The sequence below is a fragment of the Dermacentor albipictus genome, chromosome 1 (assembly GCF_038994185.2).
Source record: "Dermacentor albipictus isolate Rhodes 1998 colony chromosome 1, USDA_Dalb.pri_finalv2, whole genome shotgun sequence".
Lineage (NCBI taxonomy): Eukaryota > Metazoa > Arthropoda > Arachnida > Ixodida > Ixodidae > Dermacentor > Dermacentor albipictus.
The window spans coordinates 73226046-73469838 of NC_091821.1; the positions used below are offsets into that span (position 1 = coordinate 73226046).

The 243793-nt window shown below is 46.2% G+C and overlaps 2 protein-coding genes, 2 long non-coding RNA genes and 1 other non-coding gene across 11 annotated transcripts; 3 read left to right on the forward strand and 2 right to left on the reverse strand.

Annotated features, from left to right (window-relative positions):
* The first annotated feature begins 59515 nt into the window (after positions 1-59515).
* On the forward strand, positions 59516-145507 carry LOC135903950 (uncharacterized). 2 transcript variants are annotated; one of them, XR_010564970.1, is made up of 4 exons: positions 59516-59644; positions 116278-116385; positions 117655-117750; positions 145385-145507. It is a non-coding gene; the product is annotated as an uncharacterized lncRNA (long non-coding RNA). The 2 variants fall into 2 exon arrangements; XR_010564969.1 differs by lacking the exons at positions 59516-59644; positions 116278-116385 and adding an exon at positions 83826-84034.
* LOC135903978 (uncharacterized) lies at positions 131758-133517 on the forward strand. Its single transcript, XR_010564983.2, has 2 exons — positions 131758-132144; positions 132209-133517. It is a non-coding gene; the product is annotated as an uncharacterized lncRNA (long non-coding RNA).
* Positions 145508-145551: 44 nt separating the features above from the next.
* On the reverse strand, positions 145552-176487 carry LOC135903949 (uncharacterized). Of its 4 annotated transcripts, XM_065434451.1 has the most exons (7): positions 176193-176485; positions 176087-176131; positions 175876-176001; positions 175325-175464; positions 172825-172865; positions 160942-161084; positions 145552-145941 (listed from the first exon to the last, which is right to left on the reverse strand). In XM_065434451.1, exons 3-7 carry the CDS (start codon positions 175996-175998, stop codon positions 145849-145851), a joined length of 540 nt encoding a protein of 179 aa, XP_065290523.1. In that variant the 5' UTR covers positions 175999-176001; positions 176087-176131; positions 176193-176485; the 3' UTR covers positions 145552-145848. The 4 variants fall into 4 exon arrangements, with proteins under 4 accessions (XP_065290523.1, XP_065290520.1, XP_065290522.1 ...); XM_065434448.1 differs by having other exon boundaries at positions 175876-176025; positions 176087-176487; XM_065434450.1 differs by lacking the exon at positions 176087-176131 and having other exon boundaries at positions 176193-176484.
* A 185-nt stretch (positions 176488-176672) lies between these two features.
* On the forward strand, positions 176673-240639 carry tum (Rac GTPase activating protein tumbleweed). 3 transcript variants are annotated; one of them, XM_065434453.2, is made up of 16 exons: positions 176673-176827; positions 177560-177653; positions 178318-178462; positions 183251-183311; positions 183379-183500; positions 184014-184188; positions 187242-187446; positions 189470-189705; positions 198264-198439; positions 212841-212913; positions 213059-213167; positions 220267-220505; positions 222912-223008; positions 228332-228404; positions 234979-235050; positions 240521-240639. In XM_065434453.2, the coding sequence occupies exons 2-16, from the start codon at positions 177566-177568 to the stop codon at positions 240570-240572; spliced, it is 1923 nt and encodes a 640-aa protein (XP_065290525.1). In that variant the 5' UTR covers positions 176673-176827; positions 177560-177565; the 3' UTR covers positions 240573-240639. The 3 variants fall into 3 exon arrangements, with proteins under 3 accessions (XP_065290525.1, XP_065290526.1, XP_065290524.1); XM_065434452.2 differs by having other exon boundaries at positions 176723-176928; XM_065434454.2 differs by lacking the exon at positions 234979-235050 and having other exon boundaries at positions 176722-176928.
* Positions 225133-225205, reverse strand: TRNAS-UGA (transfer RNA serine (anticodon UGA)). The gene has a single exon. It is a non-coding gene; the product is annotated as a tRNA-Ser (tRNA).
* Positions 240640-243793: the final 3154 nt, after the last annotated feature.

A 243793-nucleotide genomic window follows, 5' to 3' on the forward strand; every position in this document is an offset into this window, starting at 1 on the left:
CCACCAGCTTCGTTGGGTTAGGCTTAGCGGCCGTGTCGGCGTGGCGCTATATAAAGTGGTCGATGTGCCGAAAATAAACGGTCCACCTACTTGAGAATGATATCAGGGTGGTCCGTGGAACTTGCACTTCCTTCTCGATAATAAGGCGTCGGTGAATTCTTCGAATGTACGCCGAGAATCATTCAAAATCTGCGGAGCCGACGCGACACAGATCCGCACTTTGCGTCTTCTTCTTCTTCCTCTCCGAATCCGAAAGAAAAAAAACATTTTCTCTTAGCATACCGGCACCACATCGCCCTTCATCCTGTTATGTTACTTGGCCCAGAACCGCTCTTTGACACCAACGCCGTCCTAGGTTTTTTGAAAGATGTTGTGTTGCATATTATTAGCCCCACACGTTCGTAGCGCTTCCTCTCTTCAGAGGATGCCGCTGCGATAATTATTTTGAATAGCACATGCCTCTAGGCCCTTGTGGTTCAAGGGCTCTGACGAGGCAGTAGTGCTGTAAGCAACTTAACATCTCGCATATTTTAAACAATGCATCATTCCTTTACGATGGATTTTAATGTTCATAGTATTCGTCATTAGTCATCACGATAATTTTATAGCACGTAGATTTTACGCACTTTACAGCGACTATTTTTAGGCCACTTTACAGCCAAGTCACATCTTCCAAATACATCGTTAACATTACCACTTGTCATGGCGCTCTTTGGCCAAACCTGGCCCTTGCGCCACAAAACACCACACAGCATCATCATCTTAGAAGCAAAACGATGTGTTCTTTGCTCAGCGTGCATGAATGATACATTGCCATGTTCGGGGACAGCCACCTACAGTTGAAGCAGAAGGTTACGCTACGTTTTGTTCTCTATTACCGCAAGAGTAGTTCTACTCTCTCTCTCTGAAGGGGAGAGTGAAAAGCACATTTCACTCTTGGTAACAGAGTGAACAATGCATTTCACTCTCCTCGACATTTTGCGAGAGTAAAACGACGCTTTGAAGAGTGAACCGGCCGCTTCACTCCTGCGATACCCTTCCTAGTTTTTAGAGTGCAGGTCTCTGAATACCTCCTGTAAACATGCTGTGGATAGCATTGGAGAGATCGTATCTCCCTGTCTGACGCCTTTTTTTTTATTGGGATTTTGTTGCTTTCTTTGTGGACGACTACGGTGGCTGTGGAGCCGCTATAGATATCTTCCAGTATTTTTACATATGGCTCATCTACACCCTGATTCCGTAATGCCTCCATGACTGCTGAGGTTTCGACTGAATCAAACGCTTTCTCGTAATCAATGAAAGCTATATATAAGGGTATCTTTAAATAAATAAAATAAATAACTAAATTATTGAAATATATAATCGACTCATTAACAAAAATTCACTCATGAAGTTTTTAACTAGTTCTCTTACAGCACATATTTCAATTTACAAATTCTAGCTAGCGAAATTCCCGCTCCTGAATGCGAAATTAGCGTCTTCGATTTTAGTTCGTGAATGTTTAGCGTACTTTTTCGGTTTTCTCTTAGTTTTTGCCACCCGACAATCCGTTTTTCGGTGAATATATTTTTCCGCATTTGCTTACAGATAGATCCTTCTTATCGAAGGAAAATTTCTCACATACAGGTTACTAGATTTTTCGGTTAAAATTATTCATTAATGTGATTGTTTCTGAAACGTGCTGCTCTGCAATTCAACACTAAAGTTGTATCTAATGCCGAATAGAAGTCTTAGAGAAGCAGTTTAGGCAGGACAATAGCATTATACGGCGACGTGACTATGCAGGAACTAAAAGTGAGTGCACTTGATATTGGACAACCTATAGAATGAGCATTTATTTGTAAAAACTTGGAGAACGCTTGTGCTTCGCCTTTAAGAGTGAAACGGGATAGCAGTCAACGATGCCTGACTGGTTCCCACGCTTCCCGGCAACTGCAGCTTATGTAACCCTAATGTTTACCACAAAACGCTGGCGACGAACGTTATGCACGAAGGCGAGCTTTCTGGTAGAAACGCGGCCTCATGCGTCGGCCGATCCCGGAGGTTGTGTACAACCGCATCAAAAAAAATTACATCATTTTCAAGTTTCTGTTATTGCTTCGCGCTTTTATTATTTAAGTCAGAGAATATTTACCATAAGAGGCATGCGCTGTCGGTGTTTTGTTTCAAAACATTTGTTCGTGAGCTGTCATTCTCAAAATTCCGAGGAATAAAATTGTCAAGAATGTAAGACAAGGTATGAGCAACTTAGTGATAGAATGGTGTGGCGCTAGAACCTGCATATACCGCATGTCATATAGCAAGGCGTGGCATATACATATACCTAATTTATACGAACATTTTCGCACACGGACAGCTCCGCCGGCGCCAACGCCGAATTTTCTGGGGCACGGGACCCTTAACGCTCTCGCGTTAATGGAGAGTTTTAGATTAGGAGGCCCCAACGCTTGCGTCCCTCTAATCTAAAACTCTAATGTTTTGCTAGTACAGAGCTCCAACTCATAATACAAAATAATAATAATAAATACTAGGTAGATACGACTCCACATTACCACCAGTGAATTTGCCCATTTCTTCCACCACAGTTGCGGCAGGCCAAACCTGCAAGATCCCGGGTCAGCAATATTCGACCTCTCTTAAAGCTCCCCCTCCCTCCCTCTCTCCCCGCTTCTCGTTTTTGCTGTAGAGCAGCCAAACGAATACAAATAAGAAAAAAAAGATTATGCAGATTCAACGCACATTTTGGAATCTATGTGAAGCGAAGGTCTCGTGAAGTGGTTAATTGTGGTATAAAGGTTATATACAGGAATAAGGTGCCTCAGAAAGGATGACCAACGTTTTGATAGGAGGGTCTATCTTCGCCAAAGGCCGCCTTGTCATCCTCGGCAGGTTAGTTTTAAGTGGTTAGCAGAGTGACCTCACGTGCGGTCGTCAGCAGTGACGGCTGACTGTAAAACGGGAGACTGAAAAGAAAATAAGCGCTGTCCCTTGACGTCTCTGGGCGTGGTTTCTAAGACAAGCCCCACACATGCCTACTGACACATAAACGACATACTTATAATATGGGGACATGGTCCGGATAGTCAATATAAATTTGTAGCATTCCTGAATTATTTTCAGCTAACAATGAAAATTCAGATCGTTATCTTCAACCGAGCGCATAATCTTTCTGGACGCAACAATACATTATATTGTTACAATATTGACAATGGGAAACTAAAGACAACGCTGTATAGGAAATCATTTAACGAACGACAATACCTAGAATATACAAGCCATCGTCCCAGACATTGCAAACAAGGTTCTTACCCCCCTCACGCAATACTCCAGTTGGAGCCTGTGAGGTATGTGTATAAATAAATAAAATAAAAAAGGTATCTTTAAAGGTCAAGCCACACGACTACGTCGCAATTGCGTTGAAAACGAAGACAACACAAATAGACTCGATCGCCTTAAAGAAATCCTATAGAACGGAAACCACCCGAACACTGCCCTTTAAAAAGCTTACACCGATGCAGCCAAACTTGAACGAGCCGAGGTCCTTAAACCCTGCCCTAAGGTCACGAGAACAACAACGTCTCTTCTGACTAATAAATTGTCAAACGCACTCCTTCAAACACTGCTTTATTGACTGCAAGGACGCCTTGTTGTTTTTGGACTTTTTACAAACACTTTTAAAAAAAGATCTTGATGTAATTCCTCATGCTGTACGACATCTTATGCCTTCTAAATGTGAAGATCTGCCTTTTGACATGCTGCTACTTTTCGCGTTGCACAGTTTACGGAAAACTCGCCTGTTAGATCGGAATCCACAACCAATTGCACCTTCGCAGTAATTTAATTCAGATGATTTCACAACTGAAATACTTTTATAATCAAAGAGAGCTCGAACCGGACTGGTACCCATTGTTGATAAAGTGTATCCTTTCGCCTCCCTTTTAAGGAACTGTTTATTGCAATAACTGTACTGCGAAGTCTTTGTTTTGCTCTTGTAGACGCTGCTATGGTTGTTTTGGCCACTATGTAAATATTTTACTCAGGCATGTTTTGTAATTGTAATAAATACCATGAAATAAAAAAAATAAAAGCGATTGTAACCTAATAGATCATCAGGCTGATGTGGCGGGCCCAGGTTCTATCCCAGCATTGGGCACGTAGTTCTTTTTTTGTGTGTTAAGTATGAGCTATTTCACAAGATTTACAGGATACTTACTTCATATATTTCCCCCTATTTGCCTTAAAAAATTATAAGTTTTTTCATCACCCGATTCATGGCCGATCCCCCAGAGTGTGTTGCGCCATTTCACTAAGGAACAATAACTAGACAGCAGCCATGGTCAGGAAAGTCCGGGAGCGTTCGCAAAAAAAACTTTGCTTTAAACAAATTGCTGGCTCTACCGTAATCGAGAGTAGATGTAAGCATGAAATGGCAACCGACAAAGCAGACTGGTTAGAGATGATACTAGCCACAATCTTGAAATGGGTGTAGTGCATGTTCGCAATGGCACACCCCACCACACCGCACCACACTGCACCACACCGCACAATACCGCACAATACTGCACAATACCGCGCTACGCCATACTGTGCACTGGTCCATATGGACGCTGCCCAGCTAGAAGAAGAAAGCCGCCTGAAGGCGGCACGAAAGGCAGCGAAAGACGCCAGGGAGACCGAGTGCACTGCCCAGCGAAAAGAAGAAAAGCACTTGAAGGAGGCGCCACGCAGCGTGGCGCCAGCTGTCGAACTGACGCAAGACCCGCGCCGCGGAACTCACGAACCGCTGGCGTTCAAAAGAGCACAGGCAACCCTGTTTTAGAGCCAAAAGATGACAATGAAGTGTATGGTGCCCTGTATCTGCCTTTTGAGTGTCGCTATTGGAAATGACAAGTAAAATTTCATCGTACTAAAAGTTACAGCTTGAGTGATATTGTGAACATTAGGCATAACTCGGAAGCAATATCTTTTGTAACTTGTTTGAGCAGTAACTAGCTTAAGTAATGCGGTCCTGTACAAAGTATTGGGGGTCAGAGACCGCATTTTCTCAAGTTTTGACTATTTGCCCGGATGATCTAGTTTTGTTCTCGCAACATGCCCGGATGTTCTCATTTGAGTGCCCGGAAAACGGCTCTGGCTTTTGACTCAAGGTCACTTGAAGGTCGCCGACAACAGAGGCTAAAAGCATTTCATGCTTATTAATGTGGATACTGCCGTTCAATACCCCCAATCGGCTTAAGCGAAGCTTTCTTCGGTGTTTGCGCTGTTTGACTCTTATTGGCACTGATTTTGACGGCGAATATTGATGGACATGCTTAGCGCTTGGCGCAGTACGACAGTGTGGAAGTGATATTAAGTACATCGATTGCGCTTCTCTACGCAGCACACAGAAAACACTCTGCGAGACGTGTTTACTTGCGGCGCTGTTGTGCGCCATTGTTCGTAGTCAGCGAAAAGGTTTGCACTGTCACCGTCTGCCTCACATGGCGCATCGCATTGTGGCACAACTGTCGATGCGTTGGACAGCCGCTCGCGTATAGTCGCACCTTGACGCCACGGTGCGGCTAGAATGGTGAGCGATGGCGCGTGAATTGAGAATTATGAAACATAAGCTTAACATTTAGCGTTTCAATGCCCCTTTCCAAAGCATGATAGATCGTACCACCAGTTCTGGAAGTTGGCAATGGTGTACTCGAGTAGCTGCTCATAAGCTGCATACCGAAGACCTCTTCCATAAACTCCGGTAGCTAGCAGTTTTCGGGTTTCCTCAAATCGACGTTATAAAGTCAGTCAGTCCCGATGGCTAAAGGTGGGTCAATGGTAAGGGGGAAACCCAGCACAGATGAGATGAAATATTTTAGTCGCTCGCGCGAACTCCAGCAAGCCCAGAAGCTGGCTGACATCCGCCACCTCTTGCAGAACTGTGTAGCTATATCGAGCAAACGATAACACCATCTCACGCCTGGTATCAGCACTTTTGAAAACTGCATTCAACAACGCGAGTACCGCCGAATCAAATCGGCTTTCCCGGCTGTACAGCAGGCTAGCGCCGCCCAGTGGCACGTCTAGAAGTTAGAAGTCTTGCTTTCTCACTTTCTGGAGAAACTGTTTCCGAGGAAATGCACCGAAAGCCGCTCCATCTGACACCGATGTTCTTTAACGTGCTTTTGCGTATCCACATCCTGCGTCTTTTGTCCACGTGGACAAACTTTCACACTGCTTATTTTATTGCGATAGCAATTATGTGGACACACCAAGCGCATTTCCACCGTCGCCGTCGCCGTGAGGTTCCGTATAGAGATAACCCCGTCATCGCGCGCCATACGCTGTATGTGCGAGTGAGGAAGTGCCAGGGGAGCCAACGATCCTGGCTCAACGTTGCCCGCGCGAAAGAGACGAAAGCGGGCAGGAAGCGCACCGTCTCCCGTCATGCGCGAGGCACCCAACGTGGCGAGGCACCGGGGGAGGGGAAAAAGAGGGGCAGATGCGTTCTACTCCGGCTGCAACTCTGTGTTGGGGCCAGAGTCTAGGTTCATCGGCGGCTCGTAGCTTTGTGCGTGCTTTGCGTTCTCGGCGCTTTCTTTTCGTTGAAGCGATCGATAGGCAGCCCGAATGTCACTTCGCTCACTGCTGCTGCCACGTTTCCTCACGCCAGAGTTTTATCAGCGAGTTTCCGTAGTCATCGTGCCAGATGTGTTCATGTTTGCTTGTGCGCGCGAGATACCGCGCTTGTTAATTTAGTTAGTGTGCCTATGTTTACATGTTTATATGGCCAAAAAAACTGCTATCCTTACTTTGTATAGCTGTCCTCTAATTCGCTGTCGCAATCGTTGCTTCGCCTTTCGAGCGACACTGCGACTTTTTTTTTTCAGAAATAGCAGAGACGCTATAGCATACACTTTTATTCCTTGTTTGTTTTTTAGAGGGGGGGGGCGAATTAAACTGGAAATGCTGAACACCCTTTATAACCTAGTCCTGTGAGTGTTATCCAGCGCCGCTTCTGGCCTTTGCGGTGGGTGTCGAACGTCCATTGAACCACAGGTTCCTTGAAGTACGTGATCTTTGGAGCGGGCAATTCGCCAATAAACCCTCGTTTGCTGTTTCAAGGCATCAAGGCAGCCAGAGTCAAGGCCCCCGACGAATGGGAACACCGATTATTCTCGAGCCCCTCAGTTCCCCTGATTATTATCGTTCCCTGCGTATTGGTATGCTGTAGTGACGGAGAAAAAATAAACACTGCCAAAAGGGCGAGATCAAAATTTTAATGTTTTCTGGATGAACTTGTGCCCAGAAAGACAAGACAAGTAGCACCGACACTCAGTGCACAACGATAGCGACGAGCACAGTTGTTGCTGTGCTGCTGAGCTCGAGGTCATGGGTTCGATTTCAGCCCCATGCGGGCGACGGTGGCTGCATTTCCATGGGGGCAAAATGCATGCAGAAACGCTCGTTTCTTAGATTTAGATGCACGTGAAGAAACCGTGGTGGTAAAAATTAATCCAGAGTCCCTTACCACGGCGTGCCTCATAATCAGATTCAGGTTTTGACACGCAAGATTCCACATTTTTTTTTCACTGTGCTGGTCTGTACACCCCATATTTCAGAGTAATCGCAGGTAGTCACGTATATTCGAGAATGAATTACACAATTCGCGTCTCGTGCGCAATATGATTAGACAAGACTCCTTCGCTATAGAAATCGGTGACAACGTTAAAGAATGAGAGAGAGAGAGAAGTGATCAGGGAAATGCAGGGAGTTTAACCAGGCAAGAGTCCGGTTGGCTACCCTGCACTGGGGAAGGCGGAAAGGGGACTGAAGTATAAGAAAGGAAAAGCATTCACAGTATGCACGAACACAGACGCAATGAAGCGTTCATTGTTCATTTCATCACAAGCGGTCATACAGGCTCCACGAGTCATCTCAAGAAGCGCAGCAGCGCTTTTGTGGCTTTTCACACCGCAGGCACACGAGGTTATGATTCCAAGTTCTCTTCTGTGAAAGGCGTGTCACATAAGTGCCCTAAAGCTGCCCGAAGGGCAAGCCTATCATCTTCAAATGATGGGCAGTCACAGGTAGGAGATGTTTGCGTGTTTCTACTATGTCACATGTTTTGCAACTGGCACTCTCCGCCATTCCAATTAGGAATCAAAAGGCGTATGTAAAAAAAAACCTACTCGCAAGTGACATACAGAAACGCTTTTTTCGACACAGAAGCATAGTAACGCCGAGTTAAATGGGAAAATTTCTTCACTGAACTCCGGTGTATTGCAGTTTCTTAATGTGAAGGTAAGGGCAAGACCGCTGAGGTGCCGCGCTGCGTTTATTCTCGACATAAGTCCGCAAAACGCACTTCTTTCCAATTCTTGGAAGGAAGAGCCGCAGTTGCGGTTGCGAAAAACACCACAAAGAAGATGGTGATCTTGCTGCAGACGTGAAAAACCAAATGAACAAGTGAAACGGTATGAGGCTATATTGGTAATACATGTTTTATGTGGTCTACTTTGTTGTTTCTAAGCGAGTCAGTGGCATTATACTTACTGATGTGATGATCTCTAGTTATTGCAATTGCCGCGACTAGGTTGAAGCGCATCGCAGAAGAGTGAGAGAGAGAGAAGCTGATAAATGAAAGGCAGGGAGGTTAACCAGGACTGAGCGTGGTTAGCTACCCTACACTGGGGGAAGGGGAAAGGGGAGGGAAAACCAAGACAGGTTCTAATCGGCTGGGCTTGAATGCTCCCAATCGCTCTGAGATTTGACTTCCGGGTGCTTGACTGCACCGGTGTGCTGTAACACGAGAAAGCCATCGGTACAGCTGGAGCATAGCACACACCGACGGTCTCTTTTTTTTTAGCGATTACTTTCAAAAGGTGATTGATAGAGATGAGCCGTCTCCTCAGATAGGACACATGAGAGCTCCAGGAGAGGTCGCGGTCGACAATGATCGGTAAAAATCTACGCATTCTTTTGTACGAAATAGGCTGTCCATTGATGGATACCGGGTTTCCACACAGTCATCGATTTCCGTGTGAAGGCGACGAACGTCCATTTTTATGTTGAGACGCTGAGGCCTTGTCTCTGAATATAGGCAGATGTCAGCGTTGCTGCTTTTTGTAATCTTGCGCGTACCTGCGGGCAAGTCACTCCTGAAGCCCAGATGCAGATGTCATCTGCGTAAATTCGCAGGTGACAACGTTGACAGAATTTAGGATACAGTAGGCACGTCTTGCGCAGAGCGACAACTTGAAAACAGTGACTATTCAATGAAAAAACGGTCACCGCCAAAAGCAAAACAATGTGCGCGAGGCAGTATCATAGATATATAAAAATCATCGCTTCTCGCTAGTTATGGCAACTTATATGTGAGACCGGCGACAGGATATAGCCATTCACTGCGAAACAATAATTTATGCAACATTGCGTAAAGCGCAAACAAACAGATACGTAATATCCCTATGGTTAAAGTAACTGTGTCCGAAATTGTGTCACTAGACGTATGGAGCAACAGTATGAAGAGGAGGAGGATGAGTTTTGCTGGCTGCAGGATAATTTAGTCTTGCGAAACCTGCCAGTGATGAACAGTCGTAGTTAAAAAGGCAAGAATCAGTAGTTAATTTCATCGCTAGTAAGCAGTGTCGTCCAGCGTGTCATCCAGCGTAAGCAGTGTCGACTACCAAAATTTCAATGACCATCTTCTCACCTAAATATCCGTCATCCCTCGCACTAACCGGATGGAGGAAACTACTCCATGCTCGGCTTTCGCAGGGTAGCAAAGACTAGAACCATGTCCCTTCAACAGATTGCGCCACAGCAATACCTGAACTAAGTGTCAATAAGCTGGCCGTGTCCCACGTGCTACAACTGGCGAAGCACATGGAACGCCTGAAAAGTAGCATGAATGATGCGCCCAAAACAGACCGTCTTTTGCCTGTATGTAACCCCTCTATAAACAAGTACACAAACAATGCATTAAACATCGTACCGACGTGGAGGGTCATTGGAGTTTATGATTACTCGAAGAGGTATAATTTATAGCTATTATCTTGAAGCACATTCAAATAAAATGCTCTCTTCAAACACCATCCCGCCGGTCCCATGCTGCATCACCAGTCAAACAAGTTGATAAGCAATCTATTAGTAATATTGACGTGACGAATGCCTCATATCCTGAGAAACATGCATTCGCAACGGCGCAGTTTATCTTCCTACACTCAACGCCAATTGTTATGCTTATATTAAACTGACAACGAGATTTCTCCTCCGTACAATTAACGATTTTATGCGCTTTTAGAAAGAACAGGATGAGAACCGCAGAGAAATAAGGCTAAGTCCGCCGTATCTTCTGTTCCTTTGTGTCACTTAAGAGCGTTGGAAATATTTCCGCATGTTAACCAGCTCAACCAGCTATATATATATATATATATATCCTGACTTAATGGTCTTTTGTTGCTGCTCTTGGCTTGAGTGAGCTGCTCCATGAACAAAGTCATGAGCTGTAGGAAGACAGCTTCAATTTGCAGGAAAAGTTTTCAATTGCGAAGGGCGAGCTAACGCGATGGGAACCAGTAAGTGTCAAAGAAAAGTTTCTCATCCGTAATGCGGATAGCGTGGAACCACGGATAGACTCGTGTCTCGCTCTTAGACGGGTCACGGGGTCCCTTAATTCTGTGGCTGGTCGTCGACGAAAACTCGAGCAGTGGACGCTCACTGTAATTTCTCCCTTTTCTCTCTCTCAATTTGTTTATAGTTTTTTTTTCTAGCCACACAGGCCACTCTGGTGTAGGTATCGATCACCGGTGACAAACAGTCCTTTCCTCTGTGGTCTGGGAGCAAGAAAGCGTGGCATCGATCACGCCCGTCGTCAAACGAAGACAAGTTGGCGCAGCTCCTTCGGCGCTCAGATGTCGCCCAGCTCTTCCTCGAGCGCCGCGGCCCCCCTCAATAATTCATGCTCCGCCACCGAACACCGGCCCCTGATGCGCTGGCTTTCTTCCCCCCTAAGCTCCCCACGAGTACCAACTTCGTACGAATGGTACCAAAACATTTTTGTCTTAAGAACTTACCGCTCAGACCTCTATTTATACAAACAAAAAATACAAAAACAAAGCTCAAAGCACTCCAGCTAACGGAGAAAACACGTTTTTCCTTCTGTATGTGTGCACGTGTGCGTGTGCGCGCGCGCGTGTGTGTGCGTGCGTGTGTGTGTGCGTATGCGTGTGTGCGCGCGCGTGCGTCTGCGTGTGAGCGTGTACGTGTGCATATGTGTACGAGCATGTGGTCGCGTGCGATTGCGTGTGCGTCTATGTGCGTGTGTGCGCGCGTGTGCATGTGCGTGTGCGTCCGTGTACGCGTATGTGCATGCGCGCTTATATGCGTGTGTGAATGCGTCTGTGTGCATGCGTGTGTGCGTGTGCGTGCGCGTGCGTGTGTGCATATGTACATGCGCGCGCGTGCGCGCGTATGTGTGCTTATGTGTGCGTGATAGTGCGCGTATGCGCATGCGCGATTGTGTGCGTGTGCGCGTGTGCGTACGCATGTCCGCGTATGTGCATGCGTGCGTGTGCGTGTATGTGTATGAGTGCATGCATGTGCGTGCGCGTTTGTGCGCGTGTATGTACGTGCGTGTGCGTGCGCGCATATTTGCATGTACACGTGTGAGCGTGTGCATGCGTGTGAGCGTGTGCATGTGAGCGTGTGTATGTGAGCGTGTGTGTATGTGTGCGCGTGTGTGCGTGCGTTTGCGTATGTGTGCGTATGCGTGGGCGCACGTGCCCGTGTGTGCGCGTGTGCATGTGCGTATGCGTGTGTACACGCGTGTGCGTGTGTGCGTGTGTGTGTGCGCGTGTGCATATGCGCGTGCGCATATGTGCATGCGCGCGTGTGAGCGTGTGCGCGTGTATGTGCGTGCGCGTGCGTGCATATGCACGCATGTGCATGTGATCGCGTGAGCGTCTGCGTATGTGTGTGCGGGTGCGCGTGTGTGCGCGTGCGTGTGCGCATGTGCGCGTATGTGCATGCGGTCGCGTGCGATTGCGTGTGCGTCTATGTGCGTGTGTGCGCGCGTGTGCATGTGCGTGTGCGTCCGTGTACGCGTATGTGCATGCGCGCTTATATGCGTGTGTGAATGCGTCTGTGTGCATGCGTGTGTGCGTGTGCGTGCGCGTGCGTGTGTGCATATGTACATGCGCGCGCGTGCGCGCGTATGTGTGCTTATGTGTGCGTGATAGTGCGCGTATGCGCATGCGCGATTGTGTGCGTGTGCGCGTGTGCGTACGCATGTCCGCGTATGTGCATGCGTGCGTGTGCGTGTATGTGTATGAGTGCATGCATGTGCGTGCGCGTTTGTGCGCGTGTATGTACGTGCGTGTGCGTGCGCGCATATTTGCATGTACACGTGTGAGCGTGTGCATGCGTGTGAGCGTGTGCATGTGAGCGTGTGTATGTGAGCGTGTGTGTATGTGTGCGCGTGTGTGCGTGCGTTTGCGTATGTGTGCGTATGCGTGGGCGCACGTGCCCGTGTGTGCGCGTGTGCATGTGCGTATGCGTGTGTACACGCGTGTGCGTGTGTGCGTGTGTGTGTGCGCGTGTGCATATGCGCGTGCGCATATGTGCATGCGCGCGTGTGAGCGTGTGCGCGTGTATGTGCGTGCGCGTGCGTGCATATGCGCGCATGTGCATGTGATCGCGTGAGCGTCTGCGTATGTGTGTGCGGGTGCGCGTGTGTGCGCGTGCGTGTGCGCATGTGCGCGTATGTGCATGCGCGCGTGTGAGCGTGTGCGTATATGCGCGTGTGTGCGTGAGTATGCGCATGCGTGCGTGTGTGTGTGCGTGTGCTTGCGCGCGTGTATGCGTGAGCGTGTGCGTGCGTGCGTGTGCGCGGATGTGCGTGTGTGTGTACGTGCGTATGTGCGCGTGCGTGTGCCCGTGTGTGTGCGCGTGTGTGTACGCGTGTGTATGTGCGTGCGTGTGTGTGCGTGTGCGCGTGCGCCCGTGTGTGTACGCGTATGCATGTGTGTGTGTGTCCTTGTGCGTGCGTGCGTGCGCCAAGGCGTGCGTGTGCGTATGTGTGCGTGTATGTGCGCTTGTGCCCGTGTGGTGCGCATGTGCAAGTGCGTGCGTGTGCGTGTGTGCATGTGCGTGCGTGTGCGTGTGTGCGTGTGTGTGTGCGCGTGCATGCGTGTGCGTGCATGTCTGCGTTTGTGCGCGTGCGTGTGCGTGTGTGCGTGTATGTGCGCGCGTGTGTGTATATCAAAGTCAAAGTATTTCATTTAGGCATCAAAACAGTTGTCTAGGAGGCAGACATAAAGGCAACTAACGCCTGACAGAGTGTCAGCCCCTTCCCCCCACTCCCCAAACACATCACCAAACATCACTGTAATAAGTGCTACATTGCTTGTCGACAAATGTTTCAACATAAATCAGTGGAAAGCACTGGCAACAGGCACGTGCCCAGGATTTTTTTTCGGGGGGGGCCCACCACCTCCATCATCATCATCATCATCATCATCATCATCATCATCATCAGCCTGTTTTATGTTCACTGCAGGACGAAGGCCTCTCCCTGCGTTCTCCAATTACCCCTGTCCTGCGCCAACCGATTCCAACTAGCGCCCGCGAATTTCCTAATTTCATCGCTCCACCTAGTGTTTTGTCGTCCTCGATTGCGTTTCCCTTCTCTTGGTACCCATTCTGTAACCTTAATGGTCCAACGGTTATCTAACCGGCGCATTACATGACCTGCCCAGCTACATTTTTTTCCTCTTGATGTCAATTAGAATATCGTCTATACCCGTTCGCTCTCTGATCCAAATCACTCTCTTTCTTAACGTTATGCCAAGCAATCTTCGTTCGATCGCTCTTTGCGTGGTCCTTAACTTGGTCTCAAGTCTCTGCCCCATATGCCCTGGCAAAATGCACTGGGAAATGCACTGGCAAATTCATTGGCACTGGACATATTGCTCTGGCAAAATGCACTGATTGCACACCTTACTTTTCAATAATAATGGTAAGCTTCCAGTCAGGAGCTGGCAATGTCTGCCGTATGAGATCCAACCTAATTTTATTCTGTGAATTTCCTTCTCATGATCAGGGTTCCCTCTGATTAATTGACCTAGGTAAACGTACTCCTTCACAGTCTCTAGTGGCCGACTGGCCATCCTGATCTCTTGTTCCTTTTCCCGGCTATTTATCATTATCTTCATCTTCTGCATAATAATATTCAACCCCACTCTTACACTCTCTCTGTTAAGGTCTCCAATCATTTGTTGTAACTCGTCTGCATTGTTGTTCAATAGAAAAATGTCATCGGCAAACCGAAGGTTGCTGAGATATTTGCCGTCGATCTCTACTCCTAAGCCTTCCCAGTTTAATAGCTTGAATTCTTCTAAGCACGCAGAAAATAGCTCTGGAGAAATTGTGTCTCCCTATCTGACTCCTTTCTCTATAGGTATCTCCCTGCTTTTCTTGTGTAGAATTAAGGTAGCTGTAGAACTTCTGTAGATATTCTAACGCGAAAGACGAGTCAGTAAGACGAGAAACTATTTACAGACTATATTTACAACAACGGTTGCAGCGCTGACCGGTTAGATTCACAGCGCGAGCCCAGTTCGTTCTTCTTCCTCTTTTCTGGAGTGATGGCGCCTACGCGCCTCGTTCAAACAAACAAATACCTCACGCATGTAGCAATATTTTCCAAGATTTTTACGTAAGCGTTCTGTACTCCTTGATTACGCAGTGCCTCTACGATTGCTGGTATCTCTACTGAATCAAATGCCTTTTCGTAATCTATATAAGCCACATAGAGAGGCTTATTGTACTCTGCAGATTTCGCGATAACCTGATTGATGACATGGATGTGATCCATTGTAAAGTATCTCTTCCTGAAGCCAGCCTGTTCCCTTGGTTGACAAAATCCACTGTTAACCTTATTCTATTGGAGATTATTTTGGTAAATATTTTATATAATACTGGGAGCAAGCTAATGGTCCCATAATTGTTCAATTATTTAACGTCTCCTTTTTTTGTGCATTAGTATAATGTGTGCATTCTTCCATTTTTCTGGGACCCTTGCAGTCGATAGACACTTCGTATAAAGAGCCGCCAGTTTTCGAAGCATTATGTCTCCTCCATCTTTGATTAAATCGACTGTTATTCCACCTTATCATCCCGCTCTTCATCGTTTCATGTCTTGCAGGGCCTTTCTGACCTCATCGCTAGTTATAGGAGAGTTTCTGTATCCTGTTCATTACTGTTTCTAAGTGAACTATCGTGACTTCTCTGGGTACTGTATACAGGTCAGCTTAGAATTTTTCCGCTGCTTTTACTATATCTTCGAGATTGCTGATGATGTTATCCTTCTTATCTTTTAGTACATACATCATGGTTTGTCCTATGCCAGGTTTCTTTTTTACTGATTTTAGGCTGCGTTCATTTTTTACGGCTTCTTCAGTCTTTCTCATGTTATAGTTTCGAATATAGGTTATTTTCGCCTTGTTGATCAGTTTTGACAGTTCCGCGAATTGCGTAACGCTGTGCAGCCGCCAGTCCCGTACAACCGCGTAGAGCGCAGGACTCTGCGATTCTAGACGCACTGCGCTCACTGCGAAAGGTTCGAAAAACGCCCACATAAGCACAGCAGAGAAGTGGCTACGAGAGGCGGTTCGACCGATAACTGTAGAAGCGTCATTCAAAACAAGTAATTGTTCACCACTTCCGGCGGCGTTTTCTCTACTTACTTTTTAAATGAAAAGATGTTGATCCATAAATATTCTCATAAACAGCGGTTAACTTTTTTATTATTCGCTTTTGCTTGCAGTTTGGTTGTTGCCTTGGCTCTCTCCCTTAGTAGATCACTTAATTTCTCAACTCCTTGCGATTTTTGTTTCCAGTTGCCAATTTTGCACGAAAACTGCTGTACAGTTAGGGAAAAACAGACGGGGTAACGGGCGACAGTCATCTTGTTTATGGGTTTAAGGGTTATTGCAGGGTTCCATGATGGATGCTCTTTCGCATTATTTTATTTCCCACCTTAGCTAACCCATATCACGTGTATATGGTTCCGGGCATCTGCCAGCGTCGCGGCGAGCCGTAACTCAAGGAAACAAAGAAGCAAAGGGATAAGTTGAACGCAATTGGCGTCTTCTCCGGCCGCAACTCGTTCCATGAGAGTACAGACCAGCTGAGTAACAGCCGCATCCCTCTCCTGGTCCCAGAATCAGCCTGAACAAAGAAGGTTGAACTAACAAAAGCAACAGCTATGCGCGTGACGGTTGAACAGATGGTGACAACTGAACGCATCTCGAGTTAATCGCGCGGGTGTGGAATCTACGAGAAAACTGTCCTTCACATTACAAGAGATGCCGATAACTACCGCCATCTAAAAGCAGTGAAAAAGGCAGCATAATGCTGACCGATGAACAGCTGCGAAGTCTCAACATTGATCTGGCGGCGCTTTAGGAATGTGTGAGGAGTGGTGGCGTGGGTGGGGAGGGGGGGAGGGTGTATGGCACTTGATTCCGGGGCGGGCCCGGGCTCCCCCGCCCCCCCCCCCTGGGTACGTTCCTGACTGGCAACAATGCATCAAAACAAAAACTTTGGACCAGATTTATCTGTATCGCGAGAAATGCACAACTATGAACGAATGACATTTGTGTTATAAAGTACAGGAAAATCGACTAAACAAAAAAACAGTAACAATAAAAACAAAGCTCACATCTGAAACAAAACTTCGTACTCACTTAACACCTCGAAAGAAAAAACGAAAAAAAAACATTTCAAAATTATGTGCCAAGAAGGTATCTGCTTATGTTCTTAAATGCTTCCGCTGAGACACTTTCTGTAACAACGGTCATGGCTGTTTCGTGTCTATTCAAGAAGTAAAGAATCTGGTACGATAGTTTTGTGAACCTCTGCTAGCGCGAATCTTTGTTATAATTGGTATGCTGGAGGTTGTACGAGTGTTCTTTATGGGCGTGTATTTCTAAGAACAATGATGAATTCTGTTTCATTTGAGTGTATATAACTAACGCTAACTTTTTACACAGAATGTTTGTGATAGTCAAGATTCGATGCGTTTGAAATAATGGGGTAGAGCGTGCTGAGCGTGGAGCATTCTGTATTTGACGCAACACTTTTCTGTAGTACATGTAGGCTTTCTAAATTTGTTTTCGTGGTCGTACCCCATACAAGAACGCAGTAGTGCAGACGAGAGGGTACTAGGGCATAATATAATTGTTTTTTAACCAAGGTGATAACAGATCCTTTAGTTTGTAAGTGTCTCCGATTGTTCGTGAGATGTCTGCTTGTATTTTTGCGACATGTACTGACCAACCTAGGTGTTCCTGAAAAACTACACCAAGAAATTTACGGGATGTAACGTGTTCGATTTGCTGATCACCGAAGTGAAGAGCAATGTCTGTGACACATTTATTCTTTGGTCTAAAAAGAATACATTTTGTTTTGTTCCTGTTTAGAGCTAATTTATTCACGCCAAGCCACACTGATAAGTTTTCAAGTCATGTATTCGCTTGTCTCTCTATGCCCCCTATATTAGCCCCTGAAAAGAATGTGTAAGTGTCGTCAGCATAGAGGATAATTTCTGGGTTTAGCGGAATATTTACGATGTGATTAATATAGAGAAAAAAAATAATGGTCTTAGCGTCGACCCTTGTGGTATCCCAAACGAGATAACACCAATATAAGGCTGAGCTTGGTATACCGCAGTATACTGGGTTCTGTTCGTCAAGTAACTGGTAAATAGATCTAGGCAACCCCCCAAATTCCCTAATTGGTTAACTTTTGCAATAAGATATCATGTTTAATGCAGTCAAATGCTTTTTTTTAAATCAAGAAACGATCTTGCGGCGTATAATTTATGCTCAAAATTATCGATTATTTTATCTTTAATATTTAACAGAGCCGTTTCTGTTGACGTATATTTTTGAAACGCATACTGCTGCTCCACTATAACGTTATTTTGGTGAAAGTAACTTAGAAAGCGGTCGTTGATAACTTGCACTATTATTTTCGAGAACATTGGAAAAATAGAAATTATTCTATAATTGCTCAAGACATCACTATCGCCTCCCTTATGAATTACTGTTATTTTTGCAATCTTGTGCTTATCAGAGAAAACACCCGAACTTAGGATCAAATTGCATATATGTGATAGTGGACAATTAGTAATGTGCGCAACTGCTTTTATGGGTTGTGTTTTCAAATTATCGGTCCCGCAAGCACTACCGTTATTTAGCTTTAGCCGTAGCTAGCGGATTTCTGCTTCTCTAGTGGGAGCCATATATATTGAGCCCGCAGTGCCAGGGCTCATGTATAACTTGCAATCCAGGCTATAACTATCCGTGGTTAATGTATTAAATACTCCTGAATTGAGGAAGTAATTATTAAACTTGTTAGCTAACGAGGTTCCAGTATAGATTGTGCCATCAATGCTCAATTGTTGGGGCTCTTTCTTCTGTACCTTTGACGAGAGGTAGTTCGCGGTTTGCCATAGTTTCTTTGGTTTGTTAGTTATATCTGCAAACTTCTTTTCATAGTATGTATGACGCGCTTTTTTAATGTCATGCCCCAACTGGTTTCTGAATTTCTTAGGTTGACCCAGGTAGTCAAGAATTCTAACTTTGATAAGTAGGGCAAAAAGTCTATCACGTTCCTTAATTCTTTTTAAAAGTTCTCTACTAATCCATGGCTTCCTTTGCTATATTGCTATTTGCTTTTTTTGCTAAATTCTTTTACTCGAAATGATTTTTTATAATTATCAGTAATTTTCTCAATAAATAAATCGTATGCTACGACCGGGTCTTCTAAATGGTAAACATGACCCCAGTTTGTTTCTGCTGTTAATCTTTGGAACAACTGAATTGTTTCATTGTGGACACGTCAAGCTGTTGAAGGACAGCTTTTTATCTACAGTCCCTCCATCTGTAAATGTACAAGATGGCAAATAAACAATTTCATTTCATTAATGACTGTGTACTTAATTGTTTGGTGCGAGGTTCTTGTTGCATGTTGTGTTAGAAAAATAAAGATCGCTAAGTGGTTGCTCAGGTCCGCTAACCAGATTCTATATCGGTCGAGTTACAGTTCGTGAAACAAAGATATAGTAGAGTTCCGGATGTATTTGTTACCCTTGTTGGCACATGAATGACATTTTCATAACCGTATAAAAGAAACACATCAATAAGCTTTTGCTTATTGAAATTGTATGTGTGTTTTTGTAATTCTACTGGCGCGGTATTTCTGCATTTATTCAGCTCTTCTTGCAATATGTGCCACACCCTATTCAAGCGCAGTAACCTTATTGATTGCAAGTAATAAACGCATTAAAATATTGACGCCTCTAATCGCAGCAATACACTTAGAGCCAATATTGCCTGTTTCTTTTGTGCGCATGTCTATTTTTTTTGCTCAACAAGTTAACGGTTCTGGAATAAATCGGAAAGCCGCTCAAGTTCTTGCTTCCTTAGTTTTCCTTGCGCCTATACCGAGTGCAAGTACTTCCTATTTCATAGCCAGAGAAAGACGACCGTTGTTGCTTAGAATATGGTAACTAGAGACCAGATGTTTGGGCACTGAAAAGTGCTGTTTTAAGGCGCGCTCACACTAGCGGGAGACTTCCCGCAGCGGCACAGCGTAAACGACGCCGCTGCGTCGCAGCTGCTCGGAATGACGATCACACTGCGCGCGTTTTCTCGCTGCGGTTCTTGGAATGTAGAGAGAGGAGGCGTTGAGGGAGGACAGGAACACGCAGGACAGCGCGCCGAGCAACAGCCGAGTGTCCCGCAGCACGCGCGCAGCCTCCTGCCTCCGCCGACGGGGTCACTAAACTGGGACCGACGTCACGGTTCACGGTCGGCCCCCATTGGCTGTTCTCGTCAGCGGCACGGCAAAAATAGGTACCCGACCCATCGCTCTGCGGGACGGCAGAGCAGCCTGTCTGCGGGAGAAAAACCGGTTTGTGCGGGAAGCGGCGTGCGGGAAACGTTCTGCGTTGCGCGCTTTCCCGCTAGTGTGAGCGCGCCTTTAAGGCGCGCTCACACTTTTTTGTATCTCCAGTGACTCCAGATACAGACGCGATTTTTGGTTTCTTTCTTGGCCGATAATTCTCGAGCGATCCCAGTCGATATTGTGGCCCGTTGCATCCGTGTGCTCGGCAAGGGCACTCGACACTGTACGCTTCTTTTCCACATCTTTCTGATGCTGCCTCAGTCTCTGTTTGAAGTTTCCGGATTCACCGATGTATGCGTAGTCGCAGTCTGCGCAGGGTATCTTATAGACCACGCCGGGAAACGATTCTCTCGGAAGCCTGTCCTTACCGCCGACGAGCGCTTGCCTCAGCTTACATACGGGCACGTGCGCCACCTCAACGTCATAACTGCGTAGAACGCGAGACAGGGTTTCGCTTATCCCTGGAACGTAAGGTATGGCAGCACGCTTTCTTGGTCGGGGATTGGTCGGACGAGCAGAATTGGGCAGACGGCGCTCCACAGCAGTCAGAAAGGATGTGGGGTAGCCGCTTGCCGAGAGATCACCTCGCACGTGGTCCAAGTCAGTGGAACGGCTTTCTGCTGTGGTGCAAATGCGGTTCGTACGGTTGAGCAGTGAGGCAGCAACCGACCTTTTGTGAGCGTCTGGATGAACGGATTGAAAGTTCAGGTTGCGGCCAGTGTGTGTGTCCTTACGGTACACGCCGAACGAGAGCCGTCCATCGCGTCTGGTGACAAGAACATCTAAAAAAGGGAGCCTGCTGTCGACCTCTGTCTCAACTGTGAATTGGATGGCCTTTTCTTGACTGTTTAGGTGCGCAGTGAAAGAATCCAAAGCGCTGCGCCGAATCAGACAGAAACAGTCGTCCACATAGCGCAGAAAAACTTTTGGCTTAGGGCTGAAGGACGCGAGAGCGCGCCTTTCCAAACATTCCATCGTAAGATTGGCAGCGGTAGCAGAGACGGATGCACCCATTGCCGTACCGTGGACTTGCCTGTAGAAGACCTTGTCGAAACAGAAATACGTGTTTCCAAGGCAAAAACAGAGGAGCCTCTTGAGGTCGGGAACGTCAATGGGCGACCTGTCTGGCAAGGTCCTGTCAGATTCGAGAGCAGAGCTGCATGCTTCCACAGCCAAGTCAGTCGGAATTGAGGTAAACAGTGATACCACGTCGAACGAAACCATCACCTCGTCGTCGTCTAGAGACACGTCACGAACTTTTTCAATAAAGTCACAGGAGTTGCTCACGTGCGTGGAGCTCTTCCCGACGAGTGGAGCCAGAAGCTGGTGCAGGTATGCGGACAATTTGTAGAGAGGGGAGCGAGTGTAGTCGACGATTGGACGTAGGGGGACGTTAGGCTTATGAACCTTTGGCAGGCCATAAAGTGCAGGTGCAGCACCGTTATGACAGAGAAGCTTGAAATACAAAGACTTGCGCTCGGGAGCTACGAAGCGGAACACGTTAGCCAGGAGAGTCTGGAAGTCCCTCTGAACCTTCAAGGTCGGGTCCCGAGTGAGCCGGACGTAAGTGTCCTGGTCATTAAGCAGAGCCAACATCTTGTTTTTGTAGACAGCCGTGTCAATTAGCACTGTTGCATTCCCCTTGTCGGCGGGAAGGATCACGATTGCAGTGTTCGCCTGAAGACGCTTGACAGCTTTTCGTTCCTCAGCGGAAAGAGGGGAAACAAACTTCCTCCGGTGCAGACCAGAAAGGACACCAATGGCGCGGGTGCGAGCCTCGTCACGGCGGGACGGGTCAACTTGGTTCACCGCGCACTCCACCGCACACACAACCTTTCGCACGTCACGTGCAGGTGCAACATTGAAATTCAGACCTAGCTCTAGGACCGAGGCCTCGGCTGGGTCGACGCTGTGCGATGAAAGGTTGTATACCGTGGTTCGTCGGTTGTACGGCCGGTATGGTCTGGTAGATTCCGAAAGTCTGTCAAGCTTGACACTGTGCACCAACCCCGCATGACGGGCACGCATGTTGGCTTCAAAGTTGGCGTGCAGCTGGATACTTGCAAAATGATCTGGACAGTGGTCCTCCAGGCGGCGACGTGCAAAAAATGCCTCGTTTTCAAGCTTCCTAATACTGTCACGACAGTCCTGTATCCTTGCTTGAAGCAACAGCCTCTCAGTCTTTGCAACGACGCTGTAGCCAAACTTGGAAGGTACCGGCCTGTTAAGATGCAATGAGCGCGGGATGAGGCCCCGTGCTTTGCAGGCAAGGTTGAACTCCAGGTGTCCATGAAACGCAGCAATGTGGGTTGTGAGGGAAACATAACGGCGAATTCCGGTTATTACAGATTGGCCATACGCCCGGCGAAGGTAAATGAAATCGAGGGTTCGACGGAAGCCCGTCTGGTCGGGATGAAGCATTGAAGAAATAAAACGAAGGACACCGACCAACATAGAAGTGCCAAAAATGAAAAAAAAATCTAAAAGACGTTTCGGCTTCGCTACGGAAGCCTTGTTCACAATGGGATGACGGAAGGTTCATAGAAGCTTATGTTTAAATGCTTATTTTTTTTCATTTTTTAGCACATCTATGTTGGTCGGTGTCCTTCGTTTTATTTCTTCATATTCAGATTTTGCATACACCTTGGAGGTAAACCTGAAGGAATGGTTCAGAGAAGAGGGTGCACTCGGCGACGCCGAAAAAAACAATGCAGTGCGTTGCTTTAGAACAGTTCTACCGCCGGCTCCCAGTAAACATAGAGCATTGGGTTCAGGATAGGCCAGGCGTAGACACTATCACGAGAGCGGCCAATCTCGCTGAGGAGTACGTAACCCGCCGTGCGTTCGAAGGCAACGAAGCTCCTAAGAAGGAGGTGAATAAATACAGACCCGACAAGCCAAAGCGATGGTCAAAGTCGAGTCGGTATAAAACAATGGAAAGGTCAGATTCGCTGAAAACTAGTGACGAGGAAAGCGAGGGAGAAAAGGAGTCACCCGAACAAAGGGCAGAAAGGCAAAAGAAAGGGCTTTCGAGGCCAAGAAACCAATAGTTTGCTACAACTGCCAGCAAACGGCATATCTCCGTGGGATGCAAAAATCCCCAACTAGTGTTGACGTCACTAACTAGTAACGTAGACAATCTGAACTTGCTAGAACCCTACATTCGAGACCTCGTGGTAAACGGCAAACCATGTAGAGTGCTCCACGACTCGGCAGCCACAATGGACGTGGTGCATCCGTCGCACGTAGAGGAAGGCCAGTTAACGGGAGAATGTGCTTCGATAAGGCAAGCCATAGAGGCCTCCAGTGTTTGTCTCCCGGTGGCCAAAATTCGTATTGAAGGCCCTTTCGGAGTACTGGACACTGAAGCCGCCGTCTCGTCACATCTCCCGCTGCAGTATCCATATTTGTTTTCTAACCAGTCAGAGGATTTGCTACGACGCAACGGAATCGGGTTTAGTGAGGGAACAGTGCAAGCCCTAACTCGTTCCAAGGCAGTGTACGAATGTCCAGTGGTGGAGAAAACAGGTTTGACAGCTGATTCCTCAACCAATACTGAATAGGACAGCCCTATAGGGGATGAGGCGGAAAGTACGCCAGCTAATGAAAAAAAAAACAGGAAAGCAGTGAAGCCTGCAATGTCGCGAGAAGCAGAATTTAGGAGAAAGTTGTTAAACGTAAGCCCTGCCACAATGATTGCTGAGCAGGAAATGCGTAAAGCACAAAACAATGCTGAGCATTACTATGACAGGACGGCTCGCACGCGACGCTTAGAAGTTGGGGAAAAGCGAATGATCGTGAAACCCTCTTTGAATCACCAATCTGAGGAGTTGCCTGTCGACTTTCCAGAGTTAACAGCAGTAACGGGGACAAAAGACATTGACGAGACCTTAGCGGAGAGAAGAGAACTAGGATTCGGATTCCTGATTAATAAAAATATAGCTGGTAACAGATAAATTCTATAGCATTATCGAGAGGGTGGCAGGTCTTGTTGTGAAACTTAAAAAGAGGTGCAAAATGAAGATTGTACAGGTCTACGCCCCTACATCCAGTCATGATGACCAGGAAGTCGAAAGCTTCTATGAAGACGTGGAATCGGCGATGGGTAGAGTGAAAACTAAATGCACTATACTAATGGGAGACTTTAATGCCAAGGTAGGCAAGAAGCAGGCTGGAGACAAGGCAGCGGGGGAATATGGCATAGGCACTAGGAATAGCAGGGGAGAGTTATTAGTAGAGTTTGCGGAACAGAATAATATGAGGATAATGAATACCTTCTTCCGCAAGCGGGATAGTCGAAAGTGGACGTGGAGGAGCCCGAACGGCGAGACTAGAAATGAAATAGACTTCATACTCTGCGCTAACCCTGGCATCATACCAGATGTGGACGTGCTCGACAAGGTGCGCTGCAGTGACCACAGGATGGTAAGAACTCGAATTAGCCTAGACCTGAGGAGGGAACGGAAGAAACTGGTACATAAGAACCCGATTAATGAGTTAGCGGTAAGAGGGAAAATAGAGGAATTCCAGATCAAGCTACAGAACAGGTATTCGGCTTTAACTCAAGAAGAGGACCTTAGTGTTGAAGCAATGAACGACAATCTTGTGGGCATCATTAAGGAGTGTGCAATGGAAGTCGGTGGTAACTCCGTCAGGCAGGATACGAGCAAACTATCGCAGGAGACGAAAGATCTGATCAAGAAACGCCAATGTATGAATGCCTCTAACCCTACAGCTAGAATAGAACTGGCAGAACTTTCGAAGTTAATCAACAAGCGTAAGACAGCTGACGTAAGGAAGTATAATATGGATAGAGTTGAACATGCTCTCAGGAACGGAGGAAGCCTAAAAACATTGAAGAAGAAACTAGAAATTGCCAAGAATCAGATGTATGCGTTAAGAGACAAAGCCGGCAATATCATTACTAATATGGATGAGATAGTTCAAGTGGCTGAGGATTTCTATAGAGTTTTATACAGTACCAGTGGCACCCACGACGATAATGGAATAGAAAATAGTCTAGAGGAATTCGAAATCCCAAAGGTAATGCAGGAAGAAGTAAAGAAAGCCTTGGGAGATATGCAAAGGGGGAAGGCAGCTGGGGAGGATCAGGTAACAGCAGATTTGTTGAAGGATGGTGGACAGATTGTTCTAGAGAAACTGGCCGCCCTGTATACGCAATGCCTCATGACGTCGAGCTTACCGGAATCTTGGAAGAACGCTAACATAATCCTAATCCATAAGAAAGGGGACGCCAAAGACTTGAAAAATTATAGACCGATCAGCGTACTGTCCGTTACCTACAAACTATTTACTAAGGTAATCGCAAATAGATTCAGGAACACCTTAGACTTCTGTCAAGCAAAGAACCAGGCAGGATTCCGTAAAGGCTACTCAACAATAGATCATATTCACACTATCAATCAGGTGATAGAGAAATGCGCGGAATATAACCAACCCTTATATATAGCTTTCATTGATTACGAGAAGGCGTTTGATTCTGTCGAAACCTCAGCAGTCATGGAGGCATTACGGAATCAGGGTGTAGATGAGCCGTGTGTAAAAATACTGAAAGATATCTATAGCGCCTCCACAGCCACCGTAGTCCTCCATAAAGCAAGCAACAAAATCCCAATAAAGAAAGGCGTCAGGCAGGGAGATACGATCTCTCCAATGCTATTCACAGCGTGTTTACAAGAGGTATTTAGAGACCTGGATTGGGAAGAATTGGGGATAAAAGTTAATGGAGAATACCTTAATAACTTGCGATTCGTTGATGATATCGCCTTGCTTAGTAACTCAGGGGACCAATTGCGATGCATGCTCACTGACCTGGAGAGGCAAAGCAGAAGAGTGGGTCTAAGAATTCATCTGCAGAAAACAAAAGTAACGTTTAACAGCCTCGGAAGAGAGCAGCAATTTACAATAGGCAGCGAAGCACTGGAAGTCGTAAGGGAATACAACTACTTAGGGCAGGTAGTGACGGCGGATCCGAATCATGAGACGGAAATAATCAGAAGAATAAGAATGGGCTGGGGTGCGTTTGGCAGGCATTCTCAGATCATGAACAGCAGGTTGCCATTATCCCTCAAGAGAAAAGTATATAATAGCTGCGTCTTACCACTACTCACCTACGGGGCTGAAAGCTGGAGGCTTACGAAAAGGGTTCTACTCAAATTGAGGACGACGCATCGAGCTATGGAAAGAAGAATGATAGGCGTAACGTTAAGCGATAAGAAAAGAGCAGATTGGGTGAGGGAACAAACCCGAGTTATTGACATCTTAGTTGAAATCAAGAAAAAGAAATGGACATGGGCAGGACATGTAATGAGGAGGGAAGATAACCGATGGTCATTAAGGGTGACGGACTGGATCCCAAGGGAAGGGAAGTGTAGCAGGGGGCGGCAGAAAGTTATGTGGACGGATGAGATTAAGAAGTTTGCAGGGACGGCATGGCCAAAATTAGTACATGACCGGGGTTGTTGGAGAAGTATGGGAGAGGCCTTTGCCCTGCAGTGGGTGTAACCAGGCTGATGATGATGATGATGATGATGATGATGATGATGATGATGATGATGATGATGATGATTATGATCGATAAGTTAGTAGAATAGGCGGAGTTGAATCCCAATCAAAGGGCAGAACTGAGGGAACTCGTGTTTGAATTTAAAGACGTATTTTCAGACACACCGGGCAGGACAACTGCGATCGTTCACGATATCGAATTAACCTCGTCGGACACTGTTCGTTCGAAAGCTTATCGTGTTTCGCCTCGTCAACGTGAAGTCATTACCGCTGAAATAAACAACATGTTAGAGCTAGGTGTGATCGAGCCAGGAGAGAGTGATTATACCTCACCTCTTATCTTAGTTGAGGTCCCAGGAAAGGAGCCGCGCCCATGTATCGACTACCGCAGGCTCAATTTAATCACGAAGGACCAGACTTATCCAATACCGCATATCGAGGAACGGCTCGAGAAAGTGAGCGGTGCTAATTTTATTTCTACGCTCGATTCAGTCAGAGGGTATTGGCAGGTTCCGTGGACCGAGAGGGCAAGAAGCTTGCAGCATTTATTTCCCCGATGGGAACCTTTCGTCCGAAAGTCCTGAGTTTTGGATTGAAGAATGCGCCATATTGCTTCTCTAGCCTTATGGACCAGGTGCTACGAGGAATGGAGGACTTTGTACTTCCCTATCTCGATGACATAGCTATCTTTTCTTCATCATGGGCGGACCATATACAACACCTGCAAACCATGTTGTATCGTCTACGAGAGACGCACTTAACTGTTAAGGCTCCCAAATGCCAGTTAGGGCGCGCGGAGGTAGCTTATCTAGGTCATGTAATACGGCAAGGCCATCGTCGGCCTTCCGAGGTTAAACTGACCGCAATAGACAACTTCCCGCAACCACGCACCAGGCGGGACATCAGATCATTCCTTGGCTTGGCGGGTTATTACCAAAGATATATTCCGCGGTATTACGAGATTGCGAGTCCTTTAGCGGATGCTCTCAGAAAAACAGAACCACAAACGGTAAAGTGGGATGACGCAAAAGAAAAGGCGTTTAGTATGCTGAAGAACGCACTAACGAGTCAGCCAGTGTTGAACGCGCCCGACTACTCTAAGCCATTCATTCTTCAGTGTGATGCCAGTGACAGGAGTATGGGGGGTGGTGCTCTGTCAGAAGAGAGATGACGAGAACGAACACCCTGTACTGTACGCCAGTAGAAAGCTTTCAGTTCGTGAAGAAGCTTACAGTGCATCAGAAAAGGAATGCGCCTGCGTAGTTTGGGCGGTACAGAAGCTAGCTTGCTATATCGCTGGCTCAAGATTCACCATAGAGACTGATCACTGTCCCCTCACATGGCTGCAGTCCACGTCTACGAAAAACGGTCGTCTTTTGCGCTGGAGCTTGGCTCTTCAACAGTACACCTTCGATATTCGCTACAAGAAGGGTAAGCTTAACGGCAATGCCGACGGTTTAACTCGTTGCCCCTAGAGTATCGAAAGCCTCATGCTCATCCGGATTTCCGTGGCATTTTTTTCGTTCGTTCATACGTTTTCCGAATTCATATGTTTTTCTGAAGTGACGCCGATTGTTAGCTGATTTTAGTAACCACGTCTTAACGCTTTCAAGAAATGGCTGTTTTTAGTGTTGAGGGGGGGGGGAGAGAGGACGCGCGTAGGGAATGGGAAAGGTGTAGCGGGTTTTCTTTTTTTAAAAGCCGGGTGTGTCTCGGGGGAGGGTGGCCTTGTGCTCGCTACTTTGTGGTTGGGGGTCTGGCACTGTTCTGGGGTGATTGCTTGCCCACGCAGGAGACGAAAAGTTGCGAGACCTGCTTGCAAGACCAATTTTACCGGACCGTACCAGGGAGAAAAGTCACCAGAGCGCCACGAGGATGGATGACCACTCCCAGGAATCTACCTACTACGAACTAAGGGTTCATGACCTCTACGAGGAATTCTGATGCCGCAACGCCGATCCCTCGTACAGCGGCTGCTGGCCCCTACACGTCGGGATCTTCCCCCCCCCCCCCCCCCCCCGCCGGAGATGCTGTTAGGGTTGGCGTCTGACACCACGTGGCGACAGGAATTTCCCCCGACCTTCGACCAGGATTCGTCGAAATGAGGCTTGACTTCTCCTGCGATGGTTAACGTCACGCACCTTGCGCACAAAGGGCCTTCTACCACCCGACCTTCTACCACCCGGCCTTCTACCAGGCTTCGTCGAAATGAGGCGTGACTTTTCCTTTGCTTGCTCGGTAATGCCAGAGGAGGAGGGGCCCTCTCTCTGTGCCTGTCACGTGACATCGACGGAAGCAAGATCCCGCCCACACTTGTGGAGAGCCTATTTAAGGGGCTCCGAAATGTACTTTTATAGACTTCATGCTCTCCTCATTTTCTTTCATCTACCTTTGAATAAACCGTGCAAGTTTCGCACTAGCAAATCGTCTCGCCCTTGCTTGGTCGCCATGGTCTACCGGATGCCTGCAGCACGCCGACAACGCCACGCTACCCAATAAGTAATGTCGGTCGAGCTTCGATAGGCAGGCGCCGCTACTTCTCGGCAGCAGTACGATAAGCTACCCTGGAGTACGTAACAGTTTGTTGTGCATAATGCACAAATATTTAAACACGTAGCATTAAAGAAAGATGACATAGATTGCGTAGACTAAGGGATCAGTGTTTGTTCTGCTGAAGAAATAATATACAGGATGTGCCAACTACCGTGCACCAAGATTTAAAAATATGCAAATGCTACGTACCTGGACAGAACCAATGTGATGTTTTTTTGCCGTCGGTTCGAAATACTCAGATTATTATTTTTTGCATTTTGCCTAATTACATGATTAGTCTTAATTAGGTAATCAAGCTCTCGAATATTATTATTAGATGAAAGAGGTGTATGAGAAAGTTGTAGAGCATCATGAAAAGCTCTCGATACAGCTTTCTGTTGCTCAATACATGTTACATAAAAGAGTTTTTCCGAGCGTGAAAAAAGCCCGCGAATGTACGCAAAATTGCCGCGCGACTGGCAGCTTGAGGCATGGCAGATGCCTTAAAAGTACCGTGCCGCTGCCTTCCACCGCTTTTCTTTTTCCAACAGTGTAGCGCGCCTTTTTCTTCTTGTCGCGTCGAAGTAGTCGGCTGCAAATGTGTGGCCTTAGGTAGATGACTGCGGTCCGTGGCGCTGTTGTCACCTTCGTGAACGGCCGCATAATCCTGGCGTTGTCGGCACAGTCGAGTCTTCTGCTCTTGCGTATAACTCGCTAAGCGGTCAGTTTCCGGATAACACTTCCTACCTCTCCATTCACTGGGCTGCATTGCTCGGCTTAAGCATTTGTGATGGCAACGTCACTGAAATTAAGGACGATGCAGAACCGTATGCGGCCACGACGCGACGCAGGCCTGCTGAGCCGAAACGAACCTGTTTTGAACTGAACCTTGTTGCGAGTCTCGTCTCGGCCAAAATACCACCCGCGGCGCGCCGAACGCTGCCGGCCTGGTCATGCAATGTGACGCCATCTCTCGAAGGAAGCGGCGCAAAACCCGTGCCGCGGAACTCACGGACCGCTGACATTGAAAAGGGCACAGGCAATCCTGTTTCAGCGCCAAAAGATGACACTCAAGCCTATGGTGCACTGTATCTGTCGCCTCCCCCCCCCTCTATTGGAGAGATAGAGATAGCAAAGAGGAAAGGCAGGGATGTCAACCAGACGAGCGTCCGGTTTGCTACCCTACACTGGGGGAAGGGAAAGGGGAACAGAAAGAGGAAAGCGGGATAGCGGGAACACTGTCTGTGCACGCAGCAAAGTGCCCGGAAATCAGTCAAGCCAAAGCAAGTGCTCCGTCGATACGTTAGGCTGCCGTCATTCTGCTGTCTGAAGCTAATCTTGGTGCTTCATAGCTGGCGATGCACGTTGAAGTCACCAGTGAAGACCAAGGATCTGTTGAGCGTCAGCAGTACGTTGTAGTGCGTGGCAGTATGTTTTTAAACTAAACCACAGCCTCATTGCGAATATAATGATGCGGATGAGCCATGATTCTTACTCAAGAGTTGCAAGTACTGAATTGAGAGCACCCAGCACTTGCATTGCACTTCGCGCTGACGCTGTGTGCAGTTTATTTAAGATCATTCTAAATGTATTCATCAGAGACCGGAGCATCATAACCACTTGCCGGTCTTCTTCGGCCTATTTGTCAGGAACCCGCGCTGTGCACTCTACAGCCGTGCGCAGCTGTATCACTTGACGTGACCCCGGCTGTGGCATCGGCTGCGGCATCGGCTGTGCCACCGGCTGTGGCATCAGCTGTGGCTTCGGTTGTGACATCCGCTGTTCTGGCTTTGGCTGTTGCTTTAGTAGTGAGGACCAAGTTGTATTGTTCTTCGCCATGACCTTGTCAGATTTAGATTGAATTGCCCGAGGCCTGAGGGGCAGGGGAGGAGGTGTTGTCTGATGGGGCGTACTCTTCATAGAGGCATCTGCGTTCTTTGAAGTCCGACGGCGTCGGGAGCGTCGCTTTCTAACGGCAGCAACAGCTTCCCGCCGAGACGAATAGTCTTTCGCCATCTGCTTCAAGATCGCCTTTTCCTTCTTCATTTTATGGCAGTCCTTCGAGGAAGCATCAAGGGACCCAAGGCAATTGGTGCATTTGAGAACCGCGGCTGCACAAGAGTCTGCACAAGACCACCCCTGTCTGAGTTACTATAGCCTATAGTAACTCAGACATTTTTTTCTCCATAGCTCACTAATTTAGTTTATTTACCCAACTTTTTAATTGTTGGCTAAGGACCCCAAGTATGATACGCAGATTTGTACAGCCCCTTCAGAAACCACCGATCGAGTTGTTTCCTTTACGATACGTCTCACGTACTCCTTTTTTCCGGATTGCGAAGAAAGCCCGTGAAATATGAAAAAGGCCACGTGATGGAGCATTTGCACAGTGGTATTGTGCTGCTCTCAAGCGTGCATCGGTGAACAAGGTCGGTTGCGTCGGGACTGGCGACGAGGAAGCGGCAGGGCGTTCTTTATTTTATCGGCAGCGCTCGGCCAGCAGCCTGCATTTTCGCCGTCATCCGACGGGAGCCGAGCTTTTTCACCGAACGCACGCTTGAGAGCAGCACGGTACCACTGAGCAGGCGCTCCGTCACGTGGCTTTTCTCCTTTTTCGCGGGCTTTCTTAGCCACCCAGAGAAAAGGACTACGTGAGACGTATCGAAAAGGAAATAACTCGATCGATAGTTTCTGAAGGTGCTTTACAAATCTTCGTATCATACTTGGGGTCCTAAGCCAATAATTAAATAGTTGGGTAAATAATCATAGTGAGTTATGGGGAAAACAAAAAGAATATCTGAGTTAGTATAGGCTATTGCGAATAGTATACGTTCGGTTCAATTCGCTTCCGACGCGCCTTTCATTTTTAAATTCTTGGCTCAAGTTATGTGGGACGCCCTGTATATATGGTGCGACTGGTTCACGCGTGTAGCATGGCCCCTTCCCCCATGGTGTTCGCAGCTGTCTGTGGGACAAGAAACCCGCGAAACTACAACATCGACGCACAGCCACCCTGTGACTGCGCGTTCCTATGTTCCCTAGCGTTGAAGCCACGCGACTGCCACGTAATATTGTCGCGCAAGCTTCAGCATTGAGACTAGCAAAGAGTTCGGGTCGAACGACAAAGCAAGCTTGAGCAATAATTCACCCCACTGCGTGTCATTCGGCGTGGAATTTCTCGAATTGGTCTTGCGCACGCCAGCGCGGCACTGCAGCACCACCGACGCTGCTGTTCGCCTGAAAGAGAGAGAGAGATACTTGCAGAAAGTTGGTTGAGAAACGAGCGTGCGTGGGGCCAGCGCAGACAGGTTGACGGGGTCATCCGTCAGCGCTGGCAATGGATGCGCGCGCGCCTGCTCGCACGCACGCTCGAGCCAGCCAGCCGACCAGTCAGCTGAAGCCGGCGTTATTGTTTCTGTCAGGCAGCGATCTATTCGCGCTACGCGTGGTTGTTGCAAATCCGTGGGATGAGCCCTGCGGATTCACCTTCGCAGCACTGCCTTCCAGGGTCTCCTTTCCTGAGGGTGCGAGGTGCCGCCGCCGATGTGAGGGATCGGAAAAACGTAAAAAGCGGGTCTGGACCGCGCACTTGGCCGGACGCTCCCGACAAACCCGTGAGACACTCACCCCACCTTCTAAATCCCGTTTTTCTCCCTGTTGCGGAGAGCCCTGACCACCGTCCTTTTTCTTTCTTTTCTTTTTTATTGTTACTTTTCTTTTGTACACCTCGTGTCGCGCAGCCTTCAACGTTTCCTCCTCAAATCCAGCGCCGCCTCTCTTTCCCAATCCCCGAAGGCCAGTAGACGTCTCGTCTTCGCGCCCCGGCATGTCATTTTGTTTCTCTTTTACCACTGTGTCCCCCCCCACACACACACACACCGACGCTGCATTTCAATCAATAAAGTTATGGCTGATATTTGTTGCCTGACTTGCTTGTAGCCTCCGTGCGTCGTCTTCTGACGTACCATTTGCTCATATTTGTCATTTTTATTCCTCATCCCCCTCACTGCTACGGCGTTTTGTTGTCGTTATACTGTCGTGTTCAGTTCTCTCAGGAGCGGCAAAAACATTGCTTTACTGCCTCAGCACGATTTGTGCTGATGCCTTTCATAACCGTTGTTCGTATGTGCCTGCGCGATCGTGTTACTGACAGCAATAAAAGTGACCCATGCCCGCGGCGCTGCATGAAATTGTTTCTTCATTGCAAGCGTATTGCGTGGCAGGCGCGGAATAATGTTTTTGATCGAAATCGCGCAGGCGCATACATCTTGAGCATAGTGGAAGGCTACAGCACGAAAACCGACGTAGACAAAGGAGGCACACAAAGGCACAGAGCACTGTGTCTGTGTGGCGCAGGTTGTCGCGCTGTAGCCTTCCACTATACATCTTGAGTTCCCAACAAATATCTTTTTTTTTTCTTTCTTTCTTTCTAGGCGAAGCTCTTTTAGCGTCTTCCTGAACTTTGGAAATAATCTAACCGCTGTCGAGTGCATGCACAGGAGCCCTCTGACCCAGCCGCGCTCCGAGAACTCGTGGAGATCATTTTTTTCACACTTGTCTTTTTTCACGCTGCAGTTACTCGCTACCTTCATCCCTAGTTTCCGGTGCGCTGTTCCACTGAATTCGCGGGCCATGGCGAGCCTATCGTCCATGCTCCCGTGGCCGGCATATTCGGTGAAGCTGCTCCTGCCACACTTTGCCCGGTTCAAAGTCATCACCAAATCTACATCTAGAACGACACCCGATTCGTATTATCGACAGCGCCAGCAGCGGGACGCTTAAAGTCAAGCAATACGCTCTGGACAGTCAGAGGGCACGCAGGCACCGACAGGATGACAGGCTCACACTAATCTTTTTTTCATGCTACAGGTTACATTTCCAAACTGCCACTTCGTTGCAAATCTAGAATTCGCTTCATTATCGTGCTTCTGTGCCCAGAAGCATTGAGTGACCCGTTCTGTTCCTTGTTTCTTTCACTATACGCTGATGTGGAAAGCAATTCTGGCCCATCCAAGGACGAAGTACTTGCTGCAGTACTCAAAACCATGAGGGACTTAAATATCTATTAGAATGGAATCTGTACAAAATTTTATGTCGGAGACAATTCGTGAGTTGAAACAACAGCAAAAAACCGTTTCATATGCTATATCCGACATCCGACAGATGCTATATCCGAGACTGGAGCAAGTAGAAAGCCAGACGGCCATCCTTGATGAATGGAAACATGATGCCAGCTTATTGCGTGAGAAGATTGAAGGTGCAGTAGCTGATACGAGAACGCTTCGTGCGCGACTTGATGGCGCGGAAGATCGCTCACGTCGCGACAATCTGGTTTTTTTTTTCAGTGTACCGGATACTCCAACAGAAAATTATATGCCGTCAGAGCAGAAAGCCCGAGATTTGGTAAATAACACTTTAAAACTCAGTTTAACGTGCGACCACATAGCGCGCGCACATAGGATTGGTCGCTTCACTCAACAAAACTCGCGGCCGATAAGAGTCAAGTTTTCATCTTACAAAACCAAATAACAAGTTCTCTCTAAGCGTTCTGTTCTAAGAGGGAGCAGCCTGACTGAGAGCGAAGACTTCTGTGAGGCAACGCGAAGTATAAGAATTAGCGGGGGGGGGGGGGGGGGGGGGGGAGACAAAGAGGAGGAAAGACAGGGAGGTTAGCCAGTGTAAGAACCGGCTGGCTACCCTGTGCTGAGGAAAGGGGTAAAGGGAATAAAAGGAGAAAGAAGAAGAAGAAGGGGAAAAAAAGAAAATTCGAAATTTCACGCAGTAACGGGACACTACGCGCTACAACACTCAAAGACGGTCGCACAATTCGCATGTCCTTAAAAACTTCAGTAAAGGCCTTAAGGCCTTGAGTGCCGAAGCCCGTCTGAACCAGTGTCCTAGAGCTTTTTCCTCTGTAAAGGGGCGATTTTCCAGTTTTCCGAGCGCCGTCACGAGCACTTTTCTTGGCACTTTGTAACGGAGACATCAACAAAGGAGGTGCTCAATCGTCTCCTCGCAGCCGCAGGTGTCGCAAGTAGGGCTATCGGCCATTCCAATGCGGAATGAATAGGAGTTCGTGAATGCCACGCCGAGCCACAGGCGGCACAGAAGTGTTGCTTCCGCTCGTGGTAACCCTGGTGGTAGACGGATTTTCAGACGTGGATCCAATCTGCGGAGACGTGCGTTCGTGAATTCATTGGTGTTCCACAGATTCTGCGTAAGCTCACGGACGAGGGAGCGAAGACTTGTGGCTGCGTGTGTTCGTGACAGTGGTATTGGTATAACATGGGCCTCATCATGGGCCGATCGGGCGGCGTCATCCGCACTGCGATTACCCGAAATTACGCAGTGACCCGGTGTCCACTGGTAGACGATGTTGTGCCCCTTGTTGATTGCGTGATGATGGAGTAGTCGGATGTCTGCCACTAGTTGCATAATTGGCCCGTGGTTGAAAGGGGACATCAGACACTGGAGAGCTGCCTTCGAGTCACATAAGATGGACCATGAATGTGATGATTTGTGACCAATAAACTCCAGAGCAGCACGGATGAAATGTAAGGTGAAATGTAGGCACCTACGACCGTGAGTGCGGCGTTCTTGCATTTTATAGTCAAACATACGTACTGATTGTCGTCATCAGGTGCCACTGGGTGTAAAACATACGTGAAATCGCATCTGATATAAACGATGACTTTGTTGCGGTCGCTACAGGTGGCAGACATGAAAGCTTCATATCCTGATAGGCGGATGGCGCTGTCAATGTTTGGTTCACAAATGACGATTATAGGAAATTTGTTCTTAAACACAAACGGACGAAAGTCCAAAATGCGGGATTTATAGCCTGACATTTCATTGGAAGATAGACGCTTCCTTGACCTCTTTAAGGAAGGAGTGTAGAGGAGCAGCCATGGTGCTTCTCAAGACCTGGCAGTACCGGATTCAGGGCATCCAGTATTTGAAGTGCGCCTCGAGCCGCCGGAGTGTGTATGGCGGTCAGTAGTACTCGTAGTGTGTTCATAAGGGCCCTTATCATGGTGACAACTTGTTTGTACTTGTCATGGTTGCTGCCAGAAGGTGAAGCATGATTCGGCGAGCGTGCTAAATCTCGTCGCTCCGCTGGTGGATCTAGCCGTGGCAACGGCGGCCACTCCTCGCATGAAGCAATGATATTGGAGACTTTCTGCTTAGGATCCTCATTGATACTATTGCTAGTTGTATGTGTAAGTTTGTGGACTTTCAATGGACGCGGTGTATCCTTAGCAATAGCAGTGGGTTTTCTATGTCTCCGGCGACGTGAACGTCGACGTCGCACCTTAGCGGCAGCCTCCCTGTGTGAGGAACCATCCCAGACCATTTGCCTCAAGACTTTCGCCCCGTTTTTCACATGTGGGCAATTCTTTGAAGTTGCAACGTGAGAGCCTTGACAATTGGCGCACTTTTGGTTTTCTGCACGACAGGCGTCGGAACTGTGCGACCCAGAGCAACATGGGCACACGGCAGTATTTGTGCAAACCGCACTAACGTGCCTTATCCTTTCACACTTCCGGTATTGAAGCGGCTTTGGCACAAAAGGCCGTACTATGTGTCGGAAGTGACCGATCTTGACGTGTGACGGTAGGCTGTCTCCTTTAAAAGCTTACTTCACACACTGCGAGTTTCCCAGGCGACGGGCTTGCAATATGGCAATTCCCTCTGTCGCCGGCTTGATGAGTATGTGCAGGTCAGCATCGCTTATGGAATTATCTACGTCATACACAAGGCCGGCCGTAGAGTCGTGATCGTTTTGTTTACAGCAGCGTACGTTGATGCTATCCAGCACTTTAACGTTGCTCAGAATGTCTAGCGCGCTGCGGTTTGTGACATCTATAGCGAGGATGTTCTAACAGGCATTGATCCTTACATCTTTGATCTGACCCGGAACAAGTGCCTCGAGCGACACAGATGTGGTTTGGCGCTTGATCCGGTTTAGATTGTCACTAGCAGCCACAGGCACAAATAAAATTGTGAGGTCTGATGGCTTTCGCGTCGGGATCACAGTTGCCTTACTTGTGGAAGGAGATGTCCTGACGAGTCGTCTCTTTGCTTTGTTCTTCGGTACGGGCATGAAGTCACTGTCATCCGAGGTTTCATCACTGGTCGCTGAGTACATCACAGTGTCCTCGCTGTCAGTGTCACTCGGGCGACTAGACCGCTGTCTCGGAGCGGCCGCTGTTGACGTAGAAGGACCAGGAACCCCTCCAGGTGACTCCACGTTCATCGCCGTAGTTAAGGGAGCGGCGTCTCCCACAAAGTAGCATCAAATTCGCAGATACAAAAAAGCAGCGTTCCACACAGTAGACACTTCATCGTCACCCTTCAATTAGCGGAATATGACAATATAGAATATGACAAAGGACTAAATGCTCCGTACAGGCTTCGTTACAAAAGACTACTCGTGGTAGAGAGAGAGAGAGAGAGAGGCAAAGGAAAGACAGGGAGGTTAACCAGACATTATCTCCGGTTGGCTACCCTGTACTGCGGGAGGGGCAAAGGGATGCGATAGGTGAGAGAGAGAAAAGGATAAACAAATTTAATTAAAAACCTATACACACTCACACCCACACACGTACACACGAACTGTTTCTGTGGGCACTGTAACGCAGCCCGCAAAGGCGTTCCCAGTGTTACGCAATGCCACCGTACAATCCTACGTCACACAGTGTACAGTCACAATTTGTCAGAAAGTCTTGTGTCTTTTAAGTACCGCAGCAGCGCCTTCATAGTGTATCGTGCTCATGTTCGCATAGACCAGTTTCCAAGGATGTTATCTGTCATTGGGCGCTTGTCCAGTTTGTGTAGGATGGCTGAAAGGACTGCTTTTTGCAGGCTGAAACGAGTGCACTCACAAAGAAGGTGCGCGATTGTTTCATTGCACCCGCAGAAGTCACAAAGTAGGCTGTTGGCCATTCCGATAAGAAAGGAGTACGCATTTGAATATGCTACTCTAAGCCATAGACAGACCAGACGGGTGCAGTTACGTCGTGAAAGCTCGGGCGGAATACGGAGCTGTAAATTATGGTCCAGGGTATGAAGGCGTGCACTTGTGAACTCGGATGAATTCCATTGAGCTAATGTCAGGTCACGCGCAAGTGCGGAAAGTTCTTTCGCTGCGTCGGCTCTCGAAAGAGGAATGGCAATGCAGCTGACGCCGTCATGGGCAGATCGGGCAGCTGCGTCTGCTCGATCATTGCCATGTATGCCACAGTGACTAGGCACCCACTGATATATTATATCGTGTCCTTCGTCAACTATGCGATGATGGACTTCTCTAATCTCTGCGACGAGCTGCTCATGTGATCCATGGCGCAGTGCTGAGAGTACACTCTCCAGGGCTGCCTTGGTATCACAGAAGACTGACCATGCATGGGGTGGTTCCTCCTGAATGAAATGAACAGCCGCACGCACGGCTACCAGTTCAGCAGCTGTCATTGACGATACATGTGACGTTTTTAGCTGTATTTTGACGGATCTTGTTGGTATCACCACAGCAGCAGCTGAACTTGCAGGTGTGACTGAGCCGTCGATGTAATCATGTACGCGGCCACTGTGCACCTTGTGTAGAAGTCCTAATGTGACCTGCATCAGGGCAAATGACAGCATGTTAGATTTCTTCATGATTCCTGGGATGGTGAGGCGTATTTCATGTCTGCGCAGGCACCATAAAAGTGAGGATAGTCTTGCTGCAGGCATGTAGTTCGATGGCAATGAGGTAGGAGTGGCAACAATTATACGACTGAAAGTTGCGTGTGGCCTTTCTGTGGGTAGAGCGGCAAGATGGTGAGAGGGTCGTCGGGCAACGTGCCGAATATGCGTCCTGAGAGCGTCGGTTGCCAAGTACGTTGATATTGGGTGATCTCGAGCTATGGCAATCGTTGCCGCTGTAGATGCACACTTCGGAAGACCGAGACACGTCCTTAAGGCTTGAGCTTGTAGTCCCTGGAGTACACGCAGGTTTGCTTTGAAGGTGTTACCAAACATAAGAAGGCTGTATCTCGAGTAACCGGGGAACAAGGCGTTATAAACCTGCAGCATTGACCGCACCGATCTGCCCCATGACTTTCCGCCGAGAAATTTGAGGAGATGTATTATTGCCACTAATTTCTTTTTTAGGCATGAAACGTGCAGGCTCCATGATAGGTCGCGGTCGATAATTACCCCTAAAAAGCAGTGTTTCCGCGCATTTGCAACTACTTGCTAATTGACATTTACAAAGTAACGCTTCAATGCCTTCCGAGTGAATGTAAAAGGGCAGCATTTCTCTGAAGATAGCTCTAACTTCTGTTTTCGCCAGTACAGTGATGTTAACGTAGCTGCCTTTTGTAGCAGTGCTCGTACCTGCAATCGTGTTACAGTAGACGCCCAAATGCAGATGTCATCGGCATAGATTGACACTTGTACTGCGTTGGGCAAGCATCTGACTAGGCAAACGAGCACTAGGTTGAATAGCGTCGGGCTCAACACTCCGCCTTGCGGTACTCCACGGTATGTTTGGTGTTGAGTCGTGGCGCCATCCTCGGTCATCATAAAGAAATGCCTGTCGGTCAAATAACTGCACAGCCACTGAAAAGTTCGGTCACCGATTCCGGCTTCAATCAGAGCCTCTGTAATGCCATAATGTGCTATATTATCATACGCGCCTTTTATGTCAAGGAATAATGCCGAAGTGATTCGTTTCAGATGCTTTTGATCTTGAAAAAACGTGACCAAATCGATGACATTATCTATGGATGAGCGCCCACACCGGAAGCCAGCTATAGCATCCGGGTGCATGTTGTAATTTTCCAGGTACCATTCCAGGCACGTCAAAATCATTATTTCCATTATTTTCCCTACGCAACTGGCCAGAGCGATGGGGCGGTACGATGACAAATCTAACGGTGATTTACCAGGTTTCAGAAGTGGAACCAAGCGGTTGATTTCCATTCACGTGCAACCAAACCATTGCGCCAAGACTCTTTGTAATGGTTTAGCAGCATGAGTCGTGCTTTCTGCCTAAGATTGGCGAGCGCCGCATAGGCAACGCCGTCCGGCCCAGGTGACGAAGAGCGCCTGCAAGTCGCCAGTGCCGCTTCAAGCTCCTCCACCGAAAACATTACATCCATGCGGGAACCCCATGGCAAAGGAGTGGCACATGATGTAAGTGCGCGTTGGAGCTGCAAGCTGGCAAGTCTTGAGCCAAGTTATTCAGCAATGTCAATTTCTCTGCGACCTTGGTGCAAAGCGAGGGATTTGAAAGGAACACGCTGTTGCGGTGATACGCGAAGTCCACGCACGGTTCTCTGTATCTGAGATAATCGCTGACGTGGATCCAATGACTCACAGAAACATTCCCACCTTTGAGATTGTAGTGCATGAATGCGGCGTTGAATCTTCTTTTGCATCGGCCTTGCCTCTCTGAGGTCATAAATGGATTTAGTTCTTCTGTATCTTCTTTCAGCCCGCTTGCGAATTGCTCGTAGTCGCTGCAGCTCAGCTTCAAATTCTTCATATTTCGGGAAAGGCTGAAAACCGCGCGTAGCTTCTTGCATGGCTTTTTGAATTTCGTGTTCCAGACTTGAATGGTTCCCTTGCTGACATACTTCTTCCATGTGCGACCGAAACGCCAACCAGTCAATTCACCGGATGGTCGTGAAGGAGCATTTATATAGTCCCTTGATCTTCAGGTATGTGGAAAGATGGTCGCTTCCATGTGATTCGATGTCTGGTAACCATGGCACGTTTCTTTCAAGACGCCGAGTAACCAGGGTCAAGTCTAGGCAGCTGCTGTATGTAAGCCCACGTAAATATGTCAGATTACCATCGTTGAGGCAGTAAAGGTCGTGCTGTGTGGCAAAGGATGCTAGTCTCCTTCCCCTGGAGTCCATCTTCAACTCCCCCAAAGCAGATGGTGAACATTAAAATCTCCGGTGAGAATCGTAGGGCAGGGTGTCGCTGATAGCACGCCGTGCAGTCGTTTAGAGTCGAAGCCGCACTTGAAAGAGCAATGTAAACAGCGACGAGTGTGCAGGTAAGCTTCTTCGTTTTTGCAATTAAACAAACGTACTGGTTGTCGTCGTGAGGCGGGACTGGGTGCAACACGTATGTCAGATCACATCTAATATATACAATGACCTTGCTCACATCACCACAGGTAGAACACATGAATGCCTCATAGCCAGAAATACCTATGACATTCCGCACGTTCGGTTCGCAAATTACGAGGATGGTAAAACGGTTTTCGAAGACAAGGTGTCTAAAATCTGAAATTCATGATTTCAGACCACGGGCATTCCACTGCAATAGAAATGCTTTCTTGACTTCCTTGTGGAAGGGCAGCGAGGGACGGGCCATGGTGCTATGCGATGCTTTCAAGCACTGGAGTCAGCGCGTCAAGTATTTGCAGTGCGCTACGAGCAGCCGGAGTGTCCATGTTTGTCAGTAGAAGACGCGTGACATTCGTGAGCGACTTTAGCATAGCAATCACTTGCAAATCCTTGTCCCGCATGTGGTCAACTGCAGCAACATCAAACTTCAAGTGGCGAGTCATGTGCTGTGGCTCTGGCGCGTGGCATGTCTTCGGCCGTGCTGATGATGAAGCATGAATAGCATGGCCGATTTTTCTGTTGACATTCGTGCTCTTACTGGAGACAGATGGAACAGGAGGTGGCGTTGCCGGGCGTGACATTTCCCTTGAACCGGAATAGGATTTCGTAGACTTTTGTTTCCGGGAGCGATGTCGCCTTATCGCTGCAGAAGCATCTCTGTGTGATGATCCGTCTCTGGCCATTTTTGTCAAGATTTCCTGCTCTTTAGGCGTGGACAGTCTTTTGAGGATGCAGCGTGCGAGCCTTGAGAATTTGGGCACTTCAGCTCTGTTGCACTGCACGTGTCAGTGTCGTGTTGTTCGGAACATCGTGGGCATGTCGTTCTATTGCGGCAGACAGCACTCACATGTACAATTCTTTGACACCTTCTGCAATGAAGTGGTTCAAGTACGAAAGGTCGTGTCACATGCCGAAAGTGGCCGACCTTTGCATGTGATGGCAGGCAGTCACCTTTAAGCACGAGCCTTACACAGGTCGACTTGCCAAGGCGCCGAGCTTGCAGTAAGGCAACACCATCTGTCGCAGGTTTGATTAAAATTGGCAGTCCGCTGTCGCTAATCGATGTGTCAATATCATAAACAACACCAGCCGTGGTTTCGTTGTCCTGAGGAATGAGTTAGTGGACATTTATGTTGCCCAGCAGCTTTACTGCCATCAAAACATTGATTGCGATGTTGCGGACATCAATAGCCAGGACGTTCCTTCGAATATTAATTCAGATATCTTCCATTTCTCCTGGGACAAGAGCCTCCAGAGAAACGGAAATCGCTTGTCGATTAAGGCGGTTGAAATTTTGGGCAGGCGTGTCCGACACAAAAAGAATTGTGTGCGCCGATGGCCTTCGCTGTGGCATAACGGTAGGCTTACTTGACGAAGGCCGTCTACTGATGTTTCTCCTCTTGACCTTCCGGTGTACCACTCTTTCATCATCTCTGTCATCATCATCATCTCTGTCTTTCATCAACTCTGTCATCTGAGGCGTCATCGCTTGAGCAGGAGCGCAACACAGTGTCCTCGCTCTCAGCTTGACTACTATAGGAGGGCAATTTCTCTTCCTCGGGCTGGTTCCTGCCGAAGCAGTCACGTCGCGTCGGCATTCTGCCGACTCCACTTCCATTTCCGTGGCAATGGGAGCGGCATCTCCCAGTAAAACACGGGAAAAAGTCGAAAATACTGCAGCGTGAAAAAACAGTGGTCTCTACAAGAATCTCTTCGTCTTGAGAAGTGTTACGGCTACGACATAGGTAAGATGTTGTGTACGAAATAACGCCACAAAACAGAAATTCCAACTATCGAATTCTTCGCCCTGATCGTGTCTCACAGAGCTCGCGATAACGAAACGTGAGGGGAGATGCTTCCACTTCCTCGAAACATGTTATCTCCGTTGTATTCACTAATATTCGCAGTTTATTTCATGAAAGGGACAAATTGTCTTCTGCGATTGATGGCACTGATGCTGACATAATAGCGATAACTGAAGCTTGGTTGCCTAACAAAATAACAAACGAGGAATTGTTTCATTGCGATAGATATACGATGTGTATCGGAATGACCGTAGTGACAGAATTGGGGGTGGTGTATTGCTTGCTGTTAGTAAATACGTTGAGTGCTTTAATATACCGATAATCACTGAACTTCAATCCGTCTGGTGTTGTTTAACCACTAATTAAATAAATTATCTTAGGCGTCTGCTCCCGGCCACCCTCGCATAGTTCATGTTGTGCATGATCGTCTGCATGACTGCCTAAATCAATTAACGTTAAGATTCCCCGGAGCAAAGAAAACTCTTATGGGCGACTTTAACTTTCCTAACATAATCTGGTCGAGCACATGTCCCTTCTCTAACGCGTCATATCCAGTGAGGCTAATCAGTTTATCGCTATTTGTTCTGAATTTACCCTAGTACAAACGATCGCTCTTACAGCACGTGTAACAGGCACTATGTCACCATTACTTGATCTTGTGATGACATCATCAACTGATATTATATCACCGATAACGCACTTACCTGGCCTTAGCGACCATGATACATTGCATTTTCCGATCACGTTATCACTACCGCTGAAACGTTAACTATTTAAACAAATAAAATATTATAAAAAGGCAAACTTCTGTGCAATAAACAACGAACTTCCATTTTTTCTTGACACGTTTCTACTCAGCCATCTCGATTGTTCTGTCGAGATAAATTGGCGCCTCGTTAAAGAGAAAGTTTCTGATCTAATAAATCGTTATATTCCAGTCGCACGTGTATAATAATATAGTAACGCACCATAGTATAACAGACGCCTTAACAGACTAAGTAACAAAAAGAAACGCCTGTTTCCTATCGCTAAATGGTCACTAAATTTTCAACACTGATTCTCATACAAATCCATTGCCGCTAAATACTTTTCTACCTTGAGGTCTGCGAAGTTTTGCTACTACAATGTTACCCTTCCCAAGCTACTGAACACTAACAGTAAGGCATTCTGCAGTTGCATTAAAGGAAATAGCACTACAAAGCTCACTCTTATGTCACCAACTGGGAACGCAATCCCCGACCACGCATGCGCTGATGTGCTAAATGACACGTTCGTACAGGCCTTTTCGCCGTCTTCGCATGTTACTCCTTCTCCCGAATGCGACCTAAAAAATACCCCCAGATGGATACCATAGTATATAATAGTAACGGTATTAAGTCAATCATAACGAAATTAAAATTAAAATCATCATGTGGTGTTGATGGAATTAACATTAATTTTTTACACAGTACTAGGAGTATTGCTCTATACTTTTATAATTAATTTTTCTCAGTCGTTTCACAACGCACACTGCCTCCAGATTGGAAAACGGCTAAGATCATTCCAATTCATAAATTTGGTAATACGCATAATCTTCCGAATTAAAGGCACATTAGTTTGACTTCAGTGCCCTGTAAGATAACGGAGCATGTAATTTATTCTCAGGTAATCAATCATCTTGAATCTAACAATTTATTTACGTCTAGCCAACATGGCTTTCTTAAAACATTCTCCTGTGATACCAAAATTCTTTGGTTTACTAACGACTTGCATTCCAACTTTGACGCCGGATTTCTTACGGGCTGTATTTTTCTTGATTTCGCTGAAGCATTGGACAAAGTAAAAGCAGCGCAAGAATTCTATACTGACCTATACATTACCCAGAGGAGTCAGGATACCTCCATTAGAAACAGTAACGAACAGGATACAGAAACTCCTCCTATAACTAGCGATGAGGTCAAAAGGGCCTTGCAAGGGATGAAACGAGAAAGAGTGGCAGGAGAAGATGGAATAACAGTCGATTTAATCAAAGATGGCGGAGACATAATACTTCGAAAACTGGCGGCTCTATATATGAAGTGTCTATCGACTGCAAGGGTCCCAGAAAACTGGAAAAGTGTACACATTATACTAATCCACAAAAAGGGAGACGTTAAAGAATTGAAAAATGAGAGGCACATTAGGTTACTCCCACTATTATATAAAATATTAACCAAAATAATCTCCAGTTGAATAAGGGCAACACTAGACTTTAGCAAACCAAGGGAACAGACTGGTTTCAGGAAGGGATACTCTACAATGGACAACATCCATGTCGTTAACTAGGTAACCGAGAAATCTGCAGAGTGCAATAAGCCTCTCTATATGACTTTCATAGATTACGAAAAAGCATTTGATTCAGTAGAGATACCGGCAGTCATAGAGGCATTACGTAATCAAGGAGTACAGAACGCTTACGTAAATACCTTGGAAAATATCTACAGAGGTTCCACAGCTACCTTAATTCTACACAAGAAAAGCAGGAGGATACCTATAAAGGAAGGGGTCAGACAAGGAGACACAATCTCTCCAATCTCACTGCGTGCTTGGAAGAAGTATTCAAGCTCTTAATCTGGGAAGGCTTAGGAGTAATGATCGAGGGCGAATATCTCAGCAACCTTCGATTTTCAGATGACATTGTCCTGTTCAGCAGCACTGGAAACGAGTTACAACAAATGATTGATGACCTTAACGGAGAGAGTGCAAGAGTGGGGTTGAAGATTAACATGCAGAAGACAAAGATAATGATGAATAGCCGTGCACGGGAACAAGAGTTCAGGATCACTACTCAGCCTCTAGAGTCTGTGAAGGAGTGTGTTTACCTAGGTCTAGTACTCACAGGGAACCCTGATCATGAGAAGGAAATTTACAGAAGAATAAAAAATGGGTTGGAGCGCATACGGCAGACATCATCAGCTCCTGACTGGAAGCTTACCATTATCATTAAAAAGAAAGGTGTACAATCAGTGCATTTTACTGGGGCAGAAACTTGGAGACTGACAAAGAAGCCTGAGAACAAGTTAAGTACCGCGCAAAGAGCGATGGAACGAAGAATGATAAGCATATCGTTAAGAGACAGAAAGAGAGCCGTTTGGATCGAAGAGCAGGCGGGTATAGCCGATATTCTAATTGACATCAAGAGAAAGAAATGGCGCTGGGCAGGTCATGTAATGCGTAGGTTAGATAACCGTTGGATCATTAGGATTGCAGAATGGGCACCAAGAGAAGGGATACGCAGTCGAGGACGGTAGAAGACTAGTGGAGTGATGAAATTATGAAATTCGCGGGCGCTAATTGGAATCGGTTGGCGCAGGACACGGGTAATTGGAGACCGCAGGGAGATGACTTCGTCCTGCAGTGGACATAAAATAGGCTGATTATTATGATTTTACAAAGTACACGACACATTACTGCTATCTAGACTCAGCAAACTAAACATTGATACTAATGTACTTAATTGGACAAAAGTATTTTAACACGCCGCATGCAATTCGTAAACACTAATGAAGTTAATCCAACTCTAACACAAGTGAAATCTTGTGTTCAACAGGGGTCTGTAGTTGGGCCACTCTTACTTTTGACCTACCTTAACGATCTACTTGATAACATTTTGTCTAAAATTTGTCTTTTTTGCAGATGACTGCGTAATATATAGCAAAATTACTAATGACGCTACTATGTCCTCTTTTCAGGACGATTTAAACACGCTGCTTAACTGAAATTAAAAATGGCACATGCTACTTAACGTCAAGAAAAGTAAATCGGTGTGAATATCTCGTATTAATGAAGCTTGTCCTGCCTATTTACTTGATAGCATTCCTTTAGAGAGCGTAAGAAACTACAAATATATCGGCGTCCCTATAACTTATCCTGGAAGTACCATATCGACTTTATAAAGAACAAAGATAATCGCACACTTAGATATCTTCGCAGAAACTTCTCGCTCGCACCATTATCACTCAAACAATTGTTATACCAATTGTTATACCAATTATACTACGACCAGGGGCGTAGCCAGGGGGGGGGGCGCTTATGGGGCTACAGCACCCCCCCCCCAGAAATTTTTTCATGCTGTCATGTGCCGCCGACCAAAACAAACCCCGGCGCCGGAAACCATTCCGGATTTTGCCTAGAATGTCGTTTACACGTTTGAAAAGACATTTCGGCGCGAACATTGCGAAATCGGGATGGATTTCGCGGCAACGCCATTGCACCGGGAGTCACATAACGCAAGGAGCCCCCATCCGAGCACAGTCTCAAGGGCGTTTTGATGGCGAGCGGGCTCGTCGCGGCATCTCGCGGAGGCCGCGGAATCTACGGAGCGCGTGGGTTTCAATTCTGAAACTTTATGAGTACAAATTTCTCATAAACTTTTGATGCGAAAGGTGCATTGACATCTCCAATATCATGCTTTATTTTTCAATTCCGGGACTTTGTGGGTTTAATGTTGTTACAAACATTTGACGCCAAAGATGCATTGATTTTTCTAAAGTCGCACATCGGACCATACAACGAGACAAGCCATATCAACGCACTATAAGACAAGTTGACAAAACACGCAGCGAGGTCCGATGAGACGAAGCCACGAAGCTTTGTCGTGGTTCATTTTTTCCGTCATGTCACAGCAAATAATATCAACATTTCTTTTTCACCTACGCCAGAGCATCCATGTCAAGACACTAAAGCCAGCAAAGGTAACTACATTCTTACTTATTTTTCTGCTTAGTCTATTATTAGTGAGGGCACATTGAGCCTCTTCAATTTTAGGGGTTCTGGCTACTAGCGGGCTGTCGGAGCCAGCAAGAGCTCAAGCGATTTTCTCCGTGTTGCCCTGACCACCGCGCGGCGCACTTCGATGCGCGTTCGTTTTTCTCTGGCCGAGTGGATTTTCGCCTCGCAGAGTTTTGGACGCTTTCTGGCTAGCAGACGAGAAAAAGAAACAATGCATAGTCGCTCGCCGCCATCATAGACGTCAGGCTCTGGAGTTTTGCAAGACGCGTAGCGCCACCTGCCGGTGCGAAGAGGCAGTAATTGAGTAGTGCGAAGCCCGACTCCCTTGCTAAGTTGCCTATGCAGCTATCGACTGCGAAACAACGATTTAACTAGATTTTGGTCCATATTGCGAGTGTTTGCGCATTTAACACCCAGACAGAGAGCTATAAATTTCTACGCTAGTCGGACGCGCCGACAAACTGCCATAAAGCGCTGGCTCACTCTTCAGACCGATGGCGGAAACGACGGCAACCGCGATAGCTCCGCGCGCTACGAAGAAACGCCGCAATCGACGCTACTGTTGTGTTGTAAATTGCCATGAACGTGAATGACTGAATAACAATGTTCAGTTTTACTGATTTCCATCGCGATCGTATGAAAGCGAAAGGCGAGAGCGCTGGATACGGGCCGTTCAACCTGTTGGGTAATCGAATTACTTGCATTCCCCACAACACAGCGGCGCGCATGAGAAAGGGCGACAATTTTGTTCTGCTGTAATTGTGTTGCGTAGCCCTGACGGAGGGCCGTTGTAACCAAGCGAAAACTCAAGAATTTGCAGCCGCCACTTCGTTGGTAACAGAAACAACAATTTTGCGAACCATCTTGCTTATGCGCCATCTATATTTTCACCTTTTAACAGGCGTCCGCCTCCGTTTGACTCAACAAGTGGAATGGAGACATTTGGCAGGTCAGTTTAACCAAACATTTTGGTTCGTTTATCAGTTCAACATCCTGTTCTAGAGCATCGTTGTATCGCGAGCTCATTTCTAGTTTCGGTATTTTGTATGTCCTGCGCCGATGCAAGCACGTTTCGCAATGTGCTGAGCCTGCTAGACTGCGTTTTTCAAATGTGAGCAATAAAGTTGCCGCAGTAGCACTGAATGAGTAATTGCGAAGTAACGCACGTGTGTAAAAAAAATGTCGCGTTTATTCACATTTATTTGTGCGCGCTTGTTGCTCGAAGCGTCTGCGAAAAGTTCAAAGCTACTGAGCGAGGCTGTAGCTCCTGTGAGAAAGAAAGATGCGGCGCGTAGGCACTGCAGGAAGCTTACTTTCATTATGTTCGCACGCTGATTGCTGCTTTGAGAAACGTTTTCTGTTTGCTGCCCTGAAAACGGCCATGGAAGGATTTACTCTCTGTAAATAATTGCGAGAAAAAACATTACGATAAAATGCACAAAAATATAGGAGTTACTTAAGTCTTGTGTTCAGGACATTTTCAATATGAACCAATTTTAAATGCTTGGATTTTTCTGCTGATAGGCCTATAAACAAATCTGATGCTCTCTGTACTTGCGAGTTGCAGCACGCCAAAATAACACCGGAGGCTTCTTTTATACTGTACACGTACTTTACCCTGCTGAGCTTCCTCCCTTTCCGAAGCCCGGATGGATGAGCCGACGATGGTGGTTCCGTCTTGTTTGCGCAAGGGAGAAAAGCGGCAAGGAAGCGCGCCGCGTCCTGTCGCGCGCGATACATCAGGGGGAGTGGAGGGAGGGGGGGGGCTGTGAATCTGTGGCGGTACAACATGTTTATTTGCCTTGTTTGGCGCATTATAGACAGTGACGTTTTTTCTTAGATGCATAGATTAATTATCGACCTATACCTTTATTTAAATATCTTGTTTCCTGTGTCTCGGACGTTTTTCGACATCAGAGGCTGTGCAAAGGGCACAACGTCATCCTCCGGGATGGGGGATAGGAATCCCAACCAAGCGTTTGACCCTGGTCGTCTACCACTGGCTGCATCGAAGACAAGGGACCACACTGGACCTTCCCCTATCGCCCTTGAATCTTCCGACAGCTCAACGGTTGAAGAAATGGAATCGGACAACGATTTCACACTTGCCGTGGGTCGCCGTCTGAAGAGAAAACTCAGGAGGACATCAACAGACAGTGAATCATTGTCCAGGCAGGACACTGGTAGGCAATCATTCACTGTTGCTTACGTCCCTACCACAGCTACCGACGATCTGAATACCGTGAACAGGCAGAGCTTAACAGAGTACTTTGAGCGAATTGCGCCAGGCCAAGTCAGCGAGCTCAGAATTAACGCACGGAGGAACATCCTCTCGGTTGACGTGAACAAGTCAATTCTGGATACGCTACAGGCTGCCACGCTACTAGGAAACATCCCAGTGCGCTCCTTCTTTGCGTATGGAAAAGGAACCTCGACTGGCGTTATCTCTGACGTGGACAATGAAATCGCAGACATGACCTCGACAGGCTTTTGAATTCAACCGCACCAATAGTGCAGATTCACCGCTTCGGTCAATCCCGGTGTATTAAAATAGTCTTTGACTCTGAAACATTACCTGACTACGTAAAAGTAGAATACGTAAGACACCGTGTGCATCCTTACTTGCCAAAACTGGTGCAGTATCGGAAGTGTTTCAAAATAGGACACGTAAACGCAGCTTGCAAGGGCGGCGTAACATGCCAACGGTGTGGAGGGGCCCATCAAAATGATAGCTGCGATGCTACTGCCCTAAAATGTCCTAATTGCGCCGGTCCACATGAAGCGACATCAAAAGAGTGCCAGAAAATCAAGGACCAAATGTCAGTGCTTCGAAAGATGGTGCGGGACAACTCCACTCACAGACGGGCTGCTACATCGATACGCCGCCACAGACACCGATCGCGACACAGACGACAGCAAGACAAGAGTATTTCCCGATCAGATGTACCATCGTCCACATGGCAAAGTCCTCGCTTGCCAAGTTTGCTCCTGCGATCAAGATGCGTGCCCGACGTACCTTCTTCGGTAGCAGCATGTGGAACACATGCGCAGCATAAAACGACGATTCCGTCGACCTACTATGACATTTACTGGCCGTCGCTCCCATCCAAACAAACAGGCTTGAATGCGCCGGGTGATGTGTCTGCAAAGGTGGTTGAGAATGATAAGACAGAAAATGAAAATGTACGAAGTATGCTCAAGCACGTGATAACTACGATGCGTTCACTTCTCTACGGACTACAGACGCCGGTTGCTAAGACCGCGCAACATGTTCTAGATGCTTTGGAACCGCTCTTCGCGGCTCTACAATAAGACATCATGGCGCTATCTTTTGAAAACCAATTACGAAGATCTGCAATAATGCAGTGGAATGCCAGAGGCCTACGAGGCCGCCTCGCAGACTTTTGGCAATGGATGTTCAAATACCAGTTTCCCGTGGCTGTAATATGTGAGCCAAACCTGACGTCTTTACTACGCGTATCTGGATATGTGCTACTGTGGTCAGAATTTAAGCAAAGTGCTGACTTTTGTTCGTCGGAATTTAGCGTGCCTTCGTAAAGACATTCCTACACACGCATCCAACGAGTACGTTTGCATAACGCTGAACTACAAGCGGCGCACATTCTCAGTAATTGGTGGATATATACCCCCAACATCGAGCATAGACTGTTCATATTTGCTATCCATACTGAAAACTTGTACGGGTCCCTACATAGTCATCGGCGACTTTAATGCCCACCATCCCATGTGGGGCTCTGCTTCGACGAACGCCCGAGGTAGGGACTTGGCTGACTTCATGCTTAGTCAAGGCTTGATGGTGATCAATGATGGCTCGCCAACATACCTTCGAGGCTCTTACTACAGCAGTTGGCTTGACATTGCGTTTGTTTCAAAAAGCCTGTTGTCTGCTACACGATGGTGCACTGATCTCGACACCCATGGAAGTGACTATCTACCAACATATATACAGTTGAAATGGTTACATCCCCCAGCTCCGCACACTGTGCGTTCTATCGATTGGCCAACATATCGAGAATCTGTGAACACCGCATGTCAAGCCATCCAAGCACCATCCAATATTGAAGATGTCATCGCGACAACATTACGCGACACAACAAAACACCCCAGTGCACCTTCACCAAGATCACCTATTGATGACCAGTACGAGCGACTTCGCGCGATGCGGCGTCGAGCAGAACGGAAATGCAGAAGGACAAAATCACCATTAGACGTCACTGCATCACGCCGGGCTCAGCGTTATGTCCTGCGCCACCTTGAAAAGCTTGACAAACAACCCTGGAGATCATTATGTGGCTCTCTGGATCCGAGAAAACCTCTCTCTAGAATTGGGAAAATTGTACGAAGCCTTCGCTCGCCTCCACAACAGCTTCACCCGTTCAGCGCTGTGGCCATACGGCAAGGCCGGCGTGAAGTTGAGGTCGCCGATGACTTCTGCAAATTACTTGTGAGCTCCTCTAACCATATACCAACGCAATCACGACTGACTTTCCCGTCATCTAGTGATCTCCGTCTAGACGTGCATTTTACTATGCACGAGCCCGAAGCTGCGATATCTACTTCCCGCCGGTCAACTTGTCCAGGACCAGACGGAATTACATACTCCGCAATTTGTCATCTTGGAGTAGAAGCTCGATAAGTTCTCCTGACGCTCTGCAACTCTACGTGGGACACAGCAACTGTGCATAATCACTGGAAGTGCAGTCGTCTTGTGGCTTTGCTGAAACCTGGGAAATGCCCACATGATGTCTCACATTATCGGCCTATAGCTTTGGCGAGCTGTGTCGGTAAAGTGATGGAGCGGATGGTACTGAGCACACTGGCTACACGAGAAAAGTGGCGGACTTACTGATTTTATCAATGAATTCAGAAGAGGCCGATCGTCTATTGACGGTGTGATCGACCTAGTATCTTCTGTTCAACAGGAAAAGAGACACCGTCGTCTGGTATGCGCAATATTTCTGGATATCAAAGGTGCCTACGACAACGTTTTCCGCCATTCGATTCTTCGGGCGCTTGAGGATATTGGAGTTGGTGGCCGGATGTATGCATGGCTGCAGAGTTACCTCAGTGGCCGCACCATTTTCATGTCCACTTCGGATGGCGAGACTGATAGACATGACGTTCGCAGGGGTGTTCCGCAGGCTGGTGTCCTTAGCCCAATATTATTCAATATCATACTGGCGGGCCTTGCAGACGAGCTACCTGAAACAGCGCGTATCAGTACGTACGCGGATGATATCTGTATCTGGTCATCTGGGGTCACACGTCCACAAATGCGTGCAAGGCTTCAACGTGCGGCTACCATAACGGCGAAGTACTTGCGCCGTAGCGGCCTACAACTCTCAGCATCTAAGTTTGAAGTCATGGCATTCACGCGCAAATCAATGTCACATTATCCAACCGCTGTCGACAGAACGGCGCTCCCTTTAGTCACTCACCACAGATTTCTTGGCGTGATAATAGACCGCACTCTTCCTTGGACCAAACATGTTACTGCGCTTAGGGCTAGACTGACCAACTTCATACACGTTCTTCGTGTAATATCAGGACTGAGATGGGGCCCCTCTAAGCCAAGTTTGCTCCAAGTGTACCAGGCATTTTTTGTGGGCTACATACGCTACAGCATGCCTGTGTTATCTAACATGGGGTCATCTTGTATACGCACGCTGGAGAGCCTTCAGGCACAAGTACTACGGATATGTCTTGGCTTGCCACGCTGCACTTCAACTAAGGGCACAATAGCGGAAGCACGGGCTTGTCCAATCGACATACACAGGTCTTGTGAACCTGTGCGAACCTATCTTCGCCCGCTAACCAGACACCCACACCATCCACTGTCAACACTTCCAAGCACCAACGTTGACTGTGGTTTTTCTAAAGCTATTGCATGTCAGGCAAGCATTATACCTGCAAGATTCTAAGCCACCGACATCCCCGCGACACCTCCATGGACATTGCCAAGACTACTAGTGAGGCTTTAGATACCCGGAATTATGAAGAAATCTCACATTTCCTCCATTGGCTTGAAACAGCTCACCCTGTCCCATATATTTACATTACATAGTGGGACTGTACAAGTATATACCGATGGTTCGGTCATGCCATTTGCCACAAGGCCGCATTTGTCATCCCACAACTTGGAATTACTCGACGATTTAGATTATACCACAAATCGACATCTACGGCTGCGGAACTTGCGGGAATACGGAAGGCTGTCCGTTTTATGAGAACGCAGACACCTCATAAATGGATGATTTTGTGCGATGCCAAACCAGGGCTACAGGCGCTAAAATGCTTTTTAAAGAAAGGGCCATACTACCTGCTCGTGCTTGAAATCTCGAATTTCATCACAGTGCCGAGTTAAGTGGCCACGTGATCACCTTTCAATGGGTGCCCAGTCATTGGGGTGTTTTTGGCAATGAACTCGCTGACAGTGAGGCAAGATCGGCCTCCTCTTCCTCTGATGAAGTACGGATTGCCTACTCGCGACCTGACACCAACTCCATGATCAAGGCACTCATGCAGGACCTTACAAAAGCTTACAGAGCCCATGATGACAACATTCACAGACGTCTACATATGATTAACACAGACGGTAAATTCTGTTTGCCCCCGAAGTATACACGGAGCAAAACATCATTGCTACACAGGATTCGGCTGGGCGTTGCTTTCACCCGTCGCTGCGGGCACCTCATCGGCCAATCGAACAGCCCTGATTGTGATCACTGCCAGACGCCTGAAACACTGCAACACGTACTGTGCGACTGCCCAGCATATATGCTGGAGCGAAGGACGTTAGAAAGTTTCTTAGCCCGCGTTGGCAGGCAACCACTGTCGGAGGAAGCCATCCTCGGCCCATAGCCTGACACTGCAATTTCAATGCGGGCAACAAAAGTATTGTTGAAGTTTCTCCAGGACACCAAGCTCGACGAGCGGCTCTAGCAAGACAACTGTCTCGTGTACATAAGCACTCACACCCGCCGTGGTTGCTCAGTGGCTATGGTGTTGGGCTGCTGAGCACGAGGTCGCGGGATCGAATCCCAGCCACGGCGGCCGCATTTCGATGGGGGCGAAATGCGAAAACACCCGTGTGCTTAGATTTAGGTGCACGTTAAAGAACCCCAGGTGGTCAAAATTTCCGGAGTCCTCCACTACGGCGTGCCTCATAATCAGAAAGTGGTTTTGGCACGTAAAACCCCAAATATTATTATTATTATTATAAGCACTCACCACTTCTCTTATCATCATCATCCATCCCAGTACTTTCACTCCCCTTCCCTCTTCCCCAGAGCAGAGTAGCAGACTAGAGCGCACCAGCTCAGGTCGACCTTTCTGTCTTTCCAATCGATGAATCCAATTCCAAATTGTTGCGAGGTTTTGTGTATCGGTGCAGGGAACTTTGTTTCCAGTTACACATTTTTGCCCTTTATCAAGCTGTATGTTCGCATTTGTATATTCCATTGTATTTTCGCATTTCAAATGTACGAGGGCGAGTCAAATGAGAGTGAGCCGACCCGCCCGGCGCAATAATGGTTCGATTCATTATGTGCCAGGCATGCGCGTAGCACGGAGGAATCTCTCATTTACAAAAATGACACGCAGATGTGAGGATAAAGGTTTTTTAATGCTCTCATACACTGGGTCACACACTGGTTGCGTGACATAATGGACACTCCAAAAGTTGAACAGCGTGGTGACGTGAGGTTTTTAACAGCTGAAGGTGTTTCCCAAAAAGAAATTAGTCGCCGTACGGCTGCCGTGTACGTTGAACATTGCATTTCATTGGCCACTGTGAAGCGTTGGAGCAAACGTTGGATCCAAGACGGGGCCATAGCCACCGTGTAATCACCTGCAACACAACTGCAAAGGCCGATGAGCTGATTACACAAGAAAGTAGGATAAGCGTCATTGAATTGGCAGGGCGTGTGAACACCAGTCACGGTTCGGGTCACACCATAATTCATGAAAATCTCGGTTATCGGCTCTTGTGTGCGCAATGGATGCCCAAGATTTTGAACCACCGCCAGAAGACGTAGAAATTCGGCGCTGCCTTGACTCATCTGATCCAGTATCACAATGAGGGTGACGACTTCTTGTCTGTAATTGTGACCGGGGACGAGTCATGGTGCCACTACTACGAGCGTGAAACACAATCGACTGCAAAGGTTACAGTGGAAACATTTGAATTCATCACCCCCAAAAAAGCAAAGGCCGTCATTTCTGCCGGAAAAGTGTTGACTCTTTTGTCGATCATCAGGGGCCATTATTCATCGAATTTGCTAAACCTCGAGAGACTATCAATCGTTTCCGATATTGTGAAACACCGGATCGGCTGTGTATCGCAATAAAGAACAAGCGACGTGGAAAATTGAGGAATGGGGTCATCTTGCTCCACGACAATGCCCGTCCCCACGTCGCTGAAGTGCTTAATACAAAACTGGCAAAATTCAAGTGGGAAACGCTGCAACACCCGCCATAATGCCCAGACCCGTCGCCTTGGACTTCCACATTTTGGAGCATTTGAAACAACAGCTCAAGGGAACCAGATTCGTGTCGGACGATGACATGAAAAAGTCACTTACAGACTTTTTGAAGGAGCAATCCAAGAAAGAAGTTTTATGAGACGGGAATGCACGACTGGTTAGTCAGTGGTACAAATGTCTAAATGCTCATGGAGACTACTTTTAAATAAAGAACCCCGTTTGTCATATAATCGCATTGGCTCACTTTCATTTGGCTCGCCCTCGTATATTTTGCAGAACTACTGCTTTTTATATGTGCTCTCATGTTGCCACTATAATTTCGGTGCAATTGCTCACAATATACGACTGGTGACAGCTGCTCCTGCGCAATGCATTGTAAAAAAGGACAGCGTCATTGAGATTATTCCCTGGCCGTTGCATATGTACAGGAATGTAAACAAGGTTCTTGAATGACAAAATTTCATCAAAATATTTGTCCTCAAGTTGTTCATTTCATGGCCTTTACATTTTTCATATCAGCGGCATGCACTGCTTTGCTGGTTTCAAAGTGATGTAGTTCTAAAGTTCGTGTGATATTTTCTTTACTTATTAAATAGAAAACATGGAAACATTGATATCAGGCATTTCGGACACAAATTCTGAGACATACGAGTATATTATATTATGAAAAAATACATATATTACTTCTCTTGCCAGTGCGTAGCGCTCAAGAATTTGTTTGGAGCATCTTTGGCAATGGCACTGAAGGTATTATTAATCTATTTGATCCCTCGACACATTATATAAGGAGGAGGCCGAGCTGCAACGTGAGCCCCCCTCCCCCGAACCAAATTTTTGGCTACATCACTGTACACGACATATGTTCGTCCACAGTTGGAATATGCATCATCATTATGGGAACCACATCATGACATCTCAATGAACTGCTTTTACAGCGTCCAGAATCACTCCGCTCGGTTTATACTAACTAATTACCATCGTACGGCATGTGTAACACAAATGAAGACTACACTAAACCTACCTTCGCTGTTAACCCGCAGGAAACAATCACACCTATGCCTATTTCATAAGATTTACTACCACAACGCTGCGCTTCGGTCGGCCTGGATTAATTCTCCACTATTCATCTCCTCACGTAGAGATCATGCACATAAGGTACATGTGCCTCGTTCTAACACACTATCACACTCGCAATGATTTTTACCAAAAACATGCACCGAATGGAATGGTCTGCCAACATCTATTGTTAGTATAAGTGATTCCATTCGATTTAAAGCTGCTATAGTTAACTACATATAAATAATGAAACTTGTTGGGGTTAATATAGATCACGTGACTGTTTTATTGTGTAAACACGATATTTGCAAGTTAAGTATGCATGTATTAATTTATCATTCCTAACATGTGTTGCAAGTGTATCTAAATATTTCTATGGTGAACTGCTACTTACTTTTTGTGTTAATTATGATGTGAAAATAGTGAGCTATCATAATTTTTCATTGTTACTCATAATGTGCCTTTTCTGTATAATTCTATTTTAACCTCTTTTATGGCTATAATGTATACTTACTGGAAAGGCCAAGAAACCGGGGTAACAATTTTTCGCAGCTGGGAGGTAAACGCAGTACCCGTTGAACTGTGACTAACGGCCGTTTGCAAAGAACAAGCAGGACTTTGCTGAGAAGACGTATTGAACTGCGCTCGTTGGTGCAGTATTGCCAGCCGAGCTCGAAGGCGAGCCTGGCGCAGGGTCTCGCTGGAGTTCACTTCTGCGGGGCGTTCTTGCAGAGACGTGTCGAAGCCAAGAAGGTGTTCTTGCGGTAAATTTGGCGTCCTCCCGTATGGGTGGGAGGTGTGGAGGGGGGGGGGGGGGGGGCGACTATGCACCCCCGGCAAACTTCGGAGAGGGCTCAGGCCCCTGAGCCCTCACCCACTCCCCTCCCCGTAGTCGGCATCTATGATTAAGCGCACGTTAAAGAACCCCAGATGGCCAAAATTAATCTGGAGCCCCTCACTACGGCGTGCCTCATAAATCGTGGTTTTGGGACGTAAAACACCGCAATTTTTGTTTGATCCAAGTGATACCTTCATAACAGTGGTTAGACACTAAAGAAAGCTCACCCAAAGAAGAAAAAAAGAATGTACAATCGCTTTAAATATTAGCTGAAACATAGTGCACGTGGTAGAAGGGACCCCAGGACTGCACATGGGCGCCGACATACTAAAAGTTCAAGAGCTAAACACTTTCCGATTACTGGTCGTTATTAAACCCGCATATCGTGTGTCAATGTAGCCCTGTAGTTCAGGGGCCAGTTCCATCACAGGCACTGCGTCGGAGCTCATATTTCCCGTGATTGTACCTATGTCAGCATTAATTGTCACAAAACTGCGGTATTTTCGTCTTTAGGTCTTAACATTACACAGCCAATATATTGTCCGCAACGCACTCATCCCAATACTTGAGTCATTTCGTTCGAACGCGCATGTCCGCGCTGCTCCAGCTGTTACAAAGTACTGAACAATGTGTCCAATGCTTTCCTTCAGGCAGCTGTTTTTATTCTTGATAACGCCAGGAAGCCGAGTCTGATCAAATCTAACCGGGAACGCACACAGTGCAAGCTCCATCTAAATAGGTCGCGAAGCTTGGAACGAAAAGCGTGCCAGAACCTTTCGCCAGATATATCAGTGGTGCACGGTTGAAGCGTGACTAGGTGAGGGGGGAGAAGGCGACAAACACTGAAATAAGAAAACCTATGTGAAAAAAGAATATTCGAGAATATTTAATCAGAATACTGTCATACGAGTATATATTCCATTTCAAATATTTTTGCTGGACTAAAACAACAAACGTTAATTTCTTTTCTATTCCACAATTTATTAGCTCGTTCTTGGTTACCCCTATCAGCCAGTGATTCTGGCGCAACACTTGGCAAGACTGTGCAAACCAGCTATTAGACACTTTTAGCAGAGCGTTTGCTTGCGCTCCGCTCCGCACACGTTTCACGCGCGCCGGTGGCTGCATAGAATGCATTGATTTCGCTTATCTAACAAGCGCGTCTCCCAGAGACGCCACTGACGTGCTCTCAGCTTGGCGGTAAAACGATTACGAAAGCAACTACACACCCCCTGACGCACCGCTAAATCAGGTTCCCAGCGGAACGTGGTCAGCGGCCCACGTTCCGCTGCCGCTAAGTGTGCTGTGCGCACGCGCGTCAGTGTTCCCGGTAGCGTTTTGATGCGCGGCTGCGTGCCAATTGTTGTGATGGGCCGGTCTCAGCGGAGCGGACAGTAAACGCTCTGCTAAAACTCTCTATTATGTCGTGCGGAATGGAATTGCTCATTTGAATGCGGCGGTTTCATCCGAGTTTCTTTATTGCAATTTTGCTCGAAGTGTAGCGCTTCACTTCAAGTTTTGCGTGACCTAGCGCACGGCATTGATTGACGAAAAGTTGTGAGTGCAGGTGTTTTGTTATCGTTCAAGTTCACGTTGCGGCATCCGACGCGTTGTGTCTCGTCGTGACGATACATGCTGAGCGCTACGCGAAACGTCGCACAAGGTCGATCCAAATAGGTCGCGAAGCGTCGGGCGAAAAGCGTTTCAGTACAAACTGTCACCGACATCAGCAAGGGGGCTTATGGGAGCAGCGATTGAAGCGCGACTATGTTTGGAGGGACCAGACATTGGGAAAGAAAAAAGCTTTTTTTAATTCAAGCGAGACACAGTTAAATTCATTCAACGAAAATAAAATTTCTGGTCAATTTTATATATTCGTGACGTGTTAAGAAAATACAAGTTTATTGTTATTATTATTCTTAACAATAAATGCATTTCTTTTCAGCGCCCATCGTTATAGGGGGCGTTGACGCCACCCTCATTCGTTATGCAATGCACGTCTTGAAATGAGCAGAAAGGCGCGCTCGTAAAGTTCACCTGTTGAAATACGCCCCTCTCAAACGTTGTGCTTTTTTGCTTGTCGAAGTTTGTCTAAATTTGGTGACGCGTGTGGCTTCATCGCTTCTTAATCTGTTCAGTCAAAAGTAGTGAGTTACGACCACCAGATAATTGTGGAGTTGTTTTCGTGCGACTGCGCTGGCCGACGAACTTGGCGTCCGACGGTAGGACCAGCACTCTACATCTAAAGCTTTTGTCGGCCTCCAAAGAAAGTATGTTCTGTGCAGGGGTGCGATTTCGATAACCATATGGCTGGCCTTTTCCTGCATCGCTTTCGGCGCTGAAAGCTCGAAACGCCCATCAAGTCGAATGGCGGGGTATTTGAATATATAGCTCCAAAGGCAGGCCAACAAAACAAATTTCGCGCCTTCGAAAACAAAATGACGTCGCTTCTGCTTTCAACGGACATGGCGTCACATTATTTTTTCTTCCGCCGGAAGTGTTCCCACCCCATACACATGGCGCTAAGCCCCATGAACCGCCGATGGGCCGCCATGTTTTGAACGTATGGGCTCCTATGGAAGCTTCGCTACTAGGTATATTTACCTTGCACTATGTTTGTTCATTCTCCGTAACAAAGCGTCTGAGTGTCCGACGGGCAGCAAAAGTAGTAAGTCGAATGTTTTCTAAATGGCAATGTGGGGCAATGTTGTCTCGTCTGATAAATGCTGGATATGAATACACGGTGTCGCACGGAATTGCGAAGGATACGGTGGAAAGGTTTCGCATATGTTGCTATACATTACGACTGTGTGCTGGCTATAGCACTTTTCATCCATTGAAACATGTTTTGTTTGGTCAGTTACATTAGTCGCATTATCCTAGACGAACAAAAGTTGCTTTTGAAACCTCTATGGCACTCTCATTTAGTTCCATCCCTATGCGCGCTCACCTTCCTAAGGAACGTGCTGGATCAATTGCCGTCAATAACAGCGTAATTATGCTCGCATTAAGACTCCTACAATTTAATGACACGCCGGCGCTTCAACTAAGGCGAGTAACAAGCTCGCCTCAGCCTCATAAGAAACATTATTGCTGGCGTAGCGGTCGAAATGCCGGACGCTAAATAAATGCAAACATTCGCACCAAGCAGTATAAGATCTCCACGCCACTGCCATTTCCGGTTGTGACGTCACTTTTCATTTTTTTTTGTTTTTTGCTTGCTCTTAGTTGTCCCCCCGATATGTAGATGGCAACGGTTGCAACGAGCCGCCATTTTTTTGACATGTGGACTTCTACGGAAGCTTCGCTACCAGCTTACATATACCTTGGTATATTCCGCCGCTTCTCAGCCAACCGAGTCGGGCTGAGTCACTTGCATTTCACGAGATAGCGATAAAGCGACCTAGAACGTGCGCTCATCACCGCTGGCAGGTCGCGTATGTTGTCTCAAGTAGAAAACAAGCTCGTTGGCGCCAATATACGATGACTCATTCCGTTTCCCGGGGGCACGCATCCTACACTCTAAGAACAGTTTACACCCTTTGGAGTGCCCCTTCTGCCACACAACGATAATCGTCATCTGCCTTGATGCGTTTACTTCTAACGCTGCGAGCCCGGTACTTTCCAGTAACAAACGGCAAAAGGGAACCACTCAAATATGCTCCTGAAAAGTCGCGGACAGCAGCATACGAAAAGCTTGCCAAGAGCGAAGACACTGTACCAGGAGAGCAGGCCGGGCCTCTACTATGGCTCCTATACTGCTCCCCCGGGCAAATCAGTATTTTTTTGAAGGTAGAGCGCCGTAAGGGGCAACAAAGGTTCAATCCGGCATGACTGACTCAGCACCGGCGCGACAGGTGCGAGAAAGACTGTCCGACGCACCTTCAAACCACTTCAGACACAGCGATTACCAAATGGGGCGTCTGTGCCCACTGCTTCACCGCGCCGGCAGCCAGCACCGGAGCGTAAACAAATTCGACTCCACTCCGCAATACCGCCACGCCTGACAAACGCATACAACATGAGCAAAGAAACTTATGGGCAAAAGCCCCCAGATTTTTTCACTTGCACATGCTCTTACTCGTGGCTGCGCAGAAACGTCGGGTGCCTCCTAAAGTGCCACCTCCCGCTGTATACTTAGTAGCAAAATTCATCCCGGCCAGTGCATCCCTCAATGCATCCGTAGCAATGCATCCCGGCCAAATGCATCCCTCAAATGACCGTCTCGTCAGCAGCCGTCTTTGTTTCATTATATCTTCTCGCGTTTGAAGCGACGAGTTATACTATGCTACAGCCTAAACAGCGCCACCATGATCCAGATGTGTAACAGTCTATAAGAAAAAGGGGATTAAAGAGGGGAGGGGGGCAGGTTCCTATGTTTTACAAGAAAGGGGAGAGGTAGCGTACTACTCGACGTACTGGCCACTGGAGGTTCTGCCACCACCGCCCTACAAGAACTATCAGTCGGCACAACAGTGTCTTTCTGCTTGGAGCGTAAGTAAGCGTTGTGTTCAGACGTTCATTTCCATGAAAAGCACATCAAGCATATATCAAGGGCATTACACTTTAACCTGAAAGACTATTACAGATGCTAGTGACGAATAACGAACGGGGATGGTAGTTAACTGCCCGAGTCAAGACTAACTTACAATGAAAAAAGAACGCTTTTGAACTTATTTATTAAAATGCTGCATTTCGGGTTAGCGAAGCGATTACTTATGCTTAATGTTTCTCCAACATCATGACAACGGAACAACAAACAAACAAGCAAACAAACAAATGGCAGGCAGACATTCTGCACTATAGCTATCGTCAGATTACCCACCGCCAAGCGAGCATACCGGTGTGTGAACAGAGGTCTTGAAATCGAATATTGTGCAATCTGCGATGAGGCCGTTAATGTGCGCGTAAAACGAAATGCTCCCGTTTGTGCAGCAACACGCTCGGTCGATGTCACCATCGCACACACGAGCTTGTTTAACGCTCGATGCTCCTTGCATGGGTAGTCGCGCACAAGCTCTCCCCTATTCTCAGTGTAAACCGCCTACTCGCTATACAGCGTATGGTGACTGGAAATCCCAGTTGAAGTTCAACCGCCAAATCGTGTTTTGCAGCCCCACAAAGCGCTGCTTTTTCGAAGACGCGCGCTGTATCGTCCCATAGGGGTTCTTCGTCTGTTTTTCTTTGCTTCTTCTTCTTCTTTTCTCTCTCTCTCTCTCTCTCTCTATTTATGATCATTTTTGTGCCATGCTGTGCTGCTGCTGCACTTCATACCCGGCGGCGTGCTTGCGGAGGGTGCACGGGAGCAGACCCGAACTCCCTCTCGGGTGGTCGGTCATTGATCGCGCAGCGGAGCGGCTCAACAACCAGCGGCGTCAAGTTGATCTTGATTCACGATGCATTGCCACTTTCGACCCAGTGCTTCTTCGCCCTCCAGGCTATATATATCTATATATCCGCGGATGGAGGAAAACGGGGCAGCTGCGCGCGCGCGTTGCCCTGCTTGATTTGGCGACGACCTTTCCTCGCGCGCAGGCGGTGATCCTCTGCGCCGCAATCCAGTGCGACACGACCCTTCTCTGGAGATCAACAAAAAGCTGCTAAAACAGAGCATTGGCCACAAGTAGTGCTCTTTACTTGCTTTTTCGAAAGTTCTGTGCTGAAATTTATAGGAATGGAAATGGGAAAATGGCCAGCTAGAGACGTGTTGAATTCTAGCACAGAGAAACACGAACAAGAACGTGTGTCGCCCAAGGTTTGCAAGAACGGGAGTACAGGATCAATGCCACTGTTGGCATAAACGCAAGCACTGATTGTAATGATATACGTCCTCGTGAACTGCGACGCAAATGTGCGCGCGGGCGTTGCTTTCTTGAATATGCCGTCACTATACTGAGGACGATGCAGCTGGCTTCGTCACCTGAAACCCGGCATAAGGCAAAAGAGAGGCGTCACTTTTTGTTCACTCTCCACACTAACGGAGCTTCCGTTACACGCTAACATTTCAACGCCATTAGGAGCATTATAAGAGTGTTTTATTAAATGTACTCTTTATTATACCTATTTAGCGTCCATATTACTCAAAACGCCCTGATAGTAAGGGTGTGTGCGAAAAAATCAAAACAATAAAATGTTTACATCTTAAGGAAAGAATTAACACCCTATATATGAAAGGTGCTCGTACGCCTAATAGCATGATCGCTACCGTTGAAAACTGTCCTCACAGCTATAAGAATGTTGGCTTCAAGCGTAACGAACGCATTTTCTACGATTCAAGATGTGACCTTGTGCAAGGTTCCTCGTGAAATGAAGTAGTTTGAGTTTCTCGGCAATTTATGCATATATACTATGGCAAAGAAGTCCGACACGGCTGTGGACGACACGAAGGACGCCGACAGGTAGACTCAACAGCGTAGGCTTAGCCAGTCACACCAGGAACAGCGTCCCGAGCCCTACTTCAGTAGTGCTGGCGATCCGGCTGCGGAGCTCTGCACGGCGCACTTCTTCCTTACAACTTCCCCCCTCGCAGGAGACGGAGCAGCATAGGAGGCCTAAGGCGTCGTGAGGACGAAGGGCTCGTGATACGGCTTGAGCCGATCTACGTGTACAGTTTCGCGGCCTCGGCGACGCAGGTCCGTAGGGGGCGGCAGAGGTTCGATTATGTAGTTCACCGGAGAAGTCTACTGTAGAACCCGGTAGGGTCCATGGTAGCGGGATACAAACTTCGAGGAGACACCTGGTGTCGTAGTAGGAGGCACCCACAACCAAACGAGAGCGTCAGGCGAAAACTGGTGCTGGGGGCGCCCGTCGTCATGACGAAATTTCTGTACCGCTTGTTCTTGCGTTGTAAGGGAGCGACCTAGTTGCCGACATTCTTCCGCACACCGGGCGGCTTCGGAAACCAGTGTAGCCTCTGATAAGTTGGGACGGCAAGGAAGAATAGTGTGAATGGGAAATGATGGTTCGCGGCCATATAGAAGAAAGAAGGGAGAAAAGCCCGTCGTTGACTGGGGTGCTGTATTGTAGGCGTACGTGACATAGGGAAGGATGAAGTCCCAGTTGGTGTAGTTGGAGGCGACATACATCGAAACCATGTCGCCAAGAGTTCGGTTAAAGCGCTCTGTCAATCCGTTTGTTTGCGGGTGATATGCGGTGGTACAGCGATGAATAACGCGGCATTCAGCGAGAAGTTCTTGAATGACATCGGCGAGAAAGACGCGACCTCGGTCGCTCAGAAGTTCAGGGGGAGCGCCGTGACGTAGAACGAAGCGTTGAAGGAGGAAGGAGGCAACGTCATGAGCCGTCGCGGCTGGCAGAGCGGCCGTTTCTGCATACCTTGTGAGGTGGTATATAGCCACAATGACCCAGCGATTGCCAGCAGCTGTGTATGGCAGAGGTCCGTGTAGGTCTATCCCAACCCGGTCAAAGGGTCGCGAAGGGCACGGCAAAGATTACATTGGTCCAGAAGGGCGGCAAGGATCAGGCTTGCGGCGTTGACATTCTGTGCACGAGCGAATGTACTTTTGCACAAATGTGTACATACCGCGCCAATAAAACCTATGACGTAGTCTGGTGTAGGTCTTGAAGTGACCAGCGTGTGCGCACTGAGGGTCGGTCTGGAAAGCGGCGCATACATCTGTGCGGAGCTGCCGGGGTATTACAAGCAGCCATTTGTGGCCGTCGGAACTGTAGTTACGGCGATAGACGATTCCGTCGCGGATGGCGAAGTGCGAAGCTTGTCGGCGTAACGCTCGGGATGGTGGGCGTGCAGGTGAATCAGAGATGTAATCTATCAAAGATGAAATCCATGAGTCCTTGCGCTGCTCCAAAGCCATGTCGACAGAAGTGAATGGGAGAAGTGGGTCGTCTAGGACGGAGACGCTGACAATGTCGGCGTGGACAGGCGAGCGCGAAGGAGCATCGGCATCGGCGTGTTTCTTGCCTGAGCTGTAGACAACCCGGATATCATACTCTTGGAACCTCAGTGCCCACCAGGCTAGGCGGCCGCAGGGATCCTTGAGAGACGACAACCAGCAAAGGGCGTGGTGTTCGGTAACGACATCAAAGGACCGGCCGTACAGGTATGAACGAAATTTTGTGATGGCCCAGATGATCGCTAGACATTCTTTTTCCATGACTGAATAGTTCGCTTCAGCTTTTGAGAGAGTGCGGCTCGCGTAAGCAACAACATATTCTTGGCAGCCGGGCTTTCGCTGGGCGAGCACAGCGCCAAGACCAACACCTCTAGCACCCGTATGGATTTCAGTGGGAGCAGTTGGATCAAAATGGCACAGTATCGGTGGTGTTCTGAGCAGGCGACATAGCGTCGCGAAGGCATCTCGCAAGCCGGGGACCACGCGGAAAGATTGGAGTCTCCCCGAAGCTCTGTCAGAGGTGCCATTATCGAAGCGAAATTTCGAATAAAGCGGCGGAAGTACGAGCAGAGGCCAATGAAACTGCGCAAGTCTTTTAGAGACATTGGCCTCGGGAATTCTTTAACAGCACGGAGCTTAGCGGCATCAGGGAGAAAGCCGTCCTTCGACAAGACATGTCCGAGAATTGTCAGCTTCCGTGCCCCAAATTGACATTTTTTCCGGTTTAGTTGGAGGCCAGCGTCACTGAGACAGCTTAAAACCTGCTCCAAGCGATGGTGAGTATATAGGAAAATATGGTGCGAACGCTACTACATCATCCAAATAACACAAGCGGGTGTTCCATTTGAGGCCTCGAAGAGTAGTGTCCATCATCCGCTCATAAGTCGCGGGCGCGTTGCAAAGTCCGAATGGCATCACACGAAATTCGTATAAGCCATCTGGTGTGATGAAAGCAGTTTTAGGCTTATTGTCTGCAGCCATAGGCACCTGCCAATAACCAGAGCGTAGATCGAGGGAGGAAAAGAACTCTGCACCTTGTAAGCAGTCTAGGGCGTCGTCGATCCGCGGCAGTGGATAAACATCCTTTCGGGTTATTTTGTTTAGGCGACGGTAATCCACGGAAAAGCGGATCGAGCCATCCTTCTTTTTAACTAAAACTGGCGATGCCCATGGGCTGTCGGACGGTTCAATGACACCACGCTTTAGCATGTCACCTACTTGCTCATCAATGACGCGCCGTTCTGTCGACGATACGCGGTATGGTCGCTGCCGTAGCGGTGAGTGACAACCGGTGTCAATCCGGTGACATACAGTCGTCGTTCGGCCCAGAGAAGTGTTATGGCTGTAAAAAGCATGGCGAAATTTCTCGAGCAGACGGAGAAGGTCATGGCGTTGCGTGGGGTTTAAGGCATTGCCGATGACGTGGCTGAAAACGTCTTCAGGCGATGTGGCAGTTACGGGACTACAGTAGAGGGTGTTGACCTCTGACGATCCAATAGGAAGTTCCAACGGGGTAATGGAGTCGTAAGGCTCCACAGTGCCGAGAGATTCACTGCGAAGCAACGTAATCGGGAATGGGAAGTGGTTGTGTACAGGAAGGTGAGTCACACCAGCTTGAAGGCCAAGCAGCGCAGTTGGGAGTGGTGAGAGCTGGCGATGAACGAAAGCAGTGGAAGGTGTGAAGGGTACAGTACAGTCGGAGGCAACGGAACAGGATACAGGTGCCAGAACGGATGCGTGCGGGGGTATTTGGATGTCGTCAGTGACGGACAACTTGGTGCAGGAAAGCGAAACGTCATCAGATATGGCATTGCCAAGCGAAGAGAAGGCGACTTCTGCACGGGAGCAATCAATGACAGCTTGGTGACGGGAGAGAAAGTCCCAACCTAAAATTATATCATGGGAACAGTCGGGAAGAACGACGAAACCGACTGCGTAGAGCACTCCTTGAATTTCAAGTCTGGCGGTGCACGCAGCCACCGGGTGGACGTGCTGTGCTGTGACCGTGCGAAGTAAAGGACCGAAGAAAGGCGTCGTGACTTTTGGTATTGAGCGGCATAGTTTTTCGGCAATCACAGATATGGCGGCACCTGTGTCAATGAGGGCAAGCACAGAGACACCTTCAACAGCGACATCAATAACGTTGGGCGGCGAAAGAGGAGGGCTTGAGCGTTGCGACGATGACGCCCTTCTTGCCTCGGGAACTGCGCCACTTAGTTTTCCGTGTCAGCGGTAGAGGGACGTCGACGCATCGGGGAGAGCGAGCGACGACGAGGAGGACGAGAACGGTGGTCGGAAACTGGGTGAAGGCTTGGGCGGGGAAGGGGTAAATCGCGGTCTGGAGCGTAAGACAACGGATGGTCGTACGCGGCTGTGCGTGGGTCGCCACGCGGATGAAGTGGACGGCGGCGGCACAGGCGTGCAACGTGTCCGGGAATACCGCATGAATAGCAGATGGGCCGATTGTCCGCTGTGCGCCAGGGATTAATTACTCGATAGGCTGGAGGTCGTGGCAGCGTGGAGGTAAAAACAGTGCTAGGCATCAAAGTCGGAGCCCGGAAGGTCGGCGGTCGTGGTCGTGCGACGGCGTCGGCGTAAGTCAATGGGGCGGTGAGTTGAGGCGCCCGTTCCAGAGGAAGGACCTGGGACACTTCTTCTTCTATAACGTGTCGTAGGGTCGGACTAAGGGACGAACTTGACTCCGGCGGGTTGGAGATGAGGGAGAGCTGGCGAGCAACTTCTTCCCGGACGAAAGCCTTGATCTGCGAGAGGAGGGTGGGATTTGAAAAGGAGAAGTCAAGCCGGACAACGATTCCTGATGGGGAACAGGACGGTGGGTGAGGAGGCGTTGACGGCGGAGCTCGTCATAGCTTGGGCACGGTTCAATAACTTGGGCAACATTAGAGGGGCTCTTTGAAATGAGCACCTGAAACGCGTCCTCGTCGATACCCTTTATGATATGCTTAATTTTATTGCCCTCAGTCATGGATGCATCGACGCGTTTACAGAGATCTATGACATCTTCGATGTAGCTGGTAAAAGTCTCACCACGCTGCTGAGAGCGCGACTGCAGACGCTGTTCGGCACGAAGCTTTTGAACAGCAAGGCGGCCGAAGACCTCGCTGAACTTTGTCTTGAACACCGTCCAGCTTGGGACTTCGCTTTCGTGGTTCCGAAACCACAAATGGGCAATTCCGGTGAGGTAAAAAGGAGGCACGGTGGTAAATTTCGTGATGTCATCCCATTTGTTGTTCAGACTAACGCGTTCGTATGATGAGAGCCAGTCATCAACATCGTGGTCGTCAGTGCCACTAAATATGGGAGGGTCCCGCTGACGGAGTGTGCCGGGGCATACGGAGGACTGGGGTGCAGGTGATGGTAAGCTTGTGGCGCTTTCGGTGGTCATGATGGCAGGGAGAGTCCGGCTGCGCAATTCCAGGTTTACAGAAGACCCAGCAAACCTCCGCCAATTATGGCAAAGAAGTCCGACACGGCTGTGGACGACACGAAGGACGCCGACAGGAAGACGCAACAGCATAGGCTTAGCCAGTCACACCAGGAACAGCGTCTAGCCCAGGGGCGTAGCCAGGGGGGGGGGGGCGGCTTATGGGGCTTCAGCCCCCCCCCCCGCAATCTTTTCGTGCTGTCGATGCGCCGCCGGCCAAAACAACCCCCGGCGCCGGAAATCATGCACGAATTTGTCTAGAATGTCCGTTTCACGCTCGAAAAAAACAATTTAGCGCGAACATTGCGAAATCGGGCTGGATTTCGAAGCAACGCCCATGCACCGGGAGTCACATAAAGCAAGGAGGCCTATCCAAGCACAGTTTCAAAGGCGTTTTAATGGCGTGCGGGCTCGTCATGGCATCTCGCTGAGGCCGCGGAATCGGGAGCGCTTGGATTTCAATTCTGACACTTTATGGCTATAAAGTTCTAAGAAACTTTTGATGCGAAAGTTGCATTGATATTTCCAAAGCCGTGCTTTAGATTTTCAATTCTGGAATTTTGTGGGCTTAATGTTGTTATAAACATTTGACGCCAAAGGTGCATTGACTTTTCTAAAGTCTTAGATCGGAACATACAACGAGACAAGCCAAATCAACACACTATCAGACAAGTTGACAAAACACGCAGCGAGATACGATGAGACGAAGCGTTGTGGTGGTTCATTTGTGCCGTCATGTCGCATAAAAAAATATCAACAATTTTTTTTTCACCTACGCCAAAGCATCCATGTCAAGACACTAAAGCCAGCCAGAGTAACTACGTTCTTATTTATTTTTTCTACTTTGGCTTTTATTCGTGAGGACACATTGGGCCTCTTGATTTTTTAAATTCTCGCTATCCTACCCGCGGGCTGCCAGAGCCAGCCAGAGCGCATGCGTTTTTCTTACGTTGCCCCGAAACCACCGCACGGCGTACTTCGGTGCGCGTGTGGTTTTCTCTGGCCGAGTGAATTTTCACCTGGCAGATGTTTTGGACGCCTTCTGGCTAGCAGACAAGAAAAAGTAACAATGGTCGCTTACCGCCATCACCGTGAAGACTTGACGGATTACACCGTGTTCGTTTGAGCACAACCTCTCCGGAAAGCCTTGTCTCGCCGATGTAAAATACCGAGCACTATGCGTATGGTTCTCGGTGGTCCAAGCGTCTCACGTTTTCTTCGATATTCATTCGGTAGCCACATTAGGTACGCAAAGTAGGCATTCAATTGTGGACAACATATTTTCCTTGGGGTTTTTTTAATTTCGGTGCCCGCGCCCCACAAAAAAAAAAAATCATTGTTGCGGCGCAGTGAATAGTCGCATGGTGACAGTTTGTTAGTTCTTTTGCGAAAAGTAATCGGCCATGGCGAGCTTCGGTTGCCGGATGCTATTATTATTATATTATTGTGCTAGCAAATATATGAAGACTGCAGGCGCATTCCTGCTGTCGCCGTCACCCCCATGTTTCGTATGAAGTCTCATGGCAATAACGTCGTGACCGCGCGCCGCATGCTGTATGTGCGAGAGAAAGAGTAGGGGGGGGGGGGGGGTGGAATGGGTGAGCCGACGATGATGGCTCAGTCTTGCGTGCGCAAAGCACAAAAGCGGGGAGCAAGCGTGCCGCCTTCCGTCGCACGCGATACATCGGATGGAGTGGATGGCAGGGGATCTATGATTCTGTGAATCTGTGATTGCGCTACATGTTTATTTGCCTAGTTTGACGCATTATATACAGTGACTTTGTCTTAGATACGTAGATTTATTGGAGACTTATACGTATATTTAAATATCTTGTTGCGAGGTTTTGTGTATACGTGCAGTGAACTTTGTTTCCAGTGACACTTTTTTGCCTTTTATCAAACATTTGTATATTCCATTGTATCTTCTCATTTCTAATGAACGAGGGCAAGTTAAAAGAAAGTGAGCCTACCCACCCCGCGAAATAACGGTTCGGTTCATTATCTGCGAGGCATGCGCGTAGCACACAGGCATCTTTCATTTACAAAAGTGACACGCAGATGTGAGAGTAAATGTTCTTTAATGCTCTCATACACTGGATTGAACATAGTTGCGTGACGTACTGGACACTTCATAACTTGAACAGCGTGGTGCCGTGAATGTTGTGGCAGCTGAAAGTGTTTCCCAAAAGGAAATTATTCGCCGTATGGTTGCCGTCTACGCTGAACATTGCATTTCATTGGCCACTGTGAGGCATTGGAGCAAACGGTTGAAAAAGGACGTGAAAGTTGCAAAGACGATCCAAGATCGGGCCAACGCCATCGTGCAATCACCGCCAACACAAGTGCAAAAGTTGATGAGCTGATGAGACAAGAACGGAGGATAAACATCGATGAACTGGCAGAGCGTGTGACCATCAGTCGCGGTTCGGTTCACACCATAATTCATGAACATCTCGGTCATCGGCTCTTGTGTGCGCAATGGATGCCCAAGATTTTGAACCACCGCCAGAAGAAGGTTCTGCGCTGCCTTGACTCATCTGATCCGGTATCACAATGAGGGTGACGACTTCTTGTCTGCAATTGTGATCAGGGACGAACCATGGTGCCACTACTACGAGCCTGAAACACGACGCCAAAGCTTACAGTGGAAACATTCGAATTCACCGTCCCCAAAGAAAGCAAAGGCCGTCATTCCCGCCGGAAAGGTGTTGTTTACTTTTTTTTTCGATCGTTAGGGGCCATTACTGATATAATTTTTTAAAGCCGGAGATACTATCGATCGTTTCCGATATTGTGAAACGCCGGATCGGTTGCGTGTAGCAATCAAGAACAAGCGACGTGGAAAATTGACGAATGGCATCATCTTGTACCACAACGTGGCTATGGTGTTGGGCTGTGTAGCACGAAGTCGCGGGATCGAATCCCGGCCACGGCGGTCGCATTTCGATGGGGGCGAAATGCGAAAACACCCGTGTACTTAGATTTAGGTGCGCGTTAAAGAATCTCAGGTGTTCGAAATCTCCGAAGTCCTCCACTATGGCGTGCCTCATAATCAGAAAGTGGTTTTGACACGTAAAACCCCATAATTCAATTTTTAATTTTTCCATAATGCCCATCCCCACGTCGCTGATGTGGTTAATACAAAACTGGCAAAGTTCAAGTGGGAAACGCTGGAACATCCGCCATACCTGTCGCCTTGCGACTTCCACATTTTGGGGCAAATGAAAAAAAAAACTGCTTAAGGGAAACAGATTCGTGTCGGACGATGACGTGAAAGAGTCAGCTGCAGATTTCTTGAAGCAGCAACCTAATGAGTTTTATGAGACGGGAATCACCCGACTCGTTAGTCAAAGGGATAAATGTCTAAATGCTCATGGAGACTACCTTTAAATTAAGTACCCCGTTTGTCATATATTTGCGTTGGCTCACTTTCATTTGACTCGCCCTCGTATATTTTGCTGAACGGCTTTATATAGGGGCTCTCTGTTGGGACAATAATTTCGGTGCAATTACTCACGATACACGACCGGTGACAGCTGCTCCTGCGTAATACATTGGAATAAATGACAGCGTCATTGAGATTTTTCACTGGCTGTTGCATATGTACAAAAATGTAAACAAGGTTGTTGAATGACAAAGTTTCATTAACATATTTGTCCTCAACTTGTTCATTTAATGGCCTTTACATTTTTCATATCAGTGGCATGCACTGCTTTGCTGGTTTCGAACTCATATAGTTCTAAGGATCGTGTGATATTTTCTTTACTTGTTAAATACACAAAAACATCGAAGCATTGATATCAGTTATGTTGAGCACAATTTCTGGCACATACGAGTATATCTTTTTTTTAAAAAATGCATATATTACTTGTTTTGACAGAGCGTAGCATTCAAGAATTCGTTTGCAGCATCTTTGACAATGGCAATGCAGTTATTATTCATGTATTTGATGTCTCGACAAATTGTTTAAGAGGAAGCTTTTGCTCGGGCCCAACTCCGACGCTGCCTATTCAAATAAATGTAAAACGCAGAAACACTTTTCTGAGATAACCCCTGGATCACTTTTAATGGAATTTGTTGAATTTGAGAAAGTCAAATTCTAGTACCTGTTGAAAGCGGAAGTTCGATCTAGGGCCTGAATTTTCTTCAACATATTTTGAAAATTTTGAAAGTGCGAAAAAAATAGAAGCACGACGTTTACAAACTAAAAGCTCTTCATCAAAAACAGATATCGCGGTTCTTCAAACGGCATCTATTATAAGAGTCAAAGCGGTCAAATTCGGTATCTCAATTTGTATCTTACGTGAATTAGTTACGTGGTGTACAAGGGTTCTGCAAAAGCCATATTTCGATAATGCTAAATTGTTTGAGATTCATTTTTAACATATCAATTTTGTCCGCTGTAGATGTACTATTTGATGTGCTTCACAGAATTGTGATATTCTTTTTCATTGTTGAATTACAGAGTTTTAAACGTGATAGTCTCGTTTTCTGAAAATTTGAGATTTGTGCCAATCTTTAATAAAAGTTGATAACCTAAATGAGAAATTCAAAACCAGAAGACAGTAGAATTTAAGTTTTTCTTTTAAATGCAACAAACCTGATCAAATTTTGTGCAGTGGTTGCCGAGAAAATCTAATTCACCTTCTACATGCATTTAGTTAGGAGCATTCGAGATAAAGCTTCCTCTTAAGGAGGAGGCCAAGCTGCAACGTGAGCCCCCCCCCCCCCCCCCCCCCGAACGAAATTTCTGGCTACGCCACTGGTCTAGCCCGAGCCCCACTTCAGTAGCGCTGGCGATCCGGCTGCGGAGCTCTGCACGGCACACTTCTTCCTTACAATACCAATATTTGAAAACCTGAAACGTGGCTCCTTTGTGGCCCAGTGGTTAGGGCGTCTGGTTTCCCCGTGAAACTCCTGGGTTCGAATCCACCTCCAAGCATTTCTATCGTAGCCTATTCAAGGATGAATCGCTTGTCGTTTGAGTAGTAATGCTATATTAAAAATGCCGTGAAACGTATAGCCAATTGAGGGCGATATTTTGTCCTATCGCTTCTGCTTCAGCCAAAAAGCCTTTGTCAAGGTTTCGCGGGACCGAATTCCGGCCAGGGCGGCCGCATTTCGATAGGGGCGAAATGCGAAAAAACCCACGTACTTAAATTTAGGTTGACTTAAATAATCCCTGGTGGTCCAAATTATTCCGGAGTCACTACTACGGCGTGCCTCATAATCAAATCGTGATTTTGGCACTTAAAACCCCATAATTTAATTTTTTGCTTAAGACCTAGTGTTAATCAAATAAGGATGTTTGTATTATGACACACTAAGCATGCTCCTCTGGCGACAAACTGATTTACACCCATAAGAGTGACAAAATGATTATTGCGTATAGTAGGACAGAACTTTAAAAAAATACAGTAGTCGGCAACCAAGGCACACGGACCGCGCAGGGTTGTTACTCCACCAGCCAATCACAGAAGCAAACAAAATCGTCGTCATGTGACAATTCAAAATGGCGTCGTGCTTGATGCCTCCAGAGCGTCGGCTGTTTTTAGAAGAGCCGTTTCATCGGCGGAAGCGATGAGGTGTGCAACAGACATGGACAAAGTGTGTGGAGCCTCAGCATTTCACTCTTCAAAAGTCCGCGGTACAATTCATTTCACTGCTGACCCCGTTTTGCGCATGAAACTTCACTGCCAACTGAAGTGAAACTTGACAATAAATAGTTGCAGCGAAGCAAGTGTTTTATTTCAGTTCAATAAAGAATTAGGCTTTCACCGTCCCACTATAATAGACAAATGAAAACGTACAGACTTACGCGCTTATAATTTTGTTTGTGTGTTACCGCTTTATTTAGGCAACAGGGACAGATTGATGTACGAACTATTTGCAGCCTCGCGGAGGAACAGTGGCTGGTAGTTATGAGGGCGTGGGCGGGGCTTCACTGCAGACTTGAGTTGTATCCGACTATAGTTGCATATGAGACGCGTCTTTGGTACTGAATGAATGGAATTCTGGGGTTTTACGTGCCAAAACGACGACTTGATTATGGGGCATGCCGTAGTGGGGGACTCCGGATTAATTTTGGCCAACTCAGGTTCTTTAACGTGCCCCCAATGCACGGAACACGGGCGTTTTTGCACTTCGCCCCCATCGAAATGCGGCGGCCTGGATTTGATCCCGTGACCTCGTGCTTAGCGGCACAACACCATAGCCGCTAAGCCACCGCGGTGTACTTGCGTATTACTGTTGCAGTTGGTTTTACGTGCGAACTTAAAGCATGCTTAGGACTATGTATGATTTTATAAGGGAATGAAATAAAATGTAATGAATGCGCGGCTTTCATCACCAGGAGAGATGGTAACACAGAATACCGATGCTACTAAATTGCATAGCCGCTGTTGGGAGAAAAAGGCGAGTGGTGCGTCAATGACACCTTTAATTATCAAAAGAACAGACTGGTGGGCTAGCTGGTACTGCATCACTTGAGGTAAAGCGCAAAAGAGCACGAAGGGCGACAGCTTCGTTTCCTTCTGTCATCCTTTTTTCTTGCGACAGTGTGCCTTCTGGCATAAAGAATTATACACGTGTAGATACACGCCGGATTCTCGGAGGAAGTCCAGCAGTGTGCGGTGGTGGGGCCCCAAGATCCAACTGTCTACATCTGGCGGCCGACCTGGGGGTGGTCCACATCGAAGCAGGTGTTTCTGGCGGAGGATGTGTAGAGAGGGGCAAGTCCAGAGGAGGTGCCCAGTGTCCACCTCACAGGCAGGAGCGGTACAGAAGGGGCAGGAATCGCTGATGGAGGCACGGTACTGTGCCGACCACGACCAGGTCACCGCACGGGTAAGGGCGACATGGAGGCGTAACCTTCGTAGCAAGACCTTTTCCCAGCGCGCTAGGCCGCCAGGGAGGACGGTACCACACGGTGGGAGAAGTGCTCGCATGGCGCGCCGAAGGTCTTCCTTTTCTGTGAGGAGCCTTGTCTCCGGAGAGGTGGGGGCCGATTGAAGTGGTCTAGAAGTTTTGTTACGACTTGCTGTATCCACTAAGGCTTGTGTGGGATGTGCATTGCGACGTATCCATTGTACACGTACTGTAACGGGTAATTGCTCAACTGTGTCCTGAATCTCCTGTGCCAAAACGTCGGAATTCAGAACACGCCGCATAAAACGGATGGCAGCTGAGGAATCAGTGAAGATGTCAATGTGCCTACTAGACGGCGGAAGCAGCGGACAGAGGATGGATATTACGTCTCGGATTGCCAAGAGCTCCGCCTGCGTCAACGGCCAGGCAGGTGAGCAAGCATACGAGCAGGTTGCTATTTCCGTCAATATTTCCGGACAAGCGATAGCCGTGGTGACGTGATCATCACTCACACTAGCGTCGACATACGCTACATGTATGCGGGAAGAGCTCACGCTCGTAGTTGATGAGCTATTTCCTGTTACACTGGACTCACTAAGGTGGCCAACGGATCGTGTGTGTATGCGAGTCAGATTGTCCGTAATTTGCTGATAAAGCCATGGTAGTCGTGGCGGGCAGGAATCGCGGGGCATCACCGAACCGCCTGACATATACTTCTCTAGAGCTGCGGCTTCAGGGATATTATGGCACCTTGCGGAACGAGCTTGGCGACGCTGTTGAACCACTTCGTCTAGCCTATTTAACTGCGCTTCGGCCTGGAGCGCGTGAATGGGCGTAATTTGTGGGAGGCCCGTAATAACACGCATTGCGCTCGATTGATAGATTCCAAGCGGTCCCACTTCGCGCGTGTCATTTGGTGAAACTGGGCTTGGCATATCAATCTTGGCTGTAACACAGTACGTATGTGGAGGCGGGCGATGGTGGTTGTGGCACCACCTTACCTTTGAGAAATCCTGCGGATGTGTTGCAGCATTTGGGATGCCTTCTGACGTGCTGTGCGAATCCAGAGGCTGGCGGAGCCGGAATCGTACAGGTCCAGGCCGAGGACTCGGAGTGAGCTGACGACTGGAATTCTGCTTCTGTACACAAAAAGGACGATAGGGGTGGTGTTAAACGCATGGCGACGGCGCGCATTCGTGACCGGAAGTAGAGCCGTCTTATGAGGCGACAACTTGAGCCCTACAAAAGAATACCATTGATATGTAATTGTAAGAGCGAGCTGCAGCATTGTGGCTTGAATTTGGAGAGACGGGTGGACGGTCCAGTTTGTGAGGTCATCCGCATAAATGAGTGCGTGCAGGTCAGCAGTGTCGCCCAATCGCAATGCCATGGGTATGCAGTTAATGTTGAAAAGTATGGGGTCCAGCACTGACCCTTGCGGTACACCGCGATGTGGCCGGAAGGATCCCACATTGTCTTTGTTGATGCGGATGGCGAATTCACGAGATGCATGAAAGGTGTGAATAAACTTGCATATGTGGGCGGGTAAGTGAATCCAGCGTAGCACTTCAACGAGGGCAGCGTGGCTGATGTGGTCGTGTGCCTTGTGCAGATCCATGCCGAGAATGGACCTCACTCGGGTCGATCGGCCACCAATCAAAACCATAGAGGGTAAGTGACCTAGGCCGTTCTCTGCACCAAGGTGGGGGCGAAAGCCAACTTGCGACGGATGGTATACCAGTGACGTATGTCTAGCCACCATTGGAGACGGTTAGCCACCATGCGTTCCAAAAAATTCCATAATGTAGACATAAGAGAAATTGGTCGAAGATTTGATATGTTGTCAGGAGGTTTGCCGGGCTTTGGAATGGCGATTATAGCTACTTGCAGCCAGTGCTCCGGTACTTCTCCTGACAGCCATGCAGCGTTTAATGAGCTGAGAACAGCTTTCAAAGTGGCTCCTTCGAGGTTTTTAAACGCCTCATATGTCACGCCGTCAGGACCCGGGGCAGTTTTCAATTTGGCTTGGTCTATTGCAGCGAGAAATTCAGGCACCGTGAATGGAGACTGCATCCCAGAGATAACATGAGCTGATGGGAGTGCCCCTGTATTCGGCGGAAGCGTAAATGGGGCGGAGACCACAGGTGGTTGTGTATCATTACCGGGAAATAATACCTGCGCCATGTCAAATGCAAAGACCTCTGGGGTTTTTGCCGGACGCGAGGCACGCGCTGGAACCCGGGTCAGGAGAGTGTCCACCAACTTTAATTTCTCGGAACGTTCTCCATATTGAGGTGGTGCTGGTAGCTGGACCTAGCGAAGAACACCGCGCCAACCAGCGTTGATGTGAGAGGCGGCGTTCGTGGCGTCTAGCTGCAGCTGTCAGCTGACGGTGGCGGAGTTGAGCCTCCACAGAATCTGGGTGTCGGCCGACATGAGCCTCTGCCTGGCGACGTTGTGCCCAAAGCTGTAGGAGTCAAAGATCTGGTGCTGGACATGATTCCTCGACCCATGACGTTAAAGTGACTGTTTCCACTGCCGCTTGTAACGTAGGGATGGGGTAGCATAGAGGGTCGAGAGCGTCCCTTGCTAACGAAGCACGAAACGTGTCCCATTCGATCACCCTACATTGGCGACGGAGGCGGTCGATTTTCTGAGGGGCTAGGCCGAGCCGAATGGGATGGTAATCACTACCCCAGCAGTCCGGTTCCCGATGCCAGGTAACTGTCTGATGGCCCAACCACCAGGCCAGGTCCGGTGAATATGGTGGCATTCTTGGGTGGGTGCAGCATCTTGTAGGCATGGATACGTCATTAGTCAGACTAAAGTTGTTCTGGGTGAGAGTATCAAGGATGAGACGTCCACGTTCACTGGACACAGAGTACCCCCACTCACGGTGAGGAGCATTGAAATCGCCGGCGATGAGAACAGGACAGCCAGGATGATGCCGACGAAGCCAAGTGATCCACCCTAGACGAAGGTGGGGTGCCTGTCCCGAGTGGGGACGCACATAACACGACACAATCACAATCACACACTGAGAGAGTTGCACCTTTACAGCCACGACCTCTTGCCACGCAGTGCACCATGTCACCACAGGTATAGCCGTCTGAACGAGAGAGGTACGGACATATATAGCTGATTTGCCAGGTTTATCACCTGACAGGCACGCACGGCGATCTGGGATGGAAGGTGTTGCGTAGGTAGTAAACCCTGAGATTCGAGGAAGAGAGTTCTGCTCCTGTAGGAGTAACGCCCAAGCTCGAAGTGAGCCCAAGCGAATGCGTTCTCAGAGCTCACCAACTTTGTTAGCGAGACCCCGACAATTCCATTGAATTGCATATGAAGGCGGGTTAGAGGCCATTGTGGAAGCCATCATAATAAGTGCTCCGCAAAAGTGACATCAGTCCAACATGACTGCTTGAGAAAAGTACATCAGTCTAACATGACTGCTTGAGAAAAGTGCACTGAGCAGCCGCACAACAGCGGTTTATAAACACTCGGTCCCCCTCGATCCCAAGGTGACGGAAACGTTCGTCCAGTCATCGTAAACAAGCCGCCTCTCTGCGGGACGGCTTATACACACACACTTCCGCACAGGTTCACGGTCCGGAGCCGACGTCAGACGGACTTCGTAGAACTCCGGGTTTGTGTCAGGAAAGGTGCCTTTTATTCCCCGAGCTGAGCCCCGCAGCGCGGCCGGGTGCCCATTGTCTTGCGCCTTGGACGGCGCGTGGGAAGGGGCCTTCGTAGACGTTCCCGCGGCAACTCCCCCGCTCATAGCAGAACAGGTCGGCGTTGGTGGGTTCGGTAACAATAGTTGGTCCGCTGAACGCATTCAGTCACAATGCTAATCGTATGCTCGGTTACATCCGCCGCAACTTTTCTAAAGCGCCGTCATCCCTCAAACTGCTGTTGTACAAAACGTTAATACGTCCGAAACTAGAGTACGCCGCATCCATCTGGGACCCTCATCATGAAAACCTAATACATTCACTAGAAATGGTCCAAAATAACTCGGTTCGCTTCATTCTTTCCAACTATAACAGGACCGCTAGCATATCTTCAATGAAATCAAGCCTTGATCTGCCATCCCTAGCCTCACGTCGCAAAGCGTTTCGTATCTGTCTGTTCCATAAGATGTTTCATCATCCACACCTGCGTAACGAAATAATCCCTCCCCCACGTCACCTATCATCTCGATTAGATCATGCCTACAAGATCGGTGTCCCATATTGTAGAACTAACGCTTTCTTCCAGTCATTTATACCTCGTACAGCAGCAGAGTGGAATCACCTTCCCGCACTGACAGCCACCATCAAAGATTACCAGCTTTTCAAGAACGCCTTAGCTAACATTGTATGAGTAGACACACTTGTTAACTATTATTGCAATACACCTCTTCCTTGTATCACATTTCCTATTTTTTTCTTGTTTTGTATGCCTGTAACCCCTCCCCTCTCCAATACCAATGGCTCTGAGGGTACACGAAATAAATGGCGACGAGGCTAGAGCGTAACGGTGGTGTTCCAAGAAAAGTTGACGCCCGCTGTCGCAACTGGCTGGCAAAACTTGCACGTCAGCGGGCCGTTCTTAACACCGGCTAGTCACAACGCTGTAGGTTGCCTGAGGAGTAGATACCCCCTTAGATGATGAAGGGTCATCTTCCTCGATGGTTTCATCCTCTTCTGTTAGCGGAGCGAAGTGGTTGGGAGACACCAACAGGTCCTGGGTATGTGGAGTGGGGCGAAAAGTGCGAACGCCGCGTTTACTTTTCTGAGCCTTACGCTTGGTTGAGCAAGTGCGATCCGTTATTGAATGGTCATTGGATTTGCACAGACCACATAGGAAGTCTTGGGAGGTGTTTGGCTCATTTGTCTGCACCGGAGTCGGGTTAGGGCGCGATGCACGCATGTGTCCTTGCTGTAGGCACTGGTAACAGTATACTACGCTTGGGCGGCATGAACGAGGTCGAAGAACGCACCCATTGTAGATAAAGCGTTTGGGTGGGGTAGCAGGTCCTGAAACTGCTACCAGGCATGCGCGACCACGTCCTAGGTAGCGGGCTAGCAGCACATGATGAGTGTCACAAGTGAAAGTATCACGTCCGGCGATTCGTCGGGATCGACCCCTGTTACCACGTAGCGATAGATGACCGCGCCAGAGAGCAGGCATGCTTGAACGGGCAAGACACGTTCATTGGGAAGGGTTATTGCTGCCAATGTGCACAGGACACACACTTTCTCTAAGGACGGCACCCACACGGACACCGTGTTGGAGGCCCAGTGATATGTGTAGCCTGAGAAGCCCGTCGCGGTGACGCAAGAAGCGAGCGTCTTCTGAAGGGCCGTCGTAGGGATCTCTTCTATGTTGTAGCCTTCCTTTGGATGGATGGCAACTTTATACGATCCAGGGGGGCTGTTAGATGGGCGTACCGGGAGAGCGTCTGGATTGAGCAGATACGGACGCTTTTGAACAGGAGCAACTGACGAGGCAAGCGCGGGAGACGCTGCAGATGAAGCAGCGTTGCACGGAGACGCCGGTGTTCGCGGGTCGTCTACCTCGTTTTCCATCGTCTCTTCGGTGGTGGCGGTTGCCCACTCAGCAGCAGGAATAGTCGCCATAATCTCCACAGCTAACTGCTGCCGCAGCTGCTCTTTCGTGCGAGGCGTTATTGCGCCTTTGCGGGATCGCTGTTCACGCGATGAGGCGGCTAAGCCAAAAGCATTCTGACTCGCTTTAGGCGACGCTGTCTTGCCCCCGGGGGCATCCCGGGGGCCGTCGATGGCTCGGTTCGGTGCCACAGGTGGACTGGCTACGAGGGGCGGCCAAAAGCGGCGGAATTTCACAATTCCAAATGGAAAAAACGCTTCAAACGCCGGAGCTGCAGGAACACACGTCCGACGAAATCAAGCCCCCACACAGTCCTGCGTGCTCTTTTGCGCTTTACCTCACGTTACCTTTAATTATTTCGAATTAATCACTCGCTCTCATACCCTTCAAATTTATCTAACGGAAATGATAACGGAAACGATATAGGAATTTCATATCGTGTGGCTGCAAAAACGTGCGCAAGTTTTGCCACCTGCGCGTCGAACTGTGATCCCCCTTTGCCATTTCCGGTTTTCTCGCTTTCTTAGCTAAAAGCCACGCTCGAAAGGTGGAAGCGGCAAAAGAAGACGGCATACACATTCCGAGCATTTAACTCGAGCGCCGTCGATCACCTCGCCGCGCGCGACAAGCGAGCGTGGATGGAAAAAGAAAACAAACGCGACCGTTTACTTTCGAGTCCGCGAGAAAGATGTTCGAAAAAAAAAAGAACGACAAAAAAATGAGATAGAAAGGCAAGGTGGCGCACAAGGCACCCTTCGCTGCACGGGTAACCAACTCTCCCTGGCGCGCACATCGCTCCTAGCATATAGTGGCGCCGCGAGAAATGCGTACAGCTAGCAATCGCGCGAGCGAGCGCTAAGCGGGCGGGCGGCGCATTCGAGAGAATGCGGCCCCGCAATTCGCCGATGACAAACGGAGACTGTCAAGCTGTGAGCAGGTGCGGCCCCAGCGGCCGCCGCGCGCGTGCAGCCATGCAAATCATGGAGCGTCGTCTCCCTTTCCAGTTCGCTCGCTCGCCGCGTCGCCGTCCGCGAGTCGCTCGAAAAATGCCGCCTGCTCGACGCTCGCTGAACAAACGCTTTCACCCCCCGCGCGCTTGAAACCAGACGCCGCGAGCCGCGCCAAATAGAGTGGCGCGCGAGCACATGCGGCGCGCGCTCCTTGGTCCTCGCGTCAGTCGCGAAAGAGGCGCGCCGCCACGACTTTGGCTTTTCGCGCCAGCGGCGTCTTCGCAGTGCGCCCGCTAGTTTTATTATTACCGGTATTATACGTCGGCTAGTTCGTTCCCTCCCTCCTCAGCGCGTGTCCCTTCTCTGGATGCCGTTCCTTCTTTTTATCCTGGTTTTGGAGCGCGCTCCTCCGCGAGCACCTTGCTTCTTTCTGGCCTGCGCTTTACAATTTGTTTCTCCTCTCCCTTTTCTCTTGCCCGGCCATCGCCGGCGAAAGCTGCATTAGTCATCTTGAACGGCGCCATCAGCGAGGGAGCTCCGCCGCTTTGCCGTCAGCGATTCGCGGGGCTGGGATGAGTTATGCCCTTTACTCCTGCGATTATTGAAGTATAAAGAGGTGGGGGGGGGGGGGGGGGGGGAGGGCAGCGAGAGGGAGGGGCTGAAAGCGAGGAGATCACGGAAGCCAATGCTTTCTCCTCTACCTCCCCCATATCTTTTCACGGCTGTGCTGCGTCCAAGTGACGAAAAAAAATAAGTAAGAAGAACCAACCACGGCAGCAGCCGCAGCGCGCATAGCGAAAGAAAAAAAAATAATAGATCCACGTGGCGGGCCTTATAGCCATATTGTTCCCGCCTAGCCTTGGTGTCCGTGTGCGTGTAATAATATATATATATATATATATATATATATATATATATATATATATATATATATATATATACGCAGTTCCCGCTCCTTTCGCAAGCCTCCATCATTACGGGCGGCGTGACAGTATAAGGGCCCGGCGCGCTCTGATTAAGAGCATCGTTAACGAGCATTGCCGCCTGGCCGAGGAGTACATTTGCTTTCCGACTCGGCGACGATAAGACTGTACGGCCTGTTATTCCAGCAAAGGTGTTACTTTAGCAAGGGCTGAATTATGGAATTGAGAGAACTGGGTGCTGTTACTGGGCCCAGCAATTTTTCCGCCATCTAAGGGTGAGTGGAAAAGTTTAGAGCGTGGCTGAGACGTGTGCAAACAGCTTCCTTTTTATTAGAATACTTGGGTTTGCTGAATGTCTTGTTCCGCTTGCACGTATGTGAAATTCTTCTTTCCTGCTTATGACACACTTCCCTGGGTTTTTCTCATCGCGCATTCTCCAGGGTGTTGCGAGGTTATTTGCTTTGTCTGCGACAGCATTGACATATCGAAGTTCAGCAAAATGGTGCGTGACTTGGGCTAGCTGGTTAGGTTACATGCTCGAAAACAGCGCAAGACACTGACGAGGGAGAAGACGACACGAACGAAAGTGTCACCTTGTCGCTTGCCTGTGCCTTTCGCGCTGTTTTCCTCGCCCTCGCCTTGCTGTGCATTTGCACAGCAAAAGCAAAAGTAACTGCAGCAAAAGCATCTGCAGCTCAACTGACAATCTAGTCGAGCAGCCTGCGCCTATTGTGCGCGAAGTTATAACTCGGTAGTGTAGAACTTGTGCTGTGAGAAAATGGGCTTGCAACTCTCTCTGCTCCCCTCTTTCAAGTACGTGCGAGACGCAGAAATGCCCTTGTTTAGCAAGAAGTGAACCGCTGTCATCACCATTCAGCACCATCTATAATACAGTAACCGTACAGGATACGATGGGGTGCTTATACCACCAATGGCGCAATACGATGCTTTTTCCTCCCCTGCTGGAGTATGGAACGTTGTTTTCTTTTCTTTTCGTGATTCAGTTGGGTGCTGGAGTTGATATATATATATATATATATATATATATATATATATATATATATATATATATATATATATATATATATATATATATATATATATATATATATACACACTTTTTCCTTCTTTTGCACGGCTTCATAATTACCCTGTTATTATGTTTCAGGTTCGTATTATATACAGGTTTTTCTGTTACTTTCGAGCTTTCCTATGAATCGTTCCACAATGTTAATACGTTAGTTGATGCCGAAATTGATAGTTTGACGACATCTCGTCTGGCCGAGCAAAAAATTCTTGTTAAAAGAAAAGGCACGACAAAAACAACAACAAAGATGTGGTCAATGGGCTGAAGACGTTCCAGCTTTCATACGGAAGCTTGTTCACAAAATATGAACTGTTGGCGAATTCCAATGGCAGATTAGGAGCCCTTCCGGTAATACTTTTTCTGCTCGCGGAGCAAGTCTATTCCATTGGGAAATTGAGAGTAACTCCCGTATCTTTCATTGGCAGATTGGGAGCAGCTTGGCCGCTAGGTCCACTCCGCGGGGCAACGCTCTCTACCCCGCATAAATTGACGGAGTCGACCTGAAGTCGCTTGATGTCAGGCCGCTCACATTCAACGTACCGCTATGGCGCACGCGCCCGTGGACGCGAATCGCGGTCTCTCGGATCAATGATTGGTGCTTCGCATTGACAATTTACGCTTTTAATGCTTGCGGAGAGCGATGCTTTATCTAGCTCAAGTTCCGAATCGACCAGCGGGGACTCAAGCGACGAAGAAGCTTCGGAAGCTAGTGTGTTCAAGCTAGCTTTGGACGTCATATGCTTCAGCCACCGGTCAAGAGACCGAAAGTTGCGCGTTTCGTCAACGACGTCGTTCGCCAGCATTCGGATGAAGAGGTAACAACGGCTCCTTTTCGGAAGTTCGCATTTTAACAGCCTTTACTTTTGTTGATTAAATGCAGTTCCGAAGGCACTTCAGGTTGTGTCGATGTGTTGCCACCGAACTCACGGCGGACAAGAGAAACAGACTTACATGTGGTATGACTTCCATTAGAGCACAGGAGGCTAAAAAGAAACATGAAACTTCTTAACACAGCGTGCGCACGAGTTCAAGCCGAAAACTACCAAGAACGCGAGGAATGCTCGGTGCTTTCGGAAGCGCATGTGCACTAGCGCATCCCTGCCAATGGCTCTGGCGGGAGTGCCTGTGTTTCAGTCGCAGATTTCATTCTGTTGGCTGTAATGGTTGGGGTCGGGCATGAAATGGATGGTAGCTGGCCCATGCCGTCGTCCAACTCATCCACGCTGAGGACGTTGTTGAAGGGAGAGACTTGTTCTCATCGAGAACGAGGAATATAGGATTTATTTACAAAATCTACATGAGAACGTCACAGTTCATCAGTCTAACACGACTGGAAGAGAATGCACACTCAGCAGCCGCACAACAGCTGCTTATAAAGACTCCTTCCTCCCTAGATCACTAGGTGAGGAAAAACGACCGTTCAACCTTCGACCAATTCGGAGCATCCAAAGTATCGTAGCCGACCCGCCTTCGCAGGGGAGGGTTTACACACTCACTTCCGCACAGGATTCACTGACCACACCAAGGTGAGAGAGTTTTCGTAGACATGGGTCTTGCCCTGAACAGTCGCCTCCTGATCCCCAAGTTGACACCGCAGACAGTGGCCGCCGCGTCTGTTTTGTGACTGACTTCTAAGGCTCTTGACACGGGGCCGCAAAACATCTTGTTCCAGGTGTTCCCCCACTCCAAACAAACCGTGACGGTGACGGCGAATCCACTAACAATACTTGGTCCGCCGACGGCGTCTAGACATGCCGGCGCCGTTCGGCTGGGAACGCTGCGCATTGTCGTCCTTACAAAGAGAGTCGCCGCAGCGGGCCGGGCAGGTTTCGACGGTCGCTTCCCCGAAGATCGCCAGCCCCCGCAGGTCGAACGTAACATGGCCTCCGGCGTAGCCGAGTGCTCCGGCGCAGAGTTCGTCAGCCACTCCGAATCTGCCATTGGAATTCGCTATGTGTCTTTGACATGAACACATGTTTTGTGAACAATAAGATTTTATGAAGTGAAGGGGTGTAGAAGGACCAGATGGATGGTACCAGGGCTCCCCCATAGGAAGCCGGAACGTCTTCAACTATTAATGGAACCTATTCATGGTATCGATTACATACAAGCTATAGTTTGTACGTTCTATTATTGTTTTAACTGTGGTACGACACCGCAAGGCTCAAAATGCTGACCCCGTTGCTAACCTTCCAGATGCTCATTAGCCTGCTGCCGGACAGCCTGTCCCTGCCGGTGGTCCTTCCATTGCAGCAGTCAATATCGGCGCGGCATGAAATGGACTACGCCATGTAGGGGTTCAGGACGGACTTCGGTATGAAAACAAACTTGGAGGATTTATTTTACATTATATACAGAGAGGTGATAGTCAAGTAACAGTTGTACAGTGATTACGGGCCGGCAGCAACTCGGACGCTGCGGCCCGCGGCAAGAAGTTCGAGAGAGGTCAATCAGGGAATGCTCTGGTCTCTCTGGAACGCTCCTTTTAAACCCTTCGAGGACTGGAAGTCGCGTCATGTTCGGCCAATGGGAGAGTCCGCTCAGATGACGCCATTTTCGGCCAATGGTTGGCGCCCGTGTCGCGGTGTCACACCCGACGGCTCTCTGCGGTCTTGCCTTGCAGACTTGCAATGCGCTCTTCAAAGGCGGAGAAGGGGGACGCTTGGGCTCCATTGTCCGAGGGCCCACCTACTCCCGGCGGTACGGCCCCGCAGTGGTGGCAAATGCCTTCTTCAAAGGCGAAGAAGGGGGACGCTGCCAGGTCTTCCCGGTACATCACAGCCGTCTTGGTTTGGGACCCACTTTACTTCCAACAGTGCCGGGCTATCCCCTCGCTTTCTGGAAGGGTCAAGCAGAGAATAGCTACCGGCGGCGTACGAACTTGTTTGCACGTGAACTTGTGGCCTTCAACTTGTTTGCTCGAGCGCTCCTCTGGAATGTGCTTTCCGCGTTTCTGCGCTTCTCAATTAGTTGTGCTGCAATTCGATGCGGTCTCGGGGAACTCGAAGTAGGCGCAGGAAACAGCTCCATAACTAACAGCTCGTCCTCGCCCCGGTTGTTCTGAATGGCCGGTGAACTCAATTCGCTGGCCATGAGGAACGCTGAAAGAACCTGCAGGGTATTGGTGTCGAGCCTCGTTTGACGAACTTCGGGATCCTGGGCCCTGGAGAACATACGTCCAACAAACAAAACAACACAGCGCTGCACCACGTGTAAGCGCAGGCTCTTCACCCCTGACTCGCCAGGCTATTACTGAGTCAAAATGAACCCTGATCTTTTATTTCCCCAATGTTGACAAAACAGTTCCAACCACCCTTCCAATCCGCTATCCATTTCTCCTCGAATGCCGACAAGACCAGAGTACCATTGTTATTGCAAAACAAAGTGCCGTTGACGATGCAAACAACAAATGAAAACAGACGAACATAACTTAACTGGCCTAACTACACGAACAGCATGTTTCCAATCTATCGCAGTGGCGTACTTATCGCACGTAATGGTGCCACTGAACAATCTGGTCAACCTCACAAGTACGTAATAACAAGCGCACTAGCCTTGTGGTCACTAAACAGAACGCGTACTTGCGTTGTAGGCAAACTTTTCATTTACGCTTACTCACGTTTCTTCCCTGAAAGTCCTGCAGGACACGTGACTTAAACGAACAATTAAACATGCGGGACTTACACACTCCGTAGAACCCTTAAAATAATGCATCTTTTAATAACTCGTTCCACGCATACTTATTAAAGAAGTCAGAATACGGCTGCCCTCAACACACACGAGCAACCCAGTCATAAATCTGCTTCCTTCTGTCCACACAGGACACGCGCTAATGGAACTAAGAATGCCTCTCAGTGCAAATCATGCACTCACTGAAAACTACGCGGCTAACCTTAGAAAATAAAAAGAAAACGCTTATAAAAAAAAGAAGGTTAACTAAAACACACGCGCGTTACGATAGGCCTCTCAACAATCACCTTGACATTCAAGTTACTTACACACACACAAAAAAAGAAAGCCTATTTACTCATTAACTAACACTCGCGAGACTACATGTTTACACAAACCTCATCTTTCAAATCTCGGAGCTTCTCAAACGAAAACACAAACAAAGCTCAAACCTTACACATTGAAAGAAATCCTAGTCTCAATTCGAGAAAACTCTCCGATGCTCAAAATAAAAAACAAAACACTTTATTTCTACGGAAGCGCTCTTGGCCTCCCTTTCCAAACGCTTATGTCTGACTCATACTTTGAGCCGTACCCGAGGTGGCCGCGGTTTGAAAGCTACTCTGGCTGCCGAGGAACAACAAAAGGGCTGACTCACTATCAGCTCCCCCAAGACGTTACGGTCTCCTGCCAATTTGCGTCCTGGCGCCCCGCTTTCCTCACAAACTCGATTGACCGCGTCGCTACTCCCAACCTGGTCTCGTCCTGCACCTTGCGCTTCTTCGTACTGCACGCTGAGCTTTGAAAATAACTACGGAACGAGGAGGAGTTTAACTGCCTCGTGCCCTTTGTCCGCGTCCGTGCAGAACATGCTTCGCGGTCCCCCTTTGACCGGTGGCTCGAACGTTTTGGATGCGTCAACGTCGTCCGTGACGACCGCACCTTTTTCCTCGTGCCCTGCCCTTTTGAGTTTCTCGCCATCTTTGGCGGCGCTACATTAGTTACCGACTTTCGTTCTTTACCGCGCTTCTTTTTACGGCGCTTTCTCTTTGCCCTCGCTTTCATATCGCCTTCTCGTGCCTCGTGCTGGCCGGTACACATTTCGTCGGCCCGGATCGGTCTCTTACCCGCACAGTCTGAGTGATTTACATTTATATCTACTCTCACTTTGCCTCGACTGGCGGACAGCCCAACCGACTCTGGCACAATGCAGCAGGCTTTACTCGAGTTATGCAACTCGCACTCTTGCGGACTGCCCTCTACTGCATTGCCCAGCTCGCGCTGTGCATCGGCACACAGCCCGTCGGTATCGATCGCTGTCTCACGCGCACAGTCCGAATGATTAACAACGGAATCATCCCTATCTAGGCTATCTAGACTGGCGGAGAGCCGCACCGATCCCTGAACAATGCAGTTGTTTTCTCGTAAACTACGGAGCTCGCCATCCCGAGAATTACCCTCAACTGCATCGCTCAGCTCGCACTTCACTTCTGCACGCAGATCTGGCTCTACATGAGTGCTCGCGTCTGTCGGGTCAGCAGTACCCTTTTCTTCGCTAGTAACCTCGCTAGCATTACAAGCGACGCATACGCGCGGTAACTGTGCCAATTTGTTCGCAGCTGGCCTAGCTGTCTCTACAGTCATCTGTTGGCACAGCACCTCGTCGCTCTCCCTGCGGCCTTTAACGGCCTCTGTTGTCACTAAGGCATCGTTAGCAGCTAGCCTTTTCCCTTCACTTATCAATGTGCAGCCAACCTCACAGGCAGTACTCTTCTCGTCGGATTTTGGCGAAAATCCACTCGATGCTGCCTCATTCTTTCGCTCTGTACTACCTACAGAATTCTCAGACAGCCGTTGTCTCTGTGCCATTAACTGATCACAATACTGTATCTCTTTGATCAGTGCTGCCTTCTCTCTCTCATACTTTTGCTCACGCTCACGTTCCTGATACTCACGTTCGCGTTCATTCTCACGTTCGTGACGCTCACGCCTAAGAGTAAGTTCTTGAAGCTCACGCTTCCGTTCATTCTCGCGTTCTTCACGCTTACGCTCACTCTAACGTTCACGACGCTCACGCTCCCGTGGTTCTTGTATCACCTCCCAAGCAAGCTCAATGCTTTTGCCATCATTGCCACTATCGTTAATCGCCTTTATGATAGCTGGCGTTTTCATCCGTTCGTTCGCCTCAACTCCCAAGTCGTCGCACACCAACAACAAGTCTAGCCTCGTCAACCTTCTAAGATCCATGACAGCTGCCCCGACAGGTGGTTAGAACTGTTTTCCTTAATTTGTGCAAACACACAATGCAACAAACTCCCGATTCCCAGAACTATCAAAATGAAGACACAACATTTGAGTCTGGCGAATCAAAAGGAAAAAAACCACGCGCTCACTTACGGTTGCAGCACCCTGCCATCCGGTTCATTTGCCTGCTGTTCCCGGTTCCTCCGGACTCCCTGGGTCGAAGGCTCGCTCTTCTTCGCTACTCCCAGTTTCTTCGGACTTCTTTCGACGAAGGCTCTCTCTTCTTCGCTCTTCCCGGTTCCTTAGGATCTTTCTCGACGAAGGTTGATCCGTAGCGCTGCCACCAGCTGTTGCATTCGGAGGCGATCTCACCGCTGCCAACCAGTTGTAGGGGTTGAGAACGGCCTTCGGTATGAAAACAAAATTGGAGGATTTATTTTACATTATATACAGAGGGGTGAGAGTCAAGTAACAGTTGTACAGTCATTACGGGCCGGTAGCAACTCGGACGCTGCGGCCCGCGGCAAGACGTTCGAGAGAGGTCAATCAGGGAATGCTCTGGTCTCTCTGGAATGCTCCTTTTAAACCCTTCGAGGACTTGAAGTCGCGTCATGTTCGGCCAATGGGAGAGTCCGCTCAGATGACGCCATTTTCGGCCAATGATTGGCGCCCGTGTCACGGTGTCACACCCGACGGCTCTCTGCGGTCTTGCCTTGCAGACTTGCAATGCGCTCTTCAAAGGCGGAGAAGGGGGACGCTTGGGCTCCATTGTCCGAGGGCCCACCTACTCCCGGCGGTACGGCCCCGCAGTGGTGGCAAATGCCTTCTTCAAAGGCGAAGAAGGGGGACGCTGCCAGGTCTTCCCGGTACATCACAGCCGTCTTGGTTTGGGACCCACTTTACTTCCAACAGTGCCGGGCTATCCCCTCGCTTTCTGGAAGAGTCAAGCAGAGAATAGCTACCGGCGGCGTACGAACTTGTTTGCACGTGAACTTGTGGCCTTCAACTTGTTTGCTCGAGCGCTCCTCTGGAATGTGCTTTCCGCGTTTCTGCGCTTCTCAATTAGTTGTGCTGCGATTCGATGTGGTCTGGGGGAACTCGAAGTAGGCGCAGGAAACAGCTCCATATCTAACAGCCATAACCCGCTCACCAGCCGGTCTACGAACGTACCGACTGACACACATCTAGTGCCCGAATACTGTGTTTCGTCTAACCACACTTTTCATCGACAACGTCACCAACGACGGGACCTGAGTGGGACCTAGATAACCGGACGAGATGGGCAGCTCAGATGGGGCACGACACCGCAAGCCTCAAAATGCTTACCCCGCTGCTAACCTTGCAGGTTAGTTACATTGGTCTCCAAAACGAATTTTGTAGCAATAATCCGTTCCTAGTTACGGTGCCGTGACCCTATGACATCAGATCGCGTCGCGTCATTGGTCTATGTTGCGATGCTGTAGCCTTGAAGCTCTTCAGAGCTTGTGCCAGATTTTCTGTTACTACTTTCTGGCGTTGTGGAACTTAACCCCGGCTCAACTGAGTACGTGAGCTAGAGCCCATACTATCTAGAATTAAGCGAATAGAAGAAAAACAAAAAAATTCACTCCGAACTTGTCGACGTCAAGAGTGCTCAAGTTACTGAAGACAAATTCCTGTCATGACTAAACGACCACTTAACCTTGCTTGAATCGACACAAAAGGATACAGTAACTAATCACAGCACAAATGATACGGAGCAAATTGAAAGTGACATAGAAATCCCCGAAGCTGCTAGTCTTGACACGAACAATAGATTGTGCAGAAACAACTCGTTCTTTCTTGGTCTTGACGACACTAAAAACGAAACATGGGGCGTTTCGGAAGAAGTCGTGACGCTTTCTTCTATCTATCTCAAATTACAACTGGACGCGGAAAATACTGAGCGTGCACATTGTAGGGGTTGAAGGACGGACTTCGGGATGAAAACAAAACTTGGGAGGGTTTATTTTACATTATATACAGAAAGGTGAGAGTCAAGTAACAGTCGTACAGTCATTACGGGCCGGCAGCAACTCGGACGCTGCGGCCCGCGGCAAGAAGTTCGAGAGAGGTCAATCAGGGAAAAGCTCTGGTCTCTCTGGAATGCTTCTTTTAAACCCTTCGAGGACTGGAAGTCGCGTCATGTTCGGCCAATGGGAGAGTCCGCTCAGATGACGCCATTTTCGGCCAATGGTAGGCGCCCGTGCGGCGGTGTCACACCCGGCGGCTGTCTGCGGTCTTGCCTTGCTGACTTGCAATGCGTCCTTCAAAGGCGGAGAAGGGGGACGCTTGGGCTCCATTGTCCGAGGGCCCACCTACTCCCGGCGGTACGGCCCCGCAGTGGTGGCAAATGCCTTCTTCAAAGGCGAAGAAGGGGTACGCTGTCAGGTCTTCCCGGTACATCACAGCCGTCTTGGTTTGGGACCCACTTTACTTCCAACAGTGCCGCGCTATCCCCTCGCTTTCTGGAAGAGTCAAGCAGTGAATAGCTACCGGCGGCGTACGAACTTGTTTACACGTGAACTTGTGGCCTTCAACTTGTTTGCTCGAGCGCTCCTCTGGAATGTGCTTTCCGCGTTTCTGCGCTTCTCAATTAGTTGTGCTGCGATTCGATGTGGTCCGGGGGAACTCGAAGTAGGCGCAGGAAACAGCTCCATATCTAACAACATCGTATTGGCAAATTCTGCCCAGGCAACAAAAAAGGCCAATTATTGCAAAACTGAATCATTTCAAGAGCACAGAAATAATCTTGGCCGGCGGCCGTCAAATGAAAGATGCTAATTATGCCGTAAGGGACGCCACCCGCTACGCACGGCCAAAGCTGCTTAAATTTATCCGCCCCCTGAAACGCCCCCTTTCAAACTTGCACTTGATCGTCTTCACGTGGGAAAAAAACATACTTCTATGACGGAGACACCGATAGCGTGAAAGAGTGTTTTCATTTTTATAAGACAAGCCAATAACCAGATTTTTTCCAGACTGCGCCACTGAAGGGAATAATTGACGCGATCCAAACATAATCGCCCCGGTCTCTGGTCCAAGCCGACAAACATATTGTTACGGTGCATTTGGACAGGACGGTGCGCGCAAGAAAGAGACGAAGAGGAAGTGGTAGACTGTCTACTGAAGCTGTGACCTTTGTACCAATCTGCGCGTTTACCACGAACTTTTTCCTATGTAAATAGTTATGCATACGTTTGTGCGTCGGGCTTCCTCTTCGTAACATATGGTGGAGGTGCGTGGTAACGACTCAGAAGGGAGCTGCGCAGTGGCCGCCGCTTCAGTTCTTCACCGATGTCGCAGGAGACGGCGCTGTTGCGACTGGGGGTCCGAACACGTGGAATGTACTTCGCTCGTGGATGAATAAGAGAACGTGGGGTGGGCCCGATATCCAGGACGTTTCAAATACAAGTTTATATTTACATATCTACAAGGAAATGCAAAGCAGTACCTAAAAAGTTCATGAAGAAGTTGTAGCAGCCCATCACTCCCGCCGTCCGTTGCTCTTTTTATGCCCTGCGTGGTCATTGTTCTGTCACTTCCCCCAATCCGGCGTCAGGAGACCGATGACACCAGATCCCACCAATCCGGAGGTCTGTTGCCCTTTCCTTCCGAAGGGAGCTTTGTCGGAAACGCACGCCCATCACCGAGCACAAACAGGGAAAGGGAGATCGTACACAGACTCCGATCGTACACTGACTCCGTCCCCTGCGTCGACGTGCCAATTTGGGTGGCTGACAGGTGATGGACCGTATCCTTGCACTATTTGCCCAAACCTTTCATGACCGAGGTACTCCTGTATTGACTATAAATCATCCGTCTTGGGAACCATTTTAACGAGGCCGTCGGCCTGTTCCCCATAATCGCGCTAGCCGTGACCGGAGGTTGTCGCGGGGTGAACGGCCGATCACAACAGCGTCTGGTTCGACAACGCCCGCGTCGACTGCGTCGACTCTTGTACTCACGCATCCGCGTGATCTGGGAACCTTCTGCGGCACGGATGGCGCCAACATCGACGACTGGCTGGAGGTGTTTGAGCGGGTGAGCAGTCACAAAAGTGGGATTCCACAGTGATGCTGGCGGACATATTTTTTTACTTGGCAGGAGCAGCGCGATTGTGGTTGCAAAATCACGAAGCAGAACTCCGTGACTGGGCGACCTGCAAGCAGAAGCTGCGAGATTTCTTCGGAAAACCATTGATGTCGGAAGGTCATCGCCAATAAGGAGTTGGCATCACGAGTTCAAACGCCCACCGAGGGTTACGTCGCCTATATACTAGATGTGCTGGCACTCTGCCGCAAGGCCGGCGCTGAAATGCCCGAGTCTTGAAAAGTCGGGCATGTCTTAAAATACATTACCGATGACGCCTTCATTCTACTGATTTGTAGGAACTGTACTTCTATTAACGACGTTATCACGGAATGCAAGCGTTTCGAGCAGGCGAAAAGCCGCCGTATCTACCAGTCATTTGCACGACTTCCCAATACGGCTGCAACAACGTCTTGTGAAGACCGACAGGACAATCATGCGCGGCAGAAGCAACAGCAGCCTTCAGAGCAGCTGACGAAGATTGTGCGCCGTGAGCTGGAAGCCATGTGTCCTGCGGCTCTGTACCCGCCTGTCAGCGATACATGCGCTCCTATGGTCCCCTTTGTTCAGGCGCTAAGAACTCGCCAATGTCGGCTTACAATCAGTTTGCACCGTGGCCAGTTCCTGGCCGACCGAACATCCTTCACTCGTGCATACCAAAAATCAAGGGGTCCCTCGAAGTTCTCACAACATGGAAGAGTGGCGAGCATCGAATACCCGCCCTATCTGCTTCAGTTGTCACCGCGTTGGTCATGTCGCCCGATACTGTCGCAACCACTGATCCTCAATGCCGTTCTCGAACAGCGTTCGTCCAGACGGCAGTTTTCGACACTTCCAGCCGCAAGCCGAGCCGAACCTGCACGTCACGGACGGTACGACCACACGACGCTGTCGTTCACCGTCGCCGAGCAGTCACTAGTCCCTTTCGCCGCAAAGTCGTCGCCCGTCGTCCAGGTCACCCCAGTCCCGTCGCCTGCCGCCGTCTTTCCGACCTGGGCGCGTACCTCTGGAAAAGTAAAAGGTGCAGCTCCCGGAGGTGACACTGCATTGTCGACGTCTCCGCCAAAGCCTCTCACCCTGCCGACCAGACGCAATACAGTCGATGTCAAAGTTGACGGTGTACATGTCCCAGCGCTTGTTGATACTGGAGCCCATATCTCGCTAATGAGCAACCGTCTTCGTTGCCGCCTGAAGAAAGTCCTTACACCAGCCGCATCCCATTATCCTTGGCATATATGTGTACTGCCCGAATAACTGTTGCTGGTTTCAACACTTCCGTTTTATTTGCTGTTCTTAAGAGGTGTTCCCATGACTTGATCTTCGGCCTCGACTTATTATCGGACCATTCAGCACTGATTTACTGCAGCGCTGGCCTTCTCCAGCTCGAGCTGCCTAATCACTGCTGTCGTCCAAAATCAGCTGAGCCTCGTTTATGTTCTGCAGACTTCGTACGGTTGCCGCCTCCAGCCACCATGTTCCTTCCTATCTGTTCCTGATGGTGATTATGTGCTGACTCCTACAATGTCAATGTTCTCCTGCTACGCACAGTTGCCGTGCCTCATACCATTGTGACTATTGCCGACAACCGCGTATTCCATCCTATATTAAAGTTTGGTTCATGTACGCAAGTTATACACGAAGACGTGTCGCTCGGCAATGCTTCTCCGATCGACGATACCACCATCTCTGTATTGGATGTTCCGTCCTCGTCTGCAGCCACCTACTGTCCGATCAGTTCCGCAGCGTCCGATCCCGGCATATTTTCAAAGATGATCGCTTACGCTCTACTTCCCGAACAGGCTGCGGATCTCTGTCACGTCCTCGCGTCTTATCGCGACATCTTTGACTGAGGATCGCCCCCTGGAACAGACTTCCGTTGTGACCCATAAGATTAACACCGGTGATGCTATTGCTATCTGCCGACGTCCCTATCACGTGTCTCACGCAGGACGCCACGTTATCCAAGCTGAAGTAGACAATATGCTGACCAAAAGTGTAATTGAGCCTTGTTCGAGTCCTTGGGCATCGCCGGTTGTCTTGGTCAGGCAGCTGGCGATTTTGACACCCTGCTACCTTCGGTGTCGTGATACACCACGTAATATGCTCATGACGCCTTTGGTCGGGCTCGTATGGCTCGGCAGATTGCCTATCGCTAGCGGCTCAGGCGTCACGAAAGATTTGCTACGACAGTCGCCACCGGAACCTTGACTTCTCTCCCAGAAATCTCGTTATTCTGTAGACTCCAATTCACCGCCGCGGCCTGTCCGAAAAATTGCTGTCACACTATAACGGGCCGTATTACGACGATTAAGTGACATAAACTACGAAGCGCCCTTGTTGAAGACACGCCATCGTCGTTTCAGCTACGAACTGACGTCGTCCACGTATCCCGCTCAAAGCCGTATTGTTCCTCTAGTTCGCTATCATTCTAACAAGCGCTGGGACGGCGCTCCAGTGCTAGGGGGATATCTTACAGTACATTTTGTTACGATCGGCCTGCAGGAGTACCAACTTGCAAAACTTTCCCGGCCCGCTGCGACGACTCGCTTTGTAAAGACAACAATGCGCCTCCTCAACAGCCCAACGGCGCCGGCATGTCTAGCCACGTTCGGCGGACCGAGTACTGTTAGTCGATTCGCTGTCGCCTTCACGGCTTGCTTGGAGCGAGAGAACTCCTGGAAAAGGGTGTTTTGCGGTGCTTTCTCATGGGCCCCAGAAGTCGTCACAGCCAAAGGACGGACGCGGCGGCTACTGACTGCGGAGTCAGCTCTTGGATCAAGAGGCGCCTGCTTGGGTCAAGACCTCTGTCTACGAGAACCCTCTAACCTCGGTGTGTTCAGTGAAACCAAAGTGCGGAAATGAGTGTGTGAACTCTCCCCCTGAAAGGCGGGTTGACTATGATGACTTTGGACGCTCCCATTGGTCGATGGTTGAACGGCCGTTTTCCCTCATCTAGGGATCTAGGGAGGACAGAGTGTTTTTAAGCAGCCGTTGTCGGCTGTTCAGTGTGAATTCTCTTTCAGTCATGCTATACTGATGAAATGCAACGTTCTTCACCCTTCGTGTAGATATTGTAAATAAATCCCATATTCCTCGTTCTCAATGAGAACAAGTCCCTCCCTTCAACAACGTCCTCAGCGTGGATGAGTCGGACGACGGCATGGGCCAGCTACCATTTATTTCATGCCCTACCCCAATCCTTACAATTTGGACAAGACCGTGCGCGCAAGAGGGAGACGAAGAGGAAGTGGTATACTGTCTAGTGTAGCTGTGACCTTTAGGGTCATGTTAGTGGTCAAGTTAGTGGTAAACGCCTGTGCGTTTACCACTAACCTTTTCCTATGTTATAGTTATACATACGTTTGTGCGTCGGGCTTCCTCTTCGTAACAATATTTTAAAGCGAATATTCGCCTCTTCTCCCGAATTTCCAGGCGCTGCTGCTGTGATGGTCTTGCCGCGATGTGCCGTTGGGTTTCTTGCAACACCGCCAGATGGCGCTCGCGTCGTGGTCTTGCTTGGTGGCGCAACGCACCGCCCCGTTCCAAAGGGGACGCTCATAACATCCATCCATCTATCCATGCTCGCGCCCACTGCTGTTTCTTGCAACACTACCAGATGGCGCTAGCATTCGCGAAGACGTACCAAAACAAACGGAGACGGGCAAAAACAAAGTTCACAATAAGGCGCCAGAAAATTTGGTTATGGGAATTCATCGTGGGTTTTTCTTTCTTCTCTTTCTTTTTTTTTAACGTAGGTAAGACATTAGGCAATATAATAGCAAGAGCTTGATGGGGCAACCCATCTCTCCTTTCCAAAGGGGACGCTCATAACATCTATCCATCCATCCATCCATGCATCCATCCATCCGCGCATTCTTTGGCTCGGGTATATTCGATTTGCCAGCCCGCTGCAAAGGGGCCAACCACATTTCATTATTGTCATCACCCGGCCGGCGCCACCGCGGCAGCGTTTCACAGTGCTGAGCACGTGCTGAGCTTGCTTTCCTATGCGACAAAAATGCAAGTGCTGGGCTATGGAGGTCGCGTGCTGGGCTGTGATAGTGTAAACATTACAATCGTCCATATCCTGAAGAGAGCGCTTTAAACTGGCGTCTCAACAGTGTGCTGGCCACGCATGCAGAAGGAGCACCTAAACACGTGCCAGCAAAATGACTCCAAAGCGTGCACTCAGCGTCGAGGACACCAAGGCAGAAAAGAAGCGTCGCGCAGAGAAGGAGTGCCTTCGCTACGCAGCGAAACGTGGTGCAGACCGCGAATGTATGCATACAATGTACACATACAATTATAATAGTTACTTGAATTACGCACAGCCCCATAATTCAGTTTCTCCACACTTCTGCCACGATGCGATGTGCCATGTGAGGCAATGATAATGCTCAACCCTCTGAGAGGTGATGAAAATTGACTCACAACCACGCCTCAATCAAATGCGTTTCCCTGTGTGTTCTGTATACTACGCAGAAAAACAGCAGCGCTGCACGAAAGGTAACGTTTAACGTCAACTCGCCACTCTCGTATTGGACTAAATGTTGAAGAAGTTACACATTCGCCGCCAACATCACCGCTAATTATCATCAATAAAAGCAAACAGCATACAAAGCTTCGCTCACATCGATTCCCACAGTGCATTGGATCCGCATATTTTTTTTTTCTTAACATTGCGGTAACTCACATACGAAGTGTCGTACCTAACTGCGATCACTCTGCAACTATATCGCCGATATAGACGCTGATATTATTCTGCTCACTGAAACATGGCTGAATGACGACATCGAAGATAGCGAAGTTCTATCTGCGGACTTCTTGTTAAACAACCTTTACATAATTGGCTAGAGAAAAGGTGGCGTACTAATACCTATCAAAAATAACTCATAGTATTCCCTCATTTCTCACGACAACAACCTTGAGCTAACATGGATATGTGTGCATTATTCACCCCTGAACACCAGACAGCTAACCACTTTTCTGCGATAAACTCCGTGACGCGTTGGACAACATAAAAGAGACACCCGACTCCGCTATCTTCTCCTTCGGGGATTTCAATTACTCACACATTAATTGCCCTCTTCTATCAGTGTCCTACAGATCCCCATCGAGCGAATCTAAACAGTTCCTTGACTTAGCATTGGACTTCAAACTTCACCAGGTTGTAACATGTCCCACTAGAGGCGACAGCACGCCCGATCTTTTACTAACAACTTACATCCCGGCCACAGCGGCCGCATTTCAGTGGGGGCGATATACGAAAACACCCGTGTACTTAGGTTTAGGTGCACGTTAAAGAACACCAGGTGGTCCAAATTATTCCGGAGTCCCCCACAACGGTGTGCCTCATAATCAGATCGTGATTTTGGCACGTAAAACCGCATAATTAAATTTTTCTTTCACTAACAACTTGCCCTAATGATATATATAGTATGAAGGCCCTACCAGGGCTTAGTGATCAGTTTTCTACATATAATTATCACGGTAACAGAAAAGGCAAAGTCCACAACAAAGAAACTAATCAGCGACTATAGCATAGGTAATTACGATCTCTTAAAGGAAAAACTGGAACGCTTTTTTAAAGAATTTCAGAGCGCATATCAAACACGTAGCGTCAAGACCAACTGGGAACGTTATAAAAACGCTATGATAATCATAAAAAATAAGTATATGCCTACAATTCTTGAGAAAAGTGTAAAAAATCACCCGTTTAACAAACGCTTAAAAATCCTCCTGAACAGGAAAAGCGCCTCTACAGATCGGCTAGGACAAACAATTTCCCCGAATCATGGGAACGTTACTGCCAGTGCGCGAAACAATACCTCAAGGATTCCGACCAAGAAAAGGCTGGATTTTTTTTCTTCTGATTTACTCGCAATACTGCATAGGAACCCTAAGAAATTCTGGAGTATTATTTCGACCAAAGCCCCAGCAAACAAAATTTAACTCATAAACGAGGATCGTGAGCCCATCAAACCTGATCAGTGCGCAACAGCACTGAATAATCACCTCTCGTCTCTTTTCACTGCTACCCGTGAGTTTAACATTTACACCTATACCGGACTTCTGCTCCATAGCTATGGCTGATGTTCAAATAAACCTGGAAGGCAAATCTAAACTAATAGAAAGCCTTAAAATAGCATCATCAACAGGCTGCGACATTAACAGTAAGCTTCTAAAAGATACCATTACAATATCTAGTAAAATACTGTGCCTAATATTTAACCAATCCCTGCAAAACTCGATCGTTCCCAACGATCGGAAAATAAGTTGTCCCAACATTTCAAACCGGAAACGACGAACTTTCCACCAATTACAGACCAAGTTCTGTGACTAGTATCCCATCCAAACTGCTTGAACACATAATTGCTTCTAACTTAATGGCACATCTCGAATTGATTAACTTCTTGTACCCGCTACAACATGGTTTCCGCAAGCACCAGTCCTGCGAAACTCAAGTGGCAAAATTCACTCATGATTTGCTACACTATATGGATGAGGCCCTTCAGATAGATGCATCTATAGATGCCATATTTCTGAAACTTTCGAAAGCGTTCAATCGAGTATCTCACAATCATTTGCGCATTAGACTTTCCTCCATTGATATCAGTCAAAACCTAATCCGCTAGCTTGAACTCCTTCTGAAAGGTCGAGTTCAGTTTACCACTGCTAAAAACAGTAACTATCAATTCGCTAGCGCAACATCAGGCGTTCCTCAAGGTGCAGGTTTATTACCACTGTTATCTTTAATCTATATCAACGACCTTCCCGCTAAGCTAAAAAAAATCAGAATTACGATTTTCGCCGATGACTGCGTTATCTATAACCCTATTCATAACTCAGACGACATCACTACTCTGCAACATGATTTAGATAATATCGCCATGGTGTAATCAATGGCTCATTCCCTTAAACTTACCGAATGCAAATTAATATCATTCTTGCACAAACGCAATTCCTTAAACCACAAATACTTCATTGATTCATCCCCTACCAGCTAGACCGAAACTTATAAGTAGCTAGGAATGCATTTAATGCCATCACTATCATGGGTATCGCATATCAACACCATCTGTCCTGAGACATCACGCACACTTGGATACCTACGTCGAAATTTTAAATCCGCATCCGCTGACAATAAGAAACTGGCATACTTAACGTACGCGCGACCAAAGTTCGAGAACGCGTCATCATCATGGCATACATCACAATCATATCTTGCCAATGAAATAGAAGCAGTACAAAACCGTGCAGCACGTTTTATAACATCTCAATATTCTCCTTACATCAGCATAACTGCTATAAAACAGACCCTCTCCCTTCCAGCATCAGAATGACGTCGCGTAATCACTCGTCTTTGCTGTTTTATTTCTTCTTTTATCAGTCGCATACAAGGCACGCACTGCTAAATCCGCCTCTCAAATCATCCTCCAGATTAGCACACGCACACCCCATTGCACGCATAAGCGGCCGAACACCGGCAATGAATAACTCCTTCCCTCATGCAATACCCTTTGTGGAACGCGCTTCCTAACAGCATAGCTTCATGCTCTAATCGAGGAAAATTTCGCCAACAATTAACCCGCCACCTGCTCCCTTACGAAACACGCCAACCATAGCGTGTTGTTAACTTGCTTTTGTGATACCGTGCGCTACTTTTATTTGTTCTATTTCTTTTGTTAATTTTGTTACCAGTTCCTTTTTATTCTATTGTAATTGAGAATTCGATGTGCACCCCCTTATGTAATGCCTCCGGGCGCTTAAAGTGCAATAAATGAAATGAAACTTTCAATGCAGCACACAGCAGCTGCAAACCTGGAACAGCAGGGACTGACAAGCAACACATTGTCTTGAGATCGCGCTGCCTTCTTCAGCGACATTGCTGTTGCTGATTTCGCCTGCTTCATGAAGTATATTGAATAAACGTGCTCAAATTTAAGCAGGTACCCCACTATAGTATATAGCGTCTTGCAGTGCCTCAAGAAGACGTCATCCCATCCATCAGCACCTTCAAAACCTTTTTTGCAATTAGAATTTATCTTTCGTAAAATATAGCGCAACATTCGTAAAATTGTAGAACGAGCACACATTCGTAAACTTTACATACATTCACGCACGCACGCACGTACGCATGCTAATAAACAACTCACTGAGTTAGCGCCCTAACTCACTAAACGTTTCCTACTCAATTGTCACTCACTAGCGCATTCGCGCATTCTCGCTCGCTCCTTTACTTTCTCGACATTTTTTTCACACATTGCTGACTAAAATACTTTGTTCGCACGCGGATCTCTGATTTATTACTCATGTAACAGTCATTTACTCGTGCACCCAAGTCCCTCATTAACAACGGTCACGAGATAATTTCCTCGTTCCTTCCAGGTACTCCCTCACTCATTTTCCAGTAGGACTGACTCACTCAGTAGCGCGCTCGCATTATCTATGACGTACCTACTAGTACAATAGCTCAAGATTTTGCTTTCTTAGTAGTCTGTGTGTTATTTAATACCAAAGAGAAAATGAGCATACAGATTTCGGTGGCAAAAGCTGTTCAATCCATATTCTAAAAAGTCTCTAAGAAAAGGAAATCTCACTAGTTCAATCTCAGATTATGTCCTGTTCCACAACTCTGTAATGCACTCAAAATCCTTACTCAAGTCCAGTTTCGTAGCTAACACTTGCGTACTGGATCACTATTTTGTAGCGATGCCTTATGCCTTATTCTATGCTATTCTTATCATCCACCACACACAGCCACCTGATCCCGTTGATAATGTGGGCAGACGGTCGCTCTGACCACTGGCCAAGCGCGAAAAGTCTGAAAAGGTATAGAATCGGAAAAGGCATCGCTACAAAATACCGGCCCTGGCTCTGTCCCTTCGCGATCGCTTGTTCGTCCCCTCTTTGCTGACGTTAGACGTGTCATCTGCTTTTCTTTCCGCTAAAATCAGTTACTGACAAAGGATTATCAGTGAGTGAGTGAGTGAGTGAGTGAGTGAGTGAGTGAGTGAGTGAGTGAGTGAGTGAGTGAGTGAGTGAGAGGGAGTGAGTGAGTGAGTGAGAGGGAGTGAGTGAGTGAGTGACTGAGAGTGAGTGAGTGAGTGAGTGAGAGTGAGTGAGAGTGAGTGAGTGAGAGTGGGTGAGTGAGTGAGTGAGTGAGTGAGTGAGTGAGTGAGTGAGTGAGTGAGTGAGTGAGTGAGTGAGTGAGAGTGAGTGAGTGAGTGAGTGACTGAGAGTGAGTGAGTGAGTGAGTGAGTGAGTGAGTGAGTGAGTGAGTGAGTGAGTGAGAGTGAGTGAGTGAGTGAGTGAGTGAGTGAGTGAGTGAGTGAGTGAGTGAGTGAGTGAGTGAGTGAGTGAGTGAGTGAGTGAGTGAGTGAGTGAGTGAGTGAGAGTGAGTGAGTGAGTGAGTGAGTGAGTGAGTGAGTGAGTGAGTGAGTGAGTGAGTGAGTGAGTGAGTGAGTGAGTGAGTGAGTGAGTGAGTGAGTGAGTGAGTGAGTGAGTGAGTGAGTGAGTGAGTGAGTGAGTGAGTGAGTGAGTGAGTGAGTGAGTGAACATTTATTTGGTCCAGGAAAATGCGATAAAACTCGCACCCGGCTATTCCCACGACGGGACTGACAGATCTAGTCTGCCGGCCCTATCGCGGGCGCGCTGGACGGCCAGGATTTGGTCCTCAATGACGGGACTTCGCAGGAGCACATCCCACTCTTCCTTGGTGAACTTCAGGCCCAGCGACCCGCACTCCCAGAGCATATGAGGCAAAGTAGCAGCCTCACCACAGGCCACGCAAGAACAATTTGGATAAATCTCGGGATACATGCTGTAATGGACGCCACATTTGGGTAGGAGTTCGCTTGTAGGAGTCTAAGTGTGAACGCCTGCGGCCTGCTTAGCTTGGAGTGAGGCGGCGGGAAAACCCTTTTCTCTAAGTAAAAGAATTCAGTAAGTTCATTGTGCGTCATAGGAGCGTCTCTGTGTCCGGGGAGAGTGTCCCCCGATCCGAGGACAGCGCGGTCGGTAAACCCACGCGCAGCCTCGTAGGCAGACTCGTTGAGGTTCAGAGAAACCCACTCAATCGCCCCAACGTGTGCAGGGAATCAAAGGATGGAGAGTATGGAGGTGTCGCCGTGTTTGGCGCCTTTCAGAATTTGAATTGCCTGCCGGGCTACACGGCCTTTATGGAATGCACTGACGGTAACTTTCGAATCGCTATACACCCTTTCTTTCCGACCGTCTTGCATGGCGAGGGCAATGGCCTCTTGCTCGGCCACCTCGGGGTTCGTATCGATCATCATTTCCTCTGCACAAGCACACCATTCTGTATTGTAACAAGTTCCTGAGAACTCATTATTGCTACGTCTCAACACCACGAAGGCGCTAATTAGACGTTAGGCAAACAGCCACCCATTCATCGGCGCCTATCCAGATGTCAACGCAGTGTGGCCACCGACTCTTGACGGGTACACAAAACGCCACCACCCCACCATTACCTGACAGCCTGAACTAAGGATGAAATGTGGCCTCCCTCCAATGCTACCGAACAACGACGGCAACCTGGGATTCACAGTTAGACGTTTGCCACGAGGGAAACCCCCACCCATCCATCAGCGCTTATCCAGTGATCAACGAAGCGTTGACACCGACTCTTAACGGGTCCAAGCCTGAACTAAGGATGAGGGGGGGGGGGGCGCATCCAGTGCTACCGAACAACGACGGCGACCTTGGATTCGCAGATTGCCATCCTGCCGCATATTCCATACCATCGGGCTTTGGAGGAGGGGTTACTGCGGAGTGTTGCAAGCATGGGCGTGGTATCGCAACGGATTCGCCGATTGTGATTTACTGCTGGGCAGTCTTCAGATTCCCTAGTCCATTCGCCTAGGGAAGACGACGGTGGTAAAAGCGGAGACTTTGCGAGCGGTGGGGACAGAAGGTCCTTATGTGAACTCGCACGCTTAACTTCCTCCTGCATGGAGTGGGCTTCCGTAACCGGAGCCGTGTAACTAAGCTAATAAACCCTTTTTCCTTCATTCCTACAACCTGACCGTCCATGGGCTTGGTGGATTCATTGCCGGCATCCGACTATTTCCCAAAGCCGCAACATTATGCATTATATTTATACCTGCGCGGGACGCCTTTTGTGTCCAATTTCCTTTTGAAATTTCCCTTTGAGCAAAAACACTCTCGCTTGCTCGCAGGGAAACGGCTAACTAACAATTACATATATATATATATATATATATATATATATATATATATATATATATATATATATATATATATATATATATATATATATATATATATATATATATATAGCGGTAACGAAGAACGCCGAAAGTGAAAGAACAGGAAGAGAGGGGCAAGCAGATGGATAGAGTTGAAATCCCGCTTCGCGATATTGACCTAAATTTATCACAGTGCCTGTGATACTATTTTTTGGAGCCTCCATTATTGGGTTCAGTCTCAGAAATGTTCGCTTGGCAATCCAAAATTACCTAATTGAAACCAATCGATTACCATGTTAGGCTGATCGTCCTCCCTCCCTCCCTCCCCCATAGCTTTCTTTTATTTATTATCTATTATTAGATATTTTTAATACACGGTTTTTTCTGATTGGTTTCTTTTTCCCACGCACAAAAAGTTCACTTTTTAAGCTCCAACGTTCAAATTGTTAACTCCCTTGTCTTTATACACCTAACCTAACCACCCTATTCATGGCCAATCCCCCACTGTGGGTATGTGCCACAGCCACTCAGGACAACAAGTAGCAGAGGGTAAGGGGAATAGTTGGTTTTGGGACGGCTGAGGTTTGGGTGTGTCGTGTACCGCTTGGAACCTCTTCAAGGAGCTGAACTCCCGTTACATTTTGGTGGCAGCGGTCATGTTAACCGATAGCAAGACGTCCTCCAGTACGATGCCTTCGCTCACATCGGTGCCGCAGTCTATGCCGGCACCGTCATCGGACACTCAACTGGATGGACCTCGCCACCACTACGCAACCGTCGCCATCTCAGGCTTTAGACTCTATTACGATACCTTCAAACATTCACCCTGCCGATTCGGATTGCACTCGCCATCAGCCTGCGCCCGACTTAGCGGCTCTCCTGAAATCTTTTGCAGCACGCCTTGACCGGCAACTGCTCTCCGTTCAGAACTGTTTAGTCCAGCGTATGTTTTCCATGGAGAGTCGCATCACCGACCTAACCACAAGTGTTTCCAGCCACCGTGTCGCCTACTTCCACTGCTAAAGCTCCACCTGTCTTGGCACCTCGACCTCTATTTCCCAATTCCGTCCTGCAGCAATGTCAGGGATCCTTCCCAGGTCAACCTACCTTGGACGGTACCACGTCATGGTCTGCTTTTCGTATGCAGTTTGAGTCTGTCGCTGCTCTCCACTCCTGGTCACCTCACCACAAAGCTCAGATCCTCGTGGCTCAGCTTCGTTCTGCTGCCGCTGAATTTCTGGAATTTCTGCCAGCATCCGACCGTTCCAACCACGAAAGTCCCGTCTCAGCACTCGAGTCCCGCGATGGTGATGCCCATTTTCAGCACTTACATCTTACAGAATTACAGCAAATGCAACAGGGCCACTACAGCCTGCAAGAGCTCGCTGCTCATGTCGAGCGCCTGTCATGGAAGGCCTGGTCCGAGCTCTGCCAACGACTTCATTGCTACCAAAGCCTTCATCGACGCCATCATTGACCGCAACGTTCAACGCTTCGTTCGCCTCGCCCGCCCATCTACAGTTCACGCTGCCTCCGCTCTTGCCTTGGAGGTTCACACAGTGGAACGCTCCATAGCAGTGCCCCTCCCCTGCCCTTCTCCAAGTCAACAAGTGTCAGCAGGCCAAGCCAGTCGCTCCGACATATTGGCCTCGTGCTCCACCACTGGAAAAGCTGGCGCCACAGTCAGCGTGACGTGCTATTAGGGACCACGTGGACATAGCGGCCGCGTCGGCTGCTTCGGGAGCGCCGAAGCGAGCTGAAAACGAGAGTCCAAATTCCCTTGTACGCTGCGGTCCTTATTTAGTGGCGAGATTTTCCCGCTTCGAGTGCCTCCTTTACAACGCTAGAAAGCACTAGAATAGGTAGTGGCTGCCTTTGAAGGCGCGCAACATGGTAGGCTACTGCTCGGTGCCGCAGTGCCGGACGTATGCAACGGAGCCCGGTGTCAGCCTTATTCACACGTAGCCGCAGGACAAGAAGCCGCGTGAAGCTTGGCTAGCGAAACATAAAACCGGCAAACAGTAATCGGCTACAACTCGGGTATGCAGCAAGCACAGACGCGAGGAAGACTTCTGCTGGCGCCGGGTCTGCAATCTTCAGAAAACGCGCACTGAGACGCTCGCCCGAGTCCGCTGCCCGACTAATGTCATGACGGTTTGGTCTATGAACTTGTCGATGCTATAGATACTGGCAAGTTCACTGGAGTGGAAAGGGAGCGAAAGAAGCACATTATAAAGAAGTATGACATAAGGTCATGTTTGTGTTGTGAATTAATGCACTGGATTACAAAAAAGAAGCAGCGGGAAATCGCACGCTGAGAACACCGATAGACATACAGTGCGACGCAACTCGAGAAATAATATTGAAATGTCCAAGAATTTAGCAGAAAAAAAAAAGATTGAGTCGTCGCGACGGCACATCCCCGTAGGCGTCGAAGTCTCTACAATGAAATTATTTTTGAACAGCTTTGATAGCGCCCACGCAACAATGGTTGCTTGTATAATGTCAAATGCTCGTATTCTGCGGCCTCAAGCTCATGGCACTGTGCGAAAATGCGCACGCTGCGAAAGCGAAACAGTGCGCGGACAAGCATACAGACGCGCAGTCTGTCGCTGCAAATCTGTGCGATCGGTGCATTGAGGCTTCATTCTATTACGCTCCATTTAGTTATACAAACACTATAAGAGCATATTTCACATAGTTTGCTCTCACCGTTTACCTACCTTTCACGCAAGAAGCCGGTTCGGGAGAACCCATCGCGGCGACCGCGCGCAGTGGCATTCACTGTACGTATTCGGTAAAGAGATAGCGTCTGTAAACGATTCTGTGCTTTCAATTTGCGCAAGATTATTATTTAGACAGTAAAAAACTTCTCTCGTTTCGAAAGTACTTTCAGAAATCTCCGGGAGAGCTCGCGCGTGGTGTTTTCAGTGAGCGGTGACAGCAAAACCTACGAGGAGCGCGCCGCGTGATCCCTCATACTACGCCAGCGAGGCGCTTCCGATAGATGGCGACTCCGTAACTCCTCGCCGTCATTACCGTCAGAGCTCTACGACTATGCACTGCTATCAATGCAACGAGATCGGTCATTACAGTTGAGACTGTATGCGACGTACCCTTCGTCGGAAAACTTCACCGCCGGCCACCGAGGGTAACTAGGATACCGCGTAAGTCGTCAAATCCCTCTCTTGTCACTGGGCCGCTTGTATGTATGCCCAATTTGGAAGTCCAGCTAGGTGAGCCACCAAAAAACGTTGACTTTGGCAGCAGTGGCGGCGGAGCCGACATATTTACTTACGTTGACTGTCCTACACACAGGTTTTGCCTGCCTCGAGCCGCAACGACGTCGACTGCCACTTGGGGACTTCACGGCTGCGTCTGCGCAGGACTGTTCCCGTTTTGCCACATCATACCGTCTTCGGTTGGGTGGCATACGCGCTTACAGCTGACGTAGCTTCCCGAGTGGAATCAGCGCCCCCTGACCTTCAACTGGCACTGCCCCTGGCTATAAAGGACCTGCATCGTCTACCTGACCGGCACTTTGGCAGCAGTGGCGGCGGAGCCGACATATTTACTTACGTTGACTGTCCTACACACAGGTTTTGCCTGCCTCGAGCCGCAACGACGTCGACTGCCACTTGGGGACTTCACGGCTGCGTCTGCGCAGGACTGTTCCCGTTTTGCCACATCATACCGTCTTCGGTTGGGTGGCATACGCGCTTACAGCTGACGTAGCTTCCCGAGTGGAATCAGCGCCCCCTGACCTTCAACTGGCACTGCCCCTGGCTATAAAGGACCTGCATCGTCTACCTGACCGGCACTTTGGCAGCAGTGGCGGCGGAGCCGACATATTTACTTACGTTGACTGTCCTACACACAGGTTTTGCCTGCCTCGAGCCGCAACGACGTCGACTGCCACTTGGGGACTTCACGGCTGCGTCTGCGCAGGACTGTTCCCGTTTTGCCACATCATACCGTCTTCGGTTGGGTGGCATACGCGCTTACAGCTGACGTAGCTTCCCGAGTGGAATCAGCGCCCCCTGACCTTCAACTGGCACTGCCCCTGGCTATAAAGGACCTGCATCGTCTACCTGACCGGCACTTTGGCAGCAGTGGCGGCGGAGCCGACATATTTACTTACGTTGACTGTCCTACACACAGGTTTGTGCGGAATCTTTTATGTTTTCTTTTCTTACTTACTCCGTCACTGCTGCCAAACGTGAAGTGTAAATGTCCGGTACTAGGGTGATGCCTGAACTAACCAAGTTCCTAAAAGATATTCGGCAAGAAATGCGTGACATGCGAAGCGCTATTGAAAAAGAACTCCGAAAGGAATTCAAAGATATGAAACATTCTATTGATTTCTTCAGCACCCAGTTTGACGCAATGACGACACGGTGTGCTGCAATTGAAAAAGAAAACGCTTCCTTAAAAAAGGAAAACACTGCTTTGACAGCCAAATGTCAGGAACTTGTAGGGCAAGTGTCTGGCCTTGAGGAGAGGGTGACAACCCAGGAACAATACTCAAGAAACAGAAACGTTGAAATTAAGGGTGTGCCATTCACTGAAAATGAGAATCTCTTTGCAGTAGTAGCGAAGCTCGGCAGCCTGGTCAATGAGCCTATCTGTGACGCAGACGTCGATGTTTGTCACCGTGTGCCGCGGAAAGACGGTGGCTGTCCGAATATTGTCGTTCAGTTTCGTTCGCGTTCAAAGCGTGATGGGCTCATTGAAAAGGCGCGAAAGAGGCGTATATCCGCCACTGAATTCGGTCAATCCGGTCATGCTTCTATTTTCGTGAATGAGCACCTGCAGTGTGCCCAACACTAAAGAAGCTTCTTGGGCAAGTTGTTGCGCGAAAGAAAGACAAACAGTGGAAGTACGCGTGGACTCGGGATGGCAAAATTTTCGCGCGGAAAACTGACACGTCACGGGCACTACACATATCTGCAGTTCAAGACCTGAATAAAATGGAGTAGGAACTTGCTAGTGTGCATCGGACGTCGTCCTTACTGCAGCAGTTAAACATGGCTGAAAGACTGTTCACACCAACTGACGTTGGTAAAATATTTTCTAAGAGAAGTAAGTGCACGTCCTTTTTACATTTAAACACGCAATCTGCACGCAATAAGGACGATGATCTTAACGCATTGCTGTCTTCTTTTGGTTTTTTATTTGACATTGTCATGCTGTGCGAAACATGGTATCGCAACGAAGAAGTGTTGCAAATATCAGACTATGTCTCTCATTATCTGAATCGCTGCAATAAAAAAGGCGGCGGTGTCCTGTTGCTAGCAAGGACTAACTTGCATTGCGAATTGTTGAAAGACTTTACTCAAATTACTGCTGACTTTGAAATTTTGACTGTTCTTCATGGCCGAAGCATTTTTTCTGTGGTATATCGCCCACCGGGAGGGAATGTGGTTAATTTTCTTAAATACATCGACAACCTGCTATCCTGGGTTAACGATAACGACTACAGTTTAGTTTTGGGTGGTGATATTAATATTAACATGTTACACGATAGCCCACTTCGCAGAGACACATTGCGGGTACTTGAATCAAATGCTTGCATTAATACAATTACTGCTCCTACTCGTGTTCAAGGTGACTGCCAAAGTTTACTCGATGTTTTCATTACGAATTTTGACACACAAAACATTGAATCGGGCGTAATCACTGCTCACGTTAGTGACCACTTGCCTATCTTTCTACTTGTTAATTCACCTGTGTTGCCCTCACGTCTTTCTAAAGATCAACACTTCACATTTCAGGATATTAACCCATTCACACTTGAGAAATTTCGCAACGAAATATTGCGCATAAACTGGCAAGACGTGTATAACGAAAAAGACTGTGACAAAGCGTACGAGTTGTTTTTATCATTTTTTCAGAGCGCTTACAGAAACTCGTTTAAACGCAAAACAAAAAAAGCCAGAAAAGCAAGGAAACCTTGGATTACTGACAGTACGTTGAAGTTGATCAAACAAAAAGATGCTCTTTTCAAGCAATTCTTAGCCACAAGGAATGCAACAGATTTAGCAGAGTTCAAAAAATTCCGGAATAAAGTTAATAGTACTCTAAGGGCAGCAAAAGCGCAATATTTCGAGAAATTATTTAATCAAGAAACTATAATGCGAACCGATATCACCTGGAAAAAACTAAACAGTTTACTTCGTGTAAACAATCAGCCAGAGAATGCAGAAGAGTTAGAAATAAAAAATCAGCCAACATCAGGCACGGCATTGGCTGACGCTTTTAACAATCACTTTGTATCGCTGGTGAATAGTTCCTACGATCCTCGTTGCACAGAATACGTAAAACCAAAAGTCGTCGAAAGTGCATTCCTAAGCCCCACTAACACTCATGAAATCTACAGCACGTTTCTCAGTCTTCGAAATAGCAAAAGTTGCGATATTGATGATTTGCAGATTCGCCCAGCTAAGCATGTTCTAGACCTAATCTGTCCTGTCTTAGAGCACATGTACAATCTTTCATTGGCGAATGGTATATTTCCTCGGCGCATGCAAATAGCGAAGGTAACAGCACTTTTCAAATCTGGCGACAGAAACGACCTCTCAAATTATAGGCCGATATCGATCCTGCCTATTTTTTCTAAATGTCTTGAGAAATTGATTAATACCAGAGTAACCTCTTTTTGTAAAAAGCACAATATAATTACAGATTACCAGTATGGGTTTAGAAAAGGTTGTTCAACAGAAATAGCTTTACTGATGCAAAAAGAGATAATTTTGCGAGGCTTTGAAGACAATTTACTTACTCTCGGTGTCTTTATTGATTTTTCAAAGGCTTTTGACACCCTTAACCACGACACTCTACTAACAAAACTTGACATTTATGGCTTTAGGGGAACCTTCCTGAACTTAATTAGAAGTTATTTGCAGTACAGGTACCAGACCGTTGTCGTAGGTAACAACTGTTCAAAAAATTTGCCTATATTCGCTGGAGTTCCTCAAGGAAGCATACTAGGACCACTATTGTTTAACCTGTATATAAATGACATAACTAATATCAATACCAACGCCCAATTTGTTATCTATGCCGACGACACTAGTTTGTTCATAACTTCTAAGGACGTCAAAGAATTGCTATGTGTTGCTAATGATACACTAGCCCAAATAAACAAGTGGAGCTTATTCAACTCATTAACTATTAATACTACCAAAACAAAAGGCGTGCTTTTCCAGCCAAAAAGCAAGAGGCACAGTATTGACGGACATCTAAAAATAGGCACTTCTTTCATAAACATAGTACCATCGGTTAAAAGCTTAGGTGTCATATTCCAAGAGAATATGCTGTGGAATGACCATGTCAACATTATTACTAACAAACTTGCACGAGTTGTTGGAATACTAATAAGATTACGCTTTCTTTTACCACTAAGAGTGAAGCTCCTACTTTATAATTCTCTTTTCTTATCTCATGTTAACTATTGTCACCTCGTATGGGGCAACACGACTAGCAGTAACATCAACATTCTATATTTATTGCAAAAGAAAGCCATCCGTGCAATTTCAAACTCTTCATTCGATGCGCATACTGATCCTCTTTTTTGTCAATTAGATATAGCGCCGATAAAATCGGTCTACAATACAATTTTGCTGAAACGCTTTTTTACAGAAAGAAAAGGTAGCACTCATTTTCTTACGCACTTGTCAAGGCTAACACTAAATACAAGCAGTTTCAGTACACGTCACAGAGAAACTTGGCATATTCCGCACTCAAGAACTAACTACGGGAATCAAATGCTGCGCCATGAACTACCATCTCTACTTAACTCTTTTCATTAATTACCCTACTTATTATCATTTCAATTGGGTGGCCACACTTGCCATTCATATTGGCATTCACATGAATGCTTAGTGTTTTTCTTTGTGTTTTGTTATGATGTATACGTATTCTAAGCTGTAATTGCACAGTGACCTATTTAGTTTTTGTATTTCTGTGAATGTTACCCGTGAACGAGAAGGGATTCATGATGTCTGCATTTTGTTGTCTTCCTGTTCGTGTTTTTCGTAACCTGTATGACAATATTATTTCTGCACTCATGTCAATTTTTTCGCCGCAGTGCGAAATAACTTTGTATAAGTAGTCGCATTTATCCCCATATTGTTTATATTTTTTATTGTTCATCTTGTATTTGTGCACGCATTGCTACGTGATGCCAAAGAAACCAATAAGGGACACAGACCTAGTCAAGCCGATTTTATGGCTTTTTGTCTGTGCCCCTGCTATCTGTACGTTGTATAGATGCAAATAAAGTTCAAAGTTCAAGCCCTAGTGGACACCGGTGCAGCTTTCAACTTCATGACATCAGATTTGCTTCCCTTTCACTGCCATCTGAAGCCGGCTGCGGTCGCACCAGCCGGCATCCCTAAATGACGGTACTCGTCTACCATCCCTAGGAGAAATCTCGATCATTGTGACTGCTTTCGGAAAAAGTGTAAGTGTCCCATTCATTGTGGTGCAAAACCTCTGCGCACCCTTAATTTTGGGCTGCAGCTGGTGCTCAACACTGGAACTTTAATCACGCCGGGTGCATAATAGGATTGCTCCCTCACGATCCGGCACCTGGCCTGGCAGCCAACACAGTCGCAAATAACGTGCTGTCCTCGTGTGCGCACCTGTTTTTAAGCTGGCCAGCCACGCGGCCCCAGGAGCTCGCTCCTTTCTGAGCAATGGCGCTTCATATCACGATCATCATCAGCAGCAGCCTATTTTATGTCCACTGCAGGACGAAGGCCTCTCCCTGCGATCTCCAATTATCCCTGTCATGCGCCAACTGATACCAACTTGCGCACGCGAATTTCCTAATTTTATCGCCCCAACTAGTCTTCTGCCGTCCTCGACTGCGCTTCCCTTCTCTTGGCACCCATTCTGTAAGTCTAATAGTCTACCGGCTATCTAACCTACACATTACATGACCTGCCCAGCACCATTCTTTCTCTTAATGTCAATTATAATATCGGTTATACCGCCTGCTCTTCCATCCAAACGGCTCTCTTTCTGTCTCTTAACGATATGCCTATCATTCTTCTTTCCATCACTCTTTGCGCGGTCCTTAACTTGTTCTCAAGCTTCTTTGTCAGTCTCCAAGTTTCTGCCCCATGTGTTAGCACCGGTAAAATACACTGATTGTACACCTTTCTTTTCAGTGATAATTGTAAGCTTCCAGTCAGGAGCTGACGATGTCTGCCGTATGCGCTCCAACCCATTTTTATTCTGTAAATTTCCTTCTCATGATCAGGGTTCCCTGTGAGTAAGAGACTAGGTAAACGTACTCTTTCACAGACTCTAGAGGCTAAGTGGTGATCCTGAACTCTTGTTCCCTTGCCCAGCTATTCATCATTATCTTTGTCTTCTGCACATTAATCTTCAACTCCACTCTTGCACTCTCTCTGTTAAGGTCTTCAATCATTTGTTATAACTCGTCTCCTGTGTTGCTGAACAGGACAATGTCATCTGCAAACCGAAGGTTGCTGAGATATTCGCCGTTGATCCTTACTCCTAAGCCTTCCCAGAATAAGAGCTTGAATACTTCTTCCAAGCACGCAGTGAATAACATTGGGGAGATTGTGTCTCCTTGTCTGATTCCTTTCTTTATAGGTATCCTCCTGCTTTTCTTGTGTAGAATTAAGGTAGCTGTGGAACCTCTGTAGATATTTTCCAGGATATTTACGTAAGCAGTCTGTAGTCCTTGATTACGTAATGCCTCTATGACTGCTGGTATCTCTACTGAATCAAATGCCTTTTCGTAATCTGTGAAAGCCATATGTAGAGGCTGATTGTACTCTGCGGATTTCTCGATTACCTGATTAATTACATGGATGTGATCCATTGTAGAGCATCCCTTCCTGAAGCCAGCCTGTTCCCTTGGTTGACTAAAGTCCACTGTTGCCCTTATTCTATTGTAAATTGTCTTGGTGAATATTTTATGTAATACTAGGAGCAATCTAATGGGCTTATAATTTTTCAATTCTTTAACGTCTCCCTTTTTGTGGATTAGTATAATGTCATTCTTCCAGTTCTCTGGGACCTTTGAAGTCGATAGACAGTTCGTATAGAGAGCCGCCAGTTTTGAAAGCATCATTTCTCTTTTATCTTTGATTCAATAAACTGTTATTCCATCTTCTCCTGCCGCTTTTCCCCGTTTCAGGTCTTGCAAGGCCCTTCTAACCTCATCGCTAGTTATAGAAGGAGTCACTGCAACCTGTTCATTACTGTTTGGCATGGAATTATCCTGAGTCCTCTGGGTACTGTACAGGTCAGTATAGAATTCTTCCGCTGCTTTTACTATACCTTCGAGATTTCTGATGATATTACCCTGCTTATCTTTCAGTGAATACATCTTGGTTTGTATCTTGCATACATCAGGCTGCGTCCATGTTTTACGGCTTCCTCAGTCTTTCTCACGTTATAATTTCGAATATAACTTATTTTCGCCTTGTTGATCAGTTTTCACAGTTCCGCGAATTCTATCTCATCTCTTGAGTTGGACATTTTCATTCTTTCATGTCGTTTCTTTATTGGGTCCTTTGTTACTTATGAGAGCTTGCCTACTGGTTGCCTTGGTGCCTTACCTCTCACTTCAATTGCTGCCTCTGAAGCCAGCCTAGTTACGGTTTCATTCATTATCTCTATGTCATCTTCATCTCTCTGTTCTAAGACTGCATGTTTGTTTGCAAGTACCAGCCTGAATTGGTCTCCTTTACCCTTACTGCGTCTAAGTTGGCCTGTTTCTTCCTGACCAATTTTACTCTTTCTCTCTTCAAATTGAAATGAATTATAGGCCTTACTAACCTATGATCACTGCATTTTACTCTACATACAACTTCAACATCCTTCACTATGTGGAATCGGTAGAAAGTATGAAATCTGTTTCATTTCTTGTTTCACAATTAGGGCTTTTCCAGATCCACTTTCTGTTGCTACGCTTCCTGAAGAAGGTGTTCATTATTCGCAGCTTATTCCTTTCCGCGAATTCTACAAGCACCTCTCCTCTAGCGTTCCTTGAATCGATGCTGCAATTGCCAATTTCTAGTTCAGCAGCCTGCCTTTTCCCCACTTTTGGATTAAAGTCGCCGATGACTGCAGTATACTGAGTTTGCACTTTTCTTATCGCTAATTAAACATCTTCATAAAACTGATCTACTTCATCATCATCATGACTGGATGTTGGAGCGTAGGCTTGTACTTCGTTTAACCTACACCGCTTATTAAGTTTGATTACGGCTACTGCTACCCTCTCTTTAATGCTGTAGCATTCGTCAATGTTGCCCGCTATGTCCTTATGGATGAGGAATCCTACCCTGTATTGCTTCAGGACTTGGCCGTTAGCACTGTATAAGCCTCACCAGTTCTTCTAATCTCACTAAGGCCAATAATATCCCAAACAGTGACTGATAGTTCGTCAAAAAGTCCTGCTAAGCTAGCCTCACTCGACAGAGTTCGGGTGTTAAAGGTTGCCAGGGTCAGTTTCCAGTGGCGGCCTGTCCGGGTCCAGAGATTCTTAGCACCCTCTGCTGCGTTACAGGTCTGACCGCCGCCTTGGTCAGGTGCTCCGTAGCTGCTGGGGACTGAAAGCTACTGGTTGATCGAATGAGTCATTTGGGAGGGACTTCGTCATTGCGTAAGTATTCATCTTACTTACGTACGAGAGTACGCGCTGTCTCAACATGGATATGTGCGCTAACGATCGTGCTTCTACCGAATCCCCTCAAAAATGAACATGTTCGCCCACCACGACCGCTTTCTTTTTCTGTGCTGGCAACATCTACAGTGACTACACCCTTGTCTTCTGCTGCGTGGGTACTCGTTTGTTGCGACATGTACGCATGCTTACATGCGGATATCTTTGTTGACTGCACTATCTGCTCGCGACCGGGCAATGAATTTGCGGTAACAAGCTCTTTACTGCGCTCCTCTTCTGCATTTGCTGTTCTGGTGCTCAACCTATCAGACAGCCCACTGCACCTACTCTTTGGATCTGTGTTGGCATTCGGGGCAGCCCTTCAGCCCTGTTCCGTCCTCGCAACAGTACAGCGCTGTACTTATCTAGAGAGTGACGATGATTCCGTCGACTTGAATTTGCTCCATTTCGGCGCGAACCTAATGTCATCCAAGAAGTCCGATATCTAAGCATTTCCGGTGAAGTTTTAAAGTGTTTTGCGCTATCACCGACCGAACTTGGCTGTACTACTCTTGTTCGTCACAAAATCGACACTGGCTCCTATGCACCCGTTCGACACAACCCTCGTCGAGTTTCTGCTTCAGAATGCGCTGAAATTACAAAAGTGAAAGATATGTTACAGCGTGGCATCATATCTCGCTCGTTCAGTCCTTGGTCGTACCCAATAGTGCTCGTGAGAAAGAAGGACGGCACTACGCGATTTTGCGTAGAATATCGCAGTATCACCGCCTAAACAGCATTACCAAGCCGGATGTATACCCTCTTCTCCGCCTCGACGACGCCTAGAATCGGCTTCACGGGGCCAGATTTTTCTCTACACTCGACCTCCTCTCCGGCTACTGGCAGGTAGGGCTGGGCGAGAACGACGCGGAGAAGACTGATTTTATCTCACCTGACCACCTGTACAATTTTAACCGCCTTACTTTTGGGCTCTCTAATGTACCTGCAACGTTCGAACGACTAATGGACTTGCCAAACTTGCCAGGTGGGCCCTCAAACTTCAAAACTAGAGCTTCACGGTCGTTCATCACAGTGGTTCGTGTCACCAAAACGTCGACTACTTTTCACGCAACCTTGTCGTTACTAACTCCTCTGCACCGGCATTTGCAGTACTCGATCTCCGAGCTGCACCATCAAAGGATACCGAAATCTGCAACATCGTCCGGTGCCTCTCTGGTGATGCCAGTACACCAAGCGCCACCTCGAGAGACTTTCATCAGTTTTTACAGTCCGCAATGGCATCCTTTATCATCGGCGCACAGGAAGTGAATCGTACCTACCTGTGGTGCCTGGGGCCATGCGAGCATCCATACTTTTCAAGTGTCACGACGCCCCCTCTGCTGGCCACCTGGGTCTGCAGAAGACTCTGGCTTGCGTTAAGAAAAGATTTTGGTGGTCTGGCATGCGCGCCGATGTCTACCTGTATGTGTCTTCCTGCACATTTTGTCAAGTTCGTAAGTCATCAAAAACCCACAACCTGTGCCCTTACAACCAATCGCCCTTCCTAACGAACCATTCCATATCACGGGCATTGATCATGTGGGCCCGTTTCCTCGCAGCAAGCATGGTAATAAAGTTTTCATTGTGACCACGGACTACCTAAGTGGGTAGAAGTTCGAGCCATCCTTGATTCTGCAGCCACTCATATCATGACCTTTATTATCGAGTGCCTCATGCTCCGGCATCCGTAGCACGGTATTTATGTCGAGTGCCTTCAAAAATTTCTTGTTTAAAAATTGTTACGGTTGCCACCAAAGTTATTACGAGTTGGTATCACTTGTTACGGGGACGGCGTTTCGGTGACCTCCAATAGCGTCTGCATGCTTGAAGCTCGAACCAGGTTGACCATCGGAGAGGGTCTGGCAGGGAAGACGAGACGATGCAAAAACAAATATCAGAAGTTTAATACATCCATACGCGTGAGCGGTGCGCTCCAAGTAAAAAAAAAAGTACAGAAACATTCCGCGTGCGTGCTCCTGCACGAAAGGGCAAAGATGATGTGTCGATGGCGTCTCGCTGGCCTTCTTACGCCCTACACCATCCGGGCAACCGCATTCTCTCTTGCTTCCTGGTAGAGGGCCTTGTCAGCACACTAGTCAGTTCACACAGAAGAATACGGAGAAAGACCGCTCCCTGGCAATTCACACGGAGGAATACTGAGAAAAGCCACTCAATGGTGTAGAGATGGGGAGCGTAGGTAACGTCTGGTCAAAACACTGGTCAACCCACACACAGGAATTCGGAGAGAAACCATTCCCTGGCGTAGAGGGCGTGAACGTAGGACAAAGGTGAGTAGGATTTGCACCCTGGCGCATAATCCCGTCGCACACATCCGACGGACAAGTTTTTTGTTATGTTGGCGAGCGTGGCGTTGAGGCACGTCGTGTCTCAGGCGCTTCGCATCCATGTCCTTCATCGTCGCATACAGTGATCCGTAACGACTTGGAATACGACACGCTGCAGCGTCCCCTCAAGATCCACGAGCAAATGGAGAGGTCGAGCGCACCAATAGTGCCATAAAAGACATTTCTTCCTACGTCTGTCCCGCACACGATGACTGGAATGACTACGTCGCTGCTGCGGCTTTCGCTCTAAACACGTCCGAACAGGAAGTCACTCGCGCCACGCCATTTCAGCTGCTCCATAGCGCAACGCCTTACACCACGGCGGGTTTATGCCTTGATACGTAGATCAGATTTCGACCAATGACGACTTTGCGCGCAGCCTTCAATCGTTGTGCTTCGAGTGTTATTTTTTCCAACGCAAGCTCGCCTAATAATGAGTTAGATTCGTCACTCCTTCTTTTGGAACTGCCTTTATCTTCACATCACTACGACGTGACAGTATGAACTTGCTATATTTTTCATTTTGTGAATACTGGGACATTAGCTAGGACTTTTGATGCGTGTGCGTTTACTCTTCTAACGAAATAACTTATTATTCACAACTGACCTTCTAATCTAACAGGTTGTAAAAGCAATCCGGACGTTAACAGGAGGTCGCAAGAATAAATAAAACTTTAATGCTTATTAGCTTTCACCTGATAGCAGAGATATCACTCTGAGGAACCCCAGCGAGTGCGGCTGGTCTTTAGCAACGGTAGTAGACCGGCCTCTCGCTCACAGTAGGCATGTATAGTCAGCCACAAACGTTTACGGGACACGGGTTGCACGGAAACTGTGAACTGCTCTATTAAGGCATAGCGTTTCCATTTTAATTGCGACCCGTCGTAGTGGCTTAGCGGCTAGGGCTTTGCGCAGCTAAGCATGCAAGCATGGTCGTGGTATCAAATCCAGGCCACGGCGGCCGCATTTCCATGGGGCCAAAATGCAAAAAACGCCTGTGCGTTGCGCATTGGGGTACGTTAAAAAACGCGAGGTGGTCAAAGTTTCCGTAGTACACATACTACGACGTGCCTCATAATCAGATCGTGGTCTTGGCCAATAAGATCCCAGAATTCAACTTTACTTAAATATTTCAATTGATCACCATATGTAGGTCGCAAATGCTACTATACACTGTGAAACTTTGAATTCGGAGCTATGTGCGCCCAGGGCTCGCGGTAATTAGCGTTTTCGCAAGTCCCGTATCCCACAAACTATTGTGGCCGACTGTACAATTCTACGAATAGCTGATTTCAAATCATTTTTGTTAGGGCCTAAATGAAATCTAAAGTCGTTTTTATTTTTCAACAAGACTGCTTAGCCTGCAGTGGAGTTGAAGAAGCAAGGGTATAGTGTGTGTAGCCGAGATAGCAGGTGGCATCGTGCGCGCTGTTTTCCCGCGGGCGCATGAAGCCACCTGCTATGTCGGCTCGCCACTTCCCTGCGCCCGCCGCAGCTAACCTTTAATTCTTCTGGTGTAAACTGAAGAACAAAAAGTCAAGGGCACTTAGGTATCCCTACGTGGATGAATGCGAAAATATTGCGACGTTCCCCATAACGACTTGTTTTGCGAAACGTAATGGTACCGTTTTCACGTTGCCTTGTACCATTTCTCGCGTCAAGTGCCTTGGCCTCGTTCGCATACTTGCGTGGACGTCCAAAGTAGCCGGGCGCGGCTATTGACTGAGAAGTCTAAGGTTCGTCCATCGGAGCGCACCGACTGGAAACGCCGCAACGCGCGCGGTCTGTCCAAGGATCGACCTTGGTCTGTCTCTGTGACCACGGGATTTTTGTATGATCTCCGATGACGCCGCCGGATTTTCCGCTTCATGAGCCACATATTGCTTTCGCATTAATAAATGATCGCAACGTTGAATGTAAATGTTGCATCCTTTAGAAACAACTACACACCAAAGCGGAGTAATAATGTTGGCTAACCTTGTCGATGCTTCGTAATTACCTCCAAGTTTCGGAGACGCGCTGCAGCGAGCGGCAGCACGAAACGTTTGCTCCACTCTGCCGGCTTTTCCTCTCCACGCCAGCATTTTAACAGAGTGCTTGCAGTCAGTGGCGTACCAACTAGTTTTCGAGGGCGGGGGGCGGCAAGTCCTCTCTTTCTTTCTCTCTCTCTCTCTCTCTCTCTCTCTCTATATATATATATATATATATATATATATATATGTGTGTGTGTGTGTGTGTGTGTGTGTGTGTGTGTGTGTGTGTGTGTGTGTAATGCTGCAGCGTGGCGTATAGGTAGAGTATCCGCCTCGCGTGCAAGAGGTCCGTGGTTCGAGTCCCGGTGCCGCGCAATTTTCCACCGGATTAAAAAAAAATCCGCGTGTTCATAAAATTGCATAAACAGGCTTGGAATGCGGTCTGATCCCGGTGACCAGAACCAGTAACGCACTCCCTCACCAGAGTCCTCCCTCACCAGGAGGGAAATAAAGAAACTGGTACATAAGAAGCCGATCAATGAGTTAGCGGCAAGAGGGAAAATAGAGGAATTCTGGAACAAGCTACATAACAGGTATTCGGCTTTAACTCAGGAAGAGAGGACCTTTAGTGTTGAAGCAATGAACGACAATCTTATGGGCATCATTAAGGAGTGTGCAACAGAAGTCGGTGGTAGCTTCGTTAGACAGGATTACCAGTAAGCTATCACAGGAGACGAAAAGATCTGATCAAGAAACGCCAATGTTTGAAAGCCTCTAACCCTACAGCTAGAATAGAACTGGCAGAACTTTCCAGGTTAATGAACAAGCGTCAGACAGCTGACATAAGGAAGTATAAAATGAATAGAATTGTGAACATGCTCTCAGGAACGGAGGAACCCTAAAAGCAGTGAAGAAGAAACTAGGAATAGGCAAGAATCACACGTATGCGCTAAGAGACAAAGCCGGCAATATCATTGCTAACATGGATGAAATAGTTCAAGTGGCTAGGAGTAGAGATTTATACAGTACCAGGGGCACCCACAACGATAATAGAAGAGAATAGTCTAGAGGAATTTGAAATCCCACAAGTAACGCCGGAAGAAGTAAAGAAATCCTTGTGAGCTATGCAAAGGGGGAAGGCAGCTGGGGAGGATCAGGTAACAGCAGATTTGTTGAAGGATGGCGGGCAGATTGTTCTAGAAAAACTGTCCACCCTGTATACACAATGCCTCATGACCTCGAGCGTACCGAAATCTTGGATAAACGCTAACATAATCCTAATCCATAAGAATTATAGACCGATCAGCTTACTGTCCTTTGCCTACAAAGTATTTACTAAGGTAATTGCAAATAGAATCAGGAACACCTTAGACTTCTGTCAAGCAAAGGACCAGGCAGGATTCCATAAAGGCTACTCAACAATAGACCATATTCACACTATCAATCAGGTGATAGAGAAATGTGCGGAATATAACCAACCCTTATATATAGCTTTCATTGATTACGAGAAAGCGTTTGATTCAATCGAAACCTCAGCAGTCATGGAGGCATTACGGAACCAGGGTGTAGACGAGCCGTATGTAAAAATACTGAAAGATATCTATAGCGGCTACACAGCCACCGTAGTCCTCCATAAAGAAAGCAACAAAATCCCAATAAAGAAAGGCGTCAGGCAGGGAGATACGATCTCTCCAATGCTATTCACAGCGTGCTTACAGGAGGTATTCAAAGACCTGGATTGGGAAGAATTGGGGATAATAGTTAATGGAGAATACCTTAGTAACTTGCGATTCGCTGATGATATTGCCTTGCTTAGTAACTCAGGGGGCCAATTGCAATGCATGCTCACTGACCTGGAGAGGCGAAGCAGAATGGTGGGTCTAAAAATTAATCTGCATAAAACTAAAGTAATGCTTAACAGTCTAGGGAGAGAACAGCAATTTACAATAGGCAGCGAGGCACTGGAAGTCGTAAGGGAATACATCTACTTAGGGCAGGTAGTGACGGCGGATCCGGATCATGAGACGGAAATAATCAGAAGAATAAGAATGGGCTGGGGTGCGTTTGGCAGGCATTCCCAAATCATGAACAGCAGGTTGCCATTATCCCTCAAGAGAAAAGTGTATAACAGCTGTGTCTTAGCAGTACTCACATGCGGGGCAGAAATCTGGAGGCTTACGAGAATGGTTCTACATAAATTGAGGACGACGCAACGAGATATGTAAAGAAAAATGATGGGTGTAACGTTAAGAGATAAGAAAAGAGCAGATTTGGTGAGGGAAAAAACGCGAGTTAATGACATCTTAGTTGAAATCAAGAAAAGGAAATGGGCATGGGCAGGACATGTAATGAGGAGGGAAGATAACCGATGGTCATTAAGGGTTACGGACTGGATTCCAAAAGAAGGGAAGCGGAGCAGGGGGCGGCAGAAAGTTAGGTGGGCGGATGGGATTAAGAAGTTTGCAGGGTCAACATGGCCACAATTAGTACATGACCGGGGTAGTTGGGGAAGTATGGGAGATGCCTTTGCCCTGTAGTGGGCGTAACCAGGCTGATTATATATATATATATATATATATATATATATATATATATATATATATATATATATATATATATATATATATATATATATATATATATATTGTGACGAAGAAGATCGGCAGGCTGAAAAGCCCCGTTGCCATCGCGTGGCTCGTACCCAGTTCGCTCGCTGGCTGCGCCCTACCTGCTGTTACCGCGTTGGTCGCTGCTTCTCTACGACCCGAATAAACCCCCTTTACAATATATATATATATATATATAAATATATATATATATATATATATATATATATATATATATATATATAGTCACGTACGAAGTTGTGCCGCTGTGGACAAAAGGACGTTGGGAGGTGAAGAGGAGGTTGAAGTGTCTCGACGCACGGTAGATGGTGTTACGCTGGCTACTGAGCTACAACCTTGTAACTGTATATATTGTAAATACATATATTTTCTCCCCCGTAACATTTTGGTGGAGGTACGGGGTACTCTCGCCACAAGCCGGCCCTGGATCTTCGCAGCCGGCGTCACATATTCGGTTCCGCTATTATGGCTACTGACGCTGCCTCCGCCGCTCAGACAGCAGCGGAATTGAGCTAACCCAGCTGAGTCACCCGGGAATGTTCATTGGCACTGGCAAGGTGGACGTCGAAGACTGGCTGACGTCGTATGAACGCGTCGGTAAGCAAAAGTGGGACGCCACACTTTTGCTGGCAAACGTGACTTTTTTCTTGGGATGAACCGCGAAGGTATGGTTCGAGACGCATGAAGCCGACATTAGAAACTGGAACTGCTGCAAGGAAAAGATACGCGATCTTTTCGGAAGCCCTGTGGGACGTCAAATGGAGGCCAAGCAAGAGCTAGCGTCTCGTGCCCAGGCATCAACCGAATCGTACGTCGCGTGTATTCAAGACGTTCTGGCTCTCCGCCGGAAAGCGGACGAGGACATGCTGGAGGCCGATAAGGTTGTACACATCTTGAAGGGTATCGCGGACGATGCGTTCAACCTCCTAATTTGCAGGAACTGCTTAACGGTTGAGTCCATCATTAAGGAATGCCGGAATTTTGAGCAAGCGAAGAGCAAACGCATCGTACAACGCTTCGACCTACTTCCGAATACGGCTGCCGCTTCCTCCTGCAACGACCCTCCGGCATCACATCCACCTACAACGCCAAGCTTGACACAGCTAGGTCACTCGTCGCGAACTTGAGGCTGTAACTGCCCCCATATGCATGACAACATGACCATCTCGCTCATTCAAGCTGTTGTCCGCCAAGAAATTGTAAGCATGGACAACTAGCCTGCCCTCTGCCCACGTCCCACCCTTACCACTCCTGTCATTCCCTCTGCTGCACATTGACAGTCGTTCCCCAATAGATATCGGAACTCCTCTGAGTGGCGAACACCGGATGACAGGCCAATTTGCTTTGCTTGCTCCCGGGTCAGTCACATCTCCCGCCACCGCCGTAGTAGCCGCTGGTACTCCTTGCCTCAACCATATGCTGATCGTCGCTTTGACCGAGACCCTCGGCCTCTGTCGCCCCTCTCTGAAACATACCATACCGGCCTTCCCTCTCGGGGACACACCACTAGCCGCTCGCCCTAGCCGCAACGCCGTCAGTCCCATTCTCCGGCGCCTCGACGTCCCTCGTCTCCGTCCCACGCGGGCCGATTCTCGGGAAACCAAGCAATGCAGCCCCCGGAGATGAGGCTGCATTGACGACTCGGACTGCAAAACCTCTGCTGACCCCTGCATGCTGCTCGACCGAACCTTGTTGAAATTTTTGTTGATGATGTACCCGGTAAAGCCCTCATCGATACTGGCGCTCAGGTGTAGGTTATGCGAGCAGATCTTCGTAGCCGTCTCTGTAAAGTCCTCACACCTGCCGAGTCGTCTGCCGTCCGAGTAGCTAATGGCAGTACAACAGCCGTGATGGGAATGTGCGCCGTCCGTGTTACCATTGCCGGCCATCCAGTGTTAGTCCTGTTCATTGTACTGGCCGAGTGTCCCCACTAAGTGATTCTTGGAATCGACTTTCTGACTGCCCATTCAGCACTTATTGACTGTGCAACCGGCACCCTTCGCCTTGAACTGCCCCATTACTTTACCAACCCGACCGACAACCACAAGTCCCGACTTCGTTCTACTGAATTTGTTCAACTACAACCTGATGCTGCGACTTAAGTCCTCATGTCGCCTTCTCCACCACAATCGCGATGGTCCTTACGTGGTGTCCCCCTTTTGCGACATCCTCCTGGCACGTCAAATAGCACTACCAAGCTCAATTGTAACTCTTGCCAACAATCAAGCGTGGCTTCCTCTTCTAAACTTTGGTTCGTGTCTGCAAGTGCTTCCTGCGGGTGTATCTCTCGCTGTGCTATCCTCTTTGGAAGACTGTGGAGTAGCTGCTCTTACGCCCGAACCACAATTTGACACTGCCGCAATCTACGACCTGCTTACGCCGACGGCCTTCGCCGCATTCTAATGTCCTATGAAGACATCTTTGATTTTAGCAATCGCCCACTAGGTCGAGCCCGTGTCGTCACCCATAACTGGTGACACTCCTCCTATACACCGGCGGCCCTACCGTGTGTCTGCGGCTGAACGCCAGGTGACCTAAACGGAGGTGGACAAAATGCTTTCCAAAGCCACTCTGTTGGCTCGTTGGGCTGCGTGACCCGTCTGGCCAGTTGGCCCGCTGGGCTTTGCGCCTTCAAGAGTACAGCTTTTCCGTTACCTACAAGAGCGGTCGCTGTCACACGGATGCTGATTGCCTATCCCGCCTCCCTTCGCCGCACACTAAAGCTGAGGATGATGACTTCGATGAATACCTACTTTCCATCTTTTCCGACTTTCCAGACCCGAGCACCTTTGAGAGCGAGCAACGTTGGCACCCTATACCTTGAAATCCCTACATGCAGCTGCACGTGAGCTAGCAGGCTATTTGCAACCAGTTAGACCCTATGAAAAAGTCGGCATCGACTTGCTTGGCCCGCTCCCAAAGACGTCAGCTGGCTACCGCTGGATTATAGTATGCGTAGATTACCTTACTCGCTACACAAAAACGGCGGCACTTCCATCTGCCACTGCAGCAGATGTCTCTTCATTTTTGTTGCATCACATCATACTCCGTCACGGCGCGTCCCCGGGATGTCATCAGTGACTGTGGACGGCAATTCACAGCCGATGTCGTTGAAGAACTTTTACGGCTTTGTGGTTCTGCATATCATCATTCCACTCCTTACCACACGCAAACCAATGGCCACACAGAGCGGACGAATCAGACCTTTACCAACATGTTATCAATGCATGTCGCTGCTGACGACAAGAATTGGGACGGCATCTTACCTTTTGTAACGTACGCGTACAATAGTGCCAAGCACAAAGTTACTGGATATGCGCCGTTCTTTCTGCTGTATGCATGCGCTCCCCAGAGCTTTCTGGACACTATTCTACCTTTATCGTGCCAAGAAGATCCTTCCATCTCCCAAACTCTGTGTCGTGCTGAGGAAGCACGTCGGCCGGCGCATCTTAGGACGTTGTCCTCAAAAGGCAACAGCATGATTCGCTAGGATGCGCGGCATATCCCTGTCAGCTTCACTCCCGGTGATTATGTTTGGTTGTGGACACCTGTTCGCAAAAAGGGATTGTACCCCAAGTTTCTCGCCACTTACACCGGACCATTCGTTATACTCAGCTGCTTGAGTGATGTGAACTATGTCGTCGCCAAAGTGACGGCAAGTAATCGGCGTTCACGTGCGACGCAAGTTGTTCACGTAGCCAGACTAAAGCAGTACCATCACAGGTCCTTGTAACTCGCTCAGCGAGCTTCGTCTGCCCCCGGGGAAAATGTCGCAGCACTGCGTGACTGAGGCAGAGAAAGAAGAAGTAGAGTGTGCGCACGTGATCTCGGGGTACTCTACACTGGCTGGGCCTGGCCTGTAGCTTCCTCTCGGACCTCATTTCACCCTGTAAATAAACATCATTCGTAACAATATTATCGAGCCTTCCTGCAGTCCGTGGGCGTCACCTGTCGTCTTGGTTAAAAAGAAGGACAATACATACAGATTTTGTATCAATTACCGGCACCTCAATGAGATTACCAAAAAGGGCGTGTATCCGCTTCCACGTATTGATGACGCGCTGGACTGCTTACATGGTGCCAGTTATTTTTCGTCGATTGATTTGCGCTCTGGCTACTGGCAAATCGCAGTGTATGAACGAGATCGCGAAAAGACCGTCTTCGTCACCCCAGATGGTCTCTCCCAACTTAAAGTGATGCCTTTCGGACTGTGTAATGCCCCTGCTACCTTCAAGCGCATGATTGACGCTCATCTGCGCGGATTCAAATGGACCACATGCCTCTGCTACCTTGATGACATCATTGTTTTTTCACCGACGTTTAAGAGCCACCTCCACCGACTCTCAGCAATCCTTGCTGTTTTTCGACAAGCTCGCCTACAACTCAATTCTGCAAAATGCCATTTCGGCCACCACCAAATGCGAGTACTTGGTCACTTGGTTAACGCTGCTGGTGTCCAGCCTGACCCTGGTAAAGTTCGTGCCGTTGTTGAGTTTCTACTTCCGCGTTCTTCTACCAATGTCCGAAGTTTCCTAGGGCTGTGTTCTAATCTTCGGCGATTTATCCAGAACTTTGCCGAAATCACTCGTCCTCTCACAGACCTCCTCAAAAAGGTGACCACTTTTTGTTGTGAACCCGACCAGGCTGAAGCATTTTCAACGCTTATCAGTCGTCTTATCAATCCACCCGTGTTGGGTCATTTTGATCCGCATGCCTCGCATTGATGATCCGCATGTTCGCACTGATGCAAGCGGCCATGGCATTGGCACCATCTTGTCCCAACGACAGTGAGACACCAATCGCGTGATCGCGTATGCTAGCCGTCTTCTTTCAGCACCAGAGCGCAACTACTCCATAGCAGAACGTGAATCCTTGGCCCTTGTTTGGTCCATTGCTAAGTTCCGCCCTTACCTGTTCGCTCGGCATTTCACCGTCGTGACTGATCATCATGCCTTATGTCGGCTATCCTCACTCAGAGACCCGACAGGCCGTCTTGGCCGCTGGGCTTTATGCCTGCAAGAGTACACATTTTCCGTGTCCTACAAATCTGGACAGCTGCATAAGGACGCCGACTGCCTCTCCCGCTGTCCTGTCGACCCTCCCAATGGCAACGAAACCGATACAGATACCTGCGTTTTGTCGATCTCCGACTTCTCACGCATCGCCGACGAGCAGCGTCGTGACCCATATTCGCGATTCATCATCGAACACTTTACCTCGGACCAACAGGACGTTTCCCTCCGTATGTTTGTTCTCCAGGACGGGACCTTATACCGACGCAATATGAATCCACATGGTGCTGAACTGCTTCTCGTCGTTCCCCAGCATCTGCGCTCGACAATTCTCTCGCAGTTACTCGGTGTGCCCATCGCCGGTCATTTGAGTGTCTCCCGTTCGTACGACCATGTGCGCAGGCGATTTTTCTGGCCTGGGCTATATCGCTCTGTTCGAAGTCGCTGCCTGCGAACTTTGACAACGCCGCAAGAAGCCTCTGTTGTCTCCTGTTGGGCACCTTCAGCCTATAGATATCCCCAGTGAGCCATTTTACCGCGTCGGCCTGGACCTCCTTGGCCCATTTCCAATTTCATCCTCAGGCAACAAGTGGGTGGCCGTTGCGACGTACTATACAACGCGTTATGCCATAACACGGGCCCTCCCTACGAGCTGCGCAACTGATGTGGCTGATTTTCTCCTTCATGAAGTGATCTAGATCATGGTGCCCCACGTCAGCTACTCACCGATAGAGGCCGCTGTTTTCTTTCTGAGGTTGTCGACAACCTTCTTCGCTCTTGCTCCACGTCCCACAAGTTCACGACGGCTTACCACCCACAGACAAACGGACTTATCGAGCGCCTCAACAGTACACTCACGGACGTGCTCTCCATGTACGTCTCTGATGATCACCGGGATTGGAACTGCACCTTACCCTTCGTGACGTTTGCATACAATTCGTCGCATCACAGTATTATTGGTTATTCTCCGTTCTACCTACTCTATGGCCGTGGCCCACTCCTGCCTCTTGACTCACTGCTCCCTTCCGATGCTAATACTACCACGTTCTATGCTCATGACACCATTGTTTGCGCGGCCACAGCACGTCGCATTGCCCGTGACCATCTTCTGGCATCTCAGACTATCCAAAAGCACCCCCAAGTAACCACGGATATCCGTGGGACGTCCACCATAAGTCCCAACGTCCATCCATCCGGATATCCAACACGGACGTCCGTGGGACGTACAGGAGAAGTCCATATCCTGTTTGGATGTCCGAAGGACATCCCACCGGGATGTCCATGGGACATCCCATTTTGAACGTCCGCTGGCTGTCCATAAATAGGCATGCCCAGGATATACACTAGTGAGTTATATATAAACTAGCATAAATATATTGCCGGAAATTTTAGTTTGTTCATATTATATTTGTTTATTTTTGTTCTCTATCGGACACAGTTCATTCTTTTTTCAAAGCAAAATAAATATATTTCCAACTTGATATCAATTCTGCCCACTTTAACATCGCAGTATTAAAATACGATTTTTTTTCTATCGGTGGGTCATACAATCAATTTGTAGTTTGCTTTAAAAAAAATGCTTGTGGATGACTAGCAGAATATCTAAGCGCCCATTTGAAGCCACTTATTCGACCTAGAGCCAAGCACTCAAGTTATCCCTCATTATGAAAAGTTCCTGATCATAGAGTTTTGGTCCTGACCTCCGAACATGTAGGTTCAGGTTTATCATTGAAACAGGAAGTAAAACACGTTGTTGGGCTAGTTGGTGCATTGTATTAAGAAAAAACCAGCAAAAAAAAAGACGGACACAGGAAACATACACAAGACAGGCCTCGTGGCCTCTTCCAGCCTCTTTCCTGTCTTCTCGTATGTTTCCTGTGTACGCCTGTTTTTGGCTGGTTTCTTAAAACAGGAAGTTGTCTGCAGTGTTCAATTGTGCATACAATAATATCATTATAGGTAACAAAAATAAATCTCAAAGGCTACGCTTTTGGTGGCTGCGTGCGTTGAAAGCGATTACGAAAGCTATAATGCGTCAGAGCCGCCATGCATTGACAGTAATCTCAAAGGCTATGTTTTTCTGGCGCCGACAGCTTTAGCAGAAACTAAAAACTCGAAAATCAGATACCGAATATTCCCAGAATAAGTAAATATTTCACTGTGTAATAATAGAATATTTTAAAAACCTATTTATGTTTGCGTAGATGCACGTGGAAGTGTTACAACCTTGGCAAAGCAGAACGCTGCAGTCATCCAATCCAATCCAAGCTCTAGCCATCGTCGCCACGCCATTTTTCATTCTGCGATCGTTTTAAGGGCAGCGGAGCAGCGTTTGTCACCTTCCGTGCCTGCTGAAGTCTCCTACTCAGCTACCAAGGTATGACAGCTACATCGATTTCTTTTTTAATTCGTTTGGGTATTGAAATGTGTTTTCTTCACAGGTGCCAGGATGCCTAGACTGCGGGAGAAGCCGCACGCGCGAAAAAGAGCGTCGCTGGAAACAAAGACTATATTCGAGGACTTCGGATCTCGCACCGGCAGCCAGCAGTCAACAGCTCGAGAATTCGCAAGCCTAGAACTGTGCAGTGGCGCGCATACCCCGCACGCATGCATTAACATGTGCGTTCGGGCTGTCCCTGCAAACATTTGTACGCCTTGTGATGCTGGTCGCTGCACCGAGGCGACATCGGAAGTTCGGGACGGTGGTTGTGACACTACGCGCACTAAGGACAATGTGCCTTGCTTCCCTGATGGATATACTCTACGTGACGCTTCGGATGGTTCACTTCGCTGTGAGAACGGAACAGGATCCCTTAGGAGAGGTGTACGCACAAGTCAATGCGGGTTTTCTGGTAAGCAGGACCCCGGAGTCTACATTTGCTTTAGCTACCGCGGACTCTTCATCGGCGCCCTTTGATTCTCCTGGCAAACAGCTTCTCCTGGCTAATGCGCTCATGATCAGAGCTGTAGCCGTCAGTAGCGGCAAGATCGCCTGCTGATCTATACGAAAATAAAAAGCTCCTTTTAAAAAAGTGAAGAATATATTAGTTGTTTTTATCTACAAGTTTGTTTAATATCGTGAGAATATGGTCACTACGGCCACGGCGGGGACATTGTAAACGAGAGTACGCATTCGATGGCCAAGTGAGTTTTAATAATTGTAGAACGCACTACGCCACGAGAAAGAGCTATTGTTTAAAGAAAGTGAAGATTGTATTGATTGTTCTTCACTAATAGTTCGTTTAGCCATGTCAGAACGTGGAGACATTGGGAACGAGAGTACGCATTTGACGGCAAGTCGACTTACGAGAACGCACTACGTCGCGAATAACATTTAAGCTTCAATACCATTAAGCATGTCCGTGTGGCACCCCGCGAATGACATTAAAGTTTAAGGCATTAGCCAGTTAATGTCATTTTTTGTGCCCGTGTCGCAGAGTGCTAGTGAAGTGATATAGTCAAGATTAATTCCTTCATGTCATTTCTGTTGCTTTCGCTGCTTAATAATGCTAATTGATGTGTTTTTGCTCTTTCTTTTTATTCCATGCTGCAAACTCAAATGTCAAAGCAGGGTGGGCAATAAGTATTTTTGTTCTGCTGTTCTCTACCTTGTTGTTGTACTATTGAAATTGCAAGTTTTCTTCTTTATCCGTGTATTTATTTGTTCTTTGAACAGTACGCATATATCTGCTTATTGGTCTTTTTATGTATATGTATAAGGTGACAATAAACGTTTAATTGTATTTGGAAGTTGGTGTAAGTTCATTTCTCGTTTATTTAAAACAAGAATGCATTCAAGCACTAGACCAATGTAATATATATAATGGTCCGGTGCTTGAATGTGTCCGGCCACTATTGTCGCTTCAAGGCATGTGTATATCTGGAATATCCCCGGGAAGACACACACACACACACACACATATATATATATCCTGAACGTCCCCTGAATGTCCATGCTGGATATCCGCGTCGGACGTACTACGGATGCCAAAGCGATTACCTTTGGATTTCCTAGGGACGTCCCTCGGACGTACGTCGGACATTCATGGATATCCCACGGACATCCCGAATATCCAGAAAGGACGTCCGTCGGACGTCGCCCGGATATCCGTGGTTACTTGGGCCGTTACGACAGTCGTCGTCGGGACGTTCATTTCAGCCCTGGGTCACTTGTACTGCTTTGGTTACCCTCCCGTCGCGTCGGCCTTTGCGAAAAACTGTTGCCACGATACGTCGGGCCATACTGAATTCTTCGCCAAGTCACCAGCCTCACATATGAGATATCACCTGTGACTTCGACGTCTTCTACTCCACCAAGAACTGATATCTTGCACCCGTTTCGCGACTAAAGCCCTATAACTCGCACACTGATTCGACAACCTCGGAAGCATCGAGGCGATGCTTCTGCCGCCAGGGGTTAATGTCACGTACGAGGTTGTGCCACAGTGGACAAAAGGACGTTGGGAGGTGAGGAGGAGGTTGAAGTGTCTTGACGATCGGTAGATGGTGTTACCCTGGCTACTGAGCTACAATTTTGTAACTGTATTGCACAGTTTATTTCACTGACTTTTCGGTTGGTACACCAGCCGAAATTTCAGTGAAATATACTGTGGAAATCCAACGTTTGTCGTACTTTCTTTTTCTCCATTATATATATATATATATATATATATATATATATATATATATATATATATATACGTGTGTGTGTGTGTGTGTGTGTGTGTGTGTGTGTGTGTGTGATCTTCGTAGTACATGCCACGTGGGATCATTCTGCCGGCGCTACTCTGTCCGCATTGACGCCTCACGCCAACAACCGCAGCTGCACTACCCAGCATATAATTTCCCCTTTGACTTGTGCAGTACAGGTTCGTTTTTCATATGCTTTACCACAAAGATCGACACGGAAGGTTCCTCCCAGGGGAGCGGAGGTTAGCTTAGCGACATCTACCTAAACTCCTCCTCACCCGGCTCCTTTCGGGTGGGAAGCAGCCGGCGTGCCTCATTATCAGATCGTGGTTTTGGCACGTAAAACCCCGCAATTTTTTTCGGCTTTATGATGGAAGTTTTGCGTGGTTAACACTCCTTGGGTTAGATCTTGTACACATACATAACTACCCAAGACTGCATGGATGTGGGAAGGAAGGAAGGAAACCATTTATTGCTCTATTTACAGCTTTCAGCGGCTAATAGACGTTAATAATGTTTTACTGAAGTCTCCGTCGTCTTGAGTGGTCGGCGCCCCTGTTCCAGAGCACCCTGAGCCTGGCCACTTTGAGAGCGTGTTGCACCAATCCTTTTTGGACTGTGAGCACGCCGCTGGTGAGCAGGCCCTCCCACTGTTCCACACTGGTTTTTTTTTTCCTTTGTGGAAAGAGAAGTTATTTCTGCACTCCCATGTGATGTGATATAGTGTTGGGATGGCCCCACACCATGGACATGTGCCCCTGTATTGACTGGGAAACATTTTATGTAGGATGTGTAGATTGGAGAATGTTCCTGTCTGCAGCCTTCGCCAGCCGACTGCTTTGTGTTGTGTTAAAGATGGGTGGGGTGGTGGATATATTATCCTTTTGCCTCTGTGATGGTTTAGTATTTCCGCGTACGTTGGTTCCACCGTCATAGTGGTGTCCGGGTCCATTGACTGTCCCACTCGGTATGTGAGCTCGCGAGCTAAACTGTCGGCCCTCTGGTTACCCTCTATTCCGGTGTGACCCGGCACCCAGAAAATCGTGTGCAGTATCTTTTCGTTCGGAAGCCCTGCCTCGAGGAGGATTCGCAGCGCCCCTTTGTTGATTCTACCTGCCGTGTAATTTCTGCACGCTTCTTTGGAGTCTGTGAGTATTATCGGGGATCTGTTTCTACGGTAACCCTCCGCCGTAGAGCCACAGCTGCTTCTTCCCCCTCTGTTACCGTGCAGCTCCTTAGGCTTGCGCTGCTTATCAGCTCTCCCATGTGATCCACGGTCACTGCCGCAACTCTATGTTCTTTGGTGTTGTGGTCCCACGGGTATAGCGCTGCATCTGTGTATACCACATTGTTTTTAGTGGCCATGTGTTTTTCTACGTATTCTACTCGCGCCTGTCTTCTGGCCGCATGCAGGTTCGGGTCCATATTCCTCGGTAGGGGGCTAGCTTTCGTGTCTGGCGAAAAGAGACTGGTATGTTAGCCAACCTATCCTTCGTTGCTTCTATGTTTTTATAGCATAATCTTTTAAGGAGCGCCCTGCCGGTGGTTGACTGCTGGAGCCTGTACAGCTGCGCACCCAGTTGTGCCTCCTTGAGCTCTTCAAATGTGTCGTGGATACCTAGCTTGAGTAGCTTGTCGTTCGACGTGTTTCTGGGCAGATGCAACGCCGTCTTGTACGCTTTTTTGATGAGAGTCTCGGCTTGTTCTCTCTCTTGTTGCGTCATGTTGTAGTACGGGAGTGAGTACGTGACCCTGCTGACCACCACGCTCCTGACCAGCTTGATCGTGTCCCCCTCCTTCATGCCGCTCCGTCTTTGCGACACTCTCGTGATCATCCTGCTGACTTGCTCCGTCGATTGCTTGAGCAGGCCTAGCGTGTGTCCGCACCGTTTGCTGCTCTGGATCCACATGCCGAGGATGCATTATGTCCTTCTCTGGTATGACTTGACCTTCCAGATACACTTCTATCTTTTCCTTGGTTGTGTTCCTTCCAATCCTCAGAATTTCTGATTTCTCGGTTGAGCACGCGAGGCCTCTCTCCTTAACGAATTGTTCGACGCATGTTGCCGCCTTCTGAAGGTTTTCTTCTTTTTGGCCCAATGATCCCTGATTTACCCAGACCGTGATGTCAGCCGCATACATGGCGTGCTGGATGCCCTCGATCTCGTTCAGTTTATGGGCTAGCCCGATCATCGCGATGTTAAAGAGAATTGGCGAAATGACCGAGCCCTGCGGGGTACCCTTGTTAGGCGTGTCAAAGGTATCCCTCCGCAGGTCTCCGAGCCCTACTGTCGCCGTGCGCTTTGACAAGAATGCCGGCACGTAATCGTGGACTCTCTTGCCGCAGTTGGTCTTGTTTAGCCCTTCCATGGTGGCTCCATGGCTGACATTGTCAAAAGCCCCTTTGAGGTCTAGGGCCATGATGATGTCTTCGCCTGCTTTGGGGATCTTGTTAAAGATATCTTCCTTTATTTGTAGCAAGACATCCTGTGTTGACAGGTTCGCCCGGAAGCCAAACATGCCGTGGGGGTACAGTTCGTTGTCTTCTAGGTCGCTGTATTCTTTTGGTGACCACTCTTTCGTAAAGCTTGCCGAGACACGATGTTAGCGAGATGGACCGCAAGTTTTCTATCTGTAGCTTCTTGTCGTGTTTGGGTATCATGACCACTTCCACGTGCTTCCATTATTTTGGTATACCGTGCCCGCTTCCCACTGCGTACTGAGGTAGCCCGTGAGTTGGGCCACCGCTTCATCGCTGAGGTTGCGGATCAAGGAGTTCTGAATTTTATCGGCTCCTGCTGCCGTGTTTTAGGTAGTGCTCTGATGGCGGCATACACCTCTTATCTTGTAATTGGCTTGTCGAGTTCGGGGTTTTCCGTTCCCTGGTAGTCCCCTTCATATTCTTGCCGCTTGTACCGGCCATAACATTTGATCCGGACTTCCTCTAATAATTCCTCGTCTTGTCCCTCATATTGGTGGACGAGCTTGTGAAGTGCCTTGTTGCTCGCAGATTTGGTTTTGGTTGGGTCCATGAGTGCCTTGAGTATTCGCACGTTTTGGCTGTGCTGAGCGTGCCGTTTAGTGAGCTGCTAAACTGCTGCCAGCCTTGTCTTGCCAATTGCGCTGCGTATTCCTCTGCCTTCTGGGTGACTTCAGCAATCTTCTTCTTTAGCTTATTATTTAGCCTCTGTTTTTTCCATCTCTTGGTGAGCCCGCGTCTCGCCTCTCATAGCTTGAGTAGCCGCTGGTCCACTTCCGCTGTTTGTTCGGTTCTATTTCTTGCGTGTATTGTTTTTGTAGTTGCTGTAGCTGTTGGCAACATTCTTCTATTGAAGTAATCTCCCCCTTCATGTGTTTACTGTTCTTCCGAAAGGCGTCCCAGTCCGTTATCTGGGCTGTGCCAATCTTCCTCTTGATGTTCTCGGCTTCTACAGTTATCTTCAGTACGTAATGGTCGCTGCCTAGGTTCTCCAGCAAATTTTCCCATTCGACCTGTTTTGCTCCTCTACCGTACGTTAGGTCGGGGCAGATATCTGGGTTAACGCTGTTGCCTAGACGCGTTGGCTGATTTTCGTCCGTTATGAGGGCGCAGTTTGTGTCCTCCGCAGCCATGTTAACTAGTTGCCCCTTCCTGTCTCCTTTCTTATACCCCCAGCTGGGGTCCCTCGCGTTAAGGTTCCCTGCTATAAAAAGGGTGTTGGATTTTGCTAACCTGCCTGCTCCCGCGAAAAGTTTGTTAAAATTGCCATCTCTTTGTCTGGGCGGGCTGCATAAGTTTACTATGAACGTACTTTTTGCATTATGCTTTTTCTTGGATATCACCTCAGTTATCACGTGTTCTATCCCGGTATCTGATATTTCGCAATGTGCTATGGTTACTAGTTTGTTGCTAATTAGTGTCGCCGTGCGGCCCTTCTCCTGACATGTATATCCCCTGAGTGTTGGCGTGACATTTGTCTCTTGCAACATGATGATGTCTGGGGGTGCGGTTTGTGTGTTTATGTACTGCTGCAGGAGCCCCTGCTTGCGCCGGTATCCCCTGCAGTTCCATTGCCATATGCTTAGTGTTTTGTCCGGCCATGTCGTATTGTTATTGTTGTTTTGGCTTTCGGATCCGAATCTTCTTTCATGATAAAGCCTGTCCCTGGCTTCGCTCGTGATTTTCTGTGTGTTTTGACTTTTTATGTAGCTGCGAAAAGTCTGTTCCTGCAGCGCCATTTTCCGTTGCATCTGTGCAATCTGCTCCTGCATGGTGTGCATAAAACTTTCCATCTTTTCTTCTAGGCTCTTTTCCCCTGACTGTGTTTGTTGTATCTGTTGTTCGGGCACGGGGCTGGGTGACGATATGGGTGGGCTGCCCTTTCTTTGTGCCTGTACCTCTCTTATTAAATCATCGATTCTTTTCTTTAGTTGCCTGGTTTCCTCTCGGCTTAGCTCTAGCTCCCTTTTGAGCGCCTTGTTTTCCTCTATCAGTTTCGTGTCATTGCTCGATTGTCCCGAGTGCGGAAACTGATTTGGGAGAGCTCGTTCCCCAGCTCACCTTGACTCCGCCTTTCTTCTGCTGTTGTTGTTTCGGCGACCCTTGGTTGCTTTGCTTTCCCAGGGGTGGAAAGGACTCGTCCCTGGGTCTGCCTCCACCTTGGCTGCGGCTTCGCCCCCGGCTCCGGCTCCGTGACTGGTTCCAGGCCGCGGCCTGGCTGCCACCTCGACTCCGGGACTGACTCTCGTCACCCTCTAAGCTGAACCATCTCGGTCGGCGTCTCCGGCTCCGGCAATCTAGTAACGTTGGCTCCGGCCTTGTCGCTGCTGCTGGCCATGGTTGCCCGGCGGCGGGCGCCCGCGTAGCTCCTCAGCGGTCTTCAGCCGCATCCTGCAATATCTGGTGCCGGTCGCATGTTCGCCTCCGCATACCATGCATTTCAGTTGGCATTGGTGTCCGTCGATGGGATTGCTGATTCCGCAGCTTCTGCAGGTTCTCGCCTCTGGCGTTGGACATACGTCCTATCGGTGTCCCTGCAGGCCGCATACATAACAGCATTGTCTCGTTGGCCTGTATGGGTAGGTCTTGTACTCGCCGGCGCTGAAGATGACCCATTTCGGAATGCTTGGACCATCGAAGGTGATGAGTGCTGTCTCGGTCTTGCCCAGCATCCGTGCTGCTAAGATCTCGACTCCTTGCGTACGTAGTCTTAGCTTCGATTCCAGTACCTCCGATGGCGTGCCCGCTGGCATTCCGTCAATTATCGCGCGCTTGACGTCGCCTGGCATGGCCACATATGCCTGTACTGGGTAGCTCGTTCCTCCAAAGGGAAAGTGCTTGATCTTGCGTATTTCGTTTGCTGCTTCTTCTTCGGAGGTGCTCGCGATAACTATGTTTGAGCCCGATCGGAGCCTGACCAGGAAATCCTCCTCCTTGATTCTTCCTCCACATGCTTCCACGATGGCACATGTGGCTTGATACGGCTTCATTGCCTGAACTTTGAGTCCTCCACGGGGTCGGATAATGATCTTGGCGTCGTCCATCCGGAGCGGCGGTAGCTTCTGCCTCGGCTGCCGCTGTGCTCCTGCTTTAAGTCCTTGAGCCGGCATGCGCCCTCCACCGGATTGCGTCATCCCGCCGGCAGCTGCGTCTGCCGGCGCCATCTTGCCATTGTTCTCCATCACTTGGGGCCCCTCTGGCTTCAAAATGGCGTCACCCTTGGCAGCGTGCTTGATTCTTCTCTTGTATCGTCTGGTATGGTATATCTGCCAATTTCTTTTTTCGTCTCGCACCACGCTCTCGTCGTCGCTGACGTCCTGTTGCATGCTTGCGTCTTCCATGGCTCCTTCGGGGCCGTTCCCCGCTCCCTGCGTGCCGGAACTCGTGGTCGCCGGCACGGCCTCCATCTCTTGAGTTTCCGCCTGATCCTGGGCTGGGCCAGCTACAAAATTATTAGCGGCAAGGTTGTTTGGTGCCCGAGATACCATTCTTGTCTTCCCCGAAGGCCTTCGGCTTGACAGGGCGCCCGCTCGGGGCGGGGTCCGCTAAGCCTCGCGTTAGCCTTAGCTCCCCGGCCACGAGGAACTGCCGTCATCGCCGTGGCACAATTTGTAGTGCAACGCGCGCGTAATGCAGAGGTTGTGGATTCGGCTCTCACAGTCAGCAAGTTGAGTTTTCCTCCATTTCCCATTAGCTTCTCACTTTTGCCCTTCAATTAGAAACTACAAATAATTTATCCTATACTTTGTTTCTTCAATATTTGTTGTTTTCATATGGTTCCGACTAACAAATACGTGCGAGCATTCTTACAAAACCGGGCCCCTCGGTTCCCTTTCTTTTCGTCCAATACTTGACAACTGGCTATATTGTGCTTATGGCTTACCAATTAGTCTTTCTTGTAGCCTAGTCATGTAGAAATTTTATCTCTTACGTTACAACCAGTGATGTCTTTTAAAAGGCTCCCTGTTCTTTCTAGGGCACACAAATACCTCCTTAGCGTTTTATTTTCCTTTTCCATAACTTCTGATATTTTTTCAACAAGTATTTGTTGTGCGTTTTTGTAAAGTCGGTCAGTTTCAAATGCCTGCCATTCTTGGAAAGCTTATTTGCCACCAGGCTTAAAGGTGTCAAGCGGCTATTCATGTAATTATTTTCATCACTGTTGTGATCTTGTTTAAAACGACTTTAATTGTGCTTGATAGTTGACTCTATTCAGTGCAAGCATGCTCCTAATTATACTGAAACAAGTATTCCTGCTGTAAATATGTGCATCTGCGTTTGTCTATTCGATTTTCGATACTTAACTATTCATATTCGATTCGTATTTGAAAAAGTCGATATTCGATTGTCTACCTCTAACATTTACATACTGGATTGTGACAGCTTAAAGTTTTCATTATCTTCAGATTGGAAGGTTACAAACACAGCACAATTCAAAAGAACACAAGCAACGTAGTTTTCCTAGCATGAAAATGCATTTATTCTGCATATTATCCCTAAATTTTAGTGCTTGTCTACATTCGTAGTAGCAGAACTAGACTTAGTGGAATGCACTAGGCCGCATGTTGTTAACATGGCAATGAAAATTACCCGAGCTTTGTACTGGTTAAATACCACATTTTCCCCCTTGATCTAGCTGAAAGCCGCCGTGAAGTACTGATTGGTCCGAAAGGCGTGAGAAACTGAAGCGATTTGTTCAGTCGTGCGTGAACGAGCTAAGCCGTCCCGATAGTTATGCTTTTGCGCAGTCGATATGTGGTATTCATCTGCTCTGTTCTAAATCTGAACAGAAAATTTATTCCACTTGGTTTTTGTAAATTAGTTCTCTGACACGCTTGCCAAGCGTCTACCAATCGAATGGATTTAGTGACACAGTTGAACCCGCAGCGTTTAAATGCTGCGGGATCACATAGGTTTTATAATATTGAATTATATGTACATTGAATAGGTTTTGTAAATAATAAATAAACTTCAACTTTGTGACCACAATGTCAAGGCTGTGGTGACCACTGTGCTGTGTAGCACTACCACAATGTGATGGCTATACCAACATGAAGGCAACCGTTGGTTCATCATGGTCATGGAGCCTATGCATCGTACAGTGAGTTTCGCCCACTTGCATGTGGCTTTTGAATATCAAAGCGCGTTATTAAAGGCCATTTTCCAAGCAATCCTAACTTACAAATCGTTATATCGCCTAATCTTCCTAACTTACAAATCGTAATATCGCCAACTGTTCATTCAAGTCACTAAAAAGTCACCGATTGCTAAATAGCAAACTTTGCCGTAAACAGACAAAAACATAAATCTAGCGTGAAAATCGCTAAAATGGCAAGACTGATAAAATCCCGGTAAATTATAAAAGCAAATTTGATGGTGTTTTCAAAGATGGTTAGGTTGGACAGCCCCAACAAACACGGGATGATGCCAGTGATGGTAGATTAAACTTGTTTTGGACAGCCTAGCGATAGCTTTCTCAGCAATGCAGGCTTGCAAGCCACGTCCCACAGACGTCCTACACCGCAAAACGCGTCACCTGATACAGCACATGAAGGAGAGGTCCGAAAGCAGGGGATACGTAATAAATAAATCGTACCTATGTGAGCTGTAGGGGTTGGAGGACGGACTCCGGGATGAAAACCCAAACTTGGGAGGGTTTATTCTACATTATGTACAGAGAGGTGAGCGTCAATTAACAGTTGTACAGTCATTACGGGCCGGCAGCAACTCGGACGCTGCAGCCCGCGGCAAGAAGTTCGAGAGAGGTGAATCAGGGAATCAGGGAATGCTCCAGAATGCTCAGGTCTCTCTGGAAGGCTTCTTATAAACCCTTCGAGCACTGTAAGTCACGTCATGTTTGACCAATGGGAGAGTCCGCTCCGATGACGCCACTTTCAGCCAATGGTAGGCGCCCGTGTCGCGGTGTCACACCTGGCGGCTCTCTGCGGTCTTGCCTCGCAGACTGGCAATGCACTTCTAACGAGGAGAAGGGGAGGGCTGCTCATGCTCCATTGTCCGAGGCCCACCTGCTAATCCCGGCGGCGCACGAACTTGTTGGCACGTGAACTTGTTGCCTTAAACTTGTTTGCTCGGCCGCTCCTCTGGAATGTGCTTTCTTGCTTCTGCATTCCTCAATTAGCTGTGCTGCAATCCGATGTGGTCTGGGGAACTCGAAGTAATCGCAGGAAACAGCTCCATATCTAACAGAGCCCAAATCTGAAAAATCTTGGCCTCAGCTGTTGTTTTGTAGTAGTTGTGCAGTGTGCAGCTGACAGTGCCCACTTTAACAAGTGTGTGCGCGTAGGGAGGCGGATAAATGGCCTGCTTTTCCTTTTCAATCTTGATTGTGGGGGAAGGGGCACACCTCCCCCCGAACTGGTAGATGCACCTATAACAAGCAATGTGTCACGCACAGACAGACAAATATAAACACATCTTACTCTATGACCACGAGCACTCGCTGTCACAACGCTGACGTGATGAAGACCGCCGGCAGCGAGAAGCAAACGCTTCGTGCTGCCTCAGTTTCACTGCGAGAACACCTTTCACAACCAAATAAGTGAAAGCAGTCTTGGAAAGTTCTGGGAACCTCAAGTGCCCTATTGAGGTTCAATTGCATTATTGACAGACCAAGTAGCCCAAATCAATGTCTAGATTCAGACTTGGAAGACCACTGCAGACTTGCAGAGGTAGGGAAATTTACTAACTGTTACTGAGTAGACTCTGTGCTATATAAATACCAGTGATGAGTGCGCTGAAGAACCAATGTGGCCGAGAGTCCACGTGGAGAGGCCAGACCCCCATTATCAGTGCTTCAAGCCACTTTCTGTAGACCCGAGTGATCATGGTCGAGACTCTAGGCGCTCAGACTGGCAGATGATAATCAATGTAAAAAAATCGGCATGTATGACCATAACGAGGAAAAAAGAACCTTCAGACTTTTGCTACACCATAAATGGTACAGTTTTGACTAAAGTACAAAAATATAAATATCTAGGCTTAACAATAACGTCAGACCTAAGGTGGGACGAGCATATTCACCACATTACCTCATCTGCTATGCAAAAAGTTATTTTTCCTACGCAGATCACTTCGACTCGCACCCTTGTCAACAAAACTCCTAGCATACAAGACATTCGTTAGGCCGATCCTCGAATACGGAAACACTGTATGGTTCCCTCGCACCCAAACTAACATAAAGAAAATAGAAACAATACAAAGGAAGGCCATTCGATTTATTCACAACAAATTTAGACGTGAAGACTCTCCCTCTAATCTTCAAGCAATTTCTGGGCTCCTTACGCTCGAAGCACGAGCGAAACAGGCACGTTTGAAATTTCTTTATCAACTTCTGCATAATTCTTTCAAAATTGACATTTCAAGTTACATATCTTATTCACAAACACGACCTACCAGGCACAAACACACAAACACCTTAGTAGAATATAAATGTAATAATAATGTGTTTAAATATTCCTTTTTTCCTGTGGCGATCCGTGAATGGAATATGTTATCACCTCTCACCACTAACACAGAGTCACTGTCTCAATTTGAATCAAAAATTGAAAAAATTGTTTAGCAGGTTAAAATTGCTAGTGCTATTATTGATCGTGCAAACTACCATGTACTTGTGCCCTGTGTATGTAGTCGGGTATGCAGCATAGAATACCTCAATTGCCATTTCTTACTTTTTTTTTGAAAGTTTGCATGTACTTGTGTTTGGTGTATACATTTTTGTAGTGAAAATTGTTGATGTTTTAAGGTGCGAAACTGACTTTATACATGTATTAAACATTATCAGTGTACATGTACATATGTATAGTGCCCTCCTGCTATGGTCTCAGTAGAGACTGGCAGTATTGTAAGTAAATAAAATAAATAAATATATTCCCGGGATTCAAAAGTCTGGGGGCAAATGACCTATTTTGCCCCCTCAGTCCCGAGAGTGGGGCGGGGGCGGTCAAGTGCCCCCCGGTAGATACGCCTATGCTTGCGGTCATCTATCGAGATCTGTTCACATTTGTGCGCGTAAAACTGTGCTTGTTAATTTGATTAGTAAAGGAATGTTTGTTGCAATATAAACGGCTGACAAAAACAAAAAATGCTACTTCGCATAATTGTCTAATACATTGCTATTGCTATCAATGCTTCACCGCGAAGTGCGACTTTTTCAAGACTTCTTCTTTGGCGAATTACCGCCACCTTTCCGCATCGGGCATGCCCGTTTCTAATTTCCGTCTCTAGCCTATTTTGTGGGCGGATCCCGAAGATAGCGATCTAAAAAAGATGCACATGGCGAAACTAATAATGACAATGTAATGAACTAAATAACTTATTCTGAGCGGCACTGATGATGACGATAGCTGCTTAATCCCAACTCGCCAAAGAAGACATCTTTCGACAACTAGACGTTGAATCGCCTTCCAACTTTTTTGGGGCATTCTTGAAGGATGCACGCACGCCAGACGTGGAAAAACCCTGGAAAGAACTGAATAATGCCTGTGGAGCCACGCGCCGGCAGGGCAGGATCACCAAGGGCCCCGCAGCATTTCACAGTGGTGCCAAAACTCCAGGAGACACACGGGCGCAAGCAAAAGAAAGAAAAGGGCACGTACGTGGTATCAACTGCTATTTTATTGCACAGCTCGTCGATAAAATAAAATTACTACATACTTATGTACAACGAAGCGATCAGCATGTGGCGCAAATGGACAGTTAGCAAACTCTAAAAACGTGAAGATGCACCCCAAGACGCAATTTGTGATGTTATGTGATGAACACTATCAAAGCGCAAAGCTTCAGGCAACGACACTGGCCAACAGCTTTGCTTCTTTTCACAGCAGCTTGCTCAGCATCGCGTGAACTTGGGCAGCTGATGCTCTTTTCTACACTGGTCAACAGCTTTGCTTCTTTTTACAGCAGCTTGCTCAGCATCGCATGGACTTGAGCAGCTGATGCTCTTTTCTCAGGGTCTTGCACAGTACAATTGCGAACTATTTCCCTGAGCTGAAACAGAAGACAAAATTGAAGTTAATAATAATAATAACAATAATAACTTTTTTCAGATCTAAGGACAACTAAATTTAGATCAATAGAGCATAAAGAATTCCCCAACTATAACGTGTACAAGGTTTCGAAAATTAGCGACATATGCAGATGAAATCAATTGTACTTAAACAGCTATGTAGAGAAACTACACAGTGGTAATTGTTTTTGATATACTTAATAGAAACTAGATGAATTTACTAACCTTTTTTTCAATATTTTTGAGATGACACATGCTGAAATTTAAAATCAGATGCTGGGGTTTTACGTGCCAAAACAGCGATTTGATTATGAGCCATGCTGTAGTGGCGGGGCTCCTATTATTTTCGACCATCTGGGTTTCTTTAACGTGCAGAAAGTGCACGGTCACAGGCGTCTTTGCATTTCAGCCTCACCAAAATACATCCACCGCGGCCGGGATTTGATCCCAAAGGCACTCAGCAACCACGGCAGGTCGTCACATGCTTCAATCTTAAGGTCGTATACCAAAGTATTCCTCTTCCACACACACTGCAAGAAAACGCTGCCTGAAATACCCTAACTTTTATTTCGATGCCAATTTTAAAGACGGGTATTTAAAATTCTCAAATTGCACACAGCATAATGAGGGACGCCATAGTGAAAGGCTCCGGAGTAACTTATACCATATGGCGTAACACACGGTAAACGAGCGTTCTTGCATTACCGACGACTTTCAGTGTTAAAAGCATATAACGATATTGTCATTTTCAAATGGCATTGACAGTCCTGTCACCGTAAGGGTGGTTCAATTTGCTCAGTAACTTATAAATAATTGTAAATAACCAATATACGAGGTACCGAAACCGAAACAGGTAGCTGCTTCGTGCGACATCTGTGATGAGTCAGTGACGTCAGATCCTACACTACCTTAACGTAACACGCAGTACACGTGGTGCTCACGCCAAAAAAAAAAAAAAACGAAGCTGACGATGGCATCTGACAACACGGGGAGCTTTTCCAGCTCTTTGGAAGTAGACAGTGGCAAGTTGAGCTACCATATGAGCGCTGAAGGATCACCGTTTGGTTTCAACCCACAGCCACCACGAGAGGCAGCGTAGCCAGTAAAATTTCATACATTTGTCGGCATGAGTCAGGAACATGCAACCAATCTTTAAAATTCATTTTGAGGAAAACTAAATGACTTCGTCATATCGTTTGGCACATATAATCAGAATACAAAAAAACATTTAAAAATGTATTAAGGTCCGTGGACATCGAATGAAGGCCTGTCCTTCGCAACGCTTCTTTTTCTTCAGGTCTCAGCTTGTTAGGATATATTTTTGCTATCACTCTGCAAAAAATAAGAACGAAGATTGGCTCTCCGATAAATACGGAACCTGCGGTTACTACTTAAAGCGCCTTTCTTTTCAAAACTGAGGGGTGGCTGCCGTGCTGACCAAGGAGGTTGTTGGCACTGACGTGCAGGGCTCGCGTCTTCTGCAGTGTGTAGTCGCTGCAGTTTACTCCTTGCACACACATGCAATGCAAGACAAGCGCAATACAGCGCAGATACTATTCATGTTCCTACCGCCAAAGAAGACATCGCTGCCCCTATTTTCATGTGACAACACCTCCGCGTCGCGTCGGCTGCCCCAGTACCAGAGCTGTAGAAGACGATTTGCATTTTCAGGCGCAAGTTTGAAGAAACGTTTGGATTTATTACACTTGTGTAATTAACTTTAAGGGTACACAATTTATTATGCATACGTATGCAATTAAGAATAAGCTTAATGCAGTGGCATGTTTCAAGCATTCCCGATGACGCAACGTGGGTAGCCAATCTGATAACTCGCCCGACTGACGTCACGACTCAGGGGAGCAGCGCCGATGCAATCAGGAGCGGTGCACATTTTTTAAAACCTCATAATAAATTACACGCTTTATGCGGACCGCTTAAATGTGTCAATGATTAAAAGGCCTACTCTAACTGCTCAGCATGCACTATACTAACACAGCTCACGGTATCTTATTTCACCTTTGGAGGCGCCTATTCATTATGGAGGGTGGCTCCGGCTCAACAATACGCCTTGGCATCGGAGCACTTACAGCCCAAGAGTGCGTGATGCCTTCTCTGCAATGGGTAAACAAGCCAGCTGTGACCTGAAGCGTGCCAACGATTTCCAAGGCCACGAGCGTGGTTAGGCAACAGTGTACGTGGTGCTGGGTTAGGGCAGCGGCTAGAGAGTGATGTGTGACCACAGACATGTGCCATCATAGGCACAGCTGGCAGCTATGGTCGCCATCAGCGATGGCGACCATAGAAATACCAACTAAAGGAGCAGTACTTTTCAGTTAAGACGCTAACTTACGCCGGCGTATTGTGCATGAAGCGCCTGTAAATTGAGAGCAACAAGGTAACAGGCAAGGGGTCTAAGAAAGAAAGCTTCGCAGCTGTAAAAAATAAAATAAATGTAAAATTATACTGTATGCAGCTTCATGCTGCTTACAACTGTGTGCAAAGCTTCCTCTTCATGTAGCTACCCATAACTTCAGGATTTCACGCATTTACCAAAATACGAGGGGCTAGCTGTGGGACTGAAAACTGCGCACACTATCCTCTCGTCACGAAAGAGATGGTATTACAGGGGAGCCACCTTTGCGGACGATCACTTTCGGATATATTTTCCCTTCTGTGCGACATAACGTCCGGCAGGACGCCTCCTGAAGTGACTGGCATGCTTTTCGGTCGCTTAGCCAATCAATGCACAAAGTGATAGAATGCACACTCAGCTGCCGCAAGAAGCATTACGTGCAGTTACTCGCTGACAGTGCCACAAGGTACTTGTGAAGTTTCTGAAAGTACACCATAGTTTGTGCACGAAGCAGGCCAGCACACATCATTTAATTAACTATCTTATCGTGTGGTGTAGAAAGACGGTAAATCACAGAGTTTTCTCGAACAAAACGTGGGCACAAAATACACCGAGTTCACAACCCCGAGAGGCTAAGCTAAGAATCCTCTTAGGCTGCTCAATGAACGTACATGCCGGCATTAGGACGAATAAGCAAGCGCACAGATAGTTTCGAGATGTAGTTTTAGAAACACCAGGGCAAGGAAAATCACAAAACCAACCGCAAATTAGCTGTGTTCTTCCCTCTTTTCGTATCATTGACCTTTTACTGACCCACAATGTGAACGCTACATGCCGGGCAAGACGCTATGCCTTCTGTATTCGCAAGGGCCTCGTCCCAGATGAAGTAAGTGCTCTCTTTGGCCAAGTAAAACCATCGTGGGGACACGTTATAGGACTGTGCAGATTAATGCGGTCAGAACTGTGGTGGCAAGTTCGTCTTTTTCAAGATTGGCTTCGATCAGTTTGCTACGTTGACCACCCCGGATGGCTCGCTGCAAGGAAGCTAGCGTTGCTGATGAAAACAGCTGCTCAACTCACGGAGTACTATTGGAGGTGCCTTCTGAACCTGTTGCTGTCTTGTTTAGGTAACAGGGACATAACACAGGGGAGTAAAAGAAGTGTAACCGTCCTTGGAAATGTTTCCCTGCCTGAGAACGTAACACGTCTCCTGCAGAAGGGCCCAAAATATTGTTACGAAGAGTTGCGAAGAAATGGTTTTATTTACAGGCGATGGATGATGATCGTAGCGTGATAGTAGTGCAGCTCGGCCTCTCCAACTCTTCGTCCTCTTCGTCTTCCCTTCTTTTCTCTTGTCCGTGCCTTTCGTATCTGTTACATTTCCCCGCAAGCAGACGAAGCCCGTGGGGCGAGTCAGGATGCACAAGCAGGGTCGAAAGGCTTCAGGCGAGCAATGTGAGTCAGCTGAGTTCTGCTTGATCGCCGACCGTTGCACAGTAGGCGAGCTATGACGTAAGTGAGTTCGCTGAGGCAGTCCACAACTACAAATGGGCCTGAATAGTGTGACAATAACTTTTGGCACAATCCACGCTTGCGTTGCGGTGTCCAAAGAAGGACTAAGTCACCTTTTTCCAACGATACTTGTATGTGACGGTTGTCGTATCGCTCTTTCGAACGACTTTGCGAGGCCAGAGTACGAAGACGAGCTATTCGATGCGCTTCTTCGGCGAGACACAAAGTCTTCGATACAGAATCGTCACTGTGCAGAACGAATGGTAAGAAAGTGTCCAGAGGGCTTCGCAGTAACCTGGCATAGGGGAGATAAAATGGGCTATAGTTCGTGATTTCGTGTTTCGCCGTGTTGTATGCGTAAGTGATGAAGGGCAGCACGTCGTCCCAGTTCTTATGATTGGAGGAGACGTACATGGCAAGCATGTTGGTCAGCGTTCTGTTCGTCCTTTCAACGAGGCCATTGGTCTGTGGATGATACGGCGTGGAATGCCGGAACTGGGAAGTGCACAAACGAAGTAGCTCTTCAATGGCATCAGCAGTGAACTGACGACCACGGTCGCTGATGATGACACGTGGTGGGCCATGACGAAGGACCACGGAACGCAACAGGAAGACCGCCACGCAAGCGGCGGTGGAAGACGGTATGGCTGCAGTTTCTGCATACCGTGTAAGATGGTCTACGCAGACAATTATCCAACGGTTCTTGTTGCTAGATAACGGGAATGGACCCAAAAGGTCAATGCCTACTTGCTCGAATGGCGTGTTGGGTGGTGTCAATGGCCGAAGGGGATCCGGGGCTGCGGTGGTCGGTCGCTTGTGACGTTGGCACGTTTCACAACTAGCGACATAGCGCTTGGTTGTTTCGTACATCTTGGGCCAGTAAAAGCGCTCCTGCGTGCGGTGTAGCGTTCGTACAAAACCGAAATGGCCGGATGTCACATCGTCATGCATGGCGCGTAGAACGTCGGAGCGAAGGCTCTCCGGGACAACAAGCAGAAAACGCGCTCCATGCCCGGAATAATTAGTTTTGTAGAGTAATTTATCACGGACAGTAAAGCGACCGCTGCCTTGAGAAGTACGGGCGGCGACAAAAAGCGGATCGAGGGTAACATCACTCCGTTGTTCTCCCTGAAAGTCTGCCGCGTCAGGGAACGTAGAAGTAACAGCAGCGAGACAGTCGTCAAAATTCTCAGTATCGCAGTCGGTAGCCGCAAGAGGAATCCGAGAGAGGCAGTCTGCGTTAGCGTGACGACGGCCACTCTTGTACGACACCACAAAGTCGTATTCCTGGAGGCGCAGCGCCCAACATGCGAGACGACCAGAGGGATCACGCAAACCGACCAGCCAGCATAAAGAATGATGGTCGGTGATAATCTTAAATGGTCTACCGTAAAGATAACACCGAAACTTCTGTATGGCGAAAACAGCTGCCAGGCATTCCTGTTCCATAATCGTATAATTCCGTTCAGATTTGCTCAGGCAACGGCTGGCATATGCGACTACATGTTCTGCGCCACTGTGACATTGTACAAGCACCGCTCCTATCCCAATTCCACTAGCATCAGTGTGAACTTCAGTTGGGCAAGTCGGATCGAAGTGACGCAAGAGCGGTGCTGACGTTAGTATAAACTTCAGTTGAGAAAATGATGCGTCACACTCTGGTGTCCAATTGAAGGATGCATTTTGCCGCAAAATACTTGTCAACGGGTAAACGATGTCGGCAAACCTGGGAACAAAACGACGAAAATATGAACATAGGCCAATGAATGAGCGAAGTTCTCGTGCTGATTGTGGTGGCTTGAAGGAGCTCACAGCTTCAATCTTACGAGGATCGGGTCTGACGCCATCCTTGTCAACTAAGTGTCCCAGGACCAGTGTTTGACGTTCGCCAAAGCGACATTTCTTTGAGTTTAGAACCAGCCCAGCTTTCTCGATGCAGTCGAGAACAAGGCTGAGGCGTTCATTATGTTCTTCAAACGTGCGGCCAAAGATTACAATATCATCGAGGTAACACATGTATATTTCCCACTTCAGGCCACGTAGTACTGTGTCCATGAATCTTTCGAAGGTGGCAGGAGCATTGCAAAGGCCAAAAGGCATAACATTAAATTCGAATAGGCCATCTGGAGTCACGAAAGCGGTCTTTTCCCTGTCGGCAGGGTCCATAGGTATTTGCCAATACCCCGATCGTAAATCAAGTGTTGAGAAGTAAAAAGCAGCGTGTAAGCAATCAATGACGTCATCTATTCAAGGTAGAGGATAGACATCCTTCTTCGTCACTGCCTTTAGATGTCTGTAATCCACGCAGAATGTCCAGGAACCATCTTTTTTTCAGACCAGGATTACTGGGGCTGCCCATGGACTAGATGACTCTTGAACAACACCTTTGTTCATCATCTCCTTGACTTGCTCGGCAATAACTTTGCGCTCGGACGATGACACTCGGTAGGGCTTCTGGCGGATGGGGTGCGCTGAGTCGGTATCTTTTCTGTGACGAGCGCGGGACGACGGTAAATGAAGGCGTGCATCTTCATGCGTGAAGTCGAATGCAGCCTCATGCCTGGCAAGGACATGTACCAGTGCTTGCCGTTCCGACGTACCGAGAGCCTTGCTGATCATGCCAAGAATTAGCTTTTCAAAATGGCTATTATCGCAAGGAGAGCAAGCTGTAGAGACGTTCGTAGTTAGGGCCGCCATTGAGTTACATGCGGCTTCATCGAAGAGAGCGATTTTCATACCGCAAGGAAGGACAACCGGCGTGGCGGAACAGTTCAGCGCCCACAATGTGGCGACTCCTTTCGTCATGCACAAGACAGAGCAGGGCACAAGTATATCTTTTTTAGCACAGTTTATGCGGAGAGGCCTAACTACAAGATCAACACAATCAGCGTCAACAGTAGTTGCAGAAGCACGAACGGGCGTCAGGCACCACGATGGTGCAATCACTTCATCAAGAACACTGAGTGTGTCTGTGTCCCTGTGTTCGCCACGCGAACTTTGTTCGGAATCTGTTGATATAATTAACTTGTTCAATGATATTTCGCCACAACCACAGTCCACGGAAGCGCCGCACTGTTCAAGAAAATCAATACCAAGAATAACATCGTGCGAACAACGAGCAAGAACAAGGAATTCCGACACAAAAACTTTCCCAGCCAACAAAACACTCACAGCACAAACACCAAGGGGATGAAGCCACTCGCCGCCCACTCCACGAAAAGTAATACCGTCGTTCCAAGAAAACATAACTTTGTGGCCTAGATGGTTCTTGAAAGCGAGGCTCATCACAGACACAGTCGCCCCAGTATCCACTAACGCCATGGTCGATATTCCGTCAATCGAGACATTCACTTTGTTTTTGAGCATCACAACAGGCAGAGGAATTTCTGGCAAAGACCGTCCGACGACCTCACCTCCATTGGCCGCGGATGCTAGTTTCCCGGCGGCGGTGACGAAGAACGGCGCCGAGGGGACGGAGAGCGACGGGGACGATTATTTGGCAGCATCAAACTCCGCTCAGAAGTTGGCGAATCGCTGCGTCTGGTCTCGTGTGGGAAGTGGTCCATTGGAAGGGAATCGGTCGTCTGCAAGTCATATGAAGTACGGGTTCTGGGTGGCGAGAACATTGGTGGTGTCCTTCGTGATTGACGGCCTTGGCGACAATACCGTGCTATATGGCCTGTGGAACCGCAGTTGTAGCACACGGGAGGGTCGCGGTTCACAGCATCTTCCTCGAAACGGATGCTAGGCTGCTGCGGGCGGCGAGAAAGTTTGTTGTCATGTGGATAACGTGTCTCTGCGCCTCGCTGAAATCCGTCATATCGTTCATAAGTCACGTCGTGGTAGTAGGGCCGGTGCCCTTCTTGTCGCGGCCTGACAGAAGTCACAGGACCTCGGGGGTAAAAACGTGGCTGCTCTCGTTGTGGTCGAGCGTCATAAGTAGCGCCTCTGTCGTAGAGACGTGGCTGCTGTCGGCGCGCGAGTTCATAATCCTCGGTGCCCCTCGCCGCAGGATACGGGGCGATGGATGCCACGTTTGACTAGAAATCTGGTGGTAGGCGGAAGCTGTGAGTGCCTGAATGTGTCGCTTGTGCGTGCAGGCTGAGCTCTTCCCGAACTATTTGTCTGATCGTTGATGCAAGATCGAGGGGCTGGTTGCTGTCCACGCTTGCAACTGTTGTCACATTGGCTAGCCTGCCAAACTTCGGCGTGATGCGCCTCATTTTCAGCTGCTCGAAAGTACGACAATGCCGAATGATGTCAGTGACAGAAGCCAGGTTGTCCTTTGCGATGAGGAAATTATAGACGTCTTCGGCAATTCCTTTCAGGATGTGCCCGACTTTATCTTCCTCAGACATTCCAGAGTCCACCATCCTACACAGTTTTATTACCACCTCAATATAGCTCGTGCAGGTTTCGCCTGGCACTTGCGCACATTGCAGTAGTGTCTGTTCCGCCCTTTTCTTTTTCGTCGCGGAGTCGCCGAATCTCTCTTTGATTTCGGAAACAAATCTTCCCCATGTTGTGAACGTTTCCTCGTTATTGTCGAACCACAGCAACGCAGTATCCGTTAGAAAGCTCAGAAGCGCTGTTCCACTTGTTGGCGGCACTCACCCAATGATAATGGATGAGCCATTCCTCGACGTCTTCGTCCGATCTTCTGGCGAAGGGACGCGCATCTCTCAGTTGCAGAATGGAACTTGTCGGCGCAGCTGTTGGAATGGGCCGTTGTTCGTCTGCGTCGTGGGACATATTCAGCTCCGGTAGATACGGTGGGAGTCCAGCAATGCGACAGCTCCGTCGAAGAAGTTCTGGTTTAGCCTCCGTCTTCGGGTGTCGATTACCCCGCACCTTCCACCACAACTGTTACGAAGAGTTGCAAAGAAATGGTTTTATTTACAGGCGATGGATGATGATCGTAGCGTGATAGTAGCGCAGCTCGGCCTCTCCAACTCTTTGTCTTCCCTTCTTTTCTCTTGTCCGTGCCTTTCGTATCTGTTACAATATGTATTGGAGCCTGGTGTCTCAGCCCATGAGCTGATTGCAACAAACAGGAAATTGGCTATGAAAGCAAGAAATGAAGAGGACCGGGACCGCTGCCTTTTTGAGGGTGTAGACTGTCTGCAGAAGTGCTCACCAAACGTACTTGACGCGCAGAATCATACAAGACTGTTAAATGACGTGGTTACTTTGTTTAAAAGAAATAACCTTATGCTTGTTCAAGCAGACAAAGAGACTGGGTTTGTTGTTCTACCAAAGGGAATGTACAATGAGAAAGCGCAGGCGGCCATCAATAAGAATTTTGAGCCTGTTAAGAAGAGTGCCGTTAGGGTCAAGACCAAGTTTATTAACTTCTGTAAGGAATTAAATCTTGACAAACTTGCGAGGGATATTGCTAATAGCAGAGGTAGTAGCCTAAATGAATTTTTTACAGCCAAGACCCACAAACCTGGTATTCTATTCCGGACTATCGTTAGTGAAGAAGGGTCATGGCAAATAAACGTTAGTCGGTTTCTGCAAAAGCATCTCAAAACGCTTGCTTTGGATGATCCGTTCCTAACAAGAAAATCTACGGATGTCGCGCTGTTTCTTGAGCGCACAGATAACATTGGCTTTGGTTTCTCCGTAGATGTACAAGACTTGTTTTATTCTGTGCCTCAAGATCAGCTTTTGTTGGCTGTTAGGGAATGCGTAGAAGCAAACGGCGAAGTGTCATTCCGGAATTCAACAGGCTTCTCAGTAGATAATTTTATACCGTTATTGCAGTTTTACCCGAGATCTAGTTTTATTGTTTATGACAACCTCCCTTTTTTTCAGCGCAACGGTATCTGCATTGGGTCCAGCGTGGTCCCAATTCTTTGTGATATATTTTTAGCAAAAGTAGATAAACTTTTAGATAGGTCTTTTTTGGGGGGGTTTGTTTTAAAGGTATTTAGGTACGCTGATGATCTTTTAGTGCTTTTCAAAAAAGCAGACAGCCTTCACCTACCTCTCTGCAGTAGGTGAAGTTTTAAACGCATTTGACAAGCATGAACTTGGGCTCAATTTTACCCATGAACTACCTGACACAGATGTTTTACAGTTTTTAGACGTGAGAATAACCTTTCATGAAAAGCACATTTGCTGGGGCTACTTCCCTCGCGCAACAGCGGATTTGTTGCCATATGATTCAGTGCATTCCAAAACCGTATAAGAGCTATAGCGTCGCACTGTTTGGAATCGTCTCTTCAGAAGTCATGCTCACACCTAATGCAGAAAAGTTTTGAGAATCAGGCCAGCCAACTTTTGGCGGCGGGGTTCCCCTATTCGGGCTTCATTGCTGTGTCTGAGACCCTCCTTCAGAAGCTAAAACTAGGAACACGAAGAAAAGATGACCATGGGAAGACCGACAAGCCTTTGGTTGTGCCGTATCTGCACAAGACTTTGCCCAGTCTCAAGAAGGTAGCCAACAGGTATGGGGTGTCCGTTGTTTTTTCGGCACCCAACAAGCTGGCACAGTTATGCCCATGCATCTGGAACTCTAAAAAAAAGAGGCTGTCAGCTAAAACATAAGAAGCCGTTTATCAAGTGTTCCACAGGATTGGTATACGCCATTCCCTTGAAGTGTGGAAAGGCTTATGTCGGCCAAACCGGCCGCTGCATTCATGAATGCTTGGGGGATCATGCCTGAAATTTAAGTAATTTAAAGGACAAGTACGCACATTTGGTCGCGCACGTAATTGAATGCACAGGTTGCGAGGCTCGATTGAGAGGGACAAAGATTCTAGGTAAGAGTGCCGACCCGACGGCGTGCGTCAGTTTGGAAGCATTCCACATACAGAAATATAGCAGCAAGTGCGTAAGCACCCCCTCTGTATCGCTTTTTGCTGCAGAGCTTCAAATTTTGGAAGCAACCGCTTGCTGATTTGATTGTATGTTAGTATCCCCCGCCTTTTTTCTAGTTTTTTTCTAGTTTTCTTGTTTTTCTGTGCCTGATTCCATTGACTGCCAGCACGTTCGTTCATCGATGCACAATGTCATTTTCCCCGATTGTATCACTCCCTTTCCCCTTCACTTCTACCTTTCGCCTTACATAAGGTATCCGTCTTCTGTCAATAAAACTTAGCTGACAGTCAGCACTTATGTCTTGTCCTTGTTACGTTGTGGTTGCATGTGCTTACGCTGTTACAATTTTTATGTCAAATTAGCGAGTTTTGAAATAGGGACCCCAAACATTTGGGGCCCCAAAGAAATAGTGTCGAAGCCACTGCGCATGCACGAGACGCAAACTTCGTTTGGGTTTTGCGTCGGGCATGCTATTTCACCGATTTAGCGGGAGCCCCGAAAACTACCCCAAAAGATTTACATAAACAAACATGGCAGCACCCATCGAAGCGATGACTCTAACCTAGCACCAAGCTGCGCTCAATTCATGGTAACACATGAAGTTCGCAAGCTAGGAGAAGTGACTGCGGTTATCGCTTTCTCTCAACTAGCATGTGTTATGAAGATTGATTCATTAAACACCACTGATTCCGAATTCGATTGTGGATGTTGTGGCTTGTAGGCCTAACACAGCTAGGCTTGGCTGGTGAAGGTGCGTAAGGTTAGTTACTCAATAAGCTTGTTGTTTGCTGCTAATAGAACAACCTCTAAATTGTAATTAAACAATAAAACACAAAAGTCAAAATTAGTATCCTTATCATAAAATCGTATATTTTAATTATTTTTAATAGCTTTTCTTTGACGCGGTAGTGGCGCTGTTAGCGCAAGACGCTATATGCAAACGCAAAGCCCTATTCTAAAACTCTTCACACTTGCGTGCCCCAACGCTAACAGCCGCAAAGCTCTTTGGGGCCCCAAACTATTGGGGCCCCTATTCTAAAACTCTCTATTCTTTCCAGTCTGGAAGTTGCACCATCAATCAGTAAAATGAGCAAAAAAATAAAAGGAAGGCCAGAAAACAAGCCCAGGTGACAATCCTGCCGCGTCAAGTCGGCGATGGTACAAGTTACCGACTGTGATGGTAGAGGAGGATCGGCTGAATTGTCATCTACTGCAATAGATGCTACTGAGTGATTCTCGAATGAGCAAAGCTGGGCCCGAGACATCCCACGTGGCAGCACTTGTGTCGTCAAGCCAAAATTGACCACTGGCAGGCAGACGCAATTTGCTGTAATAGATAAAACTGTATGAGGTACTGTGATCCTGTGTGTAAGGAGGATGTCTTGCATAGGAGCCGCGATGTAGTGACCGTCGGGGACTGGTGGGGATGAGACTAAGTCAACGTAAGTCAGTGTCGAAGGTGGCAAGCGAACGAAGTCGGCAGAACTGAGGCGAATGGGGTGTGGTTAGCGGGATGCAGAACAGGCAGGTCAAGGCAGAGAGTACTGGCGGAACAATCAATGAGAGCAGAATGTGCGGAAAGGAAGTCTAAGCCGAGGATGATGTCGTGGGGACAGTGGGCGACGACTGTGAATAGCACGATAGTGGAGCGATCGGTGAAGGAGACGCGGGCGGCACACACACCAATTAGGGGGGCTGTTCCGCCATCGGCGACACGGACAACAGGCGTTGTGGCGGGCGTGATTATTATTATCTTCAGCCGGTGACGAAGGTCAGCGCTCATTACCGACAAATGCGCCCCAGTGTCTATAAGAGCAGATACAGAAACACCGTCGACTTGCATGTCAAGAAGGGTCAGATGAGTGGCCAACGTCAGTAGAGGATTTGGCAGCGTAGGAAGCAGTGCAGCGTCACCTCGAGGCGCTGCATCATCTAGTTTTCCGGCCGGGAGCGGCGTCTGAAGGGAGTTGGCGAATAGGAGCGACGGGGCTGGGGAGAGCGAGATTGTCGTCGTTGCGGCGAAGGCGAATGAGAATAGTGGCGGTTCGGCACAGAAGAATCAGTGGCGGCATTATCGGAGCGTGCGGCATAGGGACGAGAAGGGCCACCTGGGGGGCGAGAGTTCCCGGCGGATCATGCCAGTTATGCCAGGATCACGGGGAGCGGGGAAAGCTATGTAGGTCATCGAAGTGGCAGCAGGTGTCGAAACCGGCAAAGTCGAGTTGTCGTCGCCGGGAGCCATGAAGGAAGGCTCGACGTACCGTCCACTGCGAAGCTCCGTGACGAGGTACGGGGATCGATACCCCGCACCTCCACCAGATATGTTATGTAGGAAGATGCAGACGAAAAGCTATATACAAGTATATTTACAAGAAAATACGCCGCACTTGGCCAAGAGGCAACAGCCCGCGCTAGCCTCTAATCATCGTTGTCGTCTTCACACTGCTTGCCTCTTCGTCAGTGCAGATACTGTTCCGTAGCAATATATTAAGCAAACTCTAAATAAAACCCCTTACCAGGCCCCCATCGGAAATTTTGCTATAGTACATTGGAAGTTGTGATGCAGGCTTTACCACAATTTTTCAGACTGGTGAGTTATTAAAGGAGATAAGAGAACTGTGTCATTATGTTGCCACGAGACGAGCTTCAGTCTGCGATGTCACAATGATGTACTGGTGTTAGAGTTTTGGCACCAAATTCAAAAAACAGAATGCAGTTATGGTAAATAAAAACCAATCAATTGCTTTTTTTTATTGCATCCTCACCCATTTCAAAACATCACACCTAACATTACTAGATGCCGACTCAAAGATGCATTACACCCTGCCACAACAATGCTACTCCCACAACTTTCACTTGCTCACATATCAGAACATCACACCTAAGTCACTAGGCCACACATCAACACAGCATAATAAAAGAAACAGGGTCTGTTCCACCCGCCGTGGTTGCTTAGTGGATATGGTGTTGGGCTGCTAAGCACGAGATGGCGGGATTGAATCCCAGCCACGGCAGCTGCATTTCAATGGGGGCAAAATGCAAAAACACCTGTGTACTTAAATTTAGGTGCACATTAAAAAAACCTCAGGTGGTCCAAATTTCTGGAGTCCCTAACTATGGAGTGCCTCATAATCACATCGTGCTTTTGGCATGTAAAACCTCATAATTTAATTTTAATTTTAATTAGGGTCCGTTCCTTTTGCTCCTGGTTTTATGTGTACACAAGTTTTCCTCTATTTATTTAGTTGCTGAAGCTGTCAGGCACACCTTTGGCAAATAGCTTCAACAATCATTGGAAAGCGAAAGCTGTGATGGAAATCAAACAAAGGTACAATTTACACATGTGCTCGCATACCGTATAAACCAGAATATAAACAGAGACATTTACTTGAAAAACCAGGCTAAAGTCACCCCTCATCTTATACAGCAGTCTTTAGCAGAATGTTAATCATCATCTGGTAACCTACGGTGTGCATGTTGAAAAATGCATAGCCAAAGCCTTATCCATATCCAAATGCGATTGCTGTTGTTCCTGTGCCTGGTGTGTACTCTTCTGGTCGATGTCATGCGTCATATGCTTCTTGTTTCTTGTCTGGTGAGCGACGAGTATTGGCACACGGAGATAGTTTTGGGCAGTATTCAAGAGAAAAGTTGTAGACTTAACTGAAGCGAACAACAACATGGCTGCTCAGCACGTTTCTGAAGAAAGCATGGAATACTGGGAGACATTGAAAGGAAAAATGTTAGCGTGCAGCCCACGTAAAACGTCGTTTCGTGGGTGTTGTGCAGTGCATTCACAGCTTCAGTATGCACATGGAGACTTTGTGTGAAAGCTTGGTGTGCACTCACTAATGGTGACAGTGCCATTGTGAAAATAAATGTGTTTGGTTATTTTACTGTCATTTTCTTTTTTCTTTCTTTTTCTCACTTCAAAGTAAGGGATCAACCTACGTTTCCACTCGACCTATATTCTAGTTTATACGGTAATACCATCGTGTGCAACGCAAATTAGCTTCAAGAAGACAGCTATTAGTATTATTAAACAAGCAAAAGTTTAATAGCACACATGACACTGTGAAAGCCACCCAAGCATTACCCCACATCACATGTGGGCTAAGTATCAAGTTTAGTCAAGTAAGTATTTAAATACATGCCAGGACATATTGTATAGAGCACTTAAATGAGGAACATAACCAAAATCTGCTAAATGTTTCTAACTAGACATATATTGTGCAACAGCAATTAAAATTCATTAAACCCATGTAATAGTCAAAGCTACAGTAGAACTTACAGCTTCTAATATCTGCTCATCCCTGGAAGCAGTTATTGATGGTGTTGATGATGGTGGCTGAACAAGAACAGTTGGTATATCAGCAGAATCATCGGGTGATGCTTCCAAGATGGTCAGTTCCATTGCAGCAGAACTCTTACTGTCTGAATATAAAAATTAAAAATGTACTGTTATTCTAAACAGTTTCCACACACAAAATACAGCTTAAACCACTTATAACCACTTGCACTGCAGAACTGGAAGTAACATGTCCTTTTATGACCCCTGTTTATTTTCCCATAGAACTAAAATGTATATGCATAACGTTTAGAGCGCCACTGCACAACATAAAGTATCAGTTACGATGCAGATGCCGAAAACCCCATGAGGCAAGAGGTGGGAAGTGAGTGTGCTACTTGATGGGATGTGCAGGGTGTGGCAGCGAAGTCATGACCAACGTTGCCTCCTAAAAGTAATAGTAGTATGCTTCAGGTGACAATACAATAGGAACAGTTCTATGAATCAACAAATGCTTTTATGCATCATCAAGTGCATCTTTTAAAAAATTGGGGGTGCAGGCATCAACACTGCTCAAATTCTTGTCCAAGCTGCCCTTATCATGCAAGCCACTTGCTTTAACCCTTGCTTTTGACTTCAGCTCTAGAATGAAGCCCTCAAGGTCATTGCAGGTCTGCCTATGCATGAGGCTTTCAGTCCTCGTGCTATCTCTACTCTCAACCTGCTCCGATTTTGGTCATTCTCAGGGCCTGCAAGCAGTTCAACACACTTCACAGACAAATATCACAGCAAGGTCACTGACGTCTGCAGCCCATCAACGAGTTCCTCCAATGGACATGATTCCACTTCCCCAGCTATAAGAAAACGACCAAATTCCTGACATACATCCAGTCCAAGTGTGCAAAAAAAAGCTTGAAAACAAGCTCGTATAAATGAGAAGGCCGTGTCCTTATTGCTGTTTTGCGGCATATTGCAAAAGCCATCGCACCGAAAGATTCCACAGCACCTACAGCTGGGCTGCAGCAGCTTGGCGAGACCTCCTGTCATGCCGTCGCCTTCATTTGAGGGAATGTGCAAGGAGTAGCAAGCAATTTCTGGCAGCATCGCCAGGCAATGGGTCAACACTCAAATTATTTTTCGTACACCGTGGTGTGAATGAGTTCAATATATACTTGACACATATGCACTCAAGCAAGGTTTCACTGACAGGATAGACAGCAATGGTAAATGTTGATTTAAATTACATTGTTTCTTTAAGTTCACATCCAAAAATCAACACTTAATCTTTTAGGTCACATGCATGAATCTACAGAGCTGATTATTGCATTGATTAATCAATGAAATCGATGCCCAGCCCTGGTATCAGGTATATTAAAGGGGTCCTGAACCACCCCTCGTGCTTGGTGAAAAGACCCAGTCCGCTGATAGCATGCACTGCTTTGAACATCTCAGCCAAATTTTGCTGTTGTGTACGGCACGTGGAGCTCACAAGCAAAGTGCACTGTCACCTTTTTCTCAAACACTCTTTTTTCAAAAGAAGTCTGCTCCTCACTCTTTTCAGGATGCTTTATTTCGTAATATAGCAGATGCCCATACGCAGCTACTATTGGCCAACAGATGACATCAATCAAGAAGGGCGTTTGGATCAGTGCGCTTCTTCCTATTGTTATTGTGTATACTTATTGACACAGTTTTATAAACAAAGTAAGTGAAATACATAAGTGAAAATATGCGTTTAAAATTTCGATAATACAATTACGTAGTTCCGGAAGAAGCTGACTACCAACCATCTGCTCATGCTCGGCTGCTGCCGCCCACATAGAAATTAAACTTTGGCCAAACTGCTTATTGATGTCGTAGCATCAGGTCTCCCTAATTTTGACTAGTTTTGAACACGCCCCTACCCTCAAACCATGCAAACCTTAAGGCCAGACAACATGCACACTTGCCAGCGTGTGCTCACTTCTGGCCACTCCTGGTTGGACGCCTTGGTAGACTTCACTTCTTATTGAGCTATTGATAGCAGTTCAAAATGCGCAATTTAGACGTGGCTATTATCCATCATTCAAGGTGGTACAGGACAAAGACGGTCTGCACCACATAGCACGGTCAGTCTGGAGCATATGAGCAAGAGCATGTACTCAAACCCTGCCGTGCACAAAGCAAACGCTGCACATACGCACTACAGTTGCATGTAGCTGGACCTGCTACGTAGTGTAGATAGCATGGTCGCCGCGAGGTGATGCGACGAGTCCGCTTGCAAAGTGCACTGCGGCTCAGTGAGGACAACAGTGTTTGGCTCGTAGGCACCAAATCAAAAGTAGTGGCGTCTACATGAACATCCGAAATCAAATTTGAATTGTGCACCACGGCAACATTCAGTAGGCATTGTGACCACGCTCCGCTCAGCCGTAGCCTTCGCAGTGCAAGTAATTGAAGTGGGAGCACTGCGGTGGGGGTGTTTCATTGCTAATAACTACGCCTCCGCTAAACACATTGAAGTACATTTTGCAGCAAAATATTTCTGAAATAGCCTATTTTACTTTCAAATGCATTTCCCGACTTTGATAAAGGCGGTTCAAGATACAGTAGACCTCTGTTAATTCTACCATGACGGGATCGACAAAATTGATTGAATTATCAGGCGTGTCGAATTAAGCAACATGCAGAAGAAAATACCAACATACACCACTGATTTATTTGGCAGCATTTGCTACATTATAACACACCCTGAATCAATGCGCACTCATGTTCAATTAGTCCAGAGTATATAAGTAACACAGAAATTACATTTAAAGGGGCCCTGAACCACTTTTTATTGAACCACTCTTCATGCATTCAGCAGAAGCAGAGTTATTCACAATCAAACATCCTGTTCACGGTGCTCCCGCTTTTTCTTCAATGCCTTGCAATACAAACGCAATGGCGGAGTGGGGCGTGCCCACAACACTCTGCCTACTGAACGTCACCATGACGCACAGTCCAAACTTGATTTTGCATGTTCACATATATGCCACTACTTCAGATTTTGGTGCCTACGATGTGCCAAACACGGTTGTCCTCAGTAAGCTACAGTGCTCTCAGCCAGCTACAGCCAGCAGACTCGTCGCAGCATCCCGCAGCAGTTGCGGTATCTACGCTACGTAGCAGACTAGAGCTAAATGCAACTGTAGTCCATATGCACTGTGTTTGCTTTGTGCATGACAAGGCTTGAGTGCACACTCGCACTAATATGCTCCAGTCTGGCTGTGCTGCGTGGTGCAGACCAGCTTTGTCCTGCACCAGCTTGACCGACCGATAGTAGCCACATCCAACTTGTGCATACTGAAGCGCTCATTACAAAGCGAAGTCTGCCAAGGCGTCTAACTGGGAGCGGCCAGGAGGGAGCACCCTGGCAAGCGTGTGTGTGGTCTGACCTTAAGTTTCGTTTGTTCATAGGCCAGTTGATGGTTCAAAACTAGTTGAAATTAGCGAGACCCAAGGGCTATGACATCGATAAGCAGGTTTGCCATAGTTCCTACGCAGGCGGCTGCGGCCAAGCATGAGCAGACGATAGTCTGCTTCTTCTGGAAGTATGTAATTATTATTGAAATTCAAAAGCACATTTTCTCTTACTTCAGCCTGTTTATTGGACTTCGTCAATAGAAATACACAGCAACAGTAGGAAGAAGAACACTGATCCAAACGCCCTTCTTGATCGATGTCAGCTATTGACCAATAGCAGCCGCGCATGGGAATCTGCAATATTACAAAATAAAGCATCCAGAAAAGAGTGAGGAGCAGGTTCTATAGAGAAAAAGAGCATTTGAGAAAAAGGCGACTTCAGGCTCCACTTGCGAGCTCCCCGTGCCACGCATAACTGCAAAATTTGGCTGAGACAATCGCAGCAGCGTATGCTATACGTGGACTGTTTTTTCACTAAGCCCGAGGGGTGGTTAAGGACCCGTTTAAGCTCCTAAACAATGCATAAATCTAACACACGCCCAATTTTTTAGCGCGAAAAATGGCCAAGGGTCTGTGTTGCACAATGGCAGCTGGTTTCCTAGAGTCAGCTTTACCGCACGGTTTATTAAAGGGACACTAAAGGCAAATATTAAGTCAAGCTAAAAGGATAGATGAGACCTCGAGAATCTCTAAGGCGTTCAGTTTGTCCAGTTCTATTTCATCTTTAGAAAAAAGAACTCATCGAGATTACCCCTGACAATGACACGGATGGTCGAAAAGGTTTCGTTTTTGTTAGACTCTGTGCCACCCATGCTTTTGAGTTTCAGTAGTTTTGTAATCGCATAGTGGTGCGCTGGTTTTGCTGGCTTGCGAAACTCGCACAAACTGCAATCACGAACTGAGCCTTAATAATAGAGAAATTGAGGTAAATGCAGGACACGATTAGAGACTCCCCCGGGATATTGAAGTACTTGCCTGATGACATGGACACTCAAGTTAAAATCCTGTAACTAATATTTAACTGCTTCTTACAGAAGTGTCATAGTATTGAATTATAAGACGAACTAAAATGCTACTTGTCCAGTTCTATTTCATCTTTAGAAAAAAGAACTCATCGAGATTACCCCTGACAATGACGTGGATGGTCGAAAAGGTTTCGTTTTTGTTCGACTCTGTGCCACCCATGCTTTTGAGTTTCAGTAGTTTTGTAATCGCATAGTGGTGCGCCGGTTTTGCTGGCTTGCGAAACTCGCACAAACTGCAAGTAGCAGAGAATTCAACTTCCATGTGATGTCGCGAGATGCCCGAACGGTCCATGCCACTTGTCCAAGAAGTGGCTGCAGCGGCGAATCCACCGTTTTTTGGCTCGGTTTCTCCATGGCAGTGCGTTTGCATTCTGGGCATAAAACGTACCACCATCTGTCGGACGCCGTTTTATTCACCGATGGCAGCAACGTCACCACTCCCCCAATTGGGTCTCCCCCGGTTGGGTGGCAGGAGATTTGAATTTCGAAAAAGGTATTCAGACCGTTCAGATGCAACTTTCTCGTAAACTAAGTCTTTTCTTGGCACAAAACAAGCATTGCAAGGTTTCTGGAATGGTATTTAAACAGTCCACGCCGACTTAGTATTTGCGTTTTGCGTACCTTTAAAGGCAGCTTCGCCGCAGTTCATCCAAGTCATGCGATAAAGCACACAAACACCGTAAAGCCAGTTTTGGTTTCATATCCAATTGCACTGCGCAAGCAATTTCCACCCAATTTTCTTGGAAAAAAACAGTTGCACAATAGAATGCTAAATGCCGTATTCAGATATTGTGAGCTACGGTCATTGCTTGAAAATCATTCTAGGGCCAGCCGAAAATAGGTATTTATGAAGGGAGACAACATGTGTTTAATTCGCTGTCCCCTACACTTTGCTGAGACAGACACTGCCACTAAAAGGGGTCACTATTGGCGTTACCACAAGGGTCAGGCATGTCTGCTGACTGGTCAAGTTCAAATGATTCAGCGAAGGCCAAATTTAGGATCAAAATAACAAAAGTTCGGGCCCGTTTAAATGAATGGGTGTAGGCCAGAACTTTCGGTCAGGAGGTTCTGGCCAGGGGAATGGGCCAGAACCTCCTGACTTGACTCCAGAGGAATTGGAGCCAAGTAAACACAAGTCTACTGAACAAGATACTATTAAAAAAATGGTATAGTCAAACCTTTTCATAATGAAATAACGGATATAACGAGGTAATTCTTCCCCCCCCCCCTTCAACTTCGTTATAATAAGGTTTTACTGTATTAGATACTGGTGCCCACTTTCTATCTACCCTGTTGCTTTGCCTATTCAGTACCCTATGTCATTCAGATTCAAAGCCAAGCAACCCATGCTGTCAAAATTGCCATAGTTGCAAGTTTTCAAACCCACCAAACTGTGGCCAACCTTCAACAGCTCCGTTACCATAAGTTGCCTAATTTGTAGTCAGATTTTTATCATTTCTGTTTGATTTGAAAGCATGTAACCTCTTAACTCTGAGGTTATTTATCGAGATGAGATTTTTCATTAGAAACAATCTTTTGCAAGTGTAGCACATAGTCCCATAACTTTCATGCTAACAAAATTGTCACTAGCATTTCCTGACTTGGCACAATATTTGAACCACACCTTAAAAAGACACTGCAACACTTTATAATGAAGTTGCAAGATGTCATGAGCGCACAAAAATATCCTAGCAGGAAAGCCCCCCCCCCCCCCATTGCCTTGGCAAGCATTTTTCAAAGGTTTTTGTATAAAAGGAGCTACAGAAGCAAAAGCTTGCTTTCATGTTTCCTAGCAGTGTTAGAGATTTGGTTCTGTGCTGCGAGGGCAATGTTAATCCCAGTGATACACAGCCATGCTGCATTTTCTTTCATCTTTTTTCACTTTGCTTGCATCCCTCACAGTTTAATTTTACAGCAGATTTTTTCCTAACTGTGGGGTGTTGTTGAAGCTAGAGCTAGATTTTGAGGAATTTAAAGGGGCTCTGAACCACCCCTCTGGCTTGGTCAGTAAAAATATTATACAGTTAGAACACAGTGATGTGAATATCGCCTTTTATGGTGAGGAAACAAGTTACTAACACCCATATGTACACACTCCCAGATCTGCCATGTATTACAATGGAATGGGAAAGTGGCGGTTGTTAACGCGTCCCACCAGTCACGTCCTCGCTCCTTTGTCTAAGGCCCACATCGAAAGATTGCCACAAGTGCAGCAAGGAGGAAAAGAAAGAAAACTGTGATATGCGGGGCACTGCTAGTGGCATCTGCCCACTGAAGGCAACGGATGAGTTGAGAAGTTATGGTCACTGGGGAACGTAAACATTGCAGTCTTTGCATCTCCATTTCTATTAGGTTCCCTTAAAAAATGTCAGTGGGAATACATCCCCTGAAAGGCCACCGCACTTGTTCCAACAAGTTTCTCAGGTTTCAAGAAAAGTTAGCTTAGGGCCCCTTTAAGAGGTTTTCTGTACCTCTAAATCCTGGCATGTGTGCACACTTACAGACACAACCTCTGCTCACAACACTCCTAACCACAGAGAGCAATAGCAAGTACTCTGAAGTACATGTTTGATGTTTAAAATTCTGCAGTTTTGTCTCGACAATAGGCAGCAATATCTTTGAAAACCTGGCAACTACTACAGCACACCTCAAATGCTCTCACAACACCACACAGCATTCATGCTCAAATGCTCAAGCTCACTCCCGCATTCTAACACTGGTGACTACTTGTCTATATGCAGCCAAGACTGGTCTGGGTTGCTTGATGTTCTTCAGCACTTATTTCTCACAGCACTTTGTTGACTGGTTTTGGCTCCATTTGTTCACAAGCTTTCAGTATTGGTTCCTAGATCCAAAAAAAATTGGCAAATAAGCCTGATGTACAGGCAGGGACAAAATAGTATGGGATCTACAAGTGCATGGCAAACTGGATTCTGACACCTTTTAATGAAGCAAGCACCTTCTGTCGAGACTTGGCATAGCACATGTGCGCCACTTTTGTGCTCACCACTACGCCCATTTCTTGGCAGCGAGCTGTCGGAATCGCGATGACTGCAGAAGATTATGCTAGAAGAGCACTGACCTTTTCAGTCATTCTGACGTATGACAATGCACTGCACACCCCACTAGCCAAAAAGAGCACTCTCCTTGCGTAATCTGTAATCACTGCGATTTCAACAGCACAATGGCAAGAAGTGACCATACGGGCAGGCACATGAGCCTGAAAGGACACTCATATGCAATGCTGTGTCTCGACAGAAGGTGCTTGCTTCAATAAAGGCAGCAAGAATTCAGTCTTGCTGATCCTGTATAATTTTGTGCTCGCCTGTACACCTGACTCAAAAAGTCAAAAATGTGATGGCAGTGATTTGAAAAGACCACACGGAAGCAGAAGTCTTCACAGCAATATTATAGGTCCTGTGCTGCATACAAAGGACTTCATCCAGGTGATTTCTTTCTAGCCATAGGATGGACAATTGAAGTTCAAAATGAACAGGATGCGTGCATACAAAGACACTTCGCAGTACAGAGCAAACAATTGTCGACGCTGTGCAATTTCCTACATTTATCACTAGCAGAAAGTTTTAAAAATGGTGTTTCCAGCATTTTTAAAGCAAGCAGTTGCTGAAAGAACTGCCCAGAAGCCATTTTCTTGGTTTCAGGCAGGAAACATGAGCACAAGATGCTGATCTCTATTAACAACTAAGTGCATAAATAAAAGCCATAAATAAACTTCAGACTGCTCAAACAAATGATAAAGGTTGAAAAAGAAAACAAGAACACTGTCCATTTATAACTATACAGAATATAATAAATCTATTTATAAAGTTTAGACCTACGATTCTAAGAAGGATTGTGAGAGTGGTCCCATATCACACTGTGTTACATCAACAATATGAGCAACAAATTCTGACAAATAAATATCTCAGAATAATAAAAAAAAATTTTAAGTGACTGACAACCACTTTTCATGATACCCAGTTTCTCTCTCTCTCTCTCTTTTTTTTTTTTGCAATGGGAAGCTTACTGGTCAGAATGTCTAATCATGAAGCAGTAACGCGAAAAACACCGTGGAACACTTTCTGGAATCAGAATTTTTCGGTCTGCAGTGAAATGTATAGTCGTTCACTGGAACCATGCCGAAAACTGCGATAGGCGAGTGCCATAGCGATTATACGCCGGCATTGGTGGGAGGCACGCAAGTGCAGCGTAGCTCTAGCTGTAGAGATTCATGTTTTCCAAAGTTTTAAATTATTTCTACAATAATAGCTATGTTTTCGTGGTTTGGTGTCCAACTGCTTTGGTCATTAACCCTTTCAGTGCCACTCCCGAGATAACTCGGGCGACCACACATGCACACCCCCTGCCTCGCCCGAGTATACTCGTTTTGGCTTTTTAACTCACTCCCTGCCGCTCCCGATAATACTCGTCTAAAAGAAAAATATACAAGCATGTAGCGCCATCTATGGAGATCCCACATAAATAACATAAAACCAGTAGGATGATTTTTCAACAGGTGGCGCGCATGTTTCTACGTCCGCGTCGCTTCGTCTTCGTCTCGGCAGAGCAGCGGAGCAGCCATGGCGAGGCAGCGTTCCACGTTTGTCCGCTCTTTGACGGACGAAGAAATTCAAGAACTGCTTATGAATTCGGACTCCGACGACAGTGACAGCGAGGAAGCAGCCCATCTAAGTGCCTTGTCGAGTGATGAGAGTGATGATGAGCCCCTACCACCGAGAAATCCGCGAAAGAAGAGGAAACCTGGCGAGCGGGATTTCTGCTGGAAGAAGAAAGAGTTCAAGCCCCAGGAGCATGCTTTCGATCCAGCTCACTCAGGAATCTGCAATGACATCACAGCGGCGTCCAGTGAGCCGTCCAATGCCGTCCAGCGGCATCCAACACGGCTGACAGCGCGCCACTTCCTGTCTCTAATACCACTGACTACCGCGAAGCAGAACCCAACACGAGTCTGCCGCGTCTGCGCTAACACACAGCATCGACCAAAGCAACGAAAAGAGTCTCGCTATCTGTGTTCTAGCTGCCAGGTGCCGCTTTGTGTGGTGCCTTGTTTTGAAGAATACCACACCAAAAAAGTATTCTAAACACCTGGACATCCTAATTAGACAATTATTGCTAATTAGTTAAGTGCCAATTTCTTTAAGGAAAACTGGTATCTGCGAGATAATCCAGAATAAAAATGTTTACATGACGTTAAGAGCATTGTAGTGTGTTACTAGCATAGGATTTTCAAGAAACTAACATGTAAAAAAAAACCTGGCAGGGAGTGTGCGGCAGTGAGGAAAAAACCCGGCAGTGAAAGGGTTAACTGGTCAAGAGTGTTTTTTAGCCAGGCCAAGTTAAGTTTTCGAAAGCAAATCGGCGCTTTTACATGCGATACACGGTTCAGCATGTTGCCATGGCCATGCGTGTGCTAATATTGTAGCGTTGGCCCCCATTTACAGCACCAGTAGTCGATCGCATTTTGTATCTAACAGAGAAACCACATAACTCTGGGTACTTACTCGCAAACTCACGCACATACAACAGCATGTGCGCTGCCATGCATTGTGGGACGCATGTGCTGCTTGTTAGAGTTAACTTTCTTTACTCCGTAATATGTATAGAATAAAGCGTAAGCGTCGAATAATATACGAATTGCAATCTTAAGCAATAAGAATGCTGTACTTTATAACAGCCGACTTACGTACAGTAATATCATATGACTACATCCGGAGTACCAAGATTTCACTGCCAGGCCACGCCACTTACTGATTTTTGAGACTTTCTTTGCCAATTTAAAACTATAATTCCTGCTTATGTCACGAACAGCGTGCCGGGCGACTATAAATCGTGGTCAATTCATCATCAGCATCTCACAACCCATTCTGGCCAGTTGTCAGTCCCTTTAAAGGCACTACTCAACCTTTACTGAACTTAAGAAAAGAAACATCACTTGCTCAGTTCCCAGCACCTTGAATGAGGAAGCTCAAGTGAAAGCTGTGAAAGGCTTCCTCTGAGGTTCAAGAATAGATCCATAAATTATTTATTTCCAACAGAAGTTAGGGGTCCCCCAGGCAAAAAGCAGTTGGAAAAATTGGAAGTCATTTAATTTCCAGAACACTGTGGGCAATCAAGCCTGCTGGAGTTGGACCAAGAAAAAGTTCATACACCAACTACCGTAATACCTCACGAGCTAGCCTACCTAAAATCTAGGGTAAATCGGCTGAAAAGAGGGAGTGGGCTAACTTTTGGCGTACAATCAAAAAATACACCATCATAGCTAAAGGTTTGTGTTTATATGTCCTTGTTCAGTCTTCTTTAAAACCATAAAAACACAGTCGCAATGCCTGTTCGGTTGTCTAACTCTAGTTCCATTGCCATGCTTGCAGTCCATGCCCCATTGGTGGGCAGTCTTGCTCACATTGCTACGAATGTTCCGGTGCTATTGGGCCACCTCCATTTTCTTTTTAATCATGAAGCTCTGCAGCATCCTGAAATCTTTGCTGTTCCAGGATAAAAGACAAAGTGACCAAGCTTTGCAAGTGTGGGGATTGTTCAGCATTGTTTACTTATCTACCGTGGTACGTAGATTCTGCCAAGGCCACCAGTGCAGCAAAGTTGGATGAACCAAAGATGGCTGTCCTTCCCAGTTCGTTTTGTTCCTTATCTCCATCAGTAGCTAACCGACACCGTTTTTGCCATGATCACCATTAGTGGAGGCAGCAGTGGCACCACCCCCCTTCAAGGCAGTGGGATTACGAGGAGTAGGCTTACTTTTGGTGTTTCAAAAAAAAATATAAAAAAATCATGCCAAAAACAGGGTTGGGTTTTCTTTCGGCGGTGGGGCACCTTGGGATATCACGTAAAGTGTGCATCAATACCGATGGTGGTTATCTGGAAACACAATATTGTCTTAGATGGCAAAAATAACACTGGTTGCTTCTTAGTTATTCTGAATAAGCACAGAATTTTGGGGCTGCCCTTGCCTATGAAGAACGTGTGAATAGCAGCTTCCTTTTAATAACTGTGAGAATGACCAACACAGAGATTTCTATCATGGTATGACATATTTGTGAGACAGGCACACATCCCTAAAAGCTGCACTAAAATAGGAATACACAGCAAGGAAAAGAAAATATGTCTGCCTAGCAACAGCTACTTCCTCAGTTGTGTAAGTAGTTGCAGAAATTGCAGAAAAGCAATTTTACACAATCATAAAAACCTTGATCTGCATGACATAAAGGTACTTATGACTTCTAAATGCTGCTTTTCAGGTTACCAGAAAACCTGAAAAACAAGCAAACTTTAAAATATTCATACAAACCTATCCAAGAAATTCATCTAGCAAGCACAGCCAACTAAGGATGAAAATTAAAGAGAAATAAAAATTACCAAAAAACATGAGAGTACATACCAGTCAGAGGGACAAAAATCTCATCATTCACAGTTGAAGAGCTGAAAAACAACGTACAACGGTCACTGAACCTTCATTGGTGAGCGGAGCAAATTTACTTTATAGCATGATTTGCTGCAGAGAAAACTGTACAGCATAGCTAGTTTTTTTTGCAATAAGCTTTTCGAAGGAAAACCATTGGTGTTGGTGTCAAAAGAAAGGCTTATACAGGATGTCCAAACTATCATGCACTAAGATTTAAAATATGCAAATGCCATGTAGCTCGACAGAACCAAGGTAATGTTGTTTGTCATCGCATGGAGATACTCAGATTATTTTTTGCATTCTACTCAATTACATAATTAGCCTTAATTAATCAACTTCTCAAATATTATAATGAGATAAAAAGTGTATACGAGAAAAATGTAGAGCAGCATGAAAAACTCCCGATACAGCTTTCTGTTGCTCAATACGTGCTATATAAAAGTTTTTCAGAGCGTGAAAGAAGCCCGCAAATACACGCAACATACCTCGAGCGGCCAGTCGTGCGACAATTTTGCGTCTATTTGCGGGCTTCTTTCCCGCTCGGAAAAACACTTTTATGTAGCATGTATAAAGCAACAGAAAACTGTATCGGAAGTTTTCCATGTTACTCTACAATTTTCTCATTGACACTTTTCATCTAATTATATTACTTGAAAATTTGATTAGTCAATTATTTATGGCTAATTATGTAATTGGGTAGAATGTAAAAAATAATCTGCGTATCTCCATGCGATGGCAAACAACCTTACCTTGCTCCTGTCGAGCTACATGGCATTTGCGTATTTTTAAATTTTGCTGCATGATAGTCTGGACACCTTCTATATATTTAGCTTAACATTCACGATCATGTGGTATGCACACAATGCTCAAGCAAGCAGTGGAAGCCAGAATGCTGGGCTAGCTCTGGCAAAGCTTGCTGAGCAGCTCAAGCATGAAGGTGCGTCCACTTCGCATTGTCGCTTTTGGAGTGAAATGCACTTCTTCATGTCCCTCGTTAGGAAGGGCCTGCAGAGGTGCCAACATGCAAAGTTTTCCCAGCCAGCTGCAGCAGCGGGTTGACGTTTTCTAGGAAACGACCGTCAGTCTCCAGCTGAACAGCGCCACTAGGTCTACTGTGGAGCCTTGCTTTGAAAGGACGACAAGGCGTCATTCCGCAGCCTTTTGGCATCACAATGTCTGCTGCGGCAACTGACCGTGCAAGGACGACAATACAGTGAGTCAGCAACTCTTAATCGCCGGAATGCCGGAACGACATAGGCGAACCAGGCTTTGTTAGTGAACTCGCCATCACCGACCTGGTCTGTCGGGAGCGGGGGAGTTCCTGAGGGAATGTATTTGGTGGCACCGTCCCACGCGCCTTTCAAGACTCAAGACAATGGAGAACCACGGTGGCCACTCTGCGGGGGTCAGCACAGGGATTAAGAGGCGCCTCCTTAGGGCAAGACTTAGTTCTGCGAAGACCATCTCGCCTCGGTGGGGGCAGTGAAACCTGTGCAGAAGTGTGTGTGTAAGGCCTCCCCCTTAAAGGCGGCTCAGCTACGATGACTCGGGTCGAACGTTTTCCCTCACCGAGGGTTCTAGGGAGGACAGAGTGTATTTAAGGAGCTGTTGCGCGGCTCCTCAGGGTGCTTTCTCTTGCAGTCATGCTAGACTGATGAACTGCAACGTCCTTATGTAGATACTGTAAATAAACCCATATTCTTCATTCTTGATGAGAACAAGTCTCTCACTTCAACAACGTCCTCAGCGTGGATGAGTTGGACGACAGCATGGGCCAGCTGCCATCTAATTCATGCCCGATGCCAAACTTTACACCCTGAATCCTCTATGTGGGAGCCGCACATGTGGCGTCAATCGCAGGACAGCACAACAGCGCAAATGAGCCTCGAATGCCTGTACAACTGCGACCCCAATAATAATGCAGGATGTGCATATAATTGCTGTTGCACACAAATCAGTTCTGCCAAAATCGAAAGATAGAGGCAGTTTCATTCACTCTTGCCCTAAGTGAAAAGCATCCAAAGCTGGGTTATCTTATTTATCAACTAGATCGAGTGAGCACGTCCATTACATACAGATGCTGCATGTGTCACAATATGCACCGCACAGTCTGAATCACACTTGTATAGAGTGGTCAATCACCCCATTTGGCCGCCGTCTTTCGCAAAACACACGCACACACAGACAGACAGAGGCCGATGCTACAATGAAACCACGCATGGTCAGGCATCATGCTTGGTCCATACAAACATATGCGGAACCTAGCAGCAGCCGGCCACTTGACTACTCTACCAAATGTGACTCAGACTAGGATCAGATGTTCCTTCTCCATGCACACACTCTACTAAAATGAAGGAACAGACATGTGGTGCACGCTATTCTGTGGTTACGCCAACCGGCGCACCCTCGAAATGTCACCTAATGACACCTTTGTGCGTAAAGAAAGACAAACACGCTTCACGAGGAATAAAGTTACCTTGGTGAGTTCGTGCTGTACTTGCTGTCGGCTACAGATTGTGACACACTTCCTTGTCGCCTCTTCCTATGTGCTTTCTTCTTGCTCGACTTTCGTGGCGAATGATCCGGATTCGGTGACGCAGACGGCGAATTAGTTACCTTGAAAACAGATACGGGTAAATCAGGCGACATAGAAGAGTAAGTGGGTCATGTGCTACGAACACAGATGTCACACAGGCCACATCATTGCAGAAGAAAATGACTGTATTGCGAAAGTGCGTATACACTGTACGAGAATGCGTGCATACGAAGAGTAATTACGTGCTTCCACTAGCGAAGAAACAACTGCAAACGTGAAGCACGCATTGTAGAAGGCGATGTTCTGCACATTCTCTAGAAAGAGTATAACGAACGAGGGATGTATTAAAAACAGTTTAACCATATTGCACAACCCGAATTATTATTTAAACGATGCTGTACACAGCCCGCATTTGACAGCTCAGAGGGCCAATTTCGGCGCGCTCGCGGACTAGCCAGAAGACACAGAAAAGGCTTGGGCCACAATAGCACCTGTGTACTGCGAGACGGAAGCTGAAGGAGCCGGTGTGTTTCTTCAAAATCTTGGAAGTCGTTGATACCGCCACCAGCAACATTCGATGTCGTTTGTGGTGCCATCTCGGGAGCATCGCCCATAATCTGCATCGTACAAAATGAGAAAGGCTGCTACCGAAACTAGTCCAGCAGAGTTCTTATGGCTTCAACGATTATATTCAATACTAACCGTATTCGTAACTTGGAAGAAATAAGGCTCGATTCTCTTAGCAAACTGCGCGTTTGAAATGGTATGACGCCAATTATAAGTGATTATATCGGCATGATATGCTCACCTAAGTACTGCCGCATTAAGCGGTTGTGACAGCGCTATCTCGCTGTTTGTCATGGGCACACAGCAGACCGAGACTAAAGAATGCTCATCAACCAACACAACAGTACATCACCACAGAACACCTATACAAGACATCACCAGAACACGCTGTGGTGCTCTCGGCGTGTTATCTGCAGTGATGCAAGAGATAAGAGGCACACCTTCTCACTAAATGAGCACGCTTAACAGCTGAGCGATGGCCTCATTAAAAGGACCGCAGCGATCTTATTTTTGTTTTGGGTGCAGTACATTAGCGCTATTTTAGCATTCTGCACACAGCGACTAGGAACTACACGAAGAAAAAAAACCTGACTTCAAAACCGAAACCATAACAACAAATTATATAAACATACCTTGCTCGTCCTTACTTTATATTTTTAATATTTATATTTTTATGAACGGTATAAAAATTTGAAATTGTACCACAGATGGCTAGTTTAAGTCGTTCAAGTAACTCAAAGAGCAAACTGGGCCTGAGAGTATGTGCCCTGTATCCCGTGATTCAATGCGTAATATGAAGGCGCGAGTTAGAAGAAAATTTTCAAACGTTTAGTAACGGGCGGCACTGGCTGTCCCGCGGCACCGCCTTTGTTAACTGTAAGTTCTGCCGACGTAATCTGCGTATTCATTAAGGCGACGCTGTCAGATCACGAAGCTAACTGTGGCACACACCACTTTTACAAGTAGTTCAATATCAGGTCGGTACTAAGATTTTGTCGTGAGTCTACACGTCGGTGATGACTTGTTAACTACTTCGTATCTTCAGCTGTTTACCGCTGAATAACTTTAAAAAAAAAAATGCGTGCAGCGTTAAGCATCTGTCATGCGACAATAACTCAATAATATGACTTTCTGGACTTAGTTGCGTCATGTTGTCAACACGATTAATGATTACCTTGTGCTCTGTTTCCCTTCTCTGTATGTGAGCCCGCTACATGGCGATGCCAAAAAAATCAAATTTCTGCAAATATTGACTATCCCTGCGATGTGTTCCTCTTTTTTATTGTTGCTGTTTCTTCACTTGGTGTTCCTTGCGCCGGCACAACCAATGCCACTAGTTGCTAGTGTGTAGCTCTTCTGAGTATTTCAATGTTCTGTGTCTCGTTCGTTTGCGCTGAGCTGTGTTCAAGACCGGTAACCATAAGCTGCATTATTACTTTTTTTTTTCTATGTTGAATGCGAAAAAAGAAACATTACGAGTTTAACCTCTCCTCTTGAGTTGATTCATATGTTTCACGAAGCGCAGTAATTGAAACCATTTTGCATAATTAAATGTCCCAAATGGGCTTATGACCGTTTTAAAGTGGGCTTGTCTTTCCTCTTTTGCAGCCCACCATGGCACCGACAGTGTCGAAACTTTCATTGGTCGCCCAGTTTGACGATTTCTGCAGAAGAGTCACGGCAACCGACACCGCGACAGAAGGTGCGGCTTGTTTAGTTCTTTGTTAAAAATAAGACAATAATGTGCATGAAAGTTATCCTCGCAAGAAGTGCGCACACCAGACTTGTTTCTCACTTTACGTGGGTTAATAGTAACGTGCGCCAGTGCTTTCCTTCTATTTTGTAAGTTTTGAGTTTTCAGTCATTTTGCGATCCATAAATAGTGCAGTTTTGTTTTTCTGCATCTTGAAGTTGCAGACCGATATTTTTTGTTGCCCTGTAGCTTACGAAATAATCTCTGCCAACAATACTAATTAAATTTGCAATTTACGTGTACTTTAGCTTGGTCTTTAATATAGAAGTTGTGACTTTGTGATATTTTACTTTTGTGCAAATGTGTGTGGGCATTTATGCTTTTGTTCTAATGTGCCAATGCAATCAGTGAATTGCTCACTGTGCAGACATAGGGAAATAGGGGCTTGTTTTAGAGGAGGCCCACAATCATTGAAGCCAAGTTGAGCTTTCCTTGACTTCACTGACTGTTAGCCTCTTTTGCAGTGCATCGGGATGGCATTACACTGATCACCAGTAGCCACATAGGTCTTGCAGACCATGATTGTTTGGTCAATCGAATGATTCCTTTATGAGGATGTGGGCGAGCACTACTCACTTTAAAGACATTTTCACTTTTTTTTTTCTTCTTCCAGAACGTTTTTTGGAGTTTGTGCGAAACCAGGAAGAGTGTCGCAGACGATGGAATTCCACAGCTATTGAGAATGCCGAGCTGAAAAATGTTGTTGCATCCCAGAATGCAACCATCATGGAGCTCGAGAGAAAGCTGACCAACACAAAGTAAATCTTTCTGGGCTGGGTTATGTACTTGATTCGACAGCAGATAAGCTATACATGACCTTCCATGGCTTGACCATACATGACCATACGTGGCTTTCGTGTTGTGCTACTAAGCCCGAGGGCACGGGATTGAATCCCAGCTGTGGTGGCCACATTTCGATCGGGGTAAAATGCAAAAACGCCTGTTTACCATGCATTGGGTGCAGGTAAAGGAACCTCCGGTGATAAAAATTAATCCAGAGTCCTCTACTTCGCCGTGCCTCATAATCGTATCATGGTTTTGGCACCTAATACCACAGAATTTGTTTTGAATTAAGCTGTACATTTACTGTGTATTCTAATGTACCTGTCCATCTCTAATGTGTTAGTTACTGAATATTCTCATGCCAATCTCGCTATATATAATCTTGTTGGTGCCAGGCAGAACTGCCTGTGCTGCAACAAACTGTTAATAAACATCTGAACTGTTAATGGGATTTTGCATGCAGGACTAAAGTGCTGGCTGGTGTGCTGTGCACGTACAAGGTCATTTGCATTAACTGCACGCTTGTTCCCACTGTGGTGGTTTAATGGCTATGGGGCCCATTTACTGAGTATGACATTCTTTGTTTGATCACAGCTAATCATTCAGGGCAGACTGCAAAAAAGGCTCGTGTACCTGGATTTCAGTGTACTGACACTAGGCACGTAAAATTAATTTGCTTTCCAACATGGCAGTTGGACTGAGGTTTGATCACACCATTGGGCGTATAATTCAATTTTTTTATTTTAAGTGAGCTATTTGGCAAAACAGCAGCAGCCATAGTCAGGAAAGTTTGGGAGGGTTCTCAAAGAAAGCTTCGCTTTGAAACCGATCGGTCAATCTTCAACCCATGAAGTGCCTGCAAGCATGCGTACATTGCATTACCCGTTAGATGTTTATTCAACTCAGATTTCTAGCTTATCCTTCAATTAACCATTATGCAACTTTTACTCATTTTGCATGTCCTGCTAAAGTCAAGTGAATAGATGTTGACTATACTTGAGTAGACGCAGCAACTTGGTGCACTTGAACAAGTGCCCCCATTGCCTTTGGGTGTGGCATTATGTATCTAATGAATAATTCCCACAAAGTAATTTCATACGTACCAAAACTCTTGAGATGGAACCTTCGCTGTTGTCTTTGGTCTTGAGAGATTGATACGCATGCATTCTGAAAATGTCCAGAAAAACCAGTGCACAAAACAATCAGCAGATTGAGAACGAGGCTGCATATAGGTGCAGTTGTTTGATAACTTGGGTAGATCATGATACTGGCAGTGGCTGGTAGTGCATTGCAGTGTTTGTTCAATTGAGGTGTGCATGGTACACATTCAAATTTCGGGGCTTTTCTTTGGTACCTATGAAATGACTTTTTAAATATTTGCATGTTTTGCAAACATTTGCCTTTAGGTGTTTTTGTTTAAAGCACTAAACTTTCTAGTTACAATTGCAGCTGACTTCACAATATTGAATCTATGTACATAAATTTAGGAGGTTTTCTATCACTGCAGTTATTGGGATAAACAACAGTACAGTAAAATGAAGTTGCTACAGACACACTTTCTATTCTACTTAAAGATATATCTTTAGTAAATAAGTTGTTGTGGGGTATAGCATGGCTCAAATTTCATTTCATTTTATTTCCTTAAAGACGCCGTAGTGGGGGTATTACATAAGGTGTGGGAGTGCAACATATACAAACAAGTGTTATAATGAATTCAATTCTGTAAATAAAAAGTTGTTATATCTTGAACAAATCGTGAAGAGCAGGTGATGGCAGGGATTTGATGAGGAAGGCCATTCCAGTCTTTGGATGCTTGGTAGAAAAATGAGGCTGAAAATGTATTTGTGCGTGAATGTGGTTGTGCTGCCTGCTGGGGATGGCCAATGCGTCGTGACCGGCGCATTGGGGGAACAATGTATGGTGGTCGATTGAGCGTCAAATAGTAGAACCTGTGGAAGAGGGAAAGGGTGGCAATGCGGCGATGAAGGGATAGAAGCGATAAGGAAGATTCTTTTTTTAAAGATGATATGCTGACGTTGTAAGAGTATGTGGAATGAATATACCTGGTGGAGCGATTTTGAACTGCCTCGAGGGCATTGGCGAGATATGCTTGATGCGGATCCCAGATGGCAGATGCGTATTCGAGTTTCGTTCTTACCAATGATCTATAGGCTAACAGTTTTACATGCAATGGAGTGAGGTGCAGGTGACGTCTTAGAAATCCCAATGTCTTGTTAGCCGATGAAATAACATTAGTAACATGCGCATTCCAGGTTAGATCATTAGTCAAGGTGATACCTAGGTATTTGTAGGATTCTACCGATTCCACGGTGACATCACCAATCCGATAAGAAAAGCGAAAAGGGTGATGACGGCGGGTAAACGAGACAAGTTTTCATTTATTAGAGTTGAGTGTCATCAGCCAAACATCACACCATTCTTGTACCCGGTTAAGGTCGGATTGAAGAGTTATTTGGTCAGTGATGGTATTGACTGTGCGGTAAATAACGCAGTCATCGGCAAAAAACATACGGATATGGCAGGACACATGCAAGGGTAAGTCGTTAATGTAAATTAAGAAAAGGGGGCCAAGGACAGACACCAGTGGTATGCCTGATGTGACGAGTGTAATGTTTGAAGCGTGGTTATTAAATGAGACATACTGTGAGCGGTTAGTTAAAAATTGCTCAAGCCATTTTAGGATATCAGGATGCAAATGCAAACGAGAAAGTTTTAGTAATAGGCGTTGATGAGCGATTTTGTCAAACACTTTCACGTAATCCAAAAATATAGCGTCTGTTTGCATGTTACAGTCAAGATTAGCATGAACATCATGAAGAAATAGTGCAAGCTGGGTCTTGCAAGAACGGCCCCTGCGGAACCCGTGCTGTGAAGGATGAAAGTTGTTAGCATCAAGAAAGTTCATAATATGAGAGTAGATTATATGCTCCATGATTTTGCAGGGAACACTTGTCAATGAGATGGGGCGGTAATTTAGGGAAGAATTTTTGTTGCCCGATTTGTAGACTGGAGTAACTTTCCCCATCTTCCACTCATCTGGCATGGTGCCTGTGGAAAGAGACTGTGAAAATAATAAATATAGAAACTCTGCAGAAATGTGTTTCGGGTTTTTTTTAATAGTTTAGAGTTAATGTCATCGATGCCAGATGATGAAGACAACTTAATATTTTCTATCACAGATAAAAGCCCACGTACTGTGAATGTGATGGCTGACATGTTGCATTGTATATTTGTGGTTGGCGGGGTTGGAAGTGTGTCCATTTCATTAGTAAAGACTGAAGAAAACGCGTTGTTGAACATATTACCGCAGGTTAAATCTGTCACCGATTCACCCAGCTCGTTAGTAAGATTATTGATACGTGCTTCTTTGGGGTTTATCACCTGCCAGAATTTTCTTGTATTAGTAAGTAAAATGTTTGGCAGGTCATAGTGAAAAAAGGTTTGCTTGGCATCACGAATTCTGATTAAGTACGCAGCTTTGGCAGCGTAATATTTCTCCCACGCAACTGAGCTTGCCTTAAAGGGACACTAAAGTGAAAAGTGATTTCTTCTGCATCAGTAAATCACCATTCTACAACACCAAAAACACCACTCTTACAACGATAAGACGTTTGGTAGGCCAGAAAAAGCGCAAGAAAGAAATACGAGTGGCGACGCCTACTCGAGTTCCCGCACCTGTGGGCTGTGACGTCTTGGATTTTGATGGCATTTTCTAGGACCTACTAAATATATAGAACGGTACAGATTGACTACATTGTGTTCTAAAGGAACCAAAGATTAAACATGCCAAGTTTCGGGAACCTTTATTCAGCCAACGCGGCCCAAATGTGAAAACAAACTTTGGAATCCATGACGTCACGCTGACGTACCAGCGCTGGCGTTTCGGCGCGAAATTCAAATACTGATACTTGGACCTTCATTTTCTCATCTAATATACAAACTATTTTCTTGAAATGACTGCCTACAGGTTTCTCAAACAATGCTTTATTAGTCTAAACTGATTTATTGTTTCCCTTTAGTGTCCCTTTAACTTTAGCTTGGCGATAAAGGCGCTTTTTATTTTCTAGTCGTTTTATGGATCTCGTAAACCATGGTTTTTGTCGATTGGATCGAATGGTTATCCTTGGAATAAATTGGTTCTTTAGTTCACATACTTTGTTTTTAAACAACAGCCAGTTATCATGAATCGAATGGTTATTAAATTCATCGGCGAAGGTAGAAAAGAATGCGTTTAATTCAGTATTTATAGCCTGATAGTTACCTTTGTCATATAAACAAATTGTCTTCTCGTGCATGTTGCGTAGTGGGGGTGCGAAAGGGAAGGCAGCATGAATAACTTTGTGATCACTAATCTCGTGAAGATATGTAAGGGATGTTAAGCTTTCGGGATGACTGGTTAGTATAAGATCTAAAATATTGGCAGATGTCCCCGACACATGGGTTGGCTCCAGTACGAGCTGTGTTAAATTGTAATTTAAACACAATTCTATAAAGTCGCTCGCTTCAGTTTGATTTGTTAGTAAAGCAATCCCATTGTGCCAGTTAATGTCAGGAAAATTGAAGTCTCCAAAAAGGGGAATAATAGCATTGGGATGCTATGAAGTAATTTCATTTAATATGTTGTTTTAGATATTAGAAAAGTCCGGTTGATCGTGAGGGGGTCGATAACAAACACCTGCAACCAACTGTCTGCAACGAAATTACGTAATGTAGTCTTCTTACAGTCCTTGTTTTTTCCATAGACAAGTTTTGCAGAAAGAGCTTCGTCGCAGAGAAAAATGTGAAGAAGAGCGAGACGCAAAAGTAAGGCATAAAATTAAAATGTTTCATTTTGTGGGTTTGTACTGAAACAATTTTGTCACTTTTTCAGCAACGGCAGCTTGAGCTTATCAGGGAGTTTATCATGAATGATACTGAGCTCCGCGACGAAACCATTGAGAAACTTCCGTTCCTCAGAGCTCCCACTGAAGACAAACAGGATTACACAGACAGGTCAGCGGCAATTATTTGTTACTTACTATATATGATCACTTTTTATTTGCCCTCCTGGGTAGGCAGAGGAGGGGATAATTTTTTTCCCCTTTTAATACATTTTGTTGAAGTTCCCCATGGAGTTTTGCATTGTTGTACATAATGTGCCTTGTTTACTTTATAGTGCAATGGGGACATGTATGACATGTAATCCTCTTAAAACTGTGGCAGTTTTGGGGCAGTTGCAATATTATCAGGGCATGCATATTTTTAGCATGCATGAAAGGACCATGGGTAATCATGATTAACCCAGAGCATCCAATCGGGCGGTCTCTCATACCTTAAGTGTGCTTTGGGACGAAACCATAAGGGCCTGTTGTAGCAGGTTTAGCTCGGGAAAAAAATAAAGCTTTGCAAAATAAAACCGCCACTTAATAAATTTGATTACAACTGCATGCATACATCTCAAAACAAATAGGATGTTCCTTTTTTTACACAGACAAGTTGACTCTGCCTTGTCTTTGGTATATTTAGGCTGGGCACCATCGACGAGTCCGTAGGCTCCGCGCTTTCGCCTTCTGGTGATGACTTGGATGTCAGTGACGAAAGTGGGCATCGTAGGAGCTCCCGCTTGGGGGGAAGAGGAAAGCGTCGATCCAGTGCAGAGCGCATTTTGGAAGGTGGATCTCCAGTCAAGAAGAAGTCCAAGGTTGGCCATTTCAAGACATTTCTTCTGGTTCCTTTTCCTTTTACTAGATATTTAAATACCATTTTGCAAACACGCTGTTTGAAAGGATTAAGATACGTAATGATTTTCTGCATCTTCTTGCTCTGTGTTAGCTCAAAGGTATGCAAATGGGAGTATGTTTTCTGGAAGCAAAGTGACGGAAGCAGACAAGCAAATGTTATAGAAGAGAGACAGCAGCAGCTTTTTCAGTGTCACATAGGATGTCATGTCAAGTGACGGTCCAAATTGGTGGCTATAAATAAGTTGCGATTGCCGACCACACTTTTTTTTTTTTCCAAGTGTTAAAAAGAAACTCGGGCTGTTTAATGCGGAGTTTATTAGTGAAATATCCTATTATCGGCATGGAAGAGGCTGAATTCTTAGATTCAAGTAGATATTTTACTTGTAGTTGTCAGAATAAGTTTATATACTAGGTCATACTTGTAGCATTAAAGGGAGGCTGCAACTGGTGGGAATACTTCTTCGATATCAAATGGGTGGCTTTTGCCAAAGGTGATGTCATGGTGTACTATAAAACAATGTAAAATTAACTTCGCATACTCAAAAATTGCCTTAGTACAGGAAAGTACTGAAAATGCTTGATGTCCCATTGACATCATCTTCAGCAATTCAAAAGGGTTGTTCAACCTTTTCTACTCCCGTAAGCTACACTTTCTGCTGAACAAGTGCAGAGAAATTTGCAACGCTGACTATTTTGCCCTTTTTTTAATGTTTCCATAGTGCTCATTAAATAATCGTTAGCTTTTATGCACAGGTACGTTCATATCAAATCTGCTTTTGTCACCTTTCTGTTAGAACTGACCTGAGTACCTATGGATGTTCTGCAAATTAAAAGGATCTGCTTTTACTTCTGCAAGTTTGCAGATGCTCTTGGTAATGATGAAGGAGAAAGAAATTGTTGCCTTTTGAGCTACTTCAGGCAATTTCCGGATTTTTAGTGGCTGTTAGGCATACATACTTAAAATAGTAATTACCTCTCCTTTATTGCCAGATGCTCTAGCAGTAAAATACTGCTTGCTGCAAAGTTATCTTGCAGTAAGCCTTATAATTGGAAGTAGGTTTTAATGACGAAGTATCATTTTAGCTTGGTTTGCATGTTTCTAGCCTAAGAATGCCACACCTGAATTGCACATTTTGCCTGTAAATTTGTCTGCACAAGCCAGCAACAGTAGGCTGAAAGCACATGATAAACATGGGCCACCAGCGAGTTTCTGTAAAATCAGAGAAACTAGTGGTGGATGTGTGGCATCTTCTGGCATATAGCCATCATATCCATTGCACCACTGTGCCACTACAAGTGGCCAATATTGCAAAATTCCGTACTGCTCCAACAGGAGTGGTCATGTCATTCTAAAGTAGAGCATCATAGCAACATGAAACTGCATCGTTCAAGCTCAAGTGCCACATATCTGTACAGCAAGTTGCCAACAGGCCATCAAAATCAGCAAGAAAATCTTTGCTTACCTGTTGGAGGTATCACACTTGCAGTTCTTTTGCAAAGACGCTATCACAATTCTCTCTCTCTTTCCCTCCCTCCCCTGATATGAGCATGCACACAGGTAACAAATATCAGATGTAAGAAAGGTATTTTCATGTCAGGTTAAACTTCGTTATAACAATGTTCAATCACATATAACAAATGTAGTGCTTTCTTTTAATTATTGATGTAGAAAAGAAAAAGCAACACATGCCTAAAATATTGTTCTAAACCCTTTTTACCTACTTCAAGAAGATTGTGTTTACTGGCAATGTGCCATCCTTACCCAGCACAGGATAGGAAAACCATGAAACCTGGGCCAGGATAACATAATGATTCTATTCGAATGCTATTTTTGTGCTTCATCTGTGGTTCGAGCAACGCTCAGCCCACATTACAGTTGAACCTTGCAGTGAGAATTTCGTTGTTGTTAAATGAGACGGCACAAATGGGTAATGCATTGCAGAACAAAACATTGCTGTCAAAATTCCGTTGGCCTAGTATGGCAAGCTTTGCTCAAGGATACAAAACCGCATTGCCGACAGTACAAAGTGTGCTGCATACATCGATCAGCAGTGGCAGCACAGCCGTGGAGCAGCATTGTCTGCCAATTGCTTCTGCAGATACGATCACTTTTGCGAGATTTTGTGTAACTCTGCACCGGACGCAGAGCAACAGTGCTCCACGCAATCGGCAGCATTTCTCCAGCGTATGCTGTCGCCCATAGGCGCCGACACGTCTGGTGCCAAGCGCAAAAGTGATCATATCTCGTACTATACCCGAAGGCAGTCGATTGAGATTACGGCCCCTACACAAAAATCCATGTTTGGCACAAAACTAGCGTTCTTGAAGCAAGGGATGCGTATTCCCGAACGATCACTCAATCACTGCCCGATGCGTGGCACCCCATGGTGCGACTGCCATCTCAAGCGCCGTAAACAATTCCACGTTGGTGGGACATCAATTTACTTGTTTTTACTGCGTTTTTCTGACTGCGGCGCACATTATGCACTGCATTAGGTGTGTAAAAACTGTCATCACATGTTGGTAGCAACATGCGTGCCACTTCGGAGTGTGATCAACAAACAAGATGGTGGCCGTGACATGTTTCCAGCGCTTAGTTGTTTTTGTAAACAAAAGTGCTGGCGCCCATGCAAGTGTAATGTGGCAGTATTTTACGCCATTTTATAGCAAAGCAATCGAATTTGAGCACATTTTCGAGCCTGCTAGCCTTGCACAAGTAGGTAATATGCAGGGTTACGTTCCAGCAAATTTCGTTGATGCGGGATTGTAGTACAGTGCCATTTTGTTGTCAAGAGGTATGAACTGAATCCTATGGGCATTCGCCGGGGATACGAAAATATATTGTTGCGAGGATTTCGTTATCGCGCGTTTCGACTGTATCACCAAAATCGGCCTGCTGTGAATACTTGAGGAATAGAATTTAGCAAAGGGAATTGCTGCATTATACCGACTTAGTATACCATAGTGCAAACACTAAAGTATAATTCAGTGAAACATAGCGTGTGTGTTTCAGGAACATGATGAGAATGACCCAACCTGTGCAAACTTGATTGCTACAACAACTGTCACATTGAGGGACGGAAAGGACCTTGTGGCAACCTCTCGAGTGTTCACTCAGCCTTTGACACCAGCACCGAGTGCACCACCACCACCACCACCATCTGCACCTTCTTCAGAGACCACTCCAACAATCGTGTTGACCCCTAAATTCACTAGTGGTGAGTTGTGCTCGGCATTGAAAGTGATGCGTAGGATCCCATGAACAATGCTGATCAAATCTTCTGTTGCATTTTCCTTCTTTCTTTTTTTTTAAGTGTGTTATAAGTATGTGTGCACCAACATTCAGAATTTCAAGTATCATGTGAATAATCTTGCCTATTTGATCCACTGTTAAAGTTGTCAAATATCAATTTTGGTTTGTATGCAAATGATAGCAGCTCTTATTGTAGTGCACAGCTAGAAAGCCTTATGCAAGTGGTAACAGGCAAAGCAACTTATGATAGAACAATCACGCTGCATTTGCATCCTTTCAAAAGAATATGCAGGCTGGTATTGGTCTTTCCTTCTTCAAACATCTGGTGACGTGCTGTTTCTGTGTTTCAATACTGTCGTCATGGTGTACCAGATACAATTGCCCTTCTGTTGCAGCTTGTATATGCAAGCTCCTCAGTTTATGGCAAGTGCAGTTGTGAATGGCATTACACATATCATATAATGTAAATAGGCCTTTTTGTATTGTTACGGACCCCAAGCAGCCTTTATATTTCACTTCTTTAAAATATGAAGAAGAAAATATTCAGTGTTTTTCTCTGTTAGGAAATTTTAAACCGCCCTAGCTATAACTATGTTATGGAACCCTTTTATTATAATACCAGTTGTGGTAGGTAACATGAGCATGACTTGCGATTGAATTTCATTCTCAATTAAATTGCCTTTTGTGACAAGAAATATTGAAGTAGACAACCAAAACTCACAGTACCATTGTGGTAAACACCAGTAACCTTGGTGATGCCAGAACTATGTCTATTTAGAGTAACTACCGAGCTGATTCCCAAGCTCTTGGCATTAGCTGCGGACATGCCACATTATTTGCAGGGGTTTTCTCGGGAATGTGGGCATCCTTAGTTAGAAGCTGTTGGTTGAGAGCATTTGCAGTTTGTGTGCCTCATTACTTATGGATGTTCTGGCATGGATTAAGATTAAATCATTAAATGCCTTTGAAATTGTAATGTTACAATGTGTGGGTTCCACATTCATGTACATACAACACAATCTGCTTAGTGATGCAACAATGGTCATTACAGTACTTTGGGCACACAATAAAGAACCCCAGATGGTCAAAATTAAATGGGACCCTGCTCCTCACTCTCGCGCACATGCACACACACACTGTAACATTTCTTGCAGCCAATTTGTTTTTTTGGCATATATCTATCAAAAGCTTAATTCTGTTCACAACAGTGACTACATGCCAAGGCCTACTTCTATTCTTGTTGACAGCTAAAACAGTATTGAGCTACTTGCACTCTGAAGGATTTTTAAAGCAAGAGAGCTTGCATGTCCTGCTCAGCGTGAACTTGCTGTTCATAATTTTATTGCTATATATTGTGCAGATTAACTGTGCTTATCATAGGCCAAGCATTACAGGGCCCTTCATGTTCAGGAGAGTCTACTGTGTAATGATACTTATCCATTGGGTAGCACTTGCTTTGAATTGCAGTGGTGATGCAATCCTGTTGTCCGCTTGCAGTGCATTCTGGTCAGAAGCGCATTTTTCCTCCCTCTGGCAGTGGGCATGGTAAACCAAACTTATAACAATGCTATCGGAATTGTTGTCTGTAGTTCTCCTGTCATGAGGCTAAGGAGAATACCGACGTTGTGGCATTAATTTTGATACAATCTTTCACTCGACCTCACTAATTATTCATTTTCTTTCATCTGAACTCAATAATTACACCTCAGATCTGTACAGTGTTCTTAAATCTCTGCACTTGGAACATTTTGTTCTGTTTAACACTTGAAGCCTCTGCAGCTTTAATGCAGATGCTAAATTATTTGATCCAATTACAGGATGGAGAGTTCGGCACATTAGTGCATTAACCTACATGTTTTAATGGCAAAGTGGTTAATAGTATGGTTGGAGTAAATGACTAAAATGGATTGCCAAATGTTATGCAGAGGTCCACTTTTCGATAATTTACTGAACTAAAGTTGTCTTTTCTGGTGGTGTTGGCACTGAAGGCTCTGCACCCAGCACACCTGTCAGTCAGCGTCGTGGTGACAAAGGCTTGGAAACTACAACACCAAAAAGGAGCAATTCTGCGGGGAAGCTGCTCTCCAGGGAGCATACTTTTTGCCCCAAAACAGTCATCAAGTCTGAGAGCTGCGGTCCATGTGGCAAACGCATCAAGTTCTACAAGACTGCATACAAGTGCAACCGCTGCCGCTCAGTATGCCATCCAGAGTGTAAAGATCAGGCAAGTTGGTACTTCTGGCTACACTATGCAACATCCTAAGAACTTGGTACAAGTTGAACGCACAATGCACCTGCACTCTTCGTCATTGTGCTCCAAAACAGTTCCCTGAGAGATGCCAAAGTAGGTCACCTGTACCATGATGTTGCTGATGAGTTAATGTAATTTGCTGGTGCATTTACACAAATTTCACGTGCCGTAGCAGCCAAGTGGCTATGGCATTGCACTGGTGAGCTTGAGGTCGCGGGTGTAATTCCAGTCACGGTGTCCGCATTTCTATGGGAGTAAAATGAAAAAAATGCTCATGTACTTAGATTTAGGTGCACATTAACTCTTTCCGTACCACACCCAATGGGCATCGTTAGCCCGCTAATGATGGTTTGAAACGCCAGTTTCAAGACTTTCCGCACCGCCCACAGACACACTGCACTAGTGCACATAAAAGGAGTGCTATTCTTTCATTTCTTAAGAAGCTCACTTCCCCCCCCCCCCCCCCCCCAGGCAGTGATTTTCGAATGCGCTCCAAATTTTTTGTGATCGTCAATGTAGGAAGCAAAAATGCCCCCCCCCCCCCCCCCCCGCTATTGATGGTTTGAAACACCACTTTCGAGACCTTCCGTGCCAGTAACGGACACACTGCACCATAGGATGTGACGGAGGACAACTATATTTTTGTTTCTAAGCAGCTTGCCTTTTCCTCACAAGGCGTTTATTTCTTAACACACTCTGCATCGGAGGATGCCCATAAGGCTCATTTGGCTGCAGCAGCTGAAGCAAAGCAGGCTGACCCTCAGGTGGGCCTCGCTATGAGTTAGGCAGGAGTAAAAGTGAAATGGGGTAAGCGTCATGCAGATGACAAATAACGACAGCACAAGCTGAGGTAAAGCAGTGCAAGCGGAGGCGGCAAAACGTAGAGCGGGAAAGGCCGCTGAGGTGGAGTGGCAATATCTTCTGCATATTGGAACAACGAATGCCATCAAACCAGACGTGCGAGACCTATTTCTGTCGGATTGACCATTAAAGGGACACTAAAGGCTAATACTAAGCCGACGTGGACTGTTTAAATACCATTCCAGAAGCATCGCAACGCTCGTTTTGTGCGAAGAAAAGACTTAGTCTATGAGAAAATTGCATCTGAAGGTTTCAAACACCTTTCTCAAAATTCACATCTCCCGCCACCCAACCGGGGGAGTTTCACTCACCGATGTCATCACCGCCCTTTGCTGCCGTCGGTGAGTGAAATGGCATCCGATAAACGGTGGTACCGAGCCAAGACAGATAAAATCAGAGCAGCAGATTCTCCGCTGCAGATGCTTTTTGGCGAACTGGTGTAGACCGTTCGGGCATCTCGCGACATCACATGGAAATTGAAGTCTCTGGTACTTGCAGTTTGTGCATGTTTCGCAAGCCAGCAAAACCAGCGCAGCAGTACACAATAACTACTGAAACGCGAAAGCGTGAGCGGCACGCAGTCAAGAGAAAACGAAACCGTTCAACCGCCCGCATTGTTGTTAAGGGTAATTTCAAAGTTCTTTTGTCTAAACATGATATAGAACGGGGCAAGCGGCATTCTATTTCGTCTTATAATACAATACGAGGATATTTTGTGCAATGAGGGGTTGACTACTAATGACAGAATTTAACTGAGGAGTGCTTTCGTCATTGGGCAAGTACTTGAATGTCCCGGGGGAGTTGCTAATCATGTCGTGCATTTACCTCAATTTCTCTATTATTAAGGCTCTGCTCGCGATAATATTCACGCCTTAGAGATTCTCGAGCACTAATCACTTTATCTTGACTTAATATTTGCCTTTAGTGTCCCTTTAATTTTTTTTTTTATTTTTCAGAGAAGGCTCAAGCCTCCTTTGACCCAAACAATTTATTTCCTTTTTATTTATGTATTCTATACATTTTTTTCTTTATATACAGTCGACTCTCATTACAACAGACCCTGATAATCCGACAAAGAAAACGTCAATTTTATCCAAAGTCCGTAATTTCCAAGGCTCCTCACTTACGAAACTTTCATCGTGATGTCTAACAACTTATCGCAAAGAGTGAGTGACGAACGTCCAAATTAAAGAAGAAAAAAGTCGCAGTTTCGCCCGAAAGGCGAAGAATTAATTGTGTTAGAAAATTGAGAGAAGCGCGGCAGCAGCCGCGAGCGAATTGCCCTTCAAGCTGTCTCTTGCTTCAAAGCGAACGTCGAAAGCACAGCACATACGAAGCTACCGGCGCTAGGCGCACTTTGTCCACATCGCAGATCGCTTCAATGATACGGCCTCCGCACCTTCAGCAGTAGCCACTGGAGTAGAACCCCCCCCCCCCCGCTCTTTCCCTCCTCCCCTCCCCTCCGCGACTCGCACACGAAAGAAAGCGCCCCGTTTCCTCCCTCTTGCGCAAGATATTGAGCATCAGATCGCTTTCGAGATACAGCGCCCGCGTGGGCGCGCAACTTGTCCACATCACAGATTGCTTTCAAGATATGGTGCCCGCGTGGACAAGCACTTTATCCACATCGCAGATCGCCTCCGAGATAGAGATACGGTGGCCGCGCCGTACGCAGCAGCCGCTGGAGTAGATCCCCATTCTCCCTCTCCTCCCCGGCTTTGTGCCTCGTGCGCGAAAGACTGCATGTTTCCGCCTCACCTTCCTTCCTCCATCGCGCGCGATGTTGAGCCACAATTGTCAGCTGACCCTTGTAAGTCAGTTGTCAGCCCGTGTCGGCACATCAAAAGTCTGTTTTATATGTCCGATTTTCACAAAAATTGCCACTAATTTCATCCGCTGCAGCCAATAGTCCGTTGTAGTGTGGTCCATTAAAAGCAAACTTCGTTCCATTATTAAAATAGGCCGACCAAGCTAAGGTTGAAAAATGATCCGTTATATCCGAAAGTCTGTTGTACGCAAGTTCGTTGTAACGAGCATAGACTGCCTATGCTTAAATTATAGGATGCATGAAACGAAACCATTTAATTTTTTTTTTGACTTTTTGGTCATGGTTCGGCTTTTATCAGTGCATTTTGACCTTCCCTGATGAAGCCAAGCCGTCAGAAAAATTAAATGTCTTCATTTTTCTGCGTCCTGTTATTCAAGTACCTGAAATCACTGGAACCAAGGACATGTCTGAATTCATTATATATATATATATATATATATATATATATATATATATATATATATATATATATATATATATATATATATATATATATATATATATATATATATGCATCTGCTACTCTGCTCTGTGGCACGGCAGTGGCCGTTGTGCTGTAGTTCCCACCTAATTCAGTTGCTCAAATTTGCGTCGCCTCATACAGCTTGTCTCATTAATATTGTTACTGGTTACATGCAATTTGTTACTAAAAGAAAGTAACAGAATTAGAGTGAGCGCTACTGAGTAAAAAAACAATCAATTGCAAAACTACCGAACAAACATAATTGATTACTTGTAATTTGTTACACTCGAAATTTTGTTGTATTGAAATTTAATCATTTATGCAAATGAGTAGAGTCGCCGATCGATTTTTCTTACATGGGAAGGGGCTGCAGAATTTTCAGAAATATAGGGCAACCAAAGAAAGAAAAATTGAATGAGAAAACAATTCATTTTGATAAATTTGGGAGTCGCCGACGAATGATACGGTTTCATGCCACGTACGTCAACAATGTCTTTTCAGCAGTACGAATTAAGCGAAGTCAGCCACACTTTCACGTGCACTCCGCCACCGCGGCTAATAGCGGTGCCCGCACTGGGACAGCGCTATCAAGAGAAGTGCCAGCAGTGGCAAGCGAATGCTTTGTCCGCCTCTCGCTCCAACGAGTCACCAAAACTCGAGATTACGGAACCTCCAATACTAAGCACGTGGTAAAACAGCTTACATGGTGCGCGGCAGATTGCCTCTAAACCAGGGTGTGCGGCTGCATATGTGCTTAGCTGCACTTACAACCATGCGCAGCCACGGCCGAGACGTGCATCAACTTACCCCCCACTCCGCACCCCCCTCCACGCTCGCTGCCTTTCCCCTCTTTACCTTTGTGCACACAGGAAGGCAGCACTCGTGAAGCCACCATCTTTCTTCTCTCACCCTCGCACACTTTCACTCGCACCTAAAGCTCACAGTGCGCGCGGCACGATAGGATCTTATCGCACTTGGACTTTATGCAGAACATGATACGGCTCCACTTCGGGGGTCGCTCTTGTCTTGCAGCGTGTGGTTGGAGAGGTGTGTTTGCAAACAGCTGCTTGTGATTCAAGGATTTGTCTATCTGCATCCACCAGTCTCCATTTATAGTCTGCATTCTTTTGCGACAGCAGTGAAATTTTATTATATTGAAATGGCATACAAACTCACTTTGTTATATTGAGGTTCTAAATGCATGGTGTTCTATGGACAAGAGGTTATGAAAAGTTATATACTTCATTATATCGAGCTTTAACTATATATGTGTGTATATATATTAAACATGCACAAAAATGTACTACAACACCCCAAGCACAGAACAAGAACCACCTGATAAATTACTTGGGCGTTGGATGTATGCAGATAATTTTGAATGTCAGAGTATGTGTGATGGCTTAATGATCTGTGAATCTCATAGCAAAATGCTAAATTAAATAGTCATTAACAACTCTTTACACTTGCCTCTAGTACAACTATTATGCTTTGATGTGCAGTAAAATGTTGTTAGTAATTCGGATTTCACAAGGCTGCAAGAAATGTCCGAATTAACTGAATGCAGAATTATCGAAGGTATCAAGAAAACAATGAACAGATGCCTACTAGTATGTCAACATCTTTTTATTTATTGAACTAATCGGCAGATCCTGTTTCTACTCTGCAGAAAAGCAATGCAGAAGCTGCAATTCTGATGTCACGACTTCCTTCTCAGCGCAGCCACAGTGCGCGTTTTCATCCGAGACACGCTTTTCACTACCACTTGCACATCCCGATTATTTTTTTCGCTAGTGAGCTGGTCGCCAACAGATCGTCCATCCATCGTGATGTAGTCGGCACTCTTCACCCTTGACAGCTTCTGCCATGTTGGTGGCATTACGCACGCAGCTATTGCACCGAGCCAAAACGAAACCGCGGTCACTATTGACACAATCACGGACGGTAACTACGCAGTTATGAAGGCACGCACAGCCAACTTGGAGTTATGTGCAGTGATAAATACAAGAATAAAGGCTGTAAAGGTGCAACTACCCACAAAGTGTTCCAGCGTTCCTGTCATTCACATACTATGATGACTGTGGAGATCTGGACTCCACTGCCTTCATGTTCGCAAATTTGCTCCTTGGGCTATATATATATATATATATATTTTTTCAAGGCTGAAAATCATTCAGAGGTTTTTGAAATGTTCATCCTTTCAGTCTTGGGATTTGCAAAAGGGACGCACCTCTAGTGTCTGTTTCTTTTTTTTTTTTTTTCTCGGATAACATAAAATGAACACAACGCCTTACTTTAGGTTATTCAGAAGAGGAATGTGACTGATAATAGCAAATGTACTCTTAGTATTGTCCTCACTAGAGATTAAGAAATGTATGGGTATGTCAGTGACATGGTGGAACAGAAACGTGCTGGTAAGTCAGTGGCACTGAAAGATTTTAGCACCAATAGTTACCTACTTAACATTTACACTTGGTATTTGAGGCACTTATGCACATCTGTTAGTGGTAGTTCATGTCTTGATATTTATGCACAACACCATTTAGCATAATGAGATGCTCCCTGTGGCCAATTTAGCATTTGCGCATGCCTTTGGATAAAGTAATTACAAGTGAATTTTCTTCCAGCTACGAGGTTGAATCAACATGCACCAGCAGTAGCACACATTTTTATGCATTGACGACAGATTGACTTTGAATGTTCAACTAAAGATGGTTCTACTCCTGTTAAAAAAAAAAAAAGTGCTCAGATTTCTGCTGCCAAAGAGTTTGGCACATAATTTTCAGGATTCACAGAATTGGTAAAACATTATAACACCATTATTCACAATTCGTGAGAGCATGGTGCGCTGACAACCTTCCTTCCTATTTTTTAAATCTATTTTATTAGTTGCTACACAAAGCAGTAATGCCTTAGGAAACAGTTTGAGTATTGGTAACGTCACGGTGTTGTGTAATCGTCAGAGTGCAAACTTTTCAATCTTTCTCATGGCCCGGCTAAGAGAGATATGGAGATAAGTTTGGTTTCAGGGCAGCAGGAAGAAATCAGCGATGCAGAGCTTGCGAAGTCACATTAACTGTAACGTCATAGTTGTTCACAGCTGGGGAGACATCACTTTTTGTTCGCACAATGGGGCTATCGGGTGAGGAAGTGGGACCTCATACTGGCACCATGTGACGTCTTGAGTGAGGTTTAAATGGGCTCCTTGTAAGACCAAGCAATTTGAAGATGAGCCAAGTCTTTCTGATTGTCTCAATGATGCGGAAAGAGCCGATGTTTGAGCTTGTATATAGGAACAGGTTCAAACTGCTTTGCACACTAAATTGCTTAAACTCTGACCTCGAAAATTTATTATATAGTTTTGGTTGTGTACCAGTTTACAAAGAACATATAACTGCCACAAGAATTATTTTTAAGTGCTGTAATAGCAAAGTTACAAGCATTTGATGAACGGCTATGCAGCCATCAAGGTTCCTCCTTCACCTTCGCTGCCCTCCCCATAGATGCTTTCTCCTACTCTCTGCACACTCTCCAAACTCCATGCAGTACAACGAAAGCTACGGGTCGCATAAACACCAGAAAAAAGGCTCCTCCATTGTCTGCCCCTAGTCACCCTCCGCACAACACAGACTAAAAGCTTCCCTGAGGAATCGGTAGCACCCAATGGGTAAATCGTTTTCCTTTTTGGAGCACACAGCCAGCTCTTGTCACGTTGGCAGTGTCGTACCTAGTTGGCCAACCAATTGACAACTTTTACTCGAGTCGTGTCATGCACAGAACCCTGCTGGTGTTATGACATGCTAAGAAGGGGCCAGAAAAGCCTGGAGAGGAGCAAAGGATTGTTATTTGAATTTGCAGCTTTTCCACAGCGCATAATACTGCCCTGTTGGCCAAAGATGATCGTCGCAGTATTCTGGGCATGATGCGTATGTTTGTTTAGGTGTTAAATATGTCGGAGGAGGTTTTAGGAGCCTTCCAATACCAAAAGTGTGTCAATTTCGAATATTTTTAAGGGACTTGTAGTTTAATTCCCATGAAGATTAATCCTTGTAGGAGGCTCTGATTGACTGAAACAGTGGTGGCAGCTGTACTGTGTTGTTGAATTGAGAAGTCTTAACAAATTGCTTGTCAGCCATAGTTTGAATCCTGCTGTTCGTTAGGTGACTCTCAAGACAAAACAGTGCTGCTCCTGCGTGTTTGCTTCACTGTGTTGTTGATCATGCCCACCCAAAGTCAATTTATCTTTTGCCTAAAACACATGGCAGTGCTTGTTTTTGCCTGTGTATTTGTGAAAATCATTCCATTGAGTAATTATATCTGTACAGTAGAACCCCATTAATGCATTTTTCAAGGGACTACATAAAGAAAACCTAACAGCCGGCAAAACATCACAATGAGGAAGGTCATGAATCGCCACAGCACTGTCATAGACAGCTCTGAATGGCTGCCAGTACAGTTATTAGATGTCACGGTGCTCGTACTGTGACCAGCGAAAGGTGCATGTGCACATTTATTTTAAGGAACACATACTATATCCTGTGACAGTGGCCCTTTTCCAATCTTCGTATGCTTCACTATGATATTTTGTATATGCTTCACCTCATAACATGTCTTTATTGGGGCGAAGCTTACTAAAGAGAACTGACCAATTATGCAACGCATATGATACCTTTGCTGGCCCCAAAATAAATCTAGCCTGTGCCCAGCAGGTGTGGCCGGGTGTGTATGGTTCCCCGTAAGCTTTAGCTGCTGCACACCTTTTCGGGTGCTTCGCTAACGCGACTGCTCTGTACATTTTTTCTTCCGATGCTTGTTCAGCACCTGGCTTCTGCAACCTCAGTCGCTTATTCAAACTCAAGTGTTTCAATATTCTGGTCGCTTGTTGCAATGTGTGAGAGCAGATTTCCCTCTGCAGCACTAAATTTTCCTGACTGCTGCGTTCAAACGCAACGCAAGATGCAGGAATAGTACAGAATGGAGACGTATGAAGTGGGAACATGACACTACATGGCAGTCAATGTGATTTAGGTCAGCACCACGAAAATGACATAGCAGTTGGGAAAATGCAACAGTGAGGAATGTATCAATGGAGCTTCATTGTATAAGGTTCTGTGTTCTCTGCTGAGTGGGAACTTCATTTGACAAGCTCTGGCACATGGCAGTCACCTGCTAGTGTGTGCAAGCCTAGTGGGCCTACAGTTTTCGTTGTAACTGGATTTACATGAATGCTGCTGCTACATGAACCAATCTGGGTGCGTTCTGACAGAGGCTGTCATGATGGGCATCCATGATTATGTGGGCCTGGATGTGTGCACTCCGCCGCTTGCAAATTGGTTATCGTTGGGCTCTGTCATCATGTGTTATATGACTTGTTCTGAACAGGTACCTTTGCCTTGCATTACGGCCAGCCAGACACCTACACAAGGGGGAGCTGCAGGCCGCCGGGGCACAATTATCTCTGATCATGTGCCATCCATGCCTCCAATGGTACCTGCTCTTGTTATCCACTGCATACAAGAGGTGGAACGACGAGGGCTGCGAGATGTCGGACTCTATCGGTAAACGCTTTTTGCAGTTGAACTTGTTGGCTTCAATTTCTGTGAATGTGCAGCCTCTCATGCTGGCTGAAATGTTTTTTAACATTTCCCATGTAGAAAGCATGGAATGCCACGGTACTAGTCAGTTTCACTAGGCAGTCCCACCATAGATTGCTGAACTATGGGCCTGATAATACATTCTAAAGCTGAGCTCTCAACTTCAGGCAGTACTTGCTATCAAAAACAGTCGTGCCCATTCAGAATAACGCGTGGCGATTATTCATCTGTACTCCAATTGTGCAATTTTGGCCCGGCGCACATCCACTACTGGCACCAATGTGTACAACTGCACACCCAACGAAGATGTAAGCATGTGCAAATAGTAGATTTTGAGTACGAATCGAATTTTGAATAGCTGTTGTGCAGAGAAGTGGCTGCAAACTTGTATGCATAGGAACTACTGTATATTGAAATTTATGACTTGGTTCTGTGGAACAATGGGACCAAAATTTAGTTCAGTAGAACTCATTAACTAATCTCAGATACACCTGCCGTAGTGGCTTAGTGGTTATGGTATTGCACTGCTAAGCACAAGGTCGCAGTATCAAATCCTGGCAGCAGCAGCTGCATTTCAATGGGGGCAAAATGCAGAAACGCCTGTGTCTTGCACTTTGAGGGCATGTTAAAAATTCCCTGGGGGTCAGAATTAATCCAGTGTCCTCACTACGGCTCGCCTCATAATCAAAATTATTGTTTTGGCACGCAAAACCCCAGAATTAAATTCCATTCAAATGTCAAGGATACATAGAACTTAATGAATTGCAAAGCATGATGCAACTGCCTCTGTGCATGTAGGAAGTGAATGAGAACACAAAAGTAAAACAACGAACAAATCAACAATGTAGACTTTTGCAATAACTACAGAAAATGTAAACAAAAGATGCTTCTGTACCAATGCTTTTATTCTGGTTAGATGTCACGGTGTTCATACCGTAACAAGAGATGGCATGTGCACACAAGGAATGTGTACTAAGCCCTGTTAGTGTCCCTTTCCACCCTTGGTATTTTCTCTGCACGACAAATATGGTTCACCGCATAACACACTTGTATTGCGGCGAAGCTGAATACAGGGAACAGGTCATTGTGCACCTTTTGAAGCAAATATCAAATAGAACAATATTCGAAATTACTATTTGGAAATCCAAATATTTGCACACTACAAGAATGCCTCAAAATCAGCACGAACAGAAATATTTGAAGCATGCTATGTACATGTTAAAGCACTTCTTATTGCATTTGCACTCCAAAATTTCTTGACATGTGCCATAACCACATGAAGCCAGGGAAAACATGGGGGCAATTAGCTGTTGTTGAAACTGAAATGTAGAAGATAATTAAGAAAAGGGAAATGAAAGTGGACAAAGAGATAACTTGTCGCCGGTGGGAGCCAAACTCGCAACTTCCGCATTATGCGTGTGTTCCACTACCAGTTGTGCCACGGCAACGGCTATCAATCTATCCACTAACTTGGGTATTTGTGCTTACTAGATCTAGCCCTAGGAGATCACCCACTCAGAGCCATGATGGGCTAAGTATGCATGTTACATGTGCCAAGTATGTTAGTCAAAAATTACAATGTAGACTCCTGTGTGTTTGTTGCGACAGTGTCATCATTTAGTGTGTTCTCTTGTTTCATGATTTTTTCCAATAATGATTTGGACTAAGTTGCGTTACGTGTGTGGCGCCTTACTTGGCCATTATCTTAGAACCAAGTTATGCATTATAAATTGTGTGTCGCTCTGGAATTTCAGTACCCATAAGCAACTATTTATGAGAGTATTGAGTCCAGTGGTGCCAAGGGACATAATAATTTATGGCACCTTTGTTCGTTTCGGAGCACTCCTACAGTGCTGCCAATGTAAGGCACCAACTAACCTTCCTAGAAGCCATGACATGGTAGTTCTACTATTCTCAGTTTATCATTGATGGTATACTGAGAGTGGAGGGGCCGATGTGGTTGTACAGTAGACTTCCAATAATTCGACTGACTGGGCTGACCAAATTGGTCTAATTATCCAGCAGGCTAAATAAAACAATACACAAAACTTCGAAACGTACTGCTGATTCATAGTATTTTCATCAATTCTAAAATGACCTCGAATCAAATGCTCACCCACTTTTTATGAGTTCAAAGTCGAAAACTAACATAAAAATTACATTAAAGCGTCTAAGCAAACTAAAACTTGAACATGCACTCAATATTTTATTAAGAAAACTGTACCATACCTTCGATTTCGGGCAATAATAAAAAGGCAAAACCAGCAAACTTTACCTTCACAGAATGGAACTTTATTTGCCTTATGTCCATTGTCATCATTCTTCGACAGCACTTTATCATTGTCTATTAGCCCCGCAAAGCCCAACATATTTGATAAGCTGAATTTGATGCTTAAGGGAACCCAGTATAGAACCCATACAAGCGTTTTTGATATGCTAGAGAGAGTTTTCAGTTGTGAATAGTTCAGCAAATCAATTACTTATTAAGTCATTACCATACTAATTCATTTTTACTCAATTATCGTTTCACTGACTACGAGCAATAAAAACAGCGCTAAACGACGGGACGAGTGAAGGGACACAGACAACGGCGCTGACTAACAACCAAAGACTAACAACCACTTTGGTTGTAAGTCAGCGCCGTTGTCTGTGTCCCTTCACTCGTCCCGTCGTTTAGCGCTGTTTTTATTGCTCGTAGTCATGAACCAACCAGCCCAAATGCGTACTCTTATCGTTTCACTGCTTTCTTTGTACCAATATACTCTTCATGGCCAGAAATAAATGTCAACAAGTTGTTTAAATTTATTTGATCTGGTATGGCGATCGGGCTTTGTGAGGTTAAAAACCACAGCACGTTGCCTTCTTACAGTTGATAGGGCATAGTGATAGTCTGCATTTATCAAATGACTCTGGAACAATTTCAAATGAGAAGCACCGTCATGGAAGGTGTGCATTGGTATTGCAGGTACAGGTTTTTCCCCACCGTTTATTTTTGCCTTTGCTTTTAGGAATGATGGGGAAGTAGTTATCTGGGGATAGTGGCCCAAGCCTAGCCTGACCACTTCGCTAGTTTATTCTGCAATGCATACAATTCTCTCAAATGCCAAGAACATGTGGTGCTATTTCTTGCCACTAGCTTAACATGTAAGATAACTTAATGTTTGAAAGTTTGTTCTGTTGCCAGCCAGGGAGATGATCTTAAGCGTATAATTGAGGTCGAGGGAATCGGAAAGGATGAGAAAGCAAACAAAAACAAGGAAACAAGGAAACAAGAAACACCAATAGCTAACTAAAAGTCGCGTGATCTAACACCTACGTGACATTTGAAGGCGCAGGCATTTTGAAGTATAGGAATGCACAGAGCAAATTTCCCTTAGTATGGAGAGGCCACACAGGTGGCGAGGGCAGGCATTGCTGTAGATGCAGTCGGTTATATCAGTGTTGTGCTTACATGACGCCATGATTGTACCTCAATAACTTTGTTAGTTTAATTGCAAAATAAAGAGAGCAAAGGTCTGCCAGGAGCGAGTTCATTGCAGTGCATCCATCTCTAGTTTCGACTGAGCAAACAAGGATGTTTATTTCAGCTTGTAATGGGAACGTGAATTTACAATGGTGTATGTATATATATATATCTATATATATATATATAATCACTTCTGCACCTTTAATTCATTTATTGCATTGTGAACTGTTCTAATGTCTTACTTATTCCATTAGCAAAAACTAAAACATTGTATGTCATGGAATTGGGGCATAAACATTCTATGATGTTGCAAGCTTCCCAATTAACTGCATGCAGAGGCCTCTCAAGGAATCTTGAGAGGCCTCTGCACGAAGCAGCTGCCGAAGTAGAAGGTCCTTCCGGTGCCTCACACTACAGAGGACGGCGAGCTTCCTCCCTGCTTTCCTCCTCTTGCGCACACAAGATTGAGCCACTACCGTTGGACGACTCTCACAAGCTTCACTCTCGCATACAGCATACGGCGCGCGGCAATGACGATGGCAGAAATGAGCCTGGAGTGTCTGTATAATTGAAAAAAGAAAAAAAAGGCGTGCATTAGAATGGGGCAAATACTGTAACAATTCATTGTGAGCTACCATTTTCTCGTCGAAATCTTCCTGGGGGAGCCCGAAAATAAGCGTTTTCGACAGGAGATCATGTGTGTTTGACACATTCACTCTACCCCATGCACTTCCAAGACAGATGCTGCCGCTACAAGATTCGCCAGTAAGTATTATCCTGCAAAGGCTAATTTCAGGGCCGAAATAATGAATGTTTGGTCCCATAGAAACGTATGGGCACTGGCTGAGATATTCGGTCAGGACGAATGAACTGGAAAACCAAATTAACCAGACTCAAATAAGTTCTACTGTACACGCAAATAAAATTTTATCTGTCGGCACACATTTCAACACGTAAATTTGAATTCGAAATCACTGCCTCTAAACTCCTCCCTCCAACAGTGACCACCATTTTGGCATGGCTTGTGTTATGTCAAGAAGTGTGGGGCCACTGCTGTGTCATCTGTTTCAAAACATTCTGAAACCTTATATGCGCCAAGCAAATCCATTGCTGTGTGCGTGCATCTCGGGCTGACTGCCAAGATGCACATGCGAATATGAGACTGTGTACACTGCGCACATTGATCACGTAGAACACACTGCGTTTTGTCACCCAGCAGTATTGTCACACTGCTGTATGCTTCAAGCGCAATGTAAAAAAAACTAAAATACAAATACAAATTTTTTACCCCCACTGAATGGCCTCAAACTTTGCCAACTAGCTATCTGACGCGTACAGTCTAACATGTGCTGCATAATTCAAGCTCAAATTTGGTGTAATGGCCCCAGGTTTAACTCCAATATCATAATATCATATTTTTACATGTATAACCTTCACCAAAAATTCAAAAAAATTCGGAGTAAAGTCTGGATGTGGGTTATATGCAAATTCCACCTTAGAGTGTGGGTTCATGGTAGCATGCACTGTGCTGATGTGAAGCCACACCTCAAGGCAAGGCTCTCTGCCATTCAAAGTGTGCTATTTTCTAGGGAATCCCACCCTTTCTCCACCCCTGTATGTTGAAGCTCCCTTCTCCCCTCTTTCATGGTCGCCCATTCTTCTCCTCTTTACGACTCGCCATTTGTCATTAGTAGTTAGCGAATCGCACACGCGGCACCAGTAAACTCGTACATCACCCGTTGATGTGGTGCTCCCCGAGTCCACCAAAGTGCTTCACGATACGGCGGTGAGCCAAATCATCTGGATTTTCTGCTCGGTCATGTTTGGAACATCGCCATTGCCCATGTGAGGGCTGCTCCTTCTGTGCTGTGATCCGATTCAATTCACATCGCATATCACAGGACTGATTTGTCTGCAATAACATCTGGCATGTGATTCCAGCTTTATCATTACCGTGGGGAGCAGAGCCGCTGGCTGAAGATACAACGTGGACGAGTTGTGCATCCCTCTGAAATTGTCATTCAGAGATGCCATTAGAATGACCTGCTGGCCTTGCAGGAGTAGGTGATTATTTACAAATGGCACTTTGTGCGACATGCCATTGATATACTCGGCTGAAAGGGCTTGTTGCTGGGAAGGTGGTATGTGTACTACAGTTAACTCTCGTTACAACGGACCCTGATAATCTGAAAAAAAAAACAGTCTGTTTTATCCGAAGTCCGTAAAATCTGAAATGCCTCACTTCCGAAGCTTTCGTCACGATGCCTAACGACTTTATTGCAAAAAGTGATTGACGAATGTCCAAAGCAAAAACAAAAAAAGTTGCAGTTTCACCCGAAAGGCGAAGCATCGATTGTGATAGCAAATTAAGCAAGCGCGACAGCAGCAGCGAGTGAATTGACCTTCGCGCTGTCTCTCACTTGAACGCAAACTAAACGTCGAAAGTACAGCGCATACGAAGCTACTGGCACTGGGTGCCCCTTGTCCACATTACAGATCGCTTTGAAGATGAGGTCTGCACGGGCGTGCACTTCGTTCACATCGCAGATTGCTTTCAAGATACGGTGTCCATGTAGGCACACACTTTGTCTTCATTGCAGATCGTTTTCAAGATACGGCGACTGCGCCGTGAGCAGAGGCCACCAGAACAGAACCTGTCGCTGCCTCACGTGCGAAAGAAGACTGCACCTTACCACCCCGCCTTCCTCTCTCGCACACACAATATTGAGCCGCAATCATCGGCTGACCCTTGCAAGTCAGTTGTCAGCCCATGCCGACACGGCAAAAGTATGTTTTATACGCCCGATTTTGACAAAAAATTGCTGCTAATTTCATAGCTGTAGCCGATAGTCCATTGTAGCATGGTCTAGTAAAAGCAAACGTCGTTGCATTAATCAAATAGGTAGAACAACTAAGGCTGAAATATGGTCCGTTATATCCGAAAGTCTTGCACGTGGTTCCGTTTTAACGAGCATAGACTGTAGTTGTAATCAGACTAGTAACCTAGCTAAATAGGACATGTACGTCACGTTTTATGTCATATTAAATAATCTCACAAAATCTCGCATAATAAAGTGCATAAATGTACATCAAGTTTGGCCAGACTGTAATATATATTAATCTCAGCTTTTGTCCTGTGATAAGAAATGATTTATATGTGAAGAAGTCGTGAAAAAGTGCAGTTGTAATTGCCATGGGAAAAAGCATGTTTTAGGACATGTACGTCACGTTTTATGTCATATTAAATAATCTCACAAAATCTCGCATAATAAAGTGCATAAATGTACATCAAGTTTGGCCAGACTGTAATATATATGTACATGTACGTCACGTTTTATGTCATATTAAATAATCTCACAAAATCTCGCATAATAAAGTGCATAAATGTACATCAAGTTTGGCCAGACTGTAATATATATTAATCTCAGCTTTTGTCCTGTGATAAGAAATGATTTATATGTGAAGAAGTCGTGAAAAAGTGCAGTTGTAATTGCCATGGGAAAAAGCATGTTTTCTCCCAAATTTAAGTTGCCTGCAAACTGACAAAGTAAGTTATCTAGCCTCTAAGATTCGTGTGCTGCTAGGAAGCCCTTACAAGCACTGTTTAAGGTCGTGCTCTGTTAATTTAGTGATGAGTGAGGAAATGGCAAAGGTAAGGCACCATGCATCTGGAAACGGTTTTGACAAATGATGTGAAAAGAGCTGTGTCAGTGAATCTCTTCATTGTGAAGCCAAAGAAAATTGCTGTAAAATGTTCTTTTTTTTCTTTTCTTTTCTTTTTTTTTCAAGTGCGGCGCGATATTCTTTTGTTTATAAGTTGATTCCTGTTGATGAACCATAACCAGTGATACATCTATGAAAAGGATCTGGTTCGGTATTCCTAACAGTGATGCTGCACCCATATATTAACATTATTTGTTAACTTGCATACTCCCTCTCCTAGGCGAATGCTCGCTTCATTTTTTTTTTTTTTTTTTAGCAGTTTTACTCGTTAGATAGCTATGTGCAAGTGGCAGTAAATTACTGCACAGTCAGATCCTGAGTACCATGCAAGTCAGGGAACAGCTGTGCCAAGTGCGGTCCTTTGCACCATTCTGCACCAAAATGCCATTTTAGCAGAAAATCGCACCAAGCCTGCACTAAATACACTCGAACCTCGATATAACGAAGTTATACTTGCTGCAAAAAACTTTGTTAAATTACAGATTTCTTTCATTTGAGGTTTTAAACTTTCAGCAGTAATAACTTAACCCTTTCTGCCCTGGAATTTTTATTTTTACCGCAGATTTTTTCCCCTTGCATTTCCTTCAATTTGAAGATCCAAATGACATGCTCACAAAATATAAAGCTTGTGTGTGAAGTAATTACCGATTTGGCTTCATGTCCTCAAAAAAGGACATCAGAGCTCAGTGGGTGTAGGAATGAAAAAAAATTTACTTTATTTTATGCGGCTATTACAACAAAAACTAAGCACAAAATTGATTATTTCATTATGTGAAAGTCCTTGAAGGAATTCCTGGACTTTGTCAAGCACAGGTGCACTTTGCACTTTTCACAAAAAAATTCAAACTTTCCATGCGCAACCGTCCATTTTACACCGCTGTGCCCTAGCGTCGGTGTGAGTTTTCCTTCACACCCCAAGGGTGAGGCTTGCCCTTCGTATATTGCGTTATGTCCAAACGGCCCTTGAAAGGGACAATCTGCTAATCAATGCACAGATGCTCCTATACCTCGAGATCATGGCGCCTTGCTTGCAAATTCTTGAGCAGAGGTCTCGCCTTCCAGAGTCCCTCATTGATGTCCGGCTTGTTCGCATCAACAATGTGAGGAGTGTTGCGCAGCTTCTCGAAGCAGTTGCGCGAGGTCTCGCTTGATGCAATGTTAGCAATTCTCATTGCAGGATTCCAATATAGGCAGAACCTTGGATATTTCGGGACACCCATTATCGGATGGAGAGCCACCAGTCGGTTGATTTCATCTTTATCAGTGCTTACACACGTGCCAATTTGAAAAACAGAATACTGATTTGTTTTCTCAGAAAGCTCAGCAAAGACGCTCTTCGGGACATAATGGCTAAAATAACCAAATGGTGAGAATATGTTATCTTCCATGTGAAGGTCTTCGTGAGTGGCCCCTTTGAATATGGTCTCTGGCACCTTGAAAGGCTTTCTCGCCCAGCCGCTTGCCATTGGTTGTGTGCTATCGTCTTCCGAATCAGCTTCTCAACTGTCACACTCGCTCTCCGCCGGGGTTCCAAGCGCGTCGTCCCTCTCGTCACCACTGCTGCCAGACTCGTCGCACTCGCCTTCCACGTCTGATAATTTACCGTCGTCCAGTTCTTCAGAGACTATGCGTGCATTCTTGCAAGCATCGTGAGCGTTGACATGGCACGACTAAAATAAGGCCGCCAGTATCGATGCACCAAAAAATATGAAAGAGGATACGGCTAAAGCGAGGAACGCACGACTTACAACCACTGAGCCCTGATGTCGTCAAAAGTGGACATGTAAACAAAGGGCCAGAACAGAAAAAGTATGCAGGTTAGGCCTACAATTTTTCGCATGCCGTCTACGCTAACAGTAGGAAATAAATATAAAAAATATCAGCCACAAATACTCGAGGCTACAAAAGTTATACATTGTGAAAGTCGATACTTAGCCGAAGGCTGCTCAGCCATGGTACAAACAAACACTACGTCGTCGTCATCACGTGAGCGTCCACAAAGTGCTCCGCTGCTGACCACAGTGGAGATAGGGCTCTCGGAGGAACACCCCACAAAAAAATTTTTTTCAGTTTTGGTTTTACACGTGAGAAACACGTTTTACTTTGTGGGATCAATTGACGACGCCAGGGCCGAAAGGGTTAAGTTCATAGAGCATTTCTGGTGGATATTATCTTGTTAGTGGGCACTCATAAAAAAATATTACCAGGGCGTCTGGCCATAATAGCACAGGTATGAGCACCAGCACGTGTGATGCACATCGTGCCAAGAGCAATGCATCGACGTGGCTTACAGCGTCTGAGTTACCGTATTTACTCGCATAATGATCGAACTCGCATAATGATTGCACCCCGAATTTTGTTGTCAAAATTCGCTTTTTTTTATTTCCCGTGTAATGATCGTACCCCGAACTTGCCGCGTGCGATATGTCGTGTGCCAAGTCTAGCTAATAGTGATGCCCCTTACCATCTGTCGAATGCTACGCGAAACGACTCAAGACAAACCAAGCGATCTGCACGTACCAAATATTCTTAAGCAGATGCCCCATTTCATTCCTTTCATCACTTTCCACGCTTCCATGACAAAAAGAAAGCTACAACCAAACTTGCCTTTATTATGTGCAGGCTTTATAATGGTTATGTTCAACAACAACAAAAAAGGCGCCTTTCGTTTCTTCTCGTCTGCACTCGTGGGCACGCAACAAATCGCGAGCGGCAACTAGCAGCCACGTTTTCACTGATACGTTAGAAGTGTACCCTATTCATACGCCGACGCTTGTAACACGGCTAAGATATTAGCCCACCCTTAGCGGAAATGGGCCGTATTAAAATAGTAGTGAAGACAAATACCGCAGTTTCCGCAGCATGCCCGCCATGTCTTCCTATGTCACTGGCAGCTAAGCACGCCCAACTGTTTCTGTCCCCTCAAAGTGGACATGGCTACGTTATTGCCGCAAACTTGCTGATATTAATGATATTATTCATCATTGATACGGAATAAACTGTTTCAATGCACGTAATGTACTAGCGAAAAGAAAAAGAAATCTCATTTGGCGGGTTCAGCTTGCTCCGCCGGCTGCCATTTTTGTTTTGGTGTCCTGCATTACATACAGCGGCAGCCGCCTATTTGTTGACCTGTTGTCATCCCGCAGCAAATGTGGGATGGATTTTTTTTTGTGTGTGTGTGTGTGGGAAATTTAACTTCCTATGATCGCACCCCTGAATTTGCATAAATTTTTTCTGACAAAAAAAGTGCGATCATTATGCGAGTAAATACGGTACATGTGTTGCGTCACGTGGTGCCGTAAATCTAAAGTCCCAACCAGACGTACGCGTTGGAACGCGTCCGCACACACTGCGCTCACTCAACATCGTGTCGCGCCCGGTGGAGGAAGAGGGCGCACACCCAAACGATGCTGGAGTTGCCTCGTGCTCGTCGCCGCACGTTTCGTCGCGCCCAGCCTACGCTTAACGTTCACGTTAAGCAGTGTGCTGAAGGTGGCAATTGCACGCAATAAGTTTTAACGTAACATTTGATTTTATATTTTAAAAAATGATGTTGCAGTAGTGATTCAATCTGCTAACTGTCAGTATTGTGAACTCAGTTAAACATGCAGCAGTGCCGGCATAGCATCACTCGCATGGTCTGTGCCTTACGCGTTCTGCACGCTCTGTCAGGTCCCGAATTTCGGTGATGAAAATTTCATTAGTAATGCACCCGTTGCGGCTGAAGACTTCAGCGGCTGCCATCAAAAAATACCAAAACCCGCGCAGAAACCCCAATCACAACGCACGCAGCTTGCCTGCACGCCCCGTGAAGAATCATTCCGGAAGTCACGTTGGTTCGCCATCGTCACGTGAGGTGCGTCAGGAGGGTGACGCGAGTGGCAGCTTCTGGCGCAGGCACAAAAAAACCCAACAGTGAAAGGTCTCCACGCCGCCGCGCATCAACATGCAATGCAGCCTCCGCGCCTGATGCCGTACGCGTTCAGACGCGGCGCTGCGCGTGCGGCTGCGTACCAGCGCATACGTCTGGTTGGGGCTTTAGACGCCATAAATGACCGTGCTTAGTGCCCACAGTTTGCACTCGCAAATTAAAAACGTGTAAAAGATACGGATATTTGTTCTAAGAAAAAAAAAAAGTCGGCTTCGCTGAAAGATGGAACATTGATAACGATAGCAAACAGACAACTACAGAGTAAGGTTCATAGTTTTATCGGTGTCATGCGTGCTCATGCAAACAGTAAAAAGTCTCGCTCGACCACGAACATTTGCTGTCACAATGCAAGTGAATGCTTTGCACTGTCTCTCGGAAACTTTCAATTACGCGACAGCCAACACTAGACTTGCGGGAATACCATGCATATCAAGGCACCAATCACCTCGCCTCGACACGTGGCCCACGTGTGGAAATGTGCTAGGAGGAGAGGGCCAATAGGCATGTCTTCCTTCTCCCATCCCCCATTCCATCATTGCGTGCTTAATCACACCTTCACTCCCTCCTCTTTGCCCTTGTGCAGAATGAATCGTCAGCTTGTTTCTCCGCATGCTGCGAGCTGCCGTCCACCCTACGACCTCCACAAATTGTTTACCAACACAAGAAGTGGCAGAGCAATGTTTCCTGCCTGCTGCGTCGCGCACCGCGCGTGCTTTGATGGCGTTATTGTCGCACAAACATTTCATGCGGAAGGATGCATGCCTGTCTTTTTTCTAGACTTACTAATTACTGGACCTAAAGGCTCCAAGGTATGTTTGAAATGGCAGAAAATTTCATTAAATCAAAACCATGTCACGAAACTACTTCGTTAAATAGGGAGAAAATATACACGGATTGCAATGGAACTACAATTGAGAAATGAAAATAGTTTGTTACATCGCAAATTTAGTTAACTCTAGTTCTGTTATATCGAGTGTTTAACTGTACATATATGAAGAAAAAGAATGAAACCCTCCTTCCATTGATTTTGTCTGGGCAGTAATAAAACTGAGACCAAAATCAAGAGTGCGTCACCATCATAATCCTGGAAGTCAGCGGAGCGACATTCTCTGCTGTTTTCACATTTTCATTGCATTTCTCTTCAGTAGATGTTCAAATGTACTGCCATTGTACATTATTTTTGTGCTGCCATTCGTGCTGAAGTTCAATATTCCTTCTACCAGTGCAGCATAGAGTTGACTCAATACACTGTCGGATCAAAACGAAGCCTCGTTAGATGTACTGTTGCACATCCTTTGGGATAATTGTTGGCAGTGCCACTTAAAAAATATCTCAAGTAAACGAGAAGGGGGTTAACTGAGGGGCCAGATTTTTTATTAGGCATATCATAAAAAGCTAACAGTGTTGCCAAGGACAACACAGATAAAATTACTTGTACTTACTAATTGAAATAAAGAAATAATAAATTAGTGGAATTAAAAGTGCATGAAGAAACAGCTTGCCATAGGTGGGGAGCGATCCCACGTCTTCGTATTACGCTTGCGATGCTCTAACCAATTGAGCTACCATGGCGCCATCTTCCCATCCACTTTCTCGGGTATTTATGTATTACTACTAGAACTACCTCTGGGAGTGTTAGCCAGCGCCACCACTCACAAATCGTGGCGTTGGATGTGGAACATCCTTTCTGCTGCATGGGGTCACGAGTACGTTATATTTTTAGGGTGAAGGCAACTGTTCAATACACCCACACATGCTACCTGAAGGTGTCAATCTTGCTGGATTCAAGACTCTCGTTATGTAATAAGTGAGAAGGGGGTTCACCGAGGGGCCCATATATTTATTAAGCATATCTTAAGAAGTCAACAAACATTGACACCAAGGACAACATATGGTCCTTGTTAATAACAATAAAGAAAGGAAATAAACTTATGAGAATTAAAAATTTGATGCATTGTTATACACATAGTTCAAGGCTTAGAAAATGTGCACACAAGAATATTTTGCAAGTCTCAAATATTCCTGCTCTGCCATCCATAGTGTAATCGAACTGTGTAGGTGAGCACACTCAAGGAAACTGTGTGGTTGTGTGCCCGGCGAAAAAGCAAAACGTGTGGCAAACTTCCGCTAATCTTCATCTTATTGCCAACCAGAGGCAATTAGTTTTCGCAAGCCCCCCCCCCCCAATTAAAAGAAAAAACACATTCCTGGCAGCATCCTTTGTATGTGCACCTCTGTGAGCAATAAACGAGTGAGTAACAGGCGGTTGCTGTTTGAGTGATTAGTAATGAGATAGCCATCAGTTTTGCGAGCGCAAGAGGCTGAAACCGCATGGTGAACAAAATTCAAACCGCAGCCCGCCTGCACGCACGCACCATTGCGCGAGTCGTAGCATATAGACGCACCAGAGCAAGCTAACCATGCAACAAAAACCGAGAGAGGGAGGCACAGGAAAAAAATTCCCTGTATTCGCGCATAGTTGCAGCACATGCCAGGAAAGAAAAAGTTAGGAAATTGGCATGCTGTTTAAGCTTACAGACAGCACCATAACTATATGGCATCGACCATTTTAGGCTTGTTCGTAGCGCCGTATATTTGTCATTGACCCTGAAAGGGTTAATATCCTCACTGCAACAAGTATATGTTGTCAAGTGTAGCATTCCTTTAATAAAACTAATAGTTGTCTAGAAGTGTTTGGCTATTTGCTCACCTTGACAATCACCGTCAATGGTTTCTGCTTTTTTTTTTTTTTTTTTGCTTGCTTGCGTGAAGCATGCCAAATGCACGGCACCTGGTGCAAGTCTAACTGGTGAAGCAGCTTTATACCGCGGTTACAAAGGGAAAGACATTCTATTAAAAATGCGCAAAACTAGTTTGCCAATTTTTAGCCTGAATGCCTCATTGATGTGCATAAAACCGACTCCACTATGTTTATGGGCTATTTCAGCTAAAGTGAAACCATATATGGTATATTGATGCATGTTGGACACTGCACCAAAAGGGCTTTTTGCTGCACGAAATTTGATTTTTTTCCTGCGTCAAGACCTGTGCCACAAGGTGGAACGGCTGTTCCACCACTACGAGTTTTGCATAGCGTTGCACAAAAAGTGATTGTGCGGCAATGTAGTGTCATTTGTGTGAAATTTTTATTGCTCCAAGTTATGCTCAGTCTTTTTGCTATTTCTGTATTATTCTTAGGTCACCAGTAGAAGTTGCTTATTGCACGTCTTTCTATGCCATAGGATACCTGGGGCAGAGCGAGAAGTGCGTGAGCTGAGACAACAATTTGAACGAGGCAAGGGTGTACCCAACATGGTAAGTTTTGACCTCATCACTGCCGTATTATGTGCATTTACTTACGTACAATATTCTTTTGTACATTTCAGTGAAGCATGCTGGTAGCTTCATTTTCATATTTCTTGTTGCATTCTGCATTACTGACAGCTACTTTTCTTTTCAGTCCAAGGCTGACATTCATGCTGTGTGTGGTGTCCTGAAAGATTTCCTGCGGTCGCTACGTGAAAGTCTCATTGTCAAGTCTCTTTGGAAGACATTTGTCAACGCAGCACGTAAGCCCCAAGGCACTTTAACACTTTCCTGTCCGAGGCAGTTTTTGCATAGTCTAGTAAAAAAAAATTTTGCTGCTACAGCAAATGCTTGATATTAGAATGTATGGTATCAATTTGTAGAAGAAGGAATGTGCTTTCTAATGGTATTCTTTTCAAACAAACATTTATTAACAATTCTTTGAAAAAATTTATGCAATAAAGAAATTAGTTACAAAAACGAGAAAACTCCATAAAAACATTGATGCTGCTTTGCACCAAGAGAACATAAAAAAATTTGAAATGTCAATTTGGAACAAAAAGCCTATATACGACATTCCTGAAAACATAAGCTTTCTGTCTGTAGAAGTTGTTTATATAGAAAAGAAAATCTTAGCTCCTACCTAAGCACGATACCCTACCGGCTATCGTGCTTGTGTGTCAGTCTTGCAAACCGCCATGCGGCACTGCAGAGCACAATAATTGCGAAATGCCGAGGTCCACTCCCGGCCACGTTCTTGCTCAAAATTACTCTTTGCGCCGCCACCGGCAAGTGGTCCTGCTCAAACAATGTTGACACCCTGCAGATAAGAACTGTGACCTTTAGAACACACCGGATATCTTTAGATATTAGCGTGGCAGCGATGAAATGGTTTGGAGTAGAAAACGAAACCTGCCAGTGGATATTTGTTGACTTTCTGGGGCTATTTGATGCACATTAGCCATCCGTGGGTCTGAAAATTAATCTGCAGAAAATTAAAGTAATGTTTAACCCCCATGTGCAGAAATGCAACTTAAGTCGAAGCACATGCTTGACTTGATTTAGATGACGCGTGGCGTTAACGTGCCCAAAGACGCTCACTGCGTTTCCTTCGGCGCGTTCCCGATAGGCATCACTCAAATCAAGTCAAGCATGGGCTTCAACTTAAGTTGCATTTCTGCATACGGGGGTAACAGTCTCGGAAGAGAACAGCAGTTTACGATAGGTAGCGAGGCACTGGAAGTGGTAAGGGAATACATCTACTTAGGCAAGGAGGGACCACGGATCCGGATCATGAGACTGAAATAACCAGAAGAATAAGAATGGGCTGGGGTGCGTTGGGCAGGCATTCTCAAATTATGAACAGCAGGTTGCCACTATCCCTCAAGAGGAAAGTGTATAACAGCTGTGTGTTACCAGTACTCACGTATGGGGCAGAAACCTGGAGGCTTACGAAAAGGGTTCTGCTGAAATTGAGGACGACGCAACGAGCTATGGAAAGAAGAATGATGGGTGTAACGTTAAGGGATAAGAAAAGAGCAGATTGGGTGAGGGAACAAACGCGGGTAAATGACATCTTAGTTGAAATCAAGAAAAAGAAATGGGCATGGGCTGGACATGTAATGAGGAGGGAAGATAACCGATGGTCATTAAGGGTTACGGACTGGATTCCAAGGGAAGGGAAGCGTAGCAGGGGGCGGCAGAAAGTTAGGTGGGCGGATGACATTAAGACGTTTGCAGGGACAACATGGCCACAATTAGTCCATGACCGGGGCAGTTGGAGAAGTATAGGAGAGGCCTTTGCCCTGCAGTGGGCGTAACTAGGCTGATGATGATGATGAGCCATCTGTGCAGAAGTCTGATGAATCAAAATCGTCATCAGAGTTTGTGTTGCTACTACCATCAAAAAATTGACAAAGGCTCATGTGGGAAGCTATGAACGCTCATCACGCCTGACTAAAAGGCCCTTTAAAAATCCCTCCGTGGTGAAAAAAAAAGAAACGCGGAAGCGAAACTAGAAAAATAGTTAATTTTTTATGCGCTGGATGACGCTAGCTGTCCAAAAGCGCCCCGAGCACGGCAAAACTTCAATTTGAAACCATCGATAACGGGCTATTGATGGGTATAGACGCGGACAGGAAAGTGTTAAGCAGCTCTTCAGCTTAATTTCTGTTCTAGTGTCTTTTAATACCATGCTATGTTAGGCTCAAAATTATGCATGAGCATGAGCTTGCCCACCTACCTGTCAAAAACGGAACTCTGAGAGAGTGCAGTGAAAGGGGAAAAGACATACAGTATTTATTCACTTCGTGCGACAAAAGTGTTATTTTTGTTTGATGCCGCGGCGGCCTAGCAGCGACGACAGCAGCTTCAGACTTGCTGAAGCTGCGAGCCAGCTTTTCAGCCAGCCCCCTCTTCTCAGCACACACTCGCATAGCGATTCCTCGTTGGCGTTGCATGTTCTCCCTGCACACGGGCGATAGCGCTGCAGAAGTTGCGGGGCGCCTTTTTCATTGCAGGCTGCTGTTCTCGTCGCGACGATTGCATTCGTGAGGCTGACGTAACACGCAGCTTCTGCCACTGTCGGGCCTGAATCCCCCGTGCTGTCGCTTTCCATGTCATCCTCATTACTGACGCTTGTCGACACTTCGGCAACAACAGAGGCAATTTTGGCGAAAAGTCGAACCTCGTAGCCAACATCTCTTCGCAGTCGCAGCAGCGCTGCCGAGCAACTTCTTCACATTCCAAATGCCACACACCGTAGTCAACAGTAGATCCCTGTCGCGTGCCAGCGCCGACTTCTTCGTTTCACGTTTGATAGCACGAACAATGTCTAATTTTTCTTCTATGCTGAGCACCCGGCGTCTTTTTTTATCCGAGCTCCTGCATGACACGAGTCATTGTTTGCACGATGCCACAACCCTCTCTGGCACGGTGCCGAAATGATGTTGGTGTTGATGTGGCTTCACGCTCAAACGCACAGGGTGCTTGGAGGCCGTTCTGATCTCTGAGGCTTGTTCCGCCGCACTGCTCGATGGAGGCGACGCACCGCCGTCCTTGCGCGACGAAAAGTGGAAACACTGCGTGTTAACCGATACGTACACAATAAGCTGGTACGGTTTATGCGGACACAAAACACATTATGTTGAATGGCCACTGAGTTGGGGATTCGACTTTACTACTTTTAAAATGAAACAACTGTTTAAGCGGGCACGGTTTAACGAGGTTTTACTGTATCCACATGAAAAGTTCGAGCAACAGAAACACTGCCGAATCACGTGCGCAGGGAGGTAGTACACAGGAAAGGTGCTGTGCCATTTGTTGCTTTGGTAAACAACTTGCTGAGGCTGCAGGGTGCGCTGCAGCTCGGAGCATTAGGAGAAACACAAGAGCTGACAATTCCTTCAGCTGTTGGATGGGAAGGGGTGCTTGTGCAGTAACGTGATGAAGCATGTGCTAGGGGTAGGCAGAGACACATCTGTCTGCCATCTCCCCATAGCATGCGAGTCTCCTCCTCTACCCTTGCTATGGCTGCGCATGGTTGTCCAGCTGTCCATACATGGGCCATATGCCATATCTTGGAGAAAATCTGTGACAAGTGCAAAGGAAAAGCTAAGGCTTTTCCAACTTAGCTAAGGCTAAGTTGGTGCCTTGATACGCATTGTGTTCCCACGTGCCTAGTGTTGGCGGTCATGCAATCTCAAGTTTCAGAGACACGGTGCAAAGTGCTCGCTCATATTGTGACAGCAAGTGTTTGTGATCAAGTGAGATCTCTTAATGTTTGCCTGAGCGTGCATGACACTGATGAAACTACAAACCTTACTGTGTGTAGTTGTCTCTTTGCTATCGTCTACAATCCTTTGCTATCGCTATCAGTCTTTCTATACTGTTGTTTTTAATTTATGGGTGCCGGCTGCGTGCGCTAGGTGTGGTCATCTATGGTGTCCAAGATTTACAGTGCCATGTGACACAACACATGTAAATCTTGGACACTGTGAGCCACATTGATGCATTCATCTCGGCGCTATGTGCTCCGCACGCACTGGCACTCATAACCACTCTATTATGGCCCGACCTCCTTGTGATTTATTTATTTTTATTTTATAATACTGTGAGCGTTTCTCAGGCTCTGACAGGAGTGGAATGAACAATAGGTAGTACAACAGGTTTGGTGTTCCAGAACATGAATGAAAAGACACATAGCTTACATAAATAACCGAATCAAAAGTGTACAGAGCTGTAGAATCATACAATTCATGACTCATAATCAAGAAAGCTATGGCTACAACAGATTTACAGAAGGGACTGCTCTTCAAAGAAATATTCAACATTCGCACAAAAGCATCAAGCGACACAACATCCACAATATGGTGGGGCAGGTTATTCCGTAGTTCTATGGATCGAGGAAAAAATGAAAATTTGAATAAATCACATATAGCAGCAAATGGTCTTACGCACATGTCGTGGTTGATTCTTTTGGAGTGGTGGTGAGGTGGCTTTAGGTACGCTTCTTTAGTTATGCTGATGCAATCATGATATAACAGAAAAAGAAATTTTATACGTGCAGTTAGTCATTGGCATTCTAACGTCGAGATGCTAGCCCTTTTAAAAGAAGTGTCACACTATCGTAACGGGAATAAATAAAACGGAGTGCTAGGTTTTGAATTCTTTCAAGTTTCGTTTTCAGATAAGACTGATGGGGGTTCCAAACTATGTCGCTGTACTCAAGAATGGATCTTACTAGAGTCTTATTGGCGTTTAGTTTTACATGCGGGAGTGCAGCTGACAATTTTCGTCAGATGAATCCAAGTTGTCAATATGCTTTGGTACATATGTTATCTATGTGGGATTCCCAACTCAGTTTTTCAGTAAATGTTACCCCCAAGTATTTTACTTCATTAATGCACGTCACAACAGATCCTGATAAAAGGTAAGTAAAATAGATGGGTGTTTTTTTCCTTATGGTGACAGGTGACATTTTGCTTACATTTATTTTCATATCCCAAATTTTACACCAAGAATCAATGTTAGTCAGTGTTAAGTGCAAATTATTTTGGTCATTTTGTCAACGAACCGCAGTGTACACAACGCAGTCATCTGCAAATAATCTCAGTACAACATTTGGAGTGATACGGGAAAAAATTTCATTTATATAGATTAAAACAAGTGTAGGTCCTAATACTGATCCCTGTGGAACACCAGAGCAAATGTCTAGGCTATTGGATTCAGCATTTTTTATTCCCACGTATTGAGTACGGCCTGAGAGGTAAGCTGCAATCCAGGAAACTATGTTTGAACTAATACCAATAATATTAAGCTTCTCAATTAAATTACAATGTGGGACAGAATCAAAGGCCTTTGCAAAGTCAACGAACACTGCATCCACTTGCAAACCAAAGTTAATAGCAGCCTTGCGGGTTTCCAGAGAACTATTATGTCAAACTCTTCCCTTTGCTTCAAGTTGTTGACAAATTCGACTTCGCCCTACCATCTGCGAGCCACCTGGTTAGCTTAGATTGTAGAGCGACTGCCCCGGAAAGGCGGTGGTCCCGGGTTCAAGTCCCGGACCAGGACGAATTTTTCTTCAACTGCGAGGCTTTTCTTTCGAGGAACCCGTATGGGTTTCCTATGTAGCAATTGCTACGAACAGGTGGATGTCTGATTTTCCCTTTATTAATGACTTAGTAGGAGCGGCGCTGCCTGCTCAGTTCCTTGGAAGACCATGAAAGAAAGAACTGGGAAGCTTGCCTTCCTGCATAGCATTTGCCGCCAGCATTTCCAGGAAAACATTACAGTTACATAAACTGCAGTTGGGTACCTTTGAATTCTATAACGTTCCACTCTTGAAGGTGAAGCTTAAGCGTCCTCCCGAATTTTTTCTTTGAAAAAATAATCTGCAGATGGCAGTTCTTGAGTACGAAACACAAAATGATTAGTCTTTCCAGTGCCCATGCCATGCAATGAAGCAGTTCCTCTACTTCGTGAGGCAAAGGAGGACTGTATTTCTGGCAGCAAATATTAGTTTTCAGATATTGTGCTTTAGAGAGCACAACTTAGTTTTGCCTCTTCTGTATCTCTCTTGGTTGGTTCTGGCACTGACTTTCAACAGTGCCTGATTAAGAAATTTGAGGGCCCGCAGTGATGATGATGATGACGATCACGGTGATCGGTTAAAAGGCAACTCTGGCTGGTTTTTTTTTTTTTTTTACCGTATTAGGATATTGTCATTTTCAAACAGCATTGACAGCTTTGTCACCGGCAGGGTGGTTCAATTTGCTTAGAGATTCATCAATAATTTCAAATAACCAATAAACGTGATACTGAAACCAAAACGGGTAGCTGCTTCGTGTGACGTCACTACGAGTCAATGACGTCAGATCTTACACTACCATAATGTAGACATGCAGTACATGTGGCGCTAACACCAAAGAAGCGAAGCTGATGGTGTCTTCTGACAACACGAGGAGCTTTTCCAGATTTTCTGAACTAGACAGCGGTGATTTCAGCGACAGTGGCGGTGTAATCTCCAACGCCAGAAACACAGGGTGGCCAGTAAACAGTCACGAGTTGGGAACGCAACTAATGTTTAAAATTCATTTTCAGGAAAACTAAATTACTTGCAGCCATGTTTGGCACCGATAATCAAAGTGGAAAAGAGAATGCATATTCAGAATTTAATTAAGATCAGTGGACGTTGAGGAATCGCCGGAGTTGCCCTTTAAAGGGCGCCTAAAAAGGTTCGGACAAATTTTGTAGACTCATAGAGTACAGCTAAAGTTAATCATTTGCACCACAATTTGTATTAAACGTCTCGTATTAAGAGCGCTACAGACGATTACAAGTTACCCTCCTCCATAGTCATGCATTTTCTCCTTAATTTGTTCGCCGAGTGATCGGGGCTAAGCTCTGCCTTCACTGGATCTGCATCATGATGACACGTCGTGTCGTCGACTGCCAGTTCTCTATGTGCGAGTGCGCGAATCCTCTCCAAACTCTGTCAGCTGCTTGGCAGTCGACCCCAAGCGAGAGCCATCAAAGCAGCATGCGTCGCGAGTATTCTGTTCTGCGTCGCGAGAATTCTGTATTCTGAATGCAGTTGGTTTCATCTTTCAAGAATGCTTTGCCTCTTTTACTTGGTACGTGTTAGCTAAGGCACCCGATATAGGCTAACTGCTCATTGTGGTTCCAGGTGTGGTTGTCTGGTTATCTTTATTTAGTAACAGAAGAGTGAGCAAACCGCTGGCTTATGCAGGGTACTGTTTCTCAGGACTGAGAGGTTTGTGGTAGGCTTGGTCACAGTTGCTCAATGAACTTACTGTGCACTAGTATGTGGATGCTGATGCTCTTTGCCGGCTGGTGCAGAGCTGGATGATGGCGACCGCATGTGGGCCACGTGGCAGGCAGTGATGCAGCTGCCGCAGCCAAACAGAGACACACTGGCTGCACTGGTGCTGCACCTGCAGAATGTGGCCTGCCATCCTGAGACCAAAATGCCTATCAGCAACTTGGCACGTGTCTTTGGACCAACTATAGTGGGATTTTCTGCTAATGACATGACTGCAATACCTCACTTGCTGGTAGAGACTGAGCAGCAGGCACAGGTAAATAGGCTTGTTAAATTATGTTGAGTACCAAGAGAAATGCTTTTTAATCTTTCTTTCTTTCTTTTCTGTTTTCGAGCAAGAGCAGTATGTATGCGTGTCATACGATCGCAGTTTAGTGTGGTACTGAACATTGGTGCCGAAAAATTGTGCGTTCCGGGAACATATGAACTTGTAAAAAATGAGTGTACCTCCCTTTGTGTCATTTCTTGTGCTCTCAATCATTTGTGCTCTCAGGGAAACGTACATAATGGGAACATATAAACTACGTCCTACTGTACATAGGCAAATCGACCACAGATTAACTAGAGATTAGCTAGAAAAAGAAGGTGAGGGAAATGCTGTTTACTGCTGCCAAGCATATCTAGAGTGGAATTCGGGCTGCTGCCAAAGGATTCTCACAGTGCCCTTTATGCAGATGCAAACTGCTTGCAACATTCCGCCTTTGAAAAAACATGAAGGCAGTGTTAAAATTGCAGTACAGAGTACGAATGTGGGCATGAAAGGTTTTTTTGGGTCCCATCATTGTGCAGCTCAGAATTTGCAATGTTGGATGATGGTACCCGAAAAACCTTTCATGCCCACATTTTGTAGCCTATGTACTGTAAAATCAACACTGCCTTCATGTTTGTTCAAAGATGGAATGTTGCAAGCATTTAGCATCTGCATAAAGGGCGGTGTAAGAATCCTGTGGCAGCAGTAACCAGCATTTCCCTCACTTTCTTTTTCTAACTAGTCTCTAGTTAATCTGTGGTCTGTTTGCCTATGTACAGTAGCACCTCGTTGATACGTTCCTGTTGCGTATGTTTTCCTGGTGCCAACGTTAGCAATCGAGAAGACAAACAATGACTCAAAGAGAGGTACGCTCATTTTTTGCCGGTTCATACACCGAACTGCGATCGTATGGTACGTTTTCTGGCCGCTAGATCCCGTGTGAACAAGAAAATGCATGATGCACACGCGATCGAAAACAGTACATAGCTGCTCGCAGCAGCAGCTTCACTGCAATACTCTCCTGCCCATATCACGTAAAAATGCCACCGCGCACTCAGTTTCTCATTTGGGTACATACCACCAAATCTCTTCCGGGGTCATGACATGCAGCATCCCACAGCTATCACCACCAATCCTACTGCGGTAAGCATCTTCGCCTATCTGTTTCACAGTGCGTGGTGCCATTGGAAGCATAGCGCCTGCTTTTAATAAGCGATAACCTAAGCGTGACGCCGTTCCCTGCTGCAGATTGCAGTCATATACGTTTTCCGGCCGCTCGATCCCATGTGAACAAGAAAAGGCACGAGGCGCGCGCGATCGAGAACAGTATATAGTCACCCATCTCACGTGAAAACAACAGCGCGCACAGTTTATTTTGGTACCAGCAAATCTCCGGTAGGGTCGTCGTTCACCGCATTCACAGCTATCACCACCAAACCTATTGCGATAATCATATTCATTTATCTGTCTTACAGCGCATGGTGTCTAGTTCGTAGTGCCATTGGCAGCGTACAACATGCTTTTAGTAGGCGATAGTCCAGATGTGCCGCCGTTCCCTGCTGCAGGCGGCGTGATGTGGGCATCGCGTTACGCGCTTCGGCGGCATCCGGCATCGCCCACCAGCTCAATTTCGTTTCGATTTCCTCGCCCTCTTAAGACATCGTGCAATAGGAAAACAGAACGCGTCTCAGGCTGGCGGAGCACCACAAACTCCACGTGCATCTGCATCTCGTACTGCAACGATCCACGCAATGCTTCGCATTACGTATACATAAATGTCAACAATGGTTGAGTCCATGATACTTTTTTACTTATTTCAGATCGTACGCTTTCCTGGTTGGTACGTTTTTCCTCGAATTTTTTTTTCCAAAACGTATGAACGAGGTTCTACTTTACTACCATACCACCATAGTAGGTGTATTCAAACACCTATCAAATTACCTGTACTATAATGAAGGATTCCACATGTCCCGGCCATGTTCCTATTTTTCACACGTATTGAGAACGCTTCTACAACGAAGACCACTGCAACAAATTTCCCTGTACAACTAATAAATTTAAGCATCCCTGATGGCTGATTCGTTGCTTTCCAACAAATGCACATTCCAGCACCACTGCCACCATTGAGCTGCAGTGGGCATACATATCACCAGTCATAACTACAACAAAGACTCCAAACATGCCTTGAACCTCAATGCTGTAAGGTCAGCTGCAGTGGCACATTTTGTCAGTGGGAGGGTATAGAAGAAAATTAGCGACTTCTTTTACTAAATATATCTCGTGTTAAAAGTTTTCTTTTGTTGAACATGCTTATATTTTGCAAGTCCTAAGCAGTTCGTTATAAAAGCATTGGACTCTATTTTTGTATTATGCAGACTTTTGATAATTTTAATCTCTGCCTCTTGTTTTCAGGTGATGGAAGCACTCATGAGTGTGCCTGCTGACTATTGGGCACAGCTGTTGGATGTGGATAGTGACGAGGATCTTGGTACCCCTGAGACAAGAACGAGTAAGTTCTATATTATGACCAGTTCAAGCTTTCTTTCATTACTAGAATAGCGAAGACCAAATATTGAGTAAATTTTTCCGTACACTATACCATGCTCTAGTGCGCTATAAGCTAGAGTAATGTTCTGTTGTTTGGAACTGCCTGCGTCAATACTTCTCCGCCTTAGTAGAACAGATTCAAAGAAAATTCATCAGGGTATATCAAAATTGGTACCTACAATGACATGTCAGTTGCAGGTATGAAAGGATTGTAGAGCTCATTGGTATTTGTTCCCTATCGCAGAGGCAACTTGTCCATGACAAGTGCTCCCTGCACAAGCTAGTGCATGGGACCATATACTCCTATTCACTGCTAAGCACAATCATTTTTCATCTTCTTACCTGCTGTCGCAAGTCTTTCCTGTTTTATCCATCCCACACCCTCCTTAAGGGTCACTTGAACTGCTGGCAAATTATGTACTACCTTCTTGACATGGGCAATGAGATACCTATATTCATGTAATTTAAACACTTCTCTGAGGATGTTATGAACAGTGTGGCTCATCTCTGTGTTGAGTTACACGGCTGAGCTCTGTGTTAAGCCCACGTGCAACCTCATTTCACATTTCACGCCATTTGAACTTGTTTCTGGTCGGACAGTAACAACAGCACCGAAGACGACCCTAACGTTAGTGAATACTTAGAAAAGGTAGAAGAAACACAGCAGTTGGCAAGGCACTGTATCGTACAACAGCAATACGTCGATGTAAACCGGTGTTACAACCTAGGGCGAAGAGAGGTACAGTACAACCCCGGAGACAAATTGTGGGTATGGACGCCTATACGTACGCCTGGTCTTTCGGAGAAGTTACTGCGCCGTTACTTTGGCCCCTACAGAGTACTTCGCCGGTTAAGTCTTACAAGGTAACTCCTGAAGGCCAAGTCTGCTCCACACGACACAGGACTCGCCCAGAGGTCGTAGATGGAGCACAAATGAAGCCATACCACGAAAGGCATTGATTAACAGAAGTTGCACATACGATCAAGCTTAGCACTGGCCATCCTCTGACCACCGTCCTTTTAAGCAGTTAGCCTCTCTAGGCCTTTTCTATGCATCGGGACGATGCTTCTTCGGAGGGGGTTAATGCCGCCAGCCTTACGAGAAGAAAAAGATGACCGACGCATCACAACTGCGTTTCCAAGAGCCGCCACACCGCGAGCGTCAAGCGAAGCACCTACAAGGCAACGCTGGGCCGGTGCTGACAGACTGGCGGCTCAGGCGCGAGAACCGGACGATTGACACGCGACAGGAGGCAACAAAGAGGAGAACGCCATTAGAAGAAGCGAAGTTTGAAGGACGTTTTTTGTTGTTGTTGAGTGTTCAGTCGTTTTTTGTTGACGGGCACAGGTTCGCCCAGAATAAATTACTTTTTGTAAAAATGGCTGCCGTAACTGTTGGTTACAATATAATGTAGTCAATCTTTATCGGTAACAAGCTAACTAGGCCCGAGCAGACGCCATAAAAATCAGACATTGCCACATACTGGTGCAGGAACTTGAAAGCAGCATTGTTACCTGCCTTTCATTTTTGTCTTTTGTATTGTTAATTACTTTTAAATTCAACTTATTTTTTTCTCTTTGGTGTCCCTTCAATCTTTGTATCCTGGCTTCCTTGCTGCCTCTAGAGGAGGCATACTTTTGCTTATTCAGCTCCATTGCAAGAAGCAGTAGATTTATAAATCCGTCAATTTTTATTCTGCTTTCTGTTCTAACTTTCTTTTTCTTGCTTGGTTTTGCCATTGAGTACGAATTCCTGACTAAGTCTCTGCGGTGAACATCGAATAACAATTGGCAAGCACCATTTGTTGTTTTAGTGCAACAACACTGGACGAGGAAGTAGTTTGGCACGCTACTCGCTTTCTTTTGAATCTGAAAGTGGTGTCACACACGTGATGTAAAGCAAATGAAATGTACACCTGTGGTTCACATATGACGAGATCTGTCTGTACAAATTCCAAATGAAGCCTTATCATAAGAAGCCAACAAACACTGACACCAAGGACAACATAGGGGAAATTACTTGTGCTTAATAAATTAAATAAAGAAACGATAAATTAATGGAAATGAAAGTGGATGAAAAACAACTTGCCACAGGTGGGGAATGATCCCACAACCTTCGCATTTCACATGCGATGCTTTACCAATTGAGCTACCGCGGCGCTGTTTCCCCACCTTTCTAAGTGCAAAAGTGGGGGAAAATCAGGCGGGTGAACAGGCAATTGGCAACTCCAGCGTCGATTATGGAAACGCTAGAGGAGAGATGCTGGTAGAATTCCTAGAAAGGAATAAGCTGAGAATAAAGAACACCTTTTTCAGGAAACATAGCAACAGAAAGTTTACCTGGAAAAGCCCTAATGGTGAAACAAGAACTGAAATTGACTTCATGCTTTCTGCCGATACCAGCATAGTTAAGGATGTAGAAGTAATAGATAGGGAAAGTGCAGTGATCATAGGTTAGTGAGGGCTAGGATTCACCTAAATTTGAACAGAGAAAGAGTAAAATTGGTCAAGAAAAAACAGCTCAAGTTAGAGGCAGTAAGGGTAAAAGCAGACAAATTTACGCTGGTACTTGCAAACAAATATGCAGCGTTAGAACAGAGAGATGATGATGATGACATAGAGGTAATGAATGAAACTGTAACGAGGCGGGCTTCAGAGGCAGAAATTGAAGTGGGAGGCAAGGCAACCAGTAGGCAAGCTCTCCCAAATAACAAATGACCTAATGAAGAAACAACAAAGAATGAGTGTCCAACTCAGGAGATCAGATAGACTTCGCGGAATTGTCAAAACTGATGAGAACAAGAAGAAAATAAGGGATATTAGAAATTATAATGTGAGAAATACTGAAGAAGTCGTAAAAAATGGACGCGGCCTGAAATCAGTGAGAAGGAAACTTGGCATAGGACAAACTGAGATGTATGCACTGAAAGATAAGCAGGGTAATATCATCAGCAATCTCGAAGGTATAATAATAGCAGCAGAAGAATTCTATACTGACCTGTACAGTACCCAGAAAACTCGGGAGTACTCCATTCGGAACAATAATGAACAAGATATAGAAACTCCTCTTATAACTAGAGATGAGGTCAGAAGGGCATTGCAAGACATGAAACAGGGAAAAGCGGCAGGAGAAGATAGAATAACAGTTGATTTAATCAAAGATTAAAGGAGACATAATGCTTGGAAAACTGGTAGCTCTCTATACAAAATGTCTATCAACTGCAAGGGTCCCAGAAAACTGTAAGAATGCAAACATTATACTAATCCACAAAAAGGGAGACGTTAAGGAACTGAAAAATTATGGGCCTATTAGCTTACTCCCAGTATTATATCAAATAGTTACCAAAATAATATCCAATAGGATAAGGGCCACACTGGACTTTAGTCAACCAAGGGAACAGGCTGGCTTCAGGAAGGGTTGCTCTACAGTAGATCACATCCCTGTCATTAATCAGGTTATCGAGAAATCCGCAGAGTACAATAATCCTCTTTATATGGCTTTCATAGATTATGAAAAAGCATTTGATTCAGTAGAGATATGAGCAGTCATAGAGGCATTGCCTAATTAAGGAGTACAGACCGCTTACATAAATACCCTATAAAACATCTACAGAGATTCCACAGCCACCTTAATTCTACACAAGAAAAGTAGGAAGATACCTTTAATGAAAGGAGTCAGACAAGGAGGCACAATCTCTCCAAAGCTATTAAACTGGGAAGGTTTGGGAGTAGGGATGGATGGCGAATACTTCAGCAACCTTCGGTTTGCCGATGACATTGTTCTATTCAGCAACGCTGCAGACGAGTTACAACAAATGATTAAAGACCTTAACAGTGAGTGTAAGATTGGGACTGAAGATTAAATTCCAGAAGAAAAACATAATGATGAACAACCAGACAAGGGAACAAGAATTCAGGATTGCCAGTCAGCCTCTAGAGTCTGTGAAGGAGCAGGTTTACAGAGGTCAGCTAATCACAGGGAACCCTGACCATGACAAGGAAATTCACAGAAGAATAAAAATGGGTTGGATCGCATTCGGCAGACATTGCCGGCTCCTGACTGGAAGCTTACCATTATCATTGAAAAGGAAGGTATACAATCAGTGCATTTTACCTGTGCTGACATAAAGGGCAGAGTCTTGGAGACTGACAAAGAAGCTTGAGAACAAGTTAAGTACTGCGCAAAGAGCGATGGAATGAAGAATGCTAGGCACAGCTTTAAGAGACAGAAAGAGAGTGGTTTGGATCGGTGAGCAGACGGGTATAGACGATATTCTAATTGACATTAAGAGAAAGAAATGGCACTGGGTAGGTCATGTAATGCGCAGATTAGATAACCGTTGGACCATTAGGGTGGCAGAATGGGTACCAAAAGAAGGGGAAACGCAGTCGAGGACAGCAGAAGACTAGGTGGAGCGGTGAAATTGGGAAATTCGCGGGCGCTAGTTGGAATCTGTTGACGCAGGACAGGGTTAATTGGAGATCGAGGGTGAGCCCCCCCCCCCCCCCCCCCTTCCTTGTGGCCTTTTGCGCGACGAAAGACGACTCGCAAAGTTGAGCCACGATCGTCGGCTTCCCTCGCGCGGCGACGACGACGACGGCAAAAATGCGCCTGGAGCGTCCATATAATTCCTATCACAAAGCATTGGGCATGGTGTCGGACAGAATCGCACCTGCCGGACACCATTTCAGACGCTGAATCGTACCGCGTGTCACATACTTCATGGCAGCAATTTCAGGGTGCGATCATTATGCGAGGGGAAAAAGGAGAAAAAAGCAAAGTTCTTGATTGGAAAAGTGGGGTCTGCATTCATTACGCAAGTGTGTTCACTAGCTGGATAAATACGGTAATTACTTAGTACTGTAAAGAAGACCCAGAGTTTCATCCATACCTTTGGAACTCTTCTTATGGTAAAATGATGCCAGAGCGGTACTTTCTCTGAACCAATTGAACAAAATCGGCAACAACACAGTGGCTGAAAAAGCTGCTGCAATTATGAATCCTATAATGTGTTGCTTGTCAGTCTATCCTGTTTCAAGTTTGCTGCTGTTTGTGTAGTCTGTATCTGAAGGTCATTCATCATTAATAAAGTTGTATGTATCCCACAAAATGTGTTTATTCATTCATTTCTAGACATCATACACCACGGTAAATCGGTTCACAGTGCCACAGGCAAAACGAGTGGACTTGAAATGTCGGGTTAAGAATTGAATAGTTTTTTTTTTTTTAAGTAAGGTGTCAATTAGTAGAGCATGTTCTCATTTTTCCTGTTTTTCCTTTTTAGCACCAGGAAGCACTCTGCTGGGTCCAATCTATGGTTCTGTTGGTAAAAAAAACTCTCGATTGACACCAAAAAGGTATACTATCTGCCTGTATTGCATTTAAAAGTTAACTTGCATCTTGGCTTCATCAAGATGGCTAAACATCCCAGCTGTTTACAGCCTGCATATTTTAAATTCTGCTTTACATACTAAACTACTTAATAATTTAATACACAATACACATACTATACTTCATTGTAGCTATTCAGCGTCTCAGTGCTCAGTTATGCAATTACAACCTTTGTCCATGAATTTCCAACATTTACTTATTTTCTTCTTTAGTAGTGATTTCCTGAAACATGTGCTGATATGTGTTTGTACCGCCATCTTTTAAGACTAAGCTGTGTTGTTTGTTAATTGCTGTGGCAGCCGCTAGATGGCATTTTGTGGTTGAAACATCCATTGCTGCCACTCCTTGGTGCATTCTACTGCAAGCAACTGAACAGACAGATGTGAGCTTCTTCATGGCGCTTACAGCAACGAGGCATTATCCCTGGCCTGAGTGTTCGCTAGTGGCACATGCAATTTATATTGACGGGAACATTAGTGGAAGATGACACAAGGCAGGGGCGTCCTTCAATCTCATGGAATGAACACATTGTAGCTCAAACCGAAAAAATTGTGCAACAAAATAGTACTGTTAGCCTGCATGCTGTAGGATGCTCTCAAAATCGGTAAGGCAGTGTGCCAGCAAATTTTGTGCGAGAACTTGGAGAAATGAAATCTGTAACCTAGGTTAGTGCCAAACTCCCTCATAGAAGACCAGATTGAAGAAAAAGAACGGGCATAGACAGGTTTGTGCAGATTTGCTCTTGGAGGCGCACATCATTGCTGAAGACAAAACATGGCGCGTTCAGTGCAGATTTACAAAACGTCAACTGCACACCCAAATAAAAATAAAATTGGAACAAAAGTGCTGTGAATTTTCACCCCCATGGGCATAGTATAGACATAAAACATAAGAACTTGCATAGTGGAGCAGGCTACATCCCTTAGGTAGCCATACTTTACTGACTGTGCAGCGATTATTTGCACTCTCTCAAGAGCTCTGTGCATGCAAATTAACTACTTGTTTGCTCCTAATGCTCCATTTTTGCTTTTGATAAACACTTCATAATGTACTATGTAATGACAGAAACCTCCTAACTTCAAGAATACTAGTATGTGAACATCTTTGCCACGGTATCCGCATTTCAATGGGGGCATGTTAAAGATCCCCTAATGATCAAAATTAATCCAGCGTTCCCCACTATGGTGTGCCTCACAATCATATCGCGGTTTTGGCACGTAAAACCCAAGAATTCATTCATTCAGCAGCATAACAATTCAATATTTGAAAACTATTCAAAAATTTTATTCCACTTTCTTTAAGACTATAAATTTCAGAAACAATTTATCGTGCACTTTTCTCGGCTTGTCCGTTGCCCTTGTATGGTTGTAGTGCTATTCGCAATAATGTAATGTGGGAGGTACACTAAAGAGGTATGTATTGTAAAAGAATGTAATGTATAATGCAATTTTCATCTATGGAAAACAAACTAAGTGTTTGCACATTATTCCTCATATTAAAAAAAGAATTTGCTTTAAGCCTGGCAGTCTTTCGTGTATGCATCATGTAACCGCGCAAACAACAAAGGACAAAGAAGGAAACACACAGGACAGGTGCGGACAGGCGTGTGTTGCCTTCTTTGCCCTTTGTTTTTTGCGCGGTTACATGATGCATTCCAGTATCGACCACCAACTAGCCCACCTATCCCGGTTAAGTCTTTCGTGTGCCCCAGCATTGCCAGACAGCATTGACTGCCCACCCCCTTCGGAGCGACATGCCGCTTATAATGTACAATATAATCCTCTAGAGAGACAGCTATATTGGCACTTCATACAAACCTATGCTTATACAAGTACGTAATTTTAACTCATTGACATGGATTTTTTCCATGGGGCCTCTTTCTGTAAATAATTTATGCATAGTATTCATTGTGAAATAAATGTGCAATTAATCTCAAATCTCTTAATATTTTTTCATTAAATGAAGATCCTAGACCTCTAAACCCCAGAAAAATGTACTGGTAAGCCTCGGAGTGCTTTAGATTATTCAATACGGTAGCTTTTGTACGGCCAGTTGTGGTTTCATTTTCCAGGTGACTACTTTGTCGGTACGTCAACACACAGAAGGTGGTCACAGGACATTGCCAGGACACAGGGCATATCCAGGACATTGTGACCTTTTAACGCTCGCTGCGGCTCGCTTAGTTGCCTCCTATGCTGTTATTTTTTGGTAGGGCCAATGTAGCAGCAGAGCAGACAACCAAGTGAGCTCGAGTGTGTGTCAAAACATCGCAATGTCCTGCTCCCACATGACCCCCTTCTGCATCATGATGTTACAACGCAGTAGGAACACAACTGAAACTGACCATAGAAAGCTATTATATTACATTATTTAGGGCATTCTGACGCTTGTCAGTATTTCTTCTAGGGTCTAGAGGCCCCAGGCCTTCATATAATGCAAAAAAATAAAGTCTGAATTATTCTTTCAGTACTCTAACATGTCAACTGTATTTGTGCAAATATGGCATATAGTGTAAAGTGAACTTTGTTGTACAGTTAAGCCTCGATATAACGAAAACAGTAAAATCGGCAATTTGCTTAGTTATATCGAAATTTTGTTGTATTGAAATACAACCTTTTATGCAAGAAATACAGTCGCCAAACGAATTTTCTTCCGGGGAAAGGGGTCACGGAATTTTCTGAATTATCAGGCAATCGAAAAAAGCAAATTTGAATGAGAACAATTCATTTTGATAAATTTGGGAGTTGGCAACGAATAATACGGTTTCATGCCACGTACGTCGACGCTATCTTCACATCGGCGGTACGAATTAAGCGAAGCCAGCCACGCTTTCGCATGCACTCCACCCCCGCGACTGATAGTGTGGCCCATACTTGGATGACGCTATCGATCAGAAAAGCGCCGGCAGCGGGGAGCGAATGCTTCATCTGCCTCTCGCACCAACGAGTCACCGAAACTCAAGATTGCGCAACCTCCAATACTAAATGCGTGGGAAGACAGCTTACATGGTGCCATGCCATCTTGGCACACCATTGTTTGTATACGCGGCAGATTACCTCTAAAGCAGGGTGCGCGGCTGCATATGAGCTCAACTGCGCTTACAGCCTTGCGCAGTCGCAGCCTAGACGCGCGCGAGAAATCGAGACGCAAGCCAACTTGCCTCCCACTCCGCCTTCTCCTCGTGTGCGCTTGATCGCGTCACTGCAAGCTTGCTCCCCTCCTTCTTTCCAGTTGCTCGCGTGGGAAGGCGACACTCGTAAAGCCACCATCTTTTTTGTCTCGCCCTCATACACTTTAACTCGCACCTAAAGCACGCAGTGCGCAGGGCGCGATAGGATCTTATTGCATTCGGACTTTATACAGAACATGATGCGGCTCCACTTCGTGGCACGATTTGAGAAGTATGTTTGCAAGCAGCCACTTGCAATTCAATCATTTGACCATCTGCATCTGCCGAAGCTTCCATTTATTGTCTCAGCTCTTCCTTTTTTTTTTCCAGCGCCAGTGACATTTCGTTATATTGAAATCGTATACAAACTCATTCGTTATATTGAGGTGTTAAATACATGATGTTCTATGGACAAGAGGTTATGAAAAGTTAAATACTTCATTATCTCGAGAATATCGTTATATCGAAGTTTAACTGTACTTCTAAAAATGTTTATTGGGACATTTTTAAGGAGCTTTGAAGAATATTGTAGAAAATAAATGAAAATAACTAGTTGAGCATTCTTGGATTAAACGCTAGATTACAATTTATGGTGTTGTTTGTAAAGAGATAGTCCATCGTGCTTGGTTTTTTGCAAGTTTAGAGTGCTTGATGCGACTTCTACTTCTTGGATGAACAATATTAATCAAGAATTGAGGAAATATGAATTCTTTGTTGCTACATTTGTTTGATATTGTTCAAATTGTGTTAAGAGGAAGCTTTATCTTGGTACCAACTCTGATACCGCCTATTAAAGTACGTGTAAAACACAGGAACACTTTTATGAAACAACCCCTGAACCAATTTAAATTAAATTTGTTGCATTTGAGAGAGAACAGTGCATTCTACTGACTGTAAGGAGTGAAATTTGAATTTAGGGCCTGGGATTTTACACAAAAATTCGTGAAAATTGATATGTTTAAAAGAAATGGAAGCATGAAGTTTACGAGATAATAACTCTGCACTGAAAACACAGACATGGTAGTTCTGTGAACTGCATCCTTCTTAGAGCGCACAAGTGGACAATTTTAATATATTAATTTACAGCTTAAGGAAATTTGTTACATTTACAAGGGTTTTGCAAAATTCCTGCTCGCATAATGGTATATTTCATAGTAATATATAATACGTCGATTTTGTTCACATTGAAGTATGAGGACGAATGCCCCTATTTTTTTATTAGCCAAAGTAAAATACACACAGGTAATTACAAATGAATGTACTCTTCTACGTACCTTACACTATTTTTTCACATAGTCCCCACACCGATTCGGACACTTGTCCCATTGCAGCACTAAATTTGAGATGCTCCTGTGGTAGAATTCATCCGGCTGACTGTAAAACTAGTGTCGGACTGTGGAACCACCGTCAGCCTTTTGCGAACTCGCAACACCACCACCTCACACTTCTTAAAGTGAGACACCTTTCCTCAAACACGGGCTGCATTTCCCTGTGGATTTCGATGGGCAGTCGTCCCTTGCTCCATAGAAAACTAATCACATTTAGTTGCTCGTAAGCTGTGGATGTGTGAAGCACAACCACAGTCTTCAATAACTGACAGCAGCACCTTGCCGCAAAGCTTCCGGCAGATAAGACCAGGCCAGGCCAAAAAAGGTCCACCACTACGAATGGATATGTTGACTTTGCATTTACAGCCGTAATTTGGCTAAAAATCAATAGGCGTAAAGACTTTCTGATTCGCCCTCGTATTATTGGGCGCATTTTACAGAATTGTGATATCGTCTTTCATTGCCAAGTTCGAGTTCTAGACATGACTGGGGTTGGTTTTTTTTTTTTACTATTTTAAATTATTCTGATTTAAAAAGTTGATGTCCTAAATCCGAGTTTCGCTTCCTAGAGTCACTGGATTTTAAATTTTTCTTTTAAGTGCAACGAACCTCATCAAATTTGGTGCAGTGATTGCTAAGAAAAAGTTGTTCTCCTTTCGCATGTACATGTATTTAGATAGGAGCTCAAAAGCTGAAGCTTCCTCTAAAGACACTTTACCATGTTGACCTATAGGAGAAAGGGAAATCACTGATCAGTGAACATAGCATCGTGCTGTTTCCTGCAGAAAGGCCATGGCTGTATGCTTTACACATTCATACTAACAGCACATCACTCTTTGTGGATCCTGTTAGTTAATATGTTGGCTTCTTTCGAGTGCATGTGTTCAGTACATCCTGTTAGTCTTTAAAGGGCCCTTCACCAGGCCCGATAGCAAATTTTGGTTATACACTGGAAGTTGTTCGTGTCCTCTAAGGAGCGTTCTGCCGCAAAAATTTTTCAGATCGCCTCATTAATAGCCGAGATAGAAATGTTTCAGTGCCGCAAACCCATGATTTCAAGAGGCGAGCTCCACTGCATAGCAAGACACTCTCTCCACTCGCCCCATCTAGCCACTGCAAGCGAAATGCCTTCCCTGCGTTCTCCCATACCGGACCTCGAGGATCTTGTGATGCATATGTCACGGGCCCCGCGCTTTTCTTTTTTTCCCCCCCGCCCTTCTCGCTATTTTTTTCCCCCCTGCACTGCACACTTTTGCTGACGGTGTTACACACAAGCTGTTCTGATCGTCCGGTTTCGCGCAGCACACGATTTTGGTCGCTGTGCACAAGGACACATGACTACCGGTATAATTCAGTGCTACACGAATCTGAGGCAGAACAAGCAGATCGTAGAGCATGATCACTCGTTGGAACATGGTAGAAAATGGCGTAGTTTCGGTACCTGTGCACATGACTCCACAACCGTGGGAACAAGCAGACGAAATCGAAGTACATCTCTCTTGCTTCAATGTTAAGTAAAACAAACAAACACGCAGACATTTCGTTTGCGTGTTTTATTATTTCTCTAAGCTTCAATTCGTCAATTCAAGCAAAACTCACACAAATAACAGAAGTTGCCTTGAATAATTCTTGAAGTCACATGTCACCACGAGCGACGTCACACTGCAGACACGAGTACGTAGGCGCAGGGACAAGAGTACATCACCGTCTGGCTTGGAGCGTGGTCGCCACGAGAGAAAGGGAAAACGGTGTTCGGATTGAAATTTCAGACCTTTCCGCGGCGCGTAGCGAAGTAATTCTTTGGAAACACAATCATTAGCCCACATTGTATGCTTTGCGCTTGTCAGCTTAAAATGGCCAGTCCTGGTGAGGGGCCCTTTAAATATCTTGCACCAACTTGTGCTCCAAAAATAAAAGAACTGGAAAGGAAGGATCTGGTGCTGCACTAAGCTGAAGGCAGTGTCAAGCTGTATGTTTGCATCTTTGGTGCAAGTGTTTCATGCTATTTGTTTTAATTTGTTTTTCTCATCTTTTGTCTTCAAGACCAACACCAGCTAGTTGCAATAGGCTTGGTAGTAGCGCAAGCGCCAAAAACCAGAGGAATCTCGCCAAAGGGTTAGTGTTTCGTTTTCACTTGTGCTGTCTGTGATTTTCTTTCTCCTAATTGCCTTGTGTGCGTATTTTTTGCTCAATGTGCTGTGGTACGTCTATCTAGTCTCCCCACAGTGAAATTTGTAAGCTTATTACAAAAAAACTGAAACAAGCCTGTTGTGTAAAAGAATACCTTTATATTTGCACGTTTTCTCAATGCACATTCTTTTACTTGAAAGTAAACCACCTCGCACCTTAGGGCAGCTGTAGATCGGTTAGTATTGCACAGATGATGACTAATTTGTTCACCCCAATGGGTGCAGCCACATGAGTTTATGTTCACTTTTTTTTACGAAGTCAGTGTGTCGGGTTATTTGGCAAGTGCGAGATGGTTACGCATAACATCAAAATCCAGCTTTCTCTGGTTTAAGCATCCCATAAAATATTTAAAAGCTTAAAACAAGCATGTCACAAATTTGTGACAACTAGCCAGCAGCATGCATTGCTTCTGTACTGCTTCTGCTTCTGTATCCTCTCCTCTTGTCATTACTCCCACTACCTCTCCCTCCTCTGCTGGCAAGATCGTGATCGATTCCTGGTGACTCACCAGTTGGTCACAATGCTCCTTAGGAATATGGCAAGTGACCCACTGGTGGGTCATCACATACAGTAATTGTGACTTCAAAATGTACTGCCTCAGTGAATGTGTTGGAGGGATTGTAGCCTGTTCTTAACATTACCTAGTCTCAGCACTCGCTGAAGCCGAAACTGACTAATAAAAAGAGCATGTCTTTCTTGCTGCCCTCTAGCTTTCTTCATGCAGCCGCCATCATTTCTGAAGGCCCTGTAAAGCCTAAGCTTTTTGAAAACCTTGTTGTGCAAACACAGCACATTTTTTTTTTTTTTCATCCATAACACTAGCTTTAAAACATTAGGCTACTCTCAGAAGCAATAAGAATGAAAATGGGCCACATGGCACAGACCTGTGGGGCCATTTCAGTGCTAACACTGGCACCATAATGAAAGGCAGAGGGTGGCAAGATTTACATTAGACTTTCCTCAGTTTCTTTTAATGCGTCTTCGAAGGTGAAATAATTGCTCATGTAGTTGCTGTGGCAGATCCTTTTCTCAATTTTCGATCAATTAGCTAGATAACTTCAAGAAAGCTTTTCGATTGCTCCAGTGAACAGCCTTCAAAAGTGAATAATTAAAAGGTCACCTAAATCAACTCTGTCCATTCTAAAACTGCACAAGTTGCCCTTTAACTAATGGCCACGAAGCCATGTACTCAAATAGTAATCATAGTCACGAGAATTTAATGTAGTTGCATAAAAATTTGTTGCTTAAAAAAAATACTTATACAGTCTGTGCTCGTTACAACGGACCAGAGTACAACAGACTTTCAGATATAACAGACCATATTTCAGCCTTAGTTTTTTTCTACCTATTTGATTAGTGCAACGAAGTTCGCTTTTAACGGACCACACTATAGCAGACTATTGGCTGCAGCGGGCGAAATTAGCGGTAATTTTTGTCAGCTTTTTTTTTTTACAAAATCAGGCCTATATGTAGAAACTTGCCGTGTCGACACGGGCTGAGAGTCAGCCGACGATCACTGCTCAATATCCCGCACACGATGGAGGGAGGGAGAAAACATGCCATCTTTTGCGCTTAAGGCACTGAGTCGGAGAGGTAAGAGAGAATGGGGATATACTCCGGCAGCTGCTGCTTACGGCGCGGCTGCTGTATCTTGAAAGCAATCTACGATGTAAACAAAGTGTTCGCCCGCGGAGGCACCGTATCTTGAAAGCGATCTGATATGTGAACAGTGCACCCAGCGCCAGTAGCTTCCTATGCGCTGTGCTTGCAATGTTTGGTTCGCGTTGAAGCGAGAGACAGCACAAAGGTCAATTCGCTTGCTTCTGCTGCTGCGCTTATCTTGCTTAATTTGCTATCGCAATCGATGCTTCACCTTCTGGGCGAAACTGCAACTTTTTTGTTTATTACTTTTGGCATTCGTCACTCTCTTTGCAATAAAGTTGTCAGACATTGTGATGAAAGTTTCGAAAGTGAGGCGCTTCATATATTACGGACTTCGAATAAAACGGACGTTCTTTGTCGGATTATCAGGGTCCGTTGTAACGACTAGTACTTCGCAATACTATACAGTTGCCGGACTCAGTGGGGAATGCCTACATTTCTGAGTAATCAGAAGCTCAAAATATTGGACTTTCCAAAAGACTTTATTCCGCAAGGGGCCAAAGAGTGTGCTGTATTCTCGGATCATCACTTTTGGGGCGACTGTCACTTTCGCTATACACTGCAACCAAAATGCCGCAATCTCTGCTTGACTTAGTGACTAAATTAGCCCGCGGTCGTGCAGGCAGAGTCAAAATTGTCAAACTGCATGCTGTAAGGTGTCAGAAATTTCGGTCCTTGTTACTTTTATGGGGCCAGTGGCAGTGCTGCGAAGCTGTCCGTATAAACCAGCATGTACAAATTATAGGTCAGCGACTGGATAGCCTCTAACAATAAGTACCTATAATTGTACTGCGAAAAGAGTAACAGGGCGTGCTTTCAGATTATTCATGCTGGGAGACTCTTCGACTGCTTGAAAAGTTCGTGATTGCATTGTGACATGAGGTGAAATAGGGTGGAATTCTTTGGGCGCCTTGCATGTTGGTTTAATACCAGCAAGTATTATAGCTAAACTACTGTTCTTACTTGTCGCCAGTGGCGTAGCTAGGTCGTCTGGCACGCGGGGCTCACAGGTCTTCTGTCTACCCCCCCCCCCCCCCCCTCCATCGACTGTAGTCGAGGAAGGCAAGGATATCAAGTTCCGGGTGTCTTCAGACGTATATGACACCTCCCCCCCCCCCCCCCTCCACTGGCCCCTTGCACCCGGGGCCCACAGCCCCCCGCCCCCCCCCCTGTTGCTACGCCACTGCTTGTCGCTCTACTTAAAGGACTCCTCTCCAGGCCACATAGCAGATTTCAGTTATACACTGGAATTTCTTATGTGACCTTTAGGGAGCGTTCTGCCGCAAAAATTTTTCGAATTGGCTCATTAATAGCCGAGATAGAAATATAGTGCAAACCCATGATTTCAGGAGGCGAGCACCACTGCCAAGAGAGGCACCTTCTGCACTTGCCCCGTCTAGCCCCCACAAGAGAAATTCCTTCCCTGCGTTTTCTCATACCGCACCTCGAGGATCGCGTGACGCATACATCACAAGCCCCGCCTTCATTCTTTTTTATTTTTCCCTCTTTTTTTGCTGCACGGCACACTTCTACTGACGGTTTCGTGCACAAGCTGTTGTGCTTGTCTCGTTTTGAGCAGCACACGATTGTGCACGCTTTACATGAGAACACCTGACTAGTGGTACAAGTCAGTGCTACACGAACACTGAGGCAGACACAAGCAGATTACAGAGCATGATCGTACGTTGGAACACTGTAGAAAATGGCATTGTCTCAGTGTCAGCACGCGCGACTGCACGACGTGGGAACAAGCAGATGAAATGGAAGTCATCTCTCTTGCTGCGGTGCAAAGTAAAACAAATACACGTAAACATTTGGTTTGTGTGTTTTATTATTTCTCTAAACCTTAATTCATCTATTGATGCAACAGATTACACAAGTAGATGCTGCCGTGAATAATTCTCAGTCATGAGTCACTAAGAGTGACGTCGCAGCAAAGACACGTGTACGTAGGCGCACTAGCACGCATACGTCATCCCTCCAGGGCAAACGGCATTCAGTTCAAAATTTCAGCTATTTCCACAGCACGTAGCGACGTTATACTTAGCAGACACAATCGTTAGCGCGCTTTGTATGCACAGCACTTGTCAGCTCAAAATGCCCAGACCTGGTGAGGGACCCTTTAAAGGCACACTAAAGGCAAATATTAAGTCAAGCTAAAGTGATTTATTTGTGCTCAAGAATGTCTAAGGTGTCAATATCATCGCGAAGAGAGCTTTAGTACTCGAGAAATTGAGGTCTATGCGGGACATTAGACCCCTCCAGGACATTCAAGTACTAGCTCAATCACGAAGGCACTCCTCACTATAATTCTGTCACTTACACTCAACCACTTGTAATAGAAGGTTGAGTGTATTGCATTATAAGACGAAACAAAATGCTACTTCTCCAGTTGTTGTGAAATAACTCATTGACATTACCCTTGGTGACGACGCGGGCGATTGAAAGGTTTCATTTTCTCTGCTCAGGAGCCGCCCGCGTTTTCGCATTTCAGCAGCTTTGTTATTGCATCAAGCTGCACTGGTTTTGCTGCCTCGTAAAACTCGCAGAAACTTCAAGTAATGGACAATGCCACATCCATGTGATGTCGTGGTATTCCCGAACGGTCCACACCACTTGACCAAAAGCAGCTGCAGAGGCAAATCCAACTTGGCTCAGCTTCTCTATGGCCATGCATTAGTGTTTAGCGCAGAAAACCGTAGCGCCATCTGTCGGGCCCTTTCTACTCCCCAACAGCCGTAGAGGGTGGTGATGGCATATGCAACGTCACCACTCCCCAGCTCAGGGGTGAGCGATTTGAATTGCTCTAGAGGTATGCGGACCCTTCAGACGCAGTTTCCTTGTAAACTGTCTTTTCTTTCTTTTTTTTTTCTTTTTTTCCTGGCACAAAACAAGCGCTGCGATGTTTCTGGAAGGGTACTTTAACAGTCCACATCGACTTAGTATCTGTATTTAGTGTCCCTTTAAAAATGGAAAAAATATATCTGCACATACTGGTTACTCTGTATACACGCAGAAAAAAAAAATACTGTATAACTCAAATTAGATGGGAGTTCAGCTTGTGACAAGGAATGCTGCTAGGGCAATGTAGGCCAGTTTTTAATCCTGCGACCATAGTTAACAGTTTAGTTTCAGTTTTTCATACCTCTCGACATGCTTCCAGTATTAAAATGAGACTTGGTGATAACAGTAACCAAAAGATCACCTGTTCAGTTTACTCTAAATTGTAGGAAATATTGCTGCATAGCAGCGACATCATATATGAGCCAGTGGGTGTTGCAGACTTTCAAAATGTACCTTCAATGGAACAGTGATAGCTACTATAAACTTCAAGTGCACATAGTCTGTGGGCACAATTATTGAAAGCACATCTGATGCTGCCAAAACACATTTCAGCCATTGATAGTTCTCAATAGTTGTTTTTTTTTCATTCATTTTCTGCACATTCTTTTTAACCCAACATGCACCAGCAATCTTGTTTCATCTGTATAATGAGTAGCCAACTGTGACAATATGTGCAGGACTTGGTAACAAAATTTCACGGAGTGCAAGTGATGCATTTGAGGTTGTACTTAAGCATTGTCAGTGCATGTTTTACATCTACAAGCTAAAGCATTGGGCTATGTTAATTGGCCTTTCATTTCATTGTGCTATTTTAAAGGCTGCCTGTCTTGTTTCATCAAATGGCAGCGCTTAGTTTAGGCATTCATTGGTTGTTTCCTTCAACTTTCAGGAGTTCGTCTGGTTCGAAGAGGATCAATTTTTATTCACCTATTATGAAATGACCTGGGCATGCCCGAAGCCTCCATTATTTTTATTTGCCTATCGGGAAATAAAAGAATACAACAACAATTTGTTTCTCCATTCAAAAAAAAATAGGGAGGCTCGAGCCAAAAGCAAAATAAATTTGCTTAACTGTCATTCAAGCCTCCTTTACATGGCAGTTCAGACACAGAAAACCGCAGTTTGAATTTTTACTTGTAATAACGTGCAATCAAAGAGGTATGTGCACAACACTTGATTTGATAGCTGGTTTAGAACAATCTAATCAGATATTTAATCACGCCAGCTATGCACTATATTAAAATAAATGCGAACCATGCATTATATACAGATCATTACACACAAAAGAATAAATCGCAGCCATTGCAACAAGGAGAGAAAAAAAAAAGTAGCATATCTAAACTCGTAGAGGTACCTGATCAATCAAGTGTGACGAAGAAAGTTTTTAAGTTAGTGCAGCTTAGATTTTCAATTTCAATTTTACTTCCAGGTAGTCGATTTAGTAAAACAGAAAGACGGGGCCAAATAATTTAGTATCTATAGGTAGTGACAGAGAATGAAATATTCCATGGTAGACATGGCCTCAAAGGATATTTATATATTAAGTTTCCAATTGGGTTCTACATGTTGCCAATGCTACAAATTTCCTGTATATAGCAATTAGCTAAACACGAGTACTTGTTACGGATTACAATTAGCTGGAACTGTTTGAACATGTCCTGTGTGTACGTATGTGCATCTGGTGGTGCGGGAGATTAGCGACTTGAATATCCCATGACATAATACGGTAGAAATGTACACCGTCTTTTAACTGTATAGACAACTTCTGTGGTACACTGACCAAGTGTAAATGTGGTATGTAGTAAACACGGAGACTAATTGTCTAGGCTGAAAAAAATTCGTTTTGTAGTTCATTTCTAACTTAATGTGCTCCATATGTACAGTTCGTCAAGTGCTGTTTGAACAGTTGACAGCACCAAATGAGGGTTATCGTGAAATAATGTTGTGTCATCTGCATATATATGCAAGTCACATGAGGACTTATAGTTGTACTATCGCTAATATAAAAGTTGAAGAGAAGACGACGAAGAACGGTACCTTGAGGTCCTTCTGCTTGTATGGGATAAAGTGGAGATAAGCTATTTTGTATACATACTGCCTGCATCCTATGTTTTAAATATTGACGTGGGCTCTGCCAAAGCCTGCATCATTTGCTATTTATTGTGACCAGTTGTGTCCAGCACAAAGTTTTAATAAATCTTGTGCTTACCTGATGTGGTTGCTTAGTCGCTTTGACTTTTCGCTGCCAAGCACGAGGTCACGAGATCCAATCCTGGCTGCGACAGCCACATTTCAATGAGGGCAAAATACAAATACGTTCGTGTACCGTGCATTGGGTTCATGTCAAAGAACCCCAGCTAGTTGAAATTATTCTTTAGTCCCCCACTATGGCATGCTTCATAATCAAATCGTGGTTTTGGCATGTAAAACCCTAGAATTTTAATCTTATGCTCATATCATGCAACATATACTGCAAATAGTTCGCTTTGCTTCACATGCATCTTGGCATCAACATTTTTTGCTCACTTGCTTGAACTGCTAGGTTGTGCTTTTCTACATTCGCTTTCTTCAGAATGAGTGATATTAGTAATGATGTTACCATTTAAGAGTCAGTGTGAAATACAAGGCAGATGATGATGAATAGACTTTTATTGAGCAAACGGTTGTCGTCATATGGTGGGAGGCCTCCCTTAGTCCAGGAAGCCTTGGTGCCAAGCCTTCGTCTTCGCCAGGTCGACCAGCTTGTGCTGATCATCCGTGTGTGTGGTAGTCAGCTAATGCTCCCACTGCTTCAATCGGACCAGAGCCAAATTAAAGTGACCGTTTTATTTTTCGTGAAAGTGTACACTGTTGTGACTTCGGGGTGGAGGATGAAAGACGGACTCGTTCCGTAGACGAAGAAGAAACGAAAAATTTTATATAATATTTACAGATAGTGGATGATAGCGTACAGGTAGTAGTAGGAGCGCATCAGACCAACTGGGCGGCTGCAAGCGACTCTCTGTTCTCACAATAGGCCGGTTCTCTCTTAAATCCCTTCGGCAACACCTCGTCGGCAGGAACCGGTTTGGGCGAGTTCTCGTCAGCAGGAACCAGGCGGGGCAGGGTGATAACCTCACCCGCGTCGAATTCCTGATTCGTCGCGGAGATGCCCAGGCGCCGCTTGAAGTTGCCTTCCGTGTCGAATTCTTGATTCATCGCGGAGAGCTGGGAGCTCTTGTCGCCTTGTGGTAACCACGTGGTGCATGTAGTATGGCAGCTCCTGTCGCCTTGTGGTCGCCACATGGTGCTCGTAGTATGGCACGACAGCACCCCCGCCGCCGCCAGATAATACATCCAGAAGTCGAGTTGTTCAACGCAGCTCGACATATGCAATGTGTTGATTGGGTGACGTCCTTGATGGGGCCAAGGAAATGGCTTTATCGCCCTTTCATCCACTGGTCTTTCCTTTGCTTGGATCTGAGAAAGCTCACGGAGTGACTGAAAATCAACGCCAATCACTTCAGTGAAAGTGAGCACCCTCCCAATGCTCTCCACAACGTCAGACCGTGAAAACAAACGCTCTAACCCCCTCTGTGCTCTGAACAGCCCCATTACAGTTGTTGTACTAAACACGAAACACGCACCCGATAAAGAGCCAGGGATACAGACCTTCACAAACAGTGCTCTCAAAGACACATTCAGAGGGAATAAACAGCTAAAGACTAGATTGCAAAGCAATTCTTAAGTCATTTGGGCAGGCAAGACACAGCTGAGGCAATCGAAGAAAATTTATATTATGCCCTGTCTCGGTCCAAGTGAAATTCTGTCACTTGTCATTGGGTTTACCAACTTGCTGACATGCGTCGCATCACAGAACAAGTGTTTCAACCTCTTTCCAGCATCCTGGCCAATAGAAATCTTGCGCTAGCCTAGCCTTTGTCTTCTTGATACCGAAGTGACCCGCCCAAACATTCCCATGCGCTAACTCTAAAAGCTGTGGACGGTACTTTTCTCGCACAACTAGTTGGTTGTATTTCCGACCCTTGAAATCCTGATATTTCCGGTACTTGGGACCTGACCTAGTGTAGAACGAGATGTTCTTTCGGGCCACTCCTTCATTTACATTAGCCTGCAGCACAGTTAGCAAAGGGTCACTTTACTGCGCCACGATAAGCGCCTT

What these genes read in the sequence shown, in the direction of transcription:
- tum (XM_065434453.2), top strand. Translation starts at nt 177,566, where the DNA reads ATGGCACCGACAGTGTCGAAACTTTCATTGGTCGCCCAGTTTGACGAT. An exon ending in CAGTCAAGAAGAAGTCCAAG is followed by an intron (nt 184,189 to 187,241) that starts GTTGGCCATTTC and finishes TGTGTGTTTCAG; the next exon opens with GAACATGATGAGAATGACCC. An exon ending in CAGAGGAATCTCGCCAAAGG is followed by an intron (nt 235,051 to 240,520) that starts GTTAGTGTTTCG and finishes TTCAACTTTCAG; the next exon opens with GAGTTCGTCTGGTTCGAAGA.
- LOC135903949 (XM_065434448.1), bottom strand. Translation starts at nt 176,007, where the DNA reads ATGCAGATTATGGGCGATGCTCCCGAGATGGCACCACAAACGACATCG. An exon ending in TACAGCACGAACTCACCAAG is followed by an intron (nt 172,866 to 175,324) that starts GTAACTTTATTC and finishes GTTGTTTTTCAG; the next exon opens with CTCTTCAACTGTGAATGATG. An exon ending in GATTTTTGTCCCTCTGACTG is followed by an intron (nt 161,085 to 172,824) that starts GTATGTACTCTC and finishes TTTTATATTCAG; the next exon opens with ACAGTAAGAGTTCTGCTGCA.